This window comes from Pelmatolapia mariae, linkage group LG20, assembly GCF_036321145.2.
Source record: "Pelmatolapia mariae isolate MD_Pm_ZW linkage group LG20, Pm_UMD_F_2, whole genome shotgun sequence".
Taxonomy (NCBI): Eukaryota; Metazoa; Chordata; class Actinopteri; order Cichliformes; family Cichlidae; genus Pelmatolapia; species Pelmatolapia mariae.
This window is the reverse complement of record NC_086244.1, coordinates 26,760,823-27,036,018: the sequence shown is the minus strand read 5'-3', so window position 1 is coordinate 27,036,018 and position 275,196 is coordinate 26,760,823. Positions and strand designations below refer to the sequence as shown.

General features: G+C 40.9%; 11 protein-coding genes and 1 non-coding gene across 28 annotated transcripts; 7 read left to right on the top strand and 5 right to left on the bottom strand.

Moving 5' to 3' along the window:
* Positions 1-2,548: 2,548 nt before the first annotated feature.
* avpr2aa (arginine vasopressin receptor 2a, duplicate a) lies at positions 2,549-17,290 on the bottom strand. Of its 2 annotated transcripts, none has more exons than XM_063463529.1 (7): positions 16,920-17,290; positions 15,985-16,054; positions 10,733-11,112; positions 7,721-7,804; positions 7,386-7,532; positions 5,805-6,360; positions 2,549-4,749 (listed from the first exon to the last, which is right to left on the bottom strand). In XM_063463529.1, exons 3-7 carry the CDS (start codon positions 11,108-11,110, stop codon positions 4,550-4,552), a joined length of 1,365 nt encoding a protein of 454 aa, XP_063319599.1. In that variant the 5' UTR covers positions 11,111-11,112; positions 15,985-16,054; positions 16,920-17,290; the 3' UTR covers positions 2,549-4,549. The 2 variants fall into 2 exon arrangements, with proteins under 2 accessions (XP_063319599.1, XP_063319598.1); XM_063463528.1 differs by having other exon boundaries at positions 7,721-7,966; positions 16,920-17,289.
* trnac-gca (transfer RNA cysteine (anticodon GCA)) lies at positions 9,107-9,178 on the top strand. The gene has a single exon. It is a non-coding gene; the product is annotated as a tRNA-Cys (tRNA).
* Positions 17,291-35,625: 18,335 nt separating the features above from the next.
* Positions 35,626-41,798, bottom strand: idh3g (isocitrate dehydrogenase (NAD(+)) 3 non-catalytic subunit gamma). The gene is made up of 13 exons (XM_063465277.1): positions 41,706-41,798; positions 41,426-41,473; positions 41,115-41,126; positions 40,236-40,333; positions 40,020-40,135; positions 39,821-39,881; positions 39,587-39,719; positions 37,854-37,987; positions 37,641-37,743; positions 37,407-37,553; positions 37,172-37,266; positions 36,989-37,049; positions 35,626-36,460 (listed from the first exon to the last, which is right to left on the bottom strand). The coding sequence occupies exons 1-13, from the start codon at positions 41,784-41,786 to the stop codon at positions 36,359-36,361; spliced, it is 1,191 nt and encodes a 396-aa protein (XP_063321347.1). The 5' UTR covers positions 41,787-41,798; the 3' UTR covers positions 35,626-36,358.
* Positions 41,799-42,010: 212 nt separating this feature from the next.
* On the top strand, positions 42,011-48,283 carry fam3a (FAM3 metabolism regulating signaling molecule A). Its single transcript, XM_063464869.1, has 10 exons — positions 42,011-42,284; positions 42,728-42,760; positions 42,844-42,951; positions 43,282-43,305; positions 43,399-43,522; positions 43,816-43,874; positions 43,980-44,030; positions 44,146-44,230; positions 44,833-44,959; positions 46,339-48,283. The coding sequence occupies exons 2-10, from the start codon at positions 42,748-42,750 to the stop codon at positions 46,435-46,437; spliced, it is 690 nt and encodes a 229-aa protein (XP_063320939.1). The 5' UTR covers positions 42,011-42,284; positions 42,728-42,747; the 3' UTR covers positions 46,438-48,283.
* Positions 48,284-50,113: 1,830 nt separating this feature from the next.
* wnk3 (WNK lysine deficient protein kinase 3) lies at positions 50,114-88,731 on the top strand. 6 transcript variants are annotated; one of them, XM_063464696.1, is made up of 25 exons: positions 50,114-50,664; positions 58,301-59,467; positions 68,627-68,799; positions 69,229-69,449; positions 69,851-70,008; positions 70,217-70,305; positions 70,423-70,642; positions 70,888-71,209; positions 71,398-71,516; positions 71,618-71,818; positions 72,260-75,541; positions 75,841-75,884; positions 77,512-77,641; positions 77,762-77,878; positions 77,968-78,069; positions 78,177-78,222; positions 78,326-78,478; positions 80,338-80,609; positions 80,829-81,075; positions 82,747-82,832; positions 83,569-83,906; positions 84,040-84,275; positions 84,364-84,459; positions 84,552-84,715; positions 85,027-88,731. In XM_063464696.1, exons 2-25 carry the CDS (start codon positions 58,748-58,750, stop codon positions 85,573-85,575), a joined length of 8,085 nt encoding a protein of 2,694 aa, XP_063320766.1. In that variant the 5' UTR covers positions 50,114-50,664; positions 58,301-58,747; the 3' UTR covers positions 85,576-88,731. The 6 variants fall into 6 exon arrangements, with proteins under 6 accessions (XP_063320766.1, XP_063320765.1, XP_063320764.1 ...); XM_063464695.1 differs by having other exon boundaries at positions 72,260-73,906; positions 78,580-80,609; positions 85,027-88,730; XM_063464694.1 differs by having other exon boundaries at positions 72,260-75,394; positions 78,580-80,609; positions 85,027-88,730.
* Positions 88,732-89,523: 792 nt separating this feature from the next.
* Positions 89,524-101,429, top strand: phf8 (PHD finger protein 8). The gene is made up of 22 exons (XM_063463712.1): positions 89,524-89,834; positions 90,410-90,694; positions 90,853-90,938; positions 91,043-91,169; positions 93,249-93,409; positions 93,524-93,665; positions 93,773-93,959; positions 94,079-94,241; positions 94,794-94,881; positions 95,167-95,273; positions 95,380-95,471; positions 96,328-96,417; positions 96,528-96,809; positions 96,918-97,000; positions 97,091-97,260; positions 97,461-97,546; positions 97,789-97,910; positions 98,209-98,540; positions 98,630-98,725; positions 98,807-98,916; positions 99,000-99,360; positions 99,457-101,429. Exons 2-22 carry the CDS (start codon positions 90,597-90,599, stop codon positions 99,543-99,545), a joined length of 3,072 nt encoding a protein of 1,023 aa, XP_063319782.1. The 5' UTR covers positions 89,524-89,834; positions 90,410-90,596; the 3' UTR covers positions 99,546-101,429.
* A 226-nt stretch (positions 101,430-101,655) lies between these two features.
* Positions 101,656-151,744, top strand: huwe1 (HECT, UBA and WWE domain containing E3 ubiquitin protein ligase 1). 11 transcript variants are annotated; one of them, XM_063464469.1, is made up of 82 exons: positions 101,656-101,714; positions 103,693-103,762; positions 106,948-106,997; positions 107,222-107,291; positions 108,529-108,627; positions 109,273-109,479; positions 109,619-109,771; positions 109,857-109,919; positions 110,076-110,153; positions 110,271-110,318; positions 110,407-110,575; positions 110,672-110,772; positions 110,995-111,145; positions 111,251-111,378; positions 111,463-111,603; positions 111,700-111,805; positions 117,011-117,118; positions 117,199-117,300; positions 117,436-117,516; positions 117,706-117,812; positions 118,247-118,424; positions 118,524-118,615; positions 118,697-118,899; positions 119,055-119,112; positions 119,255-119,431; positions 119,605-119,850; positions 120,186-120,319; positions 120,400-120,512; positions 120,602-120,784; positions 120,936-121,152; positions 121,249-121,371; positions 123,521-123,758; positions 124,081-124,428; positions 125,126-125,248; positions 125,360-125,455; positions 125,577-125,846; positions 126,160-126,312; positions 127,867-127,994; positions 128,124-128,205; positions 128,668-128,844; positions 128,949-129,500; positions 129,626-129,821; positions 129,943-130,110; positions 130,213-130,361; positions 130,462-130,528; positions 130,710-130,933; positions 131,022-131,233; positions 131,359-131,541; positions 131,756-131,928; positions 132,008-132,147; positions 132,329-132,404; positions 132,668-132,766; positions 136,122-136,249; positions 136,332-136,491; positions 136,885-137,113; positions 137,226-137,404; positions 137,495-137,584; positions 138,033-138,193; positions 138,321-138,363; positions 139,187-139,501; positions 139,736-139,946; positions 140,276-140,400; positions 141,508-141,728; positions 141,859-142,250; positions 142,373-143,033; positions 143,150-143,864; positions 143,998-144,086; positions 145,343-145,499; positions 145,620-145,752; positions 145,906-146,108; positions 146,213-146,448; positions 147,434-147,536; positions 147,788-147,937; positions 148,036-148,281; positions 148,375-148,492; positions 148,610-148,750; positions 148,836-149,123; positions 149,316-149,421; positions 149,590-149,707; positions 150,013-150,194; positions 150,583-150,773; positions 150,868-151,744. In XM_063464469.1, the coding sequence occupies exons 4-82, from the start codon at positions 107,247-107,249 to the stop codon at positions 150,968-150,970; spliced, it is 13,659 nt and encodes a 4,552-aa protein (XP_063320539.1). In that variant the 5' UTR covers positions 101,656-101,714; positions 103,693-103,762; positions 106,948-106,997; positions 107,222-107,246; the 3' UTR covers positions 150,971-151,744. The 11 variants fall into 11 exon arrangements, with proteins under 11 accessions (XP_063320539.1, XP_063320533.1, XP_063320536.1 ...); XM_063464463.1 differs by having other exon boundaries at positions 118,697-118,917; positions 139,187-139,552; XM_063464466.1 differs by having other exon boundaries at positions 110,268-110,318; positions 139,187-139,552.
* A 19,695-nt stretch (positions 151,745-171,439) lies between these two features.
* On the top strand, positions 171,440-215,861 carry l1cama (L1 cell adhesion molecule, paralog a). Its single transcript, XM_063463934.1, has 28 exons — positions 171,440-171,548; positions 193,830-194,191; positions 195,372-195,386; positions 196,976-197,078; positions 197,622-197,824; positions 200,686-200,808; positions 201,164-201,334; positions 202,334-202,448; positions 202,745-202,929; positions 204,471-204,602; positions 204,683-204,829; positions 204,918-205,029; positions 205,398-205,561; positions 205,671-205,830; positions 206,003-206,127; positions 206,311-206,412; positions 207,306-207,503; positions 207,592-207,662; positions 207,757-207,982; positions 208,097-208,212; positions 209,546-209,762; positions 210,011-210,133; positions 210,398-210,574; positions 210,660-210,773; positions 210,915-211,064; positions 211,479-211,610; positions 212,380-212,452; positions 212,993-215,861. Exons 2-28 carry the CDS (start codon positions 194,062-194,064, stop codon positions 213,252-213,254), a joined length of 3,846 nt encoding a protein of 1,281 aa, XP_063320004.1. The 5' UTR covers positions 171,440-171,548; positions 193,830-194,061; the 3' UTR covers positions 213,255-215,861.
* A 183-nt stretch (positions 215,862-216,044) lies between these two features.
* ribc1 (RIB43A domain with coiled-coils 1) lies at positions 216,045-220,483 on the bottom strand. Its single transcript, XM_063465546.1, has 7 exons — positions 220,285-220,483; positions 219,906-220,123; positions 219,665-219,779; positions 219,262-219,380; positions 218,422-218,658; positions 216,287-216,453; positions 216,045-216,126 (listed from the first exon to the last, which is right to left on the bottom strand). The coding sequence occupies exons 1-7, from the start codon at positions 220,481-220,483 to the stop codon at positions 216,045-216,047; spliced, it is 1,137 nt and encodes a 378-aa protein (XP_063321616.1).
* Positions 220,484-221,063: 580 nt separating this feature from the next.
* smc1a (structural maintenance of chromosomes 1A) lies at positions 221,064-234,202 on the top strand. The gene is made up of 26 exons (XM_063463867.1): positions 221,064-221,444; positions 222,258-222,446; positions 222,842-222,954; positions 223,217-223,420; positions 223,984-224,222; positions 224,310-224,568; positions 224,697-224,837; positions 224,924-225,006; positions 225,122-225,221; positions 225,565-225,672; positions 225,794-225,979; positions 228,449-228,628; positions 228,730-228,876; positions 229,063-229,200; positions 229,288-229,404; positions 229,487-229,593; positions 229,695-229,836; positions 229,916-230,061; positions 230,172-230,325; positions 230,411-230,518; positions 230,689-230,845; positions 230,962-231,116; positions 231,279-231,430; positions 231,520-231,589; positions 231,701-231,811; positions 233,120-234,202. The coding sequence occupies exons 1-26, from the start codon at positions 221,336-221,338 to the stop codon at positions 233,198-233,200; spliced, it is 3,696 nt and encodes a 1,231-aa protein (XP_063319937.1). The 5' UTR covers positions 221,064-221,335; the 3' UTR covers positions 233,201-234,202.
* A 1,248-nt stretch (positions 234,203-235,450) lies between these two features.
* On the bottom strand, positions 235,451-252,229 carry LOC134618762 (dihydropyridine-sensitive L-type skeletal muscle calcium channel subunit alpha-1-like). Its single transcript, XM_063464318.1, has 46 exons — positions 252,045-252,229; positions 250,569-250,674; positions 248,488-248,627; positions 248,218-248,351; positions 247,896-248,048; positions 247,614-247,819; positions 247,423-247,526; positions 247,191-247,336; positions 247,022-247,103; positions 246,783-246,943; positions 246,464-246,689; positions 246,162-246,369; positions 245,721-245,841; positions 245,492-245,606; positions 245,306-245,405; positions 245,147-245,216; positions 244,714-244,846; positions 244,479-244,608; positions 244,332-244,391; positions 244,022-244,128; positions 243,804-243,891; positions 242,846-242,953; positions 242,684-242,736; positions 242,453-242,599; positions 242,065-242,266; positions 241,785-241,943; positions 240,566-240,676; positions 240,396-240,479; positions 239,747-239,791; positions 239,668-239,670; positions 239,233-239,259; positions 239,014-239,139; positions 238,847-238,912; positions 238,651-238,742; positions 238,411-238,570; positions 238,160-238,287; positions 237,964-238,060; positions 237,780-237,882; positions 237,570-237,671; positions 237,341-237,474; positions 237,050-237,175; positions 236,560-236,771; positions 236,416-236,480; positions 236,146-236,192; positions 235,993-236,067; positions 235,451-235,762 (listed from the first exon to the last, which is right to left on the bottom strand). Exons 1-46 carry the CDS (start codon positions 252,227-252,229, stop codon positions 235,451-235,453), a joined length of 5,559 nt encoding a protein of 1,852 aa, XP_063320388.1.
* A 4,228-nt stretch (positions 252,230-256,457) lies between these two features.
* On the bottom strand, positions 256,458-260,407 carry tmem9 (transmembrane protein 9). Its single transcript, XM_063463885.1, has 6 exons — positions 260,270-260,407; positions 260,023-260,168; positions 258,597-258,688; positions 258,352-258,460; positions 257,977-258,108; positions 256,458-257,872 (listed from the first exon to the last, which is right to left on the bottom strand). Exons 2-6 carry the CDS (start codon positions 260,113-260,115, stop codon positions 257,729-257,731), a joined length of 570 nt encoding a protein of 189 aa, XP_063319955.1. The 5' UTR covers positions 260,116-260,168; positions 260,270-260,407; the 3' UTR covers positions 256,458-257,728.
* Positions 260,408-275,196: the final 14,789 nt, after the last annotated feature.

Here is a 275,196-nt window from a genome sequence, read left to right as displayed (position 1 = left end):
TATCGTTGTTTATATTTACTGCTGGAAGAAACGGTAAAAACGGCATTTTATAAGAAAAACGCTCGACAGCACTCTCCGCCTGTGAGCAAAAACAAAACCAAAAAACCCCCACCCTTTCCTATTGGTCAAAAAATGTACCATGTCGACCAATCAAAAAATGATATGGCAACATGATATTTAGTTGTTTAGGAAAGGGGGAAGTTTTAGGAGTGACGAGACGTGAGAGATTTGCGACGTTTAGCGCAAATCTTGTGTAGTTAGTGTGTAGTGTCGTCAATAGTTTTGTTGTGTGTGTCAGAACAATGAGGCGACTGCTGAATGTTACAGGTGTTACAGGAGTGATACATCTCCTGTTGTCAGGCCTGCAGGTGTCAGGCTGTTGTTCTCCTTTATCTCATAGTGGACAGAAATTATTTTTTGGAGTGGCACAAACAATTTGTGTGGCATCAAATTTGATGCAGAACAGCTGATTGTTCTGTAAATAGTTTGAAATGTTTATTTAAAAAAACGCCTTGGCTGCATTTTTGATTAACAGCTGCAAAAAACTTTGTTTTTTGCATAACTCAGTTACTTTTTTGAAGAAGTAACTATATAATTAATTGCCCAACATTGGTCATTATATACTGTATTTTGCAGACAGAGAGTTACAGGACTCTCTCCCAGACCACAGACTCATACTCATAATACAAGTCAGAGCTTTATAAAAATAAAAAAAGAAAGTTGTGTTTTCAAAATTGGAGTTCAAGTTATTTTTACTTCCAATAGTGTTAACATACTACACAGGTCATGAACAAGATTTTTTTAAATTTTCATTGTAAGTGGGCTAAAGCAGTCAATTAAAAGTAGTCTAACATAAATGTAAATGCTGTAATTTGATTATTTTAATAAACCATGTAACTTGGATGGATTCGATGCTGGCGTGACCACAGTGCACACATCTAATGTTGCTCACAGTGGTCCAAGGGACCGCTCAGGGAGTTTGCGTGTTCGCTCAGACACATGAAAAATTAGAGGGAACATTGGTGAAGACACATAACAACAAATCATATTTAAGTGCATAAATCTCGTGGAAGCGTGTTGAACAAGCTCCTGTAAAATATTTGTAGATGCCATTTTATCAGACACCATGCACATGCCTGTTTGTACTATTAAGAAAGCAATGTTGCTGGTGAGGTGTGCGCACAACCGTGCTTAAAGTAATGAAAACAAGGTGGCTGAAAGCGATAAAAAAAGCTAACCTTGATCCCTCTGGCTCTCGGAGAAAGAACGTCTTTTATATCAGTAAACACTTACAGACTAAGGAATCATAATTGCTGCCAATAGAATAAAAGTGTGGCTATATTTAGCAAACAAGAAAAAAAATGCCCTTGGAAAAAGCCGCCTTTAACTGCCCCCTTCTCTGTAAGCTGAAACAGTAAATGCAGATAAATTTTATGTGGAAAACAAAACAAACTCCCCCAGATAGTTTACCATCTGTTTTAAGGCTAAGAGCATATAAACATCCTCTTGGTGTTAAAACATTTTAAGATAGAGAAAAAGAGCAAAATGAAAACCTTTTGTGAGAAGACAAGATAAATTGGGGAGCCTGTTTCTCTTGCTTCCTCCGATAATAAAGTATGATGCTCTTTCCTAACGCAGACACAGGAGTCGATCTGGGCCAGTTAGGCCTCCTGGTGTCTTGGAATGAGCCTCGGCCATCATTAGGTCTGCAGAGGGGTCTTGGGTTAAGCAATGCAGACGCATTGCTCAGTATGGTAAAAGTCCTGGCTCCAGGTCTGATTTATACCGGCTGTGGTCAAGGCTGGGGGTCTCAGTCATTCTTCAGAGCCACTGGTTGCACTCCTTGGCTGAATTTAAATTGATTTGAAGAGGGAACTTGCCCTGTTTTCCTGCCCTTGTGACAGGCTCCCTGAGGGGTAATTTATTTTATACCCCATTGCAGCCACACGCCTGGAAGGAAATGCTGCCCTAACTGTAATGAAGAAGTGACCTTGAGTTTAGCCGTCACCCATGCTTCTGCATGGAAACCGTGAGCATTAGGACATTCAGCATAAATATACACACACACTGCAAGATTATAAAAACAGCAGTGACCTACCAGTTAGACCATCTATCATATGCTCTGACAAGAGAGAGATGGTGGTGGCTGTTTCAGTGAAAAATAGGAAATGCCAAGTCTTTTATAGGACTACTCAGGAAACTAAATTGACTCTATAGGAAATTCTACCTGATGATGGGTCTATTTTTAGGGGATATTTAAAGGTGTTCATGCTATCCGCTTCTCAGTCAGTTGAAGTGCATTTATTATTTAGCCGTTTTAATGTTCACTAATGGCTGTACAGAAAGCACAATGCGCAGCTGAGGAGTGTTCGGCCTCTCCCATCAATCTGAAAGGCTGGATGAAACTGAGGTTTGGCCCTTTGCGTGGAGAAGAATCATCCTCTGACCTCTCAACTTCCTGCTTGGGAGAGAGAAAAATACATGAACACCCTGAAGGTTTGGGAGAAGTTCATCTATTTCCTGATATAACAAAGTGAGACACGGGACATTGTTGCTGCAGAGTTTCATTTGGCTGATAATCAAAGCAGAGGCCTGTGTCTGGGGAACAAGTTTGCAGTGGCGTGCTGAAAACCCAAACACCACGGCCACGCAGAGGAAAAGGTGAGGCTTCTCCTTCGACCCAGACAAGTACTCTTGAGATACCTTGAAAGCATGCCGGTATTGTCCTGCAGACTTGAACAACACTTTTCTCTCACGAAAAAGAAAGATGCACCAAAGTGGCTCACTGTGAGTGCACATCATTTAAAAAAAAAAGAAAAAATATTATTTTCAACAACATCTAATGGATAGACTGATCAAATACGGTACACACAATGTTATCACATTTCCTGTATGTACATTAGCTTATATAATTATGCTATTGTAAAAACATACCATTAGAATATTTAAGTGTGTCATGCAGCTGAGGGCCATAATCTGTGCACAGAATAAAATGCAATATTATAAAAACTGTACCTGGAAGGCAGAAACAGGGAATAATATACCTATATACTATCTAAGTATACATTAAATATATATATTTGTGTGTACATTTTCATTTACACAACAATAAATAAATAAAGAGATTAAAGAACACATGGCTCATGGTGTGATATAACATATCCTATGATCCCTGCTCTGGAGGTATGCTCTGTCTAAAAATAACTTGGCTGACATCATTTACAGATTAATCCAGTGAGGGAGGCCCCCTCTAAAAATGTCTACTGACATTACAGGCACTTGGTTTGGACTTGGAGTATTTGCAATATTCATGTGAAGTGTTTTCTTAAATATTAATTGTTTCTAGATGTACGCTAACATGTAGGTTGGAATATGTCTACTGATAAGACTTTAAAGTCAAGCTTTTTAAAAAAACAATCTTTGGTTTGACACCGCCTTGTTTTCTTTCTTCCTTCTTTTTTAACTACACTGTACCTCAGACCATTGCAGCTGGTTATTAACATTCAGCTTTTATCTAGCACAAAATGTAACATTCTCTTATGTGCCTTACTTCAATAAATATACTTTACACTGTTGATCACTATACACGGAATGCTGATAAATACTTCTCATTTGTTTCCTTCCCGAGTTTTTTCTGTGCTGTGTTCTCGTTTCATACTTTCAGAAAAGCATGACGGGAAGGTTCTTTTATGTGCCTCATATGGCGTGTTTGTATAAAATACAGTCACATAATTATGTCCCAGTTGAACAAGGAAAACCAGGTTTATTTTGTTGTGCGGTGCTTTCCTTCTGCTGCACCGTCCTCAGGAGTGAATCTTAAGCCCATCTTGCTAACAAATCACTATTGTTGGAACCTGGAAGTGAATTCCTTCTTTGCCTCAAGCATCCGTCTCTAATCCTTTCTTTCTTTCTGTGGAATAACAAAGTTTGATCACATTATTAGATTTCAACTACAGTCCTCCTGGGACCACTGCTGTAACATCCATGACATCCCCTGTCTGTTTTCCTGCAGTCTTATTCTCATGTACTGTCTGCATGTGCTTCTTTTCTCTTCCCTCCAGCTTGGTTTTCTCTGCACCCATAGTTTTGTCTGCTGCTTTATACATTAGGCGTGCCATTAATGTAGCAATCCACCCCTTGCATTCCTGCTGCTCTACTGTATCCAAGCAGGGTAAGAGACTGTCCACAGTTCTGTTCAACAGCTACTGAGGTGAAAATGTTTTCACCTTCCAGTCCATTTTACCCCACAGATCCACCGAAAGACTGTGTTATGAATGGTGCTGATATCTTCAATGACAGCCATCCTTACTGCTGGGGTGAGTAAGACAGGTGATTACAAATAGAAGTCCTGGTGAGAAGACAGCTGTCCTTTGATGCTGAAAACATCTGGTGGAGGTCGACACAGTGCGTTCTCAGGCTGCGACGCTGGAGGCGGTGACATCAGCAGAGTTGTATGCAAAAGTACGTCCTTGCAGTGGGCGCGTGTGCGCCCATGCATGCCTTTCGAGCATGTCTCTGTGTGTCTCGCTCTCCAGCTCATCAGTCTTTGTCAGTACAGGCTGTCCTTGGTGGTGGAGGTGTGTGTGGTGGTAGAGTCGTCAGGCAGGGAGCCCCGGCGTCCAGATCTTGACCCACAGTGGAGCAGATTTTGCAGCTCTCTTGACACGCTGCTGGAGAAAGCCGTGTAGATCCATGGGTTGGTGCACGAGTTCAGACTGGCCAGCAGCATCAGGATAGTGAAGGCCACTCCTGCAGAGGACACACACCGCCAAAAAGACAAGTCCAAAAATACATCCAGATGTAAAATGCTAATTTTACGTTGGAAGGAAACATTCCTCTTAAAATGAGGACAAACTAAGGACAAATCACAGTGCAAGTCACATTAGTCTCTCACCTCTTAGGAAACAAACATAAAAATGTGCAAATATTTAGCAGCGGAGCACTATGCATTATTTTGTTTTTATTCTACTTTCTTCAAGAATTTGATTATAAATATCCCAGGGGAAGAACACCACACATACTTCCTCCTTAATATTTTTCATTTCTAATAATAAGTCTATTGTACATTAGGCAAAACACGCTTATTTCACTGAGAGCAGCTGAGAACAATGAATGAGACCGTTCTGATTTTAGAATAAAGCTGACAATAATCAGCTGAGTGTGGGGCTGTATGCCAATCAGGGCTTTTATTTCATGAGAGTATGCTAATCATGCTTGTAGCTGCATGTGAGTACACTTTGTGTATGCATCTGTGCTCGTGTGTGTGCGTTTGTATTTGCGCTTGTTCCATGTGTCTGCTTATGATTTTAACTATGCATGCCAGCTGCTGGCACAGATCATTGTTGATGAAATGTCAGCATCTGGCTCTGTTTCAGACTCTACGGGGGACATAAACAGGTTATTTACTGGCCTCTGGTGTTTGTCTTTAGTTTCAGCTCAGGAAAAAACAAACTTGTTTGTGACCTTGTATTATATTCTCTGTTGAGAGCTGGAGCTTGTACTTAGAATAATGAGTTAGATAGCCTAATATTTGGACCCACCAAGATGCTCAAAAGCATTGATTGGAGTTTGCTGTTAAAAATAGGAGCTTTTCAATTAGCTTTTTGCTCTCTAAAGTGCAAAACAGGTAAATTAGCTCCATTAGGGCGATTAAATAGATTATATGAGCTAAGGAGAATCAATCCATCTGGGGTAAACAACATAAATGATTCACCTGACCGCACAGATGTTTGCTTTCATTTCTTTTATGGGGTAGATTGGAAACATAAGTGGATGTTGCATCCATTAAGATGTTTATGACTAACCTTGGTCTGGAGGGTCTGGATCCCAGGCTGCCCACAGCTGGACAATGAAGAAAGGTGACCAGCAGATAGTATACACCAGCACAATGACCAGGGTCATCCTCACCGTCTTTGACATGGCTTTAGTGATACTTGGAGGTGGGGTGGCGGGGCGGTGAGGGGGAGCATAATCAAGGGAGCAGCGAGGAGAGTTGGTGTAGGGCTCCTGGCAATCTGAGCCGTTCACTGTTTGCTGATGCGCTGTTGTTCTTGTTGTTGTCACATGTTCCCCGTGGCAACTGTTACACTGAATATCAGGTGGTACATAGTCATAACATTCTCCCACTTGGCTGTTGGGTGTGTTATTGTGGGGGTTGTTATTTGCAACCTTGAAGAGTTGTCCTCCTCTTCCATCCCAGCCTCCTCCTCCAGACGCCCGTCTCCCCCTCTCTCTGGATCGCTCGTCTTCCTTCCTAAAGCTGTGAAAGCGGAAGAGGATTTCGTTTTTCTTCATCTCAGCCATCACCATCCTCTCTGACTTCAGGTAGATGTTGTTGTGAATCTCGCGGAAGATTCTTATCTGAAATATAAGAACATTTTGAGAAGTTATAACAGCTCAGTGAGAGGGAAAACTAGACATGCCATCATTCACAGCCTAAAAGACCCGAGGATCACGTTTTATCATGGGAACGTGGCAAATTCAGATGCTTGTGTTTGCTGCAGACTGTCCTGTTTGCAGTTTATGTCAACACTGAACGGAAATTTGAAATGAAAAAAAAAAAGAGAGTATGTGTTGGCCTTAACCATCAGCCATAAACCAGTGTCAGACATTTTTATGTAACATTATTTAACGCCACGATTCCTTCGCTCTATTACATAGCTACCATAAAATTTTATTGCACCAAAATGATTTGTGGTATTCTCCAGAGAAACCAAAACAACGACATGAAATCCATTACTAATAGGCGATTCATTCTTGCAACTATTTTTACTTTGATTCTGAAGGTTTGTTACAACTGTCATCTGCTTTAGGTGCAATGTAACTGGAAGCTGCACATTAATCCACCTTTCCATTCAGTTTATGGGATTTAATCGGGCGAGTCACTTGAAACTTTCCAAATTACCTCCTTCAGCAGAAATAACATCATTCTCTCTTCCAGAAACGTTCTAAATATCCCTCTGGATTTGAAATCTGATATTGAAAATAGTGGAAAAAAGGTCCAGAATTCTATGTTTGGCACAGATCTGGTACATTCCTCTCCCTGGCAGGATGTTCTCAGACTGGGCAGGCATCTCGGCAGTAGACCTCCAAGTGCTGTGTTAATTAGGGGAAAAAGCTGGAACCTAGAAATATCTTTCCCTAAATAGATCAGGACTGATGGGAGGCACCCCAGAATGTCATATCTGCCTGGGGATGCGACATAACACCAACCACAGTCTCCACAGGTTATTGAACAATGCGTGCCAAATACACTCTTGAAACCAAAACAGCATTTCATTCATGCCACAAGCCTCATTACTGGATAATGTTGCTCTGAGCATGTAATCCTATAGTCAACACCCTTTGTGGACAGTGCAGAGTTCAGCCAGTACAACTAGAATTACCTGACAGATGGTAATGATGAGGGCGGGTAGGAGGAAGACAGCTACCGTCATCCAGGTGACGTAGGCTTTCAGCCCCCACAGCTCAGCAAAGTGACCCCAGCACTCGAACTCGCCGGGAGCCACTTCTGAGCGGGAGAAGATGAACACCTGACAGAAACAACAAGAGAAAAGTGGTCAGCACACCCACAGACACTGATAATCTGCAGTGATCTCTTGAAGCTAAAAATAGACAAACATCTTGAGTTCTCCTGTGGAAATCAAGCTGTGTGTGTGTGTTCTTGTGTTGTGTGTGAGTGTGTAAGGTTTTGTTTGCCTGTGTGTTCACCCCTTCCTACCTGCGGTATGCTGAGGACCAGTGCCAGGCCCCAGGCCACCATGACAGGAGTGTTCCAGCGGGACACTGCGCCCCCTCGGTAGGCCTGCAACGGGCAGCAGATGGCATGGTGCCGGTCTACTGTCATGGCAACTATCATATAGGAGGAAGCAAACATGCCAACAATCTGCAAATACTTGATGGACCGGCATAGCAAATCCGGCCCTTGAAACCTCTCTGTAATGTCCCATATTAGCTGGGGAAGAACCTGAACACACAGATAAAAAGTAGTTATTTTTAAAATAAGTGTTTCCTAATATATTCAGCGTATCAACAAGAAGTGCCTGTGCAGCCCAAACCCAATTTAGCACTTTGTCCGAGACTGTTATCTGAAAACTGCTTGAGCACATCAGTAAGCTACACCATGGCACTTAATGACATGTTCTTTAATATCCACGACAAGGGCACCGGGCAAGCCTGCTTTTTCATTTGTTTGTTTTTACCTCAAAAAACACCAAAGATATGGTCATCCACATACGAAAGTAGTTCTAAAACAAAAAATCATTTACTCCTGTTTGAATGATGTTTATAATTGCATTGCACAGCTGGACTGGGAAAAGCTGATCTTTTTTATATATATATTTGACTGCCATTTTAAGAAATTTGTGCAGCTGAGTCACCGAGAAGCCAACTGGGTAGGAAAGCAGCAGAGACTTCAGAAAGAAATACAGAGACAATTCATTACTGTGAAAAGTCCTGACAGAGCCCTCACTCACTGCAGTGGTTTTTTTTTTAAAAAAACATCTGCAAACAGACATTAAAGTACACTATAAGGCAGACAGTTTGTACAGTTATTACAAGTTTGAAAGTCAATATTTGGTATGACCAACTTTATTCTTCAACACAGCCTGAGGTCTCTTAGTAAAGCTTTCTTGTAATTTCTTTAAGTAGTCTACAGGAATAGCTCTCCAGGCTCCAGGATAGTTTTTCATTGGGTGTTTTTCTACCTAAGTATGCACTGACAGTGTGCTTCCATGGTGGTATTGAAAAAAATCTGATGGTACTTTTCTGTGTTCATAATTCCATCAATTATGACAAGATCTCCACTAACTGAAAAGCTCCACCATGTTTTTCAGATGGCTGTAGACACTCGCTGTTGTGCTTCTCTCCTGACCTCCTCCTACAGTACATATTGACATTTTGAACTAAAAAATTTAAAATATGGATTTGTCCTTCATTTGTCCTGTTGCCACTGATTTTCGCTTCAGTTCTTGTGTAGTTTGGCACACACCAGCCTTTTCTTTCTGTTTCCCTTCCTTAAGAATAACTTCCACTGAGACCATTTCTGATTAGGCTTTGGCAGTATAGTATATGAATCAACTGAAGGGCCAGATGCCTTTATCGTTGTGGGGGTATAGCTTAGTGGTAGAGCATTTGATTGCAGCTCAAGAGGTCTCTGGTTCAATTCCAGATACTCCCTGTGGAAGCTTAAAAAGAAAAAAAGCCTTCTTCTTAAAGTATTTTCCGTTCTTAAAAATGGCTTCTTCACAGCCAGCTTTCCACCGAGATCTTTTTAACAAACAGTAAATGGATCATTTGAAGGGTCAGATGCATGTGTCAAGTCTTTGCTGTTTTGTTTTGGTTTTTTTCTTATTTCTTAAGGACACAACTTTGAGATGCTGTTCATCTGCTATTGACTGTTTTTATTTTTTTAGGCCTACCATTTCATCTTTATCTTCCAGACCTTAATTTTTTTTACATTTTATTTTATGTACATTTATTAAGCACTTTTCACGGACAAGGGGCCTGTGAAAAGGAGCGAGACAAAGATTTCACATGCGAGAGCAGTTGGGCAGAAGGAGGCAAGAAACTGACTGATTTTAAAATGTAATTCAGCAGGAGCTATAATTATGGTCTCAGTCTTGTTAGCATTTAAAACAAGGTAATTACTAGAGAGCCAGTCAGTATTCTTTCTGAGTCAAGCTGTGGACTAGGGTGGACAACCTATCAAGCTGAATGTCATCAGCATAGAAATGATAAAAAAATGTAATTAAAAAATTGAATAATGGCAGCTAGAGGAAGCATGCAGAAAGAAAATAATAATGGACCCAAAATCCCTGTGGAACCCCAAAGGTTAGGGAGGAAATGTTAGAGGTGAACTTGTTTGTTCTAACAGAGAAGGTCCTATCAGAAATGTAAGAAGTAAATAAGTCTAAAGCACAGCCAAATTCACCAGCCAAAACCTTAAGCAGTATTTTTATGGTCAATGGTATCAAAGGCTTCACTGAAATCAGGCAAAATTATTACAGAACAATTCCTCCATCAAAAAGCCATTGAAAGATCGTTATAGACCTTCAACAGCATGGTCTCAGTGGAACGCTACTTTTGAGAGCAAGACTGTAAAGGGTTAAAAATCTAAAATTTGCATAGTAAAGATCTGAACTTATTTTCTGCTGTTTTTTCCTAATATTTGCTTATAAATAGTCTTTTTTTTTTTTTTTTAATTACCACATTCCTTTGAAAAAGGTCAGGTACAAGGACTGGACTGAAATAACTGAAAAAGCCTCCAATGGCCAAAGAAATACTGGAGAACTATTGCTCATGACCACTTTAAAAATTACAGGAAAGTTTGAAAGTCTGGAGGCAAAGTAAAAAAGAAATGCACAGTATTTATATTATAGGTATTTTTGTGGAACAGTGTATACAGCTGTAACAGATCCAGACAGTATATAGCTCACAATTACAGAATAAGCTACATAGTTTAACGCAGTTAAGTGAAAAAGAAATTCCCATGGAAGATAAAAATCAATATTAAGATGAGCAAGTTTTCAGTGTGACAAAAATTGTTAGTAAAGATGAAATATTTAGACTTGAATAAAGACTCAAAAAGAAATAAACATTTTTTACTTATGGCAAAAACAAAACAGGCCTTTAACAAACTGAGATACCATTTTGTAAATGTTTGTTTCATCCACTGCTGTGATCTATGTATATTCATGTTGTTATAATGCCTCAAAGAAACCCCTGTACTGACCTGAAAGAAAGCCACCACCAGGTCAGCCACACACAGGTTGACCATGAATATGTGCATCGGCGCATTGTGCTTCCTCCGCCTCAGAAGCACCCACAACACAAAGCTGTTCCCCAAGGTGGTAAGAGCCAGCACCACCGCAAGCACTGCAATCTCAGCCCGGGCCAAGCCCATATCCCTCACCCTGGGCTGGGGAAAGGTGCGAGGTGTGCTATTGGAGCCATTCTCGGGAAAGATGCCAAAGAAGGATCCCCCACTGTGAGACGTGTTGAATGAGTTCAGTTCAGAAATAAACGAGGAAGAGAAGTTGTTTCTTCCTGTGGGGTCCAGAGCGGAGAGGCCTAACCTATCCCAGTCCGTTTCCAAACTGATGCTTTCCATTCCTGGAAGACAAACAAAGTGTTAATTTGGGAAAGCCAATAAAATCTATTGTTTATAGTTTGTATAAATGATGCTCTGCACAAAGACAGTCTGCAGGAGTCAATCTGCTGCAGGGCTGTATGACTGTCCACGAGTGGATTTTGGCCAAGTCCAGATTATTATCAACAGACAATGAAATTGCACTAAATTATTACATCTGTGCATCTTATTGCATTTCCTGCAGTTGCCTAAAAATGCACTGTTCCTTACAGTACTGCTGAGAATCCAAAGCAAAACACACACAGACTTTTCACATAAGCTGATGCAGATATAAATCACAGGAACTCTTTGTTGTTGGATCATCAGTAACAGTTTCACATCATGTACTACAAATAGCTCCTGTTGGGTAACCTCATCAAATTCAACTCAAAGTAATGAGAGCCAGACACTCTGCCAATCATGCAAGTGTAATTATGTCTCAGATTTTTAATAATTCTCCTGTCTGTTTGTCCATCTCCCAAAGCTTCCCATTCTATCTGACGCAAGTCCAGTTTGGTTTATTTTCTTTCTAATTCTTTCTCAAGGTTGATTTGACAGCTTTGCCTCCTATCCCACCACCCTTATTCCTTCACATCCCCTCTCATAATCATTCACATCCCATGCTTACCCTTGTACATTCCTGTTTTCCCCTGTTTTTGTTCCCCTCTCTCCAGATTTTCTCTCATGCATCCAGGCGTTCTTTTCTCTTCTCTCTCTCTCTCCCAATCTAAATTAATTTTACGTTTATTTTTCTTTGCTTATAAATAAATGGCTGAAAAGAACAGAAAGTTGATAGGAATTAGATGACAATTTAAGAAACAGAGTCATGGGATGTAGAGGGCAGCCTTGGTCAAATAAACTGCATGTAGAGTAGCGTCTGAGAAGGGGGGGTGGGGGGGTGGGGTGGAGAGTAGCGATACAGGCGGTGAGGAGAAAGGAGAAAAAACTGCCCAGAAAAGGTAAAAGAATTGATTTTTGAGGGAGGGTGATTCAATAAGACTAGAGGAGTGGCAAAACATAGCTCCAAGGAGAGATGTGCACTTTCAGTTATTTCGCTGTGAGTGATGATTGACACCATGTTGATGTAATATTTTGACTAATATGCTGTGGAGTGGTTGTATATCTAAATGTGCCACTGAATGGGTGATAAGAGAGCTTCCATTTCCGCCTGATTAAAATCAGGAGGAAAACTGTTGTGAGAATATTGAGCAATTGAATGTGACTATACATAACAAGGTTGTTCTCACTATTACGCTACTACCTAATGACCAGTTAGTAACAGTGGACGCTCTCCTGGGTGTGTAAGATAACACGGCTGAACATACTGTCAAGCTTTACATGCTGGCTTTGCCAGAGGAATGTAATCAGATGAATGCATGACAGGCCTGGCCTGGTTGACTTCTCTTCCCAGCACAAAGGTACAGCTGTGGGTGAAAAGAAGAGTATCTCAGTGGGATCATTCCTCAGAAAACAGAAAACTGCTCTTATGATTTGAGTGAATCCCTGCTGCCACACGAGGCAAACACAAGACTGCCATAAATGTCCAAACTAAGTCAATCATTTTCTTTTTTTTAATTAACATTCCTCTATATTTAAAGGGTTGTATTAGTGGGAAGGTCGATAGAGGAGAGGATCAGACGTAGCAATAACAGTTGTTTTTTTTTTTCATCTTTGTTAATTAAGGGTGTAGACAACAGGGCCCTTTTTCAGTAAGGAATCTCTGGGCTTCTTTTTGTTGGGTTCCGAGGAGCCTTGTGCCCCTCTCTGTAATTACAGTATAATTCATGAGAAGGTTCTTTGTGCGGCTGCACCCCCAACCTAATTTCATTATATATATATTTCCATGTGATTCGTTTTTGATGTTCAGTCTGTTTTCAAGGATGCCTCGGTGCAGATAAGGTGCAATGGAGTTGTTACAATACCTGGAGTAAAGCTTAATTAAATCTTTAAACTGTACTCAAGAAAGTCAAATAAAAGCATTGAAAACTGCTAAGCAGGAGCAGCTGTTAAGGTCCATCTGTCTATAGATGACCACTGATGAGTACGTGCTGCATTTCTTTCTTCATAGCAGATTTCTATCTTCATATTTATGACATTGTTCTGAGAAAATCTGAATCCCTTGTTTACCTAAACTCCCGAAGAAGAAAATATGCTGAATGCTCATTTGCATTGCATGTGTATCCAAGAAATCTCAGTGAACTGTCTTACGATTGCTCAAGCTCATCTACAGGAGACCCATGCATAGCCTGAAACCTGTGCCAGGAGTGCTCTCTGTCATATCATGAAATTTCTTAAACTGAAGCTGCACAATGAAGGTAAATAATGTCTGCAGAACATTGCTGGGTGCAGTTTAATATATTCCAAGCAGACCCCATTATTTCTATCTGTCTGACTGACTTAACACAAGTACAAATTATTCTTTGTGTGCTTGATAGACTGTAGACAGTACTTCTAGTAAAGTACGCTTTCTCTCTGATTGATGATGGAGTCAATCCCTCCCTTGCTTTGCTCTCCAGAGGCAAAGCAGAATGCAACCATCCATTTTCATAACCTCTCCATGCTGTACTGCTTTCATAGGCACAGGGTTCACGCTCACAGAGCCTCAGGGAAGAAAGGAACATGTAGTTAAAGTGCACAAAAACCATTATAGATAGCATCCACTCACATCTTTCAACATCTGTGTCATCATTTCCAACTGTTCACACGTGTTTTGGTCATTCCCTTTCACAAACTACGACATCTTCAACATATGCCAAGATCCAAATACCAGATGTTTGAGCCAAAATATTTTTAAACCATTCTGAGGTGTGTTAAGGAACGAATGTCTTATAAAACCATGTTTTGATGTCAGTATTACAGTGTGTCACAAAATGCTTTTAAAGGAAGTTGAAAAAAAGGTGCTATTATCCTTTAAGGCAAGACTTCACCCATTAGACACTCTGAAGGAGGTGCTTGTGCACTTGGTGGTATAATCCAAACATAATGAAAAAGCCATCACCTCTCTGCCTGTCTTGTCAGCCCCTGGATTAGTTTCCTTTGACCAAGTTGACCGAGTCTGATTAATGAGGACCTCTTTGTTCTCATTACCAGCGTAGTCTACGCCCAGACGACCTGTGGCTAATTTCTCCTTCTACTCAGTCTTCCTTCTCTCTTCTACTTTTTCCATCCGTTACCTGTTATTTTCGCTACACTTTCATCCACCCACTCCATTTCTCTGATTCTGATTCCCTCCTAACAGTTCCACCACCTGTGATCACAGACAAAAGAGGAAGCCGTTTCTCCTGCAGAGGAAACTGGCTCTGAAATGTTTTTTTGTTTTTGCTTCATTTTAATCACCGTCCCCATTAATTGACTTTGGCAGCAGGAAACAGGATCGTCTGGCCCAATCTGAATCCAAGTCAACTGAAACCAATAAAGCAAGCATTAGATGACAGCGTGTCATATATTTACCTTTGGTTTTCCGCTGTTTTTCCTCAATGTGAAATTCATGCACGACACAAATGAATCATGTGGTGTCACAGACCGGGCTGCGTGGCATTTCATCTGCATGATAAGGCAGCCACGGCCACGTTTTTCTCTTTAAGCCCCACAAATCTGTAAATTAGATCCCCGCTCGCACCCTCGCTCCAGCATTAATTCACCTTCTGAATGAGTCAGGTCAATGACAGCTGGATAGTTTGTGTATATTTATGCATTTCATTTTGTGGAGGAACCTGCTGTACTCATTAAAAATCACATTCACGGTTCTCTATTTGAGTACATGTTACTCAGGTTCGCTCTCCACCACTAACTGCAGCTCATATGAGCAATAATACAAATTATTCTTTTACTGTCTTCAACCCCAAACAGCCAATTAAATGATAATTATGCAGGGCCACACCTCATTACACACAGCGATTCAGTCATTGCTCATCCATATTTTGTTACTTTAGTCGCACACAAAGATTACAGTCATATTGTATCAGATCAGATCAGGTCAGTAGACAGAACTCATGCAGAAGGTCCAAGTCCCCTTATCGTTACTGATAAACCCCGTTTAGACCACTGACTGTTTTTCTTGTTATGTATCATTAACTAGCACACCACCAACAAGCAAGTGAACTATTCAAAATGGGACCTTTTTTCACATCACATATAGCTGATAAAAAATTCAGAGTATTCCCCCTGAAGATTGGAAAGTGGGCTGCAGTGTTACCACATCAGCTAAAACAGTCCTGGAGTTGATTTGGTCAGAGCTGCAGCACATGATGAAATGAACGCAAGTAAATGATTCCCTGTTAGAGACCAAAGTAAATCGACTGTTAAAATAACCGTGCTGATGATTTTTTCCTGATGGAGGCTACAATCAAGGAGGTTATAATTCGTCCATAATAGTTTGTGTCAGGGAGAAAAAAGAAGAAGAAAAGTTTGCGATTTATGGTGAAAAAAACCTTTTTCAATGGCTTTGGTTGATACAAAGAGCTTCCTGATCTCAATCATAAAAAACACACCTGCCAAAAAGCAATTATGTGATTTAACTGACAGACAAGAAAGTTAGGGTTTTGTTGTTGTTGTTGTTGTTAATTTTTAAGTATGGGATCTGTTTTTGATTTAACTTAAACACAATTTTTGATTATTTCTTCACTGTTAGGAGGAAATTTACCATTGTGATAATAAGTTGTGTCAGGCAATAAATCAATGACACTTGAATATACAGACGTATGCATGCCGTCCACTCACAGCCTGAGAAAACAAATCTTTTGTTTGTCTAAAGCCCTTTGAGTTTCCTTTAAAAAAAAAAATGCGCAGGGCACGCACGTGTGCAAAAAAACACTCACACAAAGACGAGCAACCCAAGGTGAGAAGTCGTCTCTTACCTTGTTGTCAGTGCATGGTAAGCATTCTCACGCGTGTCCTTTTCTGTTGGCTTTGCTCTTGTCTTTGCGACTGTGGGACAGAGCATTAAAAGCCATCACTGTTACAGCTCATTTACGTTACAGGCAACAACAGATAACATTAACATCGTGACAGTTCCCCCGAGCTTCTTTAATCTGTGGAAAAACTAACAGGACCACATCCATTTTCAATTAAGCTCTGCAATGAATTACATCTAATCAAGCACAATAACATACATGCTTTATGTTAAGAGAAATGACATGCTGAAAGTAGCTCTGGGAAACAACTAGGTTAGAATGATTTAATCACATTTTTTATTTCTGTTATTTGGAAAATTAGCCTGATTTAATTGTGGCATTCCAACATTTGGAACAATTTTGTTTAATCAACCCAATAATTTACTACTTTGATTTACAGTCACCAGAGCACTTTTTAAAACAGTTGTACTGTTTCCAAAATATAAGATGTGTGTTTTGTTCATTTTCTTGTTAAATAAAATATGTAAAATAAATATAATAAAATATATTTTCACTGTCTTCAAACATGAAAGTAATATTATTAGATTATTGTATTATTATTATTCTTAATGAGGAAACATGATTCTAAATACAAATATAAAAGAAACTGATAAAGCTCAGCCTGTTTATTAAAATTCTGCACACTGGGCTTTAATGGCATACTTGAGTTTTGAGCATAAATGAGATACTGTAGCCATACAAAGGCATGACCTAGATTGGGTTGTAAACAAATTGGAGGAATACAATGAGAACAAATTTAAGGCCCTGCTGGAAAGTTTTTCAGACAATGTTGAATAATGATTTAAATAATTAAAATAATTGTACATTTAACATAATAAGTATATGTTTAGCCATCAAATCAAATCCAGCAGTCATAATGGACTCAATAAGGTACTTACTTGTTCTACTTCAGTGGTGCATTTCTGCTATATGTCGCTTAATTTTACCCAAATTACTTCTTCTCAATCCATGTCTCTCCTTTTAGCCTCAGCTGACTCCTGAATGAATTAGGCAGCACAGAAATAAAAATCACTCTTCATCAGAGTCAGGTGTTGGTCAGTGTTAACAAAAAGTTCTTTAGGGAGCTCTTTGTTATTCCTTTGCCTGCTGAGTGTACTCTCCTTGAGGTGTTGTAGTTCATTTGTAGTTCATTTTATTAAAGTAATCCATTTGATAGCCATGCGTGCCCTGGGTCCATTTGCGTCAGGTTATGCTTTTGCAATCTGCTGTGCCTTCACTAGCAGAAATGAATTTGATCTCCGTCCGTTCCTACCTCCCCCCTCTTCCCTCCACAGCTATCTCCTCCTCCTCCTAGGTCAACCAGCTTGTCCGCCAGGACTGAGGGTGGAGCCTGCAACCAGGAGTGGTGCAAGAGAGAGAGAGAGAGCGCGAGAGAGAGAGCGAGAGAGAGAGAAGGGAAGAGACCTGTTTTGTCATCCATACCATTGCACTGAAGTATGGTATCCACTCAATCACAGTGAGTCACTGGCAGACACAACCATCAGTCTTTACATGCAGAATTCCTTTATATAATATTACAAGTAAGCAGTCCAGAACAGATACCTGCTGATATTATAAAAGAGAATATTCAGCTGTTAATTATAGCTCTAAATCCAGCTTCCCAGACACCCTCAGCTCCATTTCCTTCCCAACCCAACAGTTGAGCCGTGTCAAGAGTCCCCGCATGTCAGCTGAGGCTCAGACGAACCGCCCACTCTCACATTTGCTCTGTCCGGTCTCACAACAATACTGCCGTCAAAACATAAATCAGAGCAAACAACACAATGTGCTAGAGACATATTTGAATTCCCAAAGAGAAAAAACTAAGAGCTGAAATAGCCAAATGTTATAGTTTCCTAGAAAATTTTATTATGAATCGGCAGAACATCTGCCTGCAGAGATGAAGACGCACTTCCTTCGACAGTGTAGAAGAAATTGTAGAAATTTAAAGGAGCTTAATCACCTGAAGTCGCAAATGCTCTCAGGGCAAGGAGGCAAAGCATATCGTGGTGCCCAAGATTTATATTAATATCCAACACTCTAAAAAACAGTCACTGACAAAGAAACACACAAAATGCACAACCACACGCACACATTTGATATGCTAAAAATGCATGAATAACATGCATATGAGCATGAATGTAAGCATCACTGCATACCGTCCAGCTTTGTTAATATTGTTTCAAAACACAATCAGAGAAAGTGAGCGCTGGAGAAAGAGACACAAACACACACTCCTGTGTTCAGGTGTGTTTGTGATACAGAGAGAGAGATGGTTAAGATGGAGAGGTACCACCTCGCCCTGTAGTGATTTATTGCTTGTGTAGTCATTGATACATGCTGCTTGTGTTTTTATTCAAAGCTCTCTCCTGTCCTCTTCCCTTCAATCTGATTTGTTGCTCAAGGACAAGGGCCGAAGCAGTTCAACCTAACTAGGAATGCCGAATGGCTGACTCAGCTGAGCCAACTTCAGGTCCCGCCTTTGGCACACAAACACAAGGCTGGAGCACAAAAACAAAACAAAGGTGCTTAAATGCCGTCTTTCAATTTGGATTTCAAGGCTCTCTCACTCTCACACACTCTCACGCGTGTTGGTAAGGAAATTATGTTGGCCTGCACTCAAACACTCCAAGGTGTACACAATGAGCGAATTCACAAATTCATACTGGCAGTCACTTTAATGCGCAAACTTTAAATGAATTAAATCGAGTCCAAAGTGGCAAAGTGATCTTCCCAAATTTATTTTGACACGTAAATTGCAGCTTCCCCTTACTTTTCCCCCAAAAGCTGAAGTTAACAAGACAAACTATAGTGATCTGACATTTTGCAAATATTATATCGTTCCAATTCTGTGGCCCTTATGCACACATACAAACACACACACACACACACACACACACACACACACACACACACACACACACACACACACACACACACACACACACAGATCTAGGCACAGATAGCATGGTGCACTAATGGGTGACTTTCAGCCCCAAATCCACTGATTGCTGTCCAGCAGAGTCTGGATTGTCCCATGATGTCAGAAAACTTGGCCATTTTCCCCCAGTGCTGCCTCCAGGTTTACAAACGAACTATCCCTCAGCCAAACCATTTCATCCTGCTGCTGACAAGGTGGGACTTTAAGCTCCCTGGGAATGTCTCAAATCTGGTCTTAGAGGACATTTTGTCCCAAATATAATCCACAGTCCACTTTATTTTTTTTCAACAGCCATACATCACAACGGATGGCCACAGGAAAACTGAGGGAACTGTAAGGAAGGACATTAGCCGTATAATTAAATTACCTCGACTGGGAGTAAGTTTGCTCAGACTTTTGTTTCTTTTTAAGGTCATGTCAAGAGAACTTTGAAAAAAAAGTTACACTGTATGAAATATTTTATTTGGAAATGTAGATGCTCATCAGGTAGAACATCTTTAGTTAATTATATCCAGTCGCAGGGCAGCACTTAAGTTTAAAAGGAATGTGGGGACATTTAAATGTTTCAATGTATGACAACCCTTTCCTCTGAGATTTTTAACTGGATGTTCTCCCACATGTTTGGGCTTATTTCCAGCTCCTACGATTGCGCCAGAAATAAAAATGACAGCTGTTTTCCTCTGAGAGAGTGTCTCTTCTGCAAAGACCTTTTAGTGAATCTTCTCTGGGAGCTCTTAATTTGAACATAGGTGTTGACAAATAACAAAATTCTGCACTGAGGTAGTTGCTTAATGGGGGGGGGCTTATTCTGGAGCGATACTCTTGAAATACACTGAATCAAATCCAAAAATGATTCATCAAATTTACTTTTCACTCCACTGTGTTTGGCTTTATCTCCCACACCTGTTAGAGACCACAAACACAGCTACCCTCAACCTCAAAAGAGAAAGAGATGAGGCTTAAGTGATCTTTGCTCAGAAGGACAGCAAGTACAGCAGGGCCATTTGTCTTCCTGCAGAATGGCCTGAATCCGCCCGTGCCTTTGCTTAAGAAGCGCTCATATCACAGAACAACACCTGGTTTGACAAAGTTGGCGAAGAAAAGTTAAAAAAACATCTGAGGGAATCGTTAACTGTCAGATGAACCACAAATAACAGAGACAAACAAAGAATTCGAGATTTATCTTCTCTGAGTCTAAAATTACCAGAAAAGATGCCGAGGGAGACGTCTTTGCCATCGACGTGCAGTTTTACTTCTATTAAAGGCCGCTTTGCTGTTACTGCTCTCAGAGCTCCTTTCCAGAAGAATGCCAGAAACATGAATCTGACAGTCCTTTGAAATCCTCATAACTAATTTAACAGAGCTGCAGAGGTGAAAAAGAAGTCATTTAACTAACTTTTTATTTTATTTTTTATTTTTTTCCCTCACAAACCGAGTGGTAAAGAAAATATATGAATTGTTTTGACTGGCCTTTCTGACTGCACACCAATACAATGGAAGTGAAATCAATTCTGTGTGGTGTTCACTGCAGCAGTTACATAAATGAGCATCAAGGGAAACATCCCATCCAGAAATAGTTTTTCTTTGACTCTAGCTAAACCACAAAACATAACTATTTCTTTGGGAGAGTAGTTCCACTGAACTTTGTGTCTGCTGAGTTTTGCAGATTTTTTTTTTAATGTTCAATATATTTCCATTCACAAATAGTAAAGCAGCGCAGACATATCTGATATGAATATCTCAAGCACCCGGGAAAAAATATCTCAGTGGGGATTTATGCACCTGAAATGGATCAAAGTGGATCCCGTGGTGGGATTATAAAAAAAATAAAATTAAAAAATGCATTCTCATGTTTCGTTTTTATAATTTTTATAATTTTATTTTATATTTGCCTGATTTCATTTTTTAAAATTAATATTCCATTTTTCATATCCCTGCATTTGCATTTAGAATTCTTAAAACTTAACTCTTCCCCTCCCTGACCCTGGCTCTGCTTGAAGTCTCTTCCTGTTAAATGGGAGTTCTTCCTTCCCACAGTCACCAAGTACCTGCTTATAGGGTTACCTTAGAATATGAGGCAAAGCCTGAATAATCCACATGAAGATGACTGATATTGTCTCAAGGTGTAATGTATATAAATAAAACTGAACTAATTAATTTCAACACTTCCTTTGCATTTTTGTATTTTCAGTCCCTTTTAAAGTAAGCGCACAGGTGGCTAGACAAAATGATAAAGTAATCATTTTTCTATGAGCCCTTCAAATATCTTCAGTGATGAAACTGCAGCTAGGAGATCAGTGTGGATAAGAGTATATTGATGAAGCACTCTGGCAGGACATTATGTTACTGTTGGGATCAGGTTTGTGGTCTTTCAGCTACAAGATAATCTCTGCAAACAAATGTCCTGCTGATAGAGAGTGAAAACATTTCTAATATGTTTTGTTTAGTTCATATTAATTTCAAAAACTGTCCATGACATAATCTGTTCTGTGAAAGAACACATTAACGCGGGGGTGAATTAATCTGTCACATTATGTAGGGAGCTCTGCATCTGGTCACACTATGATAGTTACAACCACTTTTCATGGAAGAAATAGAGCTATTATCTGTGAGCTTTGACATTCTAATATCTGTCTAAGACATAGATGAATAAGCTGAATGGCAGACCTGCAATTCTCCCTGCCAAGTTGGATATTTATAGAAGCTTGTGAAGACAGATCTAAGCCACTGGCCTCACACATACAGATGGAGCACACAGCAAAGTCATTAAGTTGATAGCACACAAGAAGTTTCACCAAGCACTGCTGTTGTTGTTCCTGATCCTCACTGCTCTGCAAATGTAGGTGCAGAAGCGCGCTGGGAATTTGACACAATGTGAAAAATACATGGCATTTCAGACGTTTTGGACCTTTATTTTATATTACAGTGCAAGAATCAGATATCCCAGGTATAGTATAATGTCTGGTTTCAAATCTCAAATTTGCCTAGTATTATGCCACATAGTTACAGAGCACATTCAAACACTTGATGCGTCTTTCATCTGTAAACTGTTGTTTTCTCAACACTGGAATTGAAGTAACGGCAGAAACCAGTTAGTATTTTTAGTACCTGATTCTTATACCCAATAGCACTGTAAATTGTCAGCTGTGTTATGAAGTGAAGAAAGAAAAACTGTGAAAAAAAAAAAATACAGACAGGAACAAAAATCTACCGGTTACATGTGTGCATGAGGAATGTGAGTCCTGAGCCATCAGAAGGATCGGGGTCTGCCCAGTCCAGGCATTTCGAGGAGATTAATAAATACTGACTTAGCTTTTTCCTGATCTGCTGTTCATATTGACCGGACATGCCACCTGACAAAATCTCTCTCCTCTAAAACAAAAAAAACCGCTGCTTTGATTGAAATGCAGATCTTTCTGTTCATATTTTGAGTCCAGCAACATTTCACAGATGGCCATGCTTCTGCAATTTATGGAGGGAAGCTGTCATCATTCACTCCAAACTTTCCTGCCACAAGAATTCCAGGCAGACACTCTCTCTTCCCACAAAAATATTATAAAATATTACAGCACACTTAATAAAAGGAAACTTGTGAAAGAAAGCTTTGATGCCTGATGTGTGTATGTAAATCTTCTTAACGGAGAGATAATTCAGCACTCATAGATTTGAGCACTGCTCTGTCAATTTACAGTGTGCAGCTGTGAAGGATAATATCAGTAACAGGTTTTGGGGGGAAAACAAAAAACAAAAAACAAGGACGCTCCCAAATTAGAGCATGTGTGCAATATCAATATTTACAGTATGCCTATAGGGGACCTGAGAAGTGAGCTCTTCAGCAGAAGGTGCATATAAATTTTTCCTTCTAAAATTCAAAGTTGTTTTTATTCATCTTTATCATCTTTTTCTCTCTTCTGGTGGGTGCTCACTTTATTGGTCTGTTCAAGTCCTCCTACTGCACAACGCCATTGATGGATTATCTGTGTGCACAGCAAACACACAAAAGGCTTAGATAAGGGAAGGATAAACATCCAAGCATATCGACAGAAAAGACAAGAGACCAGAAAAGAATCAGGTAGGGAAGAGATGCAAAAGAGAGGAAACGAAAAGAAGCCTGTGACAATCACCAAAACAAAGGACAAAGGGTAGTGCTTTCGTGGTTATAACACAGCATGAAGATGTTTTCAAATTGTTTTATTTTGATCCACTAATGATTGCTGCTCTTTTTCGATTGCGGCAATGTGATGTTTCAGCTGCAATGAGAAAAAAAAAATCAAAAATAAACTCTGAAAGCTCTTTGGCTCGAGTATTTTCTTCCCTCCTTTCCACTCTCCTTTGCAAACACTATCCATCCTGCCTAAACCTACATCTCCTCTGTGGGAAACAAAATGTTTGGGAACAGGAAAAACTAGATTGACTGTAATTCAAGCATAAAAGATGGATAGAACACAGTGGAATGGCAGACATCTGCAACCTAGGCAAAAAATAAGAGACACCATGAGGAGAAAGAATTAGAGAGATTAAGTGGGAAAGGGATGGCAAATTAGCAGAGAGGAAACTATCTGTCAGCGTTTAGAAAAATGAATAGATCTGTGACATCACAGTGGAAGATAGAGCCCGGCTCAGGAGAACTGCGCCAGAGGAGCCTCGGACGTGATGGTCCAGAAAAAACAGACTGTAAGCACAACGTGATGGTTGTGGGTTGGTGTGTACACAGCGTGTACATGAGCGAGGAGTGCAGCGCGGCGCATGTTTCCGTACAAATGGAAGTTTGTTTACAGTAGCGTAAGTGTGAGAAGTGAGTATGCAGATGGAGATGCAGATGTGGTGAATAGCACTCTGTGCTCTTCGGGGGGCTCTGGGATAAACTGGCAGTGTCAAGGTGTTTTTTTGCTCTCCACATTTCTTCCACTTTCTCAATGTCAGCCAACTCCCCACTGAATCTGGACATGATCTCTGTGTGTGTGGAAATATTGCCATATTCATAACCGCATTTTATGTCTTTAATGGATGCATGCAGTGGGTCAAGGCGGCCTTGGTGCTACATTATGTTAGCTGCGTTTACTAGAATGATAATGATAATGAAAAGCCCTTATGATGATTTCTGCATTTTGATTGGTTTGCATTCATGCGGGACCACGCTAAAAACAATAGGTTGACTACAGCTATAACTCGGGCTAACTTTTAGATCTTGTCGATAGAAATGAAATGGGAACTGATTGTTATGTTTGATTATTTATCCTATAGTCTTTTAAGTCTGTGCTCTGTTTAGCATGGCTTCACGGTGAATACCTCTTTCCATCCACAACTTTGGTCGAAACTGAATCATCGCAACAAGTAACGGATGCAAGAGAATGTGTCACCCTAACTTTGTCATACCTCTGACTCCTCTCTTTGCACCATTATCAGGTCCGTGCCTATTAAAATGTCTGAAAATTTGCTTCCCCACAAAATTTTGCTCATCCATTACCAGCTGATAAATTGCAACTTTGCTTGAACCCTGAAGTCACCACCAAAGTTTACATTTCTTGTTTGCTTGTTGGTTTTGCAAATCATCTTAGCATGGATTGGGTGAATTTCAATCAAAATTTGGCAAAAATAGTGCATTTTCTCATTTTCTATAATCTCATGATATCTAATCCATTATCACAACTATTTATTTGAAAATGAGTAACTGCATAGTATTTAAAACCTGTCAAACTGTCTCGCTTATACGCCTGTGTTTTTTTTATTTATTTTGTATGTTATGCACAGACTGGTACCTATAAAGCACTTTTTACTACAAGCCTCATTCACCCAGTCACACACACGCATTCATACAGCACTTTATTCTATGCCTAATAGCCTTGTATTACATTCACACACACACACACACACACACACACACTCACACTCCAATTTATGCAACAGAAGCAAATTGGGGTTCAGTATCTTGCCCAAGGCCACTTCTACTTGCAGACTGAAGGAGCAGGAAATCGAACCGTCGACCTAAACGACCCAGTCTACCTCCTGAGCTATAAACTCACATGATTGCCCATCTCAAAGTCCTGCAGAGGGGCCATGGGTCAAAATCTTGTTTAGATTACACTTTTAAGTTTGTATTAGGTGTACATGGTACATTTTTCTAAATGATTTGTCTCTTGAAATTACCATGAAACAGCTGTCAGCCCGAGGGCAGGTTCAAGGAATGCAGTTAGAGCTAGTTTCTAGTGCTGCAGGCAAAATGTAATTAAACTGAATTGTGTAGGCAGTGGTGTGCTTGATTGATACTTGAAGGCAAAAGGGAGGGTGTATGCACAATGCACAGAGAGTGGGAGGAGCTGGGGGGGGGGGGGGGGGGGGGGTCAAAAGGAACCCATTAGCTCAATTTTTGCTCACAGGATGCTTGCAGCAAGCTATTCAGGACATAAAAAAATAAATCTTTACCTGCATGCCTTAATGCAGTCCAGACTTTTAATGATCAAGAACAATAGAGTATGAAGAGATTAATGACATTGATGGAGTAAAGATAACTACCAGATGAACTGCAGCTATTTGAGTTAGACTCAGATAGGCAGTGTTATTTAAACTGGAAAAGACAAATGAAGAATTACAGCTGGGGGAAAAAATAGTGAAAATGTAGATATATCAGTTTTACTTTGTGAATAGTAAAAGTCAGACAAAGAGGAAGCCTGGGGAAGAAAAGCAAGCCTTCCAAGAGAGTTTTTTTTTTTTTTTATGGTAAATGGATGTAACATAAACACTACGAAGGCAAAGTAAATCCAGCTTGTAAATCCACTCTAACTGTTCAAGAAGTAAAGATGGAAGATGAATTGTAGCCTAAATGTAAAATAACCCACACGTGCATGTGAAAAAAATAATTTTATATTAGGCATAGATGTTTATGATCCCCTGTGCAAAACCACCATTCAAACCCACAAGTGTGTGCATAGGTGTGTTTTTGTCTGCAGAGAATGCGTGTTTCCACAGACTGTACGTACCTACCATACACAGTCCTGCATGCATGCAAGTGCTGACATCATAACTTTAAAGATGATTATGGGAATGGTGGAAAGAAGGTGAATTGGGCTGAATGAGTGCAGTGTCAAGGGCTCCCCAGAGCTGAGTCTGACTGAGGACGGCCAACAGAACGAGGAAGAGGGAAAAGAAGGGGAAACGGGTGAATAGTTCCCTGTGTCCACAGTGAAAGAAAAAGAGGGAGCTGCTTGGTATGTTTACATGTCACTGTAGTCCTTCAGTCTGATTGATTAGGCTTATGTGTTTGTGAACCTCTGTGCATGTGCCCCCGTATGTGTTTCTGCATTAAAACACTACACTTTCCCATCGCATTATTAAGTAGAGTTATTATGTCTATTATGCAGTAAGTGTCAAACAGCAATATGTTGCTGAGTGTTGTTTCATTTAGTAATTCTTGGACACTGTAAGCAAGGTCTGGGATATGCTAAGAGGCAAAGTATGCTAATAGGCTATAATTTATAATAGCTTAAACTGTAAATCTAAGCTTGGCTCAGTGCTGTTTTTGCCAGAGAGATGACATGGGAGGTATAGTTTACAAGATAATGATAATGAAGAAAATCTGATGCGGTTATTTGAAAATAAAAGTAACCACAGGTAATAAAGCCACAGTAACCAAAGCTGTAATTGTATCCAACAGTAAAAGGGATTATCTGTACTCTTAATTCATGTTTTCCCAAACAGCCCTGACCAGTAAGGTATAATCATCCCTTACAAACACTCTACTTAATGAGACATGGGCATTAGGGTGTTATTCCATAAGCATAATTCCATTATGCACAACTTCCACGAGTCACTGATCTGAGCGTGTCCTGATTTGTTCACTTATAGGGGAGCATTTCATTATAATAGCAGAATTTATAGCAAAGTGGGAGGCAAGCTCAGCTATTTACATACAAACGCAAACATTATTATATACGAGCGAACGTGTAGGAAGATTGTTCTCATCTCCTGTTACAGTCAATTAAACATTAAGTGTGTCAGTCACAATAGTGTGTTTGTGAGGTGTCGGGTTAGTGCCCTTCGCAGAGAGGCCCTCTTCACTGTTGGGGGTGTTTCTCTGTGTGGGAGCATGTGCATGTACCAACAGCCATGTGCACGTACATATATCTGTTTATCTAATGAATCCCTGTCGTGTGGTAAATGAGTCTTAACACCTGATCAGCCTCGGGGTGTCAGCCTGGCCAGTGGTGCTAATCTGATAGGTTAACTTTGTTAAGCTACACTAAACACACACGTTTGGTGACTTTGTTTGTGCTAAAGATACTTGGGATTCATATTAATGAAGCCCGATGGCGCCAATGTCAAGCTTACTTTATTGTGAATGTTTTCTATGGCACTGTGCCTTTAGGCACATGACCCCATAGTTCCCAGGAAGAGAGGAAAATCGGCTGTGGAAACCCAGCAGCAGTTTGACCACTCAGGTCATAAAAAAGATCTCTGTGTACTGATTTTTTTTTTTTTTTTTTGACGTTTCTCTCCTGGGACAGAGATGGCACTCAGACGTAGTAACTCAGAGTAACTGCATGAAACAAACTGTTCAGCTTGTTTAATCTGAGTACATGGCAAACACCTGCAGAGCTGTGAACATAATTTCCTCCCCTCCTGATCTCTTTTTTTTTGTAGGTTTAAGGGGAAATTACTTTTTCACTTAGGGTCAGGTAGGTTTGGATTCCTTTTTTCCATAATAAATAAAATTGTTACTTAAATGCTGCATTTTTTGTTTACTCGTGTTGTCTGCGTCTAATATTAAAATTTATTTGAGGATGTGAAACATGTAAGCATGACTAATATGCCAATACATCGAAAAAATAACACTATATGGCAGTGAGAGCTCTGTGGCTTTGCTCTTATTACTGCTTACTTTGGGTTTCTGTGTTTATAATGACAGGGTGATAAAAGGGCGGTGACTTTATCTCATCAACCGGTTAGATTAGATGGATAACACGTTATAGTGACTGACAGTGTGTTCACTGTTCTTTCTTCCACTTCTTCTGTGCTCTGATGATGCATTTTGAAAGTGAATAAAATTTTAGCAATAAAGAAATTGTAACTGAAGAATATTTAGAGACTAGAATATATTATAAGGGCATGAGACGAAGTCCTTAATAGAGAGTAAACCGTCTCTGGGTGGAGCCAGTTCTTCCGAGCTTTGTAGCAGATGTCCTGGGTGCACAAGGTCATATAGTTTAGAGTAACATAAACAGCACAGTCTGGCTCATGGGATCACATTTTATCTATCATGCAGGCTATTAGCCTGAGTGATTTTAGACTTATTTATACAAACATCTTGATGCATGCACAATCATACAGGTATGGAAATCCCGAAAAGTTGTTTCTGTTTATTTGGACGTAACGCTACAAATACTTTAAGATTAAATACATCCTGATGTGTAGTCCTATGTCAAAAAAACATCATAGATTGTGATTACACATTTGTGGGCATGCATAGTGGTTAATGAGTGTGAACAAGGACGCAAAGGTATAAGAAAGCAATATATTTAGTGTGCAGTCTTTGGGAGTCTGCTGTGCAGGGATTAGAGCTGATTTCTGTATTATATTTCAGTGGAACATGAGATGGTGATGGGAAGAGCTGACAGGGACTGAAAGGTGTCAGTGCATAGGGTAACCTGATTGCCCCGACTTGCTACCATTGACTGTCACTCAACACTATAAAAATTAAATCGTGGCCCAATTGCTTGCAACCGATCTCCATGGTCACTGTGCACCTGACCTGCAAGACCCACTCTCCCTCTTTCTACAGGAAGAAGTGTCAGCACAATTGAGTGGAGCAGAGCAGAGCCATACAGTGTGAAACACTGAGCAGGGGAGAGCAGCAGCACCGAGCTGAAATGAAACAGGTACACATGGACAGTTAAACCTTTTTCGCAACACCAACTCTGACTCGCTAGTCCCAAAAGATTAGTTTTTTGGGTTTTTTATGGATAACACTGCAAAACACCATATTTCTGAGACTTTCATTGGTACACTGGTTTTTGAGCATGACGACATGTCTTCAAGCCCAGAAAAACAACATATAGTCTTGTGAGCAATAGTAAAAACCTGATTTTTATTAGAGGCCATCTTAAAAAAAACATTCGAGGGAATTACATAAACACATAGCTTGTCAGAAGATTCTTTCCGTGATTTGATGTAATCGTTTAACGGTTAATAATTTAATTTTGGCAGGTTCACAAAGCGCAGAAGTGTTTGCTTTCTTGTACGAGCTGAAATGAGCCAGAACGCCTCACACTGAGCACCACGCAGACACAGCGTGACTTTGCATTGCTGGAGCGAGTGCAAGAGCTGAGGTGCACACACAAACTAAGCTGCTAGAACTCAAGCCTTCGGCTGAGTGTTTTATCAAGTAACAGCTTGCTGAAATTACAGCATGAGGTCATAATCTGTAAAAATCTGAAAAATGAAGCCATATGTAGAGAATATAGGCCATCATCAGTTGGCCTGTGCGCATTGTTTTTCTAAGATTATACAACCGGATGATGGGAAGCCACGGATAAGACAGCTGGGGGAATCTTTGAAGTGAGCAAATTAAGGGGCCAGGCAGGTATGCGCGCTTGAAGGCCTGCTGAAAGAAACTTCAAATAAGCAGCAGCAGGAGAATGTGAGAAAAAAGTAGTCTAAGAGTCTAACCTTCACCCTAACGGGTATCATTCTTCAGGAAATGAACACTACACTACAAGTTTATAGCAGACCTATTACAGGGTAAACAAGCTGCATGTCATGATACATGACTTTGTCTGTTATTCCATCTTCATTCTTTCATGATCCTCCCAGCTGTTCCACAACAAACCTTCAAACACAGGATAACATTTAGAAATAAAAGCAGAATTATTAGATATTTCAATATTATTGCTTGAACAACTAAGAAACACTTTCTGAGTGATAAAACCTAACAACAACATGAGGCTTTAGAACTGTGAAGTCTGAGACGCTTACGGCTTCATTCGCTTTGGATTTACCCAAAGACGGGGTTGACTGGAGCTATTCAGAGGTGGCAAGATAAAAGAGTTGATGGAAGCGCAGTCAATTCTAGACTGTTTTCATATCTACTTCATCTCACGTGGTTTCGCAGCAGGTCACATCAAGTATGTTATTAATTAGCCTGCCCTGAGGCCAGATGTGTTCTGGGTTCTAGTTAGGACCGTACTGCTTCTTTTCAGCCTCCAAGCTGATTCGCCAGCATCAGAGCTTCCCTAAATTCACTACTACAGCCATGGACCAATACTCCTGACAGAGAAAACTCAATTTTAAAAAAAGCACTTTTTTGGTATATATTCAGGTCTCTTTTGTCCTAACTCAACGTGAGCACAGTTAGCCGCCATGCATTTGAGGTGGGGTTTTTTTTGTTTTGTTTTTTTGAGAGGACGCATTGCTGGCCCCTTCAAAATTAATTTATGAAGAGCATTGACGCAAGAATCCTGCAGAGATGTCGCAGTGACAGCAGAAATATAATCAAAGTTAGGTTTGCAGAAATCTGCTTTCATCAAGTCTTTCGAGATGCTTGAGTGGAGAGAGTAGAGCAGACATTTAAGGCAAAGGAGGGGGTCAAAACATATATAAATCAGGAAATGGTGAAATATATGAAAGACAGAAAAAGGAAGTGGCACAAGCAAAAAGCATGAGCCCTTCCTTTGACAGATGTATGATCTAGATAATGGCAGAAAGAACTTTGCTTTAGGGTTTTTCTTAGCATGACATATTTAGATTCTTAATAGCATGTATCTGGCAACAGGTGGGGGAAGAACAGTCATTGTGTGAACTGTAAGCTGAATTGCAGAACATGCAAGAGATTTAGTAGACTACACGAGTGTCACTGGGAAATAGGCTTTGTTTTGGCAACCAGGAGAACAGACTTTTTTATAAGCTGGTGAACACAGAGCTGGAGGGGGAGTTGTCAAAGTGCCAAGATGCTCCAGTTTCAGCGGAGCAGAGTTGTAATGACATAAGAGAAGTGTAATGTGGGTTGTCAAGCATGCAGCATGCTTGCCTTGATATAATGCAACTCTGGCAACACCCCCTGAACCCTGAGCAAGGGCACAGACGGTAAAACATTTAATAGCATCAGAGATAGAGTAATCAACAGAGTGAAAGAGACTAGAAAAGTGAGTGAACAGGAAATGCTGGCAAGAATGCCATGTATGTTTCATATGGAACAAAATCGCACACCAGTAAACAATCAATCACTGCTTCTCGTCTCTTTCTTGCTCCTCATCTGGCTGGTTTTTCTCTGATACAAGACAACAAATCAATCTTGTCAACAAAAAAAAATAAAAAATTGAAAACAGCAAGGAAAATAAGCCAGCAAATTTATTATGAACATAAAACCAAACAGAAATGGCTCCCAGGCTCTCTTTGCTCACGTTTTGCCAAGTTTTTCAGCGGGAGAGGGGAAAGCAATGCGTGAGGTACAGGAAAAGTGCTCAAGACATCAGGATTCTATTCAGAAACAATGCAGAAAGCGCCCCATGCTGACACTTCTTCATGCAAAATGTAACCGCAGTGTACCTCTGAGGTCAGGTCACAAAACTGAGAGAAGGGCAGTGCAAAGGGCTGGGATAGTGTAGCACGGGTGGAATTACTTTCTCTGGCTGGACCAAAGGTTACAGCAGTAATAAAAACATATGCAGATGTGCACACATAATCACATACATAAAATCAGATACTGATCATATCAGTATGCACATACACTAGGACACGGCTATGCCTGGAGCCTTGATTTCCTCCCAGGGGATGAAACAAAAAGCATTATGGCTTACAAATTAGAAAGCCCTACGGTTTTATAACATAAGCATGTGTGCTTTTCTTCAAATACTGTAAGTAACTATGGTTTGACTTTGAGCTCAGCGTAGTATCTGTTGTGTTTCGAGTGGAGTCAGGGTGGCCACCATAGTCAAATCTGCAGGACTGCCTAACTCCGGGAACTATGTTCAAGCACAATGTTGACCTCAAAGAGTCATTAAGCAAGGTCATAAAACTTTGTACAGATGCAAATTCATCAGGTAGGCTTAAATAGGATAAGGAGGAGAAACCACAGTCAGTGGAAAACACCTTATCAGAGCTGCAGCGATAAGAATCATGAGCTCACTCAGTGGCATTCTGCTGGTGTTAAAACCAACTGTGCAAAACGAATATATCAATTTTAAGCTCCTGATAAAAAGATAAGACTGACTCTAGTGATTTATCTGGCTCCTTTCATTTTGAAAGATAAAAGATGAAATTAACCAGCAAACTCCCTGATTATCAAACTGTATTCCTGCCAAGCAGGCATCACCCCAACTACCTATTCTTCATTTTCCTTTGATTACAGATGTGGCTAACAAAAACCACAGTGGAAGTCCCTGTGACGAGAAATCCAAGAGCGACCAAAACACACAAAAAGACAGGCCAAAGAAACAGAATAGCTGACCTCTGACGTAGCTTAATGTAGCTAAGCCATAGCTGATGAGCGGGGAAAAAAAAGGTCCCATTAACAGAGAACAGACTAGACTAGATGCAGCTGTGCTCAGCAGTGGCTGATCCGAGGCAAGATGAATGATTACGATCACCTGCACTGCAAAGCGCAGTAGAGCTGATAAACATGACAGAAGGAGAGAGGGCATGTTCATATGTACTGTTTCTTTGACTGCACATATGTGTGTGTGTGGGTACCTTTACTTCTGGAAGCGATAACCTAAGTAAGATAAATGGCTACGTTAGGTAGGTATTAATATGGTTAAATTAAGATGCCAGAGAATTACTGTAAGTCAGTGTGTAAGCTGTGTATATGTGTGGACAGTGATGGGGCACATTAAGGACTCTGGAAATGATCTGAAGCAAACTAGGGCACTATCATGGTCCACAGGCTAATAAGCACAAATGTTTTAGAGCCAACGTCATATCACATGGTTTAACTGAACTTTTCAGATTAACATGCATCTTAGAGAGGTGGATGAAAGATATTAAACAAGGATTTCAAACAAGGATTTGTCCTCAGGGAGGACAAAGATAATTATAAGTTGGTTAACCAGGCAGCAGCAGGAGGTTTAGTGAATGATATCAAGATAAAACATGCCTGTATTAGCAAATTAGCAAAATTTCTCACATTAGTGTGGTCGGCGATCTAGAAATGGATGGTGTGCACTCTCATTTCATTTCCTAGCTTAGCAGGAAAACTGATATGAATGCGAGTTAGATTACAACAAAGGTTACCATGAGCCACTTCACAGTAACACTGCTCTGCACAAAGCTATGCTGTTCAAAAGCACCAGAAACTCCATGCCCCTCAAGTTAATTTAGCACTTTTAAAAAATAGTTTTAAAAACAAAAACTTTATTTTTGAGTTACACTGAAACAGATGTGTTTTAACCAATAAACAAGCACAAGAATACATGTGGAACATTTTAAGTATGAAAAATGATTTGAAATCTAATTGAAATCTTACCTTGCATGTGCTTCTGGTTGTACACAGAAATATTTCCAGCAGAGTTTTGAGATATTTGTACGTCAGCCTAAACCCTCATACAAAGGAGGTCTGCTGACATTTGTTTGTTGTGCTCACAAAATCAAGAGTACAGCTGACACAGTGGTGGCGCTGGATAATTTCATTTGAATGTTCTCACTGAAACTATTTTGAGATCTGTAGATTATTTCTAACCAAGGACAAAGTTTCAGAACAGAAAAGATTGTTGAATTTTCCAAATTATTGAAAATTAAATTCCACGTACCTCATACACTGATCACCATAAATCTGGGCATTAAAAAGTAACCATTTTGATGGCAAGATGATACTTTATGTAATATGGTTGCACCAGCCTTTTACGTGCAGCGTTTGCAGCAAAAAACCTACAGTGTAGATTTTATACAGAGTTCCTACAAGGTCTGAATAGTAGCCCAAAAAGGTCAAATGTCCGGTGGTTTATTTCAACATCTCTCTCACCCCTCACAACACCACATCATTTGCCTAATGGCTTTGGCTCCAGTGGAGGCTCAGCGAGGAGCAGCTCAGGAGAGGTAATAAGACAGACAGTGTCTAGCATATCGACAGTGATGAGGAGTTATGGGAGATGTAGTGAGGTAAAAAGCCTGCTCCCCTGAGAGGAACAAGACCATTCAAAAAAAAAAAAAAAAAAAAAAAAAAAAAACTAGTTCAAGGTAGGAAACCTCGCACAGAAAGTACAACATTTAAGAGTGAATCCAAGTAAAACAGAGCACATGTAAAAGTCTGTCCATCATTTGTGTCCGTGGAACAGACACAAATAAAGACGAAGCAAGAGATTTAAAGACAGCCAACTGGCAGGAGTTAAACTACATACAGCACATTTCACACACTACACATCTTGATTCCCTGTGACAAGTAAATCTAAAAAAGGATGTGCCTCATCACAAAGGATTTTTCTCCCCAGTATGCAAATGTGCACACAGGGAGAACAGCTTGTAAGTTTCCCACAGAACTGCACAGATGATAAATTGTCTACTATCACTACATTGGGATGTGCGCCTATGAGTGCAGGCCTTGCTGAAGATAGTGAGCTAAACTCCGATTGTTTGTATTCTGTAAGCAGCAGGCCGGTGCTGTACTAGATTTGCTGCCTCACAGGACCGGACAGTGTATCTCAACATAGCTGTGTGGGCAGAGAATTTTAAATAACTAGATGAATCAGTGGCAAATGGTTTGGTTCGACCACATGAAACTATAATAAATTACTTGGTTTCTAACATTTTCAGGCAATGATGATAGTAAAGCCAAAATCCTTCACATTTTTCTAAGAAACACGTGGTCTAAGCCCAAGAACCTGCTTCCTAGAAATTACATAAAAAAAGCACAAGAATTATCTTAATGTTCCCATTTTTATCCAGCAATCTTCCTCCCAGAGATTTTTGCATCCATGATTCCCCTACTGTGTTTACGCAATGCAGTGAAAAACAGCGACAGACAAAGAGCACACTGTGTGTTCTGCATATTGTCAAGACAGTGTATGTAATGGAGCACACATCCAAGCAGCTGTGAGTTTTTTGAGTGGCAGCTATAGAAAGTTGTGTTGCCACCTAGTGGCAACATGTAAAACAGCAACCTACCATCTAATTTTGAAGGTTAAGAAGTTGATGGAGCATGAAATTGTAAAACAAACAGAAAGATCAGCGAGCTTTCTCTTACTTACTAATCTTTATCCCCAGCAAGAGGCCAGAACACAGAGCTTCAGAAGCACAGAGTCAAAGTAACAATGAGGCTTCCTCTTGAGCACATATCTGTACACTCAGTTGTCCATTTATGAGATACAGCTAGTCAAAACAAATCCCGGTTATTAGAACAATCAGTATGACTTGTCAGCATAAAGCAGTACAGTTCTACAGACTCACAAATTAAAGCCTGAGAAATTACCGTTAAGGCGATATTAAACATTTCCAGAACAGTTTCAACAACAAAAAAAAGAGAACTGTTAAAGAAAAGATTTGTTGCAAGACTAAGAACTATTTCAGTGGACAACCTTAATTTCAGCTAGGTGTATCTAACAATCTGGCAGCTCGCTCTCTCTGCATTTATATCCAATTAATTTCAGGAGTGCATGTCAGCCATGTGCATCCTAATTCTTCGTAGTACTCAAAATACGTCTCAAATATGCTGAGAATTCAAACCTCTCTTCAAAAGAAAGATGTTAAGACATATAGTTTCTTTATTGATTACATCTTATGCTCACACACATACAAACAAAATGAAACCATTCTTTTCATATCAGGCATTATGAGCATTTTCTTGGATAGACCCAAAAACAACAGTATAATATTGTGATATCATCCCTAGACCAAAAAAAGCCATTATGGCACAAGCAGTAAAGTTCAGGTTTGACAGCAGTCACGCTCCTCTATAGTGTATCACCTTTTCAAAGTACAGTTGCTGTGATAAGAACATAAACGATGTAACAGGACATAATGGGCACTTTACATTTATATTAAGCATTAATGACATTTTGGTTAATTTAAAGTCTGTGATGTAATCACAAAGTGAAAAATAAATAATGGCTGCTGCAGAAGGTATAGTGGAAGATATGTGCCTGTACTTGTATATTTAAATATCTAAAGTAGGCCCTTTCATGTTTCATATGAATCTCTAAGGAGATTCATATTCAGCAGAATAAGCTTTGTGAACTCCAGCAGTAAAACCGATGCTTGCAGGAGTGATAATGGAATTTTATCAAAACCAAACTGTTTTTAAACAGGTCATGTGAAACCTTGATGTGAGAAAGCAGGGTCATTTGTATTGTGAACAGGTAAGTAAGCTGTGTGAAACGAGATGCTATGGAAACACGGACATCCTCTCTCAGAAGGTACACCTGTTTAAACTCAAACCACCTGATAAGAGCGTGGGTGCGTGAACCTTCCCAGTCATTCTTACAGCTCTGCCGTGAACTGTCCTTTACTCTGGATGACCCTCATGACGGACTGCACCACCTCTGATGTGGTTCCTTGACCCCCGAGATCTGCTGTGTGCAACTGCAAATAAAGAAAAAAAAAAAACATAAATAAGCTACAACAAACAAAAGAACAGGGTGCTAACAAATATGGTCCAAAATCCGTATTAAATTATTTATGACCTCAACGTATGCTATAAAACTGTAGCATTGTGGATTGCATCTCATGCCGCATACTGTATTTGGATAGACGCTTTGTATTTTCTTTGTGCGTGCAAAGTGTAATCAGTTTCCCACAGTAACTGGTCAGATGCTGCACATGATAGGCAGATCAGGTTTTGGAATTTACTCAAGAAACATAATCAAGGCCACCAAACACGCATGCAGGCACAACATAATGTAAAATCAGATCCCATACAGTGTAGAGCTGCGCAAGAGCTTTGTGAAAGGAAAAGGGACACAATGCTGCTTTGTGTGAATGTATTGTGATGCCTTCTAGGAAGCATGCCAGAATTGTCACTGCGGCCTTAAATCCTATGTCACGCAACAATGGCCTGTGAGCTTCATGGCAGCACGATAGGTGAGGAACCCATCAGTGAGGAAGGCTCACCCTGGTTTCGTTCATTGTGGTGAGGACTGCATTCCGGATCAGACTTGCATAATCATTAAGCCTGGAGACATAAAGGAAAAAAAAAACATTTATTTAAATATAATACAGTCACACCAATACACACACACACACACACACACACAGGAAACAAACGAAGAAGAATTTTTATCCGGAAAAGCTTACTTAAGGTGGTCCAGCATCAGGCAGCTAGCTAGCAGCATGGCAGTTGGGTTTGCAATGTTTTTTTCTGCAATACTTTTTCCTGTGTTTCTTGTGGCCTGAAATCCAGTATATAAAAGCAAGAAACAGAAAACATTGATTTAAAATATACCAGACAGACATGACTCATACATTTTCCATCCTTCAAAATTCTGAGAGAACAGTGTCCTACAAACCTATTCAAGCCTCCAACACTCACCGTTTCAAAGACAGCATAGTCACGACCATAATTGGCCCCAGGCACGAGGCCAGGTCCTCCCACCAGCCCTGCGCACACGTTGCTCACCACATTCCCGTACAGATTGGGCATGACCATCACATCAAACTGCTGTGGTTTGGACACGAGCTAAACGACACAAATGGAGTTAAGTAAAACAAATAAAATCAGAAGAAGAACATTCCCTGGATTCCCTAAAATGTCATCATCTGTTACCTGCATTGTGGTATTGTCCACAATCATGCTGTCGAATGTGATGTCTGGATAACCCGAGGCCACTTCTCTGCAGCACTGCAGGAACAAGCCATCACCGAGCTTCCTGTTGAAACAGAAATGCCACACTCAGCATTTCCAGGACTAAGAAACTCACCATAGTAAACAAAAGGCCAGACGTGATTGACAGGACACGTTTTCCAAAAGGTAACTTACATGATGTTAGCTTTGTGTACAGCAGTGACCCTGCGGCGACCTCTCTCCCTGGCCAGTTTGAAGGCATAGTCAGCAATCCTGAGGGAATTATTCCTGGTGATAATCTTTAGACTCTCCACTACCCCGGATACACTCTAAAAGTAGGACAAGAAGACAATAACAAATGACATACAGTGACATGAGTTTTAACTTTACTAGAAAGATCAATAAGACTGTAGTGGGAATAAAGTGTCGCCTGTAAGACTATGCGTACTACTACATAAAGTAAAACTGCTATCTACAAGGTAGTACTAAACATTCAAAAATGATTGAGTGCAACAAACATAGAACAAAATTAGCAGTAAATAAAAATAATCATTTTAATTAGTACTAAGTGGTTAATAATATAACAATATTTTTCTGTACAAATTGTAAAACAGCATCTATAACTGTATGGAACTGAATGGAACACTTTGTGTAAGCAAACATGGCTCAACAACAACAGTTACTGTGCTCAGAAGTTTATATACATTCATCATAGAGAATAAATGTCATGTAACGTAATGATTTCTTTGAACTGTTCTGTTTTCCCAGGGTGGAATGATTGTACAGCATCCATCTTTAATGACTTAAAAAAATAAGAATTGGGTGCACAGGTTTTTATTTAGTTTCTCTAATTTACATACGGCCAGAACATAAATATGGGCACAAATATAAACATATACTTACTTAAATCTTTTAATAAGTGGTGCTGAATCTCCTTCAGTGTCTTTTAACTTGACAAGGTCAAGGAGTATCAACTTCTTTTTAGTCATTATGATTGACTACTGGTTCTTTCTCTTTACCAGTGTAAAAATGATTTGTCTGAGAGCACTCATTGGACTGATCAGTACTCTGAAAACACTCACTGAAGATCTAAGAATGAAAACTGTAAATTTAGACAAGGTGTGAAGATCTCTCTGAACTATTTTAAACAACAGCAAATTCCAGGATCCTCAGTTCAAACAACTGTACATGAGTACAAGTTATTCAGAGATGTCATCACTTCCATCAAGATCTGGAGGAAGACCCAAACCGCCACCCACAGGTGAGAGGAAACTGTTCAGGTTCAACCACCAAGGCTGAAGCCTACCATGAACCTGAAACAGACAAATAACTAAGGGACAAATAATCAAATAATGGACTATGTTAGAGCCTGAATGTATACCTTGGACCATGTGTGCATTAGAGAAACTGAAATAAATTTGGACTTGCGCACCCAATTCCTTTTTAAGTCATTAAAGATGTATGCTGTATAATCATTCCACCTCGGAAAAAAAAAACACTTAGAAGAAATCATGGAAAGCCCAAAATGACCACAACATTCATGCTAACAATCAGTGTAAACCTCTGAGCACAGTGGTAGCTTCATGCACAGCAGGTAAACATCCCGGCACACCAATGCCCATTTCAATCTGCTGTAGATTTGGATCTAATGCAGGATTTTCACGTTTCTTTGCAGCCCAGAAGTCTTATTTAGTTTCAGATAATCATATTTTATCTGTTGCATTCTGAGGTCAATATTGTCTATATTAAATTCTATTATATGACCAAATCAAAAGATTTTGCACAGTTATTTCATTTGGCAAATTAATGATGCATAGATGGCACCCAATTCCCTTTTCCAAAAAGAGACAGATAAGAAGTGTTTAAGGGACCATAAACATGTTTTTCAGCAGACAGTAGTATTGATTGTTTTTCCTCTTGCGTCTGACCTCATGCTCCAGACTGCTGTACTCTCCCTCTGTGTTCTCCCTGATGATCATGATGTCAATGTTCTTGTGGCGAGTCTGGACCCCGGGGAGGGACTGACAGTGCATCACATTGGCGTACAGGTCCAAGCTCGTGCTGTTAGTACACACAAAAGACCAAATTACGTAAGAAATGAGAGCTATTTCACACAAAAAATGACCCTAATCTAGGAAACTAAAGATTTCATCTAAACTTACCGCAGCACATTATTTCTGGATTTGACAGACGCTGGCAGGGTATGTTTGGTTTCTATGTTACCTATCAAAAGAGGTAAGCAGTTTCACAGTTACTTTAGTTCAACTGTCTTATTAAAAATTATACTCTACTTACAGCTATGTTCTGTTTTTCATGCTTTTTCATACTTCGATCGAAAAAAAAAAAAAGCTGTTTGCTTACCCTTGAGGGCAACTCCATTTCGCCGGATGGCAGTGATGGCATTATTCATGTCATCATCGGTCTCCAAAGCAGAGTTGACATTCACCATCTCAAAGTCAACTGGCACACAGGTGAACCTGCAGCACAATGTTCACAAACCACACAATGGATTCAATTCTTATGTGACTGTAGATGATATGTAATCACTAAACAGGGCTGAGATTCAATTTAACCAACCTGAAAACTTCTCTGACATGATTGAGAAGCTCTGGACCGATCCCATCACCAGGTATGAGGGTCACAGTGTGCCTGCCTCCATACTTTGCTGGAGGGGGCTAGAAGATTGTTAAATGCCAAAGGATCAACTTCAATAAATAGAGAAAATTGAAGGTTTGGCACCTTTTAAAGACAGATCATCCACTACAGTAAACATATGTTATATAAAAAAAAGAAGTTTACCTTTCTAAGTCTACAAATAATCTCATGAAAATAAGGTATACAGTGAATTTGATAGTTTTTGGTATCTGGTGTCTGCTTATGTCCACATTACCAATGACATAATAACAAATAGATATGGTGTAGTAATGTTCACTGTGGTGGATTGACAATATCATGCAATACTTTAATACACAGAAGCAGTAGGAATTCTGAAGTCAAAAGAAAAGAATAATAGTAATAGTAGTAGTAGTAGTAGTAGTAGTAGTATTAGTATTAGTATTAATAGCAGTAGGAATTGCTGAAAATGCTGACAATGGACACAGTTTACAAATCACTGGCCAAAAATCAACCAGTACATGTCCAAAGCAACAAGTAAGTATGTTTGAGAGATTATTGTTAGGCAGTTAATAGTGTTTTTTTAGGTTTGACAAATATTTAAATAGATTTGATGATGTCATTACTGTGTTTATTATTGTGAATCAAGATGGTTAGAAATTCCAGTTTAAATTGATGGTAAAAAATTATTCCCATGCATCCATGCAACATGATGTTTAAAAACTGTTATATTATTTTGATAATGCTAGTGTTTTTATTCTCATCACACATCTTTTTTTCTATATCATAACCCCGTTATAGAAAGTGAATTGCAGTGAACCGTGTCACGAGTCAGCTACTTACAATGTTTTCTCCCTGTTGTTGAAGGTGAACAGAGGAAAGCAGAAGGACAAGAGTCAGTTTGATGCTTAGAAGAACAGGTTTGGTCCAAATAGTGGCAAACAGAGTAGTGTCATAACCTTCACCCCACAAGAAAGTGGAAAAACACATATATACACACAATTCCCAAGTTACACTGAAAAAGACAACAACTTCCAATGCAAAACAGCCCGGAAATAAAGACTCTGATCAACAGCAGATATTTTGATAGTACAGTAGTAATATTAAATGTGCCAAACTGACAACAATCCCATGTACCGATCTGACTCACTCACAGTAAGCGAGGTCTTATTCCGGTGACTGATCAAAGTTGTTCCAAATACCTGGAAAATAAAAAAGTGCAAATGATTTAGAGCGTGTTTGTAAATGGATCCCGTGCACGGATGCCGTAAAACCTGTGACCACCCCACAGATGTGGAAAAGCCCGCTAGCTTTGCTAATCAAATGATGTTAACAGCATGACCTTGTGTTAAAAAAAATTATAACGGAGTTTAAATTAGAGCCACGCAACACCATTCACAAGCGAAAGAGCAAGGGTGGCGTGTCTTGTCTTACTTTAGCAGTGTTTCCAAGGCGTCCAACCCAGAAAGGATTAATTATTTTGGACGCGGAGAGTACGGCACTGTGGGCAGCCATCTTGATTTTGCAGTGCTGATCGCGTGCTTAATAAGAGGAGCAGATGTGCCGATGTGACAGAAAAACTGTTCCTTTTTTTATAGTTATTTTAGATATTTTATTATTTCTTAAGTGTGATAGATATTGTAAGAATTTGAGTAAAAAAAATAACACTAAAAATCATTTTTATAATTTTTTTTTTTTTGGTCACGTGAACCACTTCACGCAGACTCCGTACTAACGGGTTCAGGTCCGTAGAAAAGGCTCGGGGTGGGCTGTAGGTTATATCCGGAAGACAAATGGGTTAAATTAAACCAGGTCTTTTTCCATGTTCGTCGAAAGAGGATACCAACTTCAGCCTGTCTTCTTACTGAAAGCGTATTTATATCAGGGACGACTCAATGAGGAAACAGCGCAAGAAATAGCAAAAAGTCCAGGGTGACAAGAGCAACAGCTCCTCGTTACTGTTCATTACAGCCGGGCAAAGGCGGCGAAACAAGGCGATCCTCGCTTGTAAAGGTAAGCAAGTGAACTTTTCCGGTTCTAATTCTAGTAGAAATGTAATTGACAACATCGCCAAGGGTTCATTCTTCACTGTCTCGTCTCTGAGATTGTTTGGGTTCATTTTATAACCTTTAAACGTCATCTCTGCAGAGCCATTTTGCAGGGCCACTGTAAAAAAAATTAATAAATAAAAACATAAAGCTAGGAAGAGAAACGTCACACAGAGGAAAATTACCCTTTTAAATTATTTAAAATAATTACATTTTTTATTCATGAATGTGTTTCTTTCAAATTTTATCATCTTTTAAAACCAAAGGTAGACTACAGGCAAAGACTATAATATATGGTATAACTAGAAGCTGGGAAATGGTATTTTAAATAAGAACGTTTTACTAAAAAGTCTCCTGTCTTGTTAAACTACTTAAGCCACTCTAATGTCAATGCTTTTCTTCTCCCAGGGTCTATGAAAGAGTGAAGCATGAGATTAACAGGTGGGTTGATATTTTCAATAGGAATTTATTGATAAACCCATATGTTTCTGGCCTGAGCTGATGTGTCCTGATCATTGTGACAGGCCCCCTGCGAGCTGTGGCTGTGGTGCTGCTGGTGGGTCTCACCTGGCTACTGGCAAACACCTTATTTGGAGGGGAGAGTGCGTCATCTATGCTGCATTTCTTCAGTGGTAAGAGGAATCAAGCGGAAACCAGTTAACTGACAAGCAAATAAAATTTACCAAACATGGAAGAAAATATGACTTTACACGTTGGATTGTTAGGTCTGTTTTATGTGAGTTAAATCTTTTGGGTTTGTATTGCTAACTGGTCAAAACAAGCAGTTGGTAAACTGCAATCAGAGTTTTTAACGTGTCTGCCATTTTAGTGACAAAGCTACAGACAAGTTATGTGTGTTGGTTTAAAGTTGATGCATGTTTGATGGCTGGATTTTCTGAATATAACATTGGTAAGTTTAATCAAGAAATCAGTTGTTTTTTGTTTGTTTGCTTTTTTTCCAGGTACAAGTGAAGAAGCAACACCAGGTAAGCAAACTGTACAGCATAACTTTACTCATTAATTCTTTCACAAAGTTGCATTCTTATCTTCCTTCTTATGATCAACATGTTTTTTAACAGAACCCCGCCCACGAAAATATAAATGTGGACTTTCAGCCCCTTGTCCTCCAAAACATCTGGCTTTCCGTCTGGTGTCTGGTGCTGCCAACGTCATTGGCCCTAAAATCTGCCTAGAGGACAAGATGTGAGATTCGGTGTTAATTATTTCTGGTTCTTCATCTATGTCTTTGTCTCTCCTTAGTCCCTCCTTTTTTTTCCCCTTTTTTTGTTTTGTTTTGTTTTCACACTGTTCTGTTTTTTTCCTCTGTGCTGTCATAACCAGGCCTTCAAGCCTGTCTGGGGAGCTGAATGCAAGTATTGTTTCTTTCTGCTGGTCCCTCTCACCGTTTTGCCTGTTGTCTTGGCCCATATAAGTGTTACATAGTGTGAATAAGAGTTTAAATAGCTATGAATAAGCCTTGTGGTTTTGTCTAACAGGTTAGTGAGCAGTGTGAAGAACAATGTTGGCAGGGGACTAAACATAGCCTTGGTGAATGGTAAGACTCTCATTCTTCGCGTTTTAGCAGACTATGTTGTTTTTGTTTTTTTAGCTCCTTTTTATGGTGCTGTTTTAACATTTTACTGATGTATCTTTGCTCCAGGGGTGACTGGCGAGCTTTTGGAGACGAAAACCTTTGATATGTGGGCAGGAGGTAATAAAAACCAGACATTAATGTTTAATATGCTTCTCATATCCTGTAGTCCATACACTTTGGCAGTAACAACCCATAAACTGCACTTCAGATCTCATTTGATGCTCATTTTCAGATGTTTCTGACCTGTTGAAGTTTCTCCGGCCTCTTCATGAGGGAACACTTGTGTTTGTGGCCTCCTTTGATGATGCAGCTACAAAGTAAGGATTTGTGTTGTGCTCCCAGTTCCTCCCCTTTCACATTAGCCAATTTTAATAGAAACCTGGGAATAGTTCATATTATGAAGTATTGTGTTATAAATATTTAGTAGAGTAAAACAAAGAGGATTTTGCCTCATGTGCTGTCACATTTTCATGTATTTAATTTCTGTTATAAAATAAATGTGAATGCATTTATCTGGGAAGCCTAACAAGTTAAACAGTCACTGAGCAGTGCAAGGAAGAATGTATGATAATGTGACAGTGAATGGCAGGCTTGACACAAAAGTCTTTCACCTTTAAGATTTATCGGGGTTGCTACATGTGAACACTGTCTTCATGATTCGATTTAAATTAGATTTACAAAGTGTAGAACTGAATTAAATTAGACTGATTCAATTAATTCTTGATGTCTTGGATGATGGTTATTAAAGTGTTCATGATGAGAATTTATTGCAGAGACCACAATATCTTCCTTATTAAGCAAATGGTGTTTGTAACTTTGTGGTTTCCTTGAAATAAAATTGTGCAGAGAGCATGTTTAAAAAACCCTCTAAACTTGTTTGTTGTCTTTGGTTTTTTGTTTGTATTTTTCACTATGTCAGGCTGAATGATGAGTCTCGACGGCTTTTTGAGGAGCTCGGGAGCACAGCAGTGAAGGATTTGGCCTTTAGAGACAGCTGGGTGTTTGTTGGAGCCAAGGGTATTGAGAATAAGAGTCCCTTTGAGCAGGTTTGTTCCTTTTACTATTAGTGCTGATCGAGGACTGAAGGTGGAGTTGGTGTGCTGCCAATGTTCAGTAGAAAATATTCTTCCTGTGTGAATAGATCACAGTGCATAAGGTGCCAACTGGCAGTAAAGTCAGTATGATTTGGTTACAGTCACAGCAGTATTACAAAACAGCATTAACTATAACCACCGGACACTTTATTAGGTACACCTTGTTAGTACTGTTGGCTTCAGAACTGCCGTAATTCTCAAAGATTCGTCTGGAAACAGTCCTCTGAGATTATGGTCCATATTGATGTGATAACATCACACAGTTGCTACAGATTTGTAGGCTGCACATCCATGATGTATGTTTTTCCATTCAACCACATCCCAAAGGTGCTCTGTTGGATTGAGAGCTGTGACTGTGAGACTAAGACTGCAGAGGCTCTGTTTGCACTAAAGGCCAGCACACGACCACATTGTGAACTGTTGATACAAAGCAGGATGGATTCATGTTTTCTTGTTGTTTACGCCAAATTCTGGCCCTACGGTTTGAATGTTGCAGCAGAAATCGAGACTTATCAGACCAGGAAACATTTTTCCAATCATCTATTGTTAACTTAATGTCAGTGACCCTGTGTGAATTGTAGCCTCAGTTTCTTGTTCTTAGCTGACAGGAATGGTACCCAGGGTGGTCTTTTACCACTGTAGCCCATTTTCTTTAAAGTTCAACATTTATAGATCCTCTTCTGTAAACCTGCGTTTTAACAAGTCATAATTTAAGTTAATGCTGCATTTCTACGAACTCGAAGCAGTGTGTCAGTTCTTCTCTGGCGTCGAGCTGCTGAGGAAAATCCCAGCAGGTCAGCAGTTTCTGAAATACTCGCAACAGCCTGTCTGGCACCAACAACCATGCCACGTTCAATGTCACTTAAGTCACCTTTCTTTGGGTTTCAGAAGTTTAAACATTAACCTGCTTAAAAAAACAAAAGATTAACCTGCTGAAGTTTAAAGTTCAACAGGTCGTGTTGGCCATGGTAGCAACTCTGTACCTACATGCTTGGTGTTGCTGCCATGTGATTGGCTAATAAGATATTTGCATTTTTGATTTGGTTTAGGGGTTTTTTTTGCATCTGGACTACCACATGATAATGCAGATTTTTTTTTTAAATGGCTGTTTTGAAGTCTGGTATTCAAAATGGGAAGTTATGAATAGGGAAAAACCCAATGCATACTTTTCAACAGTGACTATTAACTGCTAAATGGCTAAATCACCTTTGCCTTGAAAAACGCAGTCAGGTTCAGCACTCTGTGTACAATTATTCAGCAGCTACTGTGCTATAGGAACCTGATCCCAGTCTGTTTTGCTGACATCATTTATGTTTGTCTTTCCCCCTTAGCGTATGAAAAACAGTAAAAGCAGCAACAAATATGAAGGCTGGCCCGAGTCACTGGAGATGGATGGCTGTATTCCTCTGCGGCCACCACTGGAAAGTTAACTCTGCCCGGTACCCCTCATATGCATTGCAACAGAACCTGGAGGAACTGTCAGAAGGTCCAGGAACTGCTTAATGAGTGACAAAATTCAAGCTCTGGACCACAAATAACTTTTTTATTTGTCCTCTCATGGCAGAGGCATGAGCTCAGTGCAAAGATCGTCTTGACTTGATATATTTAAAGTTGCTGAAACCTGCTGTAGAGGATTTCTGATTTAAGCTTTGTGAGCCACTTTTGAGCTGAAGTAATGCTTTGGAATCAAGTAAGATTATGTTAGGCTGTGGGAAACTTCAAAGTCCAACTCAGTGTTTCCATTATGAAAATTACTGCACCTGATAAGAAAAAAAAGAAATGGAAAAGTTAGTAGCTCGAGGCAGCCCTATACTCTCACTATGCAAATGTATAGAGCTTTTGGACTTACGCAATTCCTCTGCTTCCGCTCTCACATGAAACAGTCTGTCAGTGTATACAGCTTTGATGAGAGGATGAAGACTAATTATCTTGTTGGTTATAAAAACCAGTGGACAAGTGTGGATTATAGAAAGAGCTATCAGGTGAACTCAGTTGTCCTCCAAGTTTTATGTCCACATATATAAGACTAAACTTGAGATTTCCTTTAAGTTGCTATAAATGTATTTTTTTCCGTTACAATAACAAAATCAATTGATAATGATAATGTTGACTGATAATGAATGTTCTGCTGGGGTTATGAGTGTGATGGCAGATGGAGAAAAGAGAGAGTGAGCAGAGATAAAATGCACAGGCTTTAGGGCTGGGTAAATGCACACACTCACACACACACACGCAATGTGTATGATACTTATCAGGGAAAAGAACGTGCTGCCAGCTAGGCTGCAAACTTGCCAATGACTTAATTCATAGTGCGCTCTGTACATATTTTCTTACATTTCTTTTCCAGTAAGGCACCGCTTTTTTGACATTTATGGTGTGATTTATTCACTTCAGTCATCACCCAGGTATACTTTCACTGAGCGCTGGAAAAAAATCTTAGAGAAAACACTGCAAGTGTCAGATAACCAAAGTGTAACAGTGATGAATGGATGAATACAGCTAGAGTAGGTCTTCCAAAGCCATTGTTGGAAATAGGTACATTTCTCTCTCTTCAGGACTGCCTATAGGTTTATGTTTTGTTTTTTGTACTTGAGCAACAGCATAGATAAGTGTTTAATACTATGATGTAGAAAAAAAATAAACACCTTAGTGGTTTCATGCTGGAAACCCTAATTCAGAGTAGAAAGAAAAACTGGGTCTGTGGACGTATTTTATATTTCATACTTTAATATATTTTTGTTGTGTAATGTAAAATTCATTAGTAATAGTGCTTAGCTGCCATTGTTTCCGTAGAACTTGATGTACACTAGTTGTTGCTCATCACAAGTTTACAGTTTTGTTTTTTTGTCTGTTTTTTCTTTTTAAAATTAGTCTTTGTCATTGTCCTTTAATAAAACCATTTATTTTTAAATACTTAAACAGAAAGCAAACTATTTGTGTGGGTTCATCACAACACAGCCGGTAGTTCTGAAGTTGTCCCAGGCCTGCAGGCATCTTTACACTCTTTGCTTTGCTTAAAGACTATTGGTATGGTTATTGATTGGTTATTTTTTCTTTCTTTTTATGTTGAATGGATTAATTTTGCTTCTTGAAAGTCGAATATGTATATAAAGTGTAAAGACCTAGTTCTTCTCTGTCGCTCTGTATGGTTAAGTCTGTTTCAGTTGCCTTTCTGAATTAGGTTGTGCTACCAAAGTGTAATTTTTTTTCTACAAAAGATTACAGTCTGTGCTTTTATTGTGACAACAATGATGATGAATAAAGTATGTTCTAATATCAGTGTGTTTTTATTCCCGTGGGCCCTAATATTGAGTCATCTGCCATTCTTGGAGAAATTCACCAGAGGGCGACAAAAGGCAAAGTCTCACTGGGGTTACTCAGTTCATCCTGCTCAAGGCATTTGCTTCACTAAGCATACGCTCTGCTGGGGATAAAAGCTTCGGACTGAATGCACTGTTTCTGCTTTGACAGGGAATTCAGTGACAGCAAAGAATAGCGATGGTCGCTGAATCGGTACACTGTAACGTAGTAATGTCAAACACGATCAATTTCATTGTTTCATTGAAATGTGTTATGAGGCATTCAGGTCGTGGGAGAAAAATCGTGAATTCGCAATATGCGTTATTTGACGTTCAAAAGCACAAACTGGGGTTGAAAACCTGAGGTATAAGAGCAAATCTGCACCCCAAATGCCTGACTTCTATCTTTTAGAATTAGATAGGGAATTGTTTTCACTGTCACAAAAGTAGAACTAAATTCAGTGCTGGATAGAGACCGGAAAGACTTTTTGCTCTCGTGGAAATCTTGTCATTAGCGTCATACCTTGCAAGAAAAACAGTATAACATGGATGTATATGCATGCATGTGTCCATATGCAGTTACACGAGTAGTATAAACTAATTTTTATATTCCAGTATTGTGTTAAAATAAATTTTGAGGTACTTGAGCGTTTCTCTTTAATATTAAGTATTTATATTAAAAGCTACTTTGCACTTGTACTAGGGTGTGTGTGTGGTGGATGTGCAATATGGTACTTTTTATATGACAGTTAGAAGTTTCTATTTTAATTTATATGGATAATGTGGTGAATTGTTACAGAACAGAGAATGAAAGCTATAGTTAAAATCAGCTTCACCTTAACCAGCTATGACTGAAAAATACTAATTGCAATGAAAGCATGAATAATGTGATGCAGGCGTGTCAAAAGACTCCAATCCGACCCCAATAAAAACGTTGGAAAACATGAGAAAGGCATAAATTATGGACTTTTAACTGTATTTTCATATGGGTTTTACAGAATTATCTTTACTGATAAAGGCCAAGCATTTGCTCATTCTTGCTACACCAAAATTCATAAGGCAATACATTATTTTTTACGACAGAGATAGAAATAGAAATTTATAGAAATATCTGGGGTTTTTGGGGGGGGGGGGCTTGACACTGTTAATTCATACGGTTAAGGCGAGTAGTGCTGACACTTTTTTTTCTTTTCTTTTCTTTTTAACTACAGCAGCATTTATATATCATAAAGAAAAAAACGGTCATGTTCTGTTGAAACTGTGCTTCTTTTTCTTATATAAAGACATCCTAATGATTCAAAGTGGGATGTATGTACGAGGTAACGTGAGTTAGTCATTCCTGATCTAATGTATCAAATGAAAGTATAACATGCACATGATTTATTTAGAGTTTTCAGCTTTTTAACTTTTTATGCTTTTTCCTCTATTCATGCTTTTGCTTTTAAACTTCAGATTTTTAATTGAGAAATTTCTTGTAGTTCTACTGAATACTTCTTCCACGAAAAGCTAACAAACACACATATAAACATAGTGTTTGAATTAATTTTTTTTATAATAGTATATAGATTTATGCAGCCGTGTCTCTGTCAGTCACACATAATGTTTCAATTGCCTTTGCAAGACCGCTGAAAACCCTGCTTCCTCCCCTGAAACAGATTTTTTACGACGAGCATTTGAATGCATCACCATATCCACGCAATAAACTGCGGACATAAACACGCGGCGTATCGCCCTCTAGTGGCGTAGTAAGCTAACTGTCGGTTTGTGTTCGTCCTCTGGCTGATGATGAGCCCTGTGGCAAGTGAGAACTGGCAGGCGGCGCGCGCTCAGTACACGCGAGAAACTGCAGAAGGCCGTTGGACTCGTACGTTGTAAATTATGTACATAAGTTACTGATATTTTCCGGATACACATGAATGGCGTGTCGGTCAACTTTGAGCCGACAAACCGAGCAGCGAGTGAGAAAATCTGTAGACCAACGGCAAGCATCGTCTAAACTGGATACACGTATCCCAAGTGCTCCGCGCCCGTGTCTCACACAGACCGAGGATCGACGACTCCGGTGGGGATTTTCAACCTGACAACACCGCGAGAAGCCTGTAAAATGTAAAGAGGGAAAAAAACGACAACAACAAACGAACCCAGCGGAATTTTTATTTTTGTTTTGCCGAAGCTTTTTTATTATACATTTTTTGAGCGTGTGTAAAATATTTTTGTAGGCAGAAAGTCCAGTGTAAATCTCCTGTAAATAACACCAAGGTTTGTAGATAGATAGCCTACTATATCCAGTTTTCTGTGAGTTTGCTAGCTATTCAGTCTAAATAACGCTGGACCGACGAGCTGCGATGTTGCATTTGGGTGAGTGATGTTTGTTGTTATTTTCATTTACAGTGCAGATAGTAATTTGCGTGATTACTGGACTGTGGTGCCCCGGTGAGGTGCTGTTGTTATTTTGTCCGTCTGTTTGGGCATTAAGAGATCGCTCAGGAGGTGTTCATCACCCCCGGTGACACATAATATTCCATTTTAATTCACGCGGTGTTAAAACACTTAAGTGCAGACCTGCGGGCCCTCACACACCAAGAGTGAGTCCATCATTCGAGTGATTTGAAATTTGCTCAGGGCAAGTCCTGGAGGTTTGATGATTTATTTATTTATTTTTTGTGATGGTGTCAGCCGTCTCAGTCACTATGCTCTCGCCCTGTATCGTGATTGTACTCTATGTTATGCGTGGCGTTTCCAAAGTCAGCTGAGCTATCTGCTAGCCAATAGCTGTACATCATGGTGCATGCACATCCAGGCATGACTGTGTTGGTACCATGTATTTATATACCTATGAATAACATACACGAACCAGTGAGTACTGCGTGACCGGCCACATCATGGGGGCTTTAAGCAATTTGCCAATTAATATTAAAAAATGAAAATCACCCCTGCTGTCTCCCATCAGCAGCAAAAGGTATTGATATAATATTTATAAATGTATGCATTCCCTTAACTTCATCATTGATCTATATCAAAACAGTGGTTTTATCCAGCTGAGAGTAGTAGTGGTGCATTCAAAACATTAGAGAGGGCACTTCCTTCTTAAAAACAAAAGAAAAAGGCTGACAGGTGCTAAACTCCTGAAATCAACACTATGCTGAGCTCAGAGTACTCCAGCATCCATGAAAGTTCAGTGACTGAGGGAATGGGAAGGCTCATAGGAACTCCAGGAGTGGTAAGCCAATTTAGTGACATGTAATCCTGTTTCAACTTTGGCTGATTAAGGAGCCTTTCCCGCACCTGGGCCATAGGAATCTCTCAGAACTGGACAGCTCTGCTCGCAAAGGGGAATGAAAGAGAACAAAAAAAAAACAAAAAACAAAAAAACAGGGTTAGATAACATATTCCCTCTCTCAGTGAACAGTACTCTGTGTGTGCTACCTACACTCTACTCTCCCATGCTTGACCTGGATTGGACAAAAGTCCTTGTTGTGTTTTCAGCCTTGCGTTTCCCTAATGGGAAGAGAACAAATAATTGTGTGTTTGATCCTGGTAACCAGGATTCGATATTTTTCATTGGGCTTAAGAGAAGAAAGCAACATGTGTGGAAGCACTTGTGTAGTCGAGGTGGAGAAATAATCACTTTAATCTCAAGTTTTTTTATTTTGTATTGAAATTTAAAAAGTATTTATACCCATTAAACACAGACACATCTGCCTTTATATTTTATCTGTGGTCAACAGCTGAGACCTGTGTTGTTCTAAATAGCTTCCGCTTGACATTGGGCCCATTCAAATTTTGGCCAGCAGCTCTCAGACCTTGTGTTACCTCTAGCCTGTCTCCCCATATCACTCGGCCTCCATCTCCTCTTTAAATCTCTGTGGGACGAATTTGCAGTCGTGAGAATTTGGACAGATTCAAGTTGTTGTATTGGTTATGTGTGGAAAAGTTAGTGTCGCAGACAGGAAGTGGTTTTATGCGGTTAGGTTTTGATCTGCACACAAGACATATTCAATGAATCAGTCACTTAAATGCAGCCAGATTTTTTCTTGTTTTTTTTTCTTGCCAATTGGATCTTCTAAACATTTCTACTTATCCCTGACTCCCTGGTACACTGTAACCGTGCTCATTCAGTCAAGAAAATCAACAAAGGGATAGTATGCAAAGTTCTGCCTCTGACTAGACTAGACACATGCAAATGACCTGATAATACACTTTGCTATAATAACTTCATGCCTAAACTGCATCTGAAACTACCAGTTTAGCCTTGGAAGTTTGATTACAAGGCATTCGTTTTGTTATTTTTAATGAAGAACGAGTTGATGGAAAAACTTTTTGCCCCGTGGTAATTGTGTCTCTGTAGTAATAGCGTTATTATCATTTCCATTACAGAGCAGCTAGCGAAATCTCCCATTTATTTGCTTAATTAACTTTTTTTGATCTACATTATGCAAATGAAAAATAAAAAATAGCGGAAAAATTCACAGTTTTCTAAATCCAGTGGTAATATTTTCACATGGCCTCTTCTGTCTTATTTTAACCGTGTGAGATAACCGCTCACATGAGACCAAGAAGAGCGAGTCCTAACAGTCGAGACGTTGTCACGACGGCACATTTGGTGTTTATTGCTTTAAAAATGACGGGATTAATGATGAATGGAGAACTGAGCTCTGTTTATTTAAATATTTTTTAATAATTTATTTCTGTTTTTAGGCGTGCACTTAAAGTACATTTATATGTTTATGGTCCTTTAACCTGCTCTCCCTCAGCCTTCTGCACCAAGTCGGGCAGTGACACAGAACATGCCACTGGAAACTATTCCTGCGCTAATATAATCACCTCATGTTTTCAGCCGTTTCTAAACACTAAAGGTATTTCTCCACTCCTCTCCGTGCACAACTGTAGCTGCTTTTGTTGGTGCAGAAATTTAGCTATAGTCACTGCTTTCATTCACACAAACATTGGCACATATTTTATCAGGCAGCCCCCACCTTTTGTCTGTGCCAGCCCACCGCCCTCCCTTTTCGCTCTCTTGTTCTCTTTCACACACACACATTTTTCCCACCCCTTCTGCCCCCCACCCCACCCCCACTCAACTCACTCCTTCCCTCTGCCTCTGCTGTCCGCCCGCTCCCACCAACTACAATCCCTTGCTGTACCCCTCGCCACTTTATAGTCGCTCATTTTTTTTCTTTTTTCATCTGTATGTCCCCCTCAATTGCAAAAACATAGCCGTCTGCGCTTACACGCATACACACACACAGTCCCCTGGCTCTTCCTTTGTATGCCTGCTTAATTTTTCAGCGGCTTTTTGTTTTGAGGGATTATTCTGCTTCCCTGTGAAGTGATTTATGGAAGTTGTGCAACCAGATTGCAGCATATTTGTTGTGTTTAAAGATATATGTTTGTCTAGGACTTGTGCTTTTTTCTTTAATGAGCGTAAACATAAGTTACACAGAGCACATTTTTCCTGTGCTTCACACTTTTAAGCATAGAGGTAAAAGTTATAAGTGAAAACAAACGGGCTTCAGTGGGTATTGAGAATAGAACAGAAATCACATCACTGAAGCAAAGTTGTCACATTGATTTTTGGTGCACATTTCAAAAATGATTAGGCAGCTGCAGGTGTTCTCCCATGCAGGAGCCTCACAGTAGCCTGCAGGGCAGGAGGATTGCTGCACGTCAGTTGTTTAGTTCTCATGTACTTCGGCGCTGATAGAAAACTGAACAGACAACGACTCTGACACGGGAACTTGATGCGCACTACGCACCAGAGTCATTTTGCTGCCAAAGCAAGATGTCATAGTTTTAGCTGCAGCGTTGGTTTTATTATCTTCAACTTTAGTTTACCACGCTTGCCCACACGGGCAGTTGCTTGGTCATTTGGCTGGTGTCAGGAAATTCCTTTCGGCATTCTTTCATTGAAAGGGGACATGCAGTTTGGGTGCTAGTGACAGTTTGCTTTCGATGTGTGTCTGTGTGTGTGGTTTTTGTCTGTGTATAAAAGATACAAAGAGTACTGAAGGGACAGAGGGATAAAGTTTGTTCTAACCTGCCGTCTGATATCTGTATCGTGAGTCTATGTGGGTGTGTTTGAAAGGGAGACTGATCGGGTGTGAGAGACAGTGATGGTTGAACGTGTTTGATGTGCTGTGATAACTCTGTCCGGTATGTGGCTTTCATGGGAACTCCTTGCCCTGGGGACATGGGCAAATAAGCTCTTGCTTAAAGGGCAACTTCCCTCTCTTTATCGGCTGTTGTTTTTCCCCCTTTATGCTCCCTACATCCTGTTAGCCTTTACCTTTTTAGACTCACTGTACACTACAGTATGTCCTCTGTGGGTTACCCAAACATACCCAGTTTTCTGTAGTTTTTTTAATCACTGTACAGCAAGTCTTCGATTAGATGCATGCTTTTTGATAGTCTATCTAGTCTATCTAGTGATAGTCCGGTACAGGGTGCAGCACTTAAATGAGTAGACGACTGAAAATGAAACAGGGTTATGATAATTGAATCAGTTCATACTTACTAGATTCAGCTTTTTAAAGCATGAGGATTTTCTGCTCTTTTTCTTCTGTGTTTATCATTTTAAATTTGGATACAAAATAATAGGGCCTCAATTTTGAATTTTAAACACATACTGTTAGGTCCATTAGTTCTTGAAACAGTGACACAGCTGTGCTTCTGTACACCAGATCAGTCAAGAAGTGATTGAAGTGCATACTTTCGGCTTTTTTTCAAGGGGATTAAGAAAAATATTGCATTAACTGCTTAGGAATTACAGCTGTTTATATATAAGCCGAAAAAAAATTGAAAAACTAACTAAGATAATGTTAGATATAACAACTGTTTTTAATACTTGGATGAAAATCCAAGTCTGATACTTCTATCAGCATTTACATTATCAATAAACACTAGTGACCAGTTCCACTTGCAACCATACATCTCCATGCCATAACATTGCCTCTGCCATGTTTGCAAATAATGTGCTATGCTTTAGCTCATGAGCTGTTTTCTTTCTTTCTCCATACCTTTCACTCCCTTTCATTCTGGTAGAAGCTCATCTTGGTTTCATCCGTCTATGAAACTGCTTACTTTTTCAGATTCTCCATTATTTTTTTGTGTCGTTTTTTGCATGTTATAATGGCTGTAATTAGTAAATTACTGAGCTCCTAAACAGTAAATAAATACTTTTGCAAAACCACGTAATTTAAAGTAGTCTACACTTCTGTCACATACAGTAGCAAAATTATCAAAAAAAAGTGTCTCTGTCCAGAAACTTATGGACCTAACTGTGTAGGGTGCCTAGTCTTGCTAAAGGGTAAGGATAAACAAAATAGCAGCTGTCCCCACATTCTTTTCTCCCCTGTTAACATTAAGAAGTACACTCTTGACTATTTGTCAGATTCTTCTAAACATAGCTACAGGCTGAGAGCCTCTCACCAGAAGCGTTACCTGCAGCTAGTGGATCAGAGGGAAGAGTACAGGGGAGATGCTGCTGCAAACATTAGTTAATCGTCTATCAACTTAATTGAGGACTATTTGATTCAAACACTGTTGATGTTTTTCTTTTAAAAAAAAAGTTAAAAGTAATAATAACAAACACATTTCTTAGTATTGTCAAGTAATTAATTTTTAGAAAATACAGAAAAGGGTAATATTACAAAGCCCTTTTTGAAAAAGGAATGATTCTGTTATAGAAACCACTCAATTGGCTCAGAAACACTGCCAGAAATGGTACATGAATACTGTGCCATCCACTAATGTGGGTTAAATCTCTGCCATGCAAAGGAGACCCAGGACTGTTAGAATCCTATATCAGACAAGAATGGTACAAAATTGCTCTCCTCTAAGTCCAGTGGCCAGTCTCCTCAGTTCAGAGATGTTTACAGACTGTTGTTGGTCTTGTCCCAACTTTTTTGAGATGTGTTGTTACCATCAAATTCAAAATTATATGTTTTCTGTGTTTTGCTACGAATAAAATATGGGTTTACGGCATTGCAGTCTATGTACATTTTACATAACGTCCCAACTGGAATTTGGGTTGTAGAATAGCCTTATATTTATTATTAAAAACTGGCTAGTAGCTGCTGGACTTTGGAAGGGGAAAAAAGAACCCTCACTTGAGTGGTGTAGCCACAGCACCTAAACCAACCAAACTCTGAAATGAACTATATAAATAATGTGCATACAATATGTATTACACGTCATTGATTGCTACTGATCTATCTATTTTCTTTATTACTTAATCTGTTTAATTGGAGAAGTGCAAGAAAAAAGACAGATGGAAGTATTTAATTTCATTCAGGTTACTAAATGGTGGTAGATATTTGAATATTTTATTCATCAATCGGATTCCTAGAAAACAGCCTAAATAACAACATATTACATCACATTTAAAGGTTATTGTTTGATGATTTTTTACAATGTTTGTTTTCTTTCTTTATAGTATTTGGGTGTGTCTTGCTTAATGCTGATGATGGTTTCTCTCTTAGCTTACGTGTCTGTTCCTTGGAAATGTTGCTAAACTTGAATTGCTTGTTCTTCGGGAGCTTAGGCAGTTAGTCTACAGACAGTGTATTGTGCATTAGTTTGACTGACAGCTACTAGCATTGCACTTCAGACTCACTGCGTTTGAGCCTGGAGACACAATAGGCTTGATGTGAGTGTTAATGTCATTGTAATAAAAGAGATAATGGCTGTTGTGAGCTTCCAGATGATTCCCCTGTGGTAACAGTGGGCTTTGTTCGAGCTTAAAGACAAGTTCAGATTTGCTACTGTGACATTTCAGGGTCTGAGGCCGGCTGCTTCGGTGTGTGTGATCTTTGTGGGTTTCTTCATAGCTAAGTCGCTGTAACCACAGATTGTTTGGGTGCCTAATTGCAGTAGGTTTCACATGTTCACTTTCAAATTAATATGTGTGAAGGTGTAAACTTACATGCCAATTTTGTTAATAGCCTGAATTGGACTGCACTTCCTATTCACTACATTCCCATAACAATCCTTGTGTACGGCTGTTGTTGGTATCCATTAGTATGCTCTCTTCCTGTAACTTCAAATGCTTAGTCATAAGGTGACTTTGGGCCTTATTGCAACTTTTATTAGTAGTTAAACCCTGGCTCTAAGATACACTCTCCAAAGTAACTCCAGGCTATGAGCCACTTAGAGATCATTTGCTGTGAGAAGGCAGGGGAGATACAATACCATGGGACAGGTGGGGAGTGATAGAGGAGAAGTGAAGATAAAGATGCCACTGGAAAGCTGCCCACTTCTGTCCACACAATGACACAAAAATCACCCAAAAAAAAACCTAACAGCAATCGGGTACTTTTTATAGGAAGATCACTATTTCAGAAGAAACTTGCTTTGTTCACTTCTACCTCACTTTACCTAAGGGCCAGTCAGTAGTTTTAAAAAATTACACTGCTTTAAATGGTTCCCAGGGTATGAGTAATACTGTAGTGATGGTAATCATAATCACAGTTGTGTAATCTTATGAGACTTTTGTTGCATATGTGTGGTAGTATCTCTCATACAGTTCAACAATCCCTCTAAGTATGAATTATTCACACTCAACCGAACTGGCCCATAGTTCATCATCCATTTTTAATGGTTGGGATTGTATACTCCTAACTGCAGCTTTCTGTTCACTAATGGAGCTGTTGAGCACAACTTCAGACGCTAGACACTGGTAAACATGTGATTGACGATTGATGAAACCATGTGTGATCACTGACCAGGCTCACGGGATATTCTTCAGAGACTCTTTTGGTTTAATTGTACACAACTGAGGCGTTTGTTGTATTAAAATTACAGATGAAAATTTTTCTTTCTTAAGGTTCACCCTCTATGTGATTATGATGATATCTTGAAATCATTCTTTCTATCCATTCACACTGGGCTGTTGGGGCTATTCCAAGTGTATCTTATTAAATATAAATAATGTACCAGTGTTTTTCTTAACAGATTTAAATATGTCAATTGACTGTGTTTTGTTTTTGTCTTGCAGGTTTACTTGAAGATTTCCGCATGAGAGTTTGAAATAATAACAGTGCTGCTTACCCCAGCTGGCTTGAAAAAAACCCTCCTGGTTTCCTGTGTTTGTTTGAGCCCAGAGATGTCTGATTCTTTTTGATTAGCACCGAACAAGTCGCTTCTGAAGAAAATGTAGGCAATGTTGAGAAGGAAAGTGAAGATAGAAACATTCCAACTGTTGTGATCTCACCCTGCTTCTGTGCTTCTGTAAAGCAGCAGAGTAAAACAGTCAGAGGAAGACGACAGAGGAAAAGAGTGACAGAGTGACGAGTTTGATCAAGGACAGCCTTCACCTGTAGCAGTCTCTTAACACGTTAAAAGAAGTGAGAGGGTGACCACAGAAAAAGAGAGAGACGGGGACTGACGGAGGAACAAAGGTTTGGAGGAGGAGGTCTAGCAGGGGTGGGAAAGCCCATTCCCCATGGCTACTGACCCAGGAGAGCCCGCAGGCACCGAGGATTCCTCGGAGAAACCTGATGGACAGAAGGAGGAGGACCCGGAGTGGGAGGGCAGGGTCAACCAACAGAGGGAGAGGACAGACAGCACCCCTATGGACTCATCCTCCTCCCAGACAGAAGCAGGGAGAGCAGCAACAGAAGAAGATGGAGGAATCAGAGGAGGCGGTGGTGGAGGAGAAGCCTCCCAGGAGGAGACCGTACTCAGACCTATTTCATTCTCCACACCCTCCCTACCCATCGATACAGGTCAGAAACGACTAAGAAGGGAGAAGCGCTTCTTCAGGAAGAGTGTGGAGATTTGTGAGGAAGACGATGAGGTGGACGTGCCCACCTTGGCATCACATAGTGCCCCCCACCTGGAGCTGCGCTCATCAGACTCAGTCTTTAGTAGTAGTCCCCAGCAGCATGGGGTTGCTTCATCCTGTGCAACCTTGGGACATGAACCGTCTTGCACCAGCTCAGTCCATGAGCCTGGAAAAGATGCTCCTTCATCTGCACCTGTACCGAGGGGGAAGGAGAGGGACCGAGAACAGGAAGAGGAGGCAGAGATGAAAGCTGTTGCTACCTCTCCTGGAGGAAGGTTCCTCAAATTTGACATAGAACTAGGCAGAGGAGCCTTCAAGACCGTCTATAAAGGCCTAGACACCGAGACTTGGGTGGAGGTGGCTTGGTGTGAACTTCAGGTAAGACAGTCTGTTTTCTGGGGGGGGGGGTTTTATTTTATTTTTTTTTAATTATTATAATCAGTGCACTTAAAGAACACAATGCCGTAGGTTTACTGATAATACTTATATTTTATTTATCCACTTCAGAATTTTAAACACAGTATTACTGTTGTAAAATGAACAGAGATCTGGAAATCTCAGCACGTAGTCTGCTTCCTATTCAGACTGTGTGACTGCAGTTCCGTGGAGACTGAGGTGAAAACAAGGAGCATCACTTGTAGCTGAGTGACAGCACACAGTGAAAGTGGAGGCATTGCCTTTTTTAGGACTGTATGAATAATAGAATAATAGACTGTCAGCATATCTTCTTGTTGTGATAGGTGTGCTATCAGAAAGACTATGCCATGCGTTTACCTGAATTGTATGAAGGGGATTATTGTTTTTCAGGTTTGTATCAATGCTTGTTATAGGTGTAGTAATCAGGAAAGAAACAAATAACAGCACACATCATAAAGGGGATATACGGCATCTGCCTTGCTTTATAGAAATAAATTATTAAACAAGCTGTTTCTTCTTGTAATCATGCAGTCTAATGCATGTATCACAAGTACTAAGAGAAGATAAATTAATGTTTGCATTATTTGTTTTTGTATTATTCCTTTAGGTGTAACCAGGTCTACAAAGCACAGCCTATCTGTTGTTTATGAAATGGAATTATGAATGAGATGTATTTTGTGAGAACAGAGTAAATAGGAGGACTGTAGCATATGTAGGGGTGACTGCAGCAAACATCACTCGGAGAAAGTCTTTTTCATGCATTGTAATTGAAGTGGGAGGAAAATGTCGAATTATTATAAATGTTTAATATGGCTCCTCTGTCAAAGCCTTTACACACTGTAGCCCACCAGACTTAATTATGTGGAGAAGTAATGGGAAACATTGTTATATGGTGTGAATATTAAATATGGTGGGAGGCAGCCTCGTGGAGGAGCAAAGAAATGCATCCCTCTGACTCTTAGCCTCACAATAGACAGCAGTGTTACAGTTAGCCATCTGATCTGACTGCTGGCTTTGTGTGAGGAAAGTCAGTCATGTGTTTGGTTTGGAGCTAATTCCAAAACAAGAGCCTTGGCTAATCCTTGAGATCAGGCTCTTTCTGTTGGACTAACAAGCAGCAGGAATGCCCTCATCACCTTTTCTGGTATTACTCCCAACACTTACTGAAACAGGTTCACATCAGCAGTTGTGCTCTGCTGTTTGATATGTCATACTGACACAGCACTTGTTCAGAGCTACTTAAATAATCGGCCTGCCCTTTTTGGGGGAAAATTTACCGAGCTTGCAAAGGTAGCATGTTTCACCTGCAGTATCAATGTTAGAATTGTGTTTTGCCAGCAGACAGTTTTTTGTCATGACATCAGCAACAACATTTTTTGAGATCATTTTTTGAAAATGAAAAGCCATCAGTGTTAAACTTCACCCATCCAGTCCTACTGAGAACAGCAAGTTTTGGGGGTAATTGTTATAAAACAGGCTGCTTCAATCCAAAATTATTAAGTCATTTGAGAAGATAATAGATAATTTACTGTATAATTAGATTTTGTATTACAAACAGATAGTGAATTGAGAAAAACAAACAGACTGTGATTCTACACACAGAGCAACAGCTAGGAGAAGGGAAAAAAAGCAGCGTGTGAGAAAGAAAAGTGACAGACACAGGAGGTGATCGTGAAGGGGAAGAGAAGGAAAGACAGAGGGGGACACAATGAGCCAAACAGAGGATTACCATGGCATCCCTCCCAGTGAGCAGCCATGTAGCTAATGCTAAGCTACCATACGCAGGGAGACACATGAACACACACAAACGTGCACATACACAGAGGCAGTACACAGAGGCCTGGTCACACGCCTATAGATGCATCCAGTGGCACATTCAGTGTAACATTCAGTGCAACGTTCTAGTCACTCGGTGCACATGATCTGACCCATTTACTCTAAATCACCAAAGTCTACTCATGGTTTCAATGTTTTCAGGTTGCCATTGACTAGACAAAAGTGATCATAATAATAATGACTTAAAGCCGTGATGGCAATGATTAGACAGAGTTAGGGCTGCCACGATTACTTCGACTATCAAAATCGTCGACGACTAATTTAATAGTCGATGCGTCGTTTGAAGCTTTGTAAGATCCCAAAAGACGCAGGAATAAGTAGTAGGATTTAAGAGTGTAATAACGGACTGAAACAGAAGATGGCAGCACTGCATGTACAAGGATGCCAGCTGCCGTTAAACCCTGAAGAAGAAGAAGCTGTGTCCCAGAATTCATAGCGCGGCGGCCCTGCTTAGTAGTGATGTGCGATACCACTGATTTCCTTTCCGATCCGATACCAAGTAAAATTCAGGGTGGTATCGGCGATACTGATCCGATACCGATACTTTGTACAAAAACCTATTTTATTTATTTATTTATTGTATCTTTTATTGTATCTCAGATCATCATGATTACAGGACATCAGATTACTTGTTCTTATCACTTAATAATGCAGAATTCATCATATTGAAATAAAAAAACTGAAGTTGTGCGCTATTTGAACACCTTTCCTGGCTGCAGCACTAAAGGACTCCGTGAGAGACGTCTGTCTCGCCCTGGCAGCACCTGTCCCTCTCCTCCTCTTCAGTTCGCCTCAACATAAGCTCATCATATTCTGTGATATGATTTACTCTGAGGTGTTTGACAAGGTTAGTGGTGTTGCCACAACACCTCACTTTCTTGCCACATGTATCGCAAACCACGTCTCAGCTGTTTCTGGAGGTAAAATACGTCCACACATGACTCCGTTTACACTCAGCCATTGTTGTGAATGCGCACGCCAGAGGCTGCGACACATTTATACAGCCGTATTTCGCACATGACTATGAAAGGCGGAAGAGGAAGTAGTTCCTTCCAATGTAGACAATCCGAATGATATACTTTCTTACCACTGTGTTCCTGTTAATGATAAACTACAAATTTACCCTAAATTACTAAAATATTGATATTTTAATATGAGAATCCATTCTAGAACATAAATGACTGGTATCGGAGGAATCGATATTTCAGTATCGATCCGCACATCACTACTGCTTAGTTTCCAACAATGGCAGCAGCTACTTAGTTTTAATATTACTCTTATTATTCTTTCTGGGTCACAAAATAAACGTTTAACATATTTTCAGGCGAGAATGTAGCTGTGTAAACCTCAAATATCTGCTCAGTTTATCAAGACACCAGCTCGATAGCTAGCCGGGGTTCAAGGCTCACTAGAGCCGGTGAGAACACCGGACTCCAGGCAAATCGTTTTCAAACCCACCGCCGTCTTTCGCTACTCAGGTTAAACATGATATATAAGTCACTTAGATAACTTAAAAATGTTATTGTTTGTCTTTTTTCAGTATTTTATTTGTTCCTGAGTAAATCAGTTTGGCAGAGATTAAAGTTATAGTTTTTACACAGCTGAATAAACATCAAGCAGACAACTGGTTATCAGAAGTGTGAAATGCTCGAGAATATACTCCGGTGTCCTGTTATATTTTAGATAGCAAGGAGCAGACGGCTGAGTTTATTACACTTCACCGAAACAATCTGCAAATTTCATTTAAATTCAATAAACTATCATCTTGTCTTTATTTTTAGTTAGCACATACCTTAAACACGTAAAGCTGTAAGCTAATGATAGTTAAATAAGAGCAGATGCATGCTGGTGCAATAAGCTGTACGTTTTACGTCCAATGGATGCATGATCTGATTAGTCGACTAATCGCAAAAATAATCGGTGACTAGTCGACTATCAAAATAATCGTTTGTGGCAGCCCTAGACAGAGTTGATGTGGGACATTAATTTGGTCCTAATAACGAATGCAGTGTGCAATGTCTAAATCTAAGTTAATTCCTCAAAAAAACTTCAAACAGTGGTCATCCTATTTTAAAGCACAGGGAATCAATAACAACTATATAGGTTGAACAGGATGATAAATGACTTGTACATGACTAGCCAGTACACTGTTTGATGCTGTCCACTTTACTGTGAGACTGCAGCCTGGGAGCACCAGACTCCTGTCCTCCTGTGACCATAAAGAAAGGGAAGCCGGGGGATTAGCTGTCCAAATGCAGCTTGAATGAGTGGGTAATTAAAGTTCACAGTGTGGACACCATCCCTCTTCTTTCCTCTCCCTTTCCCAGGGAATTCCACACCTCACAGAGCAGAGCTATACATCAACCTTGCTATTGCTTCAGTCGTATATTGCCATCCATACAGGGGAATGTGTTTGTTTGAATCCCATAACTGGGAGCTGTTGCCCTCTTGTCTGTCTGTGTCAACATATCACTGTATGTGTCTGCCTGTCACCCTCCCTCTCTCTTTCTCTCTCACCCCACTTTCCCCCTGCACCCATACTCTCCCCCATCACTTTTTTGTCTGTTTGAGTGAGCATGCAGAGTGATCCAGGGAGTTAATTACAGTGGGTGCCTGTCAGGCTGGAACAAAAATCCTGCACAGACAGCATAACTCGGGAGGCAGAAACCAGACTGGTTCAACCCAGTCATCCCAGACAGGTCCAGCACACCCCAGGCCAGTTACATTCACAAGACTAGAAGCATTTAGTACTGAGTTTAACAATAGTCACCACTTTGGGTTTGGTGATTTTACTTGTTTTGTTTCAGAGAATTTTAGCTCCGTATCAAAAGGTAAATGTCAGCTTAGGAGGCTGCCTTCTCCAAACACTTTACCATGTGTGCTGGCTTGGTAAAGACTGCATACAGTCAAGTCTAACAGTTTGGAAGTGATAAGAGAACACATTTGGATTTTTTTTGTTAACTGTCATATTGTATATGTTCTATTAAAAACTGTTAATTTTGCAGTGATCAAAGTATCTTAGTGAACGTCAACATGCTCATTGACTTGCAAAAGGTGTTTATTCTGGATATACTTCTTTGGGTTGGTCTGATATGATAACAATAAAAACAATAAAGGGAGGAGTCGGGGATTGTGTTTGTTGTTTCTCATTGTGAAAGACCAGTCTGATCAGGAAAAGCAAAGACATAGTAATGATGGGTGACTAAAATTAGTTCAGGCTAAATCAAATAGACTACAGCTGAACTGACTAGACCGATTGGAATCAATCTAATCAAACTGGCCAGGCACATATTTGCTGGGTCTCTGATAGTTGACAAGTGTCCCTGGGGCTGTATCCTCCCCCCAGAGTCTTTATTACCTAACCAGCAACCAGAGATTCAGTTGCTATTGATTGCTGGAAACATTAACCGCATAACACTACCATTAACTGTATAGCTTGATTAGAAATCAATAAATGGTTAGCACTGGTGATCCATTTTTTATGGTATGATAATTGTCAAAGGCAGCACATTGAAAAAAATCTGTTTGGTCAGATAGCAGTCAGTTATCACACCATTTCATCTGAAGAGTAGGTTTCTGGTTTGACAACATGCCTAACCAGAAATCTGTGAAGAATGTGGGACTAGCAAAAAGACACCTGGTTTGTTTTGAAAACAAAAACGTAGACATTATAGTATAAAAGTATAGTCTCTACCACTGCACAACAGTAGTACCACAGTAAAACAAGAAACAATTGAACACATTTCTTGTAGTGGTAAAGGCTAGCGTGTTGGCTAAAGTCTTCTATAGATCTTTGTAAACCTGGCCCACTGGCCTGGAGTCTTAATCTGGTATGCAGGCAACCCTTTTGCAGCAATCTGTCTTGTTAGTTTGAGCTGTTGGAGCTTACAGTAATCTAATCTTAGCCATCCACCACCTTAAAACGCTAACTGCAGGACAAGATACGGTGCATGCACCCTGATAAATGTATAAATATACACCTTCAGTATGAATAACGCTCCTCGGATAGTGCTCCAAATTAGTCCCCTTTATCCTGCTATAGCATCTTAGATAAGAATGTAACCCCAGTGTAATATACGTATATGTGATACCTACACAGTGCTTGCCAAAATAGATGATTTAAGTCTCACATGGTGCATTCATGATCCCAGCTTCATGCCGTCGACTTATGTACTTTGTAAGCTATATCCTGCCCATTTACCCTGGTGTTTTATGAGGCTACTTAATAACCCGCGGCTTGACCTTCTGCTCTACCAGATGTCTGATCCAAAAAAAATCTCACGGTGCACATGGTGCTTAGATCTTATTCTGTTTACTGATTTATAGTACTGAAGTCCCTGCCACAGATGCACCATGTAAAAAATTACATGATGTTGAAAGTTTTAACAAAATAAGAGGAACATCACAAAGTATTACATACTTAAATATTTTGTGCAGTAACTATGGCCAAAATCAGTCATTGTAATGCAGGGTGAAATAATTACTTCACATGTCTGAGATTCTACAATTACCATTGTGGGCCCATCTATGACACACTTTAAGTAAAAACTGAATATCAAAATATTTCTGCCTCTGTCTCACCCCATTCTTAGCATCCTTCTCTGTAACACCAATCTCTCAGCATCCATTATCCAGTATATCTACTATCCCTCCTCTACACATGTCCAAGCCCTCTCAGCTTTACTTCTCTAACTGTTTAACCAGAGTTATCCATCCAGTGTACTCATTTTTAATCCAGGCTTACGTGGTCAATACTGTCTTTTTGGTAGTTCCACAGTCTTCAAATCATACATCATACATAGAAGACTGACACTAGGAGTACAATATGTTTCTGACCTCTCCCATGCTTGGGTAACTAATATAGTAGATAAGCAAACAAAATAAATACAGTAGGAAGTAGTGTGGTAAAGTTTTATTCATAATCCTGATGACTATTGTCCACCTTTTCCAGTGTACACATTGAAAAACAAGTGCATATAATTTTGAGTTTTCTTGTTAACAGTCTAAAGTATTAAGAATAACAGTGCTGGAACTAGATTCATTGTCATTCCATCTGCATTTATTTACACAGTATATGTGTAAATGTTGAATTTTTATGATTTCTCTATTTGAAAGCAGAAATGTAGAACTGTCTATGTGTTTCAGTGTTGCTTTGTCATTTAATTTATGGTTAACAAATTGCTCTGCAACTGTTTTTCTTTCCCTCTGGTGTCTATTTGTCATTTCGTTTGCAAACTCTTTGTCTGCAAATTGCTGTTTTACCAATGCATTATTTGTACTGTCATATCTATCCATTTATATTTTTGACCGTTAATCCAATTCAGGATCTCAGGGTGGTGGAAGAAAGGCAGCATTCACCTTGGACAGGATGTCACTGCATCACCGTCCCAACACAGAGTGATAGACAGCCCTTCACACCAATAACCGATTTATAATCACCAATTAATCTAACAATATCAGACTTTTGCGATCTTTTGGCTTATTAATAATACACTTAGAGGGATTTCTTCATTGATGCTGTGCCTCCGTTTATGAGAATATTAGTGTGAATGTGTGAGCTGGTTCACAGTGGGCGGTAGGCTTGTGTGAGTACGTCTAGACAGATATTAACTGAACTCTTAATAACCTTTGCTGACCCTAAGGGTGGCTGATGATGCAATGCTCTGTGGGGAGACAAAATAGACGCTGAGGAGGCAACAGACAGAGTCACACTGTTTCACAGTGTGCCAGACAGTGAGGTAGACTGGAGCTCTAAATGAGGACACAGACAGTACTCCCTGACAAAATACAGCACAGCATGAGCACACGCGAAAATATGAGAAAAGGTAGAAGCAGGCAGCATTGAGACTCATATTTGCATAAGAATGCTCATACATAGTAACATGACAGACTTCGTAGTAAAGGCAGAAAGGTGTAAGGGCAAGGCTATTCTGAGGAACTAATTCTTAGTGAGTGCAAAAAGGAGCAGCTTTTTTGTTGATGCTTCTTCTCCGTTGAGAGGGGAGGGTGAAGAGATTGCTTAATATTTCCAGAAAAGGACACCAAACCAGTATCGACACAGAGAGCAAAAGTGCTCTGAAAAAATAAGCACAGAGCTTTTAGTGTAGGCAGAAAAAATGTATATCAATATATAAAGTGACAGAAGGCTGCATAACAGCATATCGACATTACATGAAAATCTGTTGATCTGTGTCCAAATATCTGCAGTACTCCACCTCCCTGTGGGGGGGCGGGGTTTGTGTGAAAAAAAAGCAAGCTTAACATCAATGAAATCGATCAGTGGAAACCAAGTGTTATGATGACTTCTATTTATAGTGAGGTCTGTTTGTGACACAGTAGTGGCTGCAACCCAACTCCCCCATTGATAATAAGTGAAACATACTGTATTGTTTGTTTTTATTTCTTCGTAAGTTCTTTGCATAAATGGCATAAAATTCGATTTTTTTAATAATACAAAACCATGACACTTAACTTTCCTGTTAAAACTGTGATAATTCCCTGAAATAGCAGGTCCCTAGGTTAATAAAGCTCAAATGACCGCATACCTGAAAAGCCGGATTTGTATACATGGATATAGCAACAGTTGTTAATGACAAAGTCTAAAAATACACACTCACTTAGTAGAGCCAGCAAAGTCATCTCTCACTGTGAAATGCTTTATTTGCCAGTTTTATGTGACTCTTAATAAATTCTCAAATCACTATCACAACATAGCATATTCTGAAACATTTTTCCCCACCTGCTGGGAACTTCATGTTCGTGTATTTTCTATGTGAATAGAGTACAGCAAATTATATTAATTAAAGTGTTAGTATTTTAAGAAAAAGCAGTATAATGTCTGGAAATGTAAAAAGAAGAAAACAAACATGCTTTATATGTTCACAACAGAAGAAAAAACCTTATGCGATCAATCTTAGGGATTGCAAAAGACTATATACCAGTGTGTAACTGAGGGATTAGTCAGTGGCTATCCCTGTTCCTATAGGAAGCTGCTTGTGCCAGTGAACTGTATTTCTGCAACAGCCATTCTGTCCGCCATACTAGGGATGTGTGGCAGATGCAGTAGAAATGTGTTTTATAAAGCCAGTGACTGGGTGTTGTCTTTGCAGAGCTACATCTATATGCTGCTACCACCATCTAGTGGCAGTAGGTGTTATTGCTTCATTATGGGAGTGCTGTTCAGGGCAGGTTTATGTTTTGGGTTCCTGTGAGTAGTCACGGAGTAAGGGAGTGAAACAGATGCTGAGGTTCATGACATGACATGACATGTACCTCTTATTTCAGGATCGCAAGCTGACCAAGGCAGAGCAGCAACGCTTCAAAGAAGAGGCAGAGATGCTAAAGGGGCTTCAGCACCCCAACATCGTCCGCTTCTATGATTCCTGGGAGTCTGTACTTCGTGGAAAGAAGTGCATTGTACTAGTCACTGAACTCATGACATCAGGAACACTCAAAACGTTAGTATAACCTATCTGGTACAGATAGCTATTATTGAGTCTATGTTTATTATGTTCTAAAAAAGAATTCTTTCAGTTAATCTATAAAATTTGTTAATCCACATTCATTTGTTTGTCTTGCCAACACCTTGGCACTCACTCCTGTTGATGAATATGATGAATGGAGATTATTCATGCTGCAAAACACAGTTTTTATTGTGCATAGAGTTAATGTACTGTTAATTTGGACAGATATGTTGCTTTATACAGACGTATATAATGTGATTCAGGTGAAGTGTCATGACATTATCACAACACATTCAAATTCAGGAAATATAAGTAATTCATAATATTTCGCTATCACTGTCAGTGTTTTGACTTACACGTTTTGTCTATTGGTTGTTTATTACAATATCCTTTTGAGTTTGATTGCTTTTATTCTCTATCCAGTTACCTGAAGCGCTTTAAGGTGATGAAACCCAAGGTCCTTAGAAGTTGGTGTAGGCAAATTCTGAAAGGTCTTCACTTCCTTCACACCAGGACTCCACCAATTGTCCATCGGGACCTCAAGTGTGACAACATTTTTATAACAGGCCCCACAGGATCAGTCAAGATCGGTGATCTGGGACTGGCCACTCTTATGAGGACCTCTTTTGCAAAGAGTGTTATAGGTAGGCTGCTTGCAGTTTATAGATTGAATGCTTTTTAGATCACTCATGCCCTGTCTCCATAAGATTAAGTCCTTTCCTCTGCATTCAGCACTACTGAGATTTTACAAAAGCCTCACTTAACTTCAGTAGACGTATAGTTTATTTCTATGTTAGTGGTGAATGTAGAAAGAGGGCACTGATGATGAAATGCCAGCTCTCTTAGCCTGCAGAAGCAGTGCCCAGTAAAGATAAATTAGATGATGAGTAGGTAGATTATTATCAGTTTGAAAATTCTTACATTGAGTCTGAGGAAATTTCTGCTTTGTTGATGGTATTACATCACTGTAAATACAAACTCTAATCTGTAGTGAAATAATATTTAGATGTTTGGGTTGTCATAGAGTACTGTTTGGTTTTAACAGGAACCCCGGAGTTCATGGCTCCAGAGATGTATGAGGAGCACTATGATGAGTCTGTGGATGTGTATGCCTTTGGGATGTGTATGCTGGAGATGGCTACTTCAGAGTACCCCTACTCTGAGTGCCAAAATGCTGCTCAGATCTATCGCAAAGTTACAAGCGTGAGTCTTTGAAATATTCGCAAGCAAACTCTATGCATTTGTGGTAATGATGCATAAGGATCTAATTGATTGTTGTTGTATTTAATTGTGATCTAAACTATTTGGCTCAACTCTGAAAATGTTTTAATTGTTAAATGCAGGACTTAAAATCCTAATTACATAAGTTCCTGTAGAATACAACGAATTTCCTGTTTCTTTTATTTTTCAGGGTATAAAGCCAGCCAGCTTTGACAAAGTAAATGACCCAGAGATCAAAGAGATCATTGAAGGCTGCATTCGTCAGAACAAAAGCCAGAGGTAAGCAGAATTTGCTTTCATAACACTATAGCATCCACTCTATTATGCAGAGTGACTGGTAATGTGATCATTAAACGTCCCAGTATCTTCTATCATCGAATTCTCCTTTCTTGACAGACTCTCCATTCGAGACCTGCTGAACCATGCTTTCTTTGGGGAGGACACAGGCGTCCGGGTGGAACTAGCTGAGGAGGACACAGGCACCCAGGACTGCCTGGCTCTCCGAATTTGGGTTGAAGACCCCAAGAAGCTGAAGGGGAAGCACAAGGACAATGAGGCCATTGAGTTCAGCTATGACCTGGAAAATGATAGTGCTGAAGAAGTGGCTCTAGAGATGGTAAGGCAGGAATAATTAATGCCTGACAAGCTGATCGGGTCCGTAGGTGTCAGGTACTGTTGACTGGGAAAAGGCTTTGATTTGATACTTAAAAGCTTAAATGCAGGTTAGGAATTACAAGTCCTTCACTTTATCTATCAGCCACTTCAATATTTCTCCAGCTGATCTAGATTTCCTCAGCTGACATTTGCCCATTAATTAATTACTCTCTCTTTGCCTCTCTATTTCCCACTTCCTTATTACAGGTGAAATCAGGGTTCTTTCATGAAAGTGATGCCAAAGTGGTCGGAAAATCCATCCGGGACAGAGTGAACCTAATCAAAAAGTCAAGGGAGCGTCGACAGCAGCAGGTCCTTCAGCAGCAGGGCTTTGAAGAACGAAGAGACTCCACTCTCACTTCCTACACCTTTACTCATCCATCTTACCCATCCTCATTGGTGCAAGGGGCAGCTGGACACACGGGAGACGGAGGGGGAGGTGGAGTGCAGGAGTCCGAGGAGCTTCCTGAAGTGGACCAACATGTCAGGCAGCAAAATATTTTCAGTGGGGCAACCCTAAATCTGCCAGGTACAGTGTGCTCCTTAGTGACATATCCCATGTGCCAGTAGCTGATCAAAATGTATCTATATGAAACAATTATAATGGTGAAATTTTAAATGAAAATTTAAAATACATGAATATGATTTGAACAAGTACTTTTTGTGTAGTCTGAATTTGTATAGTGTCTTATTTTTTAAATGTCTTTGACTACTCAGAAGGGGAGAGCATTGGATCTGCAAGCTGTGAATCTTATGCAAGTGGACAGAGCCAGGCATACTCTCTGCAAAGGGACTCATATACCCACTCACAGACCCCATTACCCACAGTTGCATCTGTAGGTGTATTTTTATATCTTACTGATAAAATTATTGTTTTTTGAACTTAAATACTGTATATATATTTATATATGTATTCATTGTTTTTCTTGCACAACAGAGCACTGGTGCATTGCCTCATCCTCAGATGCCCCCCATTGGTGAGAGTACAAGTGTTGCTACTATACCTCTTGGGCCAAGTGTTAGTATGACAAGCATGTCCATAGGACAAAGTGGAGGAGGACCCATGGGTCAGACATTTCTTCACTCCGGTACTGTGGTTCCGCAGGTATCACCAAGTGTACCTCAACAATACTTTCAGGTGAAAATGGTGATAATGTGCAAATTAAACTGACAGCCTAATTTAACATAGGGGCAATGAAGGCTAACATTAATGTTAATGTGTTCTTTTCCATATAATAACTGTTTGTGCCAACATAAATCATCCTCATAATCATCTGAGAGTCGCCATCTGGTTTTACACTACACAGGGTTTCCCCCAGGAAGTTGTTTGTCAGAGGTGGTGAGATGTCTCTCTCATTAAATACTATATTACCTTGGAGTGTGAAATTGTGATTCTGGTTAATTTTCTGGGGAGGCAGCCAACCTCTGCTATAAAGCACTGTGGGACACCCTGATTAAAATTAAATGTGTTGATAATTTATGCTTCTTTCCAAAGCTTAATCTTAACCCAATTTTTCTGCTACTTTCTTTTCCCCCTTCTTTCAACTCCAAACATCATTCTGCCATTATCACTCAATAGTCACAAACATTCCCATCAGATGATTTTCAAACCGCCACTCCCCACGGATCAGTTGCCCCTTCACAGTCATACATACCACCTGTTTCCCCACAGGCACCCATTAATGTTCTCACTGCATCCATGCCAGTCAGTGATACTCCTGGACTAGCAAGGACAATTGTGCCCCACGCTCAGCAGACCCAACACCCTGCCACTCCCATGCAGATCACTGACATCATTTCCCAGGCCGCACCCCAACAAACACAGTCTGTCGTGATCCCCCAGCAGACTATTGTCCCACAACAACAGATGGGAATGGATCCCCAGACCTCCACCCTTCATTTGCAGCAGCAGCAGCAGCCACAACTGCAAATAGGGGGCCAGTCGGCTGAGCTTGAACAACAACAAGTTACTGCCGCTCAGCCTGCAACAGAACAGCATCAACACAGCCTTTCAGCTACGTCCATCGAGAAACATCAGTCTGAGACTCAGCAGCAGATCTGTGTACAGCAGTCTGCCCCACATGTCCAGCCAGCTTCACAGCAGCATGTGTTCACACCACAAACAGGTATGGAGCAGCGAGCTATGCAATCAACAGGGGATCCCTGTGAACAGATAATGCTACAATCACAACAACAGCTTCAGCAACAGCAAACTTTGTTACAACAGCAGCAGCAAAAAGAGCAGCAGCAACAAGCTTTACTGCTTGAGCAACATCAGCTGTATGTCCAGCAACAGCTTGATCAGCAACAACAAAGAGCACTGCTTCAACAGCAGCAGCAAGCCCAGCTACAGCAGCAGCAAGCGCTTAAACAAAAGCAACTGTTGGATCAACAGCAACAACAAGCTCTCATTCAGCAGAAACAAGAGCAGCAGCAACAAGTTCTTGGACCGCAAGAGCAACCAATTTTTCAGCATCAGTTAGAGCAACAACAACCAAAGCAACCTCCTTCACAGCAACAGAGTCAGTTATATCAACTAATTGGACAGCGCCAAACTGGAACACAAAAGGAAACAGAGAATCAGCAACAAAGTGGGCAAAACGAGCAACAAATTTTATTGCAGCAGCATCCCCAGCAGATGCAGCAGCAGAATGAACAACAACTGCAACAGCAGGCCTTAATCCGGCAAATGGAACAGCAGCAGGCACTGATACAACAGCAGTTAATGCTACAGCAGCAGCAGCAGCTTCAACAGAAAGCTCAGCTGCAGCAACAAGAGCAGCAACAAGCGCAACTCAAACAGCAGATAGAGCAGCAGCAGCAAGCTCTGTTGCAACAACAGTTAGAGCAGCAGCGTCAACAGCAAGTCCTGTTACAACAGCAAGCAGAAAGATTACAGCAACAGGCTCTAATGAAGCAGCAGTTTAAAGAGCAGCAGCAAGCTTCCATCATTCAACTTCAGCAAACTGAAAAACACAAAGCTGTCCCTATACCACAAAGCAACAGTGAGCAGCAGATTCATCATCAACCAACCGATATACAGCAGATGTGCATCCCACAACTGAACTCTACTCAGTTTACACCTCATGCTTCTCAGCAACAGCTGATAGAGCAAGAGCAGCAAGTAGCACTGATGCAGCAGCAGCAGGCATTTGTTGCCCAACCACAGCAGCACACATCTGTAATGGAACCTCACATATCAGTTGGCGCACCAGTCATTACTGAGGTAATTCATCACCAAACTCATATTATATCTCAGGGCCAAGTGCCCATGACCATTCCTACTACTGTTCAGACGCCTGCAAGTGTCCCAGCTCAAATCCTTACACAGCAAGGACAAAGTGAGGCTCAGCCCCAGAACCAAGGCCAGAGCCCAGCCAGGTTTATAGCTCAGTCTGCAGCCCAAGCACCTCAAGCTATGACAGAGGGCCAGGTAACTACCCCATTATCATTGATTCAGGGACACACACAAGTCATCCAGAGCCAGCAGGTTCCTTCCCAAAGTAGTTACCCTGGGCCTGTTACTCCCACACAGAGTCAGGTAACTTCTCAGCCAATCCAGGCTCATCCTCTGACCACAACCTTTACTCAGTCACAGCCACTGCATGGCCAGGTCCCAAAGGCTGATGTTCAAATGATGGGCCAACAAAGTCAAACTACTGTCCAGCCTCCAGGTGCAGTTGCTTCAATCCCCAGTCAGATTCAACATGAAACTCTTATTCAGCAAAATGCTCAAATGCCAGCGCTCACCCAGCCCCAGATCCAACAACAAACTCAAGGCCAGCAAGCTAGCCAGTTGCATGCTCAGTCTGCTGCTGGTCCTTTGACCAGTCAGTATGTCCCTCACCCTACCCAGCAAGCCATACCACCTGTACAGTCTGATATAACTCATATTACCCAACGGCTGGAACAACAGCACCCAGTAATCCAGTATCAGCAGATGATTCTGTCACCTGGCTCAGCTGGAAGTTGTGGAACTAAAACAGATGGTCTCAGTTCAGTAGCTGCCCCTGTTCATCCTATACAGACCAAACAAGCACAAGTCCCAGGCCAAAGATCACTACATCCAGTTGTTCAGGGTGACCCTTCAGTAATTCAGTCCATCTGCCAGCCTGCTGTTCCTCAGTATACTGAGCAGTACCAACAACAGCTGCAGAAGCTTTCTCACGTGCAGCAATCTCTCGCCATGCCACCCCCACAGACCCAGTTACCGGCACTACCCAGCTCAACTCCCGTTCAGCAACCACTTCCTCTGAAACCAGCTTTGATAACCTTTGACGAGAGTCAGCTTCCCTCACAGTGTCAACCTACTTCACCTCTAATGACCATTGCTCCTGGACAATTAGGCCCCAATAATGTGGCTGAGCCTCAGTCCCAGGGCAAGACCCTGTCTCTGTATAGCCACCTAGTGCTAGGTGCCCCTCCTTCTCCACAGCATCATCCCAAGCAGATGCCACCAGCTCACAAACAAACACAAGCCAGCAATCAGGCCCAAGCACACTCTCAAACACAGATACACACTCAGACACACTCTGAGACACCTATATCTGAGCAGCCTATTTTGCCCCATGCTGTCTTTCCTACACAGCAAGTGCCCCTAAGCCCTTTGCATACCTCATGTCCTTCTACACTATCATCTCTTACATCCCTGCCATCCACCTATCCTGCTGCTGCCCCTGCTCCAGAGCTGCCTACATCTTCACCAGCAGCCCAGGTAACCTTACCAGGGCAAGTCGACTTTATACCCACCTCCCCTCTGCCTGTTACTACTCTACAATCACTTGATTCTAATGCCCCCAAACCCAAACTGACCCAAGGCTCGCTGCAAGACTGTGACCTTTCCCTGCTGGGCATTGCTCAGGTACAAGAAGTATGAAAGTTTGCTTTATAAATTTGACAATAACTTTACTGACATACTGGCAGAATAAGTAAGAATACTGCTAAATCTAAATATTTGAAAATAAGCTTTGACTGCACCTTTTTGATTCATACTAACAAATTTTGATTCCTAAGTGTATTCATAGAACATGTCCTATATGTCATTTGTCATAATCACATTATTGCTTTACTTGCCGTTAACATAGCTAATCTATTTTTGCATTCTTTTCTTCATGCTGGCATGGTTTGTGTGTGTGTCTTTGTATATATGTCACTCTACAGGATGGTCCTTGTAAGACAAGTGCAGATCGTCATTCTTCATCAGGGTAAGTGATATCATTGCAGTCTGATTTCCATATAAATGTAATCTCAGTACTGAGTGAAGCTGTAATTTGCCATACAAGGACTTAAAACATGCTCAGAGACTTGGTTTTTCTTTTAAATTGAATTCATTTTGCAGCTAAGTAGTAGTGCAAAAATATTATGTTTTTTAGAAATCATAAAAGAGTCTTATGATGTAATAATGTTTTACATTTGAATCCTATACAATTTCACATTAAATGTTGAGCGAGAGCCTTTAAACTGCTTCAAGCATGGCTGCTGTTTTTAGATCATTTGTGGAAGACTCCTCTGCATTTTTCCCTGTGTTGCACTAGATTTTAAACACTGTGGCCAAATGACAAGCCTTTATCTTTAATCTCATTTTGGGTAACAATGCATAGTCTCAGTGATCTTTCTTTGGCAGGTCAGGAGTATTTGGTTTTGGTTGTTCTGGTTCAGCCAGAAAAGTCCATTGCACTGTGTGCTGACATGCAATAACATGCTGACAGAAACCATAGTTCAGGTGGTTTTTGTTGGATGTTCTTCTCATTGACAGTCCGACCCTCAGGGTCAGATTCCTCGTGCATAGAACTGCCGGTATTGAAAACAATGAGAAGTTTGCTTCTGTTTGGGCCTCTGACTAACGTGCCACATTTGGAATCGGACACACTAGTGTTTGATCTCTGCTTCATAGACAGGAACTTTGCTCTTATTACCAGTGATGATTCTGGACAGCCATTCACAAATGCAGGTTAAAGCTTTATTATGCAAAGGATAATCCATATGTAAACATGATTCAGGAACACAGACATCTTCTCTGGGCTAAAGTTCATTTAAAATGGACTGAGGCAAAGTGTAAATATGGTCTGTGACAAACAAAATTTGAAATTCTAATTGGAAAACATGAATGCTGAGGCACCACACTAAATAGGGAAGGGACCATCCAGTTTGTTATCAGCACTCAGTTCAATAACCTGCATCTCTGACAGTATGTGGTTACATTAGTGCCTATGTAATAATAACCCTGAACATCTGGAAAGGCACCATCAGTGCTGAAACATGTATACAGGTTTTAGAGCAACACATGCTCCCATTCAGATGACATCTTTCTTAAGGAAGGTCTTGCATATTTTAGCAAGACGGCGCTAAACCACATACTGCATCTTTTACAACAGCGCTGGCTTTTTAGTAGAAGACTCCAGGTGCTGAAGAGGCCTGCCTGCAGTCCAGATCTTTCACCCATTTAAAACATTTAATGCATCATGAAATTAAAAATACCACAAAGAAGACACAGGATGTTTGAGCAACTAGAATCCTACATGAGACAAGAATAGGACAATATGCCTCTCCCAAAAGTTCAGCAGCTGGTCTCCTCAGTTCACAGATGTTTACAGACTATTGTTAAAAGAAGAGGGGACGCTACCAAATGGTAAACAGGGCCCTGTCCCAACTTTTTTGAGACATGTTGCTCCAATGAAATTCAAAATGACCTGATTTTTGAGATTTGGAAATCATTGCATTCTGTTTTTATTTCTATTTTATACAGTATCCCTACTTTTTCATAATTGAGTTTATACATTTATACACACTTAAGATTTACAATACAATTTCTAATCTCCATGACACCTTTAGGTCTATACCAGCCAGTGGCGAAGACCCCTTGCAGCTCTTGGCGAATGGAAAATTAGAGAAACTTAAGTCTCAGAGACGAGCTTCCAGCCAGAAGTCTGAGAAACACCAGTTTCAACTGAGCATGCTTCAGGTGAAAAAATATATTAAACACCAACACCGACTTTATTACTATATTTGTTAAAGTATATTTATGGATATTAAAAGATTAATAGCAAAGAATAAATGTGATTATTTGTCTTGTACTTAATAGGTGTCCGGCAGTGGGGACAATATGGTGGACTGTCAGTTGGAGACTCACAGCAACAAGATGGTGACATTTAAGTTTGACATTGAAGGGGATGCACCCGAGGACATAGCAGATTACATGGTACATTACTGTATATTCCTGTAGTTTGCACTTATTTTGAAAAGTATTGTTTTAATTTTTGATGACTGCCATTTGATAAAACTTTGCAGGTGGAGGAGGACTTTGTCCTTGATGTGGAGAAAGAAAAATTTGTTGAGGAGCTCAGAGCGATAGTTAAGAAAGCCCATGAAATTCTTCAGACACATTCAGAGGTACTATCAGTCTATCCTCTTTAGTTTTTCTGTTTTGTTTGAATAATGCTGAATCTGAGAAAACGTGAATATATATACAAAATGATAAATCCTTATTTTCGTACTAGACTGGATCGACTGACCAGTTACAAGTCAGCACTCCCACTTACTCCAGTAAGTTTAAGCATATACAAATGTTCTGGTAGAATGGGAATATGTTCTATGTGATGTTTCTCAACTTAGTAGAAAGCAGTAAACAATCTTTATTGTTTCTCAGTGGACCCAGTGCCCCATTCCTCCCCAGTGGGACGTTGGCGGTTCTTTATTAACCAGACTATCCGCCACAGAGACTCTCTTTCCAGTCAGGGAGCAACCACACCATCACCCACTGCAGAGACAAGGATTCCCCAGTCTCCTAAAAGAGAGAAAGGTGAGCACTCCTGGAGTCGGTTTTATTACTTTGGCTTATTAACATGGCCCATTTGGCCACATAACAAAAACTTAACTCCGTGTTCATTTCTGCGGCTGTAGAAAGTGAAGGATCCCAAAGTCTGGAGTCCTTGACTGGAATGGGCTCTCCTTCCTACCCCACCCTTTCTGCCACCTCCCCCCCAGACTCCACTGTTTCAGTACCTACCTCCATGAGCCCCTCTGCTACCGCAGCCCCTGTTCATCACACAGCACCTGAAACCAGGCCTGGACCAGCCTCTGTCCCTGTCACCACCTCAACTGGCCTTATCTCAGCTTCTGCTGACCAAATTTCTATTGCTCCTTTAACTATAGCAACACCGGCTGCTGCTCCTGATGCTAACCTCACCAGCTTGTCCACTGCTCCTGCTGTTGTGTCTCCCTCACCCATCACTATTCATCCTGATAACCTGACTTCTCCTGGAACCAGTGTTTGTTCCACTGCGAGTCAAAGTGTAGATGATACTCTGATCTCTGCTTCAAGGCCCCGTATGTCTGCCGTGGACCAGTCGTCAGCCTCTTTTCATTCCCCTTCTCCTGCTGTAGTCATCCCTTCTACTGTAAGCCAACTTGGCATAGAGCAGCAGCAGACATACACCCAAGTAGCCCAACCAGCCCCACAACAACCACACCAACAGCTACAGTCTGCATCACAGCAGCAAGTACCATCACCACAACAGAAACTGCAGTCCCAACATCAGGTGTACCACGAACAAGTACCACTACAGCAGGAACGAGCACTTCAGCAGTCTCTCCAGCAGTTGCATCAGCAGCAACTAATTCAAACACAAATACCACTTCAACAACAGCTGACTGAGGTGCAGGGAATGTCTCAGCATTGTCATTCAGAGGTGTTACAACAGTCTCTGCCTCTGCCACCTTTTCCTAAGCAACCAACCGAACAACCCCTTGTTCAACAGCAGACATCAAAGTATGCCCCACAGTTGCTGCAGCAGCCTCAGTTACAGCAGTTACAACAGCAGATTATGAGTCCTGCTGGTCCATTGCCCCCCAAACAAGCCCACATTGATCAACAGCAGCAGCAGCAACAGTTAAACCTACAACAGACATTACACTTACAGCAGCAGCAAATGGTGCAGCAGCTACAGCAGCAACAGCATCAGATGTTTATGGGTGCTGCAATTTTGAAAGCAGATCAAAACCAAATGCTACCCCTATCAGTTAGTCAGCAGTTTCTTCAACAGCAGACACAGCTAAATGTTTGCCCAGTACCACAACAGCAGGTCCCACAACAAACCCAAGTGCCTGTTGAGCTGTTATCACAACACATACAGGCACAGAAACAATCACAATATACTGAGCAGCAACAGGAGATGGTTAAAGCTGTGGACACACCCCTCAAACAGCTGCAGTTTCCACTACAGAAGCAGTCCTCCTTACAGATGTCAGAGTCAGAGGTGTCCACGGGAGAGACAAGTGTTACAGAGGACACAGGGAGTTATTCTGCCCCCTTTCATCCCTCCTCTGACTCCTCTCTGCCACCTCTGCATCTGGGAACTGCTGAAACCCCCTTACCCACATTCTCCCACGTAATGACGCCATCCCCTGTTCAACCTTCCTCCGTAGCCGAGTCAGACAGCGAAGGCCCCCCCAAAATTGAATTTGTAGACAACCGCATAAAAACCTTGGATGAAAAGCTAAGGAATTTGTTGTATCAGGAGTACAGCAGTGGGACAGCACTGGCTGGGGGAGCTACCTCTGGCCCAACATCAGCTGCCTCCACATCAGCAGGTGGTGATGAGTCATCAGAGCCACAGTCAATCCACCACTCATCTTTCCCCCCACCTGCCTCCATCTCAGATACTTCCCCACAGTCCTCGTCCTCCACTACTTCCTCCACCACCTCCCGTTCATCTTCCACCTCTCCTGACCCAGAGAGAGAAGGAGGTGGAGAGAAAGCTTCCAAAGAGGTGCCCAACTCTATGGAGTTGGACCCAGTGGAGCAACAGCTTGGCCCATCACTCCTCACCACCTCTGTCTCATCCAGCCCACCCACCCCTCTTCTGCCTCCCAATCAGGATGACTCTGCTGGGCCCCAACGCCCACCTGTACCAGGAGAACCAACCATTCTTGTGAGTGAATACCACAGATTAGATTTCAAGTAAATTCTCCTTCAGTTTGTCTTTCACTGTAGTGAATTATAATTATTGTACTGTTTCAGTGTGTAAATGTGACTCCACTATGTTTCAGCTGTCCGCGATTATTTGTATTATATAAATGTTTGAGTATCTCTGCGTTTTTTTTATGTCTCAACTCCATGCAGCCACTCTTAATTGTCTTAACTGTTCTAGGCTGTACCCTCACATTCTGACACCAGTGCCATTGGAGATGCATCATGGCCCCCCAATCAGCAACCGATCCCCCTCCGGCACGGACAGCAGCAGCACAATGCAGGAGGTGGATATTTTGGCCTAAACCTGACATGTCCTAGTATCAGAAATCCTGTTAGCAAGAAATCCTGGACTCGAAAATTCAAAAACTGGGCATGCAAACTGCGTCACTCCGCCAGCTTGTTCAAGAAGCCCAGAGTCCAGCAAGGTAGCGTCCTTTTAGGGAGTAAGCGCGCGCGAGAGAGAGCGAGAGCGAGAGAGAGAGAATGGGATGTTGGGGCATGGACCTAAATCTAATATCTAGTACTAATTTTAACATAGCAAAATAACTTTTTTAACCTTTAAGGCTTTAAAGTTAATGTTAATGGACATTAATGTTTCCAGCTAAATAATACTGTTTTATGTATGTTTTTTATTTGGTTATAGTCCCCCCTGTAAGTCCCTAGTGTTGACATCACTGCATACATTACTGTTTGTTTTTATTTATTGATTTTTTTTTTCTAAATTCCTTTTTACTAAATTTCATTTTCTTGGCAGTCTTTCTTTTTGCATGACTTGCTCACTCAGGGGCGAGAACAGTGGAGCGTAGAGGAGGGTGGGAGATTGGCACAGTATAGGAAGAGTTTGGCATCAGAAATCTGATGTCCTCCCAGTGCTGATGAACTATGGAGTAAAGATAAGCTGTGCCTGTGCCAAGGAAATATTCCTTCACATCACACCTCCCTTCATTGTCCCAAGTCCACAGGCACTGCCAGCAACAATCTTCTCACCTGCACCTGCTGACTCAGTGTAGACAGCGTAATGCAACTCACATCATTACACAGATAGCATAGATGCTAAGTTACCAAGCTGATGTTATGTAATTGTTTGTAGTTCAGAATACATATAGGCTTATCCTGTAAACTCATACACAGTAGCACTGCTCCAAAACAATAATATATGATGTAGCTGTAGTGAAGTAAGTGTAAAATATATAGTGAAGGTCATAATATGTTAGAATACAGTGTGTGCATTACCAAAGGATTGTAAGTTACTGCCGGGCTCTTTTGCACATGTTTAGGCTTTCCATATGGCTAAGTTTTATCATGCTTTTCAAGTATTCCAGTCATCTTGCATGTAATCGTGTTTATGTGTGTAAAGTGTGTAGCAGTAGCTTAGATCTTCTGTTACAAGAGCACATGCATGAGCATGTATGTTATGTTCTACACGCGTGACTAATAATGGACCATTACCTGTAAGTAACACATATACCAGGCTGTATATATTTTATGTTTTATTTTTCCCTTAAAAATGGCTGTGGTGATCCATGTACACACTCTAATGTCGTAATCCCAAATATCAAACACACTGACCAATATCACTGTTGCTCTGAGAAAGATCTTAAATGTGATATTGGGCTATATTGTCTAATGAGTGGGTGGAGCAGTGATGACTTGGTGAGAATGAGAGAGTGGATGTGTGGGTGGGCTATACTGTATTTAACTGGTATTTTAAAATATGTTTTTGATTTTAATGAATGCATTTACCACTACTCCCCACACCTCACGAAGTTTTTTTAACAACTTTAAATTCACAAAGACCTCATTTTAAAATTGACATCCACAGAAAGTATGTTTACACAATTTACAGACTTGCATGCATGTTAAAGAAGTCACAATGTTGTGTGATTTGAATGGCCAATTCTTAACACTGTGCCTTTGTGTTTGTTCTCCGTGTCTGTCTTTTTGCATTTGTATGTCTCACTGTCATGTACATTTTTCTGTTTCTGTTCCTTTCTTGTATGTCTGTATCATCATTTGTGTGTTTTTTATACGTGTTTGTGTTTTTGTATCTTTGTCCTTGTCTATCCCTTTTGTTTTCATCCCTTTCTCATTATCAGAAGCACATTCAAGCAGTCAGCTGTTTAAAGATGGGAAGGCAGGAGCACCACTTAATCCACCTCAGCCTTCTAAAGGACGTTTTCAGGTAGGAGCACATTAGCTGATTCTTGTTAGTCTCAGTCTTTGGGACAGTCTGAACTAGGGCTGCAACAAAAAATTTTGGTAGTCGACTAATCTGCCAGTTTTTCTTTGATTAGTTGATTAGTCATCGATTAATGTTTCATATTCATATGTTTCCGGGTCAAAATAATGACCCAGGAAACGCTTAGCAAGCATCATCCTGAGAAGTTTCTGACAGGTAAGCTAACATAAACATGACAATACGAACATTTACATAAACAAGGTATCAGTGTGACGAACTAACTTAGCTTTCTAAAACTGACCCATTCAGAGTTGATGTCACAGCTCCAGGGGGCCGGCCTTTTAAATGTTCGTGCACGGCAGTATTGCTGTTGTGAAAGGAAAGCTCCGCTTTGCACAGTCTGCATTTAACTTTGCTTGTTTTCTGTGAAATGCTTTCACATTTTTTAAAATCTCTGTTTCCATTTTCTGCTGACCTCCTGTTTTGCAGTTCGCACTACATTCTTTTTCCTTAGTATTGTCTGCAGTCTTGGCAGACGATATAGGTGATACTTTCCCCATAGCTTCCTGTAGTGTATTGCAGTTACAAAAACACATTTACTTGGTATTAGTATATGAAGTGTTGACAGTAAAATTTCGCATCAACTAATTTTTATAGTTGAGTCATGAATTATGCCGACAAAATGTTGCAGCCCTGGTCTAAACAAGCAATGAAGATTTCCCACATTATTAATCACCAGGTGACTCCAGTGCCCCAGACCTCTCCTCCAAAGGATCAACCATCGGGCCATGGTGGCACTCACAGAAAAGTTGGCCGTTTCTCTGTGACCCAGACTGAGACTAAGAAAGATGACAGGCAGACTGACAGCTCGCCAGTGTCTCCTGATTTGGTGAGGGAGAGGAGGAAATCTCGGGCAAAGGAAGGAGATAAAGAAGAAAGTAAGAGAACTCCATCAATGGCCCACGCTCCTCGAGGTCCTGGCCACAGCCACTCACCCCTTGGAAGCAGTGATGATGATGATGAGAGTGAGCTGGAGGATGAAGACCTGCGAAGAGAATTACACAAGCTCAGAGAAAAGTAAGTCAACAAGGGAAAGAAGTTTTATTATTGTACAAGACTTTTGCCTCTCCCTTTATTGAATTTTCTTCTTTGTGTCTCCGTTTATTTTTGTTTCTTTCCCACAGTACATAACCGTTCTCTTTCTCTGTAGGCACATCAAAGAGGTGGTTTCCCTTCAGGCTCAGCAGAACAGAGAGCTCCAGGAGCTGTACAGACAGCTTCGTTCCCTCAAAGACCAAAGACAGAGTCTGCCTGCCTCCCTATCTCGTACCCCTCCTCTTCCTGCAGCGCCCCCTGCCCTCTCACCTCGCAGGCCCAGGCCAACCAAAACAAAGTTTCGGCCCAGGCCTCACTCTCATGTAGACAACAATGGAGTTACACATGCTGGTGAGGCTTTTACTATTTCTTCCTCACTTTCTTGGTTTTTTTTTTATATTTGCTCTCTGCGAAACTGTTTCTTGTATGCCTCATCCAGGGATTCAACAGTCAAGCAGCTTTTCAGGTAGTGAAAAGAATAGGCTGTCACTGTACTGCAAGCCAGAGCACCTTACTACGCTACCTGCTAAAAGAGGTATGTTTTATCCTAGTAGTGCTAAAAATCGGGTCAGCATACCATAATTAATGTCAGTTGGTGCCATGACAAGTCGCCTTGTTTTTCCACAGATCACAGTCCTCTAAGAAAAAGTACATTCACAGATGAGCTGCACAAACTTGTTGATAATTGGACAAAGGAGACAGTAAGCACCACCCCGCCTAAGCCTTCACTGAATCAAATTAAGCAGATTCAGCAGGTGCAGGAGTTGGGAGGCTGGAGCCAGGGAACTGAGGTAGGACTACACATGAAAAGTGTTGTTGGTATATCAGGCATATCTTTCTTAATAATTAATTATTTGGATAAAGAAACTTTATATATTTCAAATGCATTTTACTGAAAACTGTTGCTTAATGTTTATGAGAGGAAAAAAATCTTTTTTGAGTGTGATTTTGAATTACCAAACAATGTTTTAGACGAAAAGGTGATACAACTAAGTCAGAAAGCTTTAAGAGTTTTTGACAGTTTTTTGAGCCAACAGTACCAAAAGGTTTGTTTTGTTATTGTAGTCATAGTCTCTAAGTATTTACTACTATATTTGTGCAGGTGGCTCCCCCAGGTTGGTTTCCAGTGGCACAGGCGCCCACAACCCCTGCCAGTTTGACTGTGGCACCCTCTTCCCATTACACGGGTGGAGGAAGCCTGTCCACCCTGCACTCTCCAGGACCTCCACCACAAACACACATAGCTCAAGTCCCGCAGATGCAGCAAAGTTTACACCTTCATCAGTCTCTCCCCCTCCAGCAGATTAGCTATCCACAGTCCCAACTCTGCCAGCAGATACCACAGCCCCTGATGCAAACTCCCATGCAGTCTCAGTCTTTATCACAGACACCACCCATCGCCCAGCCTCAAAGCCAACCGCTGCTGCCTTCCCAAATGCCCACATCACCAGTGTCCACAGCTACATCTTTGCTGCCTGGTAGTGGAACCGCTGCACCCACAGATAGCACTGCTGCTGCTGGTGGGGCATTTTGCTCCTGTTCCTCACCCTCTTCCACCTGTTCCTCATCTTGCTCTACTGCTGCTCTACCTACCAGTGCCAAAATTCACCAAACACCCCCCACCTCTACTCTTCCACTGGGACAGAAATGAAACCAGGTGAAGTGTGAGGCCAATATGAAGGTCCAAGAGATGGACATAAAGCAGATCCATTTAGAGTGTTAGTTTTGTGTACGTGTGAGAGAGTTGTGACTGCAATGACATATGGGTTCTAGTGTAGTTGTGGATGTGATGGGAAATGAATGTGAAAGAAAGGTGATAGGTTGTAGTATGTACAGGCAGAGGGTAATGTGAAGCATGGCTGGGGTTTCTGAATCAGTATTGAGCTGTATAAAGTCTTTGATGTATGAGTGTGTGCATTTATGAGTGTGGGTGGATTATTTGAGTACATATCACTTCTGTCTTTGGACACAAAATAACATTAACATTTTTGTTTGCAAACCAACTCAGCGGGACCTGAAATCTCCCTAAGCAGAGACGAGAAGGACAAAATATTTGACGGTGTTGACATTTTTCTTTGGATTTGTCAATGCTTACAGTGAAAGGACTATCAATTTTTAAAAGTGCAATTAGTAATGATCATCTAAATTGATCAGCACGTATTGTTTTCATTTGTCTTTAAGGCATAAAATATTTTTGTAGAAGCACAATGACTAATACCTGACGCATAGGGGACTTTTTTCATCATATTTTAAAACTGTAAGCCTACAGATCAAGTGTTTCAAAGGCAATCAGAAAAAAAAACCCAAACTGACAGCAGCATGTTTCAGAGGTCAGCACTTATCCGGCTATCCATTTAACTGCAGTGCAAACAAACACACTGTCGAGGTGTCGTGTACCTGTACAGCATGTGCTTGATTTTATATTGTTTTATGTTTGTAACAAAATTAATATGACCAGATGAATCCATAATATGATGGTAAATTCAAATCTGCCATCGCTGTTCAGTAAGTATTTGGGTGCATTCAACCCAGGACTGCATGATTTTATGGCTGGCTTGACTTGCCTAGTGCAAACTGCTTGCACTTGCTGTATATTCATGAATCTCACAGTTACTGTTTGCAGCCCACTGAGGTAACAAGTCATATACATTTGCTTTCAATATGATATGATTTCACATTTGACATTTTCCTTTATTTCTGCTGCATATCATCTATACCAGTGCTGAACACGAAGATTTAAAAGGAAAAGAAAAAAACTGCCAAGTTATCATTAACTAAATTATAAAGGTATTCTCATATTGCCTTTTTCTAAAAATACTGCATTTTTGTGAGCGTGTGAGTTTATTTTTTTCTGTGTGACAAAGTGTTGTAATAGTCCTGGTATATTGCATTAATTCATGCATCAAAGCAACCTCTCAAATGTCACTGTATTCAAGTGGAATTGTTTACGCTGCCTATGTTTTAGGCTTACTTTCTAAAAAAAAAAAGAAGAAGAAGAAGAAAAGGAAAACAACAGAAACAAAACAAGTGAGCTCTTCAGTCATACACCAGTTCTAAGTTTGATGTTCAACACCAATGTGAGATCCTCACATGCTCATGTGTCAGCTTTGTTTGGCATTGTACAAATTCCTTGTTTCAATTGTGAGCAATTTAATTATTAAATATAGCCTGTTTGAATTCAGTGATCAGAAGATGAAATGTGGGCCACTGTGCTTTATGCACACAACTAAAGGTTTACTCGAGTCAAACATCCTTCATTTCTTGATTTCTAAACTCATTTTGTAGATGCAGACATTCAGAGTAATATATCACCAGCAGATATATTACTGTACACTCTGACAGCTTATCAGCCATACACACATTAGACCATCGATGGTTAGGTGTTAATACATTTTTTTTGGTCTAATAAATAGCCAGTAGTCAAAGCAGTATTTCTGATTTATTAATAATAGATCGTGTGCCACAGAAAACAGGAGATTTAACAGGCAAAGACTGCTAAATGTAAATCAAAGGCATGAAACATGAGTGGTTAAGAGGAATAGTTCATGCTAAGTGGTATGGTTGTTCAGAAGCGGCATAATCTAGAATATAAATTCACAGTACTCAGTATTTGTTGCTTTTCAAGAATACCCACATTTTCACAGAGATGTACTGTAGTTCATTATTAGTGAAGGTGTGTGTGTTGTCATGTCTGATACTAACATGCATCTAACAAGCTACAGCTTAATGATTATGACTCATGAAGAGAAGCTGACTTTGTCCTTGAAGTGTTACCAAAATGTTATCGAAAAGACAAAGATTATTTTTGTATTTTGGAATGAGGTTGTACAAATTGTAAAATTGTGTTCTCCCCGCTACAAATCAGAGGTTATTTGAAACTAGAAAACTGGTTTTCATCCATGTTTACATGGGACTCCCTGTCTTGCTTTAATTCTGACAGGCGAAGCTCATTCCGGATCATATTCAGATCATTTTTGGTTATTTTTGCCATCATATTTTAGTTTTGAACCACTGCAGCCCAGATAGTACATAAAGTAATGACACCTCACCTTCCCACTGAGCTTTAGGTCACATTAAATTAAAATTAATTAAAATTAATACAAATTAAACAGAAAATCTGGGGGCTCCCAAAATGACACGATTGAGAACCATGGTTAAAAAGTACATTTGGGCAGAAAAGAAAACTAAAGGAATAATGTATGTTGCGGGTGATTTAGCCTCTGTAAATTCTAACTAATTCATCTGTTGATTTTATTTATGTTTTGTAACTAATCAAAATAAATGATGTCAAACATCAAATGACACCAGTGTATGGGAGGTTTATTTGTACCGTAAGTTCACTGGGCACGTGGGATGTTCATATATATGTTATATATATCTGTTATTATGATGATAAAACACAATAATCATTTGTAAAACTAGTAAAACCTGGGCTACATTACCAGTCAAAAGTTTGTTTTTTCTTTAATTTCATGACTATTTACATTGTAGATTCCCACTTAAGGCCTCAAAACTGAATGAACAGATATGGAATTATGTAGTAAACAAAAAAGTGAAAAAAGTCCAAACATGTTTTATGTTTTAGATTCTTCAAAATAACCACCCTTTCCTTTGATTACTGCACACTCTTGACATTCTCTCATTTAGAGAAGCTCATTTAGAGAAGGCCAAGGGTTTGCAGGGCTGTCAACAAAGCGAAGACTTGCTAATTTCAGGAATCTAAAATATAAAACATAATAGAATTATTTATCATTTTTTTCGTGCTACATATCTCCCATATGTCTTGCTTCATGTATTTGATGTTTTCGTTATTTATCTACAATGTAGAAAGTAGTAAAAATAAAGAAAAACCATTAAATGAGAAGGTGTATCCAAACTGGTAGTCTGACTGGCAGTGTATATGTCTGTTAGGTTTTCTCCATTCTTCAGAGGAGCCTCATAGATCACAGCAGCTAACACCACTTGACCTTTGGTGCATTCCTGACCTGGAATCGCTGTTAATCATAATGCCAGGATGTGAGAAAGAGTGTCAGGGAATAAAAACATTTTTTATAAATAAATTTCATAAGTGATGAAGGGCCTTAGGCAAATTAAAAAGAGAGAAAAAAAGATAATTGAATTATAAAATATATGTACACTTGAATCACAATCCTAATCACGACACTCCACCAGTTGCACTCATAGACTGATGTGTGTGGTTTGCATTTCTTAACACAGGTTCAATAAAAGGACAAAGTGAAAAATAATGACGTAAATACAAACTTTTTAAATTATAAAATCAGGTTACTGAATGTTGGCAATAATTATTTATTTTACTTGAAAAGAAATATCCGTTTCAAATTATAGTTTGTATTCTGACTGACATAAAGTGTGAAGGGAAAAGAGATCAAAAAATAAAATTAAACGTTATGAGAGTGTGCAGTTATTTGACAAATCGTATGTACTCGCATGCTGATAATTATGTAGTACATTTCTGTTTCTATGAGATGACGGCAAAAATACACGTCTGCAGCGTCTCCTGACGCATAGAACTGAATTTCCGCACCGTAACGTAGTTTCCTGAACGCAACTCAATTTTTGACTGTCTACAACTTTATTGTCCCCGCCACGGCAGACAACGACGAACAACGGTCTGACGTTACTATCTTTGAAATGGCGTCGATGCAGTTAAATACGATGTTATTTGTTATTGTTTTGTTAGGTTAGGTCGCATCGTGCTACAATTTTCTGGTCCATTGTGAATTTCTGGACCTGGCCTTTATATTTGGGCATTACAAAGTTGATAAGCAAAAATGTGGTGAAGCAAATTGTTAATAATTTACGTTGCATAATAAGGCCGCAGCTAACCCCGAGCTTGCGTAGGGATTACAACGGCTTTTCAATAGTTGGCCCAGCCGCAGCTACATTTTGGTGAGTTGCTATCGTGGAAAGAAAAATCCAAACGTCTTAACCAGCAACAACGTTTTCCTGGCTGAAATATACCAGCTGCATCAGATACATATAAGGGTTCATTCACGCTTCGTAGCTACTTTTGCTTAAGTTAACATCTTGGCAAATAATTTTCTTCTCTAACTACATCGCTTGCTAACGCGGCTAACGTTAGCGTTAGCTTACTTGCTGTATGTATAAGTGCGTTGATAAAGCTAGCAGCACAACATTCACTATGCATAGAGTGTTTACAAACGGAGCTAACGTTAGCGTTAACAGCTGTTGAGCAGAAGCGATCTTGAATTTTCGTCCGAGATGAGTCTGAGCTTATCTGCAAAGATTAGTATTTGACCAATATGCACCGATACTTATTAATTCATGTACCACCGAAACAAAATGCTGATCATTCAAGTAAACGACTAAACTTATTCGTTATGACAGGAACAGGATTTATATGTTGCTCTAATCAGCTCCCTACTAGCGAGTGTGGGGTCATTATGGTGAGCTGCTAACAAGTTTTGTTTTGTTTTTCTTTTTTTCCCCCTTTATTTTAACAGGTTTTCAAGTAAACCTCTGGACATGTGCATCAAGTAGAAGAATCTGAACGTGAAGTGACAGATTTCACCAGCCTTACCATTAATACATAAATAATCATTCCTTTTGTTGATTAATTAGTCTCTCCTCACTCGTTTCCATTAGATTTGAAAATATTTTACATAAATATCTTGTACAAACACACTGAACATGGCATCAGTGCCCGTGTATTGTCTGTGTCGTCTGCCATATGATGTGACACGCTTCATGATAGAGTGCGACATTTGTCAAGACTGGTTTCATGGAAGGTAGGATGTTTTCGTGATTTGACCCACTTTATTAGATTTATTATGTGGTTACATCTGTTGTCTTCACTGTAAAATTTCTGTGTCTATATTGGGTAATGGAGCCATTCATTGTTTATACAGATATTCTTTGTTTTGATATAAGTATGCTTTTTGTGTAGCTGTGTTGGAGTAGAGGAAGACAAAGCAGCTGAGATTGACCTGTACCACTGCCCCAACTGTCAGGTCACTCATGGGCCTTCTGTTAGTAAGTTATCATTTCTTAAGTAAAACTCTCAGGGTTGGTGTTATTATTAGTTGACTTTTTCATAGGAATGTACAGGTTGAAAACTGTTTTCTCCATTTTCTTAGTGCGCAAACGCCGGGGAGGCAATAAGCAAGTAGATGGAGGTGCCGCTGGAGGAAGAGACCCAAGTAAGCCTGTTAAGACAGGGAGCGCACAGTTTGTTAGGGAGCTACGGAGCCGAACCTTCCCGAAGTAAGTCTCACCTGCCAAGTTTGAAGAAAATCATGGTTTGTAGTGTGTTTTTCACATTGTAAGAACTTAATGTACTATTGCTGTTATAATATCCTGGCAACTAATTTCTTAGTCAACTAAACAAAGAAAAAAAATGTTGCACATAATACTACAAACACACAAGAAGAAGAAAAACACTTAAACCAATGTTAAATATGATATGAAAACGTTACTTCAAAACATGTTCACGTTTTATTAAAATGTGACAAATTAACATCCGAAAAACAAATAAACAGCGACTGAAAAGTGTGATACACTGTGCCATGCATAATGAATTCCCTGGCCATCCAATAGATGTAATCTCTCCAGCGTGTTCCAGGTCTACTCCATGGCTGGCCAGAACACCTTACCCTAGAGAAGCCCGCCTTAACTGGCTCCTTTCAATGTGGAGGAGGAGCAGCTCTACTCTTAGCCCCTCCCGAATGAACTCCTCACCTTATCGCTGAGGAAAAGCCTTTCCACACCTATGAGAAAGCTCATTTTCGCAGCTTGTTCTCACCTTTATATAACTAGAAATAATAGTGTTGACAAAAAAATCAGGCAAAGATTAACAGATTAATGGTGTTTAATGACGATGCTACATCTGGTGGCAGATGGCTGCATAACATTTAGGACACAACAATTTACCAGCATTTAAAATGTAAAACAATTAGATAGTAGGGCTGGGCCATATCATACCGTTCACGGTAATACCGGTATAATGTTGGGCAACGATAAGAAAATGAAATATCGCGATAGAATATGGGTAAAACGCGCATGCGCAGTGCCTTTGTTTTCATACGCATATGGCGGAAAAAGCATGGCGGCGACAGAGAATGAGAAGGGCGAAAGCGGATCGTTGAATGAAACGGATGAACCAGAATTGGTTTGTAAAAATGCTGCAACTTCAGTGGTGTGGAACTGGTTAAGCTTTCGTCTGTCAGATACACAACAAAGCACTATTTTTGGTAGAGCATGCTAGCGGACCGTCGTTATTACCGTGTTTTTTGGAAAATACGGCACACTTAAAATTAATCCTTTGATTTTTCTGAAAATCGACAGTGCCCCTTATAATCCCGTGTGCCTTATGTATGAATTCTGGTTGTGTTTACTGACCTCGAAACGATTTTATGTGGTACACGGTGCTCGAAAATCTGTCAAATGTTTTAGTACGACTTTGCTAAGCTACGAACCCGCACCGCTTGATGGATTGTCGGAGCATTACAGCTATCGTAGGCAGGAGCCTCGCGGAGTGATACGTACTGTGCTTTAACATAATATTACCGTATTGTGTGTGTATAACCTCTTTTTAAGTTTTGTGGATATTATACATGGTTATGCTGAGGATATGTCGGCCAATTTCCACTGGAAATGCCTTTTGGTTAAACTGTCAGCAAGGAATTTGCATTTGCACTGTTAAATTTTTATATAACTTTAATGCACATAAAAAACAGCTGCTTGTTTAAGTGAAAATACATTGATGTTTTTTGGGGGTTTTTTGCACTAATAAAGTTGTGGAGTTGTAAAGTATTTTGTCAAGTGTAAATTATATCGTCAGTTATATCGTTATCGCAAATTTTCAAATGTATATTGTGATAAATATTTTTGGTCATATCGCCCTGCTCTATTAGATAGATTATAGTGACAGCTAGTTGTCTGGTTGACTAGTTGCTAACATCCCAAATACATTGCTATTAAAGTTGATTGCATTACATTCTACTGGTCTTTATCTAACACTGGTCTTGAAACCGGTTGGTGAACCAGCAACACCGACTACTGACTGAATAAATATTATAATTTCAGGAATTTAGTGGTTGCTGGTTTTTGCAAGGACTTTAGGTTGCCAGCCAGTCGCTAGTCCTCTGTGTATGTGTGTGTGTTAGTAAGGGAGACTGGTGTTATAATTATTACTGCTTACTCCATGTGTCACTATTTTAGTTAGCATCCTGGATTTTTGATCTTTAATGTAATAACACTGTAAAGCACTCTGTCCTATTATTGTTTTTTTGTTTTTTTTCTTGTGATCAGAGTGAAAACGTACTTTTTGTTTTTCTGTGACAGTGCGGATGAAATATTGTTAAAGCCTTCAGGGGCCCAACTTACAGTTGAGTTTCTGGAGGAGCATTCATTCAGTGTACCTGTCATGGTTCTGCGGCGGGATGGCCTGGGTATGACCCTACCTCCATCATCATTTGGCGTCAGTGATGTGGAGCACTACATTGGTAAAGTTTTGATACATTTACAATCTAAATTATGGTTAGGTTGTGTTTTTGTAATAGGTAAATTCGTTTTTGTTTGCTTTGTTTTCTGAAACCTGTGTATTTTGTTAAATTCAGGTTCGGATAAAGAGATTGATGTAATTGATGTTTCACGCCAGTGTGATCTGAAGATGCGTTTGGGCGACTTTGTTGAGTACTACAACAGCCCCAACAGAGACAGGGTCCTCAATGTCATCAGCCTGGAGTTCTCTGAGACCAGGTATGAAAAGACAGTCAGTCATTCTACTAAATATACGTTTAAGTAACACATTGTCGTTACTGGTGTGGAGTTTTGAAGACTAAATAAAAGTTTTGAACTTATCTTAGACTGTCAAACCTGGTGGAGACTCCTAAGATTGTGAGGAAACTTTCCTGGGTGGAAAACCTCTGGCCTGAAGAGTCTGTTTTTGAGCGTCCCAATGTGCAAAAGTACTGCCTAATGGGAGTGAAGGATAGCTACACAGACTTCCATATTGACTTTGGAGGCACCTCAGTATGGTACCATGTCCTCAGGGTAAGTGGAGGAATTTTAATTGTTTCAAAGGTTTCTGTTCACATTCATTTTTTTTTGTTTGTGTTTTAAATGAATAGTTTTGCATCTTTTTAAAAGCTTCCCTTATTGTGCTTACTCAGGGTGAGAAAATCTTCTATTTAATTTCCCCCACCCCTGCCAACCTGGCACTTTTTGAGCGATGGAGTTCATCATCTAACCAGAATGAGATGTTCTTTGGGGACCAGGTTGACATGTGCTATAAGTGTTCAGTCAAACAGGGAAACACCTTGTTCATACCAACAGGTAAGCACTAGGGTAATTCTTTTTGTTAGAGCAGAGTTTTGTTTTGTCAGATATCTCTTACATTAACTCAGCTACAATATGAATATCAGGCATTTCATCTGGTTTCTACATGGGCATACATGATGACAACACAAAAAAGCCGTAGAAAATAATTAAAGTAGAAACTGTCTATGTTTCTGTGGCGGAGTCTTGTTTCTACCAAGTATATTGCAACAATTCAGCTTATAGTTCAATATCCAAACAGAGGTCGAACAGCTTTTAAAAGTTACCAGTGAAGAAGAAGAGTGATTGGTGTGGATCCTTTCTCTCTTTGATTTAGATTATGAAAGCAATAACATGCCACAAAATGTTTTGTGAGCAGTAAAGATTACAATGGTGTTTACAACACTGTTTTTGTGTATGCACCATAATGCCTAAGCTACATTTTTATATTTATACACTCTTATATTTATACACAGTTGTGTAAAAGCCTTGTTTTAGAGAGACGAGCCAAAGCTGAGAGAAAATGATCTGCTTATAGTGTGGATTTTTATTTATTTATTTTTTAACCAGGGTGGATTCATGCTGTGCTCACTCCAGTGGACTGCCTGGCTTTTGGAGGAAACTTCTTGCATAGTCTCAACATTGACATGCAGTTGCGGTTAGTTTTTTGATAAACTTATGTATGTTAAGTATATTTAATTGAGCATAATTGTATTCCTTTTGACTGAAATGTTGAAATGTCAGTGTTTAGACATGGCGGACGAAGGAACTTGCACCCTTAATTGTTGTGGTTCCTCACTTCTTGTTCCTCAAGCCTGAAGTTCTGTATTTGGTTAAAATTACTGTACTTGTGGGTTGTTGTTGTTTTTTTTTTTTTTCTTGTCTGCAGAGATATTTTAACCTGGTGGCAATAAATAACTTTTTGTGCTGTGGTATTGTTTAGGGCATATGAAATAGAGAAGAGACTAAGCACAGCAGACTTGTTCAAATTTCCCAACTTTGAGACTGTGTGCTGGTATGTAGGAAAGCACCTTCTTGATACTTTCAGAGGTAAGGGCTTTGGCTTTTATTATGTTTTTATTTGAACTACTTGACTGGTCTGTGTTTGCTGTTAATAATTGTTGTATTGTTAACTTTGTGGTGTTTGGTCTGACAGGTTTGAGAGAAAATCGCAGGCATCCTGCCACTTACCTGGTTCATGGGGCGAAGGCCCTAAACAATGCCTTCCGCAGCTGGACCCGCAAAGAGGTAAAACCTTAAACATTTGCAATGTAATGTCCCATTTTAGTCCTGGTTTTACTGATTCTCTTATTGCTTGGTTTATTTCCCTTCTAAAGTTGACTTTGAAATATGGGAAGTTTTTTTAAAAAATTATTATTGTTTTGGCCCAGAGAATGCTACTGATTGGAGCAGAAATACAGCTCTACAATTGTTTTAATACATTAACTTTAATGCAGTAAAATCTATAGTGTCATAAATGATTACATAAAAGTTACTGCATGGTATTTTTCTTGTTTAAAAGCAAAACATTAAATTGCAGCAATGCTGTTAAGAAAACTGCTAATTTGGGATGTGTTTTTATTTGCTCCCTAGCGAAGAGTTAAATGAGAAAATCAGTGCCACTTTCATGTCTGTCTCTGTCAGATGGCCATAAACTGCTTATACCTCTGAAGCTTGTTTGTTTAATCAGTGTAGAAATGACGTCCTGTGGCTTTGCCACAGTGTTATGTCTGTTATGTCTTGGTTCTGAGCACTTGCCAGACAACCAGCAGAGACTCCAGGAAGTTACCGATCACTGACAGGAAATACTGCTGCATGACCAAAGTCATTACACTAATCTTACCCCTCGGCAGCCATCATGGCATTGCCCTCAGGCTCTGAGCCCGTAACTTTTCCTTGTAACATCATTTGTGTAACTGTAGAGTCTGATGTAGTGACATTTCTACAGTAAAATGATATATGGCCATTTCCCCATTGTGACAGTTTGTAATGTGTGAAATAATGATAAGAATAATAATCATAGTAACATAAAAAGAGCATAGTATCACTTGTAGCTTTGGAAAATGTTGTAAGGACATGACTGATGATTATCTCCTACACTCAGGCTTTAGCAGAGCATGAAGTGGAGATTCCAGAAACCATCAATACTCAGGCGCTGGTGAAGGACCTGGCCAAGGAGATTCGTCTGGTAGAGGTAAATGAAATCACTGAAAGCTTGTTTTAATTCTACAAATGTTAATGTTTAAATGTTTTTCTTACTCTTTCTGTGTTTTAATGATTTTAAAAAATAATCTGTTTTTTCAGGATATCTTTCAACAAAACATTGGCCGCACTGGTCCTCAGTTTCCTGGTTCGCCACTCTCCAAAGCTCCCCTCACCACCTCTCAGAATTCAGGACGCCCACCTGGAAAAAAGAAAGGGCCCAAGCCCAAGGAAATGACAGGGGGTGTTGGGCCCCCAGGAACCAAAAAGAAGAGTCAAAAGGGACTACTTAAAGCAGAAGCAGGAGAACTCGATCTGATTGAGATCCACACCAAACATACACTCAAGAAATTTCAACCTGGAAAGTCGAAACACAAGAACAAGGTATGATGTTTGCAGATGGTTGTGATGATAATGGGAATGCTTATCCAGCATTTTCAGTGAACAAGTTTCATTTTCATATATCCTTATAGTGATGATCTCTCTTTGCAGTTGGAGTTACCATTAGAGGAGTTTGAAGGGAAGATAAATAAAAGCAAGCTGAAACTCGTGTTGACCAATGGAAAAATTCAAGGGTAAGCTTTACAGCCATTTCAAGGGTTCCTGTTGGTTCTGTGATCTTACTACAGGTTGATGTGTTTACCTGCTGTTTTTTCTGGCTTCAGTAAGAAGGATGGCAGCAGTAATGGTGCAGGAAGTGCTGGAAACTACAAACATCTTGCGACGGAGGGATCCAGTCTGTCCGACTTGGAGTCTGAGGATGAGTTGCAGATTGATGAGACCCCACCTCCACGACGGAAGACAGCTGGACTGAGTAAGAAGAAGAAGCTGAGTGGTAAGTGTATTATGCATTCTTGAACGAAACATATACATGTGTTTAATCTGTTCATTCATTTATTCATCTATTGCAAGTAAAATTTATCATACTTCAGTAAAGCTGTTTGAATGCTGGGACTAATAACAAAATGTGGTTTCTAATATAATTCAGTAGTAGTTTCAAAGCTGTAATTTAATAGTGTTAAAATGTACCTTCAGGTCTTCCTAGAAAGCTGCCCAGAGCCAAACCCTGCTCTGACCCTAATCGCATCAGAGAGCCCGGAGAAGTTGACTTTGACATTGAGGTGAGATTATTATTGAAACGCCCAATGTGTTCTTTACTTATAACAGTCAGAAAAGGTCAGTCCCAAAGATTTAAAGAAACTATTCACTACACTATAATTAATGTTTCATAAATTAGAGCGGCTCGCTTATATTGATTTTGTTATCCCCTGCTGAGCAAACAAAAGCTTTATTTCATAAGACAAGCCATGGAGTGTTGACAAGAACTTGATGTTCAGTTTTTAAACAATTGATGTGGCTTTAGGAGGACTACACCACTGATGAAGAGGCACTGGCTGCTCATGGAGTGAAGGGTGGTGCAGGGGGCATTCTGGACTTACTGAAGGCTAGCAAGCAAGTGGCAGGCTTGGACTCTACAGCAATCGGGTAAGATTGCCTGGATCATCTGTGTGTTGGTACTATTAATTGTACAAATAATATATTATAATATATTATATTACAAATAATCGTAATAAAATGGTACTGTGTGAAGCTGTGCAGCTGAAACACCCAGAAAACTTGTATACCTTTGTCAAGAGTGGAGGCGGGTGAAAATGACTCATATTGTTGATGAAGTAATCTTGAAAACCTTTGTTTTACAAATTTGCAATGGGTTTGGGGTCCCACTTTGTGTAAGAGTTTTATATTGCGAGGTGATTAGTGATGAGCTGTGTACTTTTCTCAGTGAGGAAGCCCCAGCCTCTCCCAGCACTCGTGATGCCATTCAAGGGATGCTCTCCATGGCCAACCCCCCTTCGTCATCCTCCTCCTCATCCTCTTCATCTCCTTTGTCTATATCTGGAGGCCTGACAGAAGGATTAGGGGTCGTCAAGGAAAAGGGTGGCAAGGCTGTATGGGTGACAGGAGGGGTCAAAAAGACAGCAAATTCTGAGAAGAAACCTGTCATTCAGCGACCTGGAAAACGTCCAATTAAACGACCAGCCCGTCACCTTAGTGACGAGGAAAGTCCAGATGAACAGGAGACTCTGGGAACTTGTTTTAAAGATTCAGACTATGGTGAGCAGTACAACTTTGATGAATTTTCCTGATCAAGCCAAAATTTAATTATGATCATTTTTTTTTAATTATTTATTTATTTTTTTAAGTTTACCCATCCTTGGAATCTGATGAGGAGGATCACACCAACAAGACTAAGATGAAGCGGAAGAAGAACTGGGATGACACACCATGGAGTCCAAAAGGTAAACATAGCAGAAGGATCGATCAAATTCTTTTTTAGCTTTCTTATGTTTAGTCACTCAATAACTTATTTTCATATACAGCCAGGGTGATGCCCACCCTTCCCAAACAGGATCGTCCAGCCAGGGAAGGGGCTAGAGTTGCCTCTGTAGAAACTGGCCTTGCTGCAGCTGCTGCCAAGCTGGCACAACAAGTGAGTGGGGGGGAACTAATAAAAAAAATCTTGTCTTCTAATATTCCTTGGAAAAGATGAAAACTTTGTTGTTTGTGATTCAGGAGCAGCAAAAGCCTGCTAAAAGGAAGTACACGAAAAAGCAGCGTCCCCCTGCTCCTGTCATCACTCCACCTCCTGTTCAGACCGAGCCAGCCCCACCCTCTCCAGCACCTGCCCCAGAGTCTGCAGCAGACGTCAGCCCAGACAGAAGAGTGGATTATTACTCTGCTAGTCTGTTGGACCATGAATATACAGCAGGACCAGGACCTTTTGGCTCAGGAGGACCTAGAGGCAGTGGAGCCATGGCTCCGGGTGTATTTCTTACATCAAGAAGACCTTCCCTGTCTCCACAAAATAGCAGCTCTCACTCCGGTGCATCCCCTGCAGGTTTATCCAGTCAGGGCACAACAGGAGTTGGTCAAGGTGAGCATAAACTTGAGTAAACTTAATTATGACAGCATAATTTCATATTTTATGAAGTTTATTTGTTTTTAATGTTTCCCTTATACCTTGATTTAGGGAAACGTCCAAAGAAAGGACTTGCGACTGCAAAACAGAGACTTGGGAAAATCCTGAAAATTCACCGCAATGGCAAACTTCTCTTGTGAGAGGTGTTGGAAATGTGGCTGAAGACTTGAAGAATGAGAATGAAGAAAAGACCTGAAGTAGGTCTGAAGGAAAAAGAGACAGTAATCTATATTTTTTACTCCAGATAAATTTGTTTACTGTTTTTACTCGTTACCGAACCTCACAAAAAAAATTCTTGTCCTACACCAGTTACTCTGCCCAGTTCTGCTCACCCTCATCTGCATAAAGGTATTTTCAGAAGCACATATGTGGCTTTAAGTGAATCACTGTAATGTGCTGGACAAGCACTTAACGTGGTAATTAACTGTTAATTACCACCTATTTGACATCGCATTTGAATTTCAGAATGTCAGGTGGACATTGATTTAAAGTGGTAATTGACAAAGGCAAATGGTTTCTTTTGTTTAGGCCATTTTAGAGGTTGTATTTATGTTTGTACTATCCATCGTACATTTTTTTTTCTTTTTTTAAAGGGAAAGAAAACAGTTAATGTGATATTTGTATAGGCCCCTTTCCCATGCAGAAGATCCATTGGTGCAAATACTGACAGAGTTGTAGTATTATTTTTGTTTAATTTCCTTTTTACCGAATTTTAACTACAATAAAAGTTGTACAAAACTCAAGTGTGTGCATATAATATGCGACATGTATTAATTCTTTTTGAGAAATTTGCCCCTGATGTTTGTATAGAACATAGATCTCCATATATTGTAGCTCTACCTATGAAAGCTGACATGCTAGACTAATGCCAGGACTTACCACCATTATTCTATTTATTCTTTTCATATTTATTTAACAGGGCAGAACTTTTGCCATCTCTTATCCTGTTTTAATGTTGTATGTTTTTACAACCTCATCTTCTTGGTCCCTACGTCAAGTATTTTCAACCACTTTATGCCTGTACAAAAACTGTAGCCATTGCTTTGTTGTCACTGTAAATACTTGTAATATTTGTAATTAATATAGCTGCTTAAATGCAGAACAATTTTAGACTTAAAAACAAACAAACAAAAAAAAGGTTCCTGCATGTTGCCGTAAATTGCGCCCCAGATGTTAGCAGGACTCTTGGGTCAGAAATAGAAATGTGTTTTTGTATCACAGAATGTACTAGTCCTAAAATGTTGGCAGAGATGTAGATTTAACTTTGTGAAGGTGCAGGACATGAGTTGATATGTAAATATATGTTGTAATTTAAATTCTTTTATAGTTCAAAAACTTTCAGATCTTTCGTAACATGACTTGTACATTATACATTGCTGTATTTGGGAAATATCTGAAATAGTTCTTTTTTATATTTGTATGCAGTAACTCTCATGCTAAGTCCATGTTGTCTTGTTAGTGTTATTGGAAGCGTGCTGGAAAATGCCCTTGTTAAATTTCATCCATTTAGTTTTATATTAATTATTGTTGATTTTCACTCTTGTGTTGGTGTGAACTGTGCATTTTAAACATGATGTGTTTTAAATACGACCAGGAAAAGATAAAATATACCTTGGGCAAAATTTCTTTTTTTCTTTGAGTTTATTTGATGATTGCTGAGTCACCAAAGCACTACCGGTGGGTCTTCTGATTTCTCATGTCTGCTGGAGAACCAAGGTGTCAGTGCATTCATGAAGGTGTCATTTAGGAACGTTTTTGAATACACAAACAAGGAATGTTGTGTTGTATTAAAAACATCTACACTTAATGATTTTTTTTCCAATAAAAGTACAGTTTCATTAATTGTAGAGATTAGCAACCTACTTGGGTATTTTTAATAAAGGGTGTTAACATATTTTCTCATGGTTTTTTGATCTATGAATTACTGTACTATCATTATTTTAACATCTTAACATCCCACAGTTTAATTTTAGGGTTGAATACATTTGTTAATACAATGTCCAGTCTTTATTCCAAAAATGTCAGTGAGTTTGAATGCACTTTGATATTAAACTATATTTTTCAGAAAGCCTGAAGACTTTTGCTGTGTGCTTTCGTTTGCACATTTAATTAAAAAGTCGAGACTGGAAATACCATTTACTTCCAATCTGAAATGCCTTAGCATTTGTTTTTGTTTTGTGTTGTTTTTTTTAATAGCAATTACAAGGGAGTGCCCTGTGTAAACGCAACAGCAGGTATTCTCGCGAGAACCAAACTGCCCTACCACTCGTTAGTGCAAGATGGAGAAGCAAATGTAACACGCATTCGAGGTAGGCAGAAAGACTTATTCTAAAGTGTTGACACGGGGTTTAGCAAAGCGGTGACGGACGTCTATCGTCCGTAAATTGCTGATTGCTTCTCGTCACGGGATCCGAGCCACCAAAATAGTGTATTTTTAATGGTAATGTATGCGTCTTTTGCAGTGTAAACCGCCATTTTTAATTTAGCCGTGATCCCATGGATAGAGCATTGTGCGGACTCGGAGCCCTCACGGCTAGCCGATTAGCTCGCGCGAAACCCTCAAACACAGAAGCCGCACACTTAACACGCAGAGTCATGTTCACTGTGTGTGGGTATTTGCACCTCTGTGCAAGTAATTCAAAGCCAGTTTTCTCCCTCTGTTGCGGCTTGTTCTCTTGGGGGGAATGAAGACAACTTGAGTCAAAGTGTGTGTTGCAGATTGACTTTTCGTGATGTGCTAACGTTAGCCGTCAAAGCTGAATTAAAGCCGAAGTAGCAAATGTTAGCCAAAAGTGCTAGTAAACCTAGCTAACATCAGATGACTAGCTGTTAACTTTGTCTACGTTAGCGCCACTACTGACTTAGCTTTAACTGCGTAGCAAGCTACTTAAACAACACTTAGAAACAATGGGATAGGAGCTGAATGAACACGCTTTCAACTTGGAGCTAACTCAGTTAACTTGGGAGTGATAATAGCCTTTACTTCACTTTGTATTTCGGATGATGACTTCAACATTCCATAATGTCAGCAGCTATAAATGCTGCAGGTTGGTTTTAGATTAAATGTGCGTTCATCGGTAGAATCAGCATGATTTCGTCAAAGAAAATATTGCACTCGGCTACATTTGCAAATGTTATTTATCCTTTATTTATAACTTTATTTATAAATGTGATGCCGGTGAGTCTCACTATCTCATTTACAAGAGAGACCTGTTTCAGACAGCAGCAGCATATACAAGTCTTGAGATCAAGCGGTGATACCACTTGGTGAAAACATACCGAGCTGCTGAAATGTGAATATTTGTTACCTGTCAGATTCCCACCATCTCATCATACTCTTAATCGCTGTTAATTGTGATGGTATGACAAAGAAGTAGACCACTTCTCCGTCATTGGCTTAAATCTCCCCTGAGTGCCTCATGGGTTTTTGTATTCTTTATTACTGAATCAAACTATTGCCGGGATAATTCATTTATGCCAGGCCTCAGCTCGCTCATTAAAGGTGATCAGCTTATTAAAGTATAAAAAAGTTTAAAAGTGGAGATGTGACAAGTTTTTCTGCAAATATTTTAATGTACTTTAAAATCTGGGTAATTAGGGTAATTCTGTTCAGTGATATGGAGGTTGTGATATTAAAGTACCATATGATTTAATGAGAGGGATTGCCGAAATGGAAATTGTTTTATGCGGACTACTACTCTCTCTCATGGATTTTTCATAAATAAAGTTCTGTTTGGTTGGCATAAATAAGGCATGCACATCAACAGCAAGTCTGTGCTGAACATTGTAGTTTAATGGCAGACAAATAAGTTGAACTTGAGAAAATTTTAAACAGTAAGGATCTGTTGATTGTAGTCCATGTTTACAGAAAAAAAAACTCCCATAGCAGTTATGCACACTGTCCAATTAGTAACAAGATATCAAAGAATTCAGTTTGTTTAAAAATAATGACTTAAGGAAGATACAGATAAGTTAGAAATGTCATTCACATGTGCAAAACCACATACATCCTGAAACCTATGTATAAAAGGAAACTGTTAAGGCCCCAAAGTTAGAAAACTGGAGGTACAGCCCTGTTTCAGAGTTTAAGTGAAACAGAAATAAGTTAAGTGTTTAACTATATTTAATTTTACAAAGTAGAAAATCTTTCAGTTTTAATGAAATTCTTCCTGAAACAGTGACATGACGGACGTTTGGAGAAATAGAGATGGTGTTTCAAGTGTCCAAGCAGTTCCATTTTCTTTTCTTCATTCAAAACTAATTTCATTGTTTGTCATATGTTTTCAGATTGTGTAAAGAAACAGCATAGTAAATCAATGATGAGAAAGGTGGAACCACTGAACCAGATCAGATTCTGGTGAGTACTGCCCCCCCTCCCCCCCCCCCCCTTCTTTTTTCTGCTTTGACTGAACTGAGCTGGCAATGCACACTATACATGAAGAATATACCTGCAGGGATAAATTGATGTAACAACTTAATATCTGTATCAGTCGATTTTTGCATCGCCTGTTGGCAAATAAGATGGCATTCAGAGATGGCAGTAGTTGATGTTTATCTGTTGTGTTAGAGGAGATTTCCACGGGCTAAATGCTTTGGTAGTTTGAAGGGCTGAACGACATAAAAACAGTTCAGTATTTTTTTTAAATAATGATTTCTTTGTCTTCATATGGCACAAAAAGCAGAGTAAATGTCAAAAACAAAACATGCCCTATAGCCATTGGCAGAGTTTTGGCACATTCCAGTTTGCAATAAGAAGAAGAGGAGCAAGGTATTTCTGACAGTAAACACTTTGGTGTATTTGAAATATTTTTCTGCAACTCAAACTAGCAGAAGTTATTGAAATTCCTAAATAAAAAAATGTGACCTTCTTTTCTGGTTCCATGTGGTTATATCTGTCTAACCAGATGGTCTTGGTGAGATTTACTGTGATTTCTATTTTTCAGCCATTGTTCAGCTCTGAACAACTGGGCTCAGTGACAGTGTTTGTGCTGCTCATCATACCCAAATATTAATTTAGGGAAAAACCATAACCTCTCACAGGGTGTGTGGAGCTTTTGGAAACTTTTTTGTTTTATGTCTGTGCTGTAATCAATATTGGCAGACATCCATATTTATAATAAAAAAAACCTGTAAATACTATTTTAAATAATCACCAATATACAACCAATGTCAGTAAAATATCCACTGATATTGCAATAAAATATTTAAAACAAAAACATCCTTTAAGATAATGCCTAGATGTGGCAGGGGTTTAATTTAGTCCCCACTCATTTTGTATACTTTGAATTTGCCTATCAATAAATAATGTATGAATAATTCAGATTAATTTGGTAAACAAATATAGTGCCAAAAGAAAACAATGCTTCCTTTTTTCCCCTTTTCTTCTTTTTTTTAATGACACTGAATTTTGTTGAATTAGGCATATGAAGAAAACTACACTTAAATCATATAAGCTATAATGTAGCACTGGGTAACTGAGCAAGGTCAGTTGGTGTTCTAACATCAGTATGTTAGCTCTTAAAGGTTTGAATTAAGTACTTGCTTACTTCATCAGAGAAGTCTTACACACATAATGCAACAGTGAGTAATCTTAAAAAAATATCAATCGAACTAGACAATTAGCAACCTCTAAGCTTATTTAGCTGAAATAAAGTGTATACTCCTGACTTGTCCAGGTTTCGTAAACAGGCTTTTAAAAATTCTGATTTATTTATTTTGTAAATATTCATGGATCAAATACCTAAAGTTGTTTTGATGCAATGTGCTTGTGTTTTTCTAAGCGTTCACGGTGTCTAGCACAATATTTTGATACACATGTAAGTTCGTATGAATATGTCGGCGCTTACGCTGGTGTACCTGGTATGCTTTCATGAAAATAACTTGAAGAACTGTGTCGACTTAATATGATAAGATGTTTTGGTGGTGCATCCCACAGAGGGCCCATTGCCCCGTTATAAATACGCACTGCATCGATACAGACAGCAGTGGCTTCTCATTCCCAGCCGTAGCGTTATTCACTTTTTGCACACTACCCACACTCATCATGACTGTGCCAAGAGCTAGTGCCTATGTGCTATGGAAACAGGCGGGGATACTGTAATACTCCGGACGGACGAACAAACTTCTTAATTGATTCGGTAGTCAATTTTCCCTTCTGCAAACTAAAAACAAAACTCGCAGTGTCACGTTAGACCAGTCCGACAATGATTCAGCGAGTTGTTCTGCGTTTCTGCTCACTGCTCAACTAACGGTAGCTAGCTCGCTAGCTAGCGCGTGCAACGACTGTAGCTTTAGAGTCAGGAACTCCGAGCCTAAGAAAAAAAAAGTCACGTTAGTGTTTCCAGGTATTTTGCACACATTCATCTCTTTGTCGCTAGTCACCGAGTTGTTTACAGATTCATCTTAACTGGAGTAGGGCCAGCACAGAACTAGGGAGTGCGGGCTCCTTTTTGCGGCCTGTGCAGCCCCGACCTAAATTAGTCAAGAGTCAGGTCAGGACAGGATGGTGAATCTGTAAGGTCTGGTTTGACAGCTGTGCCACAAATGGTCCTAGCGGTTTGAATTTTGTTTAGTTACATTGTGAATGGTTATCGCTGATGACACGCATGACTTGATTATGACTTGGCTGACTTTTTAAAAAACGTTTGGTGACTTAGAATTTCAGAGGAAGATCGTTTGCTAACGGTACCGGTAGCTCGGTGTTAGCTGGTCAGGGGTTAACATCTCCGCAGCAAACGTTGCCGATCGATTCCGTCGCTACGTTGAGTTTTACAGGGGTTCTTGTTTTCTTAGACGTGTTGCTACCTAATTACAAACAAAACGCATCACGTTTATGCCCTATAACTGCAGTGTGGGCTTTGAATAGGAACTTGTTAACGTTAGGTAAATAACGTAAAGCTATTACCTACGCTAGCTTGTTAGCTAGGTAGCTATAACTTTAACCTGTAAGCTTCGAGTCGTTTGAGTTGATGGAAAAGCAAACAGAGAGGCTTAAATCTCCCCTGAATTTGAAAGTGATGAAACGTCGGGCTAATGTTTTAGGCCAATAAATGGGACCCAATATAATTTGATTAACTTTGTGTCGTACATTGCTCGCTAGCCGTCAGCTAATGCTCTGCCCGGTTTGCTTTGTGATTATCAGACTTTTAGAGAGCCTGAGAAAATGTCAATGTTTTCATCACCTTTTTAACCACTGGTGGTAATCAATCATTTTTTTGCTGTAACAGATTTTCGAGGATTATCGCCATATCATCTACCTTTGCTTATTCATTGAGTGCCCTGCCAAATGTTGAGATTTGTAGTCGACTGTCTGTATTTTGTTATGTGTATTTCAAGTACGTAATGTACGAATTTCCCTAGATATATAGCCAGCAGGTACTTTTTTGTGTTATATTATGTACTGGATATTATCCAGATAATTTACATATTTACCTGGAGCATTTTTTTAATAACATATGTACCCATTGTGTACTTTGAAAAAAAATGTCTGTTTTGTATTATGGCATGTGGGACACTGTTTTGATGTAAGGTTTGATTTTGCAGATAGAGCAACTGGAACATGCCCTTAAGTGGGCATTGCCAAATATTTTTTTGTAAGTATGTATCTTATTTTTTTAGTTTTTTTGTTTGTTTTGTTTTTTAAGACATTTTAATGTTAATATTTCAATATCTGAATAACTGTTTGGCTGGGAGTATTTAGATATGTAAAGTCCAAATGTATATTTACGCAAGTGCTATAGAAGAATATCTGCATCACAGCACACTGAAATTCATTATTAGATGTTGTTTTATGGGTTACATTAACATTTTTCAACAGGAGCAGCAAATAGAGATTATCGACAATGAAGGTCGACAGAAGCAAGTTAAAGAAAACACCTACGGAAGCTGTGAGTATATTTGATGCTGGCTGTGTTTTCTTTCATAGTTCCTAACCTCACTGCTGCCTAAATTGCATATAGTTGGGATATTTAGGATGACTTTTCTCTAGCCAGTTGTGATAAGAGTTCATAATGGGAGCAGGGCCTAAAAGAACTTATTGAAGATGCTTCTTACTTTATATATATATATATATTGTAAGAAATTCTTATCTGTAATGTTACTGCCATGATACTGCCATAAAACTGGATACAGAAATAACTTTATTCCAATGCTGTTAATTACTGTGGGTCTGGCTAAAACTGTTTTGAGCACCAAACATTTCTACAGGAATAATTCTGGTATTTATCTTAGAAGGATCTTGAACTCTCTGAACTGAATTTAGTTAAATTGAACTGAATTACTTTAATGTTGGAGTTTTTAAGAATGGTAAGGGGTTAGAGCTGGAGACTTAAAACATTTAACGGCCATACTGTTGTTTACCTTGATGCTAATGCCTGCACAGCTGATTGCCGTGATAAGTAAACAGTGACAGGACAGGACACGTCTTCTTGTAGGATTGTGCTATTCAGAAATGGAAGTATTGGTCAGTTAAACCAAGTAATTCACTATGCTTTTTAACTGTTGGTTCAAAGATGTTGAACAGTCTTCCACCACTAGGCAGACTGCAGCACCCCTCACTTTTTTGAAGGGAAGTTGTAAACAAGCTAGGTGGAAAGTAAAACAAGTCACAGCCCTGCTAAAGCAGAGGATTCTAGCAATTCTTTGTTTTAGAAAATAAATGCCTGTATCTAAACTGTTTCAGAATAAAATGGCATTCAACCATGTTTTGCACAAGGGTATTGGCATTAAAGAATGCTGTGGTGCTAGCATTGCTAATGTCAGGCTCACTTTGTTTCTCAAAGAGTGTGATTACCAGCTTAAAGTAGCTCAAATACACACATAGTATTTCTATGTACAATTTTAAGCCCAGTTTATTAGATTGTGCTCAGTTTGACTTTGACTTGCTTTTTGACTTGTTAATTGATCTTTTTCTTTTCTCTTCCTTCTCATATTTAAACAACTTGAGTGAAAGTATTGTGGGTTATTGTATTTGCCCAGAGTTGTTAGTTCAGTGTAAATGGAGATTTTTACTGTCTATCAGCATAGAGCATCTGTTTAGGGTGCTATATTGTGTTTTGAGAAGACTCATAAGGATCCAGGAACTGTGCTTGACCAAATATTTTTCTAAACCTTCTGCACCAACAGCCTGCTGACTGCAGGATACTTATAGAGAAGCTCAAGGCATGCAATGATGAGCAGCTATTGGTTGAACTGCAGCATATCAAGACCTGGAATATTGGCAAGGTAAGAAGATTAGGCTGAAGGAGATGCTACTACTTCAGTCTTTTATAAAACACAAACTCTTATAACAAGGTTCCCATCACTCTAGAATTGTGTGGAATATCATGAATATCATCAAATATATTTGAGAAATTTCACAATACCTGCTGACACAAGTTCATGACATCATTTCCGCACCACACTCCTAGAAACATCTCCCTGAAATGAAATTATAGAAAACAGTCGAAAAATGTCTAGATTTCCTCCTCCTTTGTCCTTTCTTAGGCAGCGTGTAGTATGTCTTAGCAAGTGTAGTAATAATACAGATTAACAGAATGCAAAAGGGAATGGGGATTTAATCCTAACTTAATGCTACAAAATGAGAGGTGGTTGATGTGTTCAAGCTTTAAACCTGAGAAATAAATTGACTTTGACTTTATTAAATTTATGAAAACTTATGAGCTACAAGCAAATATAAAAATAATTATGTATGAATGTCATAGGCACTTGCCATTGGTCTGACTTGCTGTCATTACAGAATCCTAATGGTCAGAAGTACTACTAATTTGAGAGTAGAATACAAAATCTAAAACTTTTTTGGACATTAAGTTAAATCAATGATATGTAATATTTGTTTGAAATTTGTTATTTTTTTATCTCTTTCAACAGTGTGAGCTTTACCATTGGGTGGATCTGTTGGACCGCTTCGATGGTATTCTGTGTGATGCAGGCCAGACAGTAGAGAATATGTCATGGCTGCTGGTGTGTGACCGTCCAGAGAATGGACAGCTCAAAGCCTTGCTTTTGGCAGTGCTCAACTTCACAGCTTTGCTTATTGAGTACAGCTTCTCTAGGCACCTTTACAGCTCCATAGAGGTATGGTTCAACCAATTCAGCTCTTCAGTACTACTGATACATATTTATGTTTATTTTTTGTGCTGTGGATATGTCAGAGAAAATGAAGTTCACAAACTTAAATATTTCTTGTTTTATCTACCATCCACCCCCTTTACAGCACTTGACCACCTTGTTAGCATCATGTGACATGCAGGTGGTCCTGTCTGTGCTGAACCTACTCTATGTGTTCAGTAAGCGATCCAACTACATCACAAGACTGGGATCTGAAAAAAGGACTCCTCTCCTGGCCCGTCTACAGCACTTGGCTGAGGTCTAGTGAACTTTTATCATTGTGATTCTAGCTGTCCCTCAAGAAGCGGAGTTGAATTGTTTAGTCTCTTTGTTCTTTTCTGCAGAGTTGGGGTGGGAAGGAGAATGGCTTTGGTCTGGCTGAATGTTGCAGGGATCTGCCTATGATGGTAAGATTTCTTTCTCTTTTTTTTTGAGTGAGTGATGTTTCATAACTATCACCTACATATTACTGTTGGCCAGAAAGTTTTATGTTTCTAAATAGATGCTGTCAAAAACTATTAAATTACGCCTACTTATAAATTATGTTTATATTCCCACTGCAGAAGTATCCTCCCAGTGCCACCACACTTCACTTTGAGTTTTACGCTGAACCGGGCCCTGAGGTCAAAGTAGAGAGAAAGGTATAGGCATCAACATTTACTTAAGCAATCAAAGTAAAAACTGAATAATATTTGGAATATTCTGTTGACTTCTTGACTTTGTCCCAATCATTTCCAAATGTCATATTCCCTCAGCAGACAAGTAGTAACACACTACATTATATTCACATCGAGCAGCTTGACAAGGTACAGTCAAATTAGAATTGCATCATTAACAACTTAAAAGCCACATCTTGGCTTCTTGACCTAATACACAGCTTGTTTTGTCTCATAGATTTCAGAGAGCCCGTCAGAAATCATGGAGTCACTGACAATGATGTACAACATCCCAAAAGACAAACAGACCCTACTGTTTACTCATATTCGACTAGCCCATGGTTTCTCAAATCACAAGAAGAGGTTGCAGGCTGTACAAGCCCGACTGCATGCTATTTCTATACTGGGTGAGCAGAAAGCTTTTTCCCAAGAAAGTGACATGATTTTGGTCCTAGTTTTATGTTCTGACCTTTTCTCTCTTTTTCTTTGCCTCTCCCCACCAGTGTATTCAAATGCACTCCAAGAGTCAGCCAACAGTATTCTGTATAATGGCTTGATAGAGGAGCTGGTGGATGTCTTGCAGATTACAGACAAACAGCTTGTGGTAAGAAAGTATTTATTTATTTATTTATTTTTTCTTCAAGCTCGATCACTGTCATTACACTAAATGTACTTTCATTGTATTAATAAAATGTCTTTTGATGTGTTTTGTGACTGTGTCAGAAGATGATTACTTTCAGTGCCTTCTTTATTCTTAGGTCTGCACAATCTCTGTCCTTTTTCATTGTCTGTTCTCTGAAGTGTTTTATTGGATTTTGTTCTTCAGGATATCAAGGCGGCCTCTTTGCGCACTTTAACTTCAATTGTCCATCTGGAGAGGACGCCCAAGCTTTCCAACATCATCGACTGCACCGGCACTGCCTCATACCATGGCTTCTTGCCCGTGTTGGTTCGCAATTGCATACAAGCAATGATTGGTGAGAACATAGCAGAAATTATGGCCCAAATTTTTAATGAGTGATGTGCAAGAAATTTGGTAAATAAAATCAGAGCTTTTAACACCCCCCCCCCCCGCTTTCTAGATCCTCTGATGGAACCTTACCCACACCAGTTTGCAACAGCACTCTTTTCATTCCTTTACCATTTGGCTAGCTATGATGCTGGAGGGGAGGCCCTTGTGTCCTGTGGAATGATGGAAGCCCTCCTTAAGGTACATACAGGCCCTATAGTACATCGTAGCCATTCATAATGTTGTCTTTAAGAAATATATCAATGATTATCTTGTACTTCATAGGTGATCAAGTTCTTGGGTGACGAGCAGGACCAGATCACCTTTGTAACAAGAGCAGTGCGGGTTGTGGACCTCATCACCAACCTTGACATGGCTGCCTTTCAGTCCCACAGCGGCCTTTCCATTTTCATCTGCAGACTAGAGGTTTGTTAGGCATATTCCTGACCTAGCCACTTTTAGATACAGTCACTCAGTCCTCTGCATTTGCTCATTCCTCTCTCTATCAATTTCTTAATATAGCATGAGGTGGACCTGTCGAGAAAAGAGTGCCCTTTTGTCATCAAGCCAAAGATCCAGAGGCCTAGTGCAGCAGTAGAGTCTGAGGACATGGACACAGACATGGAGAGTAAGTGAAGATATGGAATGTTTTGAACTTCAATAATATACCAAAAACTTGATTAGAAAACAACCAACCACCCACATGACGTTATGTTCCGTACTAACAGAAGATTGCTCTAAAAGTTTTTTTAAAACTTTTAACTAAAAGCACTTACCGTATTTTCACGACCATAAGACGCACTGTACTAAAAGGCGCAGTCACAGTTATGTGTGCCATTACTGTATTGAACACACACATAAGGCGCACTGGGTTATAGGGCGCATACAAGTACCGTATGCTCAGGTTTACTCCCGCTTAAAAATAAAGCGGGAGTAAACCTGAGTTTGGTACTCACATTTCTATTACCGGTAATCGTCGTCATCAACAACACACAAGCGTGCATATTTAAAAATAAAGCAGGAGCAAAACTGAGTTTGGTACTCACATTTTTATTACCAGTAATCGTCATCGTCAACAACACACAAGCATACAAGCGTGCGTATTTAAAAATAAAGCAGGAGCAAAACTGAGTTTGGTACTCACATTTTTATCATCAATCAAACCCATCGAAGTCCTCATCCTCTGTGTCTGAATTGAACAGCTGCGCTAAATCTCCATCAAACATTCCAGGTTCACTTTCACTTTCTTCACTGTCAGAGTCACTTTCCGTGCCGTGCGGCTCCTCGGAAATGATGCCGGCTTTTGCGAAAGCTCGAACAACAGTGCCAGCAGACATGTTAGCCCAAGCATTTACAATCCATTCGCAAATTGTGGCGTAACTCGCCCGGCGCTGCCTTCCACTCTTGGTGAAACTGTGGTCTCCATCGGTTATCCATCGCTCCCACGCCGCTCGCAGCCTTACTTTGAACGGGCGGTTCACACCGATGTCCAGCGGTTGGAGTTCCTTTGTCAGGCCTCCCGGAATGACAGCAAGCTCACAGTTCATTTGTTTCACTAGTTTTAGTTTCACTTTACTAGCACAACAGTAAAAGAAGACTTTTCATACCCCGTTGTGCGTATCGCTACCGTGCTGGTCCCCTTCTTCTCCACAGTGTGACTCACCGGGATGTCGAAAGTGAGCGGCACCTCATCCATGTTTGTGATGTGGCTGGGCTGGATGTTTTTGTCGCCGATGTGTTTGCTGCAGTAGGAGCGGAAGATGGCCAGCTTTTCATTATAATCCGCTGGAAGTTGCTGCGCTACCGTAGTCCTGGTCCGGATGGAAAAATGGCACCGTTTCATAAAACGAAATGTTCAATTTTCATTTCTTCAGCTAGTGAAACTGCTTTTAGCCAAATGGTGACCGTCGAAACGCTTCTCCCGCTCGTTCTTTGGTCGATGATCCACCGCTCGAGTCTTTCCTCCAACTCGGGCCACCTCGCCAAATGTCCGCGGAAACTCAGCTGTGTTTTCTTGACCTGCTGCAGCTCGTTTTTCAGCTTCCTCCACTTGCGAACCATCGATTCATTAATCTTAAATTCTCTCGCGGCTGCTCGATTTCCATGTTCCCCCGCGTAGCTGATGGCCTTCAGTTTAAACTGTGCTTCGTAAGCGTGTCTCTTTGCCATTTTCAGGGTTGTTAAAACAACGATGTTCTGCATATAACGCACATACCTGTTCTTTTATACAGGTATGTGCGATCGTATATACCGCTACAGTCAACGCCCACACTTCACCCTTTAGCGTTCTCATGGTGTTCTCTACTACGTCCTCATTACAACACACAGGGCGCACTGCACTATAGGGCGCGCCGTACTTTTTGAAGAATATCTAAGACTTTAAAGTGCGCCTTATGGTCGTAAAAATACGGTATTTCTTAAATCCAGCTTCACAGACAGTGTTACATTGTTACAGTGTTACTTTTTGAGAGCAGGGCTCAATGGTGTATATTAGCCTCTATATGTATAGTGTTTCATGTCCTCTTTAATGTTTAACATCAGGATGGTGGTTAAAATGATCTCAATGGACTGGTTTTTACATAGTGCTTTTCTATTTATACTGACCACTAAAAATGCTTGACACGACACATGCGTTGATAGATTTATTCCACGAAATCGTAGCGCTTTGTTGGTCTCACCTCTACATCCAATTTAAAATTGATTTGACCTCACATGGATGTCTCTAAACAAACGGAGCAAACCCACCCTGGCACAGGGAGAGCATACAGGCTATGTGCATGATGGCTCCAGGAAGGTGTGAACCTAGAACCTTCTTTCATGCTGTAGATGGTGCTAGCTTTTATTTACTGAAAACACATACCCTGGTTGGAATCTAGATTGCTCAGGCATGCGGATGGTATGGTAAGAATTTGTTGTCACCAAATTCTGTGACTCCTTGGATGGTGTCAAACATTCAGGCTGGTGCAGGTTGTATAATGATGAGGGCAATCTTTGTGGACCAGATTTAGGGCAACTTTAAACCTGTTATTAATTGAATGCTGCTGCTGACTTGAGAATTTTTGTTGATAAACACAACAGTGAGTTCTCAGTGCTTCACCGGCCTTTCCAGTTCTTTGAGTAGAACACTTCTCGTTTGAAAAGAGGGTTGTTGGATGAATGTGGAACTGACAGATCTTCTAAACGTATCGGGGTAACTCCTTTACAGAGAGAATGTTGGTGTTTTTGAATTTTAGTTGGCATCAGAGGAAAATCACGAGTTCCAAAATAATCAAGCACTATGTGAATGTGTTTGATCAAACATGGCAGTTAAACAAGGACATATGACTTCTTTGCCAAAAAGTTGATTCTTTTCATCTGGATGTAGCGTTTTCAGTGGGAGAAATGTTTCATCATTCATCCAAGTGACATCTTCAGAAGTCTTGACTTCTTGATCCAGACATCCAGATGAACAGAATCAAATTTTTGGGATTTCCTTACTTGGATTATTGAGCATGCATCAAGATATGGCTTTGTTGATTTCCAGCAGTCAACTTTCGTCCTCTCTGATTCACAGCTGCTGTATTTTACACACTTGCTGAATTAGCCAGCTAAGCTGCAGTGTTTTGGTTTTGATGTATTCTGACTTTCATATCATTTATGATCTGAATAGTTAAGAGACGATGATCTGTTGCAGTCTCTCCTGGTGGCTTTGGTGGTAGTATAATGCAGGGTTGTGACACGCCTTTGTGTCCAAATCGTGCAGTTCTTAGGGACTGAAGTCGCTATAGGTTAACTTTGATTTCCAATAGTGATATTTCCAAAACAGACAAACCAGTATGTGTTTAGTGTAACCATCATTTATAGCTAAAGTCTACTGTTTTGCTTCTCTCCTGCTTTGTGTGCTCACTTTGACTGTATTTTAATGAAGCGGAATTCACACTAAAGCTGTTCTTGTTTAGTAGAGCTGCCACGATTAGTCGACTAGTCACGATTACGTCGATATCAAAATCGTCGACGACTAATTTAATAGCCGACGCGTCGTTTGAAGCTTTGTAAGATCCCAAAAGACTCTGGAATAAGTAGTAGGATTTAAGAGTGTAATAACGGACTGAAACAGAAGATGGCAAGCACTGCACGTACAAGGATGCCAGCTGCCGTTAAACCTCGAAGAAGAAGAAGAAGCAGTGTCCGGTATCGTATCTGTGTCCAAATTCAGGAATCGCATCCTCCTGTGCTCGCATTTGTAGGCCGATTACGTTACAGCGACACGACGAAGACTGTCCAAATTCGAAGACTCCGACAAATGCGGCTCAGAAATGCGCCCTTCATTTCCCCTGATTTGAAGGATGGGTGGGGTGTATACTTCGTGGCCCAACCTATCCCAGAATTCATAGCGCGGCCCTGCTCAGTTTCCAACAATGGCAGCAGCTAGTTAGTTTTAATATTACTCTTATTATTCTTTCTGTGTCACAAAATAAACATTTAACATATTTTCAGGCGCAAATGTAGCTGTGTAAACTTCAAATATCTGCTCAGTTTATCAAGACACCACATATTTTCAAAAGCGCACCGATGTTTTCGGAGACGTCTGTTACCCACCAGCTCGATAGCTAGCCGGGGTTCAAGGCTCACTAGAGCCGGTGAGAACACCGGACTCCAGGCAAATCGTTTTCAAACCCACCGCCGTCTTTCGCTACTCAGGTTAAACATGATGTAAGTCACTTAGATAACTTAAAAATGTTATTGTTTGGCTTTTTTCAGTATTTTATTTGTTCCTGAGTAAATCAGTTTGGCTGAGAATAAAGTTATAGTTTTTACACAGCTGAATAAACGTCAAGCAGACAACTGATTATCAGAAGAGTGAGATGCTCGAGAATATACTCCGGTGTCCTGTTATATTTTAGATAGCAAGGAGCAGACGGCTGAGTTTATTAAACTCCACCGAAACAATCTGCAAATTTCATTAAAATTTAATAAACTATCATCTTGTCTTTATTTTTAGTTAGCACACATCTTAAACACTTAAAGCTGTAAGCTAATGATAGTTATATAAGAGCAGATGCATGCTGGTGCAATAAGCTGTACGTTTTACGTCCAATGGATGCATGATCTGATTAGTCGACTAATCGCAAAAATAATCGGTGACTAGTCGACTATCAAAATAATCGTTTGTGGCAGCCCTATTGTTTACATGCCCTGCTGCTTTTGTTGTTAGATGACTGTATGCGCATCAGTGACACAAGTGACACCCATTAAGACTAATGTACTATGCACTGAGTGATGTTCTGTTGCACTATGTGGTACAAAAAAGTATAGTGCTTTTAGCATTAAAACATGCAAGCCAATTCTAGTAGCTCCTCCAAAACATTGAATCAATAAAGGGCCATTTCACCAAATGCCAATTACTAGAAAGGCCTCCCTAGTAGGGAAAATTGAAATATTTCTAAAACTTTTAGAACTTTTAAATACAGTTGTACATATTTATTTTTACACTATAATACTCATGTATAACAATAATGATGATGCTTTATACATTTTCTGTTTTTTTTTTTTAAATTCTTTGTCAAAGAGCTTTTAGTGCTGTTTTGCCCCTGCTTATGTGATGACGTTACATTAAAGTGAATACTGTATTCAGAGAGTGGGTTAAATCACTGGTTATGGAATCTATACAAGGAGAAATTACAGCTATATTATCAATAAATGGGATCGTGCCTAACTTACAGCTATGGTTTTCCTAATCAAGTCCTTGGTTGGTCGTGGCCAGATTTTATAAGCAGTAGTCTGTTTGTTAGGGTTATATAAAATATAAAATATTCCTCTGTTGTTTATATGGAAACATTGTGAATTCTCACAGTGTCAGAAGTTGCTATGGAAAGCAGCCCTCGACCATCAACATCTTCTAGTTCCAGAGCTGAGGGAGACCACCGAGCACAGAGCAGCACTACTAACACGCCTCGTGCAGGTACGCACATCGCACACAAATGAATATATGAATTTTATCACTCCTGCGTTCTTCAGTTTCTATGATTCTCATCTCTTTAGGTATGCAGTGTATCCCCCAGAGGGCAGCTCTGTTGAAGTCGATGCTAAATTTCTTGAAGAAAGCCATCCAGGACCCTGCCTTTTCTGATGGCATCCGCCATGGTGAGTCATTGGAATCCACTTCTTTGTTGTACCGATGAACTTGAGATCATACATCTTGTACTAATCTTGTTTACATATGTTGCTGTACATCTGTATTGTATTGTGAACCCACTTTTTTTTTTTTTAACTCCCAAGTAATGGATGGGTCCTTGCCTACCTCACTCAAGCACATCATCAGTAATGCAGAATATTACGGCCCCTCACTGTTCCTCCTAGGTGAGTACACAGTTACACTCTTTCACTTTACGGAGTCCTCCTCATCTGACTTCAGAAATGCAACATTTTTCTCATATTAAACTTTCTGCTTCATCAGTGTTGCAATATTTTTATCCATTTAATATTTTATTGGATTATGATTTCTTTCCCCACCACCCCCATTTTTGTTTTTGTCTTTCTGGTTTTTAGCGACAGAAGTGGTGACGGTGTTTGTGTTCCAGGAGCCATCTCTGCTCTCCTCTTTGCAGGATAATGGTCTGACTGATGTCATGCTGCATGCCCTTCTCATCAAAGATGTGAGTTTCTAGCTCTTTCTTTTCTTTTCTTAATGTCTTTGACCACTTGTGGCAGTTCAATATCAGTTTTGATGTCTGTGTCTTTGTACACTCAATAGATTCTTAGAATTAATTATTTCTTTGTTTTTAGATATGGATGGATGATATAACATGGTTACCTATTATCCAAAAGTCAGGAATCAGACTTGCACATGTGTTGATTTATAAATTTGACAATTATAACATCCATTCAGTCATAATATATATTGTATAAACAGGTTGACATTACTGGAAAGCATTTCAATGCATGCAACCACTGTTCTTACAAAAGAAAACAAAAAAACACCCCCCCCCCCAAAAAAAGAAAGAAAAAAAAAAAACAACAACAAAAAAACACAGGCTAATAGTGGGCCTTTAACTTGAAAAACAGTGAAACATTTCAAACGTTTTTGCAGGTTCCTGCTACCCGCGAAGTATTGGGTTCTCTCCCCAATGTGTTCAGTGCCCTCTGCTTGAATGCGAGAGGCTTGCACTCCTTCGTTCAGTGCCAGCCCTTTGAGCGACTCTTCAAAGTGCTTTTGTCTCCTGACTACCTGCCTGCAATGCGACGACGGCGTAGCTCTGACCCTTTGGGTGAGGTCCCCCTGTTGTTTATTTTTTGTCTTTGGTGTTTTTTTGTCTTTGCCTGTGAACCACATTTCATTGCATAACATGTTGTTTGTTTTAATTCAGGTGACACTGCATCCAACTTGGGTAGTGCTGTGGATGAACTCATGAGGCACCAGCCCACTTTGAAAACAGATGCTACTACTGCCATTATTAAGGTAGTCCAAATTTGATTTAAAAATATTTCAAGTGTTGAAACAGAACTTGTCAAGGTATCTAAAGCAAAGTTGCTGTTATAGTTGCTCGAGGAGATCTGCAACCTAGGTCGAGCTCCTGAGTACATCTGCCAGAAACCATCTATCCAGAAAGCAGATGGTACTGTTGCAGTTCCACCAGCACGCTCCAGCCATGCTGCCGAAGAAGCTTCAAGTGAGGATGAGGAGGAAGAGGAGGCCCTTCACACTTTCAGCCAGCAGCAGGGGGAAGCAGAGAGCAGCAGACAGTCAGTGCCACTTGAACTGTATGACTCTGAGTTCATAACACAATAGAAAAGAAAAAACAGTCTTTACAGACTTTAATTACTTTTCCAGGTTAATTGACAAAATTTCAAATATACGGTTGATGGTTGAAGTTTTGATAATGTGTGCATTCTTGCAGGGTGGTTGGCACTGAGGAACGGATACCCATTCCTCTAATGGATTACATTCTTAATGTGGTAAGTCTTTGCTTCAGTGGTTGTACTGTCTGGTTTATGGTGCAATATATTCTAAGCTATAATTTGGAAATGGTGTAAACTATTAAAGCAGTGGTTACCTTTATCACTTAAGTCCATAATTTGGTGTGCATACGTTCTCCAGATGAAGTTTGTGGAATCCATTCTAAGCAACAACACCACAGATGACCATTGTCAAGAATTTGTCAACCAGAAGGGGCTTCTGCCTCTGGTCTCTATTCTGGGCCTGCCCAACTTGCCCATAGACTTTCCCACCTCAGCTGCTTGCCAAGCAGTTGCTGGTGTCTGCAAGTCGATACTGGTGAGCATAACCTAAAGATCACTGGAATTTATTTCCAGTTTCTTTATTTTTTATTTCTTTATTTTTTTTAAGAAATTGGCACACATGGAATGCACATTGCTGTTGCACTCCGTACACTTGTTTTAATAGGCAGTTCATGGGCAATTTGAAAATGACTCAATCCTTCCCTTTAGACTCTCTCACATGAGCCTAAAGTACTCCAGGAGGGCCTGTGCCAACTGGACAGTATTTTGACATCTCTGGAGCCACTTCATCGACCAATTGAGGTGCCTGGTGGGTCTGTGCTTCTCAGAGAACTGGCTAATGCAGGCCACGTCACAGATGCCACATTGTCAGCTCGTGCAACACCCCTTCTACATGCTCTTACTGCAGCGCATGCTTACATCCTCATGTTTGTCCATACCTGCAGAGTCGGACAGGTAAACACAGATGGTGTGTGTGTGTGTGTGTGTGTGTGAGGAAAAAAATAAAACTACTTGACCTCAAAACACTTCAGTTCAGAAGGTGGCTCTCCACCCATGTTGTGATTTCCAAAAACTATTAGAAGCAAGTGCCTATGCAGCTAATTATTTTCTGTTCAGTCCAATATGCAGATGCCTTATGAGGACAGAAACACATTGAAATCCAAATGTTAGATCTCAAAAACATAGAATTTACTTTTCTTTTGCTAATGAATGAAAATTCAGCCTTTGTTTGACAAGTGAGACCCAAATTGATTCAACAGCTCTAAATATTTCTGTTGTCTTCTAAACAGAGTGAAATCAGAGCCATTTCAGTAAACCAGTGGGGCTCTCAGCTCGGCCTGAGTGTTCTCAGCAAGCTCAGCCAGCTCTACTGCTCTCTGGTATGGGAGAGCACTGTGCTACTGTCCCTTTGCACCCCTAACAGGTGAGTAATCTTATCCTTTACTCCTTTACCTAAACTTTGTAGTTATCACCCCTTACAACTTATTGCTTGTTTCTTAACAGTTTGCCTCCAGGATGTGAGTTTGGCCAGGCTGACATGCAAAAACTTGTTCCCAAAGAGGAAAAGCCATCTGGCAACACGACAGCATCTTCAGCCTCTGGCTCCAGGAGAACTGGTAATGTAACCATTTAAACTTGTTCCTTAAAAACTAGGATGTCCTTGCAGCACCCTTCAACAAATACATACTTGTCCACATTCATCCAGCAGAATCAGAGGCAGTGTCTGTGGATTCCTCTGCTGGTGGTCTATTAGAAGGCATGGGTCTAGATGGGGATACCTTGGCTCCCATGGAGACAGATGAACCCTCTGCAGCAGACCCAAAGACCAAGTCCAAACTTACTCCAGCTATGGCCACCCGCATCAAACAAATTAAGCCTTTACTCTCTGGTAGGAGTATGTCCAAGGCGCACATATTATATTTTTGTGTCTGTTATTTTTTCCTTTTATCTTACAATATTTAACACTTTGCTTTTTCTTTTATTTTCTTTTTTTTTTGAAAGTCAAAGTTTGTCTTACCTACCCACATGTGTCTTTGCAGCTTCATCTCGGTTAGGTAGGGCTCTGGCCGAGCTCTTTGGCTTGCTAGTAAAACTGTGCGTGGGCTCCCCAGTGCGCCAACGTCGCTCCCACCATGCCACAAGTACAGGCACTACCCCAACACCTGCTGCCAGGGCCACTGCTTCTGCTCTCACCAAGCTGCTCACCAAGGGTCTAAGTTGGCAGCCTCCACCCTACACACCCACCCCTCGCTTTAGGTAAGAGGAATTTGGCACTGCCACCTCTTTTGCTATTATGTGCTTGTCACAAGCAATGATATTGAACAATATTTTATTTTTTTCTCTCCCTGGCAGGTTGACTTTTTTCATCTGCTCAGTGGGTTTCACATCTCCTATGTTGTTTGATGAAAGGAAGTACCCTTACCACCTTATGCTGCAAAAGTTCTTTTGCTCTGGAGGACACGATGCCTTATTTGAGTGAGTCATATTGTATGGTGCAATCAAGTTGTTTAAAGCTTACTTGGTAATATCTAGAGCACAAATATGGGCAAAAATAGAAATGGTATGTTGTTTGTGATGAGAAGCTTATTTTAACATGCAGTGAAATTCTTGCCACAAGTTGGGCCCTTTTCTTTAAAGAACACGAGTACCTCGTTGTTTGTAGGACTGCTGTTTATGGAAGTGGGTGACTCTTGTGTGTTAAAAGACCACCGCGTAGCTGCAGCCAGCAGCCACAAGGCCTTTATTAGTGTTTTTGAAAATTCTCATAGAATTCTTGAAATAAATGGTTGTCCCCCGCCATTTGTGATGCAGGTTTTCTTCATCTCTAAAATTATGCATTCATTTTTTTGAAACTTTCTAAAGGCATTTGGCCTCTGCTACTTTACGTTCTACTTGACACTCCTTCTCACTGACCTGATCGCTAATTATGCAGATAAAGCTTTACTTCAATTAAGACCATACATATTCATTAAAATTTAATCCTAGTTTCGTGATCTATCCCCACATCCATTTTTCTTAACCGCTTGTCCAATTTAGGGTTACAGGGGGCTGAATCAGTTGTCGTAATGCGAGAGGCAGAATGCACTGTGGACAGTTCACCACTCTATCGCAGGGCTAATAGAGAAACAGACACTCATTCACACTTAGATTCACAGCTACAGCCAGTTTAGTATCGCCAGTTAACCTAACGTCCATGTCTTTGGACTATGGGAGGAAGCCAGCGTACCCAGAGAGAACCGACACAGGTACAGGGAGAACATGCAAGTTTATGTAGAAAGGCCTTAGATGGCCAATGAATATGAATCCAAAACTTTGCTGTCAGGTGATGGTGCTAACCCAGGGGTCAGCAACCTTTAACACCGAAAGAGCCATTTGGACTCGGTTTCCACGCAACAGAAAACACTGGAAGCCGCAAATACTTTTTGACATCTAAAATGAAGATAACACTGTATATATTGTTTTTTACCTTTTATGCTTTGTGTGAACAACTAAGGTGTGTTGCTTATGAAATCCATGAAGTGCTACAGAGAAAATTACATTTTATTTATGTAATTAACACATTTTGAACTCTTAAAGAAATATAACAAAAGGAAAGACACCCTGCTGAACTAAAATGATCCATGTAGCAAACAAAAACTGTTATATCGCCTTTGGCCTTTTGGAGCCTTGACCTGACTTTTAAAAAAAAATAATTGGAAAAAAAAGCACTATACTGCTAAAAAATGAAAAATAGATATTTGCAAAATTCTGCCTAAATATGTATTTTACCTGGCTAATGTGTGTGGCGGGGCGTGGTCTGCAGCGCCGCTGCAGGGGAGGCGGACGCACCTGAGCGGCACCCGCAATCACGCCTCGCCGCCTTTACGTCTGTGCTATCTATCCTGCTGTGTTGTTGTTGGTGTGTGTCAGACTGTGAGCTGAAAAGCTACAGCCGGTTGTATGCGTCAGCAACCGTGTGTGAAAAGTGGTCAATAAAGAGATGCTGAAAAGCATGTTCATGGAAACATCGTCGGGTCTGCCGTGATATGTTTACAATAGGACTTCTGGTCCCGAACCTCTGCGCACAGCGTCTGCAAATCGGGGCTTTCATCTTTACGCAGGACTGTAAGCTGTCATCTGTGAGGCGTGAGCGGTGTTTGTTTTTAACATAGTTCACGGTGGAGAATAGCTGCTGACATAATGTGGATCCGAAGATCCATAATTGGGGTTGAAAGTCTCAATAAATGCACGGTGTTTCGGTGGGTATACCGGCTTCCGCGAGTGTGACGCTTATTTTGAGCGATGAAAAAATAATAGAATATAATTTTATTTTTATATTTCAATATCACAATAATCTTCCAATTTAGAACTACAAGTTAAAGAAGAACTAACATAAATAAAATACACTTCAGCTAAATACTTCTAATTTATTTTCCCAAACCACGCGGAGCCGCACTATAAGGACTAAAGAGCCGCAGGTTGCCGACCCCTGTGCTAACCAATATACCACCGTCACTCATGTTTCATTTTTTCAATAATTACAGACATCATTTGTTTGCCCATCCCCCCCAAAATATTATTTTGACATTTACTTAGTTTAATTGGTTGAGTTTTTTTTTTTGTTTTTTTTTTTTGTTTTTAACAGGACATTTAACTGGGCACTGTCAATGGGAGGGAAGGTACCTGTATCTGAGGGTCTGGAGCATGCTGATCTACCAGATGGGACAGGGGAGTTCCTGGATGCCTGGTTAATGCTGGTGGAGAAGATGGTGAATCCAAGCACTGTGCTGGACTCACCCCATTCCTTGCCAGCTAAAATGCCTGGAGTTACACCCACCATGCCACAGTTCAGTGCCCTAAGGTTCCTTATTGTCACCCAGAAGGTCAGTATTAACTAAAATAACCAATTTCTAAGTGATTTCTAAGAGATTTTGTCTTTTGAAAAGATGGAAGAGATGAGCATTTATCCCTGTGTTTTCAAAAACAGTTGCTCAGTTGTATTTCTGCATTTTTAGTACTGTGTGGAGAAACATGAAAAGGATTGTAACAAATGTCCATGATCTTCATGCCCCCTAGAAATTCTTTATACTGTATTTATTTTTTTGTAGGCTTTAAATATGGTAGAATTTTTTATTTATTTTTTTGTATTAATCTACGGATTCTGTTGGTGTTTTATTATTGTAACACAGTTTCTCTTTCATAAAGGCTGCATTCAGCTGCATTCGCAATCTGTGGAATCGGAAGCCACTGAAGGTGTATGGGGGTAGGATGGCTGAATCCATGTTGGCTATTCTCTGCCACATACTAAGAGGAGAGCCTGTTATTCAGGAGCGCCTGGCAAAAGAGAGGGAGGGAACAGTGCGCCCAGATGATGAGGGAACCTCTGCCGGTTCGTTGGGACCTGGCACGGCTCCAGGAGCATCTTCATCAAGTGGAGAGGCACCACCAGTGAGTGGATCAACTTCTGGAGGGCCAACAGGAGGATCAGCTGATGATTCTACCAATTCTACGCCTCGCCGCGAGCCCCAAGTTAACCAGGCTCAGCTAACACAGGTATGTAGGGAAAGCTGTGGCAAATAGATCTTTCTCACCTGATTTTAGTCACAGTTTGGGGGACTGCCTCAGGAAGGGCATTTGGTGTAAAAATCTACCAGCTCAAAATATGTGGAACTTCTCACTGTAGTGATAGATACTTTTTATTTTTTGGTTTGTTTGTTTTTCATAAGTTGTCTGATGTAACATTATTCCATTATATAACATTATTCCAGCAGCAATATTTTTTTTAGCTTGTTATGCTAGTGCTGCAGGTAGATGTGAGAGTACAGGTTAACTGCGTAATTTTATATCTAGATGCCGATGATTCTGGGTTTAGGAAATGTTACATCACCACCCCCACCCTGCAGCCAGAGAAAGGGAGAAATTGAGAAAAAACTTGGAGAGAGTAAGGAAATAAAGGAAAGAGTCATATTGAAGAAAAAAATAAGGACTTGAGAGACAAATTTCAGTGCTATAATAATAGTGTTGGGACAAGGTTTGGTTGGGGGTTTGAGAGAGATTAGAGAGATAATTTATAGAGGCCTCTGTCATGTTTCAGAAAGAATGACTTACATGACTTTTTTTTTTTCTTCAGCATGCAAACTAGTTTGCTATCACTCACCTTATGTGACATTGTTATGTAACGTCCTTTTGTAGTTTCTTTTTTCACAACCTCATCTCTCTCTGCGTCTTTCTGTCGTGTGTGGTGTTCCAGCTGATGGATATGGGTTTCTCAAGAGAACATGCCATGGAGGCTCTACTGAACACCAGCACCATGGAGCAGGCCACCGAGTACCTCCTTACACACCCTCCTCCACTTCTTGGTGGAGCAGTAAGAGTAAGCTTCATACACAAACACACACACACACACACACACGCAGTACTTTAGTCCTTTACAATGTTTGAGAGAGACTTGGGTAGCTAACATTGTTGCTCTTATTCCATCTAGGATCTAACTATGTCCGAAGAAGACCAGATGATGAGAGCAATTGCCATGTCACTCGGGCAAGAGGTTAGCATGGAGCAGCGCTCCGACTCTCCTGAGGTGTGTTTCTTTTTTCAAGAAAAAAGCGTAGTGTAAAACATTTTTTGCTAATTGAAACTGAATGAAGGATTAGTTTACTGTTTAGCTAAATAACTGTTGATCGTTGGTGTGTCTCCTTTAGGAAGCAGCACGACGGCGAGAGGAGGAGGACAGAAGAGCCAGGGAACGGGCAGAAGAGGAGGAGGCACGATGCTTGGAGCGTTTCATGGAGGCTGAGCCACTGGACCCCCAGGAGCTACATGCCTTCACTGACACCATGCTGCCTGGCTGCTTCCATCTTTTGGATGAGCTACCTGACACAGTCTACCGACTGTGCGACCTGCTAATGACTGCCATAAAGAGAAGTGGCCCTGAATACAGGGATCTCATCCTTGGCCAAGTTGTCCAACAGGTCAGTAGATGTTAATGCTGTAGCCTGCTCTACAAGTTTATTTAAATTTAAAATGCAGGTTTTTCATGGACTTGAAAAAGGTAGGCAAGTCTCTTACTTTGAACCTTCTCAGGTGGAATGTTGTTAGTACATTTTGAATGCAGGTAAGGCAGTAATGCAGTTCCTAAGCACCTCTGTACATTTGAAAGATGTGATTGTCGTCACTTCTTTTAAAAAAGAAAAAAAGAAAAAGAAAAGTTAAGCATCATAGTGACCCTAACAATAGCCGTTTGTAAACTTGTTATAAGCCTGATTGTTGACATGTTGTGTGTAGGTGTGGGAGGCAGCAGACGTGCTGATCAAAGCAGCTGAGCCGCTGACTACCAGTGACACAAAGACGGTGTCTGAGTGGACCAGGCAGATGGCCACACTGCCCCAGGCCTCCAAGCTGGCAACACGAATTCTGCTGCTCACGCTGCTCTTTGAGGTACCAGAATTTTAGGTTCTTGTCATAGAATGTTTATCCATACAGTGCATTTGAAAAGTGTTAGGCCCGCTTAAGGTTTCTACATTTTGGATTATTACAGACTCCTTAATCAATTCTTTGCTACAAATGTTTTATTTGAAAATGGCAGAAATTCCAATTACAGAAGCATTTTTACACTTTAACACCATATGGTCTTTAAGTATTTCTTAAACTGGATTGAAGAAGACGTGCGCCTAAGTGAATTCATTGGACAGAATTGGGAAAGGCACACCTTGTTATGGAAAACCTCAGTTTAATGGTTTATGTAAGTGAAAAGGAATCCATTAGGTTGAGAGACCTGCAAGATTAGATTATCTCTAGGCACAGATCTGGGCAAGGATAGAAATACATTTTTGCAGTATTTAATTATCCTAAGGCACAGTAGGCTCATTCATTTTTAAATGAAGGAAGCAACCACCACTACCAAAAACAACCAAAGCCCCAGTGGCCACTGAATATTAATCCAAAGTTCCTTTATGGATGAATATGGATGAAAAATGTATTGGATGACAACCATTGGCTAGAGCATTCCACCATTCAAGCCTTTATGGTATAGTAGTCACACGGGCATGATTCCTCAATGAAAGGCAAATGCCAGCAAATTCGTCTTTCACACAATATAAAGATTGAACTCTTGCCACATTTCAGATTTTGTGTTTGTGAGTCACACTTCATTAAAGTGAAACAAAACATAGATAATGTAATCTTAGGTAATACCATTCCACAAAAAACCCCCATAATACTATCCTTACAGTGACACAGATTGAGTGCATCATTACGCTTTGGGAATGATGTTTTTAGGGAGGATTTTTAGAGACAAAATGGCTGTGCTTGTGCAATGCTTACAGGAATAGGAGACACTTGGAAAAGGAACGTGGGCCGAGGTTATAGGACCGTTCCCAAGAATATTATTTTGTTTTTGTTCTTTTGGGGGGGCTGTCCATGTTACAAAAGTGCTTTTACCAAGTACTAAGTTGCGGCGGCATTTATGTACACGGTTTTTTTCTTTTGTTTAAATGGATTAGGAGGAAGTTCTGAGACTAGGTAAGATTGTTTTTCTAGTGTGCTTCACTATGTCTGAGAGTTCAGACTCCTTTTTCCTCGTCCTCTCACTCTCTGTACTTCATGCACACAGTGATTGTTGAAAAGCACAAAGAGTTTGATGAATTCATGAATTTTTTTTTCTCCATCAAATTGAGGCATATTTTGGAAGACAGGACACATTGTCCTCTCATGTACCTTTTATAGCGCCACATACAAACAGCAATTTTTCATAGAGGAAGCATTACAGTTTCACGCTTTGGTGCGGCTACAAATCATGCAACATGCACACTGTGCCCCAGTTCATCTGAAGTGAACCAGGGCAGGGTATGCACAGTGTCCTTAAGTCCTTTGTACACCTTAAGATGAGTCTGAACAGTAATGTTGAAATCTTATAAGGGTTTGAGTAGACAAATGAAGTGTCGCTGATTACCTATGCATCTCATGGAATTACTTGTTTTCGTTTTTCTGTAGGAACTAAAGCTGCTGGGTGCCAGAGTTATTGAGAACAGTGGAATTCTTGATTTGCTCATAAAGCTGCTCGAGGTTGTGCAGCCTTGTCTGCAAGCAGCTAAAGAACACAAAGACATCCAGACACCGAAGTGAGTTTTGCACACCCCTACAAAGATCTTATCACTTGCAAATATGACACCAGCTTTTCATCATCATAGCACTGATATGTTTTTGTGATGAATTTATTTATGATTAAAAAGCTTGACTTTTTTCTGCAGATGGATCACACCAGTGCTGTTGATCATTGATTTCTATGAAAAGATGGCAGTCTCTTCAAAGCGCCGGGAACAAATGAACAAGGTAAAAAATAATAAAAAAACAAAACAAACAACAACACAAAGCCAAAACAAAATGTAAAAAACACAGCTACAAATTATAGTAGTGAAGTAAAAAATGAAATGATCGGCCTTGGCACAGCAATAAAAACGAGTATATATGAGGAGGGTAAGGGTGGGGGGAAGAGCAGCATTTTGCTTGTATACATATTGATTACTCTTGGATTTCTTTATTAGAGTCTTGTGTAGAATTAGCTATAACTATACACAAAGGTATTTTTACAGGTAGTGAGTGTATAGGAATTGGACAAAATGTATGTAATCCTGTACAAACCTTTATCCACAAATACTGATTTAAGTTGTTTTGTTTGTTTGTTTTTAAATTTATATCAAGATTTCTTGCATAAACTTTGTTGGAGGGTATTTGTGTTATTCTGCTACACCTCTCTTGTACAGTTATGAACAATTTGTCTTGGTTGCCTTCTAGTATTTGCAGCCAAATGGGAATAACTGGCGATGGTTTGATGACCGCTCAGGCCGTTGGTGCAGCTACAGTGCTTCCAACAACAGTACCATTGATTCAGCATGGAGGGCTGGAGAGAGCAGTGTCCGCTTCACAGCTGGACGGCGGAGATACACTGTGCAGTTTAACACCATGGTGCAGGTATACATATTCCTTTTGTATTTTTCCAGAGAATATCCCTTTTAAGGTTAATTGTGTTAATAGACTTGGCTGGTTCCCTTTTCTAACACAACTTTATTGGGCAGGTAAATGAAGAGACTGGTAATAGGAGGCCAGTTATGCTCACTCTTCAGAAAGTGCCTCGCATCCCCAAGCCTTCCAAAACTGGTAGTGTTACTGATTCTGAGCGAGAGGAGAGCGACCGGGGCAAAGTGGAAGAAAGCCAGAGTGATTTAGATTCGGGAACAGCAGTGGAGATGAACGCTCCTAAGGATGATTCCAGCCAGCTGAAGGAGGCAACATCTGGCCCCTCATCTTCCCTGGAGTCTGACTACTCTCAGGGATCTGATATTGTTGTGCAAGGCCTAACTGAGGACATGACCACTGTTCTTATTCGGGCCTGTGTCAGTATGATTAGTGTCCCTGTGGACCCAGACACCCTTCATGCTACACTGCGCCTCTGTTTGCGCCTTACACGCAATCACCACTATGCAATGATGTTTGCTGAGCTGAAGAGCACACGGATGATTTTGGGGTTGACACAGAGCTCTGGCTTCAATGGCTTCACACCACTGGTTACTCTGTTGTTCAGACACATCATAGAAGACCCAGCCACACTGCGACACACCATGGAGAAGGTAAATCTAGTTTCTTACTGAAACTTTAAATAAAACTCAATATGTGTAAAAGCTTCTGGTATTTAAACTATAGCATCATTTAAACTATATTGTCTAATAACATAAGCCAATTTTCGTTGAAATAGGTGGTGAGATCAGCAGTAACAAGTGGAGCAGGTAGTACCACATCAGGAGTAGTATCAGGCAGCCTTGGTTCCAGAGAAATCAATTATGTGCTTCGTGTCCTGGGGCCGGCTGCCTGCCGTAACCCTGAATGTTTTACTGAAACTGCTAGCAACTGTATCCGCATTGCTCTACCTGCACCTCGTGGAGCTGGCACCAGTAAGTGTGCAAACTTCTCCAATATGTGAAGTTTCTTTTTAAGTAAATTAAAAATAATTGAGCTATAATACACATTGCTTCCTGTAATATATGTTCCTTGCATACATTCTTTTTCCTCCAGCTTCTGACGATGAGTTTGAGAACCTTCGAATTAAGGGACCTAATGCTGTGCAGCTGGTGAAGACCACTCCTCTGAAACTATCACCATTACCACCGATCCCTGACACCATCAAAGAGGTCATCTATGACATGCTTAATGCTTTGGCTGCCTACCATGCTCCTGAAGAACGTAAGACATTTTAACAAGATATTGACTTGAGTAATTTTTGTGTAATTTGCACCAAAAGTCGTTTGAACATTTCGGGTATTAATGCATTTGTGTGCGTCTCAGCCGAGCGTCCAGAAGAACGTGCAGCAGCTGTACCCGGTGGTCAAGACCTTTGCCAGATTTTGCAGGATGTTGGTGATGATGTTTACCAGCAGTACCGGCTCACCCGTCAAGGAAGTGACTTTGACTCCCAGTCTGCATTCCATATCAACGTGAGTCTTCAGTGACATATAATCCTATTGTGCATGTGCACTGGAGTGTGCCATTTGTATCTGTTTCTAAGTTAATAATAAAACCATTTCTTCTTTTCAGACTCAAGTATTTGCTGCTGATGGAGGCGTTGCAGAGTCTTCCCAGTCTGGTACTCCACAAGGAGAAGGTGAGACTCAAAGCTCCTCTTAACACCTGCGAATAGAGAGTTTTCTTATTTTAAGTGCAAAATAAATCACAAGGCTGAAACATTGCCTCATGTGAACTCGGTGAACTTCACTGTGAACTCACTTCTTGTGAGTTCAGTTTTATACAAGGCATAACTTATTGTGTTATGCTAACTTCCTCAGCCTCCACACCAGAAGAAATGCGGGAAGAGAAGAAGGAGCAGGAGGGAGAGAAGGGTACCACTTCAGATGAGAGTAAAGCAGCTAAGGTCAAGGCAAGCAAACCTCTCATGCCTACTTCTACCATCCTGAGACTACTGGCTGAGCTAGTGCGCTCCTACGTGGGAATCGCCACGCTAATCGCCTCCTACTGTTATACAGCTGGGCAGTCTGAGCTCATTAAGGAGGTGGGTAGCTGAACAAACTCTTCTCAGCCATTCACACATTGTATTCTCAAGCCTCTCAACTCATTTTGACATGCATGTATCCTAACAGGATTGCAGTGTCCTAGCCTTTGTGCTCGACCACTTGCTGCCTCACACCCAGAACTCAGAGGACAAGGACACCCCAGCCTTGGCACGTCTTTTTCTAGCCAGCCTAGCAGCTGCTGGGACAGGCACTGATGCCCAGGTGTCCTTAGTGAATGAGGTAAAGGCTGCCCTAAGTCGAGCCCTAGCGATGCCAGAAGGTGCTGAAAAACATGCCAGGTAAATGGAATAAAAATGTCATACAACCCTGACTGTGTGTGGGGTTTTGTTGTTGTTGTTGTTTTTGTTTTTTCTAAATCTATGCCAACCCATTTTCTCTCATCTTGGCAAAACCTATTTTACAGGCTTCAGGCAGTGATGTGTATCATTAGCACCATCATGGAGTCATGCCCTTCGACATCCAGTTTCTATAGCACAGCAGCAGCCAAGACGCAACATAACGGCATGAACAACATTATAAGGCTCTTCCTTAAAAAAGGACTGGTCAATGACTTGGCACGTGTGCCACACAGCTTGGATTTGTCCAGGTATAAGATTAGCCTGAGAAACTTTTCCTGAAAAATTAGCCAGTAGTTATCTGGTTTACCAGTTAGTACTCATATAACTTAAGTTCACTTCTGTCATAATACATTTTTGTGAGTAGTTCTGTTTCAGAATCAAGTTGGTTTTTCAGCAGTTATTAATACTGAATAAATTAATCTGAAAGGGCTCCTTATTTTCCCTTTGTGTCCTTTGCTTTAGTCCCAACATGGCCAACACAGTGAATGCTGCCTTGAAGCCACTGGAAACTCTCTCACGAATTGTTAACCAGCCTAGCAGTCTCTTTGGGGGCAAGGGAGGCTCCAGCAAGAACAAGACTGAAAACGACCCTGTGGGCACTACCAGGGACAGCAACAGCAACACTCAGGACCAAGGTATCCATATGAGAGAGATGAAATGCTTTAATAGCCTACTTTTCAAATGTATGACGCTCATGTGGGCCATCTGTTGTAGGAGAGTCCGGTGAGGCAGAGCCAGTGGATGGCAGCCACAGGGTCCAAGGAACAGACACTGATCTGATGGATGGAGAAACCGAGGGAGACGCAGTGGTCATTGCTGGCCAGCCAGAGGTTCTTAGCACACAGGCTATGCAGGTAAATAATGTATTAACATTGCATTACACACAACGCACACAATAGCTCAAACTACACTCAGATCCCCTGATCTGTAACATTTGTAATTAAAGGTCAGAACATAAGTGTGTAGATACCCATTCATTTTGTGCACCATGTGAAGGCTGACTGTGTAGTTGTATATCATTTCCTTTCCATGCAGGTAGAGAATGAGTTGGTGGATCTGATTGATGAGCTGTTGGAGAGAGATGCTGGCACGGTCAACAGCACAATTATAGGTAGGCAACTGGATTCATTTCAGGGGTGACAGTGAGTGTTGCTGGGCAATGAAAAGTATGGAGCAGTTCTCTGCACTGCTTGTGATAACTTAACCTTTCCATAATAGGTGTAGGAAACAAATCAGTGCATTGAAGCACAAGCAGTATAATTTAGTTTAGTTTTCTTTTTTAATTATGTATGATTTCAGACTGAGTTCACTCTTGATTACAAACAGGCAGAACAGCCCAGAGCTGATGTAGCGTTTGTTTGTTCTGTTGATTAGTTGGACGCAGTGGTGAAGATGAATCGCAAGAGGACGTGTTGATGGATGAAGCCCCCTCCAATATTAGCCAAGCATCAACTCTTCAGGCCAACCGGGAAGGTACAACATTTTGACAAAATGAACAGTTATAGATATAACTTCTGTTCCCGTTCAGTCGATTCACTCGGTACAACACATAAGTATGGGATATCACGCCCCTGTGTGGAATGAGCTCTCGCAGCCCTGGGGCAAAGCGAGACCCTTGGTACGCCAGTGATATAGCTTCTATAATCCAGTGAGACAGTCCCTGTTTAGACAGAGCTCTACCTCCTGGCTGGATTAGCAAAGCAGACAAACAACTGGTCACATAAACGCACATTCTGAGTGCACTCAATGTTGGTATGTAGCACATGCATTGCACACAAAATGCATCCTCCTATGCTCCTTAGATGCAAAAGAAATGGAGCAAAAGCTCAGAAGCTGAAATTCCATTGAGCTATAAGCTGCAGGAATGACCTTTGGTAAATATACGGCATTCAGGCACAATATGATTTTGAAGCCATCAGGAGAGAACTGTGTGCAGGAGGGATGCACAGACAGAGCATGAAGGTCAGAAACCAAAGCGAAAAGCAATGCAGTCTTTTATATGAAAGAAATTTCACATACTCAACGGTTTCAAAAGGGGGGCAGCAAAGGGCTTCTAGCACCAAAGACAAGTCCCGTTCAGCGACACTGGACCTAACCATGGGTCTTTTTAAAAAAAAAAATTTTATGGCAAGAGGATGTGCACTTGGTGTCACCCCATCAAAGCCAATATAACAAGCAGATATAATTTCTAAATAAACCTTAATTGTAGAAAACGAAAGGGCCTTATCCAGCAGCTCCTTAAGTAATGTCAAAACATCCACAATAGAGCTTGTGGATCTATAACAGTCCTAGTGGTGATCATAGATGCCATCATGCCCAAAAACCATAGTATCATTTGGAAGTGTAGTCTACATATGAGCTGAAACTGAGCGAGGCTGCAATGAAACAAAGCCACTATGTGCTGCGACAAATGTGTGCGGCTGGAAAGCAAGCATATTTCCAAACCGAGGAAAGAAATCTGCTGAATCTCGGTTAGCGTTGGGTTGCTTAACTTAATCCCTGGTTCTTTTAAAACAGAGTGAGGTGTTTTTGAAAGTTCATAGAGAAACTCAATGACAGCTGTGTCGCTCTGGAGCAAGCGACAAGAGCCCAGTCATATAGATGAGCTAGGATGCGGACGCCCCTCTTTCTGAGGGGGGCTAACGATGATTCTGCACATTTGTTAGGAGGCACATTTGACTTGACCTTGTTATGGAGAGGTGTCAGTGGGCTGTTTGCAGGAACCAGCAACTCTAGCTCTCCCAGGCACATCGCCTGGTACGTCTGGAGCATAGTGACGGGGCTCATGACGCGGACAGTGCCAGCCTGAGCATGATAAATCTTGTTCAACTGCGATGCGGAAAATCTGCAGTGCTTGGACAGCAGAGTTGCAGGGTCACCGACACGATGGTTGTGGGACAGGGCCAGGGAAGACTCCATAGGAGGTGGGTTAACAAAGCCAGCCTCCTCAGCGCCTTCCAGCTCTATGTACTGTCAATAGTCATGCACAGTGACGCGTTTCCATGATGCGGTTAGCTTGGAGACGAATTCTGGGAACATGGCTAGTAGGGCTGGGCCATATTATACCGTTCACGGTAATACCGGTACAATGTTAGGCAACGATAAGAAAATGAAATATCGCGATAGAATATGGGTAAAACGCGCATGTGCAGTGCCTTTGTTTTCATACGCACATGGCCGATTGTTGAGTGAAACGGATGAACCAGAATTGGTTTGTAAAAATGCTGCAACTTCAGTGATGTGGAACTGGTTTGGTGTTTGTCCGTCAGATACACAACAAAGCACTTTTTTTTTTTTGTAGAACATGCAAGCGGGCCGTCGTTATTGCCGTATTTGTCGGACTAAGGTGCCCGTAAATCTTGGAGTAATCTGGGTCCTAAACTCCGTCAGCTTCAGGTCCCAAAGTCAAACGAACACTGCAGCGTCACTGAGAGTTAAAAACTGTCTAAATTCTTTCATCTTTAATAAAACGATCAGTATTGCTGCTTTACCAGGTGTAACTATGAAGTTTAACATCCAGGCATCCATGAAAACAGAATGTATTACATTTAACGGAGTTAGAAGTTAGCAGGAAGTTAGCTCGCTAGTTTCGCTAGTTACCTAAACATGATATAGCATGATCTGACTGAGATTTCTGAAAAAATTCAAACGTACAGCTCTGCTATCACTTCCAACATAAATGAAGACAGGAAACTAAACAGCAGTGACGTTTGTAGGGTTACTGAAGTTGGGCTAGCTGGTATATAATGATGTGCTACGTGATCGCTAGCGACACAGCTATGTTAGCATAACATAAACAGTGAAGCTGCAAGATGAATGCTTTTCCACTCGATAAAAGTTAACGTGAAGGTTCCTGATGGTTAGAGACAAATGCAATCGCATGGCAGGATGCTATAAATGGACCAAACTTCAGTCAGGAGAACAACTGAGATAATCCATCCACAATACCAGGTTAGTCATTAATATACTGCAACAACATGGAAATAGAGCAGCTGTGATGGAATACAGCATTAATGAATCAATGGTACAGAAGTGGAGGAAGCAAGAAGAATGAGTTGAATAAAGTTTGATTTATCTGACTGCTTTGTTTCGCTTAATGTTCCTTATAATCCCGTGCAAAATACATATTTGACTTTTTTATTTGGCACACTGCAGTTTAATGTTGCAAAGCACCTCTTTTTAACTTCAGTGGATATTATACATGGTTATGCTCTGGATATGTCAGCCCATTTCTATTGGAAATGCCTTTTGGTTACACTTTCAACAAGGAATTTGCATTTGCACTGTTAAATTTTTATATAGCTTTAATGCACATAAAAAAACAGCTTCTTGTTTAAGTGAAAATAAATGGATGGTGTTTTTTTGCGCTAGTAAAGTTGTGGAGTTGTATTTTGTCTCGCATTAATTATATCGTCAGTTATATCGTTATCGCAAATTTTCAAATGTATATCGTGATAAATATTTTTGGCCATATCGCCCTGCTCTAATGGCTAGCACCACCAGGGGCAGTTAAGCTAACTTCAAGCAGCAGACAACAGAGCTAACAAGCAGCAGCAAGCTGCAACTATGCAGAATTGTTTTAGCTAGGTGAAGAGCATAACAACTGATGGATGACTGTGATGTAAGGGGGTATATGTGCAGGCAGGGCCATGCACATGTCATCACAGGTCATTGTGTGCCTTTAAGGCGTGAATAAAGGTTTCTCTAGCTAGGACACGCGGGGGTGTGATATCTCATACTTATGTGTTGTACTGAGTGAATTGACTGAAAGGGAACACTGTTATTTGTTGAGATGTACATGTAAAGTGTTGACTGGCTCTTCCATCAGATTCCATGAACATCTTAGAACCAGAGGATGAGGAGCACACACAGGAGGAAGATTCTAGTGGCAGCAATGATGATGAAGACAGCCAAGATGAAGAGGAGGAAGAGGAAGAAGAGGAGGAGGAAGATCAGGTAGGGATTAATGCAGTGAAGCTCGTTAAAAAGCTTGATTTTTGTTTATGTTTAAGATTTATTTCCTGTACCATTTGTTAAGGATGATGAAGAAGGAGATGAGGATGATGATGATGAAGGTTCGGAGATGGAGTTGGACGAAGACTTCCCTGATATCAATGCTGCACCACACATTCGCTTTGAAAGGTTTGACAGGGATGATGACCTCATCATAGAGTTTGACAACATGTTCTCCAACAATGGTAAGCGGGATAATCTGATAGTTTTTGTAAGGTCACGTAGTTTTCACGCCCTTAATCCCAAAGGAGTCCTTTCTAAGCAAATCTATTTTTTATTTTATTTCTTTTCTGTAAAATTGAGCTTCCTGATTAACAGAAAAGCTTCAGTTTGATACACGTACTGATGTTTCTTGCAAAAACCACCAGTATGCAGAATAATAATAATTATACCTGTTGTGCTGCTACCAAAATGTTTAGCTCTACTAAGTGGTTCTGTTCAGTAGCTGGTTAAAAATAACAAATCATAAGATACAGAAAATGAATTTAAATAAGTTTTACTTTTCATGAACGTTTTTAGGTTTATGCTAGAGGTTTCTCCCTAATGTCTGCGTGCTGTGTTCTGTTTTTCTCTATCAGCTGACATCCCTCCTTCCCCAGGCAACATCCCTAGCTCCCACCCACTGATGGTGCGTCATGCTGACCACGGATCCCTCACCCTAGGTGTGGCAGGCACTAGCAGCCGCTTGGCGCAGGGCATGGGCCGCAGCCAGCGAACACTACGTCAGCTCACTGCCAACAGTGGACACACAATCCATGTCCACTACCCTCATAATCGTCAGCCCAACCCTCCACTTATCTTACAAAGGTTGAAACCATGTTTGTTTATGTGGCTCTATTAAGCAGCTCCTGTTTTAAACCAGCTTTCTTTGTCTGCCTGAACATTAAAAAGGCATTTCCTTCTTTTCTTTCTTCTTCAGACTGCTAGGTCCCAGTGCAGCAGCAGACATTTTACAGCTTTCCAGTTCTCTGCCTTTACAATCACGTGGTCGTGCCCGCCTTTTGGTTGGAAATGAGGATGTGCATATCATAGCTCGTTCTGATGATGAGTTATTGGACGACTTCTTCCATGAGCAGAGCAGTACTGGAGGTCAAGCGGGTATATATTACCATAGACTTCAGAGCATTGTAAGGGTCGGGTTTATTATTAACCTAAATGCGTAACATTTTTATCCTTTTGTTTCTTTAGGGACCCTCTCTAGCATTCCTACTGCCTTGACTAGATGGACTGATGAGTGCAAAGTGCTGGATGCAGAGAGTATGCACGACTGTGTTGCAGGTAAACTAGAGGTTTCTTTTCAGTGGTAGTAAGGTAGTCATATGATTAATGAAAACATTTTTATGACTTTTATGACTTCTTTTATTTATTGTGTGTATGTGTGTGTCATCTTTTTGGTACCTTCAGAAAATATTTATATTCCTGAGAACTGGACCATAAATAATTTGGATATGGTAGTCAAGTGGTTGGACATTCCCTGTTAATTTCAGACAAATCTATAGTTAGCATATAGGCTTTTTATTGCATTTTATTTAAAGACAGCAGTTCACATAGTTGTGATCTGATTTTTAGTGAGATGGTTAGAATTCATTACATTTTTTTGGTGACCAGTGAAAAACAAAATGTTTTAGTAACTTGACCAAAAATTAGTTTGACTTGGTGACATTTCACAAACCTTTTGAGTTTAAATTGAAAACTATTTTGATTTGAATGCCCCATCTGCTTTTAGTGGTTAAGGTGCCTATCCTGCAGCATCTGGAAAGTCTGCGAGATGAGGAATTGGAAGAGCGCAGAGAGAAGAGAAGGCGGCAGCTAGCTGAGGAGGAAGAGTCCAAACAGAATGAAAGGAGGGCCTCTGGAGCAGAACAGGCCAGAGAACAGAGCCTGCAGGTTAGCAGATGATTGCTGCCTGTGCATAAGGATGTATTTTCAGATACAATAGTGCATGCATTTTTGGTAGATGTACTCATGTTTTGTTTTTTTGTTTTTTTCTAACGTCAGCATTTTGTGTCCACAGGGTTCTGGATTGGGGACGGTTAATGGTGCAGAGAACACAGCAGGTACTGACATTTATAAAGATTTTGCTTTTGTTTCTGTTTTAATGTTAAATTCCTTGACCTATGTGGATTGGACAACCCAGAGGCAAGTGGCCAGCTTGCTGTGCGTGCTGTGGGATGAGGTAGTAGTTTGTATAGTTTTAGGATCACACCAGATCTGGGAGATAACTATACAGTCTACTGTCTTTCTTATGGCAACGCCATACCAGCTCGACATCTTCATTTGTTTCATAGGAGATGATCTCTTAACTCGTAAATTTTTTGAACTGAGAATTATTGCCGCTACATTGTTTTAAGAACCTTATTCTAAATATTTACATTTTTGATATACAACATGTATATCTTTTGTTCAATGTATTATTTTTATTGTCTGTGCTGTGGTGAGGTAGTAAGTTGTGTTGTTGTTGGGGATCAGGATTGTGCACCCCGTTAAGGAGATAACTATACAACTTACTGCCTTCCTCAGCAGAGGCCTTTGTCATCTGTTAAATAGCTATTCACCAGCTAATCACCACAATGTTATTTCTGACATTTCTGTGCCCTGATTTTTCTTTTTTGAATATTATTAACACCTTTTTTAAAAGGGTTTTAAAAAATTTTTGGAAGCAGTTGTGTGAATGGAAAATGTTTACTGTAATTACATATTTTTAACAGGAACATGTGCACAAGTAGCTGGCAGATATAGCAGAAAAGTGATATTAAGATGCAACAGTCATGTTGAGGCATTGTCAGATATGTAAATTGTTTTTAAGACTTGAATCTATTCAAATAAAAATAATTTAAACTGTCCCTTTTCTTCACACAAGTGTTTCTTTGAATATTGCAGAGGGTGAGCAGGCTCAGGGTGGTACTGTGTCATGTCTGGATCCACCCAGGGTTTCAGAGGGCTTCCTCACTGCCCCACCATCTGGAGAAGTCACTCCAACCACACCTGCTCCTCATGAACAGGCCTTAGTCTCGCTGGAGACTGCTATTAGTCAGCAGGTCCACCAACCAATAGCTGACCTTTTACTGGCTGAGTCGCATGCTAGCTCACTGGCTGCTCTGGCAGGGGCTGGCCTTCCACCCTTGTCGACAGCCGAGAGGCCAAACAGTGAAGCAGAGGCATCTCAGATGGAAATGTCCCCGGCACCTGCAATCGGTGAGAGAGTCGGAGGTGGTGGTGGAGGAACGTTGGATGAAGGCAGGGAAGGTAGACTAACTTTGAAAACTCTATTTATACAGACTGGCCAACAGTAAGGAAGCATATTTGTAATTTAAATAATGTTGTAGAAGCTATCATAACGCATAATGAAACCAAGGAATTCAGACGTAGTGCATTAAATGATCAGAGAACTTCTTAGCCCGAATGATAAGCTCTCTTTCCTTTTCACAGCCTCTCTAAGTCCAGACATTGTAGAGAACTCTGAGCCTGCAGCAGCTGGTGTGTCACAACTGGAAGGGTCACCAATGGATACCAGCAGCCCTGCCTCTGCCACCCAGGAAGAAGTTGCCCCCAACCCTGCCCAGCCCACCCAGCTTTCTCAGGAGCTGTCTGGAAGTGGGGAAAGTGGCCTGACTGACAGGCAAACTGATGCAGAAACTGGGTGGGTAGAAACTAGAAGTTCATTACTGACCAAGTCTCTGTTTAAAAGCAGTATATTCTGCCATTTGAACCTCTTGGACTGATGTTGAGGAAGTTTGACAGAAAACAAAATCACGGTCTATATGTATCTTTAAAATTGTTCCGACCTCAAACCTTAGGTAGGTACTTTATGAAACAAATACAGCTATTTCATGATTTTGTTAAATTTCCACATAGGATTCAAAAGGCATCTCATGCAGTTAGAACTTTGAGATCAATAGATATTGCACATAATTTTGATAGCAATAATAGTCTTTGTTTTGTTTTTTTTGTTTGTTTTAATATGTGCAGCTCTACTTCTGTTTCATCTCCTGGGGAAACTATGCCCAGGAGTGACAGTGCTGACAGCCAGTCTCAGGCCATCCAGGAAGAGCCCCTTCCCTCTACAAGCAATGAGGAGGAGGATCCACTTGCAGGTAAAGTACTCTGCAACTTCTGCAATTGTTAATATTTTTATGCTTTTGCAGGGTCAATGCCATTGTATTCTCTTATTGGCTTGGATGTCATGCCTCAGGAATACCTGAAGGAGATTTGATTACATTTGGGTTAAATGTTCACTTGGATGAATTGATGAGAATATGGTAGTCAGAGGTCCATGTTAACATTAACCTCACAAAAATGTTTTTGCCATATTACAGTCATTATGCTTACCTCAGACATATCAATAATTTGACGAAAGTTTTGACCTTTTATAGTATTTCTATCTTTGCTGGAGTAATTATAATGCTTTGCAAAAACTGTTCTGGTTGTTTTGTGACCATATTTCACATTTGGCCAGATACAGATTTTTGCTGCTGCTGCTCCTTGTTGATGGTAATCTTTTGTACCCTCTATTTAATTCCTGCCAAGTCTTCATTGAAACTTGAGATACTTGAATGTAAACAGCAATTTGGATGGTTAGTGGATATATGACTGAAGGGCAGAATCTCTGCGTATGCCACCGTCAGACTACGTGACATTTTTATCTGTTGTGATGGTTACTATGTCTGATTGGACAGCCATAAAATGTTGCATTTATTGATTGAGAGACAACAGATTATACATTGCTCCCCAATCAATCATGACTGCTATCATTTATGTGTGTGACGTCATTGGAAAGGAGTAACTGACTAGCATGTTTAAGATAAACAAAAAGTGGTAACCAAAATAGTTTGTGAAATGCTGGCTCCTATTTAATCCGTTTTAGTATTCCATCTAGCTGCTTTGTTGTTATCATTCTGGTTTGTCATGTTTATAGTATTACACAGCTTAGTGGTATGAAAAACATCAGTGTGTTTGTTTTGGTCAGGTGCCAAAAGTGATACAACCTTCATGGAAGAACCATAAAAATTCTAATGTGAAATTTTGGACATATCTTGCAAGATGAGCCCTTTTGTTGCCAACACAAACTTGATGCTTTACGTTGCCTGGATTGGACGCAGTCTGGCTGATATTCTGTAGTGAACCCTGCAATAATAAACTGTATAATATTAATTGAATTGTTTCATTTTGGGGGTTTGTTTTGTTCTATTTTATGATGGCAGGCATCAGCCTGCCAGAGGGTGTAGATCCCTCCTTCTTGGCAGCTCTTCCTGAGGACATCCGCCGAGAGGTGCTGCAGAATCAGCTTGGCATCAGACCACCCTCCCGTCCTCCAGCTGCTACAAGCTTGCCATCCTCTACTGCACCTGTATTGGGAGGGCCAGGGGTTACAGAGGTCAGCCCTGAATTCCTGGCAGCATTACCACCTGCCATCCAGGAGGAGGTGAGAAGTTATGGTTTTTTTGAAATTGCGTGAGTAAGCAAAATGCTTACTCATAGATATTTCAAACAAATCCTTAAAGAAGTCACTGACAATTGGTTCTATTTGCTAAGCATGCCATTGGTTGTCTTAGGTTCTTGCCCAGCAGCGAGCAGAGCAGCAGCGTAGGGAACTAGCCCAGCAGCCTCCCCAAGGAGACACACCTTTAGATCCCGTAACTTTCATCCAGACACTGCCATCAGAGCTCCGTCGCAGTGTTCTTGAAGACATGGAGGACAGTGTGTTGGCTGTCATGCCTCCAGACATTGCTGCTGAAGCTGCTGCATTACGTAGAGAGCAAGAGGCACGTCAGAGACAACTGATGCATGAAAGGCTTTTTGGTCATAGTTCGTCTTCAGCCCTCTCAGCCATCTTGCGCTCACCGGCCTTCACTAGCCGGTTAGGAAGCAATCGTGGCGTCCAGTACACCCGACTGGCTGTGCAGAGAGGAGGGACATTTCAGATGGGTGGAGGAACAAACCACAGGTATAATAACAGTGATCTAATTTTTTGAAATGTTTTCCTTTTTAAATAAAATGTCGGTTTGGCATTTAGGAAATCTTACAGAAGTTTTGACAGGTGACATACTGTTACTACTTTTTCTTCAGACCATCCAGTTCAAGTGTCGACTCCCTGCTGCGCCTGCGTGGACGATTGCTTCTGGACCACGAGGCTTTGTCCTGCCTGCTGGTTTTGCTGTTTGTGGATGAACCGAAACTCAACACCAGCCGTCTGCACCGTGTGCTCAGGAACCTCTGCTACCATTCTCAGACACGTGGGTGGGTCATTCGCAGCCTGTTGTCAATCCTCCAACGAAGCAGTGAGAGTGAGGTATGCGTGGAGACCTCACGTCTAGAGGACTCTCGTGGCAAGAGGACCAGCCAGGGAAGCTGCGGAGGAAAAGGCACAGCCACCTCGTCCCTCTCCTCATCTTCATCATCTTCTTCTTCATCCCCAGCTTCCTCCTTAGAGTTATTGAACAGGGTGGAGTCTCGCAGTTCCAGTCAGCTTTCCTGGCTCTCTGTTTCTATGGATGCAGCCTTGGGTTGCCGAACAAACATTTTCCAGATTCAGCGAGCATCAGGTAGGAAGCATGCTGACAGGCATTCAGCTGGAGGCTCTTCAAGTTCTGGGACATTGGGAGGTGTGTCAGCGGGTGCAACGAGTGTCACATGTGCTGGAGGTGGAGGCTCCACTGTTCACATCCACCCACAAGCTGCTCCAGTGGTCTGTCGACATGTGCTGGACACACTTATTCAGCTAGCCAAGGTGAGGGTTTAGCTATATTGATCTAAATCTTTTGTCCATTCTGTGTTCTAAGACTTGAAATGAAGTTGGTTACGCAAGTTATTCAGTGACCTTTTGTTTTTTCTTTTCTTCTGTAGGTGTTCCCCAGCCACTTCACGCAGCAGCGTTGTAAGGACTTGTCAGCTTCGTCTTCTGACCTAGACTCTCGTCTTTGTTCAGGCTCCTCAGGAGGAGGGGGTGGAGGTGGAGGCTCCAGGTCAGGGTCACAGTCTCAGAGCAACCCTAATGTCTCCAACACCCAGAACTCCCTGGGGTCTACTGCCTCTACCCTCCAGTCTCTAGGAATCTCCACTGATTTTTGGGACCTACTGGTCAAGCTTGACAACATGAATGTCAGCCGTAAGGGCAAAGCCTCAATGAAGACGGTGCCTCTAGGTGGAAGTGCAGAGGCAGAGGGAGCCCAGTTCAGCTTAGAGACCTCTCCTCTAGGCCAGCTGATGAACATGTTGTCCCACCCTGTGATCAGACGGAGCTCCTTGCTCACTGAAAAGCTGCTGCGCCTGCTCTCCCTCATATCCATTGCCCTCCCTGACAACAAGGCCACAGAGGTGCCTGCTGGACACCCAACTCCACAGGCTCCTAACCCCAACACGGCAACCAGCTCAGGAGCCACAGCCTCAGTCACAACACAAGGCACCGCCGCAGTGGGCGCTATGCAGTCCACTGTGGCAGGCCCAGGGGCTTCTGTAGGAGCTGTAGCCCAGGGTACATCCTCAGGGACAAGTATAGCAACCTCTCAGACATCCTCTACAACAATCTCTATACCCACGTCCACTGGAACAATCTCTACAGGTAGTGGTACTTTATTCCTGAATAAAATGTGATCAAATCTTAAATTTAAATCTTACAATGCAAGAGATTTTATTAGAAAATGTTCATTTTTATTAATGAAAATGTTTTTTGTTTTTGTTTTTTTTCAAAACAGGAAAACAGAGGGGTGCTGCTAGCAATACAGAGAGTGAAAAGTTGGCTTCCACTGGACTGACAGAAAAACAGCTTCAACTCTCTGTGGAGGTATGATGAAATGATTTAAAGAAATGTCGAGGGGTTTTGCTAGATATTTCTCTGAATAACTTCTAAGGGTCAATTAAGGCAAGCTTGTTGGTAAACTGAGTTAAGTTGAAGTCAGGATACATTTAGTTTTTGGGCTCAAAACTAAAATTCAGTAATATTTTGCATTAAGTAGCTCTAGATCATCAGGCATTTCAGTTTTTGAGGCAAGGACTTCAGATATTGAAAACACATTTTTCTTTTAATATCCTGTTAGTGGAAGAGTTGCCTGATGTTTGCGATTCTCTCTTGGCAGAGACACAAATGTTAAAACACATTGTAGGATGTTGTTTAAAAAAAAAAAGCCTGTCTTTTCTTTCCCAGTCTACAGTAAATTCTTCAGTAAAAATGTGTTTTAAGAAGTAACCAAAGTGCAGTGGTTTGTGTGTTAAACACTATTAGGGAAAAATAAAATGCTGGACTGCCAAATAAATTAACCAGACTACTTTGAGAATGTTGACTGTGTTTTCTTCATCCAGAATTAAGAGAAAACACCAAAGCTTATGTCTTTTAAGTCTTCAGTAGATTATTATGGATGGATAATATTACTTTATGTGATGAGGAAAAAAAATCAGAGCAGAAAAGGTTTTTTGTTTGTTTTTGTTTGTTTGTTTGTTTTTAAGTCAGATTACATACAAAATTAAAAAAAAGATCTTAACTCTCAACTCCTTTCTTGTCACATTTGTGCCAAAGGTTTTTTGGCATAATCGGTTTTTGGGTGAATGGGTGAATGAGGCAAGTTGTGTAAAGCGCTTTGAGTAGAAAAGTGCTATATAAGAACCAGTCCATTTACCAAATATATGTGTAAGCAGCCATCAAGGAAGTTTTAGTGCTGTCCTTGGGTGTTAGTGCTGGCCCAGCTGTTCAAGTAGGCCAGGGAACTGTACACAGCAATCGCACTTGTTAAATACATGCTTGGCTGCAGTATGGACAGATCACCTCATCTGGTTACGCCCTTATTGGTAGCTTTTTGTGTTTAGGAACATAAACAGCAGCTTGTTCATGACAGTGTATTCTTGGAACCTGGATTCATGCAGAAGTAATGCAGCATAACATGTTCGATATCATCGATAGTTTTAGGAAATTGTCTTACTGCTTGTTCATAAAGACATTTTAACAAATGAGATCATTAAGTCTTTATATATTTTTCTGTTCTTTGTTTTCAACATTTATTTTTGCAATGATGTGTTTTCACAAACGATTCTTTTCCTCTGCGAAAGGTGTTGACATCTCACTCGTGTTCAGAGGAAGGTCTGGAAGATGCAGCTAACATTCTGCTGCAGCTTTCTAGAGGAGACGCTTCCACCAGAGACACTGTACTCAGACTGCTGCTTAGCGGCGCAAGACATCTCGGATACACTCTTTGCAAACAGATCGGTAGGTTTTGGGGAAGAGCGTAGGTGCCAGTTCATATTCCTGTTTTCAGTAAAGTGCAGTTTTTTTTCTTTACAAACTTTTGGAACATTATTTCTTTCTTTTTTTCTTTCTTTTTTTTAGGGACATTACTGGCCGAGCTTAGAGAGTACAATTTGGAGCAGCAGAGACGGGCACAAGCTGATTCACATTCCCCTGACGCACCTCCCGAGGATTCCTCCATATCAGCTAGACTGAAGGGCAAGATGACAAGCAGGTTAGCTCATGACAATTCTCATCGGTCAGTGACATTATTTTGTCAGCACAGATGACATGCAGATTAGAAAAAAAAATTATACTCATTAACTTTGCATTGTAATGATGACTATAAACTCCTATGCCTTGTATGTGTCTGTTGATTGGGACACAGGTTTGACGGGTCAGAGAGTGTGGTGATTGTTGCGGCACAGAAGCGCACTCTTGGGGGACGTGAATTGCAGCTGCCTTGTATGAGCTCACTAACATCCAAGACATCGACACAGAAGTTTTTCTTGCGAGTGCTGCAGGTTATCATCCAGCTCCGTGAGGACACAAGGCGCGCCAACAAGAAGGCCAAACAGACAGGGCGTTTGGGTAAAAAACATGCTACATATGCAGTGCTTTCTTGGTTTTTGTGTACAATATAGTCATCGTGTCTCAATGATTAAAACCCCTTTCTTCCATTTGTGACTGGCAAGGCTCCACCAGTTTGGGCTCAGCAAGCAGCATCCAGGCTGCGGTGCGTCAGCTGGAGGCCGAGGCTGATGCCATCATCCAGATGGTGAGAGAGGGGCAACGGGCACGTCGGCTGCAACAGGCCCCCCCACCCACCGCCCCTTCTGCCTCTGCCGCCGTCGCTGCCGGATCCTCAATGGCTGCCCCCCATCCTCCTGCTGGGGCTGCTGCCCCTGTTGGCACGGCTGCTGCTGCCACGGTTAGCATGGGCTCCACTGACAGCAGGCATTCTTACTCACACAGTCAATCATCATTTTAATGCTTAAAAGTCATCATTGACTATGCGGTGTGACCTTCACAGTGAATTTATTCATACTTGGTGTGGTGGTAATCAAGATAAATACTATTAGTCATTTGCCTTGAATTTGCCTGTTTTGGATTTGGACATTTTAATCAATTAGCCAACCCATTAATTATATTGCATATGCCTTTAAAAATAGGAAACTCCAATTCTAACCTTTGTATTGGATTTAATTATTTGTAAACATATTACATTTTACATTCACCCTATAGTCTGCTACTTCAATTGATTTATGCATTGTGACATCTGCTTTGCTGCTATGATGAACATTGACAGCTCCAACAGAGAGACAGATGGGCCAGTGATTCATTGCACTCTTTATCATTCTTTGCATTGATGTAGTCTAGTTTTGATGGTGCCTAGATGTGAATGTGCTGCCTGCTCCAAATGGTTTGATTTGTTTCACTGAAGTTGTCTGTTTGCTGGCTGATGTTGCTTCATGCTTCTGGCCCACCCTCCCCTTCCTCCCTCCCTCCTTTCCTTCCTTACTCGCTGTGTCAGTGGATCATGGGAATGTCATTTTGCATGACAGTCTCAGTCAAGATTGAACACTATTGGGATGCTCTGATGTTCTTGGCCAATACTGTATCAAAAACAGACTGGATGAGTATATTCTGTATATACTGTTTAATTTTCAGCCTATTAAAAATGTAACCATAAATGTACCTAAATTTGTTATACAAAACAGATAAGTATTAGTCACTGCTCTATTGGCCAATAGCTCAGTTTCAGTAAACAAGATGATTATTGGCCAATAAATCTGTGCATCCCTAATTATTTTCAAACAAGCCATCATGTTAATCATTATTTTGTTTCCCCCCCCCCCCCCCTGTTGTTCACATTCTGTTTCTGCCTCTGTTTCTGCCTGGTTTATTTTCTGTAGTCTGAAGGCCAGTCGGTTTCAGAATCCCAGTCAGCACAGAGAGATGATTCTCCAATGGATGTGGACCAGCCGTCTCCTCTAGAGCAAGACCCTGCACCTCTGGGTATGACTCACAAGCAGCCTGTTAATTGTACCTTAAAACACTCTCTGCTTTACTGTGATTTTTGCTTCAGTGGAAGATGCTTACATCTAATTGGAGTTCCTTTAAAAGAAAAAAACAAAACAAACCTTTTTGTTATAACAAGCAGCTGCAATACAGATAAATACATTTTTAATCACAGTCAAAATGAAATGTATATGACAGCTGACAGCAACGTTGATGCAATGATTCGGTCTATATTGTAACTTTATTAGATGAAGAAGGAAATGGTCAATCAGAGAGTGAAGAGAGACTTCCAGATCTCCCTCTGCTCAGTGAGCAGCTGTTGTTGGATGAACTATGGGATATGCTCGGGGAGTGTCTGAAAGAACTGGAGGAATCGCATGACCAGCATGCCGTCCTGGGTAGGTGGAAATTCAGAAATGTACATACTGTGATTTTTATATTCTACTAATTGCTATCAGGGATTAAGTAATATGTTCTCCTAATGCTGTTTTCCCAGTTCTCCAGCCTGCTGTGGAGGCATTCTTTCTAGTCCATGCCACAGAGCGAGAGAGCAAACCTCCTGTGAGGGATACGCGGGAGAGCCAGCTTTCTCACATCAAAGATGAACCTCCACCACTGTCTCCAGCACCTCTTACACCTGCCACACCTTCATCTCTAGACCCATTCTTTTCCAGGGAACCATCCTCCATGCACATCTCTTCAAATCTGCCACCAGACACTCAGAAGTTTCTCCGCTTTGCTGGTAAGCCTAAAATATTCAAATAAGGAGAATGATAAAGCTTTGTTTTAGTTCATGGTATATGTTCTAATGGGAGTCCTTACTCTTTATTTCTAGAAACTCACCGCACAGTACTTAATCAGATCCTGCGGCAGTCAACCACTCACTTGGCCGATGGACCTTTTGCAGTACTGGTTGACTACATACGCATCCTAGACTTTGATGTTAAGAGGAAGTAAGGAGAATTATCTTCAGCTTAAATTTTGTACTTTGAAGTGTTCCCTTTTTTTCTCCTGTTTTCCCTCCTTTTTTTCCATCGTTGACATGCTGGAATTTCTGTTTATCTCTGTAGGTACTTCCGCCAGGAATTGGAGCGGCTGGATGAAGGCCTGAGGAAGGAGGACATGGCAGTACATGTGAGGAGAGATCATGTGTTTGAGGACTCGTACAGGGAGCTGCATCGTAAGAGCCCAGAGGACATGAAGAACAGGCTGTAAGGCTTCATTACTCTTTCTGTCTATCTGCATGTCTCCTCAATTCAAACCCACTCAACTTGATCCACTCACCTTCCCTTACAGGTACATTGTTTTTGAAGGGGAGGAGGGTCAGGATGCTGGCGGCCTGCTGAGGGAATGGTACATGATCATCTCCCGGGAGATGTTCAACCCAATGTATGCCCTGTTCCGCACTTCACCAGGGGATCGTGTCACCTATACCATCAACCCATCATCGCACTGCAACCCCAACCATCTCAGCTACTTTAAGTTTGTGGGTCGTGTCGTGGCTAAGGCAGTCTATGATAATCGGTTACTGGAGTGCTACTTCACCCGCAGCTTCTACAAGCACATCTTGGGCAAGAGCGTCAGGTATTTGAGCTACTAGCATTTAAACCCAAGTGACCTAATTGTTGACACGTTGCACCAGTTAGTGTAATGATCTCAACAAACCCATGCCTAGTTAAATACAACACTAAATGTTGTGGCAGCCGGAGAACCAGTCAGCTATAGATTTTTCTTGAACGTGTCAATAATATGATTACATTTCTGTGGTATTCCTAGGTATACAGACATGGAAAGCGAGGATTACCCATTCTTCCAGGGCTTGGTTTACCTGTTGGAAAATGATGTTTCCACCCTGGGCTATGAGCTGACATTCAGCACAGAGGTTGGTGTCTATTCTTTATGTATTTGTTTCTGTTTGATGGAATTTAATATGTTCCTTAAAGGTTCGAAGTTCTCATAGATGTGCTGTTAAGGTTTAATTACCTGAACCCTTAAAAATGCTACTGCTATCTAGGGCAATGTTTTTGACTGTCTTTGACTGTATGTGTAGGTCCAGGAGTTTGGGGTATGTGAAGTCAGAGACCTCAAACCAAATGGAGCCAATATTTTGGTCACAGAGGAAAACAAAAAGGAGTATGTGCACCTGGTGTGCCAGATGAAGATGACAGGTGAGTCTTTTCTTAATACTAATGCTGTAATGCATCAGTGAAATTAAATGCTAAAATAATTAGTGTAGGCAAAAACAATAAGTCATCAGCAGATGCCATTTTATTGCCATGTTAAACCAGTATATAATGCAATCTAAATGATGCCACTAGGTGGCAGCACTGCAGCAGCATTAAAGATGCAAAGTTGAGCTACAACCATACATTATTGAGAGATGCTTTGAATTTTCAGGTGCTTAACTGAAAAATAAACAAACTCTCACTTCTGCAGAAAGAGCTTTTCATGAATACTTTGACTTCCTTTCTAGGTGCAATCCGCAAGCAACTCGCAGCCTTTCTTGAGGGTTTCTACGAGATCATCCCCAAGAGACTGATCTCCATCTTCACTGAGCAGGAGCTGGAACTGCTCATTTCTGGCCTGCCAGCTATTGACATCGATGACCTCAAGGCTAACACTGAATATCACAAGTACCAGTCCAGCTCAATCCAGGTAGGGATAAGGAAATGTTTGCAGTGTTTTTAATTGTTTGGTAAGATATGTGCACGATTCCTCCTGGAGGACTTAACAAATACATCAGCATGTAGCTGAACAGCGAATATTATTTATTTATTTTTGTTAATATGGAGCAGCTTGAACTTAAGTTTCCAGCTGTAGAAGTGATGCAGACACATTTGGTTCAATAAAGCGTTTCATTTGAACTTTCACACATAGCGCTGAATATGATTTGGGAATATTGAAAAGCCTTATAAATTATCTTAAATGTTTCTTGACCACAAGACACTTGCATATTGCTTAAGAATCACATTTTCTTACTATAACTGAAACAGAAATGTATGTTTGTAACTTGGATGCATTTTTCTTTCTTTCTCGCCTTTAGATTCAATGGTTCTGGAGGGCCTTGCGGTCATTTGATCAAGCAGACCGGGCCAAGTTCCTGCAGTTTGTCACTGGCACATCCAAGGTTCCCCTCCAGGGTTTTGCAGCTTTGGAAGGCATGAACGGCATCCAGAAGTTCCAGATCCACCGTGATGATCGATCCACTGACCGCCTGCCATCTGCTCACACTTGGTAAGCATGTTGAAAGTTGATATGGCACAAATATTTGTAGATGGTTCAAAAGAGCAAAACTTTAAAACTGTAATGTTTTCTTTTTCATCCTCAGCTTTAACCAGCTGGACCTTCCAGCCTACGAGAGCTACGAGAAGCTGAGACATATGCTGCTGTTGGCCATTCAGGAATGCTCCGAGGGATTCGGACTGGCTTAAACTCTGAGACTCTTAACACACACAGACATGCATACACTTAATTTTAGGTTTGCCTACTCCTTACACATTCAGATTGATAACCTTTGAACGCACACACATGCACACACCAACATAGACATTACTGGATTACTTGTTGAATGGCCTAGACTTGCTGGTTTCTATTCCATATAAAACAGATAAAACCAGCAAGTGAAATAGACTGATTGACATTGCGTACAACACAGAGAGCCTCATTCTGACACCGTTGTGTCTCCCTTCCCAATTTAATGGCAAATGCAAGAGGGGATTCAAAGGATAAAACATGGACTAATATAAGAGATGTTTTCTTCATTTAGTTTGATTTCTCTGTACAAAAGGTTTGGGAGTTTATTATGTTCAATCTTTTTTGTTCTCTGGCTGTGTAAAAAACAAAAAACAAAAAAAAGATTGTTTGAACAGGATGGTTATAAAACCTTTGGGGAAAAAATGTTGGTGGTTTCCTGTTGCAAATTTGTGACCTCACAAGCTTTGATGACGGGGAACATTTTTATGAGGGGTATATGAACAACTTGAAAAGTTTTGGAGCTATTCACAAAAATGCACTTTTCAAAGTTTTGTGGCATTTTTAAGGATGGTACAAAAATGAAGAGAAAACCTGAAGGAGATTTAAAAAAGAAAAGAAAAAAAAACATTAACCACATAAACTCTAGAGTATTTTTGGCTATTAAATCGCTGACCCAGCCTTGAGCCTTTGAATCAGAGTGGAATAACTACATGAATAAATGCATAAAAATGCGTTCATTGTCTCTTTTAACAGTGTTTTAACCATTATTTGCAGCAAATTAATTTCATCAAAGATGTCTCTATTCATAATTCTACTTAGCAGTTGAACAAACACAAAAAAAAATTGTTGCCACTCCGACACTCTAGTTGTGTGGCATGAGTACCAAATTGAACCCTTGCAATGCTACGAATCAGACTGACTTTTGGAAAAAAAAAAAATCACTTAAGCATGTAATAACTGATGCCATCGTGAGCAGAGTGCCTGCTGGGTAAAGGGATCAGTTGGAACCAGAAGAGGAGCCCAGCTTGACCCAGTTTGGCCTGCATTCTCAAACCTGTCCCCTGTGTGTGGTTTTCATTACTGATGAAAGAGAGAGACAACAAAACGATGGTATACACACATTTTCACCTTCACTGTCAGATTGCCACCTTTCCTTGGTTTTAACCAACCTGAAGACGTGATCTACTTGTGTGTTCAGTTTTGAAGTCAAAGGACCAACAATGGTCAGGTTATCTTGTCGTTTTACATCATCACAAAGTTTATTTAGGTTTGTCCTTACTTAAATGGGTTGTGTAGTCTAAACAAAACAAATCTGTTATAAGTTTAACTGTCATCGTCATTGCATGGTCATATTTAGTACGAGTACAAGGAAGCTGTAGTCCTCTCCCACATCGGTGCTAAAATATGACAAGCAAAACACAATTTCTGGAGTCTAGCAGCTTTGGTCGTTTAACAGTTAAACATGTTGACATACCAGATAGCAAAAAAGCAATGGGCACAAATTGTGTAAGTTTTTCTTTTTAGTTTAGACCATTTAAAACCACAGGCTACCCAGAAACCAAGTGTGTGAATTGACTCAAGTCCAAAATATTACTGGAAACCACACCACATGACCACAGCTGGACAGAGAACTGCACACCAACACTTAATCTCAATCCTTTCTGCTCTCTATGCGCTACTCACATCTGTTTTCATTTGTTTTCTTATTGTTTTACCTCGGAACAGCCCCCCACCCCCCCCAAAAAAACAACTGATATTTCCACTGAAGTAGAAGTTATAGTAAACGATACTGTTGATGATTTAGTGAGAAAACTTAAAAATGATTCAGTAGCTTGAATAACTATGTTTAGCTTGGATTAATTTGGCTTGTCAGTCTTTCTGATTATTGTGGAGGGATTTTGGCCCACTTTTCTTCAAAAAATTGCTTCGCTTCATTTACAGCCATTCACTCATTCATGTACAGCTCTCTTAAGGTACTGCCACAGCATTTCAGTCTGGATTCACTGAACCACTGCAATACCTTAGTCTGTTTTTTCTTTCTTTTCCTCTCCCTCACAATCATTATGTTGTAGGCATGCTACTGTGCTTTGAATCACTCTCATGTTCTGTACCAATATAGGCCACGCTTTAGCTGTCAGATAGGTGGCCTCACGTTTGACTCTAGAATACTTTAATATTCATCAGAGTTCATTGATAACTTGGTGACTATAAGGCTGTCCAGGTCCTGTGTCCCATCACCCCTCTACCACGGTGCTGACACCAGGTATGATGTGCTGATATGCTGGGTTTCGTGTGCGTTCCGACCAGACATCTCCACTTTGGTCTTGTTTGTCTAAAGGACATTGTTCCAGAGGTTTTGGGGTTTCTTTAGATGCAACTTTGCAAACCTAAACCGTCCGGTGACAACTTTCTCTTAGCAGCCCTTCAGTCTTTTCGTAATTGTACTGTCATAAGCTTTTAATATTTAACACACTCACTGAGGCCTGTGAAATCTGAGATGAAGCTCTTGGGCTGGGAGATAAAAAGATCAGGGCATTGTTTCAACACCCAACTGAATGCTCACGAACAGCAAACTGCCATCATGTCTTTTAGAGATGCTCACGATCACTTATTCAAGTGCAACATCTGGCTACTGTTTATCCTCTTAAATCCTATGGCAGCAGTAAGGATGCACAGAGTCCTGTGAATACTTTTCTTTTCACATGACTGTCCCTTTTTGTTTTAACAGCCGCACGTCACTCTGAATTACCAAAGTTTAAACTTGTGATATTTGCTCTGGTGCTTTGTGCTATTGTTTTGTTTTGTTACGTTTGTTTGTTTGTTTGTTTTAAAAGTCAAATTTTTTCACAATGCTGAACAAGAAGAACAAAAACGGATGTCTCATTTCGTGTTTATGAGGACATCGTGCCAAATAGTCACTGGAACAGAGCAACATCTGGTCAGTCTGTTTTTTGTAAATATGTTCTAGTGCTTGTAATTTCCTGTCATTCCCATTATCTTCTGCTTTTCTAGGATAATTCATGCCTTGAACCACACACTTATTCAAGACCTTTGAACTCATGGACTCTTCATTCTTAACTCTTAAGAATAACATCTTAACATCCCCAAGTTCCCTTCTTCTCCACAGTTTTTGTCACATCCACATTTTAGGCTTAAAAATATGTGGTTAAATATTCTTTGTAACACCACCCTGTTATTAATTCAAAAGAGAAATAATCTAATATCACCATTTACTTTCAGAAAACTTTTTAGTCATAGTACCAGCGTGTTTAAGAATATTATACATTGGTGTGGAAAAGTGTTTGCCCCCCAATGTGGCTGAATTTCAACAATTCTGCAGAGATGAGTGAGCAAAAATTCATCCACTGCAAAGCAAAAGACTCATTGCCAGTTGTCCCAAACACTTCATTACAGTTGTTGCTGCTAAGGATGGCCCAACCAGTCTTTTTCCCCCCTTAATAATAAAAACCTTAATTTAGAAACTGCATTTTGTGTTTAATTGTGTCATCTTTGTCTAATATTTAAATTTCTTTGATCTGAAACATTTAAGTGTGACAAACATACCAAAAATGGGAAATCAGGAAGGGGGCAACACTTTTTCACACCACTGTATCTTGTTCTGCTTCCTTGGGGTTCCCTGCTCCTCCTCTAAACCCCTCGCATGTCTGCACCTGTCGTTCCCTCCATTTCTCTCAATAATCCCCTGTGTATCCACCTTCTTTTCTCTGCTCTCACACGCCAAATTTGTTCCACTTCAGGACTCCTACAACACCAGAAATCGAATTGAACCCACCCACCAATGTTTCTTTGCTGTTTCTTTGACCCTCCCCCCACCTCAGCTCCCGCCACAAACCTGCACACCAGTGGCAGAATAGTAAGCGTCCATGTCTGATTTGGTGCGTGCTGAGGCGTGATAAATGAAATTACAGTGCTGTCATGCAGGGATTTCAGAGCCCCGCAGTAAGACCTGGTTTTACAGTACAATGGCCAGCCACATCTCCTGCATGTATGAAACACAGATGCCATTTTCCATTTGCCACACTTGATTCACATTCTGTAAGCATCTGTTGCTTTGTTAAGGCTTTGGTTTCCAATTAAATGGTGGGGAACTAATTAATGCTTTCAGGGAATTTGCCTGGCAGAAGATTTCACTAGAGTGGGCTAACTTCTCTGCTAACCAGGGGGGATATTTGATTTCTCTTGAAGAAATTATGTTGCACCTCTGGCTCAATGTTTCCCGTAAGCGTATATTAGGGATGAAGATGTCAGCAGTGCTGCCAAATGAGCTGTTGCAATGCATTGTGCCGGCACTTCCACTGGGTGGGGATGATTAGACTGTGCAAGACTGAACAAGGTGTTGTCTGTTCTCCATGTCGGTGCATTTTGTTTTACAGAAAAGTGGCTTGATTCCCATTTCATGCTCTGGAAGTGATTTAGGAGTGACTGTTGTGAGAGTTTAAAGTGTGTGTGTGTGTGTGTGTGTGTGTGTGTGTGTGGAGCATCTGGTGCTGCCAGTCTGCAGTATGGTAAATTCAAATTTCACAGTTCTATGGTACACTTTGAGAAACAAAATACCCTGTGATTGTTTAAAAAGACAGCAAAAAAACCCCAACAAACTACATCATGTGTCGGCTGTTTTAAGAAAATAAACTTTAAGTTAAAGCATGCCAAAAAAGAAAGAAAGAAAAGTGCTCCCTCCTCATCAGTGATAGTGGAGCTGAGGAGGAAATGAATGCCAATGGAGTTCATTAATAATGTCTGTGTATGAGCCAGAAAGCTCTCAGCTTAATTCATTTTACTGCTGTGGAATAAATCACAATATTACTGCTCTCACAGATAAAAGGTTTTCTTTCAGTACTGAGCCCAAACGGGCAACGGGACAAAATCAGTTCATTAGAGTAATTGGTTTAATGTTTCTAATTACCTAGAGATATTTATGCTGAAGAAAACTCAAGACGGTGCATAACCCTTTCTTTGCAGAATTAATCAGCCATTTATTTCCAAATCAAGGGTTTGATGATACTCTGAGGTGCCACAAGGAAAAGCGAGGCTTGAATATTCATAATCAATAAACTCTGACTTTGTTTGCAGTGTGAACACTGTGCTAACAGCTCACCATTAAGTTTGTGCATTAATCACTGGGTAGGTGTTCCAGTTGCAAAGTATTCCAATAGAAAGTTTTAAATTTAGAAAAATTACTTTCTTTTTTGTCATGTTTATCTCTACTTTCTGAACTTCTTCCAGCTGGTGATGGGAACACTGTGTACCAAATGTACGGATGAAGGAGAAGCTTGACATATCAAGGAGGACAGGAGCAGCCCTCAGTTTTGACAGCAGTGCAGCGGGTTGGGGAGGGTGTTATGTGCTGTTGTTGAATGTGTCGGCATTGTCATCACCTCCTGATTAGGCTGCTATCTCTGCTCTGCCTCTGAGGACAACGTCTGTAGAGAGCTGCAAAAAGTGAGTGTGTATTTCAGGCAGATGAGCTGAACTCCATGTAGTGACAAATCTTTGTGCTTCTGTTTGTGAAGCAGAGGGAGATTGGAGACGAGGAAGAGGAGGAATTAAAAAAACAAAGTTGGGCTCAGGTGGGTGTACATAGGCTGGCTTTGGGTCACAGAAATGAGCACAGTGCAGTGACTGCACAGTCCAGACCCAAACCAGAAGTGACAGTCTGTCTACTGTAAAGGTCATAGTCTTTATTACCTCTGTGGTCGCTATCTCTCTACGCACATCTGCGACCACCTCCCCTCCAAGCTTCTCCCTCACCTCCCCTCAGGGGCACAGCAGTAGGCACCTTGTGGCATTTTAGAGAAGCCAAGCCACCGCGTGAAATTCAGCCCTGCTACATTACTGATCACGTAGTGGAGTAATTTTACTGAGCCACAGAGAGACATGTGCTACACAGAAGGCAAAGACTGCGGGACGATTTAATGGCACCACATAAAATCTGCGTATTTATCTTCAAATAAGGCACAGAAACCTTAACAGTGAATAAGCTCCATGTCTTTGTGGGACTTTTTCCCATCTCTACTACATTACATTACACTTAAAAATGCAAACAATTAGATGATGCAACTCCCACGTGGTCAGTAGTAACACAAGATCAAGAAGGTAAAGGGTCGTTTCTATTTTTGAGGTTTGGGAGGAAAGCCTTTGAAGTGAATGACTGTAAACAAACATCACAGTCATTCCTTTGCTTTAACAACACAACACGCAGCAACAAGTTCTATGCAAACACCTCAATTTGAATATCAATGACATGAATTTGAGTATACATAAGCTGCAATTGACCATTTCCGATCTGACTGCCTGGCCTCGATTTCTGGTACCAATGTCTTATCTGTAGTGGTGGTCTAACCCTTGGTGTACCACATCTGGTTTGTCTGAAGCTGACTCACGGTTATTTACATTTAGTTAACATGCATAATGAGATGGATTCTGATGAGTGAAGCGCCGGTCATATCTAGCAGCCATACCACTCCAAGCATGGGCGGAAACTAAATCAGAGTCATTTCCCCTCAATTACTGAGTGATTAATGCCAGGTCAGAGACGACCAGCTGACCTTCTGGCCACATAATGACTTTACATGGATCAATGGATCTCCAAAAACCAGACACACCAGCAACCCAAGAACTGTGTAGTCAAAATCTCAGGGAATGAGAGTTGGTGAAACCTGCTCTGACTGCTCACTTCTCACTCTTGGTTTGTCTTTTTTTAACTTTTGTTACCTGTCACCTTTCTCCATTTTTTTTCCCTTTATAAAATAGTCACAGTCCCCCCCCCCCCCCCCCCCCCCCCCCCAAAATCTCTTTCTTTTTCCCAGCGCTGGCAATACTGTTGACTCACTGCTATTTTCCTTTGCGTGTCAATGTGTTTAAAACATTTTTCTGTCACTCTCTGCGGCTCTTCCATGCATTTCCTCAATATTTTCTACTTGATTTAACTTTCTGTCAACCATGAACTCCTCTGTACTCTAGAGTCAGATTTGAGGCCATCTGTCTGACAGCTACATCCTGGCCCTAATTGGGTCATGCCACTGGACAGTGATCCCAGCAAACCAGCAAGAAAACAAGTGTTGCAATGGCCCAGTCATAGTCCAGATCTCAACCTTCTAAATCCTTAAGAGAGCTGTAGATAAACGAGTGACCACCAACCTCAATGAACTTAAGCATTCTAACACAGTGATGTGGAAAACTAATAAACTTACAAAGAAACTATATTGCTCCAAGAGGCATTGACTCATGGGCTGCACTGCTACCATACTTAATTTTGGTTAACTAACAAAATGCAATATGTCGCGTGTTGTTCATGTAGAACCTGGTGAGAGCAAGATGTTGTTGTTTTTTTAATCATGCCCAAAAGATTTTTCATGTGACTGTATATATATTTACATATATATTTAAATATGTTGGATTTAACAGTAGCAACATTAGTTGAAAAAGCTGGACGAAGGTTAATAAAGGTCTGGAAAGACGTTAAAGAACAAAATAGGTTTTTAGGAGTCTGTCAGAGCTAAAGATGGTGAAGGGTTCATCAGTCAGTGAAGAACTAGGGGCAATAGTTCAAGAATTTAAGAACCTTTTTCAACATAAAATAAACTTATTTCATCATCTTACATACAGATTACAATTAAAATGTTCAGAGGATACAGAAATATCTCTGTATGCAAGGGACAAGGCTGAAACCCCAATTTTCAATGGCTGTGATCTTTAGACCTTCAAATCTCACCATATTTAACTAGAAAATAGAGTTGCAGTGTAAAGATTAGTGCCTGGGCTCAGAAACACCTCTAAAACCCACTAACAGTGATAACTAATCACTGCATACACATACAGTTGTAGTCAGGAATATGTATCCACTCATCATGGGTGTGAATGTCATGGTAATGCTTGTTTAAACATGCTTTAGCACCTCGATCAGATGCTTTTGATCCCTGTCAAAAGAAAATTGTCGATAAGCTTCTGGCATAATTCTCACTGGATATTTGAACACTCTTCTAGGTAGAGTTTATTTAAATTTCCTGGCAGAGACCTGGCTTTTTTTGTCTTCTGACAAAGAAACTTTTCTGCAGAAGGCGAAATGCTTCTGTTCACTTGGGCAGCTACAAATTTCAGTCGAGTTTAAAGGTGTCGACTGTGGAGAAGGGGCTTCTTCTATTCTCTCAGGACAGTGACACTGGTGCTCCAGCAGTTTTCACTTCACAGTAAACCTGAGCTTTGGTTGGTTGCAGGGTTGTCTTAAAAACCTTAACCCATCTCCTTCAGTCTCAAGCTAACAGTTTGGGTTCCCTTTCAGTCGATTCACTCGGTACAACACATAAGTATGGGATATCACGCCCTCGCGTGTCCTGGCTGAAGAAACCTTTATTCACGCCTTTAAGGCAGATGACGTGTGATGACACGCGCATGGCCCCGCCCGCACATATAGCCGCTGTCATCACAGTCATCCCTCAGTTCTTACGCTCTTCACCTCGCTGAGAACACCTCTGCTGAGTTGGGCTAGCTAGCTGCTGCTAGTTAGCTCCGTTGTCTGCCAACTTGAACTTAGCTTAACTGCCCCTGTTGGTGTTAGCCTCCACCGCCCAGTTGGTGCGTAGGCTGCCCGCGGAGCGCTATTTTCAAGTTTTTCTTGTGCAGCGTTTCGCTTTGCGTTTTGGAATGGACTCCAAACCGAAGCGAGCAAAGCAGAAATCTTCTGTTCGCCCCTGTCCTCAGGGATGCGGTTTCTCTTTGCACGACAGCGACCAGCACGATGCCTGCCCTGTCTGCCTGGGGATCGTCCACGCTAGGAGAGCGTTGACGGAGCCCGAAGCCTGTGCGTTTTGTCGCCAGCTCCGGCGCTCGACCCTGGAAAGACGGGTGACGTTTGTGGAAAGAGTGCTGGGACGCTCGGCTGTCGCACGGCATGACCCTCTCCTTTCCGAGTCTGGAGCCCCGGCTTCGTCCGAGTCCGAAGACGAGGATTTTCCGGTCGATGTCCCCGCGATTAGCTGGGCTGACCACATGGAATATGTTGACGGGTTAGCCGATGACGAGCCGGAACCATGCAGGAGCGCTGACGGGCTTCAGCCTGGGTTGAAGCCCGCCAGCGCTCCCCAGGAAGACGATGACGTGCTGGACATCGGCCTGGACATCCATGGTTTGTCGGAGGATGAGCAGGAGAGCTCATTGTCGGCCCAATGTGCCGCCGCTGCTGCGCCGGTCGGCCACGATGACACTTCTCTTTTCTCCCTGTTTCGCCGTGCTGCTGAGAAGCTGCAGGTGGACTGGCCCTCTCCTCCACCAGCTCGGAAGCCGTCGCGGTTCGCGGGTTTTTTCCTCCCACCGGAGCCCGCAACGGCCAAAAACTGCCTTCCCATGTTCCCAGACTTTCTCTGCGAGCTAACAGCGTCATGGGACAAACCTCTGTCTACCCGCGTCACTGTGCCCGGCTATGGACAGTACATGGAATTGGACGGCGCCGAGGGGGCTGGCTTAGCTAACCCACCCCCTATGGAGCCGTCTCTGGCTGCTTATCTGGCCCCGTCCCATAACCATGGTGTCGGTGGCCCCGCAACTCTGCCGTCCAAGCACTGCAGATTCTCTGCCTCGCAGCTGGAGAAGATTTATCGGGCTCAGGCCGGCACTGCTCGCGCCATGAGCTCCGTCACCATGCTCCAGACGTACCAGGCAATGTGCCTGGCGGAGCTTGGATCGCTGGTTCCTGATGACAGCCCGCTGGCACCTCTTCTTAACGAGGTCAGAGTCACCACGGATTACATCCTCCGTGCGTCTCGCTGTGCAGCGCTCTCCCTGGGCAGAGGGATGGCTTCGACAGTAGTGGCGCAGAGGCACCTGTGGCTGACCCTCTCCGACGTCCCGGATAGGGACAGAGCTGTGTATCTGGACGCACCAGTGTCTGCGGCTGGGTTATTCGGACATTCACTTGAAGCCATTCAGGCTAGATTCGATCTGAGGAAGAAGCAGACGGAAGCTCTGCGCGACATCATCCCCAGACGTCAGCTCCAGCCCAAGCCCGCAGCTAGCTCTCACAGGCCCGCCGCTCCTCTGACGACTGGCAAGAGACCGGCGCCCACTGCTGGAGTGGGTGTGCCGCCGGCGAGAGCACGTCCTCCGGCCCGAGCTCCACGCCAGTCGGCCTGGAGCAAAGGCCCACCCTCGGGCCCCCGACGGGACCCGACGCCAAGGAGGAAGAAGCCTCAGCCCTCCTAGCTGTGGTTTCGAGTCGAGAAGGGGTCCAGCAGCAGGGAGACGCTGTTTTTACCCCTCTGTTGCCGCACAAGAGGTGCCGCTTAAGTTCTGTTCAGGTTGTCAGCCCCAGAAGGCGCTGCACTTTCCTATCACCGTCTCCCAAGCACAAAACCCCTGCACACAAATTGCCTCAGGTAACTCCCTGTTCAGGTGTGTTAAATGTTCAAGTGACCACATCGAGTGTTCCCGCTGTTTTTCATTGTTGTGCCCCAGAAAAGGTGCATCCAACAAAATGTATGAATGTACATGTTTCCATGTTACAATCAATAAAGAGTGTTGTTTATTCTCAAACAATCACAAATGCTCAGCCTGCAGGCAAAATGAGCCAGGTCAGGCAGGTGATGCAGTTCCCTGCAGACGCACTGGGGGGCGACGACGCCCCGCCGACGGTGCTGCAGGTCAGCCGGCTGGCTGCTCACTTCCCTCAGTGGCGCGCTTGCGCCCCCTCTCCGTGGGTGCTGCAAACCGTTGCCATGGGTTACCGGTTGCAGTTCCGGGTCAAGCCGCCTCGTTTCCAAAGAGTCGTAAACACGACTGTCAACACCGAGGCAGCCATGATACTCAGAGAGGAAATACAGGCGCTATTGCAGAAAAGAGCAATACGAGTGGTCCCCGCTTCGGAGGCAGACAAAGGTTGGTACAGCCGTTATTTTGTCGTTCCGAAAAAAGGGGGAGGGCTTCGTCCCATCCTCGACCTGCGAGTCTTGAACACGTATCTACGAACGTACAGGTTCAAGATGCTAACACTCAGACAGCTCTTGAATGCAGTCGGCCCGAGAGATTGGTTTGCGACAATCGATCTAACAGATGCTTATTTTCATGTCGCTATACACCCGAAACACAGGCAGTTTCTGAGGTTTGCATTCGAGGGCGTAGCCTACGAATACCTAGTGCTGCCGTTCGGGCTGTCGCTCGCTCCCCGCACCTTTACGAAATGTGCCGAGGCAGCGCTAGCGCCCCTCAGAGAGAGAGGCATCCGCATCTTAGCCTACCTAGACGACTGGGCTCTCGTAGCTTGCTCCAGAGAGCAGGCGGAGACACAGCTGTCGCTGGTTCTGTCACACATTCAGACACTGGGGTTCTCTGTGAACTTTCAAAAGAGCTCGCTAATCCCGAGTCAACAGATTACTTTTCTCGGTCTGGAAATATGCTCTCTTTCCAGCCGCGCACGTTTGTCGGAGCACAGAGTGGCCGCGTTTCATCGCTGCCTCGCTCAGTTTCAGCTGGGACGCAGACTGCGTTTCCAGACGATATTGCGCTTGTTGGGCATGATGGCATCTATGATCGCCGTAGTGCCACTTGGACCGTTAAAAATGAGGGCGTTTCAACGCTGGACTCTCTCTCACCGTTTGTGTGCTTCGCGTCACCTCCGGAGGAGGCTGCCGGTAACCGCGTCTTGCATGCTAGCTCTCCGTCCTTGGAGGGAGCCCAGGCTGCTGCATCAGGGCTCTCGGATTGGGAGGGTGTTGTTTCGCAAGGTGGTGTCCACAGATGCTTCCCTAAGAGGGTGGGGAGCGCTGTGCGAGGGTGCGTCAGTGAGAGGGATCTGGTCCGCAGCTCAGCGCCAGCTGCACATCAACCACTTAGAGCTGTTAGCAGTGTTCTTAGCTCTAAAGCATTTCCGTCCAGTCCTGCAGGGCCAGCATGTCTTAGTCAGGACGGACAATTCAACAGTGGTGTCTTACATAAACAGGCAGGGAGGAACACGCTCTCTTCCCCTGTTGCAGCTGTCTCGCTCTCTGCTGTTATGGTGCAGTGTTCATTTTCTGACTCTAAGAGCCACCCATGTCCCAGGCCACCTGAACCTGGGGCCGGACCTTCTCTCCAGGGGGGGTCCTCTGGTGAGAGAATGGAGGTTACACCCTTCAATAGTGGCTCAGATTTGGGATCTATTTGGCGAGGCGCAAATAGATCTTTTTGCTTCCAGGGTAAATACTCACTGCCCCCTGTACTTCTCCATAATCGACCACGATGCACCCTTGGGCTTGGACGCGCTAGCGCACCAATGGCCAGACGTGCTCCTGTATGCATTTCCCCCAGTGGAAATGATATCTCCAGTTCTAGAGAGGGTGCGTCGGCATTCCCTCTCTCTGATCCTGGTGGCCCCTTGGTGGCCCGCGAGGTCGTGGTATGCAGAGATAATCAGCCTGCTAGCAGCGAGTCCTTGGCAGCTTCCTCTCCGCAGGGATCTCCTCTCTCAGGCGGGAGGAGAAGTGTTTCATCCGCGCCCGGATCTGTGGCGCCTTCATGCTTACCTGCTGAGAGGTTAAACTTGGTTGCTAAGGGTTTGCCACCTAGTGTGATAGCGACAATTCAGAGCGCTAGAGCCTCATCTACTAGAGGCTTGTACGCTTACAAATGGCGAGCCTTCGAGCAATGGTGCCAGGACCGCCATACTCTCCCATTTCAGTGCTCTATTGTGGATGTTTTGACATTCCTGCAGGAGCTGCTGGATAAAGGCCTTTCGTTTTCGACAATCAAGGTTTATTTAGCAGCTATATCTGCTTGTCATATTGGCTTTGACGGGGTGACACCAGGTGCTCATCCCCTCGCCATACGTTTTCTGAAAGGGGTTCGCCGGCTGAGGCCCGTGCTTAAGTCCAGTGTCCCTGCTTGGGACTTGTCTTTGGTGCTGGAGGCCCTTTGTAGCCCCCCGTTTGAACCCATTGAGTCTGTGGATATGAAATTTCTTTCATATAAGACCGCATTACTTCTCGCTTTGGCTTCAGCGAAGCGAGTGGGTGACCTTCATGTGCTGTCTGTGCATCCCGCCTGCACACAGTTTTCTCCTGATGGCCACAAGGTCGTATTGCGTCCAAATGCTGCCTATTTTCCCAAGATCATGCCTGCATCTTATAGCTCAATGGAGTTTGAGTTGCTGAGCTTTTGCTCCCCTCCTTTTGAATCTGAGGAGCAGAGGAGGATGCATTCTCTTTGTCCAGTGCGTGTGCTACGCACCTACATTGAGCGCACTCAGGATGTGCGTTTATGTGACCAGCTGTTTGTCTGCTTCGCTAATCCAAATAGAGGTAGAGCTCTGTCCAAACAGAGGCTGTCCCACTGGATTATAGAAGCTATCTCACTGGCATACGGCACCAGAGGTCTTGCGTTGCCCCACGGGGTGGGAGCTCATTCCACCAGGGGGATGGCGACCTCATGGGTTCTTTTTAGAGGGGTGCCTGTAGCTGATATTTGTGCAGCAGCTAGTTGGGCATCGCCGCACACTTTTGTGCGGTTTTATCGGTTGGACGTTACAGCCCCTTCGGTGGCTCATGCTGTCCTTTCTGCTGGGTCTACCACTCACTAAGGATGTGGTGGTCCCATTCCGGTTCGGTGGCTGCTCTGCGGGGCGTGTATATATGTCCCATACTTATGTGTTGTACCGAGTGAATCGACTGAAAGGGAACGAATAGTTATGTCTATAACTTCTGTTCCCTGAAGGAGAGGAACGAGGTACAACACAGGGTGGCCCCACTGAGCAGTTGGCTCGGTGAAGAGCGGCTATCGAACTGAGGGATGACTGTGATGACAGCGGCTATATGTGCGGGCGGGGCCATGCGCGTGTCATCACACGTCATCTGCCTTAAAGGCGTGAATAAAGGTTTCTTCAGCCAGGACACGCGAGGGCGTGATATCCCATACTTATGTGTTGTACCTCGTTCCTCTCCTTCAGGGAACAGAAGTTATAGACATAACTATTCGTTTTCTTCTAGACCTCGGCAAAGGGGTGACACATCAGAATAACTCGTATGTAGGTACAATTGTTTGAACTGATGATCTTGGAATCTGCAGTTCTTTAGAAATGACTCCACACAGGCCTTCCCAACTTTTGTAAATCTAAGGAAGTTCTTCTTAGATCTTCACTGAGTTCCCATTGTTCTGAGAATTGGTCAAGCCAATGAGTGCTATCAAACAAATCACTTTTATACTGCAAAGAGAAACTGCTGCTCGTAGTCAATAATGATCACTTAAAAGAAGTTTACAGGCCTTTGTCTTTATAAGTTAAAAGACATTGAAGAACCATCGGCACTACTTTTTAAAAGATTTGATGTGTATACATAAAGTTTTGTGTAGTTCAGAAAATCCCAAAAAACTTCCAATTCTTGTGTTTTAAAGTCCTTAAAGATGTTTGCTGTACAATCATTACACACTGGAAAAAAAAAAGTTCAAAGAAAATTACCATGACGTTCATACCCATGATGGTAAAACGGGAAAACTGTGGACTGACAGATTTTCAACTCTTTTTTTTTTTTGCACATCTCATAAAACCAGATTTTGTATTGACAGTAGAACACAGAAAACATATGCAAGGGTTAAACACAAATTCTACAATTTTAAGAAAAATACCAGCTCATATTTGAATGGGACGGCAGCGAAACATCCCAAAAAAGTTGGGACAGGAGCAACAAAAGGCTGGAAAAGTAAGAGGGACTAAAAAGAAACAGCTGGAGGAGCATTGTGCAACTAATTGGCTGCTGATGTGTCAAACTGTCTTCAGGCAGCTTGCTGTGATAGACGAGGGATTCAAAGCTTTTCGCATAACATTTGGGCTCATTTTACAGAAGATGTTTTAACATGACACAGTGGGAAGATCAATTAAACACGTGCAAATAATTAAAAAAAACCAAAAATTTTAAAAGATTTTCTTTTCCTGTAGGAAAAGGAAAGATGCTTTTGTCAGGGCACATTTAGGATTAAACCTTTCATTATTATCTTATAGTTATTATCAGTGTTGGGGAGTAACGGAATACATGTACCGCCGTTACGTATTTAAAATACAAAATATGAGTAACTGTATTCCGTTACAGTTACCGTTTAAAAAGGTAGTATTTAGAATACAGTTACTTTGTTGAAATAAATGGATTACACGGCGGTACTTTCCTGTTTCATATTGTCGCGGGTCAGGACTGTTTGGGTTTGTTTGACAGCTTCGCTCTGTTGTTCCTGGCGGCAGCGTTACGGTTGCCATGGTTACAGGGCGACGCTCTCTCTCTCTGCGTGTTTCCTGGGTGAGAGAGCGCTTTTTTATTGTTGTTGTTGTGCTAAGCTAATAGGCAGAATGCTACAGGCATAGCTCTAAAGAATGTAGCCTCCTGGGCAGTGTAGTCTGTGCTGCAGGGAGAATGGACTGCTATACACGTTATGTGTCTGTGAGCGGGGGAGGGAGAAAAAGGAAAAGTACAGCTGTCACCGAGCAGAAACGGGAGATGGAAGCATGTAAATATAATAATAACCACTGCAGCCAAGAAGAGTGCCTGATGAGCCCAGTTGTAAGTAAGCTATTAAGACTCGACTGTACGCTGTGTTCGTGTTTTCCTCCGAAAACAATAAGTTCTGTTGGAGCAGCCTTTCAACGCCTCTCTCTGTCTCTCGCAAGCAAAGTTGACCCAGACAACAAAGTAAAGCTAGTTTTCGGCTACGAGCCCAACACGAACCCCACGTATTAGCCAGAGGTCTCTTTACTACGGTTCGGAGCCGCGGACCTTCAGCAACAGTAATAAATCACAGCAATAGTACATTCACATAGTTGTAAAAAGCATGATAATATATTAAGTAATCCAAAGTATTCAGAATACGTTACTGTCATTGAGTAACGTAACGGAATACGTTACAGAATACATTTTGGGGCATGTATTCTGTAATCTGTAATGGAATACATTTTAAAAGTAACTTTCCCAACACTGGTTATTATTATATATAGAGCCATCTGTTTCTTATATAATTGATATGTGTCTCACTCTTGTTAACTCTATCCTAATTTAACCATGAAGAGAAATGTTGTTGTTTTTTTTAAAGCTTTCTTTGCTTTTCGAGCCAACCAGGAAAGACTTTACACAGTGTTTGTAGCTTTTTTTGAGGACTATCTGTATTTATTTTTGAGTCCACCACGCCATCCTTGGTGACACACTATCCTCTTTTTCCTCCCTTAATCTCTTGTTCCCTCCTCTATCTCAGTACCTCTTTTCTCTTTCTCTCTCTCTCTCCCTTGCTGAAACTCCACACCCACATTGCAGCCCTTTGCTATACTGCCCCTGTCTGCTCGCTTCTTTTTAAGCTGATGAAATTGCCCCACCTTCCCCGCTCCCTCACCCTTCTCTGTCTTTTGCTGACTGCGTCTGTTTTTCCTGCAACTCCGGGCTTTAACTTGTTCATTCATAACCTTTCCTTCTCCCTCTCTCTCCCATCCTCCTCCTCATATATCATTCCATCTCTCCCGCCAGTCTGCTAGCTGACTCACTTACAGTCAAGTCGGGAGGAAGGAAAATGAGCAGAGAGCTTTTGCAAGGGCAAGTGAGAAGTCTCTCACAGATGAATGGGTTTGAGTGAAGGCCCAGCCAGCGGGTATGAAGAAGTGACAGCTGAGAATAAAAGTCTCCTCACAGATATGTTTATACTGCAAAGGTCGTGGAGGTGATTTTTATTTTATTTCTTCCTTTTGCTCGAGTCTCTTTAACATGAAACTGCTTTTAGGGAAGTGAAACGATCAGAAAGAGGGAGCAGAGACATCATCCCTATTGATTTACTTGAGTGCAACTTCATACAAGCTGGATGCAAATTTTCCAACATCCTCCACTTGCAACTGCCTCTGGAATATTACTGCACTGGAATTTAGCTGTGGACTAAGAATCACTAATGAAACTATAAAGAGAATAATAATTATGATCCAGCTTTTGGGCTTCTTGTAAAGTCTCTGTAAATTTTAGTTTTATTCACCGTTTTTCAACATCTTTTTTAAAAAAAAATGTTACCAAACCCAGATTTTCTTTTAGCATTTCTATTTTCTAAGGTAGCACTGCCATCTCTGCTCCATGTTCTTGTTCAGCCTGTAACCCAGTTTTAGTCTCCACTCCTGGCATCCAACCAAGCACAGATTTCACTTTGACCTTGCAGCCTTTCTTCAGCCATCCAGCCTCTCCTGAGAATAATGGCTGGGGTTTTCACCTAACTAGCATCATCAATCATTATTCCCATCCTGTCTGCTGCTGTAGCGGCTTTTGTCTGAATGCTTGGCAGATCCTCGGACACCAGCGGCAGATGGGCACGCTGGCACCCTCAGGTTGATGAGGAGCACAAAGAGAAACTACAGCAGCTCAGAAACTACTCAGCTACATCAATGTTTCTGGAAGGGTCAGTGATTCTGCCAAATGTAGAATACTGTGAAAAAGTCTTGAGCTGCCCCTCATTTCTTTAAATTTTGCGAGGAAAATGGGAAATATGTGCAGCAATTTTATTGAAACATGCAAATGTACATGTAAATACAGTATATGAGGCAAAAACAGAATTTGTACAATTCTAATGAGCTTGAAAATTAATACTTAACCACTTTATCCTCCAACACAGCGTGAATTCTATTAGCAAAACTTTCTCATAATTATTTAAAGGGTGTTCAAGAGTAGTTCTCCAGGCTTCTTGAAGGACATTCAAAGCTCTTCTTTGGATGTTCCGTTGTCTATCAAGATGATCCCAAACAGCTTCGATGATGTTGAGGTCTGGGCTCTGGGGAGATCAATCCATGACTGATAATGATCCATTGTGTGCTTTACTGTGCATGTATCTGCACTGGCAGTGTGTTTGGGATCAGCTGAAAAATGAAGCTGTTGCCAGTGAGAATTCTTGCTGATGACACTGGTGCACAAACATAAGACATGCAGCTCCAAACCAAGACAGAGCTTCCACCATGTTTTACAGTTGGCTCTAGACACTCACTGTTATACCTATTTATAACAAATTGAACCAAAACTCTCATATTTTGGATTAATAACTCCATAATATGTGTTTTTCAGTCCAGGTCTTCCTCTTTTCCCACTGCCTGGCAGCTCCATATTCACCACACTTTGTCCAGTATATCCACTATCCCTCCTCTGCACATGTCCAAACCATCTCAGCCCTACCTCTGTGACGTTGTCTCAAAAAACACTCAGTCTGAGCTGTCCCTTCTCATTTCTAATCCTGTCCGTCCAGGTCACTACCAATGAATTTTAGCATTTTGATTGGAAAATGTGAACATCTTTAGCTCTGTCACCTCCAGCTCAGAATACCTGTCTTTTTGTCACTATCCCCAAACCATACATCATTAGCAGGACTCACTACCATATTGTCTCCACCCTGCCCCAACTTTCTTCTTCACATCTCTTGTGCATTTACTGTTGCTTTGGATGGTTGATCCCAGGTATTTTAACCCATCTACCTTTACTGTCTCGTGAAGCTCCTTGTGTATTCACCTTTCCACCCATTTTCCTCTCACATTTTAAAGTAAATTTTCCAGTTTTCATGTTCTATATAGCTGCCCTCGCTTCCTCCTTACTAATCCTCTGTGCTTCTTGACTCACTCACTGTCCTCCATCCCTCCCCCTCCTCCTCCTCCTCGTCCTCTCATCCCACTTTCCCCATCTCTCTCAGTCTCTCTCTTTGATTCACAAAGAGAGTGATGCACTGCAGCATTAGTTACTCTGGGACTGCTACCTCATAAACATATGTAAGAGAATTACAAAATAAGTAGTATGTAGTAGTAGAAGTAGTAATGATAATCTTAAAACAGCATAAGGATAAACATTTACGCAGCCTGAAGGCAACACATGTTTGAGTTCAGCTAGGTTTGTGAAATTGTGTGAAATTAAGAGGAGCAACTGCTTAAAGGATTAAAACGTTGGGTGTCACCTTTTTATAACGAGCTTGTTGACTTGTGGTTGTACTTTGTATTAGAGGGTCCTCGAGATAAAGAAATGTTAGAAATATTGTAATGTTCTGTAGGCTACAATCAAATGGCTTACACGGAGTCAAGCAGGAGTACCTGCATGATCAACCATGGCATTTCTATCGAGGACAGAACAAAACAATTTTATTTATATGGATTATAGCACAAATGTGTTTTTAAATGTGAGCTAGGGGTTTGACCATTTTTAAACTTCACAGTGAAACTATTACATACAAGACTACTAATATAGCTTATAAGAACAGGAAACACGTTTAATAAGAGCGTGTGGAGTGCAGTTGGTTCGGTTAAGCAGTCTAGTAGGCAGTCAGAGGCGTGACATGATACCTCTGATTGAGAAAAACAAGTGTAGATGATGCCTCTGGGTGGGAAAGAATTATCTTTCCAGTGCCAACCCCAGCCTACCCCTTTGTCCCATAATCCTGTGTTCTTTTGCAGGATTAATACACTTTTTTGTTTGTTTAACCTGACTCCTCTGTGTTTGCATTTTGGATCCTCCTTTTGAACGCCTTGCAGCCCTAAAGGGTTTTAGAGAATGAATGGGGATGGAGGAGGTTTTAAAATAGTGCCACTTTATTCAGTGCTTTAAAAGCAAATAAAAGAACATTCAGTTCTACATTCCTTGATTTTTGGATGAGCTGGAGGGGGAACAGAGAAGACTGAAACACAGATTCATGCTAGCAGGATGCAGCAGATAAAAGGACATAAAATAAAAGACCTGCTTTATCACGTGCGGCAGATTATCATCACCTATTGTCACCTAGTTATCTTGGCCCCGACAACAAACACATCCAGACAGCCCCTGAATTACCCAACCCTTCATTAGCCTTGAATCAGGACCTCTTCCCCCAAACTCAAATAAGAAATGGCAGATATTCCTGACACATTTTTATTCACCAGCGTTATGTAACATTCATCTCAGCTATGCCTGCAATTACTCTATAATGAACTGAAGTCCAGTGAAATTCTTAATAGTGCAATGAATTAAAAGAGCTTATGAAAGTTGAGCTCAGTGGAGCGTAGAGATTACAAACACAAAACCTCATATGGACATTATTTCACCCTGTAGTCTATTAGCCTCTGAAATGGTGCAGGGAGAGAAGGGAGAACAAGTGCTGGAGAGCCATAGGCTATTTCCTCTATCCATTATTATACCTGGCACTGCCCAGGTAAATACAAGAACAGTAAAAAGAGCTGCTGGACCCTTTAATCCTGACCGTGTGGAAGGAGAAAGGGGAGGACAGAGGGGTACAATAAAGGAATGGCCAGAATCCACAGAGAGCGAGGTGAGGAGAGTGATGGGAGGGAACAGAGGAGGAGGAGGGAGAGAGGCAGGCAGAAAAGGAAGGGTGATGTCACCTCTAACAGGCAGCCAATGAGAGTCAGGGAGGGAGAGTGAGAGAGAGAGAGGCCGAAGGAGGGTGTGTTTTTCTATCACTGCAGCATCAGCAGAGGAAAGGGGCACGATCATTTTCATAGAGAAGAGAAAGAAAAGACACAAGTAGATCAGGAAAAGAGGGCGAAAAGGACGGGAGGAGCCGACAGAGCAAAGGAGCATCACTCTGCAGGTAAGAGTATCTTTTTGTGATAAGGTGGGCAATTTGTCATCACATGGAGAGAGAAGCAGGAGTGTGCTGGTGAGTGGATTAATTAGGCTGCTAGGTGGAGGTGGCTTGTTTCAGAATCGCACCTTTGGCTCGTCTCATGCTGGCGGTGAAAAGACGACCGTCTGGTTCGTGTAAATCACTTTATTCTTACCTTTCTTATTTAAATCTCTTCACATTGTGAGGAAATCTTATTTCCACCAGACTTGTTGATGTTTGGGGGAAAAACCAAATTACAATTTTTAAACACATTTAACTGAAAGAATAATTAGACAAATGTAAAAAATGTCACCAGACGTCTGTATTGCAGTGTTTTGGGGGAAATATACTGTAACACTGAATCACTTTTAATTGTTTAAGGAAAGTCAGGTGCCAGGAGTAACCTGTTGGTGTAGAATACTTTTAGAGGAAATCTCTTCTCTTTTGTGGCTGGATTTATCACTTGCTGACTGAAGAGCAAGAACACTGCATGCAACAGGCTCTCCTCTCATTATATTGAATACAGAACAGTGCTGATTGCCATTGAACCTTTACTGGTCGGCATTACATTTCCCTTACCTTTTTAGCTAATGTTCCCTAAAGCTGGCATTTGTCTTAAATAAAAACTATGAAATATTGATTAATGGATATTTTTAAGTGCACTGAACCACGTTTTACATTTATAATACTCTGTCAAATGCAAAATAAAGCTGCCGTCTGCTGCAGCTGTCTACTGCATCACATTTGTAAAATTCTTCGCTTTGCTTCTCTTTCTGCCCTTTTAATTTAATATGAATATTCATTTTCTCCATGCATTCCCCTCCCCCAGCTGATATCTGTGTGGCTTAATGTTAAGTACAGCCTATGATTGCAATGTCCTCATCAGATTTTCACTCGGGTGTATGAAAAACGACAAAGCGGAGCAGACCCCAACAGTTTTTCTAGTTCACTAGTCTTATTTCCTACACACCTGCAGTGAGTGTGTTGTGGCAGGTCGGTGTCAGGCTGGGTAATTTAAACCTGCTGAAATAAGAGAAGAAAAGGAAAAGGAAGTGGGGTGGTGAAAGAAAGGCAAAGAAATTCAGAAATCAACAGGAGATAGACTGAGAGAGAGACATTTAGACTGAAGGAGACATCAGAGTGAAAATAAGGGTGGGGCAGCGCACGCAGCAGACAGTGGAGGTGTGCCGACGAATGGAGGCGCTCACCTGGCTGTATGCCATACAGATGCCTGCTATCAGCCTCTGCGACCTGTGAACCATTAGTTTCTGAGCCCAACGAAAACAGATGGTTGCACCAGTTGTGTTAATGCTACAGATTATATACAGTATATCAATATATATTAAATGGATTTGCCAGAGACAGCTGCTGATGGTCGTGAGATTTTCCCCACTTGACGGTTCTTCACTGCCTGTCTGGTGTTTTGTAAGTAACGCACGCATATCATGCACAGAGATGTGACTGGATTTTTAATAAAGCAGTGATTAAAAATCTGCGGGTATCACAAGTGTTTGTGTGCTAGTACTGCCGTGAACTGACACTCTCCCCCTTCCTCGATGCCTCAGTAGCCTGGAGCTTGTCCCAGATGAACCCAGTCAAGGGACTGGAGGGGAAGGAAGGCTCTGTGCCTCACAATGACTTGTAACCATCTGTACAACATCCATAAACACACTGCACTGCACACGTCCACACAATAGATCAAGATACAGCTGCTGCTGAAGGGGTGCGTTGGAGTGAATGAGAGTGTGTTTGTGTGTGTGTGTATGGATCCTCACTGTGGCAGCGATGCTCCAGAGACCCACTGCTGGTCATATTATCATACTATTAAATGCAGCGGATTTTGTATGGCAGTGGCAGTGAATCTCTAGACTGCGCTGGGAGCTGCTTGTGTAGCAGTGATATTGTTGTCAGAGTAGCCAGACTTGGACTCCGTCATTACCCTTGCTACAGTATGGTGCAGAATGTAATCTCCCCTCTGACGCTGGCTGGTTAATTGAGCTGTTTCATCAAAGAGATGGATGGAAACGGGGATTTATGTGCGGAGAGAAGGACGGACGAATGGGGATGTGCAATAAAAATAAGCAAAGTAGGAGGGTGTAAGCAACAATAAAAAAAAAAAGCTGAAGGGGAAGAAGAGGAACGTCCTTTTGAAAGGCAAATCACTTTGCATCATTTAAAGCATGGTCACTCCTTTTAGGGAGCGGAGAGAAGAGCACCAACTAGGACGAACAAAAAAAAGCAATGCCATAAGAGAAGACACCAAAAGGAAGAATTGTTTATTTAAACATAAATACTCTAAATATTATTGAAGAAGGTTATAGGTAGGTAGAGCCCTGCAGTGCTTTGTGACATATTTATGCTTTTGCTGTATACGGTTTTTAATGTCAGGGACTGGCCCATTTCCAAATGCCTTTAGTCCAGCAGTGGAAGTTGGGAGCTGTGTTGTGTAGGAGGAGAGGAGTGATTTGCTCTCAATATGCCAGCTAGGAGCAACTCCAGAGTAGAGCAGTACAGCTCTGGCCCTTAGCCCGTCAGCCACCTGTTATTGCCTTGGGGCATATTTGTCAGTCATCCCGCTCACCAAACACAGATATACGAACACACACAAGCAGAAACACATCCTCAGCAACCCAAACAAACACTCTGCAAATACACGCTGCAGAGGTCCTGTTGCAGTGCGCCAAATTAAAGATTCTCTAATGTTGCCTACACGGCCTGATTACTTAAGCGTCTGCGACTGATCAAAGACCACACTCATCACTTTCTGGGGATTCAGCCATTAAAGCGGCAACGGGGTAAAATAAGGGTTAAGAGGAAGCGCTCGCTCCTAGACTGAAGTGTCAACAATAACACTTTCAAGTCTGAGTTTCTTTTTATCCTCTTTTGAGAATAGCGGTTGTAAAGTTACAAACTCACAACTGCAGATTCAAAGGCTCGTGAGTGAAAGGCTCCCTTGAGTTATCTTCCAGTGTGTGTGTGTGTGTGTGTGTGCGTGCGTCTTTTCCATGCTGTGTGTGTGTGTGGGCGTGCGTGCACTGTTCAGCATCAGGATCCTGTTCCTTCAGGATGCTGTCAAGATGGAGAGTGAGCCCCCCCTTCCCCTTCCACCAGCTGCAGCTTGGAGGCTGTTTGATTTAGACTGTGCAGATGGGAGTCGACCCACTGGGTGTCAAGTAGGGGATCGTGTCGACATGCTGTCAGGGTTTGGTGGGGAATACATTGTGGTGATTTAGGGAGCCAAGGGTCAGATAGATTGACAGGCCAGCAGGGGTAAATTATTATGGAAAAGTGAGGAGGAGGAAATGAAGCGAGCAAAGGGGAGAGGGAATTTTGCAAAGGTGAGGTGAAGCAGAGGGGGGCGAAACCATAAAAATGTGAAGGACTGATTTAAAAGGCAGGAGGATGCTATGGAGATGGGATAAATATGGAAGTTGTACTGGAAAGTAGAGAAGAGGCGTTGTGATCTAAAATCACATTTCCCGCTCTTCGAACCTTTAAACATGGCTAATCTATGGGACGGCGTGACAATCTGTAGAGTCGGGGGAATTCCCAATGGGATGGCTCCCATTCACCTCTCTTTTGGGCCGCCTGGGTGGGGAAAAATGACTTTTTGAAGAGAAAATTACATTTTCTTCAAAATGCCCATTCTACCATCTACCATCGCAGTAGATCAGATGGGATTTACCATCTGAAGGAGTTACCCCCTCCCAAATATTCAAGTCCGTTGGTGATTATGGAGACCAGGAAGAGGAGCTGAAAAGGCTAGGCTCAAAAAAAGAAGGGGGTTGGAGGAAGCTGTCAAATGTGCTGAGTTAACCTGTTTACCACGGGATAGATCCCAGATGCAGCCTGTAAGCAGACAGCCTGCATAGACTATAAGGCTAGCACAATTGATATAAAACCAATTCATATCATAGAGGTGACTAGCCTAGTTTATTTTGTAGAGCCCAATAGGTACACGATGAATCACAGATGTTCTGCCGTTATAAGAAGAACATAAATGGTTCCAGGATGATCTGTGTAATATTGAATTACTCCTTTTAATTTAATGTTTTTGTAGCATCAGAGCAGCAGATAAGCCCATCAGACACTGTTGAACCTGATAAGCTTGGAGAGGCCATGACAGAGGGCACAGGTAGAGAATAGTCTTAACAGAGTTAAGTCATTTAAATTAAGTTATTCATGTCTAGTGTAAAATATAACACGCGGAGAATAGACAAGATAGACTCTATAGCCTATCAAGACTGAATATATCCGCATGATGGTAGCTAGCCTAATTCATTTTAGCCTGTCAAGTCAAATAGTCTAAATTGTGCATCCCAAATATTAATGATAAACTATTATGATATGTAATATATAATTGTTAAAAAAACAACAACCCCCAAATAAATTCCTCCACTGTGGAAAAAAGCCCCCACTTCATGTTGCTGCCTTTGAATGTCTTATTTTTTCTCCTTCCTCCAGTCTTCGTGTGATGCCGTTGTTTGATTTCATGTCGTATCAGTATTCATACAATGATCAGACAAAACAGCATCAGGATCTTAATCAAAGTAATGGCTGAGGCTCCCATTAGCCTTCCCAGAAAAAGACTCAGACAAAGACTCATAAATCCATCCCTATTATACAATTGAACCTGTGATGGAGACCAAGGCCCACATAGAGGCGTCATGTATGGAAACAAATTTAATTTGGCAGAGTGAATTACTTTATCACTTTAATATAGCTTTAGAAGTGATGGTATGGGAGAGGAGAAATGGCAGTATTCCCCTGGGTAACAAATATGATATTGGCAGTTAAAATTGCAAAACTGAAACCCAGGAGAGAAATTAATTACTGACAAACCAATAACCCAGCTGGAGGCCCAAGATATTGTGGAAAGAAACTCTTTAAATAAGATAATTAAAAATAAAAAAATTGTTATCGCTCTATCATTATGTTGCAAATCGTTCTAATCCTGTGACTTAAATTTTTTACTCGATGTGTCTTGAAATGAAAAGATGTAAATCACACAGAATCATACTGAAAAGCTGCAAAGCAATAAAGCTACACACTGAATATGAATTAGGGGAGATATGAAACTCTGTCTGTCCTCCCGGATGCTCTCCTCATCCTTTTTCTGTCTCTTGCAAAATTATCTCTTTGTCTCAGCAACATAGAGAATTCCCCTCAGCGTCACTCCTTGTGGACCACAGTCAGCTCTATGAAAGAGGCTTTATTGTCCACCTCAGTAGCTATAATTAGACTAAATTGACCCTCTGTCCAGTGTATTTCCCCACTGCATGTATCTGTCTCTATGAAGTCTTCTGTTTAATGTCGAAGATGTTCCTCTGCCTAATTGTGTGCATCAGTCACAATTCACAGTGGCCAGATGAAGGAATTAATTATTCATCAAATACCAGTGTTGGAATATTATTTTTTAATTTGTTAAAGACAATGTAAAGTATCTTTTGATGGATTATTCATTATTCACATTAAAATTTATGTGCTATAGCTTCTAGATAGCTGCAAAATTACACTACATTAAACTATATGAAAATCACTGATGTTGTTTTATATATATATATATATATATATATATATATATATATATATATATATATATACATATATACATATATATATACATATATACATATATATATACACAACTTTTTGTTAAAGAGGTACAACAGTGAGTGTCTATAACCGTCTGTGAAACACGGTGGAGGCTCTGTCATGGTTTGGAGCTGCAGTTCAGCCAGTGTTGTTGGGCATCTTGTCAAAATGACAAATGCAGAAATGTACCACCAGATTTTGATCTACCATGCAATGCCATCTGGAGAGCTTCTGACTGGCAACAACTTAATTTTTCAGCTGCCACTTCAGTAAAAGCATGCATGGATAGAAAAACACACAAGGGAACACCATCAGTCATGAACTGGCCTCCCCAGAGCCAACATCTGAACATCACTGAAGCCAAGTGGGACCATTTTCAAAATATAAAGAAATGAGGGCCAGCTCATGACTTTTGCACAGTTCTTCATATTAAACACAAAATCTCAATGGTATTTTCAGAGGTGGGGAAGTAACAAAGTACAAATTCTTTGTTACTTCCCCACAAATTTTCAGGTATCTGTACTTTACTTGATTATTTAATTTTCTGACAACTTTTTACTTTATTCCCTACATTTTAAAACAAATATCTGCACTTTGTACTCTACTGTAGATTTTCAAAATGGGCTCATTACTAGGAGTTATTGTTTCACATTACCGCGAGCCTCCAAACATCAAACATATTTGAACTTGAACAGTAACACCTGAAAGGCAGTCCTGCTCGTGTATTAATCACCCGAGGATGTAAAAGAGATGACGTGTGCCAAAGTCAGGGGTTAAAAGTTTGCTGGTGTTGTTGTGGTGCTTTGGGTGTTGCACTACAGAAGACAAAGGAAGTGGCAGATAACTTCAACTGCAATGTTTCTTTCAGCTCAAGAAACGTCGGCAAACACAAACTGATTTTTAGATGATGATGCTTAGATTCATTGACTGAATTCCGCCTTCATGCCAAGTTTATATCATCTCGAAAAAAGAATAGAATAAACTGTGTACTGTCAGTGTAGAAAAAGGAAATCAGCCAGGACATCTCATGAAACATCTGCTGACATCTGGTTGAACTCAGTTGTGTAAATCAACAAAGAGCAGCAGCTCAGCTAATCACAGCCTGTCCACTAAGAAAATCTAATGGAGCGCTCAATAGAAATTATTGTGAATTCTGAATATTTTCTCCACATCAAGCCATTACAACCAACTTTAGGGTTCCCCCACCTGCTGAATCCTTTACTTTAACCTCTTCCCCACTCATTTTCCTATTTAGAGGCAAAGTCACCCTCTACAATTTAGGCAACAAAAATTAGAGATATTTTCTTATTTTCCTTCTGATTCAAGCTGAATACAATTAGAATTAAAAATTAGGCATCTTCTAATATTATGTTATTATTACATTAATGTAGGACAAGGCTCAGGTAGCTTTGCACATGAATAGCTGGTAGAAACATCTTCTAATTGTTACTTTCTTACTTTGAGTATATTTCAGAGCCTGTACTTTTTTACTTTTACTTGAGTAAAATTGAATCAGCACCTCAACTTTTACTGCAGTATTTTTTAACACTAGTATCTGTACTTCTACTTAAGTACAGAATGTCTGTACTTTTGCCATCTCTGGGTTTTGTAGTCACAGTAGTGGAAGTGGCCGAGTGTTATAGCATCTCACAAACACCCTTCATTTGCATTTCATAAAGAGATTTTGTAGGCAGGGAGGTATCTCAGCGTGTAGCATCAGCATGTAGCTCTGGACTAACATACCTTCTGAAAAATGCATTTTTAGAGTGAGTTGTCTTTAAAAATGCATGTATAAAATGTACGTCCTCTGGAGGAAAGCATTGTCTTTTTTTTGAAGGCACTGAATTTTATTTTTCCTGACTGATTTTTCTGATTTTCCTGATTTTTCCTTTTTTGCTGGCTCCATGCTACCAAATTGAGCTCTCATCCGTCTCACGGATGTGTTAATAAAAACTAAGACATTCGTGTGACGATACTGACAACATCTCCGACCACATTATGATACTTTGGGGAATTCACATATCATCGCCCCATTGTGGCTTTCATTACACTGGCTGTTTATTAAGAAGACACGGCCTCGTTGGTTTACTAATTTATTGATTTGTTGCTAAGAAGCTGGCTGCATTTTTAATGAAATTTGGGTTTGTGATATATCTCAGAACTGTAGGCTACTTCTGCGCTGTTGCTTTAAGTTACATCATGCAGCTCCTCTGAGATTTTGACAGAGTTTCTCAATACTTCTAGAATTTATTCTTCATCTGTGCCTCTCTTCTTGTTTTCCCTTCGGACCGTTCTTCTCAGTGTCCTTGGCATAACTTTCATGCCAGCTCATTTGTTTCCCATCATAACTGGATACACTTTTAAACAGTTTAGACAGACAGGCAACATTTTACTTGTACAAATGTATCTTTTGCACAGTTAGTATTTCATAGACGTGGCTGAATGTTTGAAACGACGGGGAGCCCGTTTGCCACACGACATGCATAATCGGGAGCACAGACAATCTGCTTTTCTTCAGACATTAAGGTAAGTGTGCTGGATGCTGTCCAGTGACGGAGTCGCACTCGCCATTTTCTCACATTTGAAATACAGTGTGCTTTGAGTGTTTTGAATCCCTCTGAAGGCTTATTTATTTGGAGTGTTTACATTTTAGTGTATTGATTTGCTTTCACTTGCCTCATTCTCACGGTACTCCTACACCTCATTTGAATGGGCCATAACTGGAATAGATGGGGCATGAAGCGCAAGCATGAGGACAAACTTGCACTGGCAGGTACTTCAGGCGATGCAAGTATCAGACTGTCTGTATCTGTGATGGAAAATTTTGGTAAAAACCATTGCTTATGTCTGCACGAGAGCAGTTAATTATGATATACTTGCAAAAATAACGTGTGAGACAGGAAAAGTGTGGTTGAAAAAGAAACCAACAGTGACACTAACTGAAAACATGATGCAGTGGTGGGAAAGGTTGAGATAAGATAAGAAGTAATAAGGATAAGATCATACAGTTTTGGCACGTCTGCACATTAAAGTACTCGTAAACACTGTGTAACTCAGGATGCGACCCCCACTCCTTGCTTCAAGTAAAACTTGTTGAAAATGTGATTCTGTGACTCTTTGGTCATTGCTTAAATGTTTGATAAAATTGCTCCTAACAATCTGTCTTCTCTTCATGTCTCAGTGATGTTGTGACTCTACTTTCTTAGAGGCGTTTTATCTGCTGTGTCAGCCATGATATATTCATTAGGGTTGGATTACAGAGAGTGGGAAAGGATCAGGTTTTGAGTGGGTTGTAATCCTCATACACAGGCCTAATTTAATCTTACCTACTGTGCCATCCTATTACACACTACACCCACCGCATGTATTCAAGTGCTGGCTGGAGGAGAGCAGATGGGGGGCATACAGGGTTAAAACAGGGTAACGTCAGACAAAAGAGTGTGAGACAACGAGGACGGATCGTAAGAAAAGACCTACGGAGAAGGAAAATTGATTATGAACAGCAGGAGAGAAAAAATCAAATGCAGAGGAGAAAAAAGAGCCGAAAACATCAAAGAGAAACGAATTATCTGATAGATGAGATTTGGTGAAAGGTGTCCAACTATAGTGGTTGCTGGTTTCTTTCCTGTATGAGCAGGCAGAAAACATTTCTTACAAAAACTGTTTATCTCCGAGATTTCATTTTTATGTAATTAAAGACTTTAAATATCCCTCCCGCTATAAGACTGCAAATCCATCACACTGTGCTAGAAATTATTCATTGCAGTTATTAGAAATTCTAAACAGGGATGTCTAAAGAGTTAGTGAAGAAAACTGCTTAGGCATATTTTGTTTGGCAACTTCTCCTATCTGCCTTCTGCCCAGTGTATCCAGGGATGCCTCGCCACCTCATTATATTTATTTGGCCAAGTTGCAAAATAATTTGCATGCCACAGAGACTTTACACAGCGACGAGAGAGGGTTTATATAATGTAACCTAACTTCTGTTGTTTTTGCTACCATTTCTGACCTACATCCCTCTCATCATCCATCCGTATCTGCTCCTAGCCAGAATAAAATAGGCCACGCTTCCCTGCTACACAATCCACACACTATCTACCTGAAAAGGATCCTGTATGTGAAACTGTTCTTCTTATCCCCCCCTCTTTGTTTTTAAAATCAGGTTGGTGTTGCAGTCGTTTCAGTCTGCTCTCTGAATTGATAAGGGGTAATTGGGCAGAGCACTACAGAGAGCCTCTCACAGGCCCAAGTTGCAATAACACGACTCTATATTTTGCTTTAAAACTGTCTGTTTACATCAGCCACTGTGCTCTGCTGCTCAGCAGTTCCTGCTGAGCAGTGTTTGTGGCCAAACTCACAGAGCGCACTTGGTGCAGCTATTTTGTAAACCATTTGTTTAAATCTTTGCTGAAGAGAGGATTTACTTGTGTAGCAGGACGCCGTGAGGATTGTTAATGTGAGGAAAAGATGAAAGGGACAGTCCCCAAGAGAAAACGCAGGAGCAACAAGAAGAAAACAACACAGCTTTATTCAGGGGGGCACGTGCCACATGCAGGGAGATGAAGAGGGAACGGATGCAAAGCATAAACAAACCGCATGGAGATGGATAAAGAAACGGGAGAGAATAGACCGAGGGTCCGGACATTGTTAATGAGCTTAACGAGGTAATTACACGCAAACGCAGAGACCTCATCCTCCAGGCCCTCACGCAGGTTGGGAGGGGAAAGGGGAAGCAGGCGAGAGAGCTGGCAGAGAAAGAGAAGACCTTTGTTATCAGTCACCTTTTGTTTTGATTGAACAATTAAAGTTTGAACCTGCTCAGGGCGTGCGTAGGAACTGTGAGAATGTGGAGGTTGAGATGAAAATCGCTGAGAGAAGATAAAGAGGAAAAGACACAGGGAGCAGAGGGAGATGGGAGGGTAAAGGACAGAGAGCCCGCAGCGATTAAAATGTCACCGCGAGCAGAGGCAGATGCACACCTGTCAAGCACAAATTCGCCTGCACACCTGCAGACTGAACAGACAGCATGCGCTCTCTGCTGGAATGACTTTAATTCCCAGTATGCATCTTCCACCTTCATATGTCTCTCTAGATGTTTTTCGATGCTAGTCCCCCTCCATAATCCTACGTGTCTTTTTGTTTCTCCTTTCCGTAGTCCAGACAGTTTATGTTTTATTTATGTATGCAGCGAACGCTGTTTTGACCAGTCTGTGGTTCAGAAGGGGGACAAATAAGCCAACAATAAAACGTTAGTGACAGGGCTGTTACCAGCTTTGCAGCCATCACACACGCGTTGCTTCCTGTGCTTCGACCCCTCGGCCTGCCTGCGGGGTCCGTCCGCCTCCACAAGTGTCAGGACAGCTGGTTTGTCCTTTCAGTTTCAATAAAGGAAAGATGTCTCAGAGTTATTTGAGACGTGTTGTCATGCAAAACCTGTGTTTGTCTGGCTAGTTGTAGCAGGCAGGAGTTGCTGACGTGCTTTCTGGGTGTCCTATATAGAAACCAGCAGAATCAGCGGGTTTTAATCCGTACTATCATGGGGTGAAGATGAATTAGATCTCTGCCACTGTTGCAGGGGATTTAGTGTACCAGAGCGTTACCCCGGGTCTTTTTCTCTATGAGAAAAGATGTATCGTTATGCTCTGCATGCTTAGATCAACAGTTGGTGTGTGTGTGTGTGCGCATATAGACGTGCATTGTCAGAACATGTTCCTCAATGAACATAGCATCTTGTTGTTTAGCTGCAGGCGAAGGTTGCTAGAGTGTTCGGTGCTTCCCTGTGGCCTTTCTCTCTCTCTGTTTTCCTCTCTCGCTCTCATTGGAATTAGAGACAAACTCTTTCTGTCACCTTTCATAACTGAAGCAAAATGGGAAGGAAAGAGATATGAGAGACTATTTTAGGGACAAGGCCAAGGCTGGGGCCTTTTTGTTTATGGGGCAATACCCCAAGTGGATAGGGAAAAGAAAAGTGATGTGATGCAGGAGCAATGAAGCAAGGAAGATAGGAGCTGCAAAAGAGATGAAACAGCATCTTCACTTCCTTCTTTTTGTATTTATTTATTTTTTGCTTATTCACTCTGTCTGCCTCCTGGAATAGATAATATAAAGCCAGATATGCTTGTCACTCCCTTTAAATGTCTGACGGGAGATGACGCAAACAGACTGATGCGCACACAGCCGGGACAGAACAGGTTGTCTGTTTACCCTCTTTCATATTGCGCCTTGCTGAAAATTGATGCATGCGCCGCAAAATGTCACGTCCTTGATCTCTTTGCACCACTACACACTGGTGCGTAGAGGGGCTGGAGCTGTGCAGAGACGTGGGGAGGGGGATTTACAGAGGGGTCTGCAGAGGAAACAGGGCTGTGCGCCTCAGATAACACTGCAGCCTTTGATGGAGCCTGGCCCTTCTCTGTTGGAGAGCGCAAGCTGCTCCGCCTCAGATACATCCCCACCTTGGACTCCGCTGGTAATGATTGGATTTAGTTACAGAACAGAAATGGTTTTCTGATGATAATGATAACAGATGCGAAGGGAGTTAGTCAGCCACTTAGGGTCGAGGGACCGTATCGATGCTGTGCCAGCCTGCAGATTTCCCCTTAGACTCCCCTGCCTCTCGCAGGCTTGATAGAAGCTGATGGTGGAGGTTGATAGAACACTACCTGTAATTGCATTGTGTATGATCCTAGAAGGGTGGCTGTAATGAAGATGTAGTGCAGGATAGCTGCATTCCACAAGCCAGCAGAAGCTTGGTAGGGGGTCTGGAGGAGTTTAGAGAGAAAAAAGGCGTGGTTTTCTACTTATAGCATGAAGCAATCAACAGGGAGCAGGGAACTGACAATAGAAGGGTAAGAGAGACAGGAGTGGAATTAAAAGACTTAAAAGTTGACAGCCGAGAATGATGAACTCTTTCAAGTGTTGGTAGCATGTAGACAAAACGAGAGAACTGGAGAAAGACGGGAGATCGGGGAAAGCGCAAGTGAAGGCGACACGCAGGAGACAGAAGATGAAGGTAGTGAGTATAAAAGTGCACATCTATGACGAAGGAGACAGGGGATGGGGGGATGGGGTGAGGAGGATGAACATGTGGGAGGGGGCAGGGAGAGAAATATTTGCACTGTGCCACTGAGCTGGAGTCAAGAGGTTGTCATGGTGATAGTGAGGTGAGAAAAGAAAAGGGAGGCAGGGGTATTGACACCTACACACACACACACTGAGAGACACACACATATAAAAGCTCATACACGCAAACTACAGCAAATAAAATTCGTCTTTCATAAGAATACTGACCTGTCACATCTCGGGTAAACAGACTTTTTCATGGGGATGCACACAGAGTGGGTGTGCACGACTAAGCTGAGGTCATGTATGAAGCCTGGTAGTCATATTACTATGCAAACTCTGTTTCCCAGATCGCTTTGCTTTCTTTTATCCTCAATCAATCCCATTTGAATGGCATGCAAATCCTTTGAAACTGACTTTAGCGTTGCCTTTAGTCTGCTGCTGCATGCACCTGCCTGTGTGTCGGTGTGTGTATCTGAGCCTTTCTGTGTGCGCAACAAGCAGCTCTAGTCGGGCATGTTTGTCTGAGCCTGTGCACATACTTACATAATAACCATCTGTAGTTTCATATAAATATTAAAAATGATAAACCTACAGAGGCAGCAGAAGGAAATGTAAAAATTTGAGGATTTTTTGGGTGTTTAAGAGAGTAGTTTTTACAGTCTGAAACCCCGTAAACTTTATAACAGCTTGCTATGATTAAGTCCCAGTTTTTTTTCCTCTTAAATAAAATCAGCTTCACGTTAACTACTAGGAATTCAACAGACTCGGCTGAAACCATCTTCAATCCTTATTGACTAAACCAAACGAGTGACTTGCCTTTGTGTTATGGGGAAAAGGTTGGGTGTGTAAAAGGAAAAAAAAAGCAAGCACAGCAGGAAGAAAACACATTTCCATATTGAGCAACAAACAAATCAATACCACTGCTCGTTCGTAATGCTGGCTCTTATATGAAATATGCTTTTAGTTGTGTACTGAGTGCTGGGAGGCAGTGCTAGCTCAAAAAAAGTGCACTGCAGCTGATGACTCGATAATCATTTTTTAAACTGTTTGAAGTTTTACAAAAGCCTAAAAAATACTGCAAACATGATCCTTTCTTTAACCCTGTTCTTCCTCCTTATCAGTACACACACAGCCACAAACACACCCTGTTTTCCCACTTTGTTTCCACTCCATAGATATTTACTAGCTGTTTAGGGATGTTATCTCCGCTCTTGTCCCCAGAAGACCTTGTATTTGATTAAATGAGTAGCACTTAAAATGAGTGCAACTTTTAACAAAGTTAATGGGTTTGTCGAGAAGCTTTTTGTGTGACCTGGTATGTCATTTTAAACATGTCAATCAGTAGATCTTCCAAGCTGTTTCGGTAACTGCATCTCCTCTACTTCTATTACTGCAGCTAGTTTAGTTTGTGTTATATAATTTTTTATTTTTTTTGCAGGGTTTCTCTTGTTTGCTTTGTTTTGGCAATGAAGTGATAAGTAGGAACATTTTGTGTGTGGGTTGTGTATGTTTTCATTAATGTGATTCCTGTAATTTCCTGTGCGATTCCTTCATGTCTCTACAAGCCCAGTGTAACGCTAGAAAAAAAATCCATCCTCTTTCCCACAGTCGTTCGGCCACTGGGGCTCTTCCATGCAAACGTGTTAGCAAAGCACTATGTGTGACCTTGCCCTGCCAGCAGCTCATTTCCCTGAAGTGGTGGAAAAAAAACGGATTACATCCAACGTAAGGAGACCTTGACAAATGCGTCTGGCAAAGACTGAAGTCTTGGCATAAAGCTTTCTGCGGAGAAGCCCACGGGCAAATCTATCTACTAGAAATTTAAGCTAAATAAAAAGAAAAATACCTGCAAAACCTGGAAAATGGAGACACAGAAACAACTCTCAGATTTGTTTGGTATGAATCCACTTTCACTCAGGTACGGGGCTCTCTGCTATCTATCCTGTTATGATGGAGGCAGCAGGCGACATAAACACCCCGCCCATCTCTTCAGGTTATGGCGTGCTGCTTTTCCCTATGGATGTGGCCACGTGTTCTTGTGTGTCACACAAGTGGCTGGCAGCTGAGTCCTGCAGCGCTATATAGGCCACTTATCACCTGACCCGAGGGACCACACCCTTTTCTCTGTCAGATGAATGACTGAATGCACAGCACTTCTTTAGAAATCACTACCTGCAGCACACAGCAGGCCTCCCTCCACCTGCTCTCTGCACTGATGCAACCCACACATATGCAGACATATGGTCCTATTCACACCTGAGGCTCATGTGATAACTAAAGCACTACAGCCTTCCCTTTTTATTTTTACAGCTTTCACTGCATTTATGGATGGCTGATTCAATAACAGCAAGACCTATATGGAAAAATTATCACAGAGTCAATGTTTTGTGCCCATCTAAATAAAATGGTTTAGCTTTTCAAGCATCATATGCAATGCTTCAGTGCCTGGTTTCCTGCTGGCCCTCTTACTTTTTTTGTTGCTGTAGCGTGTTTGTGATCTGCAGCTAAGCTGCTGCGTTTGGTTTCGAGGCTAACAGTGACAGATACTATACTAATGTTAGCTCCTTTTCACAGCCCAGCCTATCTCCAGTTTGATCCCCAAAGGCTTTACTAACAAACAAACATAAAATCTCCTTTTCCCCCATCTGAGCTGGTATTTTTATTTATTTATTTATTTTTTATCTCTAAGGGATGAATAGCTGCATACAAACGCATTTACTCAAGTATCTCCCCTGAATCTCAGTTCCCAAACAGAATATGTCCTCACAGGGGAACAAAAAAGTGTCAGTGAAGGTCAAAATGCATGTCAAAATAAAAATAAAAAGAGGCAAGTTATTCACTCTGGGGGATGAGGAGAGGGAGGAAGAGGCTGACTGTCAGAGATAAAACCAAACAAACAAACAAAAGAATGCAAGGAGTGTAGGATGGAGCAGGAGACATGAGAGGGGAAAGAGAGAAGGTCACTCGTAATAGCTCTTCCACATAATTTCATAATGCCATGATTGCCCCTATTTACTCTGGCTAACACCATTAACTCTCTGCTGTATGGACACTAAACCATTATGGCACAAGAAATAGCTTCACAAGCTGTATACGATCACCACTGGATGCTCCTACAATACAGTTTACACAACAGTGTGCCTATAAGATATATGTGCATAAGTGTGGAATTATTTCGTAGTGTGCTGCAGAACCATTGTGTGTTTTATCTTACCTAAGAGGAAGTGTGGTGTGTGTAGGAGGGGTGGGGGGTATCTGGATGCAACACATCTTATATCGTCAGCGTGACACTGAGGGTGTGTCTGTAATTAGCGGTTTTTGTGCTGCAGGCACAGACTCTGACTGATGCTGTTGCTAATGAGGCAAATGACGCCCACAAGCAGAAGTTCGGCAGCAGTAAGGGTTTATATTTGAGTATGTGTGAGTACGAAGTCACAGTGTGTGTGTGAGTGTTTGCATGCACATACAGAGTGCACAGCAGGCCTTAGTGTACAGAAAAGATTTGATTTGCTTCCTTCGCATTATCTGTGTGTGTGTTTGCTGTTTTTAAGATTGGGTTTTCAGTTTTCTTTTAATTTTATTATGTTTAATTTCCAGGTGAAATTAAGGGAAATGGGAAGTGATTTTCATTGACCACATGTTGAACCTGTTTTACTCCCCCAGAGCAAAGTCTGCGCCCATGTTTTTAGCTATCCAGTCGCAAAAACATCTCCATTCAATACATTTTCATTTCCCACAACCAGCTGACTGACAGGCAAGACAAGTAAATTGTCTTATCAGTTTTGTACTTAAGTGCGCAGCAACTAGCATGCCAGGAGAGAGTCAAAGGCAGCACTCCATCTGCAAGACCGGCTCCATTAGCTGATAAGAGCGATTAGCTGACCTGCTGACACACAGACTGATCTTCACTGATACACGCAGCAACAGAGACGGCTTATGTGCGCCTAAACACATGCACACACACACACACACACACACACACACCGGGAATCTGATACACTATTACATGGGGTAACACCCCTATGTTGATCATTAAAGAGCTTTTACTGGTCAGGGTTCCCATAACTAGATCTCTCTTCCTTTAATGTCATTTAGGATTCACCTTTCTTTAAGAAAATAAATCTCTGCAACCTACTTCTTTCTCTCTTTGCTTTCATTCACGATGAATTTTCAATTTTTCAGACTTTTTTGTTCTCAACTTTGTTGTTAGCTCCACCCATCTGGTCTCCCGCCGGCGCTGCCCTTCTTTTCCCTTTGTTGGTTTTCCTTTCTCCTGCCTGCATCCCTTCTTCCCTCCATCCACCTCTCCTGCCTCTCTCCAGACCTGACGGATATCTTAATGAGTCCACTCCCTTCTCCTTGAATTATTCACCACTATTTTTTCTCTCTTTTTTTTTTGGGTTGTTGCCACCATTCCCATTGTATCTTAAGGGGAAAAACATCAATAAATAAACCACGCCAGAGGTAGCTTCTTCTGCAGTCTTGGTAATACGCTGAATAACTGTGAAATAAAGAGAGAGAGAGTGAGAATAGAGAGGTGAGGAGCACTTTGGAAATCTTGCACTGCTGTTTTGTAATTTAACTTTCTGTTGTATAAGTTTGTAAATTATTTAGCCTTATAATCCCTGAATTTGCAAGCTATAAATATGTGCAAACAGTGAATATATGAGCACACCCAGTAATTACACTTGTGTGTGTGCTGAGAGGAAAGTCTGTCAGTTTGCACCACTCAGTGCCTACGTGTGTGTGCATATGTAAGTGATACCGCAAACCCGATAGTGTCCATGTGTGTGAATAACTGAATTTGTATGTACAAGGGGGGATGCAGTGTGGAGACCATGTTGTTATGGCAACCAGGGTAGGGAGGGAGTGGGCGGTTGCCCTCACGGCTCCTCTGACAACCTTTATTTTCTCCTGCGTTGAGCCACTCCAATATTAAACCCTAATGCATGTCAAAACGGAGGGAGGGGGTTGAGACCTGTAGTGAGGTGGGGTCCTCGAAAACAGGTGCGCGTTTTGGAAAATGATGGCGATGCTGTGCGGTGTGCCTTCTGCCATCACGTTTGACACCAGTGGGAGTAGTAAAGTATGCAACTGCTGAGCTTATGCTAATAGTGGTATTGATAAATTCGCTGTCTGTGTATCGTGATTTCAGATAAGCTGTAGCTCTGCAGCTTTTTCCAGCTACTAAATTTCCATTTGGAGTTGACTGTGGATCATCAGTCTTGAGATATATGTTACTGGGCCTTTCAACAAAGAGTGCTGGCATGATGGCACTGGGAAGAGGCTTTATAGCGCAGTGGTTTCCCACTGTGCTATAAAGCCACTTTTCCATTAAAGTTGCAAATATTGAATTAACCAACCACGCTGCCTATTGTCCAAGCTAAAGTGCTACACCAGTAGTTTATTAAAGTGATGGAGTGAAAAGGGGTTCAATGCAGAGAAAAGAGGAGAGAGGAGGAGGGACTCTGAAACGTATTGTGAAAAGCGATCAGAAGGGAATTGAAGAAAGCTTTTAGTGTCGGCTACCAAGAGGGCTGACACTGAAAGAGAGGAGAAGACTGATGAAAAAAAAAATGGTGACAGGAAAATGGGTGCTCATCGTTCTTGGACAGTTCCTATTATAAAGGTGGGCTCCTAAGTAGAAATGCTTTTGCAAAATGCGAGAAAGTCCTATAAGAAAGGCAATCTTCCCAGCGGTGAGTGATTAATGACAAATGACTGAGTTAAAATTGGGGAACAGAGCGGAAACAGGGAGCTGGTATTATTTCACATGATTTGTGGTATTTTTCTGCTGTAGCGACAAAGTGGGCCGGAGACTGGTCTCACTGCAACAGGCTCATGCATTAACTATGACCCTGCCAGAGAGAGGAAGAGGGGAGGGTCTGAGGGAGAAAATCAGACAGCCACACCAAAGGCAGCAGGTATGGACGGTCACTGTCAGTCTGGGACCAAACCAAATGTATGGCAAGGGGAGTAGATGAATTATGAATTTGGGTGAATTTAGGGCAAATTGTGCCGACAGGAAGAAGATATCTATGAATAATTCACTCTGTAGGACGCCTGATCATCTACCCCCCACTAGCATCACCTTGTTTCACAGACACCCCGCCTCACTCGTACTCGCCATTGACCTTTGCAATTTCTCACTGCCCTTCTCCTGTAACGCCTCCAACCATCCGTCCTCTTTCTTTAGGTACTGCTCCCTTTGCTTTCGTCTAAATCACGCCATCTCTCCCCTGTCCCTCTATCCACTTCTCTCTCTTCAAAACAATAAGAAAATCTGATGCTTCTTCAGACAGAAGAACCCTCAGGGAAGAAGAAGGGGTAAAGGGGGGCACGTATTCATTTATTTTTCTCCCCCCTCCTTCCGTCCTGCATCTTCTCCTCCTACACGTCTTCACAGCTGGAGGTAGTTAATATTTAAAAGCAAGGCATGACAGGACACGAGACCTGCACACATGCTTGAACACACCCACACATGTTCACTCGTGAATCCAACAGAGCGGTTGTATCTGATCAAAATGTGCTGCAAATTAAAAAAAATTAAGATAAACACATATATCTATATTTATGTGGTTTTCTGCGTTAAGGGGAAGGAATACCAGCTATGTTCATTAGGAGGAGTGAAATGATGTACTTGTGGCTGACTGGCATAATGGAGATGAGAATATATGTGAAACTCAAGACCTGATTAGACTCCTGAGGTTTGATCCTGTGTTATTGCCCCACCTTCTTCATAAACAAGCGAGCCTATTAAGCACAGGAAGTGCCCGACAACGCCCAACATGTCTGCTTAATGCTAATTACAACATTTTGCAGAGGAAGGATGGGTGGGATCTTCTCTCTAATGGGTGACAGGGGGTTACACATCACAACAGCGCTGCAGTGGTTAAACTTTACTAATGATGGCAGTACTAACAGCATAATGCAAAATGTTTGAGTTATTTGCATTTTCTAGGCAAAATGCCTCAAAGCAAAGCATGAATATTTAAAGGAGCTGCTAAATCGACTCGGTCGATTCGGCTTGTTTGATACATGACCTGTTGGTGGCTAATTTTCAGCAACGTTGTAGCAAAACAGAAATGACCTTGCCCTCGGATCTCAACACAATGCTGCTCACTCTCCGGTCTCTCTGTGATTGAATGACTTTTGATGGTGCCCGTTGACATCCCAGTGGTGATAATAGTTTTTAAAAGCACTCAAACACCGTGAAGGTTCATCTCAGCCCAGCTGCGAGCAGCCATCCCAGGCGTGACCTTTGACCCTGTCAAATGAAGCAGGTAACAGGGATGGGATTGGATCACTGACAGCTGCACAGCAGACGCCCTGAAGAAGTGAAATCAGACATCTGCTTCAATGACAGTCTCTTGCTCCTGTGATAATGGAGCGACCGCAAGGCTTCATGCTGTGTACACAGTGTGGAAGCTGTCTGTGTGTATGCGAGTGTGTTAGTGTGTTAGTGGGGCTGAGTGGGGCTTCAGTCTGGGCGATCGGCATGTTTGGGTGGCAGGGTTGGGGTCGTTACATGGCAACCTCTCAGCCTCAGTCTCATGTGACAGTCATTTCTTCACCATTCCCATCCCATTATAGTGTTCCCCTTTACTGCTCCTCCTCAACATGACTGGAATATTCCTCTGCAAGCTTTGCCTCCTCCTGACTAAAGCCCACCGGACCATGCCCTTTTATCTTTTTGATATCCTCTGTCAGACCACTCCAAGTGTCTGTCTGTCCTCTTTCCTTTCTGTCGGTCTGGTCATGCATTACAAGCTTCTTTTGTGTGTATCCCTGTGCGTGTGTGTGTGTGTGCGTGCATGTAGCAAACTCCCTTGGTGAACTGTGATTGGCAGAATGACAAGGTATAGCATGCCTAATCATTAATCAGCGTCTTGCTTTGCTCCACACAGCGCTCCCTTGCCATCTCCTTGAATGCTAGGCAAGCTCCCACTTTAGATTACATTAACACCAGTATTAATACCCTGACTAGTCCTGCTTTATTCATCTCCCTCTAATGGTATTTTGGAGAGGCCGATTTAAGACCGGATCACTGTAATTGGCTCCCTGTTTCCCAAGAACAACAACAACTAAAGAGGCTTTAAGCCGACAGAAGGACTAAAGAAGAAGAGGACTAACAAGAAAGTGAATGATGCACACTGATTTGAAGATCTTGCACATGTGTGTCTATGTGTGTGAGTGGATGGATAGGATTAGCGTCACAGCTGTCACCCTTTGTCATCCCTCCTCTCCTCCCTCACATCTCTCCACCCATCCCATCAACCTTTGCTCCCCCCTCTTTTACTCTGCCTCTCTCTGTCTCACCCCTCCCTTGCTCCCCTCCTCAATCCCACTTTCCACTTTTTATCCTTGCTAAAGTCTTCCACCTACTTCACCCCTCCTCCCCCTTCTCTCTCCATGTTTTCCATTCTTCTGACAAAGCAAGCAAGTGAGTTTAATGGCTCATTTAATCCTAATGCTGTTAGTTTAAACGGCCTAACTAAAGACTTCTGTTTGGTCTTTAATTTAATCTGAATAGATCTTTTGATGTAGACAAATCCCACATTCCTGTGTCCTTTTGTAGGATGTTGTTCAGTGCAATCTCTGTTGAGTGACACAAAATCCACAATGACCAGCAATTATCCACTAGATACAAGAAAATGAACGATAATCACCACTCTCTATCGTCCTCCCACCCACCACGCTCTTCATGCTCTTCATGCTCTTCATCTCCTCATCTCCTCTTCTCTCTGACCTTCCCCCCACTCCCCAAGGTCACTCATCACTCTGCTGTCGCAGTGCCAGCAAACAACGGTGAGCGGAGCCAAAACTCCTTCGATCAGGCTGCAGAGCTGCCAGATCAGCCCCTCTCTCTATTATTGCCACTTTCTTTTGTCTCACATGCACGTCTTAATCATGGCGTGCTATAACAGCTCTTTGTGTGTGATACTGAGTAGTGTAAACAGTCAGCGGGTTGCGCCACGTGGTGCCGCGGGGGAGGACAGCCTGCATGTTGTGGCGAGGACCGACTCCAAGGATACAGATGGAGAATAGATAGACTAAAAGGAAGGGGTGGTTTTCCTTACTCGCCAGGACTGATAGCATCTTTATCGCATACTTAGCACAATACTATCACCCCAGTACACTACAAACTGTTCAGTTCATGCAATGCAGCCCTGACCAGTCAACCTAATTATCAACTATTTGTTTGTCTGTCTTGCGTATCATCAGATTTATCACTTCATCACTCTGCATTTGTCTGTCTGTAGCCCATCTGGGTGCTGGGAGGCTCTGTTCAGCTTCTTGTTGTGGTATTCAGCCCATCTGTCCTGCTGACTGGCCTCTCCATACGGGCCACTGGTCATACAATTAAAACCAAATAGTTTTTTTCTTTTTTTCTTAATAGGAACAGGTTGGGCCATAGGCTGGCTGGTGTTTTTTTTTTTTTTTTTTTTTTTTTGATGGGATGGGCATTGTTGACTGATTGGTTTGTTAACTCTATGTCTCAGTCTGTCTGTTGATCTAACCACATGGCTCTGGGTATTTTTTCTTTCATTCTGACACATGGCCTCTCTGTGCATCTCCTTCCTTTTTTTCCTCTCTATCTTTCAGAGCAGAGACCAGCAGGAGGGCGTGGACCTGGTTTGAAGGGGAACACTGAAGGAGAGAGGAAAAACGGAGGAAGAGGACAAGAAGATCAAAGGCATATGAGGCAAAGCCAAAGCCTCTTGCACAAGAAACATAGCCTCACACTTGCACGAGTCTCTGTGTGAGTGAAGTTGCTCTCTGTGTGCATTTTACTGTAAGTGTGTGAGCAGGTGGGACTTTGATGGGACAGTGAGCAATGCCTGACACGCAGCGACAGCAGGTTGGCAGTAGGGGGCAGTGCTCCAGCTGCCTCCTCCCCCTTGTCCTCATCCTTCTCTCTCTTGCAACCCAGCCCAGCCAAGCAGCCATAAATATTCCCCCCAATTGTGAGTACTGATTCATAATATTCCTATTAGTGGGTTGTGAATGCTTCCATGTGGTTCAAAGATCTATTTGTTGTGGTAATTACATTGTTGCTTCATCAAAGGGCTCTAATAATAATCTTTTATCATGATTAATTAGTGCAAATGAGCTGAATGAACACGCGTTTCTCTTTCAGTAACCTCAGTATTCAGTGTTACAGAGCTCCGTTATGCTGTAAATACATAACAGAACACTAGTATTTAGAGCTGGGGTTTCTTTGGTTAGGCCTCCTTTGTGCCTGTGTGGCGTCTAATTGCTTTGCAGTTGATCCTCCCCTACTGTATTGATTAGTCCTACTATTGATCTGGTTTCTATGGTGCAAACCAGAATCTGATTGGGGAGTAATTCAATCAACAGTTGAGTTATACAACAAAAAATCCAGTGATGTTTATCCTCACTCACCTCCTCGATGTAATATGTGGGCATTAGAAATACAGCTGAGTTTGTGGCCCCACAGGGAAATTGATCTTCATCTCCTCTGCTGCTGTCAACCTGCCCACAAAGCTCCAGCAGAGAGACAGAGAGAGAATATTTCCTCCACTGCTGCTTTTGTTGTTAACTCTTTATCTAAGACTACTTGCAGTGAGTCACAGCCGCCTACACTAATTTCAAAAGTGCCTGTATACAAACACATGCGCATCTCTCAAATGCTGATGAATGCAGTAAATCTACCCATATGGATCCCCGAGGAGGCTAGGTGACAGCGAGGTGAGAGGGTTGAAGGGATGAAGGGAGGATGATGGTGAGGAGGAAGAGGAGGAGGGAGGAGCAGGTCAGAGATGCAAAAGGTCAAGGTGTCTGGTGCCTTTCAATTAGGAAGCCTGTGCCATGTCAATAAGAGTCACTGAGAATGAATGATTAGGATCAATAAATGGCATACCTTAGGATCTGTGTCAAGGAAACAAGGGTTAAAACCTACGCCCTATTAAAGGAGATATTACACCGCTGCATTGTTCATATGTGATAAATACTATTCAATGCGATCTATCTATCTATCTATCTATCTATCTATCTATCTATCTATCTATCTATCTATCTATCTATCTATCTATCTATCTATCTATCTATCTATCTATCTATCTATCTATAATTAAAATATTTTCCTTCATTTCCTTGACTCTGCCCACCACTGTGGACTAACAGACCGCATAAGAGATCGTAAGTGCTTTTACGTTTATTGATGTCTTAATGTGGATGCTGGCAATGTTTACTGCAAACACTTTAACCGTACATTTAATTTATTAGCATGTTTTTGTTTTCCATCCAACACGCATCAAACAAAATATACTTCAGTGCTGAACTTAAATGAGTCCTGGCATCAGTGTGCCCTTTCAGTGTTATGCTGCTAGTGTCTGTGTTTTATCCTGCGTTTGTGATCGCATGTGAGGACGTGTGTGTTTTATTTTCAACAAGCACCTGCGTCTAGGTTTGGGTGTGTATATGTGTTTAGCCTCATTGGCTCCCGGTAGGTGAAATTCCTGCAGGAGAAGGGAGGAGGAAGTTTGAAGAGCTGCTGTCGGTTAGGAGGCAGCGGGGCTGTCAGATCAAAGACGCGAGGAAATAAAGAGGAGTTAAAGCACTAAGCACCAGCTCCTCTCCTCCTCTTCTGCCAATAATGGAGCAACGCCCGCAGCCCAAACTTCAATTTGATCAGCTGAGGAAATGGGCTTATTTCCCTGCATCACTGGGAATTCTTTCATTAAATTGCTGCAGTCTCCCTATCCGTCTCTTTCCAAATCTCTGCAAACTTGCCCCTTGTTTGTTTTGTTCCCTCTCTGTCTCTGCGTCTTTTTGCTCAGTTTTTCTGCCGCACTGCATGTGCTCTCTCTTTGCTGCACGTTCATCTATCTCCGCTGTCTGCTTAGCTCTCCATCTTCATCGCCTTTCTCTCATCTACCGCGCCCCCCCTCTGTCCTGTGCCTTCCTTTACCCATTTACCTACATAATATAAATTTATCTCTGGCTGCAGCGCTGTCTCTTTCCTTTAAAGTCAAATTAAAGACTCTACTCACAAGTATCAAGCTGTGGCTTCTGTTCTACTGCAAAGAAGAACAGTGTGAATAGTTCCTGAAGATATGATATGAGAAAAACATTTAAATTTGGATTGATTTCAAGAACTATATAACACAGTATTGTGGTTTATAACATATGTAAAAGACATGTTGGTGTTGTGCTCAGCAAGTTGTTTTTTTGTGCATATGTAAATGCCGCATGTGCTTTATGGCTGCTGCACACAGCGATGATAAAGAAAGGTAAACCTGTTCATTTGGTCTTTAAAAAATCCCTGCTTCATTTCCAAGCCCACTTTTTCCTCCCTCTTTCTGTCTCAGTCTCACAGGGGACACCGTGCTATATACCTCTTTTATATGAACTCTTCCTCTTACATTATGCTGTATCAATTTTCTCTCATTTCAACCCATTTATTCCTCCTGCTCTCTTGCTCTTACTCTTTCCCTTGGCCTACATTTCATCTCTATCTCAGGGGACTCTTTTTAAGAGATATTGACTATATAGTTATCTGCAGCTGTTAAAATATGGAAATAAGTGGTGTCTCTGGTTATTCTGTGCTATTTGCTATGAGTCTGAGATGCGTCTTATGCAATCTGTGTGTTAAAGCTAGAGATATAGCAGCATGCATCATGGATACTCATCATGTGAATTTAACAAAGCAAAGCCTGCAAGTCAGTTTGGGGTGTGTGCATTTACATGTCTGTGACTCGACTAACTATGACTTTTGATGTATGCAGTCAAGAGGCCTCCAGTGATCAAAACACAGCCGGAGTCTGTCACCGTATTTAGCACTGAAGACTTCGTCATGAACTGTGAAGCCTCTGGCAACCCTTCACCCATGTTAGTCAACACACGCGCGCGCGCGCACACACACACACACACACACACACACACACACACACATACACACACACACACACACACACAAAAACATAAAGATCATGGTTTGATTAAGAATGGAAATGCTATATTATTCACAGGGGAGACCAACTATTGGTTATCTGGAACAGTGACCTTCCGTCTCCTTGTTCAGCTGACATCTACATATTAGCATTACATGAGAGCACAGCTTCTCCTAGTCAGATTTCTTGTTCCATTTGGGGATAAATGTCATTAAGCCCTCGAGCAATATTTTCAAAGTGTCTTAGCTGCTCTGAAGTGGAAAAGTGCTCCGATTGCCGAGGAAAAGATGAATATCACAATTATAGCACGAGTTCTAAGTCTGACTGGGGCATCTTGTGTAAATTTTGCAGCTATTCATTTGTGCCCTTAAATTAAGCAACACGTAAAGACACCCTATGTGTGTCATCAAAGGGACAGAAATGACTGTGGATTTAATATTTGAAAGAAGAATCATTCAGGCTCTTCTGTTTTTTGTTTCAGCTTCCGATGGGCAAAGGATGGGGAAGACTTTGACCCAGGCAGTGACCCAGAGCTGAAGGTTTCTGAAAGCTCTGGCTCATTCGCATTCTACACACTTAGCAACACCATGGACACACTGAACAAGTACAAAGGCAAATACGTTTGCTACGCATCCAATGAGCTGGGGACAGCTGTGTCTAACGAGGCCATGCTGAACACGGATGGTAAGAGCACGTTGACAACTCATGAACCACCGACCGCTTTGATGAAAGACACAGCCGTAAAATATTTGCCCTCAAGGCAAGAACAACATCATTGAAATACTATCAAAGATATAAAACATCTCTATGCTAAAAAGCAAACTGCATCACACCAGAGGAATTACAAATCTCTTAAATGTCATTTCCTGTGTTAGCTCTCCTATAAATGCCTTCAAGGTTCAGTTTCGAAGCAAGCTGTGGTATTTGTTGATTTATATATGGTTGATTTAAAAAGCTGTGAATGGAGACAGTGCTTTTCCTGCTTTATACCATATCATCTGTTAGCAGATGGGGCTCACACTGAGAGTTCAGAGTTTTGCCACCTGGAACATAATTAGATGCAATAACGTGATAATCATATACACAATCATCCACACACATACATGGGGACCCCTGAGCAAAAGTAAAGAGTACCTCTGCACATCCATCTACCTGAGTGACTGGCTCTCTCCTGGACGACCTCATCCCTCCACAGTTTCCCTGACAACGGTTTCCCCAGAAACGCTCTTGAGTTGATGTCATGTGAAGAAGCACTCTTCAGTAGCTCCTGTGAGGTTATCAACAGATGGGAGGAGGGAAAGCAAACATGTATTACTCACAAATTAAGTCTTTTACAAGACAAAAATAAAACAAACAATGGTTCTATCTCTGTTTTTGTAGAATCATCAGAAGTCAGCATTTTTAATGTTGCATAACAGCAGAAGAAAACTGATGCACATCAGCTGAAAAGCAAATACTACGTACTAGAAAAATTGTAACTCTATTGATCTCAATAGATATATTGATAACACATATTATACCACTTCTACATAGATATATGTACAACAATCAACACACCAGACTGCAGTCTAATAGTAGCACAGACAAATTATAGTTATGTGAAGACTAATTAAATGCATGTACACACAGCACTACAGTGGCATGGTGGTTCGCACTGTTGTCTTACAGACTCCTCCCACAGTCATGTATGGTTTGGTGATTGGTGATTCTAAATTGCTCATAGTGTGAGTGTGAATGGTTGTCTGTCTGTGTTAGCCCCTTCAACAGACCGCCTACCTGTTCAAGGCGCACCCCACCTCTCACTTGATGGCAGCTAGGATAGACTCTAACGCCCAATGACCAAGAAGTGAATACGTGGAAGAAAATGGCTGTAAGCATGTAGGCACAACAGTTGAGATATCCATAATCCTAATAAACAAGACAACTTATTGAAGCCCCACAATACGCTTTCCAAGTTATACCCAATAGGCCTGTTTTTAGAAATGTTTCTGGCAATAGAGAATCTCTCTTTGCTGTTATTAATGCAACTCTTGTGCTAAGAAGTCCTTAATCTCAATTTGCATGCTATGTTACCCACATACTAAAATAACCAAGGGCGTTTTATCAGGTCGACTACATATGTGGTCTTGTGTGAGAATCTGCCCAGCAGCTTAATTTTTTAGGCCTGTCTGTGGATGTGAGACGTGGTCCACTTAATCATGACCTCAAAGTTCACATAGTAAAAAAAAAATGTTTGTGGGGGAAGGAAAGAAGTGAAATTTGTCTTAATAAACATGCCGGACAGATTACTGGACTGCTTCATAGTCAGCTCTCAGCTGACAGTGTTGACAATGAGCAGGGTGTTTTCTGCTTATTCGAGCAGCTGGAAAATAGGCAACAGGCAGTGATCAAAACACCACAAGCTCTTTTGGAAAACTCCTCTCCAGAGATCCCTCTCACAAAATCTTTAAAGTTCCTTTCCTTTAAATTTGAAAACTCTTAATCTGCTTGGCTTATCCACAGACACTGCTATAGTTTGTCTGTTAAACATTAGTTTTCATTATTATTTCTGTGGCTGTGTCATGATTTGAAATAGGATGTAAAATTTTGCTATGCATTCATGATTAATAAGAAAAGATACACAGCTTTGAAGGGAACCATCAATTCTTTTTCCTGTTAGAGCCATCACAGAATGATTTTTACAATCACCAACTACTTCCACCTGTAAACTTGTTTTGTTTTTACCAATTTGGAAAATGTCTCTATTTTCACACACAGATAAGGAGCACATTATCCTGGGATAATGGAAAAGTTGGTCATGTTTCACATCAAATGTGTAAAATTTCATTGAAAACAAGGACACTCTAATAAGAGAAAGTTTACTACATATCAGTTTATTTGTGTTTTTAATATGATGTATTTTCAAAAACCAACATTTAAAATCAAGTATTTTTTAGAATTAAAAGAATGCATCTGACATATAACTGAGTACAACTTACAAAACAAAAATGTTTCTAATTTATGCATATCAATGTGTTGCATATAAACCAAATGATGAACAGTGTGTCATTTACTGCTACGGACACTACAGCCTGAAACACGCTGCACAAAACTCACCTCACAAGAATGAAGCATAACTCATCCTCTTACCTGCAGCAATATCATATGCCTGGGATACATAGCACTTAGAAATAATCAAATATTTTAAAGTAATGTTTATATTTGTTGTTGTTGCAAGTTGACAACGTCAGAAATTACACGTTGACATGAAGATAAATTCATATATTCAAGTGATCCTCCTAAGCCTAAACCTGTGAGAACTTTATCACTAGGACCAGCTCTTTATGATCAACACCAGCTCATATAAAATTACAGTATTTCCTGGAATATAATATTGTTTTACACGTGTACAGTAAAACTGATTTTGCCTTTGGAGTGTGATTGACCCGCACTGTATTCGTTGTTCACGATGACTTGCGTAAGATTGTCTTGTTAAACGTCTATATGAGCTTGTCCATCACCTACGTGTTTACTAAGACCTTTTTTCTGTCTTGCCTCCCTTTAAGTTCCCCCCTCCCAGCAGAAAGATAAAAAGGTTGATGAGACGGCTGACGAGGGAAAAAGTTTTATTCTGAAGTGTAACCCCCCACAAAGTTCTATGGAGCCTATCATTCACTGGATGGACTTAAGTGAGTACATTATCTATCCATCTCTCTGCTTCCATTACATGCTTCCTGTCTCCAAGATTTTGTTGTGCATTTACCACTTCAGAGAAAGCAAGTTAGCAATTTATTTCTGCATCGAGACTATCAAAATTTCTCTCTTTTGCAATATTTCTGCAACATTTTTTCTCTAGTGCTTTTTTACAATCCATGCAGGATCTACATTTTTCAGTTCCTCTCATCCTGTTGCATCTGTATCTCCTGCCCAATCTATATCCTGCTGTTAATAAGCCCCTCTGTTATTGTAATTTTTTCCAATTCTTTTAAGCAGTTTCAATCATTTTGTCAACATTTTTCTCACTCCTTCTTGCCCTTCTTTCAGGGTTACGTCATATCGAGCTTAGTAAGCGGGTGATGGTGGGGAAGGACGGCAATCTGTACTTTGCCAATCTGGAAAGTTCGGACAGCAGGGATGACTACACGTGCAATGTCCAGTACCTGGCAACACGCACGATTCTGGCAAAAGAGCCCACCTCTCTGAAAGTCACCCAATGTAAGTTTTTTTGAAGATTATCTAAACTCATCTGACTCAGATTAAGCTGATCTAACCTGAATTAAGGGTGGGTTCCAGTTAACAACAGCTTTATTCAAAATTTAAACCAAAACAAAATTTCAAGGTCTTAAGGAATAAGAAAAATTCAAGGCAATTTAGTTTAAATTGGTGATTTTCTGATTGTGTGTAAAACAGGATCAGAAACAACAAAACAACAATTGATCATCAGGTAATCTATTCGATGGCTTCTCTGTGGTTGAAACATGTCTTTCAGAACAGTAAATGTGAGTCTCATTGTGGTGTAAGATAGAAAATAAATCAGAGGATCCCAGTCAGTCTGGCCTAATGTCTGGAAATCTGGCTTATCTGTACCAGCGTTCCTTGAATCCTACAACTATTGATACTCTCAGAACTTTAAACAGGAGTTTAAATTATTCTCCAAGCGTGTATCATGGTTGTAAAAATCATTCAGTTATGGAGCTGTTTTGAAAAATAACCAGTTTACGTTCATACACCTCTTAAAATCTAACTTCTTTCATTCTTAAGGACATATATGCTACATTTAAATGCCATATGCAGTATATTAGTTGAGGCCACATACTTAAACTACACATCACCATGTGGTGGCATGACCGAAGCAGTGACCAAATCCAGTAGGTCCCACTGAGCCAGCAGGGGGTCTTCCTCTGCTCAGCCCATATTGTAATGAGATTCAGCTCACACTGTGATGTGGCTGCCAGCAAGTGCGACCCAACTAGAGGTCAGAAAGATGAGCACATGTTAACATGAGACCTCTGTGTGTGTAGAGAGCCTAGATGATGATGTTTTGTTAGAAAGCTAAAGTCTATCAACATGAATCCACGCCCTGAATCTCTACTTGTGTTCTTCAGAGTCTTTAAAGTGGTTGCTGTGTCAGCAGCAGAGCAATCTAAAAAAATTACCCATGCATATGTATGAGTGTTTCTCTCTGTCTTTGTGGTTCCTCCTCTCTTTGTCCAGCCAACTCGGTACTGCGGAACAGAAGGCCCCAAATGATGAGACCTACTGGACATCACAGCACGTACCACGCCCTGAGGGGACAGACACTAGAGCTGGAGTGCATTGTCGAAGGCCTGTGAGTGTCTTAGCGTGCACATGTGTGTGTGCTTCCAACCCCTTTAATCAGAAAACTTAAGCCTTCAATCTTACCTGTCTCTCATCCATCCACCCCCACCCTACGCATTATTCCATTATGTCTTTCGCTTCTTCCTGCCAACTCTGCTTCCTGCTGCCATCTTGTCTTAATGGTCCTTATCATTCCTTCCGGCATTTCTCTTTCTCTCTCTGCCTGCTTGCTTTACTCTATGTCCACTTCCTCTCATTATTTTTCTCTCTTCTCTTTAATCCCTCCATACATGTCGTCCTTTCTAGTCCAACTCCAGAAGTGTCCTGGATGAGGAGGGATGGCGAGCTGTCAGAAACTCGGACCACCAAAGATATGTTTGACCGCCGCTTGCGCTTCACTAATATCTCGGAAAGTGACGGGGGTGAATACCAGTGTATAGCTGAGAACTCCCAAGGGAACACCAAACACATTTACATGTTGACTGTGGAAGGTATATCTCTTCCTTTTCTCTATTACACTCTCATTCCTTCACACACACATACACACATATATATATCTTGAGAGATAGTGAAAAAACACACAGCATGCTATTATTTTCCATTACATATATCTAGGTTGATATTTTAATCTCAATATATATGAAGTGGTTTGCTGACCATTAGGATATTTTCGGGGTTTTTCTGTGGGTAGCTGCATAGACAGAGACCTCCCTCACTAACTTTTTTTGGAACTGCCATAAATTTGGGTTGTTTGTGAGAGCCTGTTAAAAATAACATCAGTCACAAGAGATGCCACAGAAGCAGAGACATCTTGTGGTTCACACTACACTATCAAACTGCAGAAACACCAGATCCTGCCATTTCCTCAGCTCCCCAGTGTCTTTCATAAGAATAGCTCTGCTTTGTAAACTTCCATGTTGAAACTAATGGGGCTCATTTTAAAGTGCAACCTCATTTTTTTTAAATTCTATAAAAATGTAACACAGCTGCTTGCAAAAATGTGCTTTTTTTATGTTTCAAAAAAGTTTACCACTATGCTATATCGCCTCCTTTTTTAACAACACTCTGTAAACTCTTGGGCACTGAGGAGACCAATTAGTCTGAGCAAATTACAAAAACGTTTTCCAACTCCTGACTAATTAATGATGCGCCAAATGTTTGCAATGCGTGCCAGGTCCAGACTGCAGACATGACACAGAGACCGTTGTTATGTGGTTTGGCCTTATATCGCCGAATGCTTTCTCTGGGGAGGATGTTGTTTGGGTGGCAGCATAACATAACAACACACATACACTTTGCACAAGAAATTCAAAAACTGAAAGCATCAATGTAATTAACTAAAAAACTCAAAAAACAATCCCCCAAACCAGAATTAATAATAAACAAGGGCACTCAGAGTGTGCAACTGTCCCCGAAGAGCAAGGGCTAAAACATTCAGGTTTTATGCTGATGTCAGCATTGGTAATATGGAAATTTAGTTTAGTATATTAATCTTTTTGTGTCATTGTGAAGTCATATAATGGATATTAAAAATTAATGTTTTAAAGAGCTAAAACATGACTGATATATTGCTTGAAAAGTTTGGAGATGGAAACTAAAGCTTTTTCCTAATTCATGTGGTCCTGAGCTCTGCCCTATTACCATGAACCATTACATACTAAAATGGTGTATTTAATTATTTTAAACCATATGTTTGAAGCAGGATTTGAAGAAGTCTTTGGCTTCTCTAAGTTGTAAAAACTTGTGATTTTAAGATATTTTCATGCATTGTGTGATTTTGCATAAGTGTATGGCCTCTTTGTGATGTCATAGGGTTTTATATTAAAAAAAGTGTGTTGTGAAGCTCCCTCCATGACCTTTTTTCAAGGTCAACAATTTTGAATTTAATTGTGGACAAAGAGCAGTGTTGTGATCACTTGCTTCTTCTTCTTTCTTTTCTTTTTTTGCATTTGTTGATTTGTAGGTAGTAGAACCTCAGTCTTATAGTATTTTGCTTGTACTGTTCGGGACTGATATATTCTGTCACTTGCAGCTGCACCTTATTGGATCAAGGAGCCAGTCAGTCAGCTATATGCCCCAGGTGAGACAGTCAGATTAGACTGTCAGGCAGATGGCATTCCCTCTCCTATCATCAGCTGGACCATCAACGGGGTCCCCATCTCAGGTCAGTGCACACACCTTAACATGCACCACCACACATCTCCTGGCACTTAAGATGTACTGACAGCGTGTACTCTTTAACAGGAGTTGATAAGGACCCTAGGCGTACTCTGACAGCAAGCGGATCTCTGATCCTAGAGGATGTGAACTTTGGAGACACTGCCATCTATCAGTGTCGGGCTTCCAACAAACATGGAACCATCCTCACAAACACCAATGTTTATGTCATCGGTGAGTGCTAGTTGTTACGTGCTGTTTGTTTAACTGAATTTTGAGTTTGTTCTCTGTGTATCTCATTTGTCTTTGTGGGGTGTTTCAGAGCTGCCTCCCCAGATCCTTACCGATGATGGGAATACATATGCGTATACAGAGGGCCAGAAGGCTTTACTGGAGTGTGAGACCTTTGGCTCTCCTAAACCAAAAGTGATATGGTGAGGCGGTATTGCATATTCCAGCGCTTACTGGCAGATTTTCCTATTAATACATTTTAAAAAGGTGATATTATTGCGTGGGTAGGTCTTTATGTGCATAAATTAACAGCTAAGTGTTGTTACATCTGGGCTGTGACTGTGAATTCTGTCAGTGTGGCAAATATCCAATCAGGCTTTGCTCCTTGTAGTAAAACAGGAAAAGTGGCTTTTAAGTTATTAAATTTATCAGCCGCTGCAGTTGCTGAAAACCCTTTTTTTTAAAAAAAAAAAATCACCCGCCAAATTTCTGATGTGTGTGTTGGTTTTTAAATTGATGAGTGTGTGTGTCTGTATGTGTGTGTGTGTGTGTGTGTGTGTGCGTTTCACAGGGAAAGAAACAACGACAGCTCCTTCCTTCTAGCAGATCGCAGAGTTAACCCTCTCAGCAATGGGTGGCTCGAGATCGCTAATGTCACCCACAGCGAAGACGGGATCTACACCTGCACTGTGCCAAATTCCAATTTGTCAATCAGTGTTGAGCTGGAAATATTCAGTCAGTGACACTCACATGCTTAGAGACATAGTAACTCTTGGCAACTTTATTTATTACTTGTACCTCCTGCAGCTTGTCTCAGCATTGTACTGTTTGCTTTCTTCTGCAGATAGGACCGTGATACTGTCACCCCCACAGGCTCTGAAGGTCCGGGCTGGAGAGAGAGCCATTTTCACCTGCCTGGGCCTCGCTGACCCCAGACTCGACCCTCCTTTCATTCAGTGGAGAAAGAACAACCAGAAGCTGGCTGATTCCAACAGTGATGAAAAGTGAGACATTTTTATATCTGAAAATAAAGAGGATAATTTTGGAAATCATGAAAGGATGATTATGCTTGTGAGCCATTTGTTTATTGGGGTGGGGAATGAAGAGTTAGAGGGGAAGGATGATGATAATAAATTGTAATTCATGATATTGATGACAATGACTGTATTTCCTCAGGTATACAATGGAAGGACCGGATCTCAAAATAACTAATGTGCAGCCAGATGATGAGGGAGTGTACACCTGTGAGATCATCACAAAACTGGATGTAGCAGAAGCCAGGGGTACCCTCACCTTATGGGGTAAGACCACTGACCACATATGACCAAAAACCGAGAAATGTCCAAACCCTGTAAACAACAGGCCTAAAATCATTCTGTAGTTATAAACTCCACCCCCACAAGAAACAAACTCATTTAAAACCTTTATTGTGCATGTAGTGCATAGGTAGTCATGCTAGTAATAATACTGATGTCCCCTATCAGATCGTCCAGACCCTCCCATCCTCCTACAGATCTCTGATCCTAAGGATCGTACTGTCACCCTCAGCTGGACTCCTGGAGATGACCACAACGGCCCAGTGACAGGTGTAGTACAAACACATATAGTTGCACACTTTTAAGCACTGACATGTACAAAACCTTATACTTCACCTAACCTTAAAAACTACTACGTGACATACATCTCTGTCACCACAAGGAGGACACATCCTCATGACTGCAAAACCCCCACAACACAATCATACAGACATGCACAGACACAGCTGTTTTTCTCCTACTTCATAGTATTGGATTAGACATAGAAATAGGGAAAATTGAAGAATTAGGTCAGGACATTGTCCACAGTTGCTCTTTCTCACATGAAGCACACAGCTGGAGAGCTGCCATATTAGATATGTTCTTACTGCTAGAAACACAATGTTTGATTTAGGCAAGCGTGGCATCCTTTTGGGGTGTGCGGGAAGCGGGACACATAACATGACCTGTAACCTGTAAACAGATTGTCTCTACAACAATAACAATAAACACAAGAAGACAGACACGCACACTGTTTGAGTGCTCAAATCGCTTAGAAAATCTTATAGCTATCCTTATAGCTATACAATAAATTCAGTTCAGTTGTATTTATGTAGCACCAACTCACAACAACAGTTGCCTCAAGGTGCTTATATTGTAAGGTAAAGACTCTACAATAATAGAAAGAAAACAGAGAAAACCCCAACAATCAGGTGACACCCTATGAGCAAGCTCTTTGGCGACAGTGGGGAGGAAAAACTCCCCTTTTAGCAGGAAGAAACCTCTGGCAGAACCAGGTTCAGGGGAGGGGCAGCCATCTGCCATGGTCAGTTCAGGGTGAGTCGAGAAAGACGGGACAAAGACAGACACAAATGCAGCTTTATGAGTGTTGAGTGTTTAGTTATGTTTCCATTACTTCCTTGGGATAATGTCCTTTCTCCATCATTCCTTGACTTTTGTCGTAGAGTATGTGGTAGAGTTTGAGGACCAACGTTCGAATGAGAGCGTCTGGAAAATGCTGGCCAGAGTTAGCGGAAACAAAGAACGTGCCGTTCTCTCCCTGTGGCCCTTCATGTCCTACCGTTTCCGGGTCATTGCCATCAATGACGTGGGCAAGAGCGACCCAAGCAAACCATCTGGAATATACAACACACCTGCTGAAGGTAAAAGCCATGGATCTGTAGCTTTATGTTTATGAACTGTCACAGTACATCCCAAACAACACTAAACCATCTTGTTTGCTAATCCCAGCTCCAGATAATAACCCTAAAGATGTCAAGAGTGAGTCCATTGAACCGAACACTCTGGTAATCACCTGGAAGGTATATCTCTTACCTGAATGCACCATTTGGTCAAAGTGGTTACTGATAATATTTGAGAAATGGTCTTATTTGGCTGCTGCTCCCATCTTTACAGAAAATGAACAAAACCGAGGTCCACGGACCTGGCTTCAAGTACTGTGTGCAGTGGAGACAAGCAGTGGGAGGTGGGCCCGACTGGCACGAGAAAAATGTAACAGAGCCGCCATTCCGTGTTGACAATGTTGGGAACTTCTCTGCGTATGAGATTAAAGTCCAGGCTTTCAATGAGATAGGGAGGGGACCTGAGCCAGACCCAGTCATAGGCTACTCAGGAGAAGATGGTACTATATTTTTTAAAAAACTATTACTTTTTCAGCAGCACACTTTTCTTTTCCTGGGATTTCTTCTACTTGGCATTCTAACCCGTCTCCTTCCTGTCTGTCATTGGCGCTCAGTTCCTTTAGAGGCCCCGATGGATGTGGGTGTTGAAATAATAAACAGCACTACAATCAAAGTGACCTGGGCACCTATAGACAAAGAGACGGTCAGAGGACACCTGCTGGGATACAAGGTACTGCCCTAGTATCTCATCTGTTGTTTGGCCTGACGTATGCATGAATAATACATGAGTGGTTTTAAAGTGGAGGCAGACAGATCGTAGCTTAGTGGCGTCAGGGTACTTTGTAGTTTCAAGGTTGTAAAGCCCTTTCTCCCCCTCAAAATATATCTCACACTCTAGAAATACTCCTTAACTTTCCTTTTATTTTGGTTTTTTATGATTCATGTTCTAGTAAATGCTCCATCCCTGCTTTTAAAGTCTTAGAGAACCAAATGAGAACATCAACAGAGTCATAATATAAATGTAATTAAATGCAATAAATGTTACAGTTTTCCTCATTTGCTTGGGCTCAGTTAATGAATGAGAGCTAAACCTGTCGAAACGATGAAGAGCATCATGAAGAGCATTTTGTTTTCTTTGTTAGGTCTTTCAAATGTTTCAGAACACTTAAACAAATGTCTCATCCCAGCTTTGTGTGTTTTGAGATTTAATTATTGTATATGTCCTTGTGTTCCAGATAGGTCACATTTCTATCATCCAGATAGTTTTTGCCTCCAAAATATGTTGGCATGTAAATCATCCATGCAGAATACTCCATATAAATGTCCAAATCTTTTGGTGTAAGCCATGAGTATGAGCACTGGATAATTTTTTTTTAATTGATTGCAATAATGTTAGAGAGGAATAAGGATGTGTGGTGGTGAAGCAAGGAGAAGAAGTTTCAATACCTGTGGCCAACCATCCAAAGCAAAGGACAGAGCACATGAGAGGGAAGAAGAGAGTGCAGGCAGGGTGGAGTGTCAGGGTAATTTGTGACACAAGGATAGCAGCAAGTGTGAAAGGGAAGGTCTACAAGATGGCAGTGAGACCTGCTATGATGGATGATTTGGAAACTGTCCTTCTAACAAAAATAATTTGGTTAGGAGCGATCAGGACGTACAGGGTTAGAAATGAGAACATCAGAGCAATGGCTCAGGTTTGGACACAAAGTTAGAGAGGAAAGACTGAGATAGTGAGGACATGTGCAGAGAAAGGAGTGGATTTATTAAATAAAGCTGCCAGGCAGGAAAAAAAGAGGAAGACCATCAAGGATGAGGTGAAGAAGGACATGAAGAGGGTGGTAAGGATACGATGAGATAAAGGGAGATGATCCACTGTGGTGACTTATAACAGTATGTTTATAATTTGTTATCCTGCCAAACTGAGCTGTTTTGGGAGATTCATCTTCAGATTCAGTAACTTCAAAACTGTTCAAAGAAATGTGCCTGAGCAATTGAGATAAACTGTAATTTTCCAAATATAAATAATAAAATAAATCCTCATTTGTGATGTCCTCTTTTGCCAGATCCACTATACCAGGAAAGTGCATAGGAGCCACCACCGAGGCCGCAGGGCACAAGAGTTAGAAAGCACTGTGGTGGTGAAAACGGAGCCCAGCGAGAAGAAGAAAGTGATCAGTGATCTGAGGCCGTTCTCTAACTACACCCTTAAGGTGACTGTATACAACATAAAGGGAGAAGGACCCTTCTCTGAGGCGCTGCCCTTTGAGACTCCAGAAGGAGGTGAGAATAAATGGGTTAAAGAGGCTAGAAATAAGGCTAGAAAAGGGAGAAGTGATGACAAAGTGGTTAAAGATGTTTTATTGCAGATGATAAAAATAAGAGGTCAAGAAACATGGCAAAGGGAGAGGGAGAACTATAGGTATAAAGAAAAAAGAAATGAGACTGGTAGCAAGGGGTGATGATAGAGTGATGTGATGATAGATATTACTAAGTACATTATCATCATGCATTTTTTGTATTTTTGCTAGTCCCTGGTCCTCCCTTGACCCTGACCCTAGACAGCCCATCAGAGACAGAAATGACCCTCCACTGGACACCTCCTGGCCAGCCCAATGGAGTGCTTATTGGATATCTGCTGCAGTACCAACAGAGTGAGCATGTGTCTATTTCAACCTTGCCAGCAAAGTGAACATTGAGTAAAATCCTTCAAGTTGGAAGTTCTTCTATGCTGCAATCAGACATTGGAAAAACAAGCAATGCATCTCCAGTGAAATCAATAGTGCTAAAAATGTCAAAAGGAAAGCATCCTAATGAGCTTATCAGTCAGTTACTTGTCACCATGAACAATACATTATCCATACATGTGTTGACAACCAAAAAGTGATTAAATGGTTTTTTGGCACTGCTGTGGTCAGTTACAGAGAGTGATGACAGCCCCATGCAGGTGGAGACAATAGATGACCCCACAGTCACCCACATCACCCTGAAGAACCTGGACCATAAGAGCCACTACCGTTTCTACCTCAGGGGGCGGACTGCTGCTGGGGATGGAGTACCTATAACGATGAAGGGTGCCACTATGCTGGATGGAGGTATAAAGCCGATTCAGTCTTTTAATATGTAAAAGCTATTAAATTAAACAAAAATTTGATTTGCACTTGTCTGAATGCATTACAGTAGTTCCTATGAACATCAGCCTGTCTGTGGGGGAAAACGCAGTTAACTTTAGCTGGGTACCAGAAAAGAGACGCAGGAATGTTGGCTTCCAGATCCAATACTGCAACAAGAACGGTATAATATTCACACTAATCTGTGCATAAGTTACGCATCTTTGCATTCAACCTTTTAAAAGGATTATTACCTTGTGGGAGTAGCTACACAATCCTGAACAAGAAAAGAAAAAGACACAGGTTTCTTGTTGTGCTTCTGCAGATGGCAATAAATGGAAGACGACAGAGAAGGTGAACTCCTCTCAGTCTTTCTACCAGATCCAGGGCTTGACTCCTGGCTCCCATTATTCTTTCCAATTTATCTACAACAACACAACCTTCTTCAAGACTGGAATCGAGACAGAAGGAACAGGTACTATGAGCCTTCATTCATCCTCTTTCCTTTTATCCCTACTGCTCTCTCCTCTGGGTTTCCCGCAGCTAAAAATATAAAGCCTGATCCTACAGAGAGTGTCTTGCAGTTCTTTCTCTGCCTGTGAAGTGCTTTCAAAGACTTTTGTGAAAAGAGAGCTTGGTTAGCCATATGAAATGATCCATTACTTGTGTTTGTTTGCTGTATTTTGCTGTATTCTTTGGTTCCCTGGTGAAATGCCAGCCTGTCAGAATGCATAATGATCTGTCTCCTTTGCTCTAGATTCTACTCCTTCTTTTATCTTGGTCTCCCTATCTGTCTCATAGTTTCCATTTGCCGTGTATTTCATTCCTGCTTCCTGTTACCAAAAAACTCTAACTCCTTTTTCTACCACCTTCTTTTTCCTCTCTTAAGGAGTAACAGAGATGCAGCCAAGCTTTGCAACACAGGGCTGGTTCATTGGCGTTGTGAGCGCCATTGGACTGTTGTTGCTGATCCTGCTCATCCTCTGCTTCATTAAGAGGAGTAAAGGGGGAAAGTACTCAGGTCAGTGTGACCTACCCTGATAAGTGTTTAATATTAGGAGCTATTAAACTGAAGCTTGATGAGCAGACATTCTCCCTTTTTTAAAAGTCCACACAAGCTTTGTGTGGGCAATGCTGGCCAGTCTGGAGCCATAAAGCTGTCCGACGCTGCTGTAGAAAAAGAAGCGAAACACTTACTGGCTTACTGCACCACAGTAAATATATTATATTGACTGGGGAGAATATTGCGTGTTCTTTTAAATCAATCCCAAACAGTTTGATTAACCTTCTGACCTGAACAGTGTTTCCAACTGTAAATATCTGTCCCATTTCACTCAACCTGCTTTCTCATGCAGTTGTCATGTCAAACATGAGACAGACCTCTAAGCTTACACTTCCTTGCTTTGATAGTAAGGAATAATCTCTGGCTCTTTCTGAAAAAGACAAAAAATGTAAAATAATGGTCCATGTCTGACTGAAAAAAACAAGCTTTTAGCAATTTTCACATGAGAGAGAAGTGAAGACAAACCAAATAATAAATCTGATGATGCCGACCGCCATTCTAGTTGGCTGTTATAGTTTTAGAAAATCAGTGAGAACTTAAAGTAAAACTATAATACAGATAAACTGATACTATCTACAGATAGTCCAGCTTTTTTGCTCCACCTAAGCATCCTTGATGTTATCTTGCTTTTTAATAAAACTTCACTGTTGAGATCTGAGACTTACAGTGGCTTTAGATAGAAACCAGATTAAAATCTGACTGATAATGAAATCTGTCACATTCTCAGTGAAAGATAAAGAGGAGGGCCCAATGGACTCGGAAGCTCGGCCCATGAAGGATGAAACTTTCGGAGAGTACAGGTGTGTCATCTGAATGTACGCTGTTTCCTTGAATGCTTTGTTACGTTTCTGCACATTGATTTCTAACACAGCCCTGATTCCCTCAGCACTGCTTGGTTTTCCTAACCCTCTCTGTTCCTTTCATTGTCACTCTCCTCCCTAATGCCTGCCCCTGTTATGCAGATCTCTAGAAAGGTATGCTGCGATATGATTTAATATCCTTAACCCACTTAATTTTTACCTCTGCCAATGCCTCACTTACCTTCTGCCTTCCCATAAACATTCAGACTAATTTTAATGTAATATATTTGTTTACTGATTCATATGGTGATTGCATTATGTTCAACAGTCCAAAATCCAATAATGTTCACCTCACTGTAATGTGAGACTCTAAAAAGCAAATAGTCACGATTTATAACCTGGAACTGACTATTAAAAAAAAAAAAATTACTTAAAATATTAGTACATAATATTCAACCTTTCGGCATGTAGCACTGCATTTTTCGTATGCATCGTGTTAACATTTCTTGCTTTTGACCTCTTCTGTTCTTCATGCTGCAGTGATCTTGAGGAGAAGCGAACAGCCAGCCAGCCGTCCCTGTGTGAGAAGAGCAAGCTGTACAGTGAAGACAACCTCGACTTCAATGGCAGCAGTGCCATGACCACAGAGCTCAACATGGATGAGTCTCTGGCTAGCCAGATCAGTCGTCCCAGTGGCGGTCCAGAAGGTTTCCACGGCCTGCCAGAGAACGCCCCGCTGAACCCCACTACCTTCTCTCCCGCCACCAATGGCGTGCCCAACTCAGTCACCATCCTCGATTAACCCCCACACATCCACCGGGGACCATCAGACCAAAATATGTCAACACGTATGTGCCCATATGCTCCTGTTCCCTACTGACTTGCTGATCTGTACTTCGACGACTAATAAACAATCATATTCAGATGTCCCTGGCAGCCATCTGATTGACTAGACTATATTGACCAAAGGAGTGTCCAAAGTAGTGGACAGCGATAGTGATATAAGCCCGACTGACATGAACATGTCCTTTGACCTCCCTTCATTTTCCTGTGCAGTTTACAACTAATGAAAATGACTAACATTCATTTCTCTCCCTCCTCTTTCGTTCTCTCAGCAAACAACAGCGCAGATGCATAAAGACAGAATGTTGTACAGTTAGAAATATCAGGGGGTGTAGGTATGGTCATGTAAAGATGCAGAGTAGTGCATTAAAAGTAAAGGATGATGGTAGAACCCAGTGTAGGGAACAAGACAGCTAATGCTGCTGTAAAAAAAAAATCTTGAATCTTAGATATGAATCATGTTTGATGTACTTCCCACATGATTTTGTATGTCTAATTGCCATTTAATGTCTCCGATTGTACTTGCCAGTGACATTTTTTTCATTTTACAAGTGTGTTTGAATACCAAACATCATTTTTTTTGTTGCTGTTGTTGTTGTTGTGTCCTTTTTGTTACGTAATCATTTTTCATATTGTTTTCTATACTATTTATATAAAAAGCTACGGCACATTTCATAGATTAACATGTTTTCAGCAAAATCAAGTGAAGCCAAGTTTCTTACTATTTGGATGCATTAAGTGGAACTTGCTGTGAAAATGCTGAGTAGCATCTGGTGTATATAGCTGCATCTACACTTATCTATTTAGCCATATTACAGTATTATAGATCCTTATAAGTTCCTGTGCCTGCTGGGTCTGCATAAAGCACCAGATTGATGTCATTACTCTCTCGCCTTCCCACCAGAAGTGTAATGTCATTTTTGAAAACGATGTTGTAATTTTTTTGTGTGTCGAGACCTATGTGTAGTTTTCTGTATCGCTGTCTTTGTCTCTTTCTACGCTGTATTAAAACATTGTCTCTAATTAACAACCTTTCATACCTGCTCATCTCATACTAAACAAACTGAGGCGCAGTATTTATGTATATTTCAGATAAGAGGGTGGCGTCTAGTGCGCAAACACTCTCTCAAGTTTTATTTTCAAACCTTCCTCAATGCAAGCTGATATTGTTGACAGTTGTAAAGGCTGCCATTTGATATATGATAAAGGTTAAAAAATAGTTGTTTATATCAAACAGAGAATGTATTCCTTTCAGGGTTAGGCAGACACTGTATTTACTTGCTTCTGAAAATAATCTGAGCTAAAAAGGTAAAAGGAGAGTAAAGTCACAGGAAGAGCCGGGACCATTTGTTTTCCCTCTGAATGTAAATACAACCCTTACAGAACCATGTTTGATATGAAAATGTGAAAAATGTGCAGGTTTAAAGCCACTTCACTTAATTTTAAAATGTTGCAAATTGTAGTTTTTTTCCTTCTCTGTACTATTGCTATGAATTCAGACTTTTCTGTTATCGACAAACGATCACAGTGAGATTTGGGTGTAGCAAAAACATACTCCATAGTTGAATAAAGGAGAAAAAAATAAAAAAGGAAAAAAAAATCACATTGTTATGTAGATGTTTTTGCAAACATATCGAAATTTGAAAACGGGAAAAAAAAGAGTCAATTTAGTGTCACTTAGTGAAAGTAGTTACATTACAATTTAAGCTAGGATTGCGCTCATGCCCTTAATCATCCAGCAATGCAGTGCAGTGAATATCTGTGGAGTTTTTGTCTGATGAAGTTGTGCGGGGCAGAAATGCAGTGAGCCACAGGGAACACTTAAATGCGATACTCTCCCTTCTCAAACAAAAGCTCGCCACTGGCCAAATATCAACTGTAGTCTCCGAGGTAGAATATGAGATGTCTAAAGAGGCTAGTGGCACTGAAGGAGGTTTGTGTAAGCTCCCTGTTGTTGGTTAAACAGACACACTCAGGACAAATAAAGCTTTTAAAAAAAATCTATTTTCATACAGGAGCGATGAATGACGCAAGATATGCCAATATTCTAACTCAACTATCTGCTGCTAAACAACTGTGTGTCAGTGTTTGGGGGCAAATGTTAGCTCTGAATGAGGAATGAGTGTACACACACAGATACTCACTCGACTGCCGCTCACTCTTTGCTTTTCATGTTTTGTAGGGGAAACCTGGGGATGCTGGCCTTTGCTTTCTCACTGTGGTTGTTCTTTCTTTTTTTATATAGCTAAAGAAGAAAAATCGACTGAAAATGAATTGGTTTGTGTAGAGAAGCTTCTCTAGGACTCAGAAACAGACATTTTAAGTGGAAGTAAGACAAAACAGAAAGGGCAAGGGAGGCCAGGGGGTGTGCGCCGCTGCTGGGGATGATATGCCTCTTCGCAGAGTGTGGGGTGCAGTATTAGCACAATATGATGATGCCTATATTTGTCATGGGTGGATGACTGGAGCTGTGGGTCTTCTACCACTTTTGGGGCCAATATTGTAACTGCATTATGAAGCTACTGCTGTAACTGGATATATGACTGAAAAATAAAGTACGTGGAACAATCTGTACCAAAAGGGGCTCCCATTTTTTGTCACTAATCAGAAATAACCGTGTTAATCGGGAGGAAATCTCTGTCACTTAAGTTATGATTAATGTTCATCCAGTTCACACTGATTCATTGATTAACCAGGTTTATTTAGCCCAATGCCACAGGAGGACAAGCTAATGTCAGGTCACTGGCAGTCAGCGGGAGCTGGTGTTGAATTGATAAAAGTAGTCCTTGGTGGGTTTGTTGGTGTACAGTCTCTTATTCAGGTACTCTTGCCTGGGGCAGAAACAGAAATTTAAACACAGTAAGTAGCTTGTCCCCCAAAATGTTTATAAAATCTGAAATCTTTATTTCCATATTTTATCACCTAAGCCTAAAACACATTTGCTGATTAGTGTCTAATCAGAAAGTGTATGAATATGTGCGCAGTGCTTACTGTGCCAGCTGCTCTCGGGCCAGCTGCATGTTGTAGCGGTCCATCTGAATTCTCCGCTCTCTACTCAGCTCGGCTGCTCTCAGGTCCTCCTTCTCGGCTTCTCTGGACAGCTTCAGCAGCTTCAGGTCCCAAGCTGCTTCACGAATCTTTTCAGCATCTCGCTGTTTCTGAAGGCAGAGAGGAAATAAATCTAAAAACACACTAGACTTGTTCTCCTAAAGGCAATTCTGCTTCATTATTTAATGATTTAGGTTCCCAGACTTTCATGCTGATTTTGGGTGACTTTAACATGCCTGTAGATAACACTGAAAATGCAAAGCTTCAGAGCCAAATAATCTGCTGGAGGTCTTATGGCTTGGTAACTGGATCCACCCAAATGTTTTTTTCTGTGTTAGCATTTTATGTTTATGCTTATTCCCACCACTATTGCATCTTGAAATCAATGTTGATCATGTTAATCCAGGTCCAGGCACTAATGGAAAGTTTGGGGCCTTATTTTAGTACACTAGAAAGACTAAAAAGATACCATCATCCTGAATAAGGAGAAAACTGATATACACTGGTATATTTTTTTAATATCTCCAGCACACTAAAAGAAGACCTTTTATTACTTGTTCAAACCAACTTTCAGTGCCTGGATGCTGGTTTGAGCACCGCTGGCTTGATGGACACTAGTAGTGCTCCTGTTACATTTACTGGCTTCCAATTAGTTTTAGAATTGATTTTTAAATGTTAGTGCTTTTTTAAGGTGACGCAATGTTTGCGACCTCAATATCTATCTGACAAGCTAGTAAGCTACCTGCAGACCTCATGGATTATTTACAGAGTCTTAAGCAACACTGGTGATGTGGCTTTTATCTTTTCTGATTCGCTGCTGAAACAACCTTCTGAATCACATCAGGAGTACTCCAACAATTGCAGTGTTTAAAACAACACAAAAAGGAGGGACAAACCTAAGTTGAACACCATTTCCACTGTGGGAGAAGAGCTACAAAAACCTGGGTATTCACATCAATAATAGACTGGACTGGAAATGCAACACTGAGGCTTTCTGGGTCATTTAATGAATTCAGTAAAACACTATTGTCTGTTACTGCTAGTGCAATCTTCTTTGTAGGTTTGTTTTGGGGTAGTAGCGTCAGAGCCAGTGACGCTGGAAAGCTGAACAAGCTGATTAAAGGCTGAGTCTGTGCTGGGGACTAGCCTGAAGCCCCTAGAGGTAGTTATTAAGAGCAGGATGTTGCACAAACTGCTAAACATACTGGACAACACACGACATCCCCTTCATGACTGTTGTCAGCAGGTGACTCCCTTAACTCTGCTTTAATAATGACTGATATTAGTATTTTAATGTATTTTTTAAAGTATTTTAGTTTAGTTATTTATTTCTTTTTGTTTTATGAACTTTAATTCTACTTATTTTATTGGTTTTAAATGATCATTTATACTCATCTGTCAATAGTTTTAATTATCTTAATATATTTCTCTATTTTATGGACTGAAGGTATAGATCTCATATACATGTATATTTTTACTAGTAATATTGCACTGTTGCTTTTTTGGTTGTTTTTACTTGTGATTACAGACTTTGTAGTTTTCACATTCCCGTCTTATGGGTTTTTTTTTTCAAGTCTAGGATCATTCTCTTTGTGAGTAATCTCCTCAAAGCTGAAATCCTTTTTGAAAACAACCTGTGTAGAAAAGTTGGCACTGATGTCAAAAACTCTTTCCCTTCATCCCAAAATGGTCGCGGCAGATGGCTGCCCCTCCCTGAGCCTGGTTCTGTCTAAGGTTCAACAAGAGTTTTTCTGTCCCACTGTCACCAAGTCGCTTGATTGTTGTTGTTTATTTAACTAATATTTTAGGGTCTTTAACCTACAATATAAAGTGCTTTGATGTGACTGCTGTTGTGAATTGCTGCTGACAGAGCTGAATTAAATAAAAAATAATAAAAAACAAAACACTAATTTCACATCCACACATACAGTGCCCAAGCACAAGTACTTGCCCCGCCCAATTTCCCTGCTGGCCACCTCTGTACTCAAGGGATTGTGTGGACATGGTATTCTACATAACATATATGGAATACCGTGTGCAGCTTTGACTATATTACTGTGGAGTACAGAGTGTAATACCTGTCTCTCAAGGCATTGTTGTTCTCTCTCCTGCTGAATGCTTTTCAGCTGTTCAGGACTCATTCCTTTCCACCTGTCTGGTAGAACCTGTGGTGGCCTCCTTCCTCCCACCTGTCTCTCTGTTGCCTCTGCACACTCTGTCATCATGTCAGATGTCATTGTATGCCACATCTCTGCCAGATTTTCCTGTTCCTCTCTCTTGTGTTGCTCCTCCAGTTTCTCTGCTTGCTCTTTAGCCTGTGTGTACAGGACATGGTGAGGCTTTAACACAGATCCAGGGACAGTTAATTGATTATCCCACTGATGACTGATGATTCAGAAGCATTGCAAAACCCAGTCTCTAAAATGTGGTTACTCCTAGCATAGAACTACCAGTCAGCCATATGGCGAACGTCGTCCTGAGAGAGCCACTCAGTCAGCTGTATTTGCTTGTGCATCATGAGTGGTTATTAGTGAAACCACTAAACACTATGAAAAAGTACAGTGACCTGAAGGATTTACAATGATGCCTCCCAATGGGGGATTCAGTCGAGTGCATTCAGGCAAATGAGGGAAGAGCTAAATGGAGGCTTTTAAAAACAGACAGTAACCATGCATACATCAAAGCCGTTTAACCATCCATGTTGCCTGGTGCCAAATAATATGATTGCCGCCATCCTGCACCAAGTGTGTGTATGCATCATTTGACATTTTCAGCTTGCAATTCCCACATGACAACATCATGTCACAGCTTGCCCCTTCCCACCCCCACCCCCCTTAGATTTTGCCTTGAGCATTCACATTAGTGAGTGGTGTGTGCATATCTGTTTGTCCATCTGTGAGTGCGCACATATACTGTACCAGAGCCTGATTGTAGTTGTCGAGCGCGATGCGGGTAGCTCTCTTACACACCTCCTCGAGGGCAGCTTGCTGAGCCCCTCTCACGTCTTGTTGCACCAGCTCTTTGCTCGCAAGCATCTCTGTGACACACATGATTTGGGGATCATCTGATGTGTTTTTCACACCTGCATTAGCTGTTGTATGTGGCTCTTCAACTGCACACTTCACACTTACAGTAAAGCTCTTAGGGATAAGCATCCATCACTGTCACCTGGTAATAAGGGCTGTGCATGGGAGTGTATGATTGTTTGTGCAGGAATGCATGAAGCATGTGTGTGATGTACAGAGGTTGTAGAGTAAAGGATGTAAACTCATTAGGAATGCTAGTGAATGTGTGTACTTGTGTGTGTGTGTCTCTTTTCACCTATGTGCTTGTCTCGCATGTGCCGTTTTTCATTCTCATCCATCTGTGCTCGCAGATCTCGTTCTGTCTTTCTTATTTGTTCTCTCATCCTCAGCTCCTCTCCGACACCTTCTCCCTGTGCATAAACAAGGACAGCTGACCATAAGAGGTAACAATATTACATATTTAACCATTAGCTGGACCCCCCCTCCTCCCGGTCTTTAAAGCATACAAATCACCTGCTTTGTCAGAGCTGCCCTACCTTAAAGATTTGCATACTGGCAGGCCCTAGCTCATTCTCTGGAATGGCGATCTTGAATGCCCCCTTCAGGCCAAATTTAAGATCAGCATCACGAGAGTCCTCTGCTCGCTGATGAGTAGCCCAGTAATTGGTGAGTTCAGAATTCAAAACTCTTCGCTTCTCCTTTTCAGCATTGTTCTGCTGCACCAGTGCTTCATCTTGGTATATTCTCAACTTATCTGTAATACATTAAAAATACACCTGTGACCAACCAAAGCTCATTAATGGAGAGGGCCTGAAACAATAAGGGACTAGGGGACTTGCATTTATAGCGTCTTGCAGGAATTATGTCTGCAATTAAACTGCTTTAATTCTAACTCATCCCTGTCCTTCAGTTTACCCAAAGCTTTGTCCATTTGTTTCTCCATGTTTTGCTGGTGTTTCTTCTCCTGGACTTGTTGGTTTAGTGTATCGAGGTCGAGACCCATCACACGAAGCCGGGTGTTGAAAATGCGGGCCTTGCGTGCTGTTTCTGCAGCCCTACGCCTCTCCACAGCCTTTTCCGTGGACTCGTCTACAGGCAAATCCACTTTGAACATGTTCAAAGTTTCTAGTGACTTCCTAAAGAGACAGCATTACGACACTTATTATCGGAGCTGATAATCTTGCTTGAAAATAAATTATTAAAGAAATGATTATGCCGATTGAAATATAAAATCCTGGTGGGGTTCATCTTCAGAGCGATTTGCTCCTGTCATCACCTGATAACATCAAAAACCAAAGGCAAGGCATATTTAAAGAAGTAGACTAAATCAAATGTCTTTTCCTTAAAAATGGACATAAACCTCTGATCAACTTACCGCTGACGTTATAAATCTGTTCAGTTTCTTTCAATATCAGTGAATGAAAATCTGCTCCTGTTGTGTTTGGAGACCCTTGGTAACCATGGAAACAAGTGGACACGCATCGCTATGCTGGAAATACATAACAAGAGTGACAGGACCAGCTAAGGAAATGTATTTTTATTTTTAATAATGTGTATATTCTGTAATAAAGTAGCATTAATAACAGTAAAAAGTGATATCCAAGGTCGAGATAACAATCAAAACACGACAAACTCCAGACAACTAAATTTGGTCTCGCGAGAAACTGTGAGGTTTCGTGTCTCGCGCGCTTGTGGGTCTTCCTGTTGGATTGTAAAATGGCGCATTGTTGTCGCCGCCGTACCGAGTATATTTGATAAAGATTATATTTTTCATTTTAATTTTTAAAACGCTTGCGCAGATCATAATGTAACTTGTGCATAGAGCAGCAGTAGATTGACCAGAGGGGTTCATTCATTTCGTGCACACTGCGTCTTTGCAACAGCTTACCGGGTAAACATTGGTTGTTAGCATTAGCTAACTGCTAAGCTAATATTCACTGCAGACCAGCTAAACAAATATAACGAGATGGGTTATTTAAAACTGATAGAGATCGAAAATTTCAAGTCGTATAAAGGAAGGCAGATTATCGGACCTTTTCACAAGTTTACTGCAATCATCGGACCCAATGGATCTGGTATGTAATGACAGCTAACATAAACTCGAAGCTAATGCGAAATGCAAACTGCTAGCTGTGCCTAACGGTAAACAGAGCTCCACAGCCCCGCTCTCTTTAGATCATAACTCTCAGTCTGTGCACAGCTGAACTGTACGGAGGTTCAGCTGTTGGTAGTGTGATGTATCGTATTGTTTCATATTCATATTTGCCACTAGAGTATTTATTTAAATTTTATTTCGGTGTATTAATGGTTGTCAGTTTGTAGAATAGCGTATTTGCATTTTAATTGAAGACTGCTTAAGCACTTATGTCGTATAGGCACTTAATATATTTGTAAACATTGGGGTTGGACCTACCTTTACACTAGAGAAAGACGAAGTCTTTCAACCGTCTTTTCTCGTAATACAGTGCAATGCATCATCAAAATTATCTGGCCAACACAACGTGTAAAAACTGCATACTAATAGCCAATAAGATGCATTTTATTGCAGAACTGCTGTTTTGCACCAGACTGTACAAATAAAAAGTGAACTTTCCTATAATATTTACAGGACATGCATAGAATCCAAATGTTGTCTCCCCATTCCATAGTGTACAACTAGAATAAATCAAAAATAAAATTAAATAAAACAGAGATATAAGAATATGAGATGGGATGTAAAAATAATATTAGGTAACAAAGTATGTTTTACATAAGGGATATTAAAGCCTATATACAGTTGTTGCTGTTTATGTATAAAAGCAAGCAGCAACATGGTCTTAACATGTGTGTTTTAATATAAAAGGGTCCCAAAGTTTACTAAGATTTCAATGTCATCATAATGTTTGTAGGAAAGTCCAACCTTATGGATGCCATCAGCTTCGTGTTGGCAGAGAAGACAAGTAACCTGCGTGTGAAGACTCTGAAGGATCTAATCCATGGAGCGCCTGTAGGGAAGCCAGCTGCCAACAGAGCCTTTGTCAGTATGGTGTACCAGGAAGATAATGGAGAAGAACGTGCCTTCACAAGAGTCATTATTGGTACAAAGCTCCATTACCAACTGTCCTTTAATATATAATTAACTTTCTTTTTGAATAGTTGTCTGTGTGAATTAAGAGACACCGATCTAGTAAAATTTGAATGCTTTTCAGCTGAATAAAAGGATAGTAGTAAAGCTGCATGGATATCAGTTTTCAAAAATTGACTCATCGTCTAAGAAAACATTTTTACACATCTTTGGCATTTGGCGGGTCAAAAATATTTAAAATCTGTTACATTTATAAATTGTGAATAAAATGCACTTATTTACTATAGTATATAAAATAATGTAGTTTAATAGTATAGTATATATTTGTATATTAATATATATATAGTATATTATTTGTGTGTGTTGATGATGAGCTAATGCTTGTTTTGTTTTTGGAATATGCACCAGGTTCTTCCTCTGAGTATCGCATCAACAATAAAGTAGTGGGCCTGCCTGAATACAGTGAAGAATTGGAAAAACTTGGAATTCTGATAAAGGCTAGGAACTTCTTGGTCTTTCAGGTAAGATTTCATTCTTGTAAATGTTGTCAAGATCTTTTCAAGAGCAATTTATGCACAGGCAGTCTTTCATAGTACTCCTGTACTAATCCACTAGGTTATTTTGATTGGATAGTGCAGTAGCAAAGTTTTTAGTGTGTGTTTGTGTGTGTGTGTGTCATTGGTTTGAACGTGACTTGGCCAGTTAGACCAGAGATTAAATTAACACCAGGTAACATTATATTTGCTATTTTAAATCTCAGTTTTGTCTTTATTTCCCTTTAAGGGAGCTGTTGAGTCTATTGCCATGAAGAACCCCAAAGAGCGTACAGCGCTGTTTGAAGAGATCTCCCGTTCAGGAGAGCTGGCCCAGGAGTATGACCGGAGGAAGAAGGAGATGGTGAAAGCAGAGGAGGACACGCAGTTCAACTATCATCGCAAGAAAAACATCGCTGCAGAGCGCAAAGAGGCTAAGCAAGAGAAAGAAGAGGTTTGCCATTTTTACTGAGTCTGCATAGGACACAAAGTGTCATGATTAGTGTCTATGGTTATTTGGCATTTACTGAATTCCTCCATACAGGATTCATTGAGTAGTATAGCCTGTTTCTACTCTAACAAATTTTAGGTAATATATAATTCCAGATAATGCAAATACTTGTCATTCATATGAATGCACCAAATTTCAACAGTAAAAGACAAACTAGGAACTTTTAGCTAAGCTCAACATAAGCTTTCAGCAATGTAACAGTTTCAACTGCACATCCTGCATATAAATCTATCTCACATATATTTATATAAGAGAGAAAGTCTGGTGTTAGGTGAACAACACAAAGATGAAGTAAAGATTGTTACACTGTAATCGGCAACAAATCTGTGCATTTCTTATTTAAAATGACTCAAAAATAGCCTTGAAACAAACTTTTGAATTTTCATGATTAGTTTTTTGGGTTATCTGATGGAAAAACCTCAAATTCTCATTGGTCATGAAATGTGGAATCAGTTATATCTCTAATCATGATTTGCTCGCTTCTCTCTTTTCCTTCATTTTACCAGGCCGAGCGTTACCAGCGTCTTAAGGATGAAGTAGCCAGAGCTAGTGTACAGTTGCAGCTCTTCAAACTGTACCACAATGAGACTGAGATCGAGAGGCTGAACAAAGAGCTTGGGCAGCGGAACAAGGAGATTGATAAGGACCGTAAAAAGATGGACCATGTGGAGGAGGAGCTGAAGGACAAGAAGAAGGAGCTGGGCAGGCTGATGAGGGAGCAACAGACCATTGAGAAAGAAATTAAGTAAGTGGCATTAAATAAAATAAGTTTTGACATTTAAAGCTTAATGAAAGTCATTTGACTTACATTAAACGGTTGACTTGACTACAGGGAGAAGGACTCTGAGTTGAACCAAAAGAGGCCTCAGTACATCAAAGCCAAAGAGAATACCTCACACAAAATCAAGAAGCTTGAGGCAGCAAGAAAATCACTGCAAAATGCCCAGAAGATGTACAAGAAGCGGAAGGCAGACATGGATGAGCTGGATAAAGAGATGAGGGCAGTGGAGCTGGCTAAGCAAGAGTTTGAGGAAAGAATGGAGGAGGAGGCGCAGAGTCAAGGCCAGGATCTCACCTTGGAGGAAAATCAGGTCTGATGTGTGAAAACTACATTTTAGACATTTTATTTTGAAAAAATACCAAATTAGTTACAGGATTTTAGTAAAATTATAATGTTTCATGAAATTGAAAAATGCACACTCTGTCTCCCTTCTTCTAGGTGAAGCAGTATCATCGTCTGAAGGAGGAGGCCAGCAAACGTGCTGCCACGCTGGCACAGGAGCTGGAGAAGTTCAACCGCGACCAGAAGGCTGACCAGGACCGCCTTGACTTAGAGGAGAGAAAGAAAGTGGAGACAGAGGTAAAGGAGAGAAAAATGGAAAATGATGGAAAAGTTGTATGAGCCAGAACAAAATTGATTTGATAGAAGTTGTTGTTTCTCTTTAGGCCAAAATTAAACAGAAGATCCGTGAAATTGAGGAAAACCAGAAACGTATTGAAAAACTGGAGGATTATATTTCCACCAGCAGGTATGCTGCTCTTAATTTTGGATTGTTTTGAGCGGAGCTGTGGCAAACTTATTTTTATAGGTTTCTCTGGTTTACTGTGTGATTCACATTCTTTTTTTCCTCCTTTCCCCATCAGGCAATCACTAGATGAGCAGAAGCGTATGGAGGAAGAGCTGACTGAGGAAGTGGAGATGGCCAAAAGGAGGATCGATGAGATCAATATGGAGCTTAATCAGGTACTCAATACACAGGAAAGAAAGAAATCAGCACCAACAACAAGTTGAATCTACTCTAATTGAGTTAGTTAATTTTCACATGTGGTAACTCTGCTCCTAAAGACATCAGCCTTTTTCTATAGCTCATATTTTCCTGAACTGTACAAGACAAAGCATTATTTCTTTGTGTCAATCAGTAGACTTGATTAAATTAATGATTGCTTTGTGGGTCATTAATCCATGTTAGCACCCTAGCTTGGGTAATACTGGATTCTATAAATTTCTTACATCTGTTATGGGAAGTGAATACGTCACCTATAGTAGCACCTCTGATGAATGCCGTTATTATTGGACTGTGGTTTAGGTGATGGAGCAGCTTGGAGACGCCAGAATCGACAGGCAGGAGAACAGTCGCCAGCAACGTAAGGCCGAGATCATGGAGAGTATAAAAAGACTCTATCCTGGCTCTGTGGTAAGGCACCTTTGGCACTATACCCATGCCGGGTCTGCTTTTCTTTTCTTTTTGGTGAAAGCATTTAAACATTGAGCATAAGAGCACTAAACAAACAAAAGTTTACTGATTGTGTTTTCAGTATGGTCGTCTGATCGACCTGTGTCAGCCCACTCAGAAGAAATATCAAATCGCTGTGACTAAAGTGTTGGGTAAGAACATGGACGCCATTATTGTTGACTCAGAGAAGACTGGCAGAGACTGTATTCAGTACATAAAGGAGCAGAGAGGCGAGCCGGAGACCTTCCTTCCTCTTGATTACCTTGAAGTAAGTATATAAAAGTAATGACTCCAACTGAGAGCTTTGAACAATTCATAATAAAATTATGTCCTTGATGGGTGTACCCTGTGAGCTAAATTGTCAGTCTTGTAAAACTTGGGGAATGGAAATTGTAGAAGCACAAAACGTTGTCTGTCCATCCATACATCCATCGACTCAAACGTAGTTCACAAGGTGAACTACTTTACCTACATTATTGGTTTGAATTTGATTAAAATGTTTTTTAATTTGAGTGAAATGGTAAAACAGGATCATTTGTTGTTCTATGGAGACTTTCCAAAGAATTCTCATGGGTCACGTTTTTAGGTTTATGGGCAATGACCTGTGAATTGTGATGGGTCCTGAACTAGATAAGCTACTGCGTTGCTGGAGTTCTGATTTTAAATCTCTGCTCTGGAGAATAATATCCAGGGTTCTTACGGGTGCTTGAAATCCTTGAAATGTTTAATATTGTCTTTTCAAGGTTTGAAAAGTGCTTGAATTTCAGATGTGGTGCTTAAACGGGCTTGAAACTGTATTTCATTCACTACAAATAACTATCTGACCGAATAGTTTTCTTATCAGATAGAGAAATAAAATGAGTCTCAATGTGTAAAAGTAAAATTTCTCTGCCTGGGCTGCACATTACATACACATTAAACAACTTAAAAATTATAACTGGCTTCAAGCTCACGTTGACACCTGTGGGGCACTATCAGCCACTGAGACAACTGAGACAGATTTAAGTGTTTTAATATATGAATGTTTCATACTTTAAGGCTGCCTGTTTATTTAAGGGAGATGAACAATACATTATAATTTTACATAATTATACCACAGATGACAGATTAAATAAATATATTTTAGGTAGCTGTTTATGCATTCTTAAAGTCTTATATGTTGAATTGAACTGAGTATGTCATCTGTTCAAAGCCTCTCCCAGTCAGCGCTGTTCTCCATGCCTGTCTTACTGTACAAGATGTTATTAGAACAAACACTTTAAAGGTGACTTTAACAATAATACAGACAGCAGTGTAGTCAAACATCTCACAGTAAGTTTTATTGGGAATTAACTTTAACCTGTTAGGCCCTCAGGGGTTTCCTGAACTTGCTGCTTGAAAATGAAATGACCAAAATAAATGGAGTATTTCTCTGCAATTACAAACTCTGCGTAAACAGTCTTGGTATCAAAATAAAGCTAACACTTGTGAGATGTCATCAGAGGTGTAAATATTACTGCAGATGTTACTATGTTAAAAAGTTACTGTGACTCAAACATATAAAAATCTGATTTTTTTTTATTTCCCTCACCTAAATTTTTAAAAAAAAGTAACACCTTTGAAAATATGCTTCGGTTCACATTTAACTCCAGAAAATCATAAATCAAAATATGGATAATACCTGTGACAGTACTCATGTCTGCACTTATATTTCTGACCTTGTGTTTTAAACAATGAAACTTGATCGTCTCCCCTTTGCCCCAATTTTTCTGGGCGTGGGTGCTTAACTAGTTAAAAACAAACAAACATCTGTCTCCTATTTTTGTGTCACATAGCTAAGAAGCGTCAACCGCTGATGAGAAGACTTATTAATTTGGCCTTGCTGTGTATTATTGTGGTGTTTGGTGTAGTTTTCTTGTTTTGTGGGGTTGTTGTTTTTTTTCAAGTGGAGATGAATATCTCTAACAAGTTGATTTGTTCACATTTTCACATCTTAATTTTTAAGAGAAATGTGTTTTTTGAGTTTGTACACTATTTGCATATAAAGCAAGCATTTCCTTTTTCAGTATTTTTGTGTGGTGCATTTTTCTCTGTTCTTACACAAGGGGAACAAAGGACATTTAAGTCGACCTAAGATGATTTGTTTTAATCTTTACATGGTCTTACTTAGTTAAACGAGTGAAACATGCATTCTTTTTTTGCCAATCTAGAAATGCTTGAAAATTGACCTTGAAAGTGCTTAAAAAGTGCTTGAATTTGACCCTGAAAAATAGGTGTGAACCCTGAATATCCCTGTTGGGTGAAATTGAAGGTGATCAGCTGGATGATTATGTATCCAGATAATATTTTGTTAAAGTTTCTCAGAGTTGGTCCTCACTTAAAATATTTGGCTAACCCAATTTTCCCTGCGGACGATAATGAAAATTCCTGCAACATGTTTTAATGTCATAGAAAGAGCAAATTCATGGCAGGATGGGCAACATTGCTTTCTGCAATTTTTAAAGCCAAAATTATACTTCCGTCTTTATGGTTTTTTTTTTTTTGGGGGGGGGGGGGGGGGGGTTTAAATGTTGTCACGCCTATAAAGAATCTTTATTCACGGACAATTTGAACCTTTTTTTTCCCGCAGAGGTTCTTTATATAAAATGCGACTTAACTGTAAAATAATCCCAACCTCAGGTCATTAATGTTTTTTTTTCCTTAGTGCCATTCACACTGTAAATATTGTCTAGAAAATTTAAAATTTGTCTTTTCAAAGGTGAAACCAACTGATGAGAAACTCAGAGAACTGCGAGGAGCCAAGCTGGTGATTGATGTGATTCGCTATGAGCCTCCCCACATCAAAAAAGCTCTGCAGTACGCTTGTGGCAATGCTCTGGTCTGCGAGAATGTTGAGGATGCACGAAGAATTGCTTTTGGAGGGCCATACAGGCACAAGGTACTTAACCTAATTTAAAGATGGATGATTGGATGATTCATAGATGTGAGAATGCATAATAACTACTTCTACCTATTAACTTCTTATTCATCGGTGTCCAGACAGTAGCCCTGGACGGTACTCTGTTCCAGAAGTCTGGAGTCATCTCTGGAGGTGCCAGCGACTTGAAAGCTAAGGCCAGACGATGGGATGAGAAGGCAGTGGACAAGCTCAAAGAGAAAAAGGAGAAACTCACTGAAGAGCTCAAGGTGACTTTAATTATATGACCCACATCAGAGAGTTTGTTGGGACGACAGATTTTTAGTAAGAGTCACCATGAAGCACTTTATGCTGACTAACCTATGACTAAAATAATTGTTGTTATTTTATACTCCCTTAATTATTAAATGAACAATTCATGAATATCCACTTAATGTTAATGTTTTCCTATGCAGGAGCAAATGAAGGCCAAGAGGAAGGAGGCAGAGCTCCGTCAGGTGCAGTCTCAGGCCCACGGTCTGCAGATGAGACTGAAGTACTCACAGAGTGATCTGGAGCAGACAAAAACCCGTCACCTCTCCCTCAATATGCAGGTACGGCTCAGTAACGGCTTTCTTTCCTCTTACCGTTAGAAACAGTGACCGTTGCATTAAAATTTTTTCCGTTACTCTGTGATACAGGAGAAGTCTAAGCTAGAGAGTGAATTGGCAAACTTTGGCCCTCGCATCAATGACATCAAGAGGATCATCCAGTCCCGTGAGCGGGAAATCACTGACTTGCGAGACCGCATGAACCTGGTGAGACTGGCACAGAGTGAGCTACATTTAGAAGTCCGTTTATGAACATGTAACATTGCACAACATTGTTTCTGTTTCCCAGGTGGAGGATGAGGTGTTTGTGGAATTCTGTAAGGAGATTGGAGTGAGGAATATCAGAGAGTTTGAGGAGGAAAAAGTGAAGAGGCAGAATGAGATTGCAAAGAAGCGGTGAGTTCAGTAATCCAGTCACTTCTGATGCAGGACAGTTAGCTAATAGTGAATCTGTCTCTGGTTTTTTGAAGCATAACTTCATTTTTTTTTTGTCTTAGTCTTGAGTTTGAGACTCAAAAGACCCGCCTGGGTATCCAGTTGGACTATGAGAAGAATCAGCTGAAGGAAGACCAGGAGAAGGTCATGATGTGGGAGCAGACTGTGAAGAAGGACGAGGCTGAAATCGAGAGACTTAAAAAGGTGAAAACAAAGTTAGACGATGAGAATGTTTTGCCCTTGATTTTGACATCACTTTTAATCCCACTTGCGTGCTTTGTAGGAGGAGCACAGACACATGAAAATCATTGATGAGACAATGGCCCAGCTGCAGGACCTGAAGAACCAGCATCTCACCAAGAAATCTGAAGTCAATGATAAAAATCACGAGATGGAGGAGATCCGCAAAAAACTGGGTGGTGCAAACAAGTCAGTGACTGCAGACATATGCACTTTAGTTTTTTTTTTCTTTAATATCTTCTTAATATGATTTTATGTTTGAGTGAGTTTGTTCTACAAACAACTTTTTATTATTCCAGGGAGTTGACTCAGCTCCAGAAGGAGGTCACTGCCATTGAGACCAAACTGGAGCAGAAGCGCAGTGACCGTCACAACCTGCTGCAAGCCTGCAAAATGCAGGATATCAGGTTGCCTCTTCGTTCTGGAACAATGGATGATATCAGCCAGGGAGAGGTACATTAACAAAACCATTGTTGCTCTAACTGTATTAAGACCGAAGCAGAAAACGACAGCCGTCTTTTTGTTTTTACTGTTCAAGGGGAGTTCCCAGACAGATGAGTCCAGCAGCCAAAGGACATCCAGCAGTGTTTTGGCCAAAGAGGCTCTTATAGAAATTGACTACAGCAACCTGTCTGAAGACCTCAAGGTGGGTCCAAATAATATTATAAAAATTTTCTTTACACATTAAAATATACCAAGTAGGAAAATGAGCAATTTGCAGCAGAGGTGATATCTATAGCTAAAGTCAGATTTTGTACTTACATTTAGTAGATGCATGTAAATTAATACATTTATTCTTGTTTGATCTTCCTAAAGGATGCACTGTCAGAGGAAGAGATCAAGGCTGAGACGAACACACTGCAGCAACGTCTGAATGAGCAGCAGAGCATCCTGCAGAGAATCAGTGCACCCAACATGAAGGCTATGGAGAAGCTTGAGAGTGTCAGGGACAAATTCCAAGAGACCAGTGATGGTGAGATGGCAGTCTCATGTTAGAAGCTGGGGTGAAATGTGGAAGGGGACAGGAAGTTGAAGACCTCTTGTTAAACTTGTATCATATGCTTTTTTTGGTTTCCTTTCTTTTTTCAGAGTTTGAGGCTGCTCGGAAAAGAGCCAAGAAGGCCAAGCAAGCCTTTGAGCAGATCAAGAAGGAAAGATTTGATCGCTTTAATAACTGTTTTGAGTCTGTGTCCACCAATATCGATGAGATCTACAAGGCTCTGTCACGCAACAGTAGTGCTCAGGTATGTTTTTAGAGACTTGCCACATTACATATCATTAACTATGTCTAATGCCATGACAGGTAGCATTTATGTGTGAAATTTGGTACATGGTAAATTTTATATATATCCATTTGTGCATGTGCCCAAGTTGTGTTTACCAATCAGCGTATGTTTCTTCTTTAGGCATTTTTAGGTCCAGAAAACCCAGAGGAACCATATTTGGATGGTATCAATTATAACTGTGTGGCCCCAGGCAAGAGGTTCAGACCAATGGACAACTTGTCAGGAGGAGAGAAAACTGTTGCCGCCCTGGCTCTGCTCTTCGCTATTCACAGGTGAAACAAGGGAGATGTGCAGAGGAATTGTTAATACACGTATGACTTGACGGAAGTTGACTGTTTACATCTTTCTTGGTTCTCTGTAGCTACAAACCCGCCCCCTTCTTTGTGCTGGATGAGATTGATGCAGCTCTGGACAACACTAATATTGGCAAGGTCTGTTTAGAGAATAAATGTTGATATAATGAGCTGTTTGTTTGTTTTTAATTTAATATTTCTTGTGATTTTAGTGCATTAGCCTTAATGCTTTCTCTTTGTACCTTCAAGGTGGCCAACTACATCAAAGACCAGTCAATGGAGAACTTCCAGGCCATTGTCATTTCTCTGAAGGAGGAATTCTACACCAAGGCAGACTCTCTCATAGGTGTTTATCCAGAGGTGAGTCTTTTTTTAAAAAATTAGAGACAGATAAAATCCCCAAAGAGCAGATCAGCTTAGATCCAAATTAGTACTACCTGAAGCACCACTTAAAAAGTGCAGCTGTGTAGTTTCAGCATTGTTTTAAAACAAGAACGCTACCATAACAAAACCACAACAAAAAAGAAGCCATAATAACTGAATAAAAGTAGATAAAGATCAAGCATATGCATTGCTTTGTAATATTTAATTTAGCCCATAAAATAATGCATATTATTATGTGTCATATAAGGTTATGCTATAGATAAATCTTTATGGTTAAGAAAATGTCCCCATTTCATGTATCATTTTTTATATAAACTCTACTCTAGCACTCACAATACGCCAGTCTCACGAGACTGAGGCATGTATTGACTGCACCAGATGTCTCCTGCTGAGCATAATGGCTGTTGAATCTATTCGCAAAGCAAAGAAGGAATTTACCCAGGATTCCCCAGTATGAACTAATGTCTGCAACAGAAACTCCTAATCAAAGATTCTCTGGATACAGTTATGTATTGCTGTTCACAGTTTCTGAGTGGGTGGCTCATCTGTATCTCCAGCATGCAGGGTCATTAACCTGTTATCACCCGAGTATCACACAGGCTGCGTTTGTGATTTTGCCTTTAAAATTATAAAATAATTCTCATCTTTCAGGAACCATTTGAACTTTCTTAAAATAGTGGAGGATTTGCAGTAATGTGAAGAGCACATGGTAAAATCTGTCGGTTTAGACTGTGAATGCTTTGTGTTACCATGATACACCAAATATCCCCGTGAAGCCCATCTTCTCTTCTTTCTGAAACTGCTCGAAAAAAAACAAACAAAAAAAATAAACAGAAAACGTTCTGCTTCTCTGCAGGATATTCATTGCACATTGTACTTCCTAATATTGTATTGTGACCTGTGACGTGTTTTAAGCTAAGCAAAGTGTTGACCCAACCGACGAGATGCATTTCTGAGTATTATGCATATAAAGCTTTATGCAAAATACTAAAATATAGCCTTGAGATGGCTGAATTTTCAGTAGTCAGGCTGTTTTTAGACGTTAAACTTCTGAACCTGGAGCTGAGACAGCAATAGAATGGAGTTCATTAGATTCATATAACACTTTATATTCTTCATATACAGACATGCAATAACATTCTCATCATAAATTACATGCAGTGTATCTAAGAATTAAAAGATCCTGTTTGATATTTGGCCAATAAAACCTAAGCATCTTGAGCTGTGAAGTCAGTGCTGATTCGGAAACAATGAACTAATTTTATTTTTTTCTTCCAACAACAGCAAGGAGACTGCGTCATAAGCAAAGTGCTAACCTTTGACCTCTCGCAATATCCTGATGCCAACCCAAATCCAAATGAGTAAGACTAGCTCTCCCAGCACTGGTATTTTGTGAAGTTGGATGTTTCCATGGTTACTTTTTCTGGATTGCTCATTGTAACCTTGTAGTCACAGATGATGTATCCATTAGGTCTCACATGTTATTTCTTTAAAAAAAAAAAACATTAGAGTAGTGACTTATTGAGCTTCAGTTGTTTTTTTTTTTCTTTATAGACCGTAATGACCAGGATGTATGTACATTTATAAAAACCAGTCCTTTATCAGTTTTCCAATATAATTGTGTGGGGTGCTTTTTAAGAAGCTGTAGAATTTGTATCATGTGGTTAAGTGTCTCGAACATCCCTAAAGCCTTTTATACTGTTCATGGCCGTATTTCCAGCTGTGTGCTTTAAAGCTCTTGCCTGTTTCCTCTTCTCTGTACTTAACTGCAATTTCATATGTGCGCCTATGTTTGTTTGTTTTTTAAAGCTTAATGAGGAATCTGTTGTTACAGTATGATGGATACATTCCCATGTGCAAAAGCTAAATAAAACCTGCAGTTAGCAGCAGCAGCAGCTGGCAGAGCTGTTATGAGATCATGGAACTGAGGCTATTACTGCTCTGCTACTTAGAAATTTTTTTTTATTCCCTGAGTAATATTCTGAATCAACTTTGGTAGGCAGAACTCAGCATGAGTTCATGCTGAAACTGTTCGGCCTGTTTTATCGATTGCTTTGCTTCAATAAATTTTGAATTATTTAAACTCGTTTATCTTGTTTACTTCATAATACATTCTTGCAACTCATGTGCTGTTTTGTAATTTCATGGGGCTGTTTTTAAAGTAGCTTTCATATGAATATGTTTGAACCGATCCACAGTGCAGCATTTATTTTGCTGCACTAGTTTATATTCCGTAAGGGGGAATAGGGCTTTGGTAGGCGAGGCTATTTATAGTCCTTGTTTTCACACAAACGTCTACAGAGGCACCAATGAAAGCGTGCACTTTGCTTCTCAATAAAGCCTGTCTGCATTAACTCGTTGCACAAGTATATTTCTCTCATTAGTTTTGATTATTTGAACACTTATCATTTTGTTGTCAGACATCAGTCATTAAATAAAACCTCGAGAAGTACATTTTTTTGGATGATTTATTTATTTTTTGCCAATGGTGAACATACCAAAGTAAAACCAACCCTTAGTGGCACAGAACTTTAGAATTATGATGGGAGGATAACTCAAACTACTAGTATCTCCATAATTTTAAAAAATAAGTATGCATGACAGCAGGTCAGAGGATAATGTATAAAACAAAACAGTCCTGATGTTAAGCACAAACATGAAACAATGCAACAATCCTATCCACACAGTTATGAATAAAATGACAAGTTTCAGTGACGCATCAAGCTAAATCAACCATACCCCAGGTATGCTGATAAATCTTTACTAAATTCCTCCCAACACTTATTCATTACAAATTTATGTGTGAAGCGTTAGAGTGACGTAAAAACTGTAGGCACCGCTCAACTGCTTCAGTTTGTGTTTGAAATTCATAAAATATATATTATAGCTAGATCAGTAGTTAATAATTCCATTAGATTTACCTCAGTTTCCTTTCATGGTTCATAAAACAACATTTGTGAGCAAAAGAAATCTCGTTCGAGACTAACAGATTATAACACAGTGAAATCCTAATAGATCAGAGGACACTGCTTCACAACCTTCATCTTGCACTGTTAGCACCAGAGCCCCTTTAAGATGCTTAAATATTTTGGGGCCTGGATGCAAAGAAACCACTGGTTCCCCCTAGTGGAGTCCTGTGCCATTGTCTTGTTTGAACTGCATCACAGTAAAGATGCAGTAAAGTTACCTTCTGTATGAATTCACTGAGCGACATTTTCACCACAGGTCACTTTCCGAACTTCCTCATTCCTCATTAGTAAGACACTCGGCTCACTGACGTGGCTGTCCCAAAGGCTATGGAATGGATAACCTCAACAAACACTACAAAGAAAGAAGTGCATCAATCCATTTACTCTGAGACAAGTACAGTGTTTTTATTCATTCGTCAAATCTGAAGTATTAGATATTTCATTATCAGATATATTGTTACTTCTCAGTTAATGTTTCAACCAAAACATGAAACCTCCAAACTGTCTGTAGGCATTGAGCCATCCTGACTGTTACAGATTTTCAAAGAAGCAACAAGCTTGGTAAAGTGATGTGAGTTGGAGTCACACACTAGTGTTCAAAATACAAAACTGTCATGATAACCATGTAAAATCCAGGTGACAGTCCCTACACTCCGGAGTCGGTTTCAGACGGTCCCTGTGCGGAGGGAACCGTGGGAATTGGACGTTTCTTTCTCCTCACAGCTGGATCTGGCCGGCCTGTTACCACTGTTGCCGCCGCTGGGGCAGGAGAAGGGACAGGGATGGGACGCTTCTTTTTAACGGGGGTCATGCTGCTGGAGCGTTCTTTGAGGATGCCCTGAGCCACACCCTCCATGTCAGATACTGAGATGTGCATGGCTTCAGCCATCTCTTTCTTTGTTAATGAGACGAAGCCCGGGTCCCTGGCCAGGGAGACCAGTCCACCCTTCTCTAGAGCCTAAAGAAACAACAACATTCAGGTTTGTGCTCGCGTACAGTATTATTTTTAGTGTATTAATAACCATTGTGTTATGTTAAATTATACAATACTTTCAGTTATTGTACAGGTTAATTCAGTCCAGAACTAGCTTTAACTTAACCCATCTCTGACAAACCTGACAGCAGATGTTAGACGTGGCAATTAATTAGAGTAGAAAAGAAGACCTGATCAGCCACTTTGACACCTACCTCTTGGACGAGGTGGTCGGCTGCAGTGTGTGAACTCTGACTCTGACTGTCACCATAGTTAGGGTCATAAGGGAACTGCATAGAGAAGGTAAGTATTCATATATCGCCTGCATAATCTGTTGTTGGATGAGTCAACCTTCAATAAAATATTACCTGTGTTCTGCCTGTTCTCACTGTGAAGTTCCAGGCATGTCTGCTGGCTAAAAGAGGTAAAATAAATACATTAATGAATATATAAATAAGCAATTACGAAGCATTCCTATGGCTCATGTCTCAGTTTATTAATTTGGAGTTATTATCCGTCCAGAATTTTCCATGGCCACATTAAAAAGTCTTATCAAAGACCTTCAACTTTGATTGGACTTCTTCTGTGGTTTCGATTTAACATATGCAGCATATCATCTCTTGTTGCTTGTGCCATACCTGCCTCCTCATCCTCACAAGGATTGTAAAACTCATCCGGAGTCCCTTCTCTTTCAAATGAAAATCTGAGAGGGAACAAAAATGATCACTCATAACGGCACTGGAATGCCATCATACTGATCAGGAGAGCACTTTGGTACTCACTCTGCAAAGGCGTTGTTGTTAGTATTGCTCTTTGGTGGAGCTGTGGGGAAAAACTCTGTACCAGACACCAAGGCTGAGGCTGAGCTTGGTGGGGACTCGGGCTGGCTTTCAGCGAAACTGAGTGGCCGCATGTTGGTCACCTGTTGGGACTGAGTGTTAGCCGGCTCAGTGGAGAACGACTCCACCCGGTTGCCAAACAGGTGGTGTGAACGCTGCAAATACAAAGCAAGATACATATTAATAATGAAATAGTACGCAACAACATAAAGGGAGGTTTAACGAAATGTTGTGTATTTGCATTTATATTTAAGTTGATGTCAACTGACTGCTTTTCAAGTTTTCGGAAAGGTTTCTAATGAATGGAAAGCAAAAAAAAGAGTCTCCATCCACTAAAGATTTTTTTATTAATAAAACAAATAAAGGAGGCCATAACAAAGGTGCTGCAGAATGGGAATACAAATGCACCGTATTGTTGCCGACACTGTTGCACCTGATAAATGGCCTCTTCTCCTGCCTCCTCCATGGCTCTTTCCATCTCTTCTTCATTCTGCAGGTCTCCTGAAATGGCTCTGTGCATTTCTGGAGCTGCTTCTTCCTCTATACTCCTCAGCCCTGCCTAGAAAAACATGGAGAATGTGGATAAATGAAGGACAGAGGAATGAAGGACAGTGGAACATATCACCGTGAGATAAAGCTGAGTACTGCTGATATACAGTATAGAGTACATTTACTTGCACTGTAAGCTGAACTGCAAAAATGGAAAAGGAAAACCCCAGCTCACCTGGATCTCTGGACCTGAGGCACTCTTCTTAGTTGGACGGTAGCCGTAATACTCCTCTTGACGCTTGATGAACTTGCGCAAATGGTCTTGCAAAAGGAAGGTGGCGTAGAATTTCCCCACAGTCACCTCATCATCTATAACCAGACATAACATAATCACAGTGCGCTCTGTGTTCAGAGACGCTGGATTATTTTGTAAATGTGAAACATGACATATACTACTGCCTCACCTCCAATAGGAGGAATGACCTGGTCTAGCAGTTTCATGCTGGTGCGCTTCCAGATCTTCTTTATAATGGCTCTCAGCTCCTCATTGGCCTGCTCAAAGTTACCTGTTTGGAACGATTCAAGATAACGGAGCCTTGTTGCAGTAGTAGCAGATGAGGTTAAAGGAAACATGTATGTTGTATAAAACATGTACAAGTCTGGGTACACCGTACCTTCTGTTTTAATTTTGAGTGCAGTCCTGACCAGCGCGAAAAGGGTAGCATTAAAGGTGACCGTGCCATCACTGTTGAGAGGCATGTTCATACCGACCAAGCGCTACAAAAAGCAGGAAAACTTTAATATGGGCTCCTGCATACTTGCAAGCACCACACAGTGTTACTTTATGCCTTTCTGTACCTTGCATGCAGCCCGGTGAGGACAGAATTTGCCAAAGCCCAGAGGAGGCTGAATACTTCGCAGCAGCGTCACCACATCCAGATGTTTGATTCTCCCCCTGTTAGATCAGAGAAACATCGCGAGTAATACCCAATTAAACAGCATCCCAAGGGTTATTTGAAAATAAATGAGTTAAGAAATGAGATTTCACACTCACGTAGCTTCGGGATCATATTCAGCCCAGATCTTTTTAAACTCATCCAGATGGTGTGGACCAAGCAGAGACCAATCACGGGTCAGATAGTCAAAATTGTCCATAATAACAGCTACGAACAAGTTGAGGATCTAGAATAGGCAATGAAAGACAGGTGGTTAAATGCACAGTGGTTTGAGCATTTCTATATTTTCATATATCATCCCTATAATATGACTATATATAATAGATAAAGAAAAATGTTGAATTCTCACCAAGAAGGCACAGAGACAGTAGAAGCTGAGGAAGTAAAAGACAGCAAAATTGGACCCACAGGTGTACTCTTCTCCTGGCAGGAAGTCAGACTTGGGGTCACACTTTTTTCCATACATTGACGCCATCATGACCTCTTGCCAACCCTCTCCAGTGGCACATCTGGATATGTAAACATAAACCAAACAATGAAATGATGTTTTGTGTTCAAAACACATTTGAAGTCCAGAACTTGGTCTCACCGGAATAACATCAGAACAGCCTGAGGGAATGTCTGGAAGTTGTTGTTGCGGTTGATTTGGGTACCATCCACTAATGCTATCTTTCCAAAGATCTAAAGGTTGAAACAATGCCATTTAAAATTCAGTGTCAATCATCAATAACAAAAAATAGCAAAGTGTAAGCAGTGACATTTTTTTTGCAGTTTTAATTCTGTACCTGCATCCCAACGACAGAGTAGATAAAGAAGAGCATCACGATGAGCAGAGCTACATGAGGCAGAGCCTGTAGGCAGAAAACAATGACATTATTAAAAAGTCATCACTGGGAAGCCCAATGGAAATTTGAAATAAAAAAATCACGACGACAACGATTTCAATGATGACCTGGAAAGATTTGATGAAGGTCCACAGCAGGTTACGGATGCCCTCCGAACGGTTCAGCAGTTTGACCAGACGCATAACACGGAAGAGTCGGAAGAAAGTGATGGAAACAGAGGCATTTTCAGAGGCCTTTGGACACAAAGAAGGAATTTCATGAAATGAAACCTCAAGTAGAAAACAAAAACATGACTGGTTTTAAATGTCTGAAGAGTTAAGGCTTACCGCAATTACTTGCATTGGATTCGTCTCCTGAACAAAGCAGACGAAGAAGTGAGAGGTTGCAGCGGTATGTGTTGCATTTAATATAATGTTAAATATTATTAAAATATGACTTCAAAATAGGGTTAATATTAGAGTCATTTTCCACTTTTGATGAGTTACAAAGCTTTCAGATCAAAGCCGCTTGTAACTCATGCAAAGTAGACAAGCTACACACGCTTTATTTTGGACATATTAACTTTGTTTTTGCAGTCAAGCAATGATTAATACTTCCTACCAATATAGTACATAGTCTTGAGACATAGCCGTATAAAAATCAGTATGAGCCATACTGCAACATAATATTGCCAGGCCCTTGAGATTTGTTTTATATTCGCTATGTAAGATGACGCAGACAGTGTAAACAGAAAGGTTTTACCAGAAGGTTAAGCAACACACGGTCTGTTACATTAGTGCTATACTTTAGTGGCGTGCTCACACAGCAGAGCTCATGCAGCAGTGCAGATCAGATATTTACACAGCCATGGAGACAGTACAGTCCTCCACTATCGGCCAGGGCACTCTGTAGAGGATAGACAGATGAGTAGTGAGGTGCATGGGTGGCATAGGGATTGATGGTGAGGAACAGGTGAAATATGGGCTTTGATTCAACAAAAGTGAAACTGCTGCAAGCTTGTGCTCGTGGCTGGAAAAAGTATGGCATTGCAGTGCAGCCATGACTGAAAAATAAAAACTGTGATCACCAAGAGGAAACACTGAGCAGCACGAATAGCATTAACACATAAAATAAGACTGAATTCTTATTTGATATTGTGCTCTTTTTAAGTGCTCGCACGAGACGTCAGATGGTGGTTTTTGTGATGGAAATGCATCCCAGGCTGCACAAGGCACCGAGGACGGGGAGATGGATGGGATGAGGTGTGAAAGGACGACAACAGTACTGACCATGTCCTGTGAACTAGTTCTCCTGGTGCCAATCAGCTGTTGGGCCACAATTATATGCTTCTGGGTAAGATTACTAAATAAATACATGTGGTCATTCTAAATCATATTGCACTATTGCCTAAAAATTTCTTAATATAGCAAACAAAGCAGTTTCACTTCATAATGGTGTTCTTTAATACTGATATAAAATATGTATGCACGTAAATCTTATAGGTACTCACATCGACTTCACTCAGGATGACGTCAACAACGCTACCAATAACAATAATGAAGTCAAACACATTCCACGGGTCTCCAAAGTAACCCTACACAGACAGGTGAAGCATACTGACACATTAGGCAGTGGGAGTGGGTGGATAAGAATCCAGACAATAATCGTTAGAGCGTTTACCCGTGCTTTGAAGGCCATGAGCTTAAGAATCATCTCCACAGTGAAGAGCACCGTGAAGATTAAGTTGAGAATGTCTGACAGCTTTGTGACGTGGTCCGACTGATTACAGTGCTGTTTTAAAGAGGGAAGAAAATAAATATATCTAAATATTTTAGCACTAACCAAATACAAATCCACATTTATCAGTCCTATTACTAAACAGTCAACTATTTAGTAATAGGACTTATGCCTAAACTACTCAAATAAGATTACATTTACAACACATAAATTAGGCCCACACTGACATTTTTATAATTAGGTCTGCGCTATACATTTCTGCGCTAACCTTTTTTTATATATATTAACAAGCACCTCACATGCACATCATGGTGTGATGAATTGTCAAAGAGTTATAGGGAATGCTCACGTAAACAACCCTCATGGTTTGGGATGAGTACACAAAATACTGTTATTTTTTGTGTACCAGACAAACTATTAAAAATAGTCTGGAACCTCTCAGTTCATATTTGAATTTCCAAGGGCCGTACTTAACAACAGACTCCATTATAAATAATGGACACAGCCACTGACGAGCTCCTGTGTTTGCTAGGGGAAAATATTTTTTTCTCTAATGCACGCTATCAAAGTAGCTATGTTTAACCTAAAAGGAAACTGAGGTGGGTATCCTGCAGAGGTGTCTGTGCACAAGCTGTGTACTGCAGTGTACATGTTGTTGGTGCAATTATCTATGAATAATCAGTAAAGATTCATGCATGATGACATGACCTCAATGTTAATTTTATGTTTGGGACTTTTATATTTTTTTTTAACTTAATTTTACACCTTAGTTCAAGTATTTGGCTCAAGTCATGATTATTTTGTGTATTGTTTGTTTTGTCAAATGCAGAAAAAGGCAAATGTGTAAAAGTTTATTCAGAGTCTGTGGGTATCATTAGGTGCAGAAGCCTCTTTGTTAGGCCTATAGTTATTTAGAGCATAAAACATGTGACATAATAAAGGGTGACAGAAGCACAAACAGGACCCCCCCCCCCATACATCTGCTCAGAAAAATGCCTGTCAGTGTCATCAGCTCCTGCAAGGAGCCAGAGACGTTCTGCTAAAGCATATAAATCAGGATCTCTCAGATTCATCTTGGTCCTAGACTGAAGATACTCAGTAATGACATTTAGTATTTTCTATGAGGACCATTAATATATATTAGGCAACAAAATGTACATACCTGCATCCCAAGACACAAAGTGTTCAGCATAATCAGAAAGAACATGAGGTACTCAAAGTAGCAGGAGGTGACAATGTACCAGACCCTGTACTGGTACGGGTTTTTGGGTATGTAGCACTTCAGAGGACGAGCCTTCAGAGCATACTGCACGCACTGGCGCTGAAGAGACATCGAACAGACAACAGACACATTAAAGGAAAAAAAAAAAGAGTTGCAACATGTTTTTATTTTGAATAATTAGACTACCAGTAGTACTGTCCTTGGCCTCATCTCAGTGTACCTGGTTCTTGTCCAGCTCACAGTTCTTATACTCCTGCTCACCCTGCTCCTGGAAGGTGACTATGACAAAGCCCACAAAGATGTTCATCATGAAGAAGGCTATGATGATGATGTAGATAATGAAGAAGATGGACACGTCGACACGGTTGTTGAAGACTGGACCCATGTCTTCTTCAGCTGAATCTATGGCTCTGTATAAGAGTCTGCAAACAAATGCAGATGAAAAATGAATAAATCAGTGAACTGGGATATGGTCAAATGAATGACTTACAGTATTTCCAGTCAATGGAAATACTCGTGTGTCACTTTCCACCTAACTCCTCACTCAGTCAAATAAATAAGCTTATTACAAATGCAGCTGATTAAACCAAAACAGATTCTGTGCTTACTTTGGCCAGCCCTCAAATGTGGAAACGGTGAACAGAGCCAGAATTCCATTGAGCACATTGTCAAAGTTAAAGTCATTATTGAGCCATTCTCTCTTAGCCACTACTGTGTCTTGCAGGGAATTCTCCATATGCTTCAAGTAGAATCCCCTGAGAGCAGACACAAGGAACATTAGTTGAAATATACTGATGGTGGAATGAAATCTGCGATGTGATGAATGTTTGTTTCCTTACTGGCATTCCTCCTCAGTCACTTTGGACACATCTGTGCAGCTGTAGAATTTACCCTGAAAGGAAGTGACACAATTCAGCAGTTATATTTACTAGAGTAGTTTTGACTTATCGCCTCTATGGTATCTTAGGCCACCCAGCTTTAGTTCAGAATTTAAAAATTACCTTAAAGAGTTGGACTCCTATGCAGGCAAACATGAAATTCAGCAGCAGGGTGACCAGGACGATGTTACCAATTGTTTTGATGGCCACAAATACGCACTGGACCACATGCTGTCATATAAGACAAACAAAATCCAATAAACACTGAGGAGAATTCTAGACATACAAGTGAAAGACATGATGTTAATTGATCACTTAAAATCCATATCTATCTGAAAATATCCGGTCATTTTCTTTTACTTTACCCTTATATTCTCTTACATTTATTGATTCCCTTTAGAGAAAATTACTAGTTACTTTGCAGGTGAAGGTTGGACCACTAGACAAAACTACCTAACTCACACCTGGGGAAAATATGACCCCAAAGCCAGGAAACTGTCTTAATATGGCCTACAAAGAAAAGGAAAATTATCTCCCCAAACCCAATGGGAGGTGGCCTTATACAATGAAATGAAGGGGACTGAATGGAGTGGGTCTTAACTCAATTTCAATGCACTCAATTTTGCACTGTGTTTTTTCAGATACCAATGCAGCGTTGCATTTAAACCATTGGTAAGGTAAATTTAGTTGAAAAGGTATAGCATTTGGGTGGATTTTTCTTTTATGTTAGCAATGTTTTCATTGTAACCTGCACTGTGTTCTGCTTAACTTATCTAGCTCTTGTTTGGGATGCATTTTGATTTTCCCCTGCTACTTATGATTAGTTAATGAAGTATGAAAAATCAAAATGTATTGTCCCCATATGAGTACTGAGAGTCTCAGAAGGATAAGTCAATGTGGCTCACTTAAAAAAAAGCTGCCAAGCCCTAACGTTTTTACAATTGTAGTTGCTAAACTTAATACGGCAGTTTTTATGGGTATCAGGCAACTTTCCACTTATTTGACTTTTACTTTTAAAGAGTCTCTCTGAGCACTCTCACTCAGGCTCACAGCTCTCAAGCAAACTGTGCATGTGTTTTACCTTTAATCCTTTGGCTCTGTTGATAGCTCTGAGAGGCCTCAGCACCCTCAACACCCTGAGAATCTTCACGACAGAGATGGCACTGGATCTGCGCACAACAAGAACACATGGCAGAAAGCAGCCTTGAAATTCATATCTAAGAAACTAGTATAATTTAAGCAAAAAATAACAATGGTGATCTTTTCATTTAACTTGAGCATCTTATCATGAAAACTCACTCCATTCCCATAGACAGAAGAGACACTCCGACCACAATCAGATCCAGAATATTGAAAGAGTTACGACAGAACGAGCCTTTGTGCATGAACGCTCCATACACTGTCATCTGTCAGTGAAATAAACAGAGAACAGTTGAACAGAGACTCTTTTTAAGTGGTTGACCTTCAGTACAACAAGAAGACTCCTCTAAACTTCAGTCTCAGAAAAATTATAACAAACTAGCTGGTTAATTAATAATGTAATATAGCATGACATTAGAGCTGGATCCATCAACAATGCTCTTTACTACTGTTACACTGTTAAATCTACCTTCAGTACAATCTCAATGGTGAACACAGATGTGAAGACAATATCAGCATAGGCCAAGATCTGAAAGAAGCACACAGAAAAAACAGTCACATTTTGCCTTCATCCAACAGAAATTGTTCAGTTCGATCACCTACACCTGGCTGTTACCTGGTTTCTGTAGGACTTGGGATCAATGGGGTCCTCAGCTGCTAATGAGATGGAGGAGAGCAGGATGAAGAGGAGGATTAAGTTGGTGAAGGATGAAGCATTGATGATCTTGTAGCATAATTTACGGAACCTAGATTGTAAAAACACACAGGCACAGGTAAATGTTTGCAACATTTATTATGATATGATATCGTTTTCAGGTTGGTGTTGAGCTGGATGATGGTCTGTTTCCTACTTGTTCTGAGGGCCAAAAATGAAAAAGGAGCTAGCTTCAGGTAACGGAACTGCTTCTTCCTTCAGCTGCAGATCCGCCATTGGTCGGGGCCGGGGGCTGATAGGGATTTCAGGCTCTTCCTCCTCATCATCACCTACAATAGATAAAAAGGCTCAGATTACTGGAGGTATTCAAATGAAAGCCTGAAGCAAAGACCCGTAATGATGCTGTAGGCTTCATATTGTAGGTACTAGGGGAGTGTGCTATAAACACAACACAGGGAATTAGCTGAGTCTAACTGTGATGACAGGTTACTATACTTATACTGTAACACAGCCAAGACAGCAGCCTTGATAAACAGCTGGTGCAAGAAACACAAATTCTTGCAGTTAGTGACCTCCTTCTGCTACAATTACACCACTGGGAAAGGTTCAAAATTATTTTCTTGCATTACCTGGGAAATCAGCAGGTGGAAATGGATCTTTCACTTCATTGACATTAGACTCAAATTCATCGATTTTAAGCTAAAAAAAGAAAAGAAAAACAAGAATGTAAATTTCTTCTAGATGCTTATGCTGCAAAATTAAATAAATTTCAAGAGTAAAGAAGTAACCTTGGCTGTGGTGGGCATGCCTTCTATCTTGGCCCTCTGCTCAGCCAGTTTCTTAGCTATCCTCTCTCTCTCCTCATCAGTCTTCTCAGGCATTTTCGCCCTGTACGGCAAGAAGGAAAATAATTAGATCGAGCAGATTATCTCAGCTGGCTTAAACCTTTGGTTTTGCTTTTTTTCCCCTTTCACCTTAGTAGCTTCTTCCTCAACTTCTCCTCTGCCTTTTCTTTCTGAGCTGAAGTCAAACTCTCAGCCTCTGCGAGGTTGTCGACGGCGATAGCGAGGAAGACGTTGAGGAGGATATCTGTTTAGCAAAGAGCTCAGGAAAAGAAATGAACCATGAATGTTAACATTATCTCCATGCATAGTTTAAAAAAAACAAAAACAAAATAATAGTGTGAGTGTATGAGAAGGATACAGTTTCCACAGACAAAGAGAATAATGAAGTAGATGGAGACCAGGATGCCAGGAATGACAGGCCCTCCATAGGCCATGATTCCATTGTACATGATGGATGTCCAGTCCTCTCCTGTGAGGATCTGAGAAACGGTTAAGAGTTTAAAAAGCAGAAAAATGATGAATTATTGTTATGTATGAATGGATAGGACTGGAAATGAAATGTTAAATGAGCTTCATTTAAACTACTGATTGCAAGAATCTGTTTTAACAACTCAAATCAGTCATTACATCTGAGGCATATAGGGAATGATATGTGGGGATTCCAAATATCACATTACTTTGGATCTTTGACCTCTTCTTCAATATCAAATAAAGTCAGACTATCATAAAATGCTTTTTATCTTTAAAATTATGCTTGAAATTGTACTGCCTCTGAGATTTGAGCTTTGCCTGGTCTCACCTGAAACACACTGATCAAGGCCTGAGGGAAGTTGTCAAAGTTGCTGCGCCTGGCTCTGTGGTCAGAGAAGTTAAATTTCCCTCCAAAAACCTGCATGCCCAGGAGTGAGAAAATGACAATGAAGAGGAAAAGAAGAAGAAGGAGCGAGGCAATGGAGCGAACGGAGTTAAGGAGAGAGGCCACAAGATTACTGAGTGACTTCCAGTACCTGAAACACAAACGAGAGGTGGTAAATGGCAACGGGTTACGCTATAATAGCTTATACTGATATTACGGGGATATTTTACGTGATCTTGGCTTACTTTGTGACTTTGAGGATCCTCAGCAGGCGGATACACCTGAGTACAGAGAAACCCAGGGGAGCCACAGCACCTGCAGACAGCATGATCATCTCCAGGATACCACATAGTACCACAAAGAAGTCAAAACGGTTAAATAGAGACATGAAATATGCCCTGGGTCCCAGAGCATACATCTTCACAAACATCTCAATGACAAACAGCACCAGCAGCACACGGCTAGCCACATCTGTTGAGATGATGGAAGAGATGGACAAATGAATAAGTAAATGGAATATACGCAAAACTATTGTTTATTAAAATATATATGTAAATTATCAACCTTGAAAGGAAGTCAGGCTTTCAGACTGGTGGTGGTACTCTGTGGCTATGGTCAGAGTGTTGAGGAAGACCAGGAACATCACCACCCAATAAAACGCCCTGGTTTTCACGTACACCAGGCACTTCATCCGGAAGAAACGGTTCCAACGCCGAGCCAGGCGGCTAAGCACAAAAACAACTCTAACTTACTGTTTCATATTGAATGCCAGCATTTAGAAATTTTCACAGTGGGAAACTCACTAGTAATAAATTATTCGACTCTTGCCCTCCAGGTCATACAGACTGTCTGTGTCTGAATCTCCACTGGACAAAGGCAGGAGTCCTGATATGAAAATAGCAGCTGTAATCCGAGATTTTCTTTGTTGACAAATGTTCAGAGGTTTTTTTTTTTTTTTTTTCTAGAGCGCACCTTTTCCTTCTCTATCAGCATCCAGGACTTCAGCGTGAGTGATCCACTCCATGTAGCCGTGGAGGTCCTCATCTAGTTGCTGACGCTCTCGTAACTTCTGGAACTCTCCACGTGACCTGGCCTTTTCCCGCTCTTTGGTAAACTCTCTGTGTGGAACAGCAAAACAGATGTTATTCTATTATTTCTCTGGTCACGTGAAAATGTTAGATTTACAGAAGCAGGATAATCTTACCCGCTGAGCACACCCAGGACCAGATTGAGCACGAAGAAAGAGCCCAGCAGAATTAGAGGAACAAAATAGAGCCAGGGCCATTCATTCCCTATGGCATCATTCACCTAAAATCCAGGGTGTCAGTCAAAATCAGTGAATTTTATTTGGCTGTAAACAGCACACTGAATTTGAGACAATATTCAGCCACTGACCCAGTAGAGCACTTTGGTCCAGCTTTCCATGGTGATACACTGGTATACTGTCAGCATGGCAAAGCCAATGTTATCAAAGTGGGTGATCCCGTTGTTGGGACCTTCCCAGCCGGGCCGACATTCCGTGCCATTAATGATGCAGCGGCGTCCATTACCAGCCTGAGCACAGGGGGCAGGCAGTTCGCCCTCTGCTGTGGCATAGATATCTGTGGGGCAAGTTTAACAGCTTAATGTAAAGACTCAGGTGTAAGTATGTCTCACTCAGTGTTCTTTTAAACATACTTGTGCCTTTGTAATAGCAGGTCTTATGCATTTTGCACTTAAAGAGCTCCAGCCCCATGATGGCATAGATAGTGACCAGTAAGAAGACCAGCAGAGCAATGTGTAGAAGAGGCAGCATCGCTTTAAGGATGGAGTTCATTACCACCTGCAGGCCTGCAAGTGAACAAATAAACCCAGTGTGTTACAGAAGCCATAAGAACTTGGTACTGTTACAGACTCATAATACATGCCCATACACTATAATGTTCAGTGTATCAGATGAATTTAAGGTGTATAATCTAGAATCAGCATCTCTCTGTAGCATGTGTGGATTGGTTCTTACTGGGGACTCCAGAAACGAGGCGTAGAGGCCGCAGTACTCTGAAAGCTCTCAGTGCTTTCATATCAAACCCCCCACCCTTCTCCTTTGGCACACCTGACACCATGTTTACGGTATCCATAAATAAGGTAAAGAGACTGCAGGAAAAGATGAGACAGCCGTAAGTGCCATAGCCGGTACATTGTTTATGTATATCAAATTATATTTCAGTTTTGATATATATTACATTCTTAACAAATAAGCTGTCTACCTGCAGCTAAGACATCCTCTTACCCCATGAAGACGATGACAAAGTCCAATATGTTCCAGCAGTTTCGTAAATAGGCCCCTTCATGGAACACAAACCCATACGCTACTATCTTCAAGAAGCACTCCAACGTGAAGATGACCAGGAAGATATACTCCAGACTTTCCTGCAGCAACGGGAACAAAATGAGAACACTTTCAAAAAACTTTCACTCTCACATAATATTCTCTAATAAAGTATTAAATGATTGATTAAATATTTTAAAGAGCAACATGACATGTGAAGGAAGAACTTGGTTTTGATGCTGTCTGAGCAGCACACAAGTACAGAAAGATGAGTTAAGCCACTGGAGGTCAGCAAAGGCTTAATTTTTTCTCTTCTTGGGCAGACTTGTGAAACATATGCTAGGAAGAACAGCATAAAAAAGATCAGCAAAACTGTTGCTGGCATTGTAGCAGCTCATTATCTTTTGTTTCCAGTTTGTTCATTCTGATGCAGATTAAACATAACCTCCAGAAGGTTGAACAGAGGGACGGCCCATTGCCCGCAGAGTGAATGATGAAACATTTTGACACGATGTAGCAAGTGAGATGTGTCAGACAAAGATGAAGCAGACTGTTTGCAGGAGACAGATAAAATGTGAGTGGCTGAATGAAAGCATCATCTGCAAATTGTCCCCATCTCTGTGCTTTTATTATCAGTGTTGACACAGGGCAGGAACACAGAACAGGGATTTTTCGTCAGACTAGACGTGGTTATATATGGATCTGAATATAAATGTTGTAGAACAAAAGGCTCTTAATATGACAACAGTATGATAAAGTTTCAAGAATCCAGTAGGAATTCAGTCCTACTTCCAGTCCTAACAATCAGAAATAGAGAATTCATTTGAGGTATGTACTGTAACTGACATGCAGTTTATTTCCCTTTCCCTAAATCAGCTCAATAATCTCTAGCTGAACCAGCAAACACTGGTCCCCACACACCTAATCACCGACCCTGCATCCATTAACAAGTGTACACACATTTATATACTTTTACTCAGTTTTACCCCAAGTAAAACGAATTCACCAAGGAAAGCTGCCCTGCTAGGCTACTGCGCATCAACATTACAAGCTATCATATTATTGGAATACGTGGCTGTGGTTACACGAGGCAACATTGGCGGATTCTCCTGTATCACCTGCATCAGAGGAGTGACTGCACTTAGGCTGACCTACTTCTAACAGTAAAAGAGGGGGTTGGTCCATCTCTTCTTACATTTTCACCTCTGAGGAATGGCACCGTAAGAACTAAGGAGGATTTAGGAAGAGGGCCAATGAAGAGATCAGGTGAGATTTGGGTTCCTAATAAAAGTAAAATGGCTATAAATCACAAAGACTGACATGAACTTTAACCCAGAGATATGTGTGGAGTATTATTGACTTAATGTAGGAAAGTAACCGATGGCTGACATTTGTGCTAAATGCCAAACCTCTAAGAAAAAGTGATCTATTTATCATAACATTGGTGTCAATAGGACACATCCAATAAGCACTGGCCAAATGTATGCACGGTGCAAGATCAGATATATTTTTGCTCACATGCGCACCTTGTTTATCTTTGGGTTGAATAGTCTGTGACCTGTAATACACTACCAACAGTTTCACAGCTTTAAAACACACACCTATGAAGCTGAAACATAATATTTTTCTGTATACACATCAGCATCGTCCACCTGCCACCAGCTTTTTTACACTACTTCAGAACGAGACACTCGATGACTCGTTCCTCTGCAGACACAGATGGGGCTCCAAATAAAGAACCGAGTTGTTTCTGGACACATTCAAATGGCGTTTGGCATCCCACAGCTTGTCACTGATTCAAAGCTGTAGTAAATTAATATTACTACACTCACTTGCTGATCAGAGCTGCACAGTCATCTACTAGTGATGGTAAAACTGAGCCTTCATGAACCCAAAAAACATGAGATTAATTTAGTGTTTCAATTCTTTTATGTATTATGAATATTATGAAAATGAAATATCGGTATAGTCATCATTCACCGCAGTGGCTTCTCATACAGTCATGTGACATGCAACAAAAAAAAGGCTCAATGTTTATTTACCAAATTTAAGTTGGTGTTGTTGGTGTCTTCTTCAGGCATGGGCAGGAACACAGCCAAAGCGATACAGTTTGCAAAAATGGTCAATAAGATGATGATCTCAAAGGTTCTGGAAGAGGATGCTCAGGATCATGACAACAACAAACAGCAACAAAAATCCCATTTTGCCCCCCCAAATATCCACAAAGGTCTATTGTCTTATGTTTAGTATCTTACGACGTTAATGGGTGAGAGTGGGAGGGTGACTTAAACTTTCACAAGAATAAAAAGGTCAGTTTATTTATCTGACTAAGTTATTTTACGTTTGTGATTCAGTGTAAGGAATCCAGCTCTGCATCAGCTCTGCAGGCACTGACTAGTGCCTTTAAATGCTGCCTGAAACATCATCCCTGAAACAGCCCCCCCTGGGTAGCCAGCAACGTGTTCCACTTTAATGTAATCTTGCCTGCTGCGCTGCTTCATTCTCACCCATAGGGGGCTCTCTGTGAGAATTCCCCTGCCAGGTCAGCATCATGTCTCAGTGTGATGCCATGGGACAGCTGCAGAGCCCAAGAATATGACCAAACCATTTGAACACAGACTGTTAACCAGGAAAGAAATAAAGAAAAAAGTGGCTCTTTAAATTTTGTGATCCATGTATGAGGACAGTTTTGTTTTTGGCCTTCAGACTTTTAGTAATTTTCCATAATTTGGCTCTGTATACAGCACCTAAGCCCTGTGTTACCAAACCACATACCAATGTGATTAAACTGTGGCGGTGGAATGACTTATGACGTGGTCCAACATACCAGAATGAAATGTCAAATAGAACAGATCTTTACACATCATCACGTTTTAAAATGCGGTCACTGTTAAACTCAAAGTCTGTGTATCTGCGTTTAAACGCTGTGAACAAGAGGTTCCTATCACTGGATTGGTATGATCAACTCATTCCAGTCTGGATCCAGGAATGGACATGAGGCTAAAAGCAGAAAATTCCCTACAGGGGCCACAAGAGCTATCAAAAGCCCGCGTTGAGCTCTTTCATCTTCTCCTACTTGGACGCTGAAATGACTAATTGGACGTTTAAAAAAAAAAAAAAGGAGCGAGTTGAATGAGACTACCTTGTTAATTGTTTTTTACCTGATGCTTTTGTCAGGTGATCTCAGATTAACAGCAGGTGAAACTCCAAAGGCTGCAAACTTGACTTTGATACAGATCAGAAACATTACAAAAGTCTTAACACTTCAGGGATCATCTCATCACACATTTGGAAGAGACCTGGCTTGAGCATGCTGACCACAGGTGAACAAGGCTATTAATTCCCTGCCCTGCTGTCAGTATTTTTAAAAGGGGCTCCATGCTGCGCTGACTATATAATGCCATGTATAATGCCTTGATATCCTTGAATTTCAAAGAAATATTTAAACAGAAATCGCCTTTAAAATACACACAGTTGTCTGAGGCGTGTGTGTAATGACTGAAAGATCTAAAGGATACTTCCACTCCACTATGTTGATGCAGGCCTTGCGGAAGGGATTTTTGAGGTTGAACAGGAAGAGAGATCTCGCAGGTCGAGGGTTTCCTCCAGTGGCCTGTAGTTTCTTAAGCTTCTCCCTCTGCTTCCTCTTCAGCTCCTCTTCATTCATGATGATCGGCTTGGCCGCTTCTGTGTTCGACGCCATCTTGATGCCTTCACCTTAGACACGCTCCAAATTCCTGTGAAAGTTAACGTTTATTGTAAAATCCCAAACTCAGGTCCAGTATGTCTCCCCTTTGTGAAAGCAGATCCTCCTCAGGCTCCCCCTGGCACCCTCTTTCTTCTCCTCCTCCTTGCTCCTTTGTCGGTCTCACCCGGGCAGAGCCACAGGCCTCTCTGCCTGGCTGAGGGCCTCTGACAGAATAAGCCCACCACGTCCAGGAAAAATAGCAGGAGCCCAGAGTGACTGGAGGAGCAGTTGGCCTTGGTATAGTTTAAATTTAGATTATGAACCACCAGCAGGCCATGCTTGGGGATGATTATAAGGGTAGAGTGAGGGGGGGGGGGACTGTGTGTCTTTGTGTGATTTTGTTTGTGTATGTGTCTATATATATGTGTGTGTGTTTTACTTTAATGTCAACCTCTTATTTAGGATTCATAAGTAGTACACAGACATGTAATCATTAAAAAACAAAAAAACACTATAATGCAGCTTTATGCATTTCTAAATAATAACTGAAGGCTGGTATTTAAAGGAATAATGAACAATAGGTATCTGTAAGTACACCCTAACCGCTGTAAGCGCCTCACATTAAACAATAAAATCTTCACGTTTCAGCCCATTATGGTGCGTTACAGACAGTTCATTGATTGTGTGGTGCGTGTAAACAATAAATCAGGGTTTGGTGTTTGTGATATAGCTAAAAAGAAAACTGCAAAACTTCATCAGAATAATATTCAACACTGAATGATGGACTCAACACTCGGTAACATTCACTGTGACCAAATTATTTAGTGTTAATGTTCATAACAAAACAATTTAAATGAAAGTCAACCAACCGACTTATCACCAACCCTTAAAACAGTCGGTAGACTCAGAAACCAGTCTTACTTGTTATCATCTATCGTCCACCTGGGCCTTACACAGAGTTTCTCTCTGATTTCTCAGACTTTTTATCTGATTTAGTGCTCAGCTCAGATAAAATAATTATTGTGGGTGATTTTAACATCCATGTAGATGCTAAAAATGACAGCCTCAAAATTGCATTTAATCTGTTATTAGACTCAATTGGCTTCTCTCAAAATGTAAAAGAACCCACCCACCACTTTAATCACACTCTAGATCTTGTTTTAACATATGGCATAGAAACTGAACATTTAACAGTGTTTCCTGAAAACCCTCTGCTGTCTGATCATTTCCTGATAACATTTACATTTACAATAATTGATTACACAGCAGTGGAGAGTAGACTTTATCAAACTAGATGTCTTTCTGATAGTGCTGTAACTAAGTTTAAGAATATAATCCACCCACTGTTATCATCTTCAATGCCCTGTACCAACATAGAGCAGGGCAGCTATCTGAACGCTACTCCAACAGAGGTCGATTATCTTGTTAATAATTTTACCTCCTCACTACGTACGACTCTGGATACTGTAGCTCCAGTGAAAACTAAGGTCTCAAATCAGAAGTACCTGACTCCGTGGTATAATTCTCAAACACGTAGCCTAAAGCAGATAACTCGTAAGCTGGAGAGGAAATGGCGTGTCACAAATTTAGAGGATCATCATTTAGCCTGGAGAAATAGTTTGCTGCTTTATAAGAAAGCCCTCCGCAAAGCCAGAACATCTTACTATTCGTCACTGATTGAAGAAAATAAGAACAACCCCAGGTTTCTCTTCAGCACTGTAGCCAGGCTGACAAAAAGTCAGAGCTCTACTGAGCCAACCATCCCTTTAACGTTAACTAGTAATGACTTCATGAACTTCTTCAGAAATAAAATTTTTATCATTAGAGAAAAAATTACCAATAATCATCCCACAGATGTAATATTATCTACAGCTACTTTTAGTACCATTGATGTTAAGTTAGACTCTTTTTCTCCAATCGATCTTTCTGAGTTAACTTCAATAATTACTTCCTCCAAACCATCAACGTGTCTTTTAGACCCCATTCCTACAAAACTGCTCAAAGAAGTCCTGCCATTAATTAATTCTTCAATCTTAAATATGATCAATCTATCTCTAATAATTGGCTATGTACCACAGGCCTTCAAGGTGGCTGTAGTTAAACCCTTACTTAAAAAGCAATCTCTAGACCCAGCTGTCTTAGCTAATTATAGGCCAATCTCCAACCTTCCTTTCATATCAAAAATCCTTGAAAGAGTAGTTGTCAAACAGCTAACAGATCATCTGCAGAGGAATGGCTTATTTGAAGAGTTTCAGTCAGGTTTCAGAGCTCATCACAGCACAGAAACAGCTTTAGTGAAGGTTACAAATGATCTTCTTATGGCCTCTGACAGTGGACTCATCTCTGTGCTTGTCCTGCTAGACCTCAGTGCAGCGTTTGATACTGTCGACCATAATATCCTATTAGAGCGATTAGAACATGCTGTAGGTATTACAGGTACTGCACTGCAGTGGTTTGTATCATATCTATCTAATAGACTCCAATTTGTTCAAGTAAATGGAGAGTCTTCTTCACATGCTGAGGTTAATTATGGAGTTCCACAGGGTTCAGTGCTAGGACCAATTCTATTTACATTATACATGCTTCCCCTAGGTAGCATCATTAGAAGACATAGCATAAATTTTCACTGCTATGCAGATGATACGCAGCTCTATCTATCCATGAAGCCAGGTAACACACACCAATTAGTTAAACTGCAGGAATGTCTTAAAGACATAAAGACCTGGATGGCCGCTAACTTCCTGCTTCTTAATTCAGATAAAACTGAGGTTATTGTACTCGGCCCTGAAAATCTTAGAAATATGGTATCTAAGCAGATCCTTACTCTGGATGGCATTACCTTGGCCTCCAGTAATGCTGTGAGGAACCTTGGAGTCATTTTTGACCAGGACATGTCCTTCAAGGCACATATTAAACAAATATGTAAGACTGCTTTCTTCCATTTGCGCAACATCTCTAAAATTAGAAATATCCTGTCTCAGAGTGATGCTGAAAAACTAGTTCATGCCTTCATTACTTCCAGGCTGGACTACTGTAACTCATTATTATCAGGATGTCCTAAAAACTCCCTGAAAAGTCTTCAGTTAATCCAAAATGCTGCAGCAAGAGTCCTGACAGGGACTAGAAAGAGAGAGCATATTTCTCCTGTTTTGGCTTCCCTTCATTGGCTTCCTGTTAAATCCAGAATTGAATTCAAAATCCTGCTCCTCACATACAAGGTCTTAAATAATCAGGCCCCATCTTATCTTAATGACCTTGTAGTACCATATCACCCTATTAGAGCACTTCGCTCTCGCTCTGCAGGCTTACTTGTTGTTCCTAGAGTATTTAAAAGTAGAATGGGAGGGAGAGCCTTCAGTTTTCAGGCCCCTCTTCTGTGGAACCAGCTTCCAGTTTGGATTCAGGAGACAGACACTATCTCTACTTTTAAGATTAGGCTTAAAACTTTCCTTTTTGCTAAAGCATATAGTTAGGGCTGGACCAGGTGACCCTGAATCCTCCCTTAGTTATGCTGCAATAGACGTAGGCTGCCGGGGATTCCCATGATGCATTGAGTTTTTCCTTTCCAGTCACCTTCTCACTCACTATGTGTTAATAGACCTCTCTGCATCGAATCATATCTGTTATTAATCTCTGTCTCTCTTCCACAGCATGTCTTTCATCCTGTTTTCCTTCTTTCACCCCAACCGGTCGCAGCAGATGGCCGCCCCTCCCTGAGCCTGGTTCTGCCGGAGGTTTCTTCCTGTTAAAAGGGAGTTTTTCCTTCCCACTGTCGCCAAAGTGCTTGCTCATAGGGGGTCATATGATATGATTGTTGGGTTTTTCTCTGTATTTATTATTGTGCTATCTACTGTACAATATAAAGCGCCTTGAGGCGACTTTTGTTGTGATTTGGCGCTATATAAATAAAATTGAATTGAATTGAATTGAATAGAAGCAGTGCTGTTTTAAAACGTGTAATTCCCAAACCAGGACGTTTGTAGTTACACATTTCAAAACACCTTTTCAAACTGGCAACACGATCTTAAACATGCCACAGGTGACTGTTTTCCCAGCAGCTGAAAACCACTCAACATGTGAGCAATCTTCAAGCACCACAGACCAGTGCAAGAAGAACGCGCACTTACTGTGTACTTTGTCGCCCTCTAGCGCCATTAACAGGAACAGCAAATCTGAAGGGAGAAAAGTAACTGAAGGAGAAAGAAATTCCAAAACCTTTTTTTTTTTGAGGAATTTTCCTTTATTATTTCACATCAAGCTAAACATATGGTTCTATAGCACACTTAGGCCAGAGATGCATATAATACATTGACAGAAGGGATATTAAACTATAATTACAAATCAACTAATCAAAAATCAATTAAAAAAATCAATTAGAAACCAATAAACTTCAGTAGTTCATACTGTGTATGAGGCACAGTAATGCAAACCAGTGTGCCTGTTTTTGCTGTACTAATAATTTCCCAACTGGGAGCTTCAGTAATAGGATGCGAGCAGGAATTCACTGACAGATAATGATGCACACAAAGCCCTTTCAAAGCCACGAAGCATCTGGATTCTGCCACACTGAACCACATTATCATCCACTTTAGTGGTTTAGGGCATTCTCCTGTGATTTTTCTGAGAGTCCCTTTAAAACTCTGCTAAATGCCTCCTTTTCTTTTTCTCTCTTTGCATGAAAAGAGTGTTACGTCAAATTGTGCTGCAGAAAAAACAACAAAAAAACAAACAAACAAACAAAAAAAAAACCACACATGGCTGTGGTGCTGGGTTCAGTCAGAAAATGTAAAAATAAAATTAATACGAATGCAAGCACTAGTTAACAATGGGTGAAATTTCTTAGTTGACCTTTCCATCTGTTATTTTTAGAAAGCTGTAAAGTTAGGAGAAACACGATCTCCCACACAAAGAGAGAAAAGGCACAGAGTGGGGCGCTGCTCAGATGTGAATATACAAAGTCCAAATCAACAATCATACATTAAATTCATCCAGATTTAAATACCAATAAATAATTAGTGCCAAAAAAATAGCAACAGCATTGCAACTCTATAGACAGAGTAGTCCTAATTAACTTAGCTTATTCTATCTGAGATCACATCATAAATTATGCTTGAAGGAAAAACAATTATAAATATTAACACACAATAAGCTGAAATGCCTTTGACAGCCAGTGCAAAATGGGAAAAGTTATTATTTTATTAAGACATTCAAAGCTGCACTGATGTGCGATTTGCTGAAAATGCTGAGATTTGCTGAGATGACATTAGGTCATCAGGAGCGCTTCAAGCATCAGTTTTCTTTAAACTGCAGCTTTGCCCATCTCAGGTTTTTACATCTAGTAAATAAACCAAGTTTAAACATTGTCGTGTTAGATGTGTCATGTTTAAATATTAATTCGGCAGATGCGGTGCACAGCAATGACAAAGAGGTTTTGTGATAGTGCCACTGGTGTAGTAGCAAACGGCCCAGGAAGGTTACGTACTCTAAACTTGGTGTTAAGGTCAGCCTTAAGGTTTAACTTAACAACTTGTGGCGGTCAAAGACCGTTTTGCGCTGCTCCTGAACCTGCTTTTTCCAGCGCTGCTGTGCTCCCTCAACCCGCTCCAGCACCGTGTTTCCTCTGGCCTGGCTGCTGCTCTCTGCCTGCGGACGCATCTCCTGAACACAAACCAGAGACGGTTTGAAATCAAGAACTTTAAACTCCACAGAAACCAAATAAATACACTGGAGTGTGCTTGGATGCTGTCTTTTTGAATGGTTACCTCAGAGTCTTCCTCATTGTGCAGCGGCTGGGTGTACGGGTCATGCTTGCGGATAAGAGGATCAACCAGTAGCAGGAAGAGCATGTAGAGCAGCAAGGCACCCACGACTGACAGGTAAATGATGATGGTCACCTGTGATATTTAGCAAGAGTAACTCAATGAATCCAACATATAAGCTTTGCAAACTATTCTTACAACACTTTTCTTTAAAAACAAACAAACAAAAAACCCCAAAACAAAACAATAAACTAGAAAGGCTTTGCAATATTTTCAACGACTCATCTTATATGACAAACAATCACAATGAACCCGCTGTGCTTGGGAATAAAAGCTGAGGAAGATATGTCGTCATATCCAAGAGAAAGTCAGTTGTACCTTAATTGTGTTGCTGCTTCGTTCTTCATACTTGCACTCACAAAGCAGACAGTAGGCTTCCACATCATGGCCAGGAACAGGCATGGGCTCCACTACATGCAGGCAGTTGCTGTGAAAAACATGAAAACGTTTGTCATTTCTACTGAGCTAAGAGAAAGAAAACCCCTAAAAACACTAGCACAGTGAAAGAGTAATGCCTTTTCTTTAAAAATCCATGAAAGTCTAAATAAAAATATTTTTCTTACCAATCTTTCTGGGAGAAATTTCTGTTATAGATGTGACCGGTAATGTTTCTGTAGGGCGGGCAGATGCATTTGCAGCGGACATCCTCAAAGCTCTGCAAGAATTAAGGAACTTTTGTAAAAGTGGCCCCAAATTCAGCCCATCTTCCCCCTACAGCACCACTTGAGACGTCTCTCTGTTATTAACACAAGCAGTTATACAAACAAACACTCTGACATATACTCCAGTTATTCTAAGTCAAATGGCACAAACACACAGATGAGGACAAAATTATGAGATCCTCTATGAAAACTTTATCTTTTGGAGCATTTAAGTGCTTTAAATGCTCCAAAAGACAAAGTTTAACAGTGCAAGAAGTTTAAAAACACAGCTTTTCTTTTTGGATGCTTACATAATTTTAATTTGGGCACAGAAACAAAATTATTTCACATTAGCCAAAAACTACCAGAGCCAAAATTATTAGCCTACGATACTATACTTTTGCAGTTTCCAACGAGTCTCACACACACCTCCTGAGTGATCCCAGGACAAATTCTCAAACGCCTCCAAATTCGATGGTCTTTTGGAGGCAGCTCGTCACAGGAGTGATGTATGTTTTGGGTGATTATCGTGTTGAAAAATAAAGCATAACCCAGACCCAGTTTTGCTGCTGACTGCTTGATGTTTTCTTTCAAACACTTCACATATCCATCTTTTATGATACCTTCTACCTTAATGGGATTCGCAGTGAGTTATACACCTTTTGCCTTTTGTCTCATCTGACCAAAGGACTCACTTTCTATGCACACACATTCTCCAGGTTGACCTTGGCATACTTCAGTCTGCTTTGACGGCGTCTCTTCTGCAGAACTGGAGTTTGTCTTAGTCTGCAACCTCGCAGTGTATTCCTACTTCTAGTTGATTGTCTTCTTTAAGACTACAATTCCCAACTTGGCTAAGAAATTCACGAGGGTCCTGGCAGTGGTTCAGGGGAATTTAGACACATCTCTCACGAGTTTTCTTTCCAGAGTCTTTGAAATCTTTCAGAGGGTTAATAATATTTACTCTAATAATGTTTTTCTGTGCGCAAATAAAACTGACTTATAGTCTCTAAAGAAAATTCTTATGTTTAGAAATGCTATGTTGTTTAGTTAAAAAAGCACTTGGGAAAATTCTGACAAAAACTTTAATCAAGATAATCATTATTTAGATAAACTAATGTAAGACTAACATAAACAGGTATTGTTTAAGTAGATGTAATTGCATAATTGTGCTGACAATATCGCCCTTGGACTATTATTTTACATTTCGTTATTTAACTATACAATCTTTATATTTCACTGAATAAAACTGAGCACAGTTTACTGAACATCTTCCCATAAACGAAGCAATACTTGATGACATTTAACCCACAAACACAGATCCTCTGTGTATCAGCAGGTCTTTTACCTTAGCTCGAGCAAAAACGACAACATCCAGCAGAAACACGGTCACCACTGCGGCTGCAGCAAACATCCAGGATCTTCCCCAACCACACGGCATTTCCCCGAAGGCAAAACAACTGGCACGACGACTGAAGGATCACCAGCAAGGCTCTGTCAAAATATAGCAGTTAGCTAGCACTGCAAGGCAGGAAATCCACGACACGGAATGTCGTCAAAACTGAAGAAACAAAGCTAGCAACGCGGTAACTTACGCCGTGAGAGTGAGGAAAACGTCTGTTTCTGCTTTGCATTCAGGTTGAAAGTGTGCTCTCACTTTGTTTAGAGCAAAGATCGCCAAATGAATTTTGTCCTTCCTTATTCCGGACTCGTCACACATGAAGAAAACAATCCGACAGCAAACATGCAGAGACAGCGCCACCTTCTGGACAAAATAAGAAGTAAAATAAATAAATAAATGCATATTTATCAAGCAGGCTACATTATAATCACTTACTGTCCCTCTTTATGTGGGACTGCACAGCATTTTTACCCCCCCCCCCCCCCCCCCCCCCCACATACAAACGCACACATATCTTTAGACAGTGTCTCACATTTTGACTGGTTGTGCAGGACATGTGTTTTTCTAAAGTCTGGCTTTTACTAGTTGCATATGAAGGGAAGACTTTTTTTTATTATAGTAAGAAAAAGGAAAAAGGTCAGCCTGTCTGATGTCATACCCATCAAAGAAAGTTACCAAAAAAGTCACAAACTTTGCACATTTTATTGAATATGATGGAAGCTACCAGAAAGAAAAAGAAGATGCAGCATATTTTGGAGAAACAGAGGGTTTTGTGTGGTTTTTTTGGTTGTTGTTTGTTTGTTTGTTTTGTTTTAGTTTGGTTAGTTCTGCCCCCACACAGCGAGAAGGTCCTGGGTTTGAATCCAGTCTGGAGCCTTTTTGAGTGGCCTTTGCGTGGGGATCTGTCCGGGTACTTAAGCTTCCACCCACAGTCCAAAGACATGCATGGAGTTAGGTTCACTGGTAATTCTAACCTGCCTGTAGGTATTAATGCTTTTCTGTCTCTGTGTGCTGCACACTGGCAACTAAGGTGTACAAGGTGTACTCTGCCACTTGCCCTATGACAGATGGGAAAGGCTCCAGCTCCCCTCCGAGCGGAGGAAAGTATGGTGTGAAGTGACACGGTATATGTGTGGCCAAACTATGCACACTGAAACCCCAAAACCTTTACCAGATAGAAAAGCAGCTTAAGTAAAAGTGAAATGAAAGAGAATATGGGAGTATATAAAGACTATTGCATTAGACCATAACAACAAACTTAGTCCTCCCTCTTCATCATATTTACCTAGCAAGAGAGATGAAATAACAATCCAGTAACTTGCACAATTTACTGCATTTTTGAGGTTTTGATCCCAGCATTGTTCTTGCATCCCATAGACAACATTTTCCCCACATTCAGTTTGTTGGGATCTGGTCAGCGTACCTGCACTCTTTTATTAATTTAATCAAGCCATTACTTTTCTGTGAATTATTGCACATTTTAGTCCTCAGTGCTAATTGCATTCCATATTTTACATTTACAGTAGTGAGTGGAATTGTGAAGCTACAACCCTTGGACCAAAGGTTTGCTTTCAACAGTTTCAACAACATTTTTTAAACATTTTTATCAGCATTATAGGCAAACAAGCACTGTGGACTCCAAAGCCTCTTATCCACCTTTACTGTTGTCTTATCAGACATTAGTGATGTGATTAAAGTGTGTCATAGCTGAAGCTGTACATATACAGAGCTCGGATTTCCAGAACTGCAGATTATAGAATAAGCAATTCAACTATGAAATGTTTACATTTTGACCACCTACAACATTAAAATAATGCTTAAATATTAATGTGTCTAAAAATTAGATATATCAATAATGCATAATTCCAAATAGCAATCATATGTATAATATACATGAAGCAGCCTTTATTAATGTTTTTTTTTAATGACCAGAATAATCAAGGATACTTTATATTGTTTCAGTCAACACTGCTCTTGTGTCAAATCCGGTTTCCATTTTGGAATTTGAAATATGAGTCTTAGCTTCTTGACCCAATCAATACCCCTATTTCCTGGTAATCCTGCTTTCACATCTCTCTGTATAGTAAGCTACTCATACCTTTAATAAGCCACAGAAATCAATGACTCACAAATTCAGCCTGAACCTCTTGAGCTTTCGGTCATATAGATCAATCGAGACTGTGGTTGTTTCTCTAATAAGCTACGATATCAGCGTGAACAACAGAGCACCGTCTGTGTGTAAACACTGTCGTTCATGTGACCTGTGATTCAACCACTTAAATCAGCTGCAATGCTGCCAAGAACTTGTTTATTCTATATATAGTATGGAGATTTGGAGTGCTGGGATTTCAGTTTCACAAAGGATGTGAACTCAGTCAGTTTATGTCTGCCTACAAGGTTGTTGTTGAGCTATTTGTACGCCTAAAAAATATGAGTGATGGGAGACTTAATCATGTGAAACAAATACACAGACCACAGAAGAAATCCCTGAAATCCATATTTGTACTCATTTTTTCATGCTGTGCAAATTACTTATTTTGAAATTCTTCCTTTAGAAAACAAATACATTAAAAAAGATTTCCACTCTTTTACTGAAATATGCCAACCATGATGCTGTTTTCTTGGGTGGGAGTTAACAGGTGATATTTCACGGGCATTTATGTTTGTCAGAAATGTAAATTTTGCTGTTTTATTTTTATTTACAGTGAGCAGGTTTAGGTTTATGAAAAGACAAGAACTGGTCAGATTATGTGGAGAAAACCTTTCACCCAGACAATATTATGCTGGTGATGTCTTTTATGCTGTCAATGACCTTTTGCTGTTGATATACTTGGCAAGTTAGTTCTGAATGCTTTAAGTGTGTTTTGGTTTTTAATTGATTCCTCAATTGATTACTTCATGAACTCATGCATGTACTTCTTCATTCGTGTAATGATCGCCGTCATAATTGGACTCATAAACGCTTTAGATGGTGATTTGTGCGAGCTCTCTATAATATATTTCATTCTCTCACTTCTGTCATTGTAAGCCACTTAGTTCTCATCTTCTCTGATGCATGGCTGCCCTTTAATCCCCAGGCCAATTACAGCATAAATGACACTGACCAGAGCCTAGTGCCAGGTCTCATTATCAGTTCAGACTTTTTAAGAAAAAGAAAGGGGATTCAGTTCTTCTTTGGGTAGACTTGATTAAAAAAAAAAAATTCATTTAGGAAAGAAAAATGAATCTAGTTGTTTATGTAAAGTGGTTTATTACCACTCAACTAAAAAAAAAGCGCTGTAATTGATGCGGACAGATACAAATATTTTGACAAAGTCTTTAGCCAGTGAACTGCGAACGCAGCCTGACTATAAAACAGCAAAGGGAAATGATCCATAATGGAAACACTGCAGAGAAATTCAACTCATAAACAACATCAGAGGGTGTCAAGTTCTCTTACTTGTCAAGGTACCTGAAAGTATTGACTGAATCACATTATTCAAAGCATTCATTTTCCAGGGACCTGAACGCATCAGGCACTTTGCCCACTAGGAGATGCTATAAGGCCCAAGGCAAAGCAAACTCAATCTCGACCAGCAGACGTTAGTCAAAGCAGACTTGGATCTGGAGTGATGTAGATACGATATAGGGCATATAAAATAAAACAAGAGAAAATATATTGTGAAATTCAAAGATAGAGCTACATAAAACCAATTAATTATTAGCTAAACAGCTGCAGCAGCACTGTAGATAAATACCTACCTTATATGACTCACCTATAGGATGCTACAGGTTTTTGTCCTTAATCTAGCATTTTCAATACACCCCTCAACCTTTCAGTATGTTTCTTTTTGACCTTTATCACATCATCTGCAGTGTCTTTTTGCCCTCCTCTGTATCATGCTTTTGGAGAGAACACTGTTTGAATAACAAGACTATCTCTGAAGCGATATCTCTCCTCTCCTCTCCGCTGAGGTGATGCATTGTGGGCAGTAGGACTATTCTAATGGACACACGTGGTAATTACAGTAGTGGGAGGTAGCAGACAGTGGTGATCCAGGGACAGCGCAAAACTATAAATCACAACTCCTGGTTCCGCCCTCCTGAGCGTAGCCGATCACAGTCAACCAAAAAGCAATTCTGCCAACATGTGTTTGCACATTTGTCTTCATCAGCCACTGGCTTGTTTTGGGCCCCTGGAATTGAATTTTTCTTTCCCATGGTAATCAAACAAAGACTACTTCTTAGGTGTTTCACTCAAAGTCCCCTGCATTAGGTCTAAATATTGACCACATGTGAAATATACTTGTCATTTTTTTGTGTTTAGTTTGATCCTGTTGAAGTTACAGGAAAAAAATATCAAAGAATTATTAAATTACAAGTTGTTTTTTTTAAATAAAAAAAGCTCTGTGTGATCTTCAGTCAGAGATAGAAGATAAAAATCGCCTGTTATCAGTTTCAGTGATGTTGCTTTTTTGGAGGTAGCGTGAGATGCTTGCTAGAGAAATGTTGTAACCAAAAGAGGTGGCAATAGCAAAGGTGTTACAGCAGTAAGCAGTGATGGTGACTCAGAGTACAGTGTGTGTCCTGCTCTGCTTTATCTGTACGGACAGCTGCCTGTCAGCCAGCTGAGCCCATGCAGGGGGAAAGGTGTCTGCTGAGGAGCTGGTGTCAGCAAGGTGAGAGCCGAGCCCGGCTACGCTGAGCTGAGCTGAAATGGATGCAGAGGAGGGAGTGTCTCCTGCCTCTGAGGGACACCGATTTTCAGCAAGGAAACAGAGACTGCTGGAGCAGGAAACTCAGCCAGACAGAACATGAAAGCCAAGAGCGGCCATGACACATGATGGACACAAACGGAGGAAGGGAAGCCGTCCCCACACTCACCCGCCCACCACTCGCTATTTCTCTCCTTTAGCAGTGCTGCACCCCTGCAGAAGGAGAAAAGAGAAACATGGCGATGATGCTTGAATTGCAGTGGCTCTCGGTTGAACTCTGCCCCCGTGTAATGTGTTGTCTTTGATGTTGCACAAGATGTTAGAGAGACGCAGGGAAACTTCAAAGAGAGCTTCATAGGCCAATTGCAGAATTGGTCAAAAAAGATAAATAAAACAACAAGCTGCCAGAAATCCACACACATCTTTCAAGGGAGACCAGGGGTCAGACAAGAAGACAGCTGAAAACAATAGCAAGAAATGAAAGGTGACATGGATTGAAAGGTAGATAAATAGCTGCAGGGGAGGAAGGAAGTTTGTTGTTGGTATATAAGGATGCAATTTAGGTTGTAGTCTTGGAAAAACAGCCTGCTGGTTTAACAAATACAGGCAGGCCGGTCAATAAACTGTCAGCTATTAACATCTACTTTAAGTGACAAGGCCCCCCAGACTGATTTATAGAGCCAGCGATGCATAGAATCCTTACAGATAAAAAATGTTAGGCACCTGGCCGATCAAGTCAGTGAGCAAAACACAACACACACGTCAGTCAACAAAAGCACAGATATAGATATCGATGTGGATCTTCTTTCAGAGTAAGCGCTCTCAAAACAGAAGGAGGAAGGTAAACAGCCAAAAGTCACCAAGAGCCTTTTTTCCCCCGACAAAGCGATTCCACGATCAGAAAACTTTGTCAGCTCCTTTGGAAGGAGACTCCATTCCTTCCAAAGGGTAGGGACAGAGGTTTCTGTGTGATAAGTTTTCCCTAATGAGGTGATACAGACATTGCCACACCCTTACTCCATCTCCTTGTGTCAGTCTGTGATCTACCTACCCCAGCTGCAGGCCACATCTGGAGGCATGATAGATTTCATCCACAGGGGCCTCCTTCGCCAAATGTCACTGTGAGTCATCTTCCTTTGTTTCGGCATTTGTTGCAATCTGACCTGGCAGCTCAGTGGTGCGCCACGACGGACTGCCACTGACACTTTCGCATACACAAACAAAACTATTCTCGAGACATAAACGATATAAAGTAAAAATGTCTTCACAGGTGGTACGGTTGAGTAACACTTAACTATACTTGTTTGGTGCTTTCTGCCTGGAACAAATCAGACGTAAACCCTGTGATATAGAATCAAACTTGTCATCTCACAGCTTCAGAAATCAATAGAGCCCCACACTCTACCACTAATCTCAACACACATGGAGCAAGCTCTGGATGACTCGTCCAGAGACGGCGGCAGGAGCAGAGAGAGAGAGGAGTAAAGGAATAAGGTAAGATGGAGGAAGGTGACAGTAAGGAAAAATGAGACATGAGCTGAGTAAGTTACATTTAAAGCTATTTATGTTAAGTGTCTGCACATTGTTGAGCACATAGTTTTCTTTAATTTGCCCCAAATTTTATTAGTATAGACTGATTTGGTTTTAGATTTCTCCTTTCACACCAGTACAGTGGAAGCATATTAGGTTTATTATGACATTAACAATTACAGAAATGCTTCTCAGGTGACCCACAAAACTCACTGTTGAAGAAGAAACATTTCATGATATTGTGAAGCCTTTGACAGTGAGTTCTGCAGCTATAATCTAAAGATAGATATACATAAACTGTATTTTAGTGTTACTTTTCAGTGCCTTACTACATACAAAAATAAAATCCATTCATCTTGACTGTTGGAAATGTAGGATGGTGTAGGGTCAGTGTAGGAAATGACAGAAATCAATTAAATATTTCAAAAATAGGAAAGTAATGTAATGTGTTTCTTCATAATGTACAAATCCAATGTTTGATCAGCGTGATCTAGGTTTGGAGCTCGATCTAGCTATTAAAAGCCAAATAGACGCCTGGAGTCTCAACCTGAAATGTCTGCAATTAAGTTACAAACGCTGATCTGAAAATGTGGAGAAGCTCTGAACAATATAAATAAAAACAGAATGCAAGGATTCACAAATCTCACAAACCCATAGAAAACATATCAAATGTTTAAACTGAGAAAACATACCATTTTAAGAATGATATGACAAAGAAGACCCGCACTGTCGAGCAGCTAGAATCCTAATCAGGCAGGAATGGGGCAAAGGTACCCTGTCAAAATCCAGCAGCTGCTCTCATCAGTTCCCAGATGTTTATGGGCTGTTGTTAAAAGAAGAGGGGATGCTACACAGTGGCAAATACGACCCTGTCCCAACTTTTTTGAGATACGTTACTGCCGTCAAATTCAAAAGGAGCTAAAATTTTTCATGAAATAGTAAAATGAACTTAATATGCTTTCTACAGTCTACTGTGAATAAAATATGGATTTATGAGATTTTTTGTTGTTGTCAGTCTTGTAGCATCAGACCCTGTGATGTGTCTTTTTTTTTTTTTAAATTCTGTTTATCAAGCACTAAAGGATTTATACCATTTCTTTTCACATGTGCACTAGTACACTTACAGATGAAACCTGAAAAATAGATTCTCATGTGCAGAATTGATTGAGTGCGACTTAATTTGCAGTCAGGGCAGTAAAGGGCTCTACATCCAAAATTTCCTTAATGGGATTCCTTAATATTAAGCATAAAGTGATTGCTTTTAGTGCTTTTCTTTAACTCCCTTAGGTGAAACTGAGTTAGCCCACCCTATTTAACAGCCTCTGTCATATCTCATTCCCTTTCTGGTCTTTATAGACTTCATCGCGGGCCTTCTTTTAATGGAGGAGTAGAGAGGCTGTTTACCAGACGTGAGGAAAACAGAAAACAGGGATGGTGAAAAGACAAGGGAAACGGGGTAAGCGAGAGGTGGAGGTTTATAGAGTGAGAGAGAAACTGCAAAAGAAAAGGGAAAAGACAGAGAACCAGGAGGAGGTGGGGTTAGAGGGAGACGCTCCACTGCCTGGCTGACAAACACAGGGTCCCTCCAGAGTCAGGCAGATGAGAAGGAGAGGAGGAGAAAGGGAGAGGGGTGAGAGAAAAGGAGGGGAGTTTGATGTGGGCAGTCAAGCCCACCACCCACCAGCAGCCTTCCTCTCATTCTCCACAACTCCACCCCCCCGCCCCCACTCCAGCAGAAAATCTATGCCTGCTCTCTTAGTATTCCTCCCATCTCTTGCGAAGGCTCTGCGGAGGGGAGAGCAGACAAGTGGACTACTAGTGAGGCCCTGGCCAGCCGTGTGTGATGCTATCTGGAAGCTTTTTTCCCTCCTTCCCTTTTAGGATGGGGTGTTTGCTCAGGGCTGACAGGACAGACAGAGCACCCAGCCACTTGAAAACCTCCACCAGGGACCTGAACTGGACACATCCTATCTGTACACCCCATTTTCCTCCTCTCCCCCCGCAGAAAACCTGTAGATCAATGGGGTCAACTGTGCAGGTTGTCTATTCTCTGACTGAACCAGAGTGCACAGATGAACCAGGGAAGGTGTGGCGGACAAGCAACATAATTAAGATCTCTTCATGAAGAATGCAATGAAAATGCTTAATATTTATTTGAGATGTTCACTTAGATATAACCTGTGCCTGTTAATATAAGCTCTCATTGATTTTAGGGAATACAGGAGCACTGCTTGAATGTGAGTTTGTGTAATTTGTGGTCATCCCTTTTACTCTTCGTCTAACACCAAGTTAGTGCAACCCTACCTGTCAGTTCTTTGGTTTATGACCAAGCAGCCAACATAGAAAATGTCATCCTGCTTCAGCTGTTGGCACTTCTGCAGGTAACCAATGTTAGCAGGACAGCATGCTAAGCTAAAATGGTGAACATAATCAGATCTGCTTTGCAGTCAACATGAACTCTGTCATCATGAGCATTTTAGAATGCTAATAATGTATGAACAGCATAGCATAAAATTACATACTGGCTCTTTTGAAAAGATTAGAAACAAATCCAGATGGAACAGATGAAGCTAAAAATGAGTGTTTCCACAATCATAAAAATGTTGATGCAATGTAGCAATGTTTGTATTTGAGCAGGAAAAAAAGAAAAGGCAGAGAAGTTGCAGACATGTGTTTTATCCTAATTTTGAGTAGGTATTGTACGTATATTAAGTAAACTTTTGCTTTATGTATGTACTGTCAAGAGGAGAAATATTTTACTGCTATTATTTGTTGCTATTTTTATAATCATCATTACCATTTCATTATTAATAGTGATGTTGCATGCGGATGCATTCAGATGTTCAAACATATTGGTATTATATTAGTCTTTATTACAGGTCCAAGAAGAACCACTTTAAACTGTTGAGTTGAATCTATAATTTTAAAAGGCTTTTGAATGTTTTTATATTCTTACACTGAAGTCTTCAGTGGGTGAGAAACTGAGCTGCAGGGACAGGAAATACTCTGTGCCAAAATGAGACAGGAAACACTTCTGCAAGGCATGCTTCTGCAGAAGCGAAACTGAAACCAGAGTCTAAGTGCAAGTTAAGAGTAGGGTGTCTTTTATGCATTTATCGCTGATTAAGCTTTAAGTAGTTGTATTAGATTGGAACATTTGTTTTATACATTTTACATATAAGTCAAGATCGGCACACACATAGTTTCAGTTGTGCTGGCCTTCTGTCTAGTGGAAAGGTTAAGGTCTAGCTGGGGAGCTGAGAGGTGAAACAAAGTGCAAGCAGAGGCTGACACATACACACACACACATCGTAGATAGACTCAGTTATATAGGTAAAAGTTAATCTTATGTTTTGCTTGCAACTGCAAAAATTGTGCGTGCATATGTGACTGTTTGATGAAGAAGCAGGTGCAGGATGTTCTAGAGACAAGCGACAGCGAAGGCGAGCGTCCGGGGACAACAGGAAGGCACCTGGATGGAGACGAGACGATGTTCTTTTTAAACTATGTTAAAAGTCATTGTGGTTTTGGTTTCTGCCTGGCAACAGAAAGGGGGGGGGCTGTACTGTTTCACCCCTATAAACACAGTGGGGTAAACATTTTTTTAGCTGTTTTCTGATTTTTTAGTTTTTTGCACATTTGTCACACTTAAATGTTTCAGATTGTCAAACACATTTTATCATCAGACATTAGAGTAAGTACAAAAGGAAAAAAATACAAAAATGATGATGTCATTTGTTCAGGGAAAAAAGTTGCAAAGCAGTCCCAGACCACCACACTGCCACCTCCATGTCTGACTGCTGGTATGATCCTCATTTTATGAATAGCTGTGTTAGTTTTACGCCAGATGCAACGGGATGCAAACCTGCCAAAAAGTTCAGATTTCTTTAGATGTTGCTCTGGGTTCTTTTGTGACATCCTGGATAAGTCATCAATGTGTTCTTGGAGTAATTTTTGGTTGGGTGGCGACTCCTGGGAAAGTTCACCACTGTTCCAAGTTTTCTCCATTTGTGGATAATGGCCCTCACCATCATTCTCTGCAGTTCAAAGCCCTAGAAATGGCTTTGTAACCGTTTCCAAAGTGATAGGGCATATGTTCCTGCTTGATCTCTCACAGAGGCATGATGTGTTGCTTTTTGAGATCTTATAGCCTACTTCACTTTGTCACATGTATTTTTTTTTATCTGTATTTATACTAGTTATCATTAAAACAACAGGCATGGGTGTAGCTAGAGAAGGTGAACTAAGCTTTCCAAAAAAATATGCTTAATTCACGATTTAAGGGTGATTACATTTTCACACAGGGATACATTTGGATAGCTTCCCCCCCTTAATAAATGAAATCATTCAACAAATGCATTTTGTATTCACTCATGTTATCTTTGTCTAATACTAAAATATGCAAAATCCTAAGAAATCAGAAGGGCGCAAATACTTTTTCACAGCACATGTCTAAAGAATATTTAAAAGAGGGTTGACAAGTGGTCACCCTCTGACAAGTGGACTGGTTTCTTATGTTATGCAAATCTGAACTTTTTATCTCTTTACATGCAGTGATATTTTTGGGAAACAATGGGTGTCTTGAAAATGGTAATCCAGGTTTACATGAAAAAAAGACAGACTTAAATGATCCTGAGGGGATTTGAGGGTGTGAACTTGGTTTGAGGGAAACTGAAGGCAGAACCTTCTTTTTTCTTTACCTTTCAGTAATTACCAAGCAAATTAGTGGCAAACAAAGTGTGTATGTTTCAGAGTGTGTATTTTGAGTAATGCGAAGGAGTGTATGTGCACTGTCGGACTTTACTTGTATTGTATGTTTATTTTGCCTTTAAGTGCATTTACACACAGTTAGCCATGGTCCTCTGACAAAAATAGCATGGCTATCGATCACCTGTGTAGCTATAATCTCCATTGCCACTGCTGGACCATGACTGCTTAACCACAAACACACAAAGCTTTGTTGTTCTTAATATCCCCCTCCAAAGTAGCCAGATCCTCTGTCACCTTGAGCCTGGTGCGTCATGCTTGTGTGATTGCGCTAAAGGTCACAGCTTGTAGCTACTGTCATTAGCTGTCACTCTTCTGCACTCCCTCCTGTTTCCCGCTTCTCTCCTCCTTCGAATCGCTCTCTGTCACGCATTTCTTTCTTTGGCTCTGGAACACGGATCAAAGTGCCATCCTTAGTTGGACCTTGAAGGTTGAGGAAAGTGAGAAGCGACCCAGATGCACAATGAGTCTGCTTTGTGTGTTTGTGCATGATGTGCAGTGAAGCTTATGAGGGTATCTCTGCTGGGAGCACAGTATCTTTAAGTGTTAGACCGTATCAGACGGTTATGCCTATTGCAATTACACTTGTATTTGAGACAGAGTCTATTGCTATTTGAGGATTCGCTGCCTGAGGGGGGAGGAGGAGAAAATATGTGTTTTTCAGCGGTTCAGTGACTAATCAAGGTCTAATATTTGAGACTGCAGATGATAGATGATTGCATTTTTTTTTTCATGGACACGTAACACATTGCTTTCTTTACAGAAACACAAGAAGAGGCAATTCAGCATATTGTTTGGAAATCCGGAGAAAATTGTGAAGACACAAGTAGTAAAGAATACTGGTGCATTCCAGCACACAGAGCAGGACCACGTGTGGTTAATTGAAACATGTTTGAGCGAGAGGAGAGAAAGAAAGAGGAGAATTAGTAAAGAGACAGCAAACACAGATGTGGCATTTTATCTGTTGGGGAGGTGAGGGGTAATCACTGCAAACTTTAATCAGTTCAGATCAATTATTCATGGTCAGGGGCCTATCGAGCTGATTTCTAAAATGCCCCTTCTCTCTCGCTCGCTCTCACTTTTTCTGACAGCCCTGTATGAATAATTCAGACTGCATTTACACAAAGAACTCCATCTCTGATACCTGATCAGTCAGTTAGAAACATTATGCAACTGGGAATGTCAATTAGAAATGGGAAAATGGGTCTCCTGGTATGTTCACAATAAAAAGAAAAACAAAACCACTCAAGGAGAAGCACAAATATAGCGAACGCCATGAAAAGTCTTGAAGAACTCCAAACTTCATTATTCACTGAGAGAGAAGTTCTCAGCCTTAATGGGTTCAGCCAAAGTCAAGATTGTCCCTACGCTGTGTGTCTACTCATCATCCATGAGTTTGTCTATTTACTAAGTGGACCCCACACACAGCTTGCACTCAGACCAGCTCCATGTTGAAGCTCTGATCGTTTCCTTTGCGCCTCCTCTTGTTCTAAAGACTTCTTGCAGCTCCCAGTGCTTGTTCAGATTGATTTGGCTGCCTAATCGTCGTTACCCCCATCTTTTGCCATTTTTTTTTCTTTTTTACAGGCTGTCACATTTGTTTTTATTTTTTTGGAGTCTGATTAAATTCCTCACTACTGGGTGAGCTCTAGTGGGCAGGCTATATGCAAAAGTCCCTACCAGCCTTTGAGCTGTCCTTCCCCTGGTCTTATTTTGCCATCGAACTCCATTCTCTGCCTTCAAAGAGAGAATAACTTGTGTCTTATGGTCTTTCATACCCATCATTGTGTATTGAAAACTACATTTAAAAGCTTCTCTAATGCACAGTTTCTTAACTGTGAAATTAAACAATATGGTCTTGATTATTACTTTAATTGTAATTGTGAAAATTCGCAAGAATTTTGATCTTATGTGATGATCAGTTGGACGCCATGATGGTGTGGTGGTTAGCACTGTGGCCTCAGAACAAATGTGTGTGCACGTTTTCTCCGAGTTTCTCCGGTTTCCTCCCACAGTTTCAAGACATGCATGTTAGCTTAATCTGTGCTTCTAAACTGTAGGCATAAATTTGACTATCTAACTGTTTCTATGTGTTAACTGTGCAACAGACTGGTGACCTGTCCAGGCTGTACCCTGCCTCTCTAACCGTGACCACTCAGAAAGGCTCCAGCCCCACTGCAACCCTGAGCTGTATGAGTGGAAGCAAAAGGACATATGATCATCGGTTAGATTTCCTAAACTGTAACTTAAAAAATAGATTAAAAAATCTACAGGTATGATAGCAGGTGAAGCCACCTGTGAGTCCTGAGTCAGGGACACCAATTTCACAAACAAGCTTTTGTTTTTGACAAGTAACTGATCCATCAAAACAAAATCAAACACCAGTTGATAACACACTACATGGAAATTTTAGGGAAAGAGATATTTCAGGGAAAGAGATATATCATGTCATGGCTGAGATATTTCAGCCTAAACTAGTGTACCAACTAACCCACCATAGTAATGGAAATTGCCATCTGCAGTCATGCTGCTATGCGTAAAAAACATGCCCACGCCTGAGAAAACCTTGCAGTTGTCATGCCGCCTTGCTTCAGGACTTTTGAGGACATGCCCTTAAAGTTGGTCTGAAAACTCACTAGTACAAGGACAGACAAGCTAGTAGGATAAGTGTTCAATAGCGGAAGGGTGGTCAGGGAGAGAAAGGCAGATAAATAGACACTGTAGAAATGAGAAAGTGTAATTCTTGCTTGGCACAGTTTGTCATACCGTACCTGACAGCCACCAGCCATAAGTCACCAAATAATCACTCTCAATAATTCAGAGGGATCTCTCCTGTCCTCCCTTCCCCTGTGCCTGCCCTTGTAAAGCATTCCCATGACATGAGGTCAAACCACATGGCCACACAGACATTTTAAGCTGCCTGTAAATGCAGAACGTTTAACTTGACTGACTGTATTTCAACAGGGCAAGACAACAGATTTGGGGGTGGCAGTGGGGGTGGGGAGAGGTTTATGAAAAAGCAGGAAATGTTGTTCATGCCTCCCAGCAGTCCTGCATCTCAGCAACTGGACTAATAGGCTATCACAGTTGACATCTCCATGGGAACGTCCCACTGTATCACATTCCACTGCTGCTTCCTTTCACACCAATGATATCTTTCTGTGAAAGCATTAAGAGTTGATGATGTTTTGCTTTCCTTTGTCTTGCATTTCCAAATGTGTACTGTTATAAACACAGCGGACCAATGCACAGTTTGTCAGTGGACAACAACAAAGACATGCTTATGGAAGAAAATGTTGCATATAGTCCACACAAAGCTATTACGTTTTTATGGCTGAAAAGATAATTAAATAAAGGTTGTAAAGGGTATAAATGAAAAAAATAAATGGAGTGGGTAAATATATAATTTCCCTGACAGCAGGTATTTTGGTTGGAGTGACTGGACAGTCTATCCATCCTCGTCACAGTGCTGTCACAGTTCTGCTGCAGTCGAGTGATGACCACCCTTGTCAGACCAAGTGCTGTCTGTCTCCCTCTGAATGATAGAAATGTAGAATGTGTCCGTACAGATGGACGGATCAATTTCTTTCAACATGTCCTCTATTCCTCTGTTCTTTCTTCTGTCATACTTTGAAAATCACTGTAATCTCTCCTCTCCTGAAATAAAAGATTTGTGTGTATTTTTGTGTGTGTGTGTTTTGTTTTCTTTGACCATCTGAATCTTAATCCACACCTATACACCGGTAAGGTTTTTGCTCTGACATCTGTCCCTGCTGTGTGTCACTTCACGACCTTTTCTCTTTGTGTGTGTCCATCATCTCTTTTGTCTGCGACTGCTGGCTTGGGTGATCATGTGTGTGGCGTGTGTTTATTTCACAGTGTAGCACAGGAGGGGATCGCCTCCGACTTGGGGATGCTCTGAAAATGTCATTGTTTGGTTGCGCTCCGCTTTATGACACAGTTTATACAGCGCCAATGATTTTTCTTCCCCAGTGTGGCCCTTTTGCTTTGTCTGCCTGGAATCATGAACGGTAAATAAGTGGTAATGGGAGTGAATGGGAGGGGAAGTCAGCCAACGTCTTTCTGTCATCACTTTAGAAGGTTGCGACCCTAAAGCACGCTGGCACAG

Bases quoted from the DNA above. Each gene is read 5' to 3' on its own strand.
- avpr2aa (XM_063463528.1), bottom strand. From the start codon at position 11,110: ATGGAAAGCATCAGTTTGGAAACGGACTGGGATAGGTTAGGCCTCTCC. The intron at 7,967-10,732 runs GTCAGTACAGGG...CTGTGTGTTCAG, and splicing joins TGGTGGTGGCTTTCTTTCAG to GTTCTTCCCCAGCTAATATG. The intron at 7,533-7,720 runs GTAGGAAGGGGT...TGTTTCTGTCAG, and splicing joins TGGTCCTCAGCATACCGCAG to GTGTTCATCTTCTCCCGCTC.
- idh3g (XM_063465277.1), bottom strand. From the start codon at position 41,786: ATGGCTGCCCACAGTGCCGTACTCTCCGCGTCCAAAATAATTAATCCT. The intron at 39,720-39,820 runs GTAAGTTTAGAT...GTGTACTAACAG, and splicing joins TCCAGAAATAATGTGCTGCG to CACGAGCTTGGACCTGTACG. The intron at 37,050-37,171 runs GTAAGCTTTTCC...TTATGTCTCCAG, and splicing joins CTGATGCTGGACCACCTTAA to GCTTAATGATTATGCAAGTC.
- fam3a (XM_063464869.1), top strand. The intron at 43,523-43,815 runs GTGAGATTCGGT...TTTGTCTAACAG, and splicing joins ATCTGCCTAGAGGACAAGAT to GTTAGTGAGCAGTGTGAAGA. The intron at 44,960-46,338 runs GTTTGTTCCTTT...TTTCCCCCTTAG, and splicing joins ATAAGAGTCCCTTTGAGCAG to CGTATGAAAAACAGTAAAAG.
- wnk3 (XM_063464692.1), top strand. From the start codon at position 58,748: ATGGCTACTGACCCAGGAGAGCCCGCAGGCACCGAGGATTCCTCGGAG. The intron at 77,879-77,967 runs GTACATTACTGT...AAAACTTTGCAG, and splicing joins AGGACATAGCAGATTACATG to GTGGAGGAGGACTTTGTCCT. The intron at 78,479-78,579 runs GTGAGCACTCCT...CTGCGGCTGTAG, and splicing joins GTCTCCTAAAAGAGAGAAAG to AAAGTGAAGGATCCCAAAGT.
- phf8 (XM_063463712.1), top strand. From the start codon at position 90,597: ATGGCATCAGTGCCCGTGTATTGTCTGTGTCGTCTGCCATATGATGTG. The intron at 90,939-91,042 runs GTAAGTTATCAT...CCATTTTCTTAG, and splicing joins CACTCATGGGCCTTCTGTTA to TGCGCAAACGCCGGGGAGGC. The intron at 98,726-98,806 runs GTAAACATAGCA...TTTCATATACAG, and splicing joins CACACCATGGAGTCCAAAAG to CCAGGGTGATGCCCACCCTT.
- huwe1 (XM_063464459.1), top strand. From the start codon at position 107,247: ATGAAGGTCGACAGAAGCAAGTTAAAGAAAACACCTACGGAAGCT. The intron at 107,292-108,528 runs GTGAGTATATTT...CTGCACCAACAG, and splicing joins AGAAAACACCTACGGAAGCT to CCTGCTGACTGCAGGATACT. The intron at 125,249-125,359 runs GTAAGCTTCATA...TATTCCATCTAG, and splicing joins TTCTTGGTGGAGCAGTAAGA to GATCTAACTATGTCCGAAGA.
- l1cama (XM_063463934.1), top strand. From the start codon at position 194,062: ATGCCTGACACGCAGCGACAGCAGGTTGGCAGTAGGGGGCAGTGCTCC. The intron at 197,079-197,621 runs GTTAGTCAACAC...TTTTTGTTTCAG, and splicing joins TCTGGCAACCCTTCACCCAT to CTTCCGATGGGCAAAGGATG. The intron at 207,504-207,591 runs GTAAAAGCCATG...TGCTAATCCCAG, and splicing joins ATACAACACACCTGCTGAAG to CTCCAGATAATAACCCTAAA.
- ribc1 (XM_063465546.1), bottom strand. From the start codon at position 220,483: ATGTTCAAAGTGGATTTGCCTGTAGACGAGTCCACGGAAAAGGCTGTG. The intron at 219,780-219,905 runs GTAGGGCAGCTC...GTTTATGCACAG, and splicing joins CCAGTATGCAAATCTTTAAG to GGAGAAGGTGTCGGAGAGGA. The intron at 216,454-218,421 runs GTATTACACTCT...CTCTGCCTTCAG, and splicing joins AACAATGCCTTGAGAGACAG to AAACAGCGAGATGCTGAAAA.
- smc1a (XM_063463867.1), top strand. From the start codon at position 221,336: ATGGGTTATTTAAAACTGATAGAGATCGAAAATTTCAAGTCGTATAAA. The intron at 229,201-229,287 runs GTACGGCTCAGT...TCTGTGATACAG, and splicing joins ACCTCTCCCTCAATATGCAG to GAGAAGTCTAAGCTAGAGAG. The intron at 230,519-230,688 runs GTGGGTCCAAAT...ATCTTCCTAAAG, and splicing joins ACCTGTCTGAAGACCTCAAG to GATGCACTGTCAGAGGAAGA.
- LOC134618762 (XM_063464318.1), bottom strand. From the start codon at position 252,229: ATGGCGTCGAACACAGAAGCGGCCAAGCCGATCATCATGAATGAAGAG. The intron at 244,392-244,478 runs GTAACAGCCAGG...TGCTTCTTTCAG, and splicing joins CCAAGTCCTACAGAAACCAG to ATCTTGGCCTATGCTGATAT. The intron at 238,913-239,013 runs GTCATCATTGAA...TTCTGCCTACAG, and splicing joins CCTTCATCAAATCTTTCCAG to GCTCTGCCTCATGTAGCTCT.
- tmem9 (XM_063463885.1), bottom strand. From the start codon at position 260,115: ATGCCGTGTGGTTGGGGAAGATCCTGGATGTTTGCTGCAGCCGCAGTG. The intron at 258,689-260,022 runs GTAAAAGACCTG...TAATTCTTGCAG, and splicing joins TCGTTTTTGCTCGAGCTAAG to AGCTTTGAGGATGTCCGCTG. The intron at 258,461-258,596 runs GTAAGAAAAATA...TGTTTTTCACAG, and splicing joins AATTTCTCCCAGAAAGATTG to CAACTGCCTGCATGTAGTGG.